Source organism: Pomacea canaliculata, linkage group LG9 (genome assembly GCF_003073045.1).
Source record: "Pomacea canaliculata isolate SZHN2017 linkage group LG9, ASM307304v1, whole genome shotgun sequence".
Lineage (NCBI taxonomy): Eukaryota > Metazoa > Mollusca > Gastropoda > Architaenioglossa > Ampullariidae > Pomacea > Pomacea canaliculata.
This window is the reverse complement of record NC_037598.1, coordinates 8448168-8694448: the sequence shown is the minus strand read 5'-3', so window position 1 is coordinate 8694448 and position 246281 is coordinate 8448168. Positions and strand designations below refer to the sequence as shown.

At 43.5% G+C, this 246281-nt stretch overlaps 3 protein-coding genes and 2 long non-coding RNA genes across 9 annotated transcripts in view; 3 read left to right on the top strand and 2 right to left on the bottom strand.

The window, feature by feature from the left end:
* The first annotated feature begins 14225 nt into the window (after window positions 1–14225).
* On the top strand, window positions 14226–16676 carry LOC112572008. Its single transcript, XR_003100931.1, has 3 exons — window positions 14226–14314; window positions 14670–15091; window positions 15827–16676. It is a non-coding gene; the product is annotated as an uncharacterized LOC112572008 (long non-coding RNA).
* A 31961-nt stretch (window positions 16677–48637) lies between these two features.
* LOC112572007 (F-box/LRR-repeat protein 14-like) lies at window positions 48638–54848 on the bottom strand. Its single transcript, XM_025251486.1, has 2 exons — window positions 53638–54848; window positions 48638–53400 (listed from the first exon to the last, which is right to left on the bottom strand). Exons 1-2 carry the CDS (start codon window positions 54834–54836, stop codon window positions 53358–53360), a joined length of 1242 nt encoding a protein of 413 aa, XP_025107271.1. The 5' UTR covers window positions 54837–54848; the 3' UTR covers window positions 48638–53357.
* Window positions 54849–54916: 68 nt separating this feature from the next.
* Window positions 54917–73394, top strand: LOC112572799. 3 transcript variants are annotated; one of them, XR_003101073.1, is made up of 7 exons: window positions 55089–55249; window positions 55844–55920; window positions 57400–57465; window positions 66700–66853; window positions 67427–67703; window positions 71354–71655; window positions 73060–73394. It is a non-coding gene; the product is annotated as an uncharacterized LOC112572799 (long non-coding RNA). The 3 variants fall into 3 exon arrangements; XR_003101074.1 differs by lacking the exons at window positions 55089–55249; window positions 73060–73394 and adding an exon at window positions 54917–54954 and having other exon boundaries at window positions 71354–71776; XR_003101072.1 differs by lacking the exons at window positions 57400–57465; window positions 73060–73394 and having other exon boundaries at window positions 71354–71771.
* A 1481-nt stretch (window positions 73395–74875) lies between these two features.
* On the top strand, window positions 74876–179363 carry LOC112571725 (protein Wnt-5a-like). 2 transcript variants are annotated; one of them, XM_025250963.1, is made up of 5 exons: window positions 74876–75505; window positions 113149–113284; window positions 128977–129233; window positions 144978–145270; window positions 172103–179363. In XM_025250963.1, the coding sequence occupies exons 2-5, from the start codon at window positions 113187–113189 to the stop codon at window positions 172562–172564; spliced, it is 1110 nt and encodes a 369-aa protein (XP_025106748.1). In that variant the 5' UTR covers window positions 74876–75505; window positions 113149–113186; the 3' UTR covers window positions 172565–179363. The 2 variants fall into 2 exon arrangements, with proteins under 2 accessions (XP_025106748.1, XP_025106747.1); XM_025250962.1 differs by lacking the exon at window positions 74876–75505 and adding an exon at window positions 104718–110064 and having other exon boundaries at window positions 172103–172564.
* Window positions 179364–203240: 23877 nt separating this feature from the next.
* The window catches only part of LOC112571885 (protein Wnt-7b-like), an 84529-nt gene continuing 41488 nt past the window's right edge, over window positions 203241–246281 (bottom strand). For both annotated transcript variants that reach the window (XM_025251235.1, XM_025251236.1), the window contains exons 2-4: window positions 239250–239479; window positions 228161–228432; window positions 203241–209855 (exon numbers count right to left, since the gene is read on the bottom strand). In XM_025251235.1, coding sequence (XP_025107020.1) covers window positions 209373–209855; window positions 228161–228432; window positions 239250–239479 — 985 coding nt within the window. In that variant the 3' untranslated portion in view covers window positions 203241–209372. The remainder of the gene's footprint in view (window positions 209856–228160; window positions 228433–239249; window positions 239480–246281) is intronic.

Here is a 246281-nt window from a genome sequence, read left to right as displayed (position 1 = left end):
TTATGATGCTTAAGTGAAGACTTCATTAATAACTGGACTCTCTTTATTGTATCTTTAGTCTTGTGGTAAAGGAAGTTCTAGCTGAATCAACGACTGATTTTAATTTATCTTTCACTTTCTTTCTCTCATCTAGGTGTTTACTTGGCTTCACCTCTGTGTGCAGATGAGACAAAAGAAAAAAAAATATTTGAGCTTTTGTTTTATATTTTTCGGTGGTGGGGAGAACGGAGGGAGACAGAACATGCACATCAATAACTGTCACACATTCTACAAGGATGCTGGATAGGAAGGGTGGCATGGTGGGGTGGAGGTAGTCGCTGGAGCCCAGCATGCCAGCAGGAAGTGATGCCTAAGCATCTTCATTAACAAAAGGGTAGCAACATATTTAGGCGGGAGCCCAGGCAGTGCGCACTTCGGAGATAGAGAACTTCAAAGCTCATTTTCCCCTCCACGTAACAACATGCTGGGACTTCTAATGCATGCTTTCTGCGGTTTTATCGGTAATTCTACTGGAAATGCCCTGCTCAATTTTTTATTTGTTAGGGGTTTTTTTTTTCATTTTTTAATGTTTTATTTTCGACAGACAGACAGACACACGCATATGCACAGCTCCTCGTGCAGTTTGTCGGGTACCCATACTCCGTAGTTCTGGGTCAGCAGACTGCACCGCCTGGCCCAGGCTCACTTTAATGAAGTCTGCCGACGCCTGGGTGCTGGAGGCCACGATCTGCTGGCTTCGCACCCCAAGCGCCTTCTCCGTCACGTGACCAGTAATGAAGCGTTACCGCAGCGCGGAGCGATCGCACCGTGTGCAGCGTGACAAGCCGTCCTGCGGTCGGATCCACGCGCTGGTCTACCGCCTCTCCGCTGTCAGACTCGCCCACCCCTTTCACTTTTGGGTATTGTTCTGCGACCGGCGATAAAAGTGGGGCCGGTGGCACTACATCGACCTAAGACCGGCGCAAGATCTGTCTTAGTTACCCCCAGAACTTTTGTCAGACGAGTCAAAACCTGTCTGCAATCACAGATGCTGCTGGTCTGGTCCTAAATTTCACATATTCCTTGTTCTCAGTCTTCACACTCCGGAATTTGGCAGCTCCCTTCCTCCTCGCATGAACCCCTGGTCCCAGTTCTTCATCACATCAGACCCGTCAACACAGAGGCTGTTGGGGTTGGCACCGTGACATCATCATCAAGCGTTATCAGGCACTGATGACACGTGATCTTTGCACGCAAAGCGGATGCCAATGACTGTGAAGAGGTGAGAAGAAGTCTGATTAAAAGGCAGATAACGGAATGCTGAGGGCTCCAGCCCGAGGTTCTTTACTTAACCGGATGTGAGGTGTTTCGAAAAATGTTCTCATGCCCCTAAAGGTTATGCAGTTCTTGGCCACAAAAGCTTCCTGCGTGTGTGTGTGTGTTTCGCCCGGAATATTGTTCTAGATCTTGTCTCCTGAAGAAAGTTTATTATTTCTTTGCTGGGTAGGGGGTTGACTGGTTGCACGTGAAAATTCTTTTCCTTCTTTAATAGACAGAAAAATCTTGGTACTATAGTTGTCTGTTATACAAATGAATTGAAATGATCCCGTTATTACAGTCACGTGTTAGTGTGATGTCCATCCAGTTGACGAAGTGTCGACTCTTTACTTATTTCTTGTAACAAGGGACGCAACTCTCAATGTCTAATTCACTTCCTGTTCTGTCACATGACTACGCCTTCCACTAATCGGAGAAAACCTTGTGACAGATTTTCTGCTCTCTTTTCATCCATTCACACCACCGGCATTCATATTCCTTGGGATCCATTCATCTGCGGCATCCAGTCTCCTTACGATCCTTTGACCTGCGGCATCAGCTCATCAGTTGAGATGAACTCACCTGCAGCTTCCAGTCGTCCCTGAGAGACATCTTGTCACGCGTAAGATCCGTTCACCTGTGCCACTGGATCGAAGATGCAGCAAGAAGTCTGCGGATCTTGTCCGCAGACTTCTTGCTGTATCTTCGATCCAATGGCGCAGGTCCCGATTCCCTTTCCAGGCAGCTCAAGATGACTGTGCCCCATGCCCCTTGCCCCGTGCCCCTTTAAAAGCAGCTGCATGGATTACAGCTGTTGCTTGCATCTTGCTAATATTGCAGTTTCACTTCAATAAATGAGATGAAAGGATGCGCTCACACACACACACAGTCTGAAGCTCGCACCTTTTCTTGCCCAGCAGCTGCGGCGCAGCGATAAGACAACCGTGCAGCATTGCTGCAGCCATTCACAGCCCATGCTCCCCAATAAGCTAGATCATGGTAAAAGCAGTGGTTTTCAGGGGTTGACCCCATCCATTCTCAAACACATAGTTTGTCAAATGTATGTTTTATTTGTCAAGAAATGTAAGAGGAAGGAATCACTAGCGAACGTGAAGCTAACGATAAACAATCTTTTGATTAAAGACAACCCGCCCTACCTGTGAACCTCCTCCCCTGTCCTGATTCTCAACAGAAACAAATCAGGTGCAAAGACGGAGGCAGGAGAAAGAATGTTGACTGAAGGCGTTAAAAATAAATGCACTATTAATACATGTTCGACTTGCACAATGCATCTGCTCTGTTCCCGTTGTTTTCCTTGAGAAAAAATTGTTTTAAATTGAAAATTATAGGGCGAAGAAAGAAGGAAATCGTGTAGGCGTGAGGTAAATCCATCGGAGAATGGGAGACTGGGACCACACGCACGCATGGAGAACTAAACAAATATCAAAAGATTCTTATTTCTGACTTAATATCTTGGTCTCTGGAAATACAAAATATCCTAACCATGAACTTGGTGTATCACCCTTTGTCCTTTCAACTGTATTACATTCTGTAAATTTCCTACTCAGCCCTCCTCTTATGTTTGCATGCGATAATTTTTTTATACTAGACAAGTCCATAGTTATTTTACTTTTGTCACGAAATCATCTACAAAATCAAGAAACAAAATATAGTGTAAATTCTTCCCCAAAAAAAAGTCACATAACCGAGCGGTTTAAATACCCGAAATAACAAAGCCGTCGAGCGTCGAAATGTGTTTGAAGTTAATGTAGAGAGCTTGTTACGAGCTTTGGATACTTCCGGCCACTTAACGGCCAATTTCCACCGACGCTGAGTTGCTTCGCTCCGTTGCCAGACAAGACCGTAATTAAGTTACCCGGGGAATAAAATAACAGAGGTTTCTACCTGTCTAGAAGAGGCGTTTCTAAAATCGACAGTTACACCCGCCTAATTTCCCACTAATCCTCCAAGAACTAAAGCCATACCGTCTGTTACAGCCAAGCTTCTTTCCTTTTTCCATCGTTAGGCTTCTCTCCATCCATCCATCTCTCTCTTACTCTCCCAACCCCCTACCCAAATGTTTGGGAGATTTCTGTTAAGCTTACGTAATCTACCCGTAATGCTCATTACTCGGGGTAGGGAGGAGGTGCTGGTAGTGAGGAGATTTTTTATTTATTTAATTTTTGTTTTTTTATCACTCGGTTTGCTTTCCTGAGTCCAAGCAGACCGTTAGATAGAAGCAGAGTTTAGTTTAATAGTGTGCTCCCGTTTCCCCGGGTACGAAAGGTGTTTCTCGGTGCGTTGTGTCGCGGCGGAAAGATAAGCAGTGCAGGCACGGTATCCATTGTGCATGCTTATTTAACATTTCCACGGGGGTTAGCTTACTGCATGCTACCAACGGAGCGACGTTTAAAGCGAGTATAATGACACTGGAATCGGTGAATACGAGGCGCCCTGGGAGGTGGGCAGATGTGTCTCACCTTGGAGTGCCATCTGTGGGGTCTGTAGTGCTCGGCAGTTACAGGGTAGCCCTGTATGGGGTGGGGGAGTGTCTCACTGCACATCTACCTGCCACTGTCGAATTTCTCTCCCAGTGCATTCCTGCTGTCCATGCCAATGACAAAGATGAAGTTCCTTCGTAAGGAAGGGTGAGGTAGGGGAGTTCGGGTGGGTAGTTGGGTGAGGGAGTGTACGCTCGGTGATGAAAAGGGGGAAATGCATTTGCGACATGGAGGTAGAGTGAGTGAGGGCTGTTCAGTGTCGTGTCTTTCTACGAGACTTGCTGAGCAGGGTTATGAATGAGCGTGTAGAATGCAGGTAGCTAAGCAAGGTGGGTATCACGAACGCAACAAACGTTCGGCATTCCTCGGATCTGCTGTATGTACCACGTGACTTTCTCTTGGCTAATCTCCAGCGCATGCCTCCAGCTGGAGGTAGTAGATGTGAGTGGTGAAACCGCTGCATGGCAAAACACGCACCTCTCTTCCCAACCCCAACCTACAATCTACTATTTCAAATGAAATCGAGAAAAGCTGGATGAAAGCCTGGAAGGGTGGGGTAGGGGGGTGACAAATTCCTCGCATCGTTGCCTCTGTGCCAGACAGCAACATCAAACCGTCCGACGACAACAACCCCATGAAGGGTGCATCTGATCGACTGTCTTCCTCCGCTGCATTAAAAATAATTCCGTAAGCCTGAGTTATTACCCGGCGAAGACTAAGCTGTTGCCTGTGGTGCGGGTGCCACGTCGAGGAGTAGCGGGTGGCTCTAATCTTAGCAACCGGATACGGTGCCGTGCGCGCGAGCGGCCACGCAGGGGACCTCAAAGGTTCAAGTCTCTGGCATTAAATCGTACAAAATTGTTACTTGTAAATTGTTGCTCTTAAATCTGAGGATACGTCATTCCAGATGGAGATTCTTAAACAGACATAATCCATGGAGTGATGGACGGCGGAAGTTTACGAGTTGCTGTTAACGACTACAAAGTCGGAAAGTGTCGTGGCAGTGATGATCAAATGTCCCGTTTAGTTGAATTTATTAAGCAATTCAGACCGCGTGTTTCAGTTTGCACTCAAGAAATAGAGAGAAAAAATGCAGGGGGGAAAGGGAGTGCTAGATATTGTTTCCCTACCCTACTCGCAGACTCGTACACACTCGTACCCTACATGAGAGCATATTTAAATTTCCCTAACCTTTTGGTGACTGAAGCACTTTTCTCGTGGCTATTTTCTGTGATGACAATCCCCGTGTTCTCTCTTATTTATCTCATATATCTTTTCTGTCTTTCCCTCCACATCCCTCTACAGGGTCACGTATCCTTTACAGCTGGTTTTCGAGGGATAGTACTCGTGCGAGATACGGGTATCGAACCGGCTAGTTGACAAGCCTGTGATCTTGGAAGCTGTGCGCTGTCCACCTAGCTGACCTCTTCTGATTTCCGAAAGCGTGAAACTTTCCCAGTGTGTTCAGTTCTCGGAAGAAACGAAAAGCCGATTCAACAACATTGTACAGTCTGTCCATTCATCGTAAGTTTAAGAAAAAAACAACCACAAAGTTGTTTTTGTTTGCTTGTTTGCTTTTCTTTCGGCACCTTTGATGACACTGTCTTATTGTCACCAGTTTGAAAAGAGATTAAGCTGTAAAATGTAAGCTATAATGGCGGCTCAGTCCCCTGGCACTGACCACGCCCACCTAGCGTGGCGTTGGGCTGACGAGGGAAGATGATAAGAATGCCTTCTATGTGGAGGCGGAGGGGGAACAAGAGAGGGAAAGCACTTCACTCTGTCTGCCCTCTCCTCTTTTATCGCCGTTCTCGCCACGGCTGGGTCTGTCATCAACATTTGATCACGCCTAGTGTCATGGCCTGATAGCAGTTTGGGTGCTGATGGCCTCTCCGCGTTTCGCTTGCATGCCGCTTTACCGAACGGCGGGAAAAAGGAGAAAAAAAAAAACTGCACAGTTGGGGCTTCTGGTATCACACACTACTTCTGGTGTCCCATCTTCTCTATTTCCATTCACTCCTGCCTCCCAGCTCTCCCCACTCCCCCACCATACACATCCGCTACCCCTCCGCCAACCTCTTGCCTGCTAAACGATAACGAAGCCGTTACAGTGAACAGTACTCCCACTTCACCATCTAGTAGTGGGACGGCATTTTTTTTTTTAACATGAAGCCCAAAATTATTTCATTGGCATCTCGCACATCAACACCATGTCGCCCCTGCTAGGCAAATATTTCTATCATCATTTCGGCTTCTCGGCCCACATCCTCGGAGCTCTATGAAAGAAAAGCGTGTTTAATGGAGTTCTGGCCTTCTTCATGGGGAAGCCAAGATGAACGTGTTTAGATTTTAATGTCGTAAGCAGAAATCTGGGCTTCGTTCAGAAGAGAGGCCTTCTCTACTTGCCAGACATATTATGTCGAGCAACATACGGTCTGCAAGTATTTTGCAGCATCCCAGCCTGTCAAGACACTGTTGTCATTCTTGTTTTCCAGAGTTATTTACATGATGAATGACCGGTGCATGTATTTATTCGTTCGTATTCACACGAATGGTGGATTCATGAACTCATTCACAAACTGAATGGTTGCTTTCCAGACTTGTTCGCAGAAGGAATGTTTTGTTCTGAAATTTATTCCCACGACTACCGAAGTCGGACTGGAGAACCAAGTGATCATCTTCTGTTGTCCGAGAGTACTTCGAGGATTTCAGTAAACAATGGGTGTCTACACCTTTACTACTGGGGCTGTCCTATGGTGACAACCTTCTGAGTGAAAAGACTTTCAACAGTGCCACGGAAAAAGAAAGTTTTATATGAAGCAGACAAACAGACACTGTAGTCCACACTGTAATATCTGAGGACATCTGTAATCTGTCTTTTGCCATATTGTGTTTCACTAGCGCCGCAAATAAATTATCATCATCATCTTTAAGTTTGACTGAGTTATTTAACATCCTTTTCACTATAAGGCCTCAAAGAATGAGGATGCGTCCACTTGTTCAAAACCAAGTTTTACACCTTGACAAATGAGTCAGTTTTTGATTGTGTATTTCCAACTCTTTCATCTTTTAGTTGTTCTGACACATTCAGGGAGGGGTAGTAATTTCCTGAGAGTTTAATAAAGCATTGTTAAATGTTTTATTTGTTGTTGTTTTTTCTTTTTACAAATCACTCGTCGATGATGAGTGTCTATCAGCCATCAGCGACTGGGTAGCATCACATATCTACAAACCGTTGTTGGGGTCAGAAAGTTAAGGGTAGTGAGGGGAATATTTAACCCTGGATCCTTTTTCTTTCTTTCTTTATGTCTTTTTTCTTTCGTTTCATTTATTCGTTCACTGGCTCAAAATTATGATGTTCCCACATTATATTGAGTGGCTATTAAAGGACATTACTTCATCCCAAGTATATTTTTTTCAGGTTTTCTTCCTTCTTTACATCATTTGCGCTTCTCTTCACACTCCTACTGAACGGTTTATGCCATTCTGCCCCATATGCTGACACTCTGAACGCAGCTCCGGATCCTGCTCCTCCACGCCCTCCACTTCAGTTTTTAAGGAAGCACATGCACGTGACTTGCATCTGCAGACAGGCAGTCTGTGCGCGAGGTGCATGTTCGCACTGAACTCGTCTCCTGTGAAGCATTGCAGATGCAGATGGTCAAATAATTAGGGGGTCATATTTCATCCCCCCTTCTCCTGGTCACACCAATTTTTTGCACAGACGTCTTCATTCGAGCGAAAATTATGTCTGGTTCTGATTTTAATTTTCTTTCCTGACCAAAATTAATGACGCATATTGCCCGCCTTGTGAAACTATTAGAAAGGACTCGATGAACTTAACATTTCAGTGCTTCTCTCTTTCGTTCCCTCTCTCATTCTCTCTCTCTCCTTCACACACATCTCTTCTCATACTTTCCACCCCTCCACTCTTTATCGCTCTTCCTCTCTATATAATGTTTCTTTCGCTTTTTCGTTCCTCTCACGGTGAGGTAACTGCCGTGAGCTTGTCCTAAGTGGCTTTCGGGTGGGTAATCAGAGTTTTAAAAAGTAATAGCACGCCAGCGCGGTAGCGGTTGCCGCGCTTCAGAATTCCTGAGTATCTTCTTTCCCAGAAGCCTATAATAAATTTGGAGCAAGCCGGGCATCAGACAGTTGGGGGGAAATATTTAGACATGGGTTGTTGCAGACGCTCTTCGAATTTGTGTTATGTTTCGTCCTTGCATTCTGTCTGACAGTTTGTGTGTCTGTATGTCTCTGCCTTTATTGTTCACTCTTTCTGTTTTAATGTTATTTATTCGTTCTTTCGCTCGTTTGTTCAAGTTACTTTTGAGATTCTATGAAACAACTTCGAGAAGACATGATCAGTGAAGTAGTTCAAGGCCTTGAAAATTAAACAGTGAAATGTATACGTATGATATAATGCTAAGAATATTCCACACTTCGTTTGTCTTTGACGACAGTTTTGTCAGTTAATCCTCACAATCAACTGCGTGCACCGAGAACATGCTCTGTCCATTCAGGTAAACACGCCGATGTTTAAAGAGAGGGGTGAACAATACAGGAATGCTAGCCACATACCTTAGCAAGAAAGCTTAGTCTGTATTTTAAAAAAACTTCACACGCTATTGAGAGCATGTATCAAGGACCCACTGACCGAATGGCTTGTACTGTGAGATGACGACTATTCATCCATCTCTCCGAATTATAGTTTTCTACTTTATTTATTTTCCCTACTTATATTTTTTTTTACTGTAGTGTGGCTTGAAATAATTCGTTAAACTTTTTTTTTTTCTTTAGGATAGCAAAAGCGTCTTCCTACGCTTGAAGTCTGCGTGGTTTGTGTTTCTACAAAAGTAAAACAAACGATCTGGACATTCACTGAATCTTAATCACTCAAATCTTCGTACTAATGTTTAAAGAAAACAAATGGTCTGATGGTCTGTATGACATCACGAGTAGCAAGGTGGTCTTTCCTTCATTAGGAAGGTCATGTCCAGAGATCGATGTTTGCGAAACCAATGGACATTGTCCAAACGCTTGCCTCTCCAAACACATTTGTTCTTTCACCTTTAAACTATAATTATTAAATTGAGGGTTGAACTCTATGACTCCTCTACCACCAACTTCAACACAAGCACCTTTGAGTCTTTGTCTATTTTTTAGAGGGGAAGGGGATCGTTTTCTGTAAACTAATCAGACGCCGACACGATGTCTTGTCCACGTGGTTTTTGAATGTGCAAGCCTCCAGATCCATCGTTTGCCATTGGGGTGGTGGGAAGCTGAAAGAATTATGAGACTGAGTAACACGTATGTGGCATCATCATAGTATTGTGACATGCTACAAATGTGTGTCACGAAGCAAAAGCAGAAAAATTTTGTCAATGAAAAAGTTAGAAAAAGAATTAAAAAACAACAAGAACCTTAAAGAGACTTGTTTAGATGTTTTACAGAAGCTGTGTGTTTGGAGTGTCACAGGACACGACGTTGATGCAAGAGCAATGGAACGCAGAAGATGAGGTGTGGGGTCAGATACTGTTACAGACAGTGACTGATATTCAGCCTCAAACTTAGGGCTGCATCACCTCTGGGGTTATAACCTCTAGAAACTCTCTCATTGCTAAGACAATGTGCCAGAGGCGTCAAAACCAGTCACATATAACACTGGAAGAAAATGTTTTACTGTCATGTGGAATGTGACAGCAAGCACTTATAAGTTCCTCCCCCACTCGCCATTACATTAAAGGCTTGCAAGAGTCGAATACTTTTTAAGCTCTTTTGTGTTGTTAGTTGTAAAGGACTGATTCCCCAAATTGGAGTGAGTAATTTTGTTATGAACATCCGAGCTTGACAGCATTGTAATTTTTTTTAACCTGTTTGTTTTTTGTTTTTGTTTGTTTGTTTTGTTGTTGTTGGTTTTTTTTTTTGTTTCGTTGTTTTTTGTTGTTGTTGTTGTTGTTTGGTTGGTTATTTTTATTTATTTATGTATATTTTTTTTGAAGAGAGGTAAAATCATATCAATTACCGCGATGTTCAGTATGGTGGCGAATGGCGAGAGCTCATTAGCATGTTCTAGAAGTTCTCGCCTTGGCTAGGGTTTCCGGTGACCTTAAGAGTACAAATTTAGGTCAATCCCTGCATTCTTTTGCTCCAAAGAAATTAATGTGAAAAGTAGTTTGTGTGACGCCTCATAAGAACACAATATTCTGTTGACCCCCTCATCAACAAATCTGCCTTCATTAATGTTTTAGGGAACATATGAATAAGTTTAGTTCTCAGAAGATCCTCTACACAGACTTGATACTGAAGGCATCAGGTTCACGATCCTTCTACCTAAACAAACAGCGAAACATCGGTGGCCTGTTCTGCCTCCATCATCATTGCAAGTGGCAGTTAGGAGTCCTGACGCAGGCAAGAACTGGCCTTGACCTGTCCAGTGAACCCTGTCATCCTGTTTCCTCACAGCCCCGAAGTCAGCAGTTCACCCCCTTAACATTGACTGTCCCCCGTTTTCTTCTCCCCTACTCCATACCAACAACATCAACCTCAAGGTACTGACTGCTCGGTGGCTTTCTGTTCAGGTGACTGCTGGCGGGAGGGGGAAAGCGGGTGGGAAGGGGAGGAGGGATGGGATAGAGGACGAAAGGTGTGCTTGAGAGTGGTGTCAGGGTGAATTCCAATCTAAACACCGCTGAAAGCCGCTGCCTGTGCCACGCACTGCGCTAATTTGTGGCCGACCTTTATTCCACTTACGGCCCGCACTTGCTTCGTCAACATTGCGGTGTACCGTTACTCTTTTCGCGGGAGAAAGAAAAAGGAAGGGAGGTGACCGCCTCTTCTTTTGTGCTCCTCAATGACGTGATCTCGAGCCGTTCATGACTTAGTCCCTAACTGTCTCCGCCCCCCATACCAACCTGCTCCCTCCCCCTCGTCATCCTACCCCTATCCCTACCTTTTTTGTTCTCTCCCTCCATTATTCCCCTGCTTCTCTGTCTCTCACAATCAATGTCGCCTCTAGAGAAAGTGTGTGATTTTTCTCTTTTTATCGTTCTCACTCTTTCTCTCAGCTGAGTCGTTGCCATACTCATTGCTTCCGTCAAAGGAGAGCTTCAATCCAAAGCTGGTGAGAGCAAGGTCTTCAAACTGACTTCAAGAGTACTTGACCGGGTCGAGCTAACTAGCTGCTTAGCGGCAAGCACTTGGCTAAAGTGCTACTATTCTTTGAGTAGTTTAGCTGACGACTGACTGGCAGGCGTTAGCATTCAGCTAGTTAGCTATTCATCTGGCCACAGATGTTGTCTACAAGTCTTCTTCAGTCAAATCCTTCAAAAATCCTCGACACGTGCCGAAGACAAAGATTAGAAGGCTCAATAAAATATTTTTAAATCAAATTAATGGTTTAATCAGTTCAATCAGAAACCGAAACAAATCGATCATTATCACTAAAGCAATTTCATGTCTCTACCATCATGTCCACAGCAATGTCACGTCCTTACCATTGTCCATAGGAACGTCACGTGATGAACCTAATGTCACGAAGAACGGTTTTTATTTTCGTTTTATGTAATTGCAGGCGCGCTGTTTCCCTTTCAGATACGAACAAAGAGGTGGTGCAGACAACAGAGACGAAGAAAGAAACATTCCTTGACATGCAGTTGCAAAGGAAAAACAAAGAAGCTCGGATGTCACAGGAAACCAATGCCAGACAATTGTCAGCGGGTCTTCAATTGTCCGCGGGTCTTCAATAGTCCTACCTGCGTTTATGTTCTCTTTCTCGTGAACGGAAACACCTGTATCCAGTGACGTCACAGCAGCTCGAGACGCTTGGGCGGCCAGGTGTGTTTCAAGGTGTGTCCTGGTGACAGAGTGCACGACGGCTTCCGGAGCACAGGGGGCAACGGTTTCCGATATCGAAGTACTTACGCATTCTTCAGGATGAGTAGCAAGTCAAGCTTGAGCAGACTCGGAGGGAGGAATACAATACAAACAAGGAGGAGTTGGTCTTCAGGTTATCGGCGACATTATCATGGTACACCGGGAAAGTGTTTCGCACATTAAGTGCAGGGACACTAATCAGCAAGGAGTGCTTATTGCAACAACAAAGATGCTTGTGCTTTCTGCAAAGAGCTGGTGTCATGATAATAGCGCCAGGCACTCGCTTTATTTTATTTTTTTGTTTACATTCCTGCTAGGTGGGGAGTATTTCCACGGTGATGCAGGCAACTCGGTTGCTGCTGCCGCCCTTGTCATCTCAAAGCGACTTACAATAATACTCTCAAGTATGGTGTGAAAGGTCAACATTTAACGGGCTTACTCCACCGCTTCCTATGAACATTCGCCTATCCACAGTGAACAGAATGTCTACCTTGAAAAAAAAAATCATTTGTGTCTATAAAAAACATTGTGAAAAATGCAAGTGCTGGCGAACAGTGACAGAATATTCTTGACATCACTTTATCGGTTGTCAGGCAAAACTTGTGTATGAATGTAAGAAAAACTCTCATATGTAGGAAATTAAACAGCAACTGTTCTACGAAAATAAGAAAAATAATAAAGACAGGAAAAAGCCCTCAGAGCTAGACCTTTTTTTAAGGGTGAAAAGGTGTTGCTCTGCAGGTTAGAAAAACTCCAGAACAAATAAAAAGTTGGGTGGTCTGAAGCTCTCGAGAGTGATGTCTGATGTGTTTATTAAGAGACAGCGTTGTTTGTTCATCTCGTTGTTGAGGCAGGGGGCCGAGGTTGGGGCGTGCACAGAGATGTCGAAACACAAGGTTTTGAAAACAGTTTCTGGCGAGTTATCGAACTTATGCATCTTCTTATTAATAGCAAGGGGAGTTAATCTGAACCGGAGATATATATATATATGTGAGTGATAGAAAGATGGACAAGAACGCAGATGGCTGGACAAACGAGAGGGCGGGAAAAAAAGATAACAGCTAAAAGACACATCAACAAAGAGAAGGACGAATACAAATAAAGGGTAAAAAGACAATGAACAGAGAAAAGGGAGAACAAACTAAAATGAAGATTTAAAGATGCAGAAGTGGAGGACAGAAAGGAGAAACAGGTCTGCTAATTATCTTTCCCAAATACACAAATTTGCTGTCCAGAAACATGATACGAGGATCTGAATTAGTCGGAAAGGTGTGTTGCAAGTCATTTCTTTACTGACTAACCTGTTAGAAACTGTGTGGCCTACACACGGTCAAGGTTTTGATGAAATGCCTCCACCACGAACTTCGCCCGCCGTGTAACGACAACTGCAGCCATGTAACTACAAGTCTCTCCTCCTTGCCGCCAACTCCTCGTCTCCCTGTGGGCAAAGATTTGGTAACTGGAGACTGACGGTTTGAGAAAATTAGTTTAATTTCTCCTCCAAACCAACCTTGTTGGTGTAAGCCTGTGTTCATTTTTTTTAATGAAGGCTAGTCGAAGCTTGGCGCAATTATTTGCAGCTGGTATATCGAGGTTGTCCCTCTTTGATTTTCTCCCTAGGTGGCGCCTCTGGGGCTTGAACGAAATGGCCGGCAAGAAGAGAGAGGGGCAGAGGGAGGTAGGAGGGAGAAAAGCAGAGGTATAGAACTGTCTGCAAATTCTGCAATGGGGGGCGGGGTAGTACGCAGTATGCTCCAATAAAAAAAAAAAAGAAAGAAAACCATCATCACTGCTAGCTATCTGAGACTCACGAAGAAAACAATTTTAATTTTGGGGGTGGATTGAGGGAAGGACTTCAGTGGTCATAGACATGAACGCAGACCTAACGGCTACGTCAACAGCTCTGCATTTAGGTCGCGATTTACAGATTCGTATACTTGAAAACGAGGGTTAGTGCCCAGGGGTATGAGTGTGAAAGTTGTTGAATGTAAGTGAATGATACTCACCAACGTGAGGCCTTAAGCAACTGAACAGCAAGAAAAAATTGGGATCATCGAATTTGATGGTTAGGTTGCTGTTTTTTTTTAAGTCAATGATAGGGAGACTGAATGAAAAACTTGATTTCGTGAAGATATCGAATTTTTTAAATATCTGTGTGTGTGTGTTTTTTGCATGATCAAGAGGAAGGGTGAAAACAATTTAGCAGAAGAACACAAAATTAGTTTTGCTGACTGTAATTTAAAACAATTACTTCTAGTAATAAACTAACTTTTTGTAATGCGTTTCACACAGGATGTAGCTGCCCTGCCTTACGGTTGTTTGCAAAGACATCTTCATGCCAATGCACCAACAAAATTCTCGCGCGACCTACTCTAGGGCTTCAAATCCAACATACCACGTGATGCACAGCGACATAATTTTTATAACACGCTCGCTGATTGGGCCATACCTGTGTCTCACCGTCCACATCGATTTTACAGTCAAACATTACACGTCAACTCAGATGGGGTGACGTCACCAGGCTTGCGTCATTAAAAAATGACGTATGGTGGACTTCCGGTGTGGAAGGTACTGGAATCTTTGAGTGTTTGTTGGTGTAGCGAACGTAGAGAGTGCTGTGTAGGGGTCAAGTATCCACGCAGGTATTGTGTGCCTAGACACTAATAGAACATTTACAAACCACGGAAGTGTTTTTTCCGTGACGACTGCACTTAATGGCGACGGAAATAGGACTGGCAATGGGGTGGCTGACTTTTAGAGGATGTAGACACGATGTCGACTGAAGCCTCCCTTACTTTATTGGCTAGTATCTATGACAACTGTTGTTAAGTTTTAACATGAAGAAAACTAGACTGGGAACGACCTAGAAAAAAATTTACTTGTTCTCACGTGTTCATGCCTTCTTCCTCTCTCTCTTTATTTGTCCTTTGCGATGAAGTGGTGAGTGCACCTGAACTTTTGCCTCGCTGGGCCCTCCCCCTTTTTTTCTACTTCCAGGGTGGCCTCCCTTCATCGGGATGTGGCGAGAGTTTAGCGAGATGTCAAAAACTCCTGCCCAAACAAACATGAGAATGGATACGTTCTTCCGCCGCCCATGTGCATACCCGTCGCGAAGGAAACTCGTCACAGCTTTCACAGCTGTCACAGCTGTCTGTATTGTGATTGTAACAAGGACTCTCTCTCTCTCGCTCGCTCGCAACATCCCACCTTTCGTCTGAGTTTGCTTCTGTATACGTGAGGGCGCTGATATTTTCATATTGCAAGTACAGCACGACTTGAATGCACTAATGATGTGTGTGTTTACAAACCGCCGCCCTAAACAAAGCTGTTTGTGTTCAGTGGACGATCTTAAATATATACAGAAGCTGTGTGGATGTTCTCAGATCAAATACTTTGTTTCGCAGCTGAATGACATTAAGGTAATGTATTTTTCTAAAGAACAGGATACGTAAAGATTTTCATTAGAAAACTAAGTTGCTACATGTAGAAAAAGAACAGTGTACCCTAGACAAGATCGGAACGCTGTACACCAACCCCTGACTGTCTTGGTTACAAACATTGAGCCAACAGATGGCATTCACTTGTGGGGAATCGTCCTTTTAAAAATAGCTAAATAAGTTTTTAAAGTCAAAGCAAACTTTCAGTTCTTTTGCTCAATAAAAATAAAAACGATTCATTTCACACTTTCTGACCAAATATCGCTGATGACCTGATCTCACCATCAATGGTTGCATTGGAATCCATAACATCAGGACATAATATAAGCTGTGGTGCCCGGTAGAGTGGTGATTAAAATACTTGTCTCCACTGAGGTGACAGGACCAGGGCTATGATTTCGTCTCCTAACGAGCTCTGGGTGTGACACCTGTTCACAGGGCTGTTTGGAGTACCCCGGGTACTGTTTTCTCCCCCTTCCTCTTCACTCAGTGCGAAATTACCCCCTAGGTTCAAGCACATTCCCGCCAAATCAACCAACTAGATACAATTTCTGTACTATTGCGATGAATTCTTTATGAATAAACAATCTACCGCAAAATTCTGCGATACAGAATGAGATGAATTTTAAAAAATAGATACAGTGAAGCTGCAATAAGTGAAACGTGATATAGTGAGAGATGACCGTATTTACTAGAAATATATGTCCTCTGTTCTAGATGATTCGAAACAAGAGTGAACAGACATGTGTCCCCTCGCATACCCATGTGGTGGTAACCAAGCTGCAGGATTCGAAAACTTTATCTTCAAATGTGTCTGCGAAAGCACAGACTCTTCGTCCGATCACAGATGTACGTCTTCCTGCCATCGGGGGAGCGAGGAAACTATAATTAATTTTCCACTTAGAGCAAACACCCTTCGGCGGCTATTAGCCATCTCATTTCAGCTGTCCCTGGAGGACAAATTATGTCTGCTTACGAAAGGGCGCTTGGTTTGCGGGCTGTGATGCTCAATGTTGAAATGTTTTCTGTTGGTTAAGGCCAAAGCTGGAAAAGATATTCCTTTCCAGTCGAACTCTGGATTACTTCATGTCAACTCTATCGAAAACAAAAAAAAATATGTTTAGCTATCAAAAACATATGACATGGATAAGTAAGCAAATGATTGTGAGTGTGTAAGTGAGTGCGGACGGAGTTTGTCAGTTAAGATTAGTAAGTGTTTCTGGAATCGTCTGCAAAGTTTTTTGCTTGTTATTAATTTTATCGAAATGATAGTCCTTGAATTTAACTTTATTTTAGTTTTTTTACCCTGCTACACGTTGGCCCATAAGAATAAAAGTCAACTTAAGAAAAAATGTTTTCTGTAACAAAACGGGTAGCAGGTTATCAGAAGCACATTTTTGCGTTGACATCTCGCCATGTGCTGTGCTGCAGGCCTCGGCACTAGACGCAATGGCGTTCTTTCCTTGACTCCGCCTTGTTTCTCAGTCTCGCCCAAACACGCGCCACCCCGTTTGCCATTGTTTTCAATTTTGACTTCCCCAACTTTTAAAAAAATGTTTCTGCTTGCTGCCACTGCCTCTTGTACACGTGCCCTCGCCTTGCACTCGCGAGCTGGAGATTAAGGGCCTTGTTTTTGGTGACTCGAGCATCTCTCTCTTCAGACTACTCGGGGGCCCCTATATCGGTTGCTTCCCTTGAATGTGACGACTAAGGTGTTTGGTCCTGCTGGGAATAATCACAGACAGGAAAACAGAAAATTGGAAGGGAGAGGGGTGAGAGAAAAAAGAGAGACAGGAAGAAAGATAAAAAGACAGATGCAGCTAGTAGTGAGAGAGAAGGAGTGTAGTGAATTCTAGACTGCCCTATGTGAGTGTGTGTGTTCAGCGGGGAGGGAAAACAAAAAGGGATTCTGTCACCTTACTAATTCCCTGTTGTGAGCAACTGTCATGTCATGCACTACAATTTTCCAACAAAATACTTGAAAGCCCCTCAAAAACATTAAAACACAGCTGCGGTCATTAAAGCAATTTTGCTAGAATGTTCACGATTCAGATTTTAATGTCCTCACAAAAGGGAGATCAACAGGTTCTATATTTTTTTCAGTCGCCCATAATTGCGTGAACGAACGTGACTGAAGAAGTGAAAGGGGCGGCAGCCTTGTGTCACGAAGCAGCCATCGACTGTCCTGCGGTTACAGCGGCTCCTCGTGTCATCTCCAGATGACAGAAAATGGCTGCCGGACGTCACGCAGCCAGCCATAGCAGACACGCACCGTGAACAGCAGTTAGCCATGATGTTGTCGGCATCTGTGTGTGTGTGTGCTCATTTGTCTTGGCATGAGTATGTGTGTATGTTGGTGGGTAAATGTGTGGTTGTAAAGTTTCTGAAGTTTATAAATAGAAAAAAATGAAAAGTCGAGTAGCAAACAAAAAGATTATCAGTAGTGTTGTAGCTATTAGCTAAACTGATTAATTTGTCTGTAAATTGCGCTTCTTGGTACCCGAGGTACACAGCAGGACTGGCGTTCTCGTATTGCAATATATCAAATTATTTTTAAACATTCCATGTTCAGAAAGCAAACATTCTGTCAAAAGTATCAACCTTTCGTTTCCTGCTAGCTGTTTGGGATTCGGCCTGACGACAGGTTCGTCTGACAAACTGTCACTTGGAGGAGCGGCAGTTTGTTGACACTACAGTTGCTTTTGCTGTTTTTCTCGCCCTGTCAGACTTATCTCCATCATACACTTCATGATATGAAGGAGAAAGACAACTAAAGGGGCCAGATTCTCGGGTGATCATTTAACCAGCAAGGGTGAAGACAGGGAAGTTAATACTTTAAGGAATCCAGGAAGAAAAAAAAGGGAGCTGTGTACCAAACAAATTAATACAGAAAGGAGCAAGGGAAAAAAATTTAAAAGCCCTAAGGGTATGCAAATAGCCTCCAAGATGCTATGTAAGATAGCCTCACCTTTTCTGATTGTCCTGTATACCTTACAAAGCCAAAATATAGATACATAAGCAAGAAAACTTTCAAGTCTCGAAAGTCACAACGTGTCAATGCTTGGACATACCGAGTGTCCCAGGTAACATTTACCTGCCAATGCCTCCATCACCCTCCATACCTTCTGCTCTACTTGCCCTTTGCCTCTGCACCGTCAGAGGGTAGATGTCACGCTTACCTGGAAAATGATTTCCGGGGGCGAAAGCGAATTCCGCAAAGGGCAGCAGGTTTATTCTCTGGGAACAGTTCTTCCTTGCTGTATAAAGCAAGAGCAGGTAAGCCTCTCGGACACACAGGCCCCGCAAGAGTTATCCTCTACCTTACAACTAGTCGAGTTCAATCGTCGCCTAGACACTTGTCAAACATAAATAAAAAAAATTAAGAGTCCAAATTACAGTGATACCTCGGTTCTCGAACGCCTTGACTTTCGACCAAATCGGTATTCGACCAGGAAATTCGAGAAAATTTTGTCTTGGAATCCGAACAAATATTTGGAACTCGAACATCCGAACGTCCGAGATGAGCCGAGTTGAGCCGAATGGCGTTCATTCGGCCAGCGCGCCTTGCTTGCGTCATCAGTGTGAGTGCAGAGGAGAAAAAAACAGCAAACAATTGACAAATTCTTCCGTAAAGAAATCAGACAAGCAACTGCAGAGCAAGATTCTGATTCTCCTCAGCAAAAGATACAGAGAACAGAAACACCCGAAGAGCAGTTACCCTCTGTTTTTATTGAAGAGGACTCCCCTTCAAAACAATAACCATCCCCCTTCCCTCCTCCCTCCACATTCATTCCCTCCTGCCATAAAGTTTGGTACAAGTACAGTAAATGAAACACAATTTACTGTACTGTACAGTTCATTTGTTTTTGTTTTTTGCTTTAATAAATACACTTTTATTTCTTATTTCTTGCTGAGACTCATGTTTTTCTACATATTATATACAAATTAGGCCAGTAAATAGGCATTTTCTGGGGCTTGGAACGAATTAATCCAGTTTCCATTATTTCCTATGTGTTTCATTGCTTCGGTTCTCGAACAATTTGGTTCTCGACCGTCCTCCCGGAACGAATTATGTTCGAGAACCGAGGTATCACTGTAATTTCACGACTTGGCCTTAACTGCTTGTCGTATAAACGAAGATTTATAAAAGTTTAATTCATCAGGAAAACTCGTTGTTTTGTCAGTCTGTCTGTCTTTCTGTCTGTCTGTCTGTCTGGTGGTTGTTTTACCAGTGTAGGTATCACCGTTTGGTGGCGAAATATTTACAGGCGGTACATGCATTAAATATAAATATTCCAGGAAAAATAATCACTCGTCATTGTTGATTTCAAGAGACCTTTTGATGCATCATCACCATCTTCTTCTTCATCATCATCGTCGTCATCGAAATCATCATCATCACTCTCATATATGAGTCTTTTTTTTTTAACAGCCGTCAAAATATAAGACTTCTGAAGCCATTGGTATATTACCAGGCATCCGATTCTTCACCAAGCGTCTGACAGGTCCATCACCAACCGTCTCACTTTTCCTAACCCTGTCTAATCTTGAGAGAGACGAGCAGACAGGAAAGCTTTCGTAAAATTTAAAGAAAAATCCTTGACTCGGGGAACTGCAGGAAAATTGCGCCTGACTCCACTTCTCCAGCCCGTCTCTCATATTTCTGATTGGCAGTAACAGCGAAAATTATACCTTCACTCTTTCCTTGACCTCTCTCTCTATCTCTCTAATGATTCGATGCAACAGTAGGACGTGGATTACAAGAAACCCACATGGTGATGAGCTGCTCCATAGAGAATGGAAGGTGAGATGAAGAGGTTTATCACGGAGCCCCAAGAGCCACCTATTTGTTTGCAAGACGGCTTTGTCTGTCGCATGTGCCTGAGGGGATGAGCACAGGAAACAAGATATTACAGGTAAGTAGTATGGACAACAAATGGAGACACGTAAACAGTGGAGTGATGACACAAGATGACGGGTAGGGGACAGGAAATGGTGTTTTAAACCGAGCCAGTAACTAAGGCTAAAAAGATGCCATATGCAGAAAAAGAACAGCGTACCGAGACAAGAGCTGAACCCAGGACAGTTATCCTTCATAACCTTCACTGTATTGGTGGCAGGCGCTAACCGTTGCGGCAAGAACCGCCAAATAAGGTTTTCAAAAACATGTGAGAGGAGTAGGTACAAATACTACGAAGAGCAAGGCGAGGTAAAGAAAATATTTTTTTTTAAAGTATGCTGACTTTGTAAGACATAAAAGAACATGGGAACTGTCGCTGACATCGATTATAGGCTCCCGATAGTGTAGTGGTTAAATGAGAACTGAAAGGTTGTGGGTTCAGATCTCATCGCGGGACACAGAAAGTGTGACACCTGTTCTAAAGGCTGGTAGTTGGGGATTTTGTCTTAATAATAATAATAATAATAATTCCAATGCCTTCTCACATAAACAGTCAGTCAACAATATACATAGAGATAAGTAGATTCAAAAGCATAATTTCACCATAGGTAAGTTCAATATATTCGACAGAAACTAAACAAGTAAAACACACGGCGTTAAGGTTAAGCAAACTATCGTGAGAAACTATGGACAAATGCTGTCCTACGGAAATCTAGCTTTGTCGCGATCTGATGGCAGTGGCGTAGGAAGATGTGAAGATGTTCACTCACTCACTCACTCACTCACTCACTCACTCACTCACTCACTCACTCCACTCCACTCCACTCCATCACTCCACTTCCCACTCCCACCTCCACTCACTCACTTCACTCACTTCCACTCCCACTTCCACTCACTCACTACTGCACTCCACGTTCACTCCACTCCACTTCCACTCCACTACCACTCACTCACTGGGACAACTCACTCACTCATCTCACCTCCAACTTCCATCTCCATTCCACTCAACTCACCCCACTCGCACCTCCACATCAACTCCCTCAACTCACTCAGCTCATCTCACGCACTCCACTCCACTCCACTCAAACTCCACTCACTCACTCCACTCCACGTCCACTCACTCACCCACTCAATCGTCAACTCCACTCACCCACTCACTTCACTCACTGCCACTCACTCACTCACTCCACCAAACGTCCCACTCACTCCCACCCACTCACCTCCACTCAACTCAATCAACTTCACTCACGTCCACTCACTCGACTCACCCACTCACCCACTCCACTCCACCACACCTCACTTCACTCACCCACTCACCCACTTTCCACTCCACTCAGCTCACCACATCTCACTCAACTCATATCACTCACTCACTCAACTACTCATAGCTCACGTCACTCACTCACCATCACTCACTCACCCACTCGCACTTCCACTCACTCGACTCACTCACTCACTCACCCACCATCTCATCCCACTCACTCCACCACCTCACTCAACCTCACTCACCACTTCACTGCCACTCACTCCAACCTTTCACCACTCAACACTCACGTCACTCACTTCACTCACATCACTACTCCGACTGCCACTCCACTCACTCATCCAACAGCTCACTTCACCACCACTCCCACTCCTCACCTGCAATCCCTCAACTCACTCCACCTTCGACTCCACTCACCCACTCACCCATCCATCACCTCACTACTGCACTCATTCACTATCACTCCATCACTCCACTCCCAAACTTCAACTCACTTTCCACTCCACTCATCAACTACTCAACTCCACTCACTCACTCACTGCACTCACACTCACTCACTCAATCAGCTCAGCTCCACTCACGCCACTCCACTCACTCCACTCATCCACTCCTCACTCACTCAACTCACTCAACTCACTCACCCACTCCACTCACTCACTCACCACTCACTCACTCATCATCAACCCACTCACCCACATCCACCTCCACCACTCAACTCACTCAGCTACCACTCATCACTCACCTCATTCATTCTCACTCCTCACCAACTCACTCCACTCACTCACCACTCACTCACTCACTCACTCACCAGCTCCCTTCCACTCAGCTCGCACTCAGCGCCTCACTCACCACCACTCACTACGTCAGCGCACTCACTTCATCAGTCATCACTCCACTTCCACTCACCTCACTCCACGTCCAACTATCATCACACACTCACTCATCCACATCACCACTTTCCACTCACTCCACTCACTCACTCACTCCACTCAGACTCACTCATCACTCACTCACTGCACTCACTCCACTTCCACTCACTCCACTCCACCTTCAGTCATTCCATCCACTCACCACTCACTCACTCACTTCACTGCACTCACTCAGCTCACTGCACTCACTCCACTCCACTCACTGAGGTCCTCACTACCACTCACTCACCCACTCACCCACTCCACTCACTCACTCGACTCACTCACTTCTCATCACTCACACTTCCACTCCACTCCACTACCACTCACTCACTCCCGTCACTCACTTCCACCACTGCCACCTACCACTTCACTACACTGCACTCACTCACTCACCATCACTCTCAGCTCACGTCAACTCACTCGCCTCCACTCCACTCCACTCGACTTCCACCATCAGCCACTCCACGTCCACTCCACTCCACTCACGTCAGCTCACTCACGTCACTCACTCACTCACTCACCCCTCACGCCATACCACTCCATAGACTACCACTCACTCAGACTGCACTCAGCACTCTCTCACGCACTCACTCACGTCCTCACGACTCAGCCGTCACCACTCACCTCACCACTCACTCATTCATACTCACTCACCTTACTCCACTGGCATTCACTCACTCACTCCACACTCCACTCACGTCCACTCACTCCACTCAGTCACTCAACCCACTCAGTCCCTCTTACTCACTGCACTCACGTCACCACTTCACACTCCACAGTCCACTACAATCAACTGCACTCACTCCAACTCCCTCCTCCTCACATTCACTTCCACTCCACTCATCCACCTGTCACTGCCACTCCACTCCACATACTTACCCAGCGCTCCACTCCAGCTCACTAACATCGCTCGACTCACCGTCAGCTCACCTTTCACGTCCACTCCACACTTCCACATCAGACCTCACTCCAACCGCCACTGCTACTCCACTCACTCGCACTCACTCACTCACTCGCCACAGACTCCAACGTCCAGCTACATGCAACCTCACTCACTCACCTCACTCACTCACTCACTCACGTCACTCACTCGCACTGCACTCCACCTCCACTTACTCAGTCCGTCACCATCTACTCAACGTCACTCACTAATGCACTCCAACTCCACCTCACTCCACTTAACCTCATCACTATCACTCATCGCTGCAACATGCCACTCACTACACTTCAACATCAATCACTCGCACTCCACTCCACTCAGTCACTCACTCACGTCACTCACTTCACGTTCAACCACTCACATCCACATCCACTCCACTTACACGTCCTCACTCACTTAAACCACTCACTCGAACGTCACTCACGTCCACTCCACATCACATCGATCACCCAAAAACCACGTCACCAGCTTAAACCACTCACACTGATCCACTCCTCATCAACTTACTTACTCGACTCACCACTTCTCACACTCCACTCAACAGCTCACTCCCCACTTCAGTCACTCACGTCACTGCACGTGCACCTCCACTATCGTCAGCTCCACACTTTCACTCACTACTATCGACTCGCAGCTCACTCATCACTCACTCACCACTGACTCACTCAACTCACTCACTCACTTACTCACGACTCAACTCAACTCAACTCAACTCACGTCCACTCAGCTCAACTCATCACTTCACCTCACTCACTCACTCACTCACTCACATCACTCACTCCTCACTCACTCCACTCACTCCAACTCACTCACTCACTCACTCACTCACTCACCCACTCACTCCACTCACTCACCACTCATCACTCCACTCACTCACCATCACTCACTCGACACTCACTCACTCACTCACTCACTCACGCACTCACTCACTCACTCACGTCACTCGCTCACTCACTCGACTCACTCCACTCACTCACACTCACTCACTCCACTCACCACTCACTCACCTGCACTCACTCACTCACTCACTCACTCACTCACTCACTCACTCACTCACATCCACTCACTCACTCACTCACTCACTCACTCACCACTCACTCACTCACCACTCACTCACTCACTCACCTCCACTCCACCACTGCACCTCACTCACTCACTCAGCTCACTCACTCACTCACTCACTCCACTCCATCACTCAGCTCACTCACTCACTCACTCACTCACTCACTCACTCACTCACTGTCACTCACTCCCACTCACTCCTCACTCCACTCACTCACTCACTCACTCACTCACTCACTACACCCTCACTCACTCACTCCACTCACTCACTCACTCACTCTCACTCACTCCACTCACTCACTCACCACTCACTCTCAACTCACTCACCACTCCACTCACTCACTCATCACTCACTCACTCACTCACTCACTCCACTCACTCACTCACTCACCTCACTCACTCACTCACTCACTCCACTCACTCACTCCACTCACTCACTCACTCACTGCACTCACCACTCACTCACTCCACTCACTCCACTCCACTCAACACTCACTCACTCACTCACTCACGCCACTCACCACTCACTCACACTCACTCACTCACTCCACTTCACTCACACTCATCACTCACTCACTCGCACTCACTCACTCACTCACTCCCCTCACTCACTCCACTCACTCACACACCCTCACTCACTCACTCACTCACTCACTCACTCACTCACTCCACTCACTCACTCCACTGCACTCACCTACTCACTCACTCACTCACTCACTCCACTCACTCACTCACTCCACTCCACTCAGATCACTCACTCACTCACTCACTCACTCACTCACCACTCTCACTCACTCACCTCACTCCACTCACTCACTCACTCATCCACTCACTCACACTCACTCACTCACTACTCACTCACTCACTCCTCACTCGCTCACTCCACTCACTCACTCACTCACTCACTCACTCACTCCACTCACTCACTCACTTCACTCACTCACTCACTCCACTCACTCACTCACTCACTCACTCACTCACTCACTCACTCCACTCCACTCACTCACCACTCACTCACTCACTCACTCACTCACTCACTCACTCACTCACTCCACTCACATCACTCACTCCACTCCACTCACTCACTCACTCCACTCACTCACTCACTCACTCACTCACTCACTCACTCACTCACTACCACTCATCTCCTCACTCCACTCACTCACTCACTCCACTCACTCACTCACCGCACTCAGCTCACTCACTCACTCACTCACTCCACTCACTCACTCACCTCACTCACTCACTCACTCACTCACTCCACTCACTCCACTCCACCTCACTCACTCACTCCACTCACCACTCACTCCACTCACTCACTCACTCACTCACCTCCACTCACTCACTCACTCACTCACTCACTCACTCACTCACCTCACTCACTCACTCCACTCCTCACTCACTCACTCACTCACTCACTCACTCACTCATCACTCCACTCCACTCACTCACTCACTCAACCACTCATCACTCACTCACTCACTCACTCACTCACTCACTCACTCACTCACTCACTCACTCACTCACTCACTCACTCACTCCACCTCACTCACTCACTCACTCACTCACTCACTCACTCACTCACCCTCACTCACTCACTCCACTCACTCACTCACTCACTCACTCACTCACTCACTCACTCACTCACTCACTCACTCACTCACTCACTCACTCCACTCACTCACTCACTCACTCACACTCACTCACTCACTCACTCACTCACTCACTCACTACTCCACTCACTCACTCACTCACTCACTCACTCACTCACTCACTCCACTCACTCACGTTCACACTCACTCACTCCACTCACTCACTATCACTCACTCACTCACTCACTCACTCACTCACTCACTCACTCACTCACTCACTCACTTCACTCCACTCACTCACTCCTCACTCACTCACTCACTCACTCACTCACTCACTCACTCCACTCACTCCACTCACTCACTCACTCACTCACTCACTCACTCACTCACTCACTCCACTCACTCACTCACTCACTCACTCACTCACTCACTCACTCACTCCACTCCTCCACTCACTCACTCACCTCACTCAGCTCACTCACTCACTCCTCACTCACTCACTCACTCCACTCACTCACTCACTCACTCACTCACTCACGCTCACTCACTCCACTCCACACACTCACTCACTCACTCCACTCACTCACTCACTCACTCACTCACTCCACTCACTCACTCACTCACTCACATCACTCACTTCACTCACTCACTCACTCACTCACTCACTCACTCACTCACTCACTCACTCACTCACTCACTCACTCACTCACTCCACTCACTCACTCACTCACCACTCACTCACTCACTCACTCACTCACTCACTCACTCAGACTCACTCACTCACTCACTCACTCACTCACTCACTCACTCACTCACTCACTCCACACTCACACTCACTCACTCACTCACTCACTCACTCACTCACTCACTCACTCACTCACTCACTCACTCACTCACTCACTCACTCACTCACGTCACTCACTCACTCACTCACTCACTCACTCACTCACACTCACTCACTCACTCACTCACTCACTCACTCACTATCACTCACTCACTCACTCACTCACTATCACTCACTCACTCACTCACTCACTCACTCACTCACTCACTCACTCACTCACTCACTCATCACTCACTCACTCACTCACTCACTCACTCACTCACTCACACTCACTCACTCACTCACTCACTCACTCACTCACTCACTCACTCCACTCACTCACTCACTCACTCACTCACTCACTCACTCACATCACTCACTCACTCCTCACTCACTCACTCCTCACTCACTCACTCACTCACACTCACTCCACTCACTCACTCACTCACTCACTCACTCACTCACTCACTCACTCACTCCACTCACTCACTCACTCCACTCACTCACTCACTCACTCACTCACTCACTCACTCACTCACTCACTCACTCCACATCACTCACCTCACTCACTCACATCACTCACTCACTCACTCCTCACTCACTCACTCACTCACTCACTCACTCACTCACTCACTCACTCACTCACTCACTCACTCACTCACTCACTCACTCACTCACTCCACTCACTCACTCACTCACTCACTCACTCACACTCACTCACTCACTCTCGCACTCCACTCACTCACTCACTCACTCACTTTTTACACTCATCACTCACTCACTCACTCACTCACTCACTCACTCACTCACTCCACTCAAGCTCACTCACTCACTCCACTCACTCACTCACTCACTCACTCACTCACTCACTCCACTCACTCACTCACTCACTCACTCCACTCACTCCACTCACTCACTCAACTCATCCACTCACTCACTCACTCCACACTCTACTCACTCACTCACTCCACTCACTCACTCTCCACTCACTCACTCACTCACTCCACTCACTCACTTCACTCACTCACGATCACTCACTCACTCACTACACTCACTCACACTCACTCACTCATCACTCACTCCACTCCACTCACACCACTCACTCACTCACTCACTCACTCACTCACTCGCTCCACTCACTCACTCACTCACCACTCACTCACTCCACTCACTCACTCACTCACTCACTCACTCACTCCACTCACACTCATTTCACTCACTCACTCACTCACTCACTCACTCACCACTCACTCACTCACTCACTCACTCACTCACTCACTCACTCACTCACTCACTCACTCACTCACTCACTCCACTCACTCACTCACTCCACTCACTCACTCACTCCACTCACTCACTCACTCACTCACTTCACTCACTCACTCACTCACTCACTCACTCACTCACTCACTCACTCACTCACTCACTCACTCACTCACTCACTCACTCACTCACTCACTCCTCACTCACTCACTCACTCACTCACTCACTCACTCACTCACTCACTCACTCACTCACTCACTCACTCACTCCACTCACTCACTCACTCACTCCACTCACTCACTCACTCACTCACTCACTCACTCACTCACTCACTCACTCACTCACTCACTCACTCACTCACTCACTCACTCACTCACTCACTCACTCACTCACTCCCACTCACTCACTCACTCACTCACTCACTCACTCACTCACTCACTCACTCACTCACTCACTCACTCACTCACTCACTCACTCACTCACTCACTCCACTCACTCACTCACTCACTCACTCACTCACTCACTCACTCACTCACTCACTCACTCACTCACTCACTCACTCACTCACTCACTCACTCACTCACTCACTCACTCACTCACTCACTCACACTCACTCACTCACTCACTCACTCACTCACTCACTCACTCACTCACTCACTCACTCACTCACTCACTCACTCACTCACTCACTCACTCACTCACTCACTCACTCCTCACTCACTCACTCACTCACTCACTCACTCACCTCACTCACTCACTCACTCACTCCACTCACTCACTCACTCACTCACTCACTCACCACTCACACTCACTTCACTCACTCACCTCACTCACTCACTCACACTCACTCACTCACTCACTCACTCACTCACTCACTCCACTCACTCACTCACTCACTCACTCACTCACTCACTCACTCACATCACTCACTCACTCCACTCACTCACTCACTCACTCACTCACTCACTCACTCACTCACTCACTCACTCACTCACTCACTCACTCACTCACTCACTCACTCACTCACTCACTCACTCACTCACTCACTCACTCACTCACTCACTCACTCACTCACTCACTCACTCACTCACTCACTCCACTCACTCACTCACTCCTCCTCACTCATCTCACTCCTACCGACGCCCCAACTCACTCACTCACTCACTCACTCCACTCACTCACTCACTCCACCCCTCACTCACTCCACTCATCTCACATCCCTCACTCACTCACTCACTCACTCACTCACACTCACTCCTCACATCCACTCCACTCACTCACTCACGTCACTCACTCACTCACTCACTCCTCACTCACACTCACTCACTCACTCACTCACTCACTCACTCATCTCTCTACTCACTCACTCACTCACTCACTCACTCACTCACTCACTCACTCACTCACTCACTCACTCACACTCACTCACTCACTCACTCACTCACTCACTCACTATCACTCACTCACTCACACTCACTCACTCACTCACTCACTCACTCACACACTCACCACACTCACTCACTGACTCACTCCACTCACTCACTCACTCACTCACTCACTCACTCACTCCGCTCACTCACTCACTCACTCACCAATCACTTCATCTCACTCGGACTCACTCACTCACTCACTCACTCACTCACTCACTCACTCACTCATCACTCACTCACTCCACTCACTCACTCACTCACTCACTCACTCACTCACTCACTCACTCACTCACTCACTCACTCACTCACTCACTCCACTCACTCACTCACTCACTCACTCCACTCACTCACCACTCACTCACTCACTCACTCACTCACTCACTCACTCACTCACTCACTCACTCACTCACTCACTCCACTCTCACTCACTCACTCACTCACTCACTCACTCACTCACTCACTCACTCACTCACTCACTCACTCCACTCACTCACTCACTCACTCACTCACTCACTCACTCACTCACTCACTCACTCACTCACTCACTCACTCACTCACTCACTCACTCACTCACTCACTCACTCACTCACTCACTCACTCACTCACTCACTCACTCACTCACTCACTCACTCACTCACTCACTCACTCACTCACTCCTCACTCACTCACTCACTCACTCACTCACTCACTCACTCACTCACTCACTCACTCACTCACTCACTCACTCACTCACTCACTCCACTCACTCACTCACTCACTCACTCACTCACTCACTCACTCACTCACTCACTCACTCCTCACTCACTCCACTCCACTCACGCACTCACTCACTCACTCACTCACTCACTCACTCACTCACTCACTCACTCACTCACTCACTCACTCACTCACTCACTCACTCACTCACTCACTCACTCACTCACTCACTCACTCACTCACTCACTCACTCACTCACTCACTCACTCACTCACTCACTCCTCACTCACTCACTCACTCACTCACTCACTCACTCACTCCACTCACTCACTCACTCACTCACTCACTCACTCACTCACTCACACTCACTCACTCACTCACTCACTCACTCACTCACTCACTCACTCACTCACTCACTCACTCACTCACTCACTCACTCACTCACTCACTCACTCACTCACTCACTCACTCACTCACTCACTCACTCACTCACTCACTCACTCACTCACTCACACTCACTCACTCACTCACTCACTCACTCACTCACTCACTCACTCACTCACTCACTCACTCACTCACTCACTCACCACTCACTCACTCACTCACTCACTCACTCACTCACTCACTCACTCACTCACTCACTCACTCACTCACTCACTCACTCCTCACTCACTCACTCACTCACTCACTCACTCACTCACTCACTCACTCACTCCACTCACTCACTCACTCACTCACTCACTCACTCACTCACTCACTCACTCACTCACTCACTCACTCACTCACTCACTCACTCACTCACTCACTCACTCACTCACTCACTCACTCACTCACTCACTCACTCACTCACTCACTCACTCACTCACTCACTCACTCACTCACTCACTCACTCACTCACTCACTCACTCACTCACTCACTCACTCACTCACTCACTCACTCACTCACTCACTCACTCACTCACTCACTCACTCACTCACTCACTCACTCACTCACTCACTCACTCACTCACTCACTCACTCACTCACTCACTCACTCACTCACTCACTCACTCACTCACTCACTCACTCACTCACTCACTCACTCACTCACTCACTCACTCACTCACTCACTCACTCACTCACTCACTCACTCACTCACTCACTCACTCACTCACTCACTCACTCACTCACTCACTCCTCACTCATCACTCACTTCACTCACTCACTCACTCACTCACTCACTCACATCACTCACTCACTCACTCACTCACTCACTCACTCACTCACTCACTCACTCACTCACTCACTCACTCACTCCACACCTCACTCACTCACTCACTCACTCACTCACTCACTCACTCACTCACTCACTCACTCACTCACTCACTCACTCACTCACTCACTCACTCACTCACTCACTCACTCACTCACTCACTCACTCACTCACTCACTCACTCACTCACTCACTCACTCACTCACTCACTCACTCACTCACTCACTCACTCACTCACTCACTCACTCACTCACTCACTCACTCACTCACTCACTCACTCACTCACTCACTCACTCACTCACTCACTCACTCACTTCACTCACTCACTCACTCACTCACTCACTCACTCACTCACTCACTCACTCACTCACTCACTCTCACTCACTCCTCACTCACTCTCACTCACTCACTCACTCTCACTCACTCACTCACTCACTCACTCACTCACTCACTCACTCACTCACTCACTCACTCACTCACTCACTCACTCACTCACTCACTCACTCACTCACTCACTCACTCACTCACTCACTCACTCACTCACTCACTCACTCACTCACTCACTCACTCACTCACTCACTCACTCACTCACTCCTCACTCACTCACTCACTCACTCACTCACTCACTCACTCACTCACTCACTCACTCACTCACTCACTCACTCACTCACTCACTCACTCACTCACTCACTCACTCACTCACTCACTCACTCACTCACTCACTCACTCACTCACTCACTCACTCACTCACTCACTCACTCACTCACTCACTCACTCACTCACTCACTCACTCACTCACTCACCACTCACTCACTCACTCACTCACTCACTCACTCACTCACTCACTCACTCACTCACTCACTCACTCACTCACTCACTCACTCACTCACTCACTCACTCACTCACTCACTCACTCACTCACTCACTCACTCACTCCTCACTCACTCACTCACTCACTCACTCACTCACTCACTCACTCACTCACTCACTCACTCACTCACTCACTCACTCACTCACTCACTCACTCACTCACTCACTCACTCACTCACTCACTCACTCACTCACTCACTCACTCACTCACTCACTCACTCACTCACTCACTCACTCACTCACGCACTCACTCACTCACTCACTCACTCACTCACTCACTCACTCACTCACTCACTCACTCACTCACTCACTCACTCACTCACTCACTCACTCACTCACTCACTCACTCACTCACTCACTCACTCACTCACTCACTCACTCACTCACTCACTCACTCACTCACTCACTCACTCACTCACTCACTCACTCACTCACTCACTCACTCACTCACTCACTCACTCACTCACTCACTCACTCACTCACTCACTTCACTCACTCACTCACTCACTCACTCACTCACTCACTCACTCACTCACTCACTCACTCACTCACTCACTCACTCACTCACTCACTCACTCACTCACTCACTCACTCACTCACTCACTCACTCACTCACTCACTCACTCACTCACTCACTCACTCACTCACTCACTCACTCACTCACTCACTCACTCACTCACTCACTCACTCACTCACTCACTCACTCACTCACTCACTCACTCACTCACTCACTCACTCACTCACTCACTCACTCACTCACTCACTCACTCACTCACTCACTCACTCACTCACTCACTCACTCACTCACTCACTCACTCACTCACTCACTCACTCACTCACTCACTCACTCACTCACTCACTCACTCACTCACTCACTCACTCACTCACTCACTCACTCACTCACTCACTCACTCACTCACTCACTCACTCACTCACTCACTCACTCACTCACTCACTCACTCACTCACTCACTCACTCACTCACTCACTCACTCACTCACTCACTCACTCACTCACTCACTCACTCACTCACTCACTCACTCACTCACTCACTCACTCACTCACTCACTCACTCACTCACTCACTCACTCACTCACTCACTCACTCACTCACTCACTCACTCACTCACTCACTCACTCACTCACTCACTCACTCACTCACTCACTCACTCACTCACTCACTCACTCACTCACTCAACTCACTCACTCACTCACTCACTCACTCACTCACTCACTCACTCACTCACTCACTCACTCACTCACTCACTCACTCACTCACTCACTCACTCACTCACTCACTCACTCACTCACTCACTCACTCACTCACTCACTCACTCACTCACTCACTCACTCACTCACTCCTCACTCACTCACTCACTCACTCACTCACTCACTCACTCACTCACTCACTCACTCACTCACTCACTCACTCACTCACTCACTCACTCACTCACTCACTCACTCACTCACTCACTCACTCACTCACTCACTCACTCACTCACTCACTCACTCACTCACTCACTCACTCACTCACTCACTCACTCACTCACTCACTCACTCACTCACTCACTCACTCACTCACTCACTCACTCACTCACTCACATCACTCAACTCACTCACTCACTCACTCACTCACTCACTCACTCACTCACTCACTCACTCACTCACTCACTCACTCACTCACTCACTCACTCACTCACTCACTCACTCACTCACTCACGTCACTCACTCACTCACTCACTCACTCACTCACTCACTCACTCACTCACTCACTCACTCACTCACTCACTCACTCACTCACTCACTCACTCACTCACTCACTCACTCACTCACTCACTCACTCACTCACTCACTCACTCACTCACTCACTCACTCACTCACTCACTCACTCACTCACTCACTCACTCACTCACTCACTCACTCAACACTCACTCACCACTCACTTCACTCAGTCTTTCAGACCTTGTCGGTAGCCACCAGCTATACAGCCGTTACCACACAATGTGTCTAAACTTCGTGAAGAAGTCAAGTTCGCCGTTTACCACAATGAACATATCCGCTGAACCGAGACGCACACGCCCCAGAACCGGTGACGTCATCGACAACGAGGCTGCTGTTAACGAAGATGACTAGTGCACGACGGACCACGAACACTCTGCTACTGTCCCCCTAGGTCCCCAACTGCCAGGAACACACACGTCATACTCAATGGAGTGAACAAGATCGGAGTGACAGACGGCAACAAACCTACCCGATCCTCTCCCCTCCAGACATCATTGTACGCGTGGTCAGAGTTGCCTGCCCAGTCAATGGAGGACATCGAAAACGGACTACAGTACCTACAAAGAACACCAACAAGAATAAGTGACAAGATGCCCGGCCCTCCACAGTTCATGACAATTGCTATCCCATAATGTCGAGGACTTTGTGTGGACGGCAAGACACAAGCAAGACAAGGGAGAGAATAAGTTTCACTGACCCAGTGACTACGCGACACTAGGCCGCGACACGAGGTGTCCGTGCTAACGGTCACCAGGACACAGCACGGGACTCACCCGTGAAAATATTTCACATCTTCAACTGCGACATCGAAGGTTTGCTCGTGAAAACACGATCCTGGCTTTGTACAAAGCATTAACGTGTTTGTTATTGTGTCTTACAGACATTGCTTGACGTCAGCAGTACACTGAAATGTTTCTCTGACTTCCAACGATACTTCAGTCCTGCTTCGACACTTACATCGCAAGGAAGAGCTGCCGGCCGATATCCTTGTTTTAGTAAAAAAATGTATTAATAAGTTTTGCATAGACTGCAGTGTACGGTTGACAATTTGATTTTATTGCAATTTGACACCGAGTTTAACGAGACAAGTTCTGGACTTAAACCCACAGATGAAACGCAGGGTTCGGAGACAGACCAGGAGATCGATCCTCGGCCCAGAACCGGATCCGCTGGGGTGGTATGGTTGCGGCACTAGGAGGACAAAGAAGACTAAAAAGATAAATGGGTTTGTGTGTGTGTGTGTGTGTGCTGCTTCCACCATTTTGTAAGTCTATGATCATGTTGAAAGCACAGTTACATCTGGACTTACAGGCCTACCACAGAGACGTTAATATTCGAATACCACTTCTACCTACCGCAGCGTTCTCATGGCAACCTACTATTTCTACCTACGCATCTGGTTTTGTAACATCATTTCTCATCTCCATCTCTTCCCCAGAAGCACATTTTCCCGAGTTCCTCGACCATCTCACCGGAACATGGAGATGAAAGATGAGTTTGTAAGGTGGCCAGTGACAAATCACTGTCATGTGACCCCTAACTTTCATGCTCGTTGACCAACGGTGACCTCGCCACCAGTTCTGTCCATTTTTCACGGTTCCTCAAAGCCCCATGGGGAGTTAATCACACCAGCGCTGTCCACACTTTCCATGTATCCTCCTCCCTGTATCTTTCCTCTTCTTCTGTCTTCTCTTCTCCACTTTCCTTATTGTTTGGGTATCGTGGTGTTGATTCCCTCTCCGATTTAAAACAAATGATATCACAGATGGCTCGCCTCTTCGAAAGTGAGACGTTTGCGATTTGTTTGTGGCTGTCGAACCTTTGCAGTCAGATGTTCCGAAATGTTTGTAAAGGAGACATGCAGGACATATAAGTCACAGGGCAGAGACATTCATTTTTTCCTTTTCAGTTCGGAAAAGAATTACCTGCAGCTGATATAAATTACATCAAGCCTTATGAAACTGATATAAAGCCTTGTGGTTACTACTTCATAGCAGCTCTCAGTTCCACGTTCGCTTGGCCCAGTGACAAGAAAAAGCTCTTCTAGGAGCCTAGAGCCAGTAAACCACTCACAGTTAGCCCACTCAATGTATCATCATCGTTATTTCCTAAGATAGCAGTTTCATAATCCACTTACCGGAAATTGGCCGGCTGGTCATGAAGCCTTTGTTGAAGCGAGACATTCGATGAGATAAAATCTGAGAAGAAGGGGAACTGCCAGGGTCAAGACTGCAACTGTTTTCCCGTCAGACAATGTTTCAAAGTACAGCACCCTTTCCTTTCTTTAGCAACCAGTAGGTGAGACAAACACAAATGTTTAGCTTAGTCTCGGGATTTTTTCTAAACCGAGTATATTTGACGGCGCCATCGTTAGGACAACAAGGAAAGGACTTTCTTTGAAGTTATAAGTTGTCGGTAGCCGTGAGATCAGATCCCGTCCCCAACACACCTTTTTTTTTTTTTTTTATTACCTTCTTTTCCGTACTCCCACCCGGCTAGCCTCTTGGTGACAAATTATGGGTAATGATCAGTATGGTTCAGACATCCAGGCATCACACACACGAAGAGGACACCCACCCACGTCTACATGCCCACCTGCTGTCGGAAGTTCAGGTGTGACACAGCCTATGTCAAACCTCGCTCTCCGAGCGTAGCCCTGGCGGCTCCTGTGAATGTAAAGCCTGTTGTGCAGCGTGTGTGGTATAAGCTCCTGCAGGTGCGATTACAGAAGAAACGAGAGATGAACCGCAAGCATGAAAAATGACGCTTACCTAGAGGCTACGGCTCCCTCCATCTTTGTCTTCTGCTTGCTCCTCCTCCCTGGCCTCGGTCGTCGCGTTCGTCACACGGGAACCTGCAAAGGTCTTGTTCCGTAAATCAACACAAAAACATTCGTATCATTGTGTCTCCACTTCCTGCTCTCCTGGGGTAGCTTTTCTTGCGAGCAGGGGAGAGCACTCCCATGCCTGATTATCTATACAAAAGGTGACAGAGTAATGACACTAGTTTCAACCCTGATATTAAAATACTTTGTCACTTTCTCGTCTGTGTAATGTCATAATTAGTAAAGAGTTAAAAAAAATCCCCGCTGACGAGGGCGGTGTAGTCTCACAGTTAAACTGAAAAGAAAACCTAGAACATCTTCTTTAAAGCTAAACGGTTTCTTGCTTACTGTCGTCCCACAAAAGCCGCCGGGTGTTGGGCATGGGTACCCATGGTTATAATAGACTCTCAATGGACTGTTCATTGTTGGGCATTGGTACTCTTCGGTCTGTAGTCTCTCAATAGGCTGATGCCCGAAGCTTTACATTTGCACCTGTGTGGGTGAAACGACTTTTATGGGGTTTGGGTGAAGTTATTATCTCCCTTGCAAGAATAGGAAGACGTGTCAACAACTTCCGGGCCTACCGAACGTTTGTAAGAGTAAGTAAATGAGTGGAGAGGAACACGATATTTCTAAGAGGAAACTTGCCAGATTAATACTTGTTGATATCCATATTCTTTGAAATTTTGTGTGTGGCATCTTTGATTTGATAGCTACTACAAAACAGAGTGTGGAGTTGTGAATTTTTTTAATTTTTGATGACTGCAAAACGTGTAATCTTCAAAGCTTGCATTTGATCTTTTTATGTGTTTGCGTTCTAATGCTTAATAGATTATAGAAGGTGAAAAAAACGAGGATCTGTAAGTTTTTTGGTTTTTTAATCTTTTTGCTTTTTCAAGCAAAACTAAAAAGTAAACAAAATAAATCTAGCAAGCCTCGTCCCTATTTGCTGTTGTCAATAACTGTGTTTTGTGGATTTTCTGGTTTTACTTGTTGGGATTTGGGGTTTTATTTTAATTTTAATTTTTAAATTTATAGATTGTTCTATTGCTTTGTGTTGCTAGGTTATAAACCATATTACCCAATTGAATTGTCCAGTAGAGTTGTTATTTCACTGAACTGGATGGTGTTGCTCATCGCTTAACCCGTTCGCATCTCTCATTAATAATGTTGTTCCTCTCTCCTGGAGCGCGCAGCCATTGACCAAAACTCTTGTAAAACTACAGTAGCTCATGCAGACGGGTTATACCTACATTTGTTAACTTTTCAGCTCTGACATCATGAGATCAAACGCAAATCCTTGATCTTATTGTTGGAGAAAAAAAAAGAAAGACATGCAGGAAAATTTTCCAGCATCAAGCTGAGAGATCCCTAAGGGAAAAAGAATCATGGCTTTCCAAAGAAGTCACGTGTCATTTCGTAACCCCTTCCCTCTCCCAAAAAAAAAAAAAAAAAAATCTACCGCGGCTTCATGGAACCTGACAAGACACAATTCTGGAACCTTTGGCAGGAACCCCCAGAGAGAAGAGATATCAGAGCCAGTTTCTACTGCTACAGGTATGGAGACGCTAATAGAAGGATTGGCACTAGAAAGCGTTGGGTCTTCAAGCACAGCAGGACCGCCTGTTGGCAAACGTTCTCGAAGGTTGCCCCGCGTGCTGCGTTGAGCTTCACCTTTGCCTGTTGGAGGGTGGAGACATTTCTTTCACACAGGATAAGCCTGGTGAGCTGTGATGGTGTGTGACGTTTCCGTCGTTTTCACTCAATAACACACGCGGACACACACACACACACACATTCTTACAACCGCAAGCAGACAAACACACGAGCGAACGAGCACACACGTAACGTAAACACAATTTAGAATTAATGCCTTTGTCTAAGAAGACTTTCATTTTGAGATGGCTAAACACAAATATTAGTATAAAAAAGGATATTTATATAAGGGACTAGCCTCCCCTCCTCTTCTATGCCATGTTTATTAAGCAAAAAGTAGTTTTAACTACTCAACTGCAGCCTGTAGACGCTGGCGCTACAAGCTGTGGGTCTTGAGGCCCAGGGGTAGGACGTGGGTGTTGGTGAAGTGTACTAGAGATTGGTCATGCAGGAGTTTGCGCCGTATAAACGAGATGTCGCACAAGATGGATGGACTTCTTTGATCAGACATCACGTTGGAAAGTGACGTACGCGCGCCTACAGTTACACCATGTAGGAGGGGAGTGCTATCTGGCACTCGTGTTGATGGCTGGGAGTAGGGGTGGGGAAAATAGTTATGACCTATATCAAGCCCTCGCCGAGAGCAGCATGGGAGCCTCGGCTATTCATCTATAAGGTCAAATAGAAAGACAGTATAGAGAAAGAAGGTCTAGTTTGTGTGTGTGTGTGGTTGCAGCTCGAAGCTCAATCATTCTGTTATCCTCTGTCTTCTGTGCTTTTGTCCTTTCCCTTATTTTAAGGTTATTTTCATGCAATTAAATTCAGGTTGGGGTATTTAGGTTGGGCTGGCCTTTTTTTACTTCATTCCATTTAATTATGCTTTATGTTTTATTGTATTTTATTAGAAAATTTTGCTTTAGGGTAGGGTTTAGTGGGCATTAACGTAAATGTTAGCTGTACACATCAACCACTCGAAGAACTCATGTACATCATATCCAAAACGAGGCTCGATTTTTTACACAAGAAAAATACACAAACGGCGAACGCGGAATATGAATGAGAGAAGGTCTGGGAGGTACGATGGTAATGAGACTGTACAAGCGAGTGAACGAAGAAACTAGTTTGTGATTTTCTGTGAATTATCGTTGACTTAAACGAAGGATTCGCTGTTGATTGGATGCAGACCTTTTCTCTGACGTCTGCGTGATTACAATCTCATATGAGCTTTTAGAATCTTTCCTCCTCACCAATCCACACCAGTTTCGTGCCACTTTGTTCTCCCAGCACTAAAATTTACTCCTTGTTGCCATTTACCCTAACCTTTTTAGTCAATAAATGTCCCTCTGTAGGTCTCTTTTTAAAAGAATTTTAAAAACAGGAATGATGTCCTTAAACGCATAAACGGCAGCTGCAGTCGACCTCAGTCTACAAGCCGACGCCAAGCAAAAAATAAATAAAATGAAATAAATAAAAACAAAAAAAAAATACACGAACAGAACTTACATCAAGGATCAAGTTGAACTTTTTTTTAATGTGAACATTCTTGTCATTCCCTCTGCATTAACATGCTCTTTCTTGGCAATCACACGTGCTTTAGGTTCGCATGAGGCAGGAGAGGGTCAGCACGCGCTCTCTGCGGGGCTTACACCTTGCATCTAACGCGTTATCTGTCCGTCAGGCGTAGCAAGCTGTGGAGCGAGGCCCCGAGCTGATAACTGCATCAATGATAACCTGAAACCCACGCACACATGTGGCTGCACCTCTGTCCTCGCACAAAACAAAGCTCGCTCCGTTAACTGTCTTCGCAAAAGAAACAAAGAAGGGAAGAAAGAAAGAAAACATGTGTCGAGTCCTCCCTATACCAGACTCTTGGCTTGTGTCTGACAATTGCTCGTCCCAGGCATCCAGTGCCCCAAGCCTCGTGGAAGAGCGCGTGCATTGTGGTATGATGTACGAGGTGATAAATGACGATTAACTGGATGATTGTGACGCCTGCTGATAGCCACATTCCTCCGGGTCCTGTTCCTCGGCGACAAACGACAGGAGAAAAGGACGAGTGGTGGGTGGACAGAGGACAATGTTTTGCATCTGTTGAAAGCATTGAAAGGTTTGGCTGGTCTCGATGAAGTCAGGTTTTTTTCCTCTCACAGTAAATGCCATTGGCCAAACACTGACTATAAAACGAATAAAGAATTCCTTCCTGCACACACATACATAGATACACACGATCACACACATGTAGACTCAAAATACATCGGACACAAACACCAACACACATATATATATATAACATTACGGTGTACAGTAGGAGGAGAAATTAAAAGAGATGGAAATGTAACCAGGCCAACTGCTTCGTCTCAAAGTCTGAAGTGACGACGAGTGGGACGTACACTATCTTGTCTGAGAGATGCACTTCCAAGCTCTGTTTATTAACAGTTGTCATGCTGGTAACATGCCTCTTGAAGAACGATTTACAAACACGCATGGCTAGACCGCGCAGTCCGCGGCCTGAACTCAACATCAACATGGCAGTTAGTGGATCACAACGGCGACGACGGCCTTTAAATGACGTCATCATTGTCACAAAGTTTAGAGGTCACTGTGAACAAGCAAACATGTCAGAACTACTTGACATGACATCGGAGCTGCATGCCACACAATACCCTTCCCCCCCCCCCATGGCAATACTCTACCGTCACGTGATAATTGTGTGAGATTTAATTGTTGGAGTTCCTAATAAGCAACTTCTATTCATTTTAAGATGATCGATGGATAGATAGGGCGCGGGAGAGAAGAGAGAAAAGAAATAAAAGCTCTAACAACATAATTTTCGTGCGGTATTATCTTAACACATCGTCACCATGGCAACAAGACAAAATGGAAAAGAGCTGCCACTAATTTTTTTAAAGAAAGAACGGAATGGAAAAGCTGATAAAATCTCCACTGTTCTTCTGTTTTCGTCTTCTGCTCTCCGTTTCTGTTTGTATTTGACCGTTGATCTAGGTCAATTTTTGTGTCTAAAATTTATTTTTGTATCTGTGACACCGTTTCCTTCGTTCTCGGATTGCTGGTAAAAAAAAAAAAAGCTTACACAAAGATCAAGCACCAGATGTGCAACATCCACGCTTTCCACACCGTTCTGGCCTACAAGTAACATCGTGACACACATCATCAATCGTATCCTTATCCAGCACAATGCTATAAACAACTGACAGTGTGAGGGCACCGTTGATGTCAGTGCTCGAAACAGATAAAAACAAATTGAGGGTGAGAAACTATGAGGAGCTTCAACGGAAACACATGTAAGTAAGTAGAAAATATGAGAAAGAAATAAGTTTTTACATCGATAAATTTGTTTCAAATTTTTATTGTCATATTATTATATTTTTTAGTTCTTAAAAAGTCATTATTAGCAGTCAGTCGTAATAATAAAATAACATTTTAATGCTAAAAATTAACAATCTAATGAAAAATAATAATATACATGGGAAAATTAGCTCAAATGGACCCACTGAGTAACAGATAATCAATAATAATAATACAAGGTAGACTACAATGACCCTGATTGTCGCCCATTAAATTTTGATCTGGAGAAGATTAATTTTTACTTACCAGTCTGTTGGCTGAATTCGATTTGGAAATTATAATTTTTTTTAACTTCAGTCAAAGCTTCTAAATAAAGTTCAACCCTGTAGGGATGCATTCCAAAATCAGCCATTTCATTTTCTAGGAGAAACAAAATCGGTTTTTGAACACAACAGAGTGATGTCTTCATCTGACTTGAAACATGCAAAGATCAGCTGACTCCCAGTTACTATTTATAGGCAATGGAACTCTCCTGCGTAGGAGGTATTTCACTTCCGCTTTCCTGCTGGCAGGTGAGAATGCCGCTGTTTGAAGGTTTATCTCTTGAAAATAAAGTATAATTGTGTACTCCTACTTGGGGAATCATTATTTTAAATGAACTTAACCAGATCATTAAGAAAAATGTTGTACTCGTGTTGCCCTGATGTAACTTGTTTACAACAACAAGCATTCTGGTCTTACAGGCTTGAAGTTTTTGCGGCCCTATACTCTTCGAGAAGTAACAAGGACTAAACTAACTAACCTATAGCCTTTAATTTAGTATCTCAGAAAATGAATATTTTAAGCATCGTGTGCAACATATTAGGTAATAGCTAAATGCTGTTTCCATTGTGGAATCTAAGAAGGCCTGTAAGACTTCCAACGAAGGAGCAGGGAATGTTATATGCTAATGGGTTGTGGAATGTCTGCTGTCTCCAAAAGTGCGGAATCCACGTTGTCTGTGAAGTGCGGAATGTCAAATCTCTTTAAAGCACAGACTTCGCTTTTAAGGACTCAGCAGTGTATCGGGGCAAGAACTAATTAATTAGCCCCCTGCTGCCTGGGAGAGTGCATCTACAGCATGCCTGAGCCGTCTCGCGGAACTCATTAAATACGGAAAAAGATGACGAGACAGGTGATCTCAGCCTTCCACAGCAATCACGACTTGCACAAGCAAAATACCTGCACCAAGGCATGCCTTCCTCTCTTCCCATCTTTTTTTCTCCCTCATTCCTTCTCTTCAACTTTTCTTGCCTCCTTTATTCATTCGTGTCTTTTTGTCCTGTATTTCTAATTTCCTTTCTTCTTTTCTTCCTTCCTTTCATCCTTTTTCCTTCCCTTGTTCTTTCATCCTTTAATTATTTTTTTTTCTTCCTTATTGTTTCCTTTTACGCTTTATTTCTTGATTTCGTTCTTTCTTCCTTCTTCCTTATTCTTTTATTTTTTTAATCCTGTATTTCTTTCTTCCTTCCATTTCTCTTTCCTTTTATCCTTTAGATTGTCTTTCTTCTTTTGTTTATTCCTTCCTTTATTCTTTCCTTCCTTCTCTTATTCTTTTTATGTTCTTCCTTCCTTCCACTTGATCATAGTAGTCGTGACTTGTACAAGCAGGATAGCTGCACGTTAAGTATGCTAATTCTTCATCTATTCTTCTTGTCTTCTTTTTCCTTTGTTCTTATATTTTTTCTTCCCTTCCTTTGTCTTTGTTCCTTGTACGTTCATCCCTTTTCCCACTTCTGTTTCAGCTCTTTGCTTTGCCACATTACGTCAATGAAATTCTTGGGATTGTCATGCTGAAGGGGCACGAGTCTTTAGTTTCAGTGACAGGAGATGGGGTATAGGAGGGTTACCTCTGGTTTAAAGTTAGAGCCCCTGTGGAACTCTCTTGGACCGCTGATATGGATTGGGCCTAAAACGGAGAACTTCTGAATTTTCTGCCGACCTCGGAGGTTGTCTGCATGTCTGCTTTTACTGCCAGACCATATTATCAGCAGGGTAGTTGTGCCTCGCGGCTCTAGCCACAGCCCCCAGGAGACTGGGGAGAGAAGGGAGGTGTTTCAGGTCCTGGGTATGGTGGACTCAGACACCTTTCCATGCCAGTGGTGCAGAAAGTTATGATTTTGATAGCAGCCAATATTAGCACGGTAGGCCTGGCCAACTCATCAAAAACCGAAGCCTGCTGGGAAGGCATCGACAACAACGTCAGCGCGGATGTGGCAGAGACCGGCGGAAGCACTGAACGGCAACCGCTTTCAGGTCGTCACTGGCACCGAGAAGTTGTTGCTCACTTGATTGGTGGAGCTGGCAGCAGCAGCAGCAGCTCGTGGAGAGAGTGACTTCCCCTTCGTGAATCACCCAGGAAGAAGTGTGCCCGTGCAGTTGCCCGGTCCTCTCTCCGTTCGGTTTTCTGGCTTGCAAATCAACCCATCAACCCATGCGCTTATCTCTCTCTCTCACACACACACACGTGCAAGCGCACCAACATGTAAGCATGTCGTGTTCACAAGGCCATGTCATAGGGTGCTTGCTTTACCAGCACACCACCATCACCCTTAGTAACATGCAAAAAGTTCTTCCTTCATTTGTATTTTTCTTTTCATCCACTAGACCTTCTCTACGTCTTCATCATGCCAACAGAGTTCATCGTATTTGTGATAACCGACTCCTAAAATAGACACGGGGGCCCACATGTTTTACCTATGAAGCAGTGTCAAGTGCACGCGATGTCGCCTTTCTTTTGCTCGTCCTTATCAAAGCAAAAAGAAATACAAAGTTCTGCAGAAACCATGAACCGAATGGTTGCCTTCGGTGTAGACTGTAGAGAATGAAAGCAAAAGACATGGGGGATCTGAGAAAGGACGACTGACTTTGGGCAGAATGTTCTGCAGAACATTTGATAGTGGAGTACGAACATCACGCTCGCAAAATATAACTGTTCTAGAAACAAAGGAAAACCCTCAGTAATTGTTTTGAAATATTAGTAGTAGTAATTATTCTAACAAATGTGCTTTGTATTTTGTAACCACTACCAGCACTATATCAACGGGTCTCATATGCTGTTCACAGGGTACAGTGACCGCAAATACTGACATCTGCCATATCGTAAAATTTAGTATTAAATCGCAAAGGATATTGCCGCTGTTGCTGTTTCATACATGTTGCTACTGCATTAAAATCACACACTTTGTCATAACATCCGTGTAATAAGGAATTGCTATTGTCACTGTCTTTTTCTTTGTGTCGCCATGTGTTACGCCGTTTATATTTCTGGCGTGGTAATGACGACCGGGGCTAAGTCCCTTTCCCCCACTCCATCTCCTCAGAGACCGCGAGGCAGCGAAGGACATCCGTTATTGTCATCTACTATAGCATCAACAGACAGAAAACCCCGCCTACAGCCAGCTGCTTCGAGGCTTGCCTGTCACTAGGCTTCTGCAAAGCCGGCTCCGAGGTCCTCCGATACGCGCCTACTGCTGCAAGAACAGAACAATGAAGTACTTTCTTTTTTCTTTTCCTCTTTTTTTTTTTTTTAATTCAGAAAAAACGCATGCTGTGGGTCTCTGGAGTGAGAAACCGATAGCCTTTCTGCTCACAGTTCGTAATACCTTCGGCAGAAAGAATTAGGTCCTAATGTTGCGAGTCTTTGATGCACTGGAGTTATCTTGTTTCCAGACCGTGTTTACGCCGTGTTAGAAGATACGAGACACCCTTGATTTGCCGGCCTTTCAAATCGGGACAGTTCAAGGGAACTTGATTAGGAAGTGCCGGAAGCCTGCAGCGAAGGGGGACTGCGCATGCGGCGGGCAAATCAGACAAATGTTGAATGGTTTTCTTTCCCTGACACTGGCCATAGCGGTTTTCATATGACAGAGCACTGGAAACGGGAGTTGCCAGCCATTGATGCCTTCACGTAGGGGCACCGGTGCATCGATAAAGCAAAGATTTTGTGTGTGTGTGTGTGACATCGTCGAACGATAAGATGCCGTACGCACGAGATAAAACCCAAGGGGGCCTGTTTGAAAATTCTTGCATTTCAGCCATCATGAAAATGTCTGTGTATCATGCTCTTTGAAAATTCTAGCCGTCGTAATATATGTGCGCAAGAATTGTGACCTGAGATTGTGTCAACCAATGAGGGATGTGATCTAAGCAGTTTACAACAATAATTTAAGAGGCAACAATACAATAATATGCTCAACTATCTGCTCTGAGCACACTTTATTACAAGAAAACTTTAAAAGCGGTAAATAATAGTACTTACGTTCTCAGTAACACGATGAAACTAAGAATCTCTCTTCCTAACTTACACACACACACATATAAAAGTTAATAACTGATGACTCATGTAGATAGGCTTAAAACAATCAAATCAGACTATCCCTGTTACGTAACTTGACTTTTGCAATATTGTTTGTCACACGAACCATTAACTACTCCATGTCTACACTGTTTATACTACCTATATTCTTTCATGCTTTTATTCATTGCTTTACGTTCCACCCATGTATTTTATGCCTTATCTCACCGTCCACTGACTGTTACCTAATGTTCATTTATCATTACTGGTCAGCGCAGAGAATGTGACCCATCTCGTGCCATACAATCAAACATAAATTATTAAATGTATCTTGACAGGCCCGCACAGGTACAACTAATATTACTGTCGCAATCAGCACCGATTTTTATTACAGTGCTAACTTCTACTGAAGCGGACTGCAAGTGGAAAGAGGAAGGGAGGGTGGTCTTTCGATACATATCGAATACAAATTTCTCGTTTATCCGTGAAGTTCTTGTCACACCTGAACAACCAAGAAAATGGAAGCAAAGGGAAATAAGCGCCGCTATGAAAGAGCAGACAATGCATGAGTGACGGGAGAAGCGAAAGGCTGTGTGCGACTGTCACTGCCTGCGTCTTGAATGGACAGGCAGCGACACCCGAGACCTCACGTACTGTGTTTTGCACCCTTAGTATCACCTCGTGCAGCTGAGAGAGAAGTTATTTCGATTTTTTGCGGCAACCTGCACAGTAGCAAACTTCGTACCTTGCCTTCTGCACGCTCCCTGCCCGCCATTTGTCCCGACTGACTGGAGAGTAGTGGTTACGCATCACGCAAAGAACCGGAGAGAAAACAGATTTAAAAAGAGAGAGCTTATTATTACCTCTCGACAAGTGCTGTTGTAAATAAAAAATTACTTCGCAACTTGCCAGTGTCTGCTCAGCCCACATCGATTCCAGTATTTTTATATTTTTATGTCCCCACTGTTAGAGTGAGTTTTCTATAATGGTTCGTAGCGGTTTCGGTTGAGAGTTCTGTTTCATTTATTATCCATAAAGGCGGTCGTAGAGCTCCATTTATTAAAATTTATGCGCAGTTTATATGGAAAGGTGAACGATAAACGCTTCTACCACCGGTCGTGCGTGAATATTACGACATTATCTGCACATGAAACTAGATTCAGAAAGCACGCCTCTTTGGAATAAGATAAGACAGAATTTCGCATGCAACAAACTCCAATTTTCTTGAAACTTGCATCAAGTCGTCTGTATGGAGGCACACATTCATTCAGGATCAATAAAGATGATGTGGTCGAAATAAAGAAAAAAAAAAATATTTCTTTCGGTCTTGATGAAATCCGCGCCTTCGATCATTCGTATAGATCGTGTGACAGCTGCGTAAGCCGAGCTGGCACTTCTTATGCCTGTATAATCACTAAGAGACAGCACAAGTAGTATAACTATTGTTTTCTCTTAAAATAATAAACTTTTTCCTCCTTTCTGTGAGGTGCACATGTATTTTTTCTATCCGCTCACACACCTTTGTAATTATGCTTGTAGCAGGGTGGTGCATTAGAGTATGCATGGTGTCATATGTTTTCTTTTTGGGCTATAATAATACCAGTTGGTGCTTTGTGGAAGTTTAAATCACATTGTCATCAATTTAAAATATTGTATATTAACTTTAGGAAGCAAATAATCTTTACACAACCATATAAATCATTAAGAGCTCATTTTCTTTCAAGAAGTATGTTGTCCAAAGTTTTCACAAATTATTTGTGACCACCAGGTTAAGCCCATTTATGTCTGCTCTTGAGGTGACCTGGTGTGAATGACTTCTATTAGTTATTTGATTTTTAAGACAAAAATACAAAATGAAAATGATAATAAAAATCGTTACAAAAGCTTGTCACATGTAACATAAATTAGCATACACAAGGAGACCAGAGTGCACCGGTAATATTAGAAACCACAAGAGGAGGTATGCCTTTTTGTGTGTTATTACTAGTGATTTCCCTACTTTCTTAATTAAAAGTACACACAAAAGTCAAATCTGCTTTAAAGGTATGGAAAAAGGGATTTGGTAGTTGATAATTGCTATGTACTACATATCCCGATAATGTGTTATTAGAATAATAATACAAAAATTGCAACCATATCAGTCTGAAATCTGAAAAACTCGTACTAATTTTTCCATTATTTTTTGGGATCATAACAAGAAAGGAACAGCAGAATTTTTTATAATAATAATCCTGTCATATTTTAAATTTTAAAGTGTTCATTTCGTGGACAACATAAATGCTATCTTGTCAAATAATAAACAAAAAAATTCTGTTCAATACAAATCGCTGGTAAACAGAAAATTATTAGTGAAAATTTTTTTTAAATCAGCTATTAAAGGCTGAACTTCTTCAGTCTGTAGGAAGAGGGAGGTTTTGCCGGTGCAAGGGAAGTTAGGAATACACCCTGTGCTGACAACTAGCGATCAATCGTCTCCAATTACTACCCCATAGGTACTCCTACCTTCCCTTGCCCAGTGAAAGCATTTTAAAACTACCCACAAGAAGTTCCTCTTTAAATCACTCTCTCAAGTGCGAGCACACCCGCACACACAATCACCCTGACAGATCTACAAAGTTGAAAATTAATTTCATGATTTTAATAGCAACATTTGGAAATGAATGACTGAGTGATCAGTGGTTTGAAAATTAATAATTCTCTTTTCAAGTCCAAAAACTTAGCAAATCTGAGAGCAACAGAACAAGAATATCTTAAAGCGAAAAAAGATTCAGAACAGCAGCAAGGTAGTCAACAAGCTTTACAGACGTTAGAGTATGATGTGTTCTTATATTCAGCATTTCATCAGTACACTAAACTGATACCATTAACATTGTTATGCTTCAATATACTTCTGAAAATCAGGCATCAATCACAATAGCTACAAACAGTTCATACTAATGATACAAATAATAAAAGAAAAATAGAGTGTACTATTACCCACCAGAAGGCTACAAATCCTAAAACCATATAAATACAATTTTAATATGCATGTACCACTATCCAGTTTTGCTGTTATACAACTGTTTAGAAATAATGCATATTGACTGGCTCTGTAGCAATATGTAACTTTACAATCTAATTGTATGACCCACCAGACTACAAGTACAGTGAGCAGGTGTGCTGGGAGCAGTACTCACTTACAATGTCAGGATAGCCTTTTTATCATGCTCATTATCTTATGATTGTCTTGCTCAGTATCATCTGATTCAGTTTTACAAGAACAGAAATAAAAACCTTGTAACTTTCACTTAATAATTAAAATTTTTTTAATAGAAATCCTGTTTCTCTGTTATGTGACACTGTTTTCTATTTTGATTGGTTAACTTTCTTAATTCATTTACTGTTGGTGTAAAACTGTTTTACAATTTATTATTCATGCACTTCCTATGAATTCTTCTTTCTTGCATGGTGGAACGCTGGTTTCTTTCCCCCTTATCTCCTAATAAAAATCATAAGTTTTCAATTGATTTTCTATTTTGTCTACAATATTATTATTTCCATTAGGCAAACTTTTTTCAGATATTAAAAAAATTGAAGTCACACATTAAGTATGACTTATTTGCATAAGCTTGGTTTATCGTCACCTTTAAAATGAATAGTAGCTTGTTAACAGTATGACATGTAGTGAAAAAGGGTCCACTTGCTGTGTCACATTTCATTCATATACGTAAGTTCATTTCTTTACCGTGCAGATATTTTTAATTCCAAAATACAGCTATTCTCCTTGCATTCTGTGCACAGAGCAAACAAAGGCACTGTAGTTTAAAAAAGATCTCTTCCCAGCCCATCACCATTCCAATGAAAGATGTAGGCCTCAATCTCATGTATAAAAGATTCTTTTGAAAACCACTGAAAATCTTTGAGACAGGTTGTTGACCAAACTACAACTTTGGCAAAACTGTACATAATAAGATTTTTGTGAACTATTGAGCATTATAACAACATAATGGTTATCTTTGTGAGGCATTATCAAAGAGTTGTAGAGGCATTAAAAATCTTTAACTTCACTGTCTTAATAATCTATTTTATTTGGATATTAAGCCTGTACAAATTACAGTTCCTTGCTTGTTAAGATGTAATTAATTTCTCATTTTTTGTGATATTTTTGTCTTTCTGCCCTTCTACGAAATGACTGTTATACAGAACATTTAATGATATAAAGCAGCATTTAATGGTACATCAGATGGTCCACATAAGCAAATACTAACTAAAATTTTTTAAAGTCATCATTGTCTTAAGGAACTCACTTAAAAAAAAGACGGTTGCTCAAATGGCACATGTTTCCTAAGAGATAAGTATCAGTTATCAGCTTTCAAGTCAATGCTGTTTTCTACTTAATACAATAATTAACAAAAGCTGCTATCATATAATGCATTTCACAAAGTGCTGAAAGCTGTCTTGCCCCAAATTAATGTTAATCAGATTAAAGATACAAAATTTAGAAATAAAAGAGTAAAAGAGACATAAAGTGAGAAAATAGGGGAGAAAATTAAAAATCTATTCAAAATGTTGAAATGGAGGGTCAATTATTTTGTTCATTGCAAAAGCCCCTGACTCAACATAATTGGATACTAATGTCTAATAATGCAAGTAGCCAGTGTCTTGCTGTTTGAAAAAAAAAGTCTTTTGGATTTAGTCTTCTAAAATGGTGAGGGCAGTCTGGTGGAGCAATATTAAATGAGGTGCTCACCAAAACAGTGATATCAGGCATAATGATCTCACATCTCATCTTGGGAATGCTGTTTCTCTGTCTCTGAAGTATTTGTATGTGACAATGAAGGCTGTTTTGCCATAATATATCCTTAGCTGCTGGCACAGAGTAAAATACTGATTTAAAAACAAAATTCTTGTTTTACTTTTTGAGGGAGCCCGTGATATTAAAAGTTACATTAGACCATTGTTAAGACTTCATGTAAAATGCTATAAAACTAACTTTTCTTGAAAATAAGTTGTATGTATTCGTCCCTCCCCTCCCCACAGCCTTCATCTCACTCTATGGTAGGTTAAGAATTTAGAGACTTTCCCACATTTCACAAGTTTGAATGCTGTACAGCAGAAGGCCAACCCTTTAAGTTCAGCATCATGTAGTAAGTTAACAAAGAGAAAAAAAGGAAGACTTCTTTATGCAAAGTACTTTATGGTTGGAAATGCAACATAGAAGAAAATGTTGTCTTTCAATTTCCACTTCGGTAAAGTGTGTAAAATGGAATGAGGATGAAAACAAGCACAGCATAGTATGCAATAACAACACAAAAACATGTTACTTCCCTCCCAACTAAGTCATCATGCATAATCGTTGACTGCAACTTGTGGAAGCAGAGAGTGTACATGCATGTTCGTAAAACCAAGCTCTTAAACAATATAAAAATAAAGGGAACCAAATACTAATTAACAAACAATTTAAATGCTCTGTGTTTACTATGGTTGCCTTTTGTCATGGAATTGATGGTTCACTGTTCAATTTATTTAATGTTACTATCTTTTTTTTAAAAAAAGCTGCAATACAAATTACTAAAAAATACAATCCATTCAACAAACAGATCTGTTTCAAGCTTCCTTTAAAATTTCTTCCTAAATCTGACTGCCTTATTACATTCATCCATCAGTACCAAATCACTGTAAATATTTTCTTTCCCTTCTTCAACATGGGCACATTACATAAACACAAATCAAGACAGAAACTGATAGTGATACAGTCAGTAACTGAACCCTTTTGTGCATGAAGAACTTGCCATAAATAGTTAAACTTGTACACCTGGAAATACAACACATTCCACTCGGGTGCTATTTTTCAGTTAATTAACTTCAGTCCGATAAATCCACAAAAAAAGAGATAAGTGAAGACTGTCACTGACCTACTTTCATCTGATACAGGTGTGCTTGCATGCTTTCTTGGTGTTGACTGGCTGACCTGTTAAGCAGCTTTGAATTCCTAAACCTAGCTAACCCCTCTTGCAAATGTTCCCCCAAAAAACCCCTTCAGCATGAAAAACAAGGACATTAAATTACTATAATTCAGAGCAACACTTGAGGTGGGTGTCTGTGTGCGTGCATGTGCGTTTGCAGGTGTGTGCACATTAGCATAACTATACAAACTACATCTGACTTCTGTGTTAACAAGGGAGATTTACTAGAATTCCATGCATAATATTATTTCCTGAGTTCAAAAATAGGACACGAAGGGTGTTTTCAACACCTTTAGCCTAGCTATCTACTCTAGTAGACATTATTAATCTGACTAGCAGCTACAGCAATTCCTGTCTCTAATGAAGTTACCCAAGATGCAATGCCCACCCACCCACACCCTGCACACATACATGCCTAAATCTGTAGTGCTACACTTATAAGCACATTATCCTTTCTGCATCCCTTTTACAGGTAACATATCCTCCCCACATCCCTCCTTTATTAGTATTATGTCAAAGTGATAATGTAACTGCTAACATTTTTGAGTTTAACAAGAAATATAGTCAAGTGTACATAACATGATCGTGTGAGCCTAATGTTATCAAAAGATTTCTTTGTACTCACTGACATTTTCTTCAGGCTTTACTAAGGCACCTGTTTTCTTTATTTGCTTAATAATAAAAATAAAGTATAATATTAGAAAAGAACTGATATCCACAATCATAACCCTACAGAAGGTGTTTATGCATACAAATGCAGACAAACCCCTAAAATGTAAAGTTTCATCTGGTATGTCTCTTCCACAAAGATTGATTTGAAGAAAGGAAAATGTTAAAAGCTTTTTAAGTAATGAAAATGGGCCCTTTCATTGGCTAAACTTCCTTGACGAAACTATGAAACTATTTGCATTAAATGTGCAAAAAAAAATTATCGTACCTGACTAGACTCTGAACAGATACCACATAGCTGAAAATGGATAGTTCAGGGTTTATAATGACAGCACAACAAAGACATGCATACTTCTGATAATAAGGCAATCAAGATCAGATCGATGTGACCGTGCATGAAAATTACTCAAACATGATTTCTAATCTGTACAAGCACCATTTCGCTGCATGTAGCAAAGGTATAACTGAATATCATTATATTAATAACAAGAAAGTGGCAAGACTGACAGTGCAGATTAGATTAATCATGCACCATAAACTTCAACCCTCCATTGCACTCCTTTTTAGAAAGTGCTTCATTAACATCAGAACAGGTCCAAGAAGCAGAATAAGTCTTTCATTCTATATTTTAAATTAAAATATTAATGTATTGAGCATATAGTTATTTCACTTAAAGAAGGGAGAAACTGGAATGGATGGAGTTATAGGTGATCTGGAATAGATGTTCTTTCATTGGCAAATACAGAACAGCAGAGAGTGTAAAGGGCAACTCCTGTTAAAAAGAAAGATTTAAAAAGAATGTAGCAAGAATATAAATAGTAAATTTACAGACTTTTTAAGTGAACATTTGAATGCAGCAAACCAGCTGCACTACCCTTTACATTCATTAGATATTAATAGCAAAATATAATGTATTATGAACCATTCAAATCTGTCCAATCCTAATGCTAACAAATATGATCACCGATGCCTAATATGTTCACTGATCTGATGTGATATGAAAGGTCACCTTTTGTGCCAGAGACCAAGATTCAGCGTTGATAGGCTTGGTAGTTGCATAATTTTCTCTAGTCCAACTGTAGTGATCTGTGTGCATCCATAGAGGTCGATTGAAGTAAGGTGTCGAAGTCGGTCAGCAATAAGACCAAGTGACTTATCGGAAATACGTGAGCACTGGCCAATGTTCAATGTAGTAAGGTCATGAAGGGTATTTGCGAGTCGTTGAATTCCCTCATCACTAATGTTACAAGCATTCAGGCTTAGACTGCGAAGACTGAAAAGCCCTTGGGAAAGAAAAGCTAGTCCTTGGTCACCAACTTTGTCACAGAAACTCACATCAAGGGCTGTTAAACTTGTGCAACCTTCTGAAAGATAGCCAAGTCCAATGTCACTGATATTGTCACAACTGCGTAGATTCAGTTCCCGCAGACTGCCCATTTTTGACAGAAACTTTATCCCTGTGTCTGTTACACTAGCGCAAAAACTCAGATTCACTGTTTTCAATGCACAAAGGCCTACACTGACATGCTTAAGTGCTTGGTCTGTTAACTTCTGACAATCTTGCAGTCCTAAATGTTCTAGATCAGGATTCCCACATGTGGTCTGTGGATGCTGACCAGCTAAATAACCTATTCCTTGGTCTGAAACAAGTCTACAACTCCTCAGATTTAATCGTTTTAGTCTTCGTAGTCCAACTGCAATAAGAAGCACACCCGTGTTTGATATGTTTGAGCATCCGCCCAACTCGAGTATCTCTAAATTTTTAAGGTGCTGTGCAATGCGACCGAGACCTTCGTCTTTAACTTGCTTGCACAAACTGAGATCAAGAACAGTCAGAGCAGGAAGATACTGTGAAAAAGCTTGACTCAAACCTGCATCCGTTATATTAAAGCATCCACTCAGATTCAGACTCTCGACGTTAGGAATACCTATGATTACATCACGAAGACTTCGTCGCAAACTTAGAATCTGAATGCGGCGAATTCCCCGCTGGACGAGACTTGGAAACAAAGACGGGTTTGCACGCCGCAAATGTAGTTTTGCGTCCACATTACGCCAAACACTCCGGTTATAAGCAGCGTCACGCCACTTCACACATACCTGTGCCACTCTACCCTTGTCTCTAACATCAAGGTAACTAAATATAATCGTAAGAATTTCTGGAAACAAACACGAAATTTGAACTTCGAAGGCCTGCCTGGCCTCCATCTTTGCGGTGCGCTGTCACATGACACAAGCTGCGCAGTGTAACAAGGACGACAAATCTGTTGCTGTCTGTGTGTGTGTGTGCACGCGCGTGTGTGTTTTTCTTTATAAAATTGCAGAAGTAAGCAGTTTGTAATTAGAACATTTTTATTTCACACAGGCATGTATAATTTTGTGAGCAAAGTGTTCACTGTAATTAAGAATGTACATCGTTCGGTATGGAGTGAATGCAGACGACGTGCAAGCTACGGCCGGAAGTCTAAATATCAGACGACAAAGTCGAGAGCAGCATAAATTTTCTGAGCGAACTATTTATAAGACTACTAAATTTTTTAAGCAGCAGACATTTCAAATTTGTGAAGCTGTATATAAAGTTTTAAAGGAGCCAAAAATCTTTAAGAATTACAACATATGAGGTGCGCATGATAATTGTTTAATTGACAGTTTAATTAATCACCATAAACTCTAGTAAAATGGATACATTTTAACAGCTTTTTGATGACACTTAATGTCGCCTCACTGCTTAGTTTGCAACACAACGTTGACTGGGTAACATAAACACTTAAACCACTTAAAATTTCAGGCATTCATACATATAAATAATTTCAAATTACAAAGCATGACAGTTAGCACTTTACTGTTTGTCAGCTCTAAATTAAGTTGCATGAAGTACTCCAATATACTAGACCCATCTAAACAAAAGTGTCTTGACTTGATAAATAATCTTGGTCGATTTGTCTAATGTACCCTTGTTGTAAACTTAGCATTTAAAAACCTTATAACACACACACACACCTTCACCAATAGAAAAAAAAATCCTAAAACGAGGATTTGTTACAAGGCTAAGATTTTTCTTTACTAAAGAACTGTACAAATGGATGAAATCTTTAGGACACATAAACGCACACACACACACATAGATAACATGCTTCAGACTGTAAAGAAGTTATGCTTTAAAAGAGTCTCTGTAAAGTCTTGCACATTTTTTTTTTTACTTGATTGTGAAACAGAATGTCATCAGATATTTGCCTGCCCAATCAACAGCAGCTGTCCAGAAATATGTAATGGATTTATCAGGAGAAGGAAGGTTAGTGCTGGGTCCTGCATGCTTACCAGATACCATTACCTAGTTACAGTGAACCACTTGTATTCATCAAGTTCCAACAGCTATTAGGCTATGGGATACTTTGTTACCTTTCCAAAAAAACAGGGAAGGGCATAGCCTATTTCTTACTGGCATCTGAATTGCAAGCTGTGCACATTAGTCGGTGATGCAGCTGTGGAATACTCAATTGCCACTTCACTCTTTAGGGGGTTGATGAAGGTAAGTCAGTGAGTGTGATGGGTACAACCTAACAAAAAACTGACCCCAGGATAAGTGAGATCTTTACCTTCTCACTTCCCAGCAGCTGTAATGTATTGTCCTTTTATATTTCTCTAGAACAGCTACATAAAGACACACTGGTGACTAGTTTATATGGCAAATTTTATTAAATTTTTTTACTTATTAAAGTTGTAAGTAGAAAAACACTCTGCATGACCGTCAGGAACATCTGTATTTTTGTGAAATTGAAATGGAAGTTAAGTTTCATAAACTATTTTCTTGCATTAGGAGTAGACTCTATATTCAACAGGTTTCTAGCAGCCAAACTAAGCAATAAATTGAACTAAACAAAAAGCTGGGAGAAGTAGACTAAATCAGAATAAATCCCCTCTTAACCCTTTAAGACATCTTAATGGAAAGTTTATGTATTGCAAAAAATATCTCTCGTTCTAGCCCTAATTTGAGTCATAGAAAGCCTCATATTATCAGCACATGTAAATGTATATGGTTCACCATGTCTAAGGACAGTAGATAGAAGACAGAACAACCCTATAAACCTTAAACCTGAACATCATCAGAAAGAGAGAAAAGTAGTGCCTTTTCTGACATTTTTAATCCAGTCATTTAAAAAACACATTAAACCTGTTGACTGTTTACTTTTGGTAATTTCTTATAACATTGTGTCTTGAGAAGAGAACCCATCTTGCACTTGTAAAAATGTAATCACCTTCTTGTACTTGTCTATAGTCCTTTCATGCACTTGTTGAGTGTGTGCAAGCTAGAGGTTATCCGAGGAAGTCAGCTGCATCTGACAGAGGCGACTGTAGATCGTGGTGCGACCAACAAGAACCAATCAAATAGAGACATTCCGTCAATAAATAGCAAAATCTGCTCCATTGTTTTCTGTCAGAGTTGAGAGCGGCATTGTATTATAGTTCACCATGTTGTGGCCCTTACTGCTGACATGGCTTTTAAAACAACCGACCAATAAGTTAATTGCAGAATGGCTGATGTTCGAAACTGAACGTTGTCGTTGATAGCAGCTCAATCCCTGTCAGGGTAACACAATGGATTAAAATAAAGGTGCGAAATAAGCACAAGGTAGAACAACTTTTGTCCTAAATAGGTTAATAAAAAGAACTTACATACATAGAAATAGGAAACGTATTTGATTGTACGAACTTAAGTGCATTTATGTATACAATAATTTGTCAGTCTCTTTGACTTGTTTTGTTCTTAAAGGGAACTGAACAAGGTTCACCACAGTAACCTTTGCTAAATGGAGGCAAATGGATTCGGCAGAGTGAGGTCTGTTAACTTCTTTTTACATTCAACTAAGTTCTTTTTAAGCCTCCGTAAAAAGATTCTTTAAGGTTGAATTTTAAGTTATAATGGTGTCTCGTTCACATAACCAAACCAGGCAGTAGTGTTCTTTCATTACAATCGTCAGAAGATCTTAGGAACCTGTGGGACAGGCGACGATGTTACGCACAAAGTCATTAATAGTTTCATCGAATGCCTAGATTTATTTTTCTCTGTCGGCAAGAATTGACGAGTTACCACGCGAGTGTACTTTCTCTAGTTTTAATTTTGAAGAGATGCATGAGTTGCCCAGCTCTGTAGTGCCTTGCACCCGTAGACCGGAACTTGTACAGTCGCTGTACCTGGTAATACAGCTCATGATGTTGCGGCGGCAGATGATGTTCAGCCTGAACATTGCTGCTATCGCCTTAGTAATCATAATGCGGATATCTGCCATACAGCTGCCATCTTTAGACTGGGTAGCTTCCAGGTACTTGAAACTGTTGACCTTTTGGAGGTGCCGATGTAGATCTCTGCTTGGCTGTCAATGCTGGTGGTGTTCAGGTCGGTGCTCCGACCTACATGTTCCTGCTCTTTTTGTCAGTCTATTGGTGATGTACTGAAGTTCATTCTTGCTGCCTACCGCGAGATCAATGTCGTCTGCAAAGTGCATTGCATATGAGTCTACCACCAATGGAGAAGAAAGTGGTAGTTGTGGAAGGTTTCCTTGCATTTTATTGTTTAGGAATATGTTGAACAGTAATACGCACTCTTGACAACCCGTCTTCTTTCTCTCTCGGGTGGTCTGGTAGCGCAACCGTTAGCGCCTGTCACCAATAAAGTGAGGGCTGGCTGTCCTGGGTTCAGCTCTCGTCTCTAGCACGCTGCTCTTTCTCTGCATGTGTCATCTGTTTACAGGGCTGGCTGCCTTTCCGTGATATAAGCTTAGTTTCTCGCTCGGTGTACAACACCAAAACCCTTCCCCTTCTTTCTCTCTCTTGTTAAGCGTGCTGGGTGTCTGAAGTGTGTGCAGCTCTGTTCGGGTATGGATTTGGTTATGTCTGGGAAAATGAAGGTGTGAAAGATGTTGGCAAATTTCTCGATGTGTTTAAGCAGCATCTTGTTGACTGTCATAAGCAGGTCATGCTACACAGAGCCGTAGGTTTAATGTGTACACGAATTTTAAGTTGGAATGCCGGTGGAATTTTATTTATACTGTGTCTACAACGAGGCTTTAAGAGATGCTCTAATCAGATTTCGATTAGGAATCTCTGATATGAAAACACCCTAATACAAATAAACAACAATCCTGGTGCCAAATCTGGAATGCCTTCTTGGCCATGCCTCACAAGACGGTGAAATACACATACTTTTCGAAGGCATTCAGCTTAAGGATGTAGATTCCTACCTTTGAAATATTCAACTCGCCAATCTGTCTTTACTTTCTCAGGGTCGATCAATAACACACCATATATTACTTGTCTATCCCGATATCTTTACCACGGTCTAAAACGCAGCTGGCAGGAGTGGAACAAATAGTACACGTGTGTGTTCACGATTTCGCATGTTTGTTTACATGTGAAAGAGGTAAAGGAATTTTACAAACATTTGTATACTGAGGAACATGCACTTAATTGTTTTAATTGAGCAGTTGTCTTTTACAGTCAGAATATTCCGTCATCCTCCATGACGGTCGTGGTAGGGAATAGACTTACAGTGTTTCTACTAACACAGGTTTTTATTACTTAGCCACCACCGTACATCCCCAGCAACAACACAAGTTTAATGTTTAAAAGTATATTAGCAACCGTCGATAGCTTTCGATATTTACAACAAACCATGTACATAAAAGTTTAATGAAATGTGTCCGACTCATTGTCTACGGTATCCCTTTAACGCCCCTCCCACCACTAATTCAAATACCATGTAAGTCAAACAAGACATAATCTTTAACTAACAGGAGTAACAGCAAGCATTCATCGTCCATAGTAACCCACAGTCTCTTGCGGCGCGAAGGGGTCTCCTTCGATGCCTCATTGAGCTAGTCGTCCTTGCATGTAGACCCTTGGTCTTCATCGTCGCTTTTCAATGTCTTGTCAGGACAGAGGCACGTGTGCGGCTAGGACTGAGATGACTGTTCGCTCAAAAAGTTTCAGGCACCAGAACACAGATCACCATTTGGCCGGAACCCATTATTCAGAACTTAACAGCACCTAGAGTCGTGGACATCTCGCCATCAACTTTGAGTTCATTGTCCAGAACAAAACAACTGTTGATAAAGTGATGTTCCCCCAAAGCTCTTCTGTCAGAGCGGGTAGAATTCTGTCAAAGTAGTCACTTATATCCCTGCCGACTGATGGCGACCTTCCTTTCGCAGCAGAGACAAACTTTCCAAAAGCCTTCTAGACGATCTGTTGTCTCCAAAAGCCCATCTACAACGAGCAAGATAAATCCAAGGCTTGCAAAAGACTATATATATACATGTATAGCCAGCAGCATAGCTATGGCCAGGTGCACAGCACGTCGCCAGGGACTAGCTGCATAGCTATCGGCAAGCAGTAAATGTTTGATGGGCATTTTAATGACAGCTAACCATCCGACTAGCTCAACTCTGTATATGGCCCCAGGTCTGCATTTTAGCACAAGATGTATTTTAGGTCATCTTATTCAGATTGTGTTTTGAAAGAGTTGCTTCTGATAAACTCAGTTGAACTCTTTTTCGCGTAATGAATGGAACCGAGCACTGATAATTGCACCTAAGAAAGAAACCATTGTGTTAGGCAGAGAACATCACCAACCTACAAATTAACCGAAATAAAAGCTTACCGTGATTCTCCCACTTTCCTTATCTTAAAAGTAAAACAATAAAGCATGCACGAGGTTGGAAAACTAGTCTAATGGCCTCCTTTCAGGCTTGTCGTGCGTGTGACAGGATAGCGAAGAGGCACAGCTTTTAGTGGAAGCGCGCAGTAGCAGAATTGATGTCCCCATCTTCACAAGTAACTGCTGTTCCTTGACCACTCTATCTCTCCCTTCTCCTCCCTCTTGCTCTCTTTTCTCCAGTGATGCGGCACCGTTTCTTAGCCTCCCCTATCCCACCCCCAACGCACACGTGTTGTTTGCGCTGGACCGTGACACGTTTTCGCCCCGGATGATGGATTGTCACCATGCGTCACGGTCTTGGAGAGCCGCGAGTTTGTCGTTTGAACAGGCCCATCTATCTTCCGTTTGAAACATTTATTTTATTTTTTATATATTTTGTAGTCACATATTTTGCGACGAGCACCCCACTTCCCCCAACCGTACGCATGCACGCGCTCCGATCTGGGTCACGGCAGGAGCCGCCGGAGCTTCCGCCTACCAGAAATAGGACCTTCGTGAAGAAGCGGGCCTTAGGGTTGCACGAGTTTTTCGTATTTCCTATTTGCAGATAAAAAGCACGCGAAGAGTTTGTCTTTTGTTTTCTTAAATTTAATTGCTCGTAAGTTGGTGTGTGTGTAGGACTGGGGGGTTGGGCGCAAAACCTGGAGTAGTAATGTGGGATGTACTTTTTATTATCAACCCAAAGTAGAAAATGCATTCAGGATCCTAACTATTTAGACACTTTTGCGTTGATGCCTGAGAATGTTTTGAACGAAACAACAACTGGTCAAAACGAAGAGCATAAATAATGACAAATAGGAGAAACTATGAAAATCTTAACAAAGATAGTTCATGTAAATAACTGAAAGTGTCGGAAGGCTCTTGACATCATAGACAAAGGAAACAGCAACGGCTCATATGAGAAATATTCACTTCCCTTAACAAAGCAGATCATAAACAAAACAAACAAACTCCAGAAAGTGTTTAATAGTTTGTAGAAGCCAATATCAAGTGAATATTTACTTCAAGAATCGATCCCACACGAGAGGAGTAGGAGTTTCTGGGATTTTTCGATTGAACGAACTGTTAGCAACACACATGAAAGATTGATAGACTACACTTCAGCAATCAAAAAGAGTTGTTGTCCTCCTGCGAACAAAATGAACTTGATCAAGACCAACGCCTTCTGATTATTAGAAGAAAATAGAGACAGTTGTTATTGACAGTAATGTATTGTCTCTTTCCGGTGGGTAAAAGCTTTTGCGATATCGTGTCGTTATTCAAATACCCGATTGTCAAAAAAGAATACTGTTCCTGCTTTCGTCCCATTATGCATTTATTTATTTATTACATTGTTTCTTTGGCTGTAATGTATTACGCTCGTGGTTTCAAAATGTGTGCTATTGAGTAAACCGTTACCAGTTAATGTTAAATGTCTGGAAAAATGATAGCTCACTGAGATCAGGCAAGTGCATTTAAGTGCCTCACATGTTACCAAATCTTATAATTTTTTCCTGATATTTATCAATGCAACTATTTTTAGCAAGGCTAAACAAATAACATTTTAAAAACACTTTTTCAAAGAAAAAGCCCTAAATATTAAAGCGTTGCTGTGTAAATATGATTAATTTAATTCTTCTTTTGCATGTGAAATGTGTGCCTATGGTCATGCATGAACTGACAGCTGTGCCCCTGGAAATTTATTCATAACACAACTTCAAACCAGTTGTTTAAAACTAATATTTCTCTATCTCGCCTTGACTGCCAGATCTTGCTTCTATACTTCAATGCTAAAGTGTTGTTTCTTGGTATATTTGTTATTATTTGGTCTATGGGTGTTTATTTTGAGTAGTAATAAAAAATGGCTATTTATGCAATTTATAAAATTGTTTATTTTACGGATACTACAGTTTCTTCGCCAACACGTGGCCTACCAGACCGTGAACTATCATTGACAGAACCTGTTTCTTTAAACTTTTTCATCCACTTTGATATGGAATTCTTGTTTGGTGATTCTTTCTTGTACTTGGTTCTAAACCTTCTTTGGACTTCAGTGGTAGATTTTAGTTCAGCCAACCATAGAACACAATTTACTTTCTCTTCTAATGAACCTATGGGTCAACAGTGATGCTATAAAAAAATAAGTAATTTTAAGTTAATTTGTTTAAATCAAAACTTCTAAAGACAAAAAGCTATAAGAGAATTAAGCTTTCTAATTTTTTTACATATTCTTTCCATCACATATACTTACAAAGTCACAAAAGAGACAATATATGTACATAATCTGCTTCTGTAAAGCGCACTGAACTTATTTTAAAATGAGGAAATGGAGATATATATATACACACACAGCTATAAACAATACCATGTAAAGGAGAAAGCAAACAGAGCTAGTAAGCATGAAAGTCATTATATATATATACTTGTGTACAGACAGACAAACCGACAGACAGAAGCAACAAAGGAAATGAAATCTTCACACACAAAAAGAGTACCAGGAGAATTACGAATATGGTGGTATTTTCCAGGACCAATCGCTCAAAGCCCCATTGAGCGCTCAGACCGGCGCTACATGGTTCTAATCCCGAGCCCAAGGTGGTGAATAGAATTACTTCTGTCTGTAGTGAACTTGCACCTGAACTACAATTTCACCACTGGGTGCGGTGAATTAAAACGGAGTAATAGAACAAGACACCGCCAGTCTTCCATCTCGTCAGGTTAAAAGTATTTGAGCAGGCATTTAGCCTGAAACTTTTTCTTCATGATTAACGCAGCATGGCGTTTCCCATTTTGTGTTTCGTCTGACGAGGTAAACGGCACCTTTTTTGTTGTCCAGTTGAAAAGAAGGGTGCGATAATTCCCTATGTGCCTGCATAGAATGTCCTCATTTAGCGTGCAGCCTAGTGGAGCGCTGGCCATTCTCTCCCTTCGCTTCATTCGCCTGCAAAAGAAACTTTCTGTGCGCAATCGTTGCGACTACCGCAAGCCGACCAATGGTGCATCGCTTCCGGTTGATGTCTTTAGTGTGCGAGGAGAGAGAGAATGGCGGCATTTCCTGTGGCTGGTGTGTCGGGATAGTCACGGGGTGAGGAGCCAATCCACTGTTGGGTGTGGACTCTGTTCTCTTCGGTCCACGAGGCGGATGACGGCCGTCATCAGGTCATACTTGGGAGGCGGTACAAATAGTGCACTTGCGCACCCTTGTCTAAAGGTGTAAAGGTAACCTTTAAGAAAGGATGTAACTCATTACCACCCGCAACAGAAACGCAGATTCTTCATTTTATGTTTTTGAGGTGGGAGAGGGGGAAATCCACCTCATCGTCATCATTATCGTCATCGTCGTCGATTTCACTTGAGTAGAAGTAAAAGTAACATCACTATAATATATAATTGAAATGTGTATAATATAAAACTAAATCTTTAAGTGGCGGTTTACATATCTCTCCCCTACCCCACCACACACGCTCCCAGACCCCTCACTTCTACTCCTAACTACAACACAAAGAGAGAGACTATGACAGATATATTTTAGTAATTATTATATAATAATTAAATAAATATTAGTAGCTCTGTAGTTAATCTCTCTTCTACTAAGTAGCCCAGTTCCGGAATGAAAGATTGAGACAGAGATAAATAAGATTTTTAAAATATGAATGAACTAGCTTTCCGCTGGTTGTTAAAGAAGTACTTGGCAAGTGATAGGAAGACCATTGCACGACATCCACATAAATAAAGTATATATTCATCTTCATATTTCAGGGAAACTTATTCACTTTCTCCTAATGAACAAAAGAATTCTGACTTTTTATTTTTTTGAGAGGATGTTGAGGAAAAAAATTTTCTAAGGGATACCCCATGACAGATGACACTAAAAGGTTTTTGGTGTTCGGAAGGCAGCGACTTTTAAAGCCCTGGTGACTAGATGTTTTGTGTACTATATAAGAAAAAATGATGTGTTAAAAGCTCGTTGGTGCAAAAAGAAAGAAAATATGATGTCTTAGTGCTGCACTGTGAAAGCGCTAGTTCTGTAGGCGCATAAAAGTTAATAGCTATGAAAAATGAAAGATGTGGAGGGTATTTACAGATTGTTAATAATGCCTTCGCTTGTAAAGCTGGAACCTTCCTTTGAGCGACTCAAGCAGAAAGGTGTTTAACCGATTTTTTTATTTTATTTTACAGACAGCAGTTAACAAGGCTTAACGGTCGGTGAAGCAGAAGCAAATCTGAACTCACACACACAGCACCTTTGCACGCACACCCAACGAGAGAGAGAGAAAGATCGACAGAGAAAGGGAGAGAGAAAGAACAAAAGAAATGCATGCATGAATGCAGAGTGAGCTATATAACTGCTAGAGTTTTATGCATTGCAAATTCAAGATTCTGAGAAGGAAACTTGCGAAAAGATTTTATGTGCAAAGCTGCGTAAGCGTGGCAGGGTGAAGCTTGGAGTCTTATTCAAATGCTAAACAGGGATATCAACAGCCATGGTTCAGCCTGCTTGAGTACTGTGAAGGTTGAAGATGTGCGAACTAGGCATGCGCGTTAGTTTGCGACCGGAAATACGTAAAAGGTGTTAGGTCTCTGGACAAGGAATGTTGAAGGTTTGGCTGCGCGCATTTTTGTCAAATGAATGTTTTAGAAAAATGTTTGTTTTCGCAAACCTTAATGAATACCTTGCTTTGTCCCTTTTCGATCTACCATCCCACAAATACAAATCCACATCGAGAAGTTAGAAATGTCAACGAGTCCATGTAATGATCCCAGATCTCCCATTGGTTGAAATCTCTCAGAACATTCCAAACGCAAAAATTTCGTTTTCCTAAGATTAGGAAAGTTAAAAGATTATAAAAAGTATATAACAATGGTATGAGTGATGTGAAATCCGTGACAGAGACGGAATGTGTCATCGTTGAAAAGATGATTTTCCTCATGCTGTAAACAATGAAGTTTTGTTTCTTTAAATATATAAAGGACAACATGGACTTGCAAAAATAATATTGCAACTGTGAAGAGAATGGTGGCTCTTTTTTTTAGCTGAGAGTGAGAGAGTGAGAGTGAGAGAGAGAGAGATTTGGTTTAGGCCTTTAAGAGAATTCAAAAAGATTAACATACAACATATTAACGGAAAAACATACAATAGATGAAAAATATCTTTTGTGCAAAGTAGCATTTTTTTGTCGCTAAATAGGAAAACTTGGCAACGCTAGACAGTATTAGAGAGAGAGAAAGCTAAGCACGCAGATGAACTGTTCAGAGAATAAGAAAAAGAGGACAGGATAGTGCGATCTTTGCGCACATTGTTCTCTTCAGAATCAGCATTTTTTTTTTTTTTACAACTGTGACCTTTCATCATCAAAAGCTGCGAATTAATCCCAGAAAAAAGATATAAAATTGAATCAAACACCCACAACTCCTACTGTCAAAGAGACTTAAAGGTAGAAAAAGCAAATTATTCACGCGCCGTAAAAAACCTCGACACAAAAAGGCTTCATCACGATGACATAAAATAGACGAGTTCCTCTAACCCTTTTATACTGCAACGCCCAGAATCATCGTCTAAACACTCAACACAGCGGGTTGTGTTACATAAAATAAAAGAAAAAAGTCAAATTTTTCTGTTACCTACGCCGAATGTACTGCCTTCTAGGTCTTACCTGTGGATGGGCTACAGAAGACGGGCGTCAGGCCACTGAACATGAATGATGACTGACCCTTACTACAACCTCGTTTGGGGTATTTTTGCTTATTTGTTTTATACCCAGGGATGTTCTTTGTCGCTAGCTAATTATTAATTATTTTATGTGGACAGACGTGATATCACGACTTTGACACTCTTTCTGTATGTAGTTCTGGTCTTCAGCTCCCCAGACCTTTAATTGTTCTGATAGCATTCAGAGTCATCTATCTTGCCAGTTCAAGTCCAGTGGAATAGGAAGTGTTTTATATTTGCAATAAGGCTTCACAACAAATCACAGTATCCACGTTTATACATCTCTACATCCTCATAATTATATGAGATCACTTTTGATAGGCAGTTCTGTTGCCACAGTTGTTTGTTTGTTTGTTTGTTTGTTTGGTTGGTTTTTTTGTGTTTGTTTGTTTGTTTGGTTGTTTTTTTTTTTTTTTTTTGCCTTTTCACTTTAAGCTTCTTAATGGAAAAGGCCAGTGAACTAATAAGTTGGGTTAGACACGTAGAAACTGATTTTCTGAACACTTCCAGATAAAATTTTGGGCTTCAAAACTATCGACGTATGGTCGCCTCTAAAGTACAGCTCTGGGGCTTTAAAAAGAGGCCTCCATGTTCTGTTTTGTTTTGTTTTTTCTTATTAATTGACGACATCGACCTCAGTCTGAAGCCAGCGTTTACTTTCTCTTCAGTGCGGTCGTCGAACTGTTGGGGTCGTGGATCTAGGGTGTGTTCCAGATAATTATGAACCCTACTACAGCAAGGACGAGCTGAAAGAGGCAGAGAAGATCGACAGAGACTGCCTTCTCAACTGGGACGTCCTTCGTCATGAAGTTTGACTCGATGGTAAGTAAACGCATCGTTGCAAACCCGAAATTTTGAACGGCAATGATTCAGAACGTCAATGTCTATCATTTAAACCTAGTTTGTCAGTTCATTATTACTTCAAAAAATATGTTTGCCTTTTATCTTTCTTTCTTTATTTTTTTCTTTCTTTGTGTGTGTTTTTGCTTTTGTGTGTTTGTTTGTTTTTGTTTGTTTTTGGTTTTTTCTGGTTGTTTGTTTTTTGTTTTTTTTTTTGCTAGGGAGTGTTTTTTCAATCTGTTTGCCCTTTCCAGTCATACTCTTCTATATTTCTGAGTTGCCAAGATGACATCACTCGGAGAAGCCATTCAGTTGACGATGTATGTGTGTCACACTCGCCGCCGACACTAACATACATGTGCACTAAGACTCCACATCACTGGCCTTGTACGTCTAATGTCCGAGTCTTTGTCAAGTAACCTGCACGCGTAAATCATCGCCAGTACTTCTCGCACTTTCCTTTTTACTCATTCCCCTTCCCTTTCCAAACGTCTGCCCCTTCACATTTCTCTTGATCCGGGAGGACTATTGCTCTGGCCTGGTTACTTGTTGCAGGGCGATGGCGACACCCGTTTATCTCCCCGGATGGCGCTCTCCAAAGATGGCGGCAGGTTGTTGATGAAGGCGTCCGAGTAATCCCCGACGCTTCGTTTATCATCTTTATCGTTTGCATCAACTTGTGTCGTCTATCAGGCCGGTGAAGGCGCTGGTCGGAACGCCAGAGGGATGAGATGATGAGTGCGGGGAAGGGTCTCATCTGTGTCCTCCATCCTCTACACCCATTCCATGTCATGCGTATTCTTTATTAACCGCCGTCCCAGACCTCGAGATGGTGAGTTGTCTCCTCTTGTACCAAGTCAGCCGTATAATCCAATCTCGTGTATGGCCTTATAAGCTTGTAAACTGAATATGCTGTTGACTCTTGAGGTAAACCGCTAATTCAGCGTGTCACAAGCGAACGTGCATTGACCCCATGCCCCGCTATCTCAGGTACACTTCTTGAATTAAAAAATAACCTTACGAGAAGTAAAATTTTATCGTCAAGAGCGATAAAAATGTTTAATATCGCAGCGGAAGTGAGTCAAGCAGGATGCATTTACAAGTGGTGTCTGCAGTCAGCCACAGCATGTAAAGTCCATTAATGAGTAACAAGTGGAAAAGCTAAATCCATTTAGGTAAACGGCTTGGCTGACAATTATACAGTCGTAGAAAGAAGGAAAAGTTTTATTTCCTTGAAACACTTCTAGGCAATTGAAAATTATCTTTACACACAGTCTAAACCGGATAAGAAAAACTCGAAAAGGAATTTCTTTGTGTTCGGCCGTATTTAAACACAGACTGTAAGACATAAAGTTTATTTAATGCCTAAAAGCTTGTAGAAATATTCACATTGTCGTGCAATGCCCCCAGATTTACAGCAGGGAGGAAAAGGGGAGGTCGGAGGAGGAATCTAATGAAGTGACTGGAATGTCTCCGAGACAGGCAAACAAAATACGGGTAACATACTTCCCCAGCCAACGTCCACGTGCACTTCTACTGGTTCCATCCACACTTACGACCGTTGCTGGTATTGGCTGAGACACAGAACATGAGTGCATGAGTATCTGCATAAAATGGAGGTTTGCATGTCGCAGACCATCGCCTGATCTCTGTCAGTCTTATGGGCATGTCACGTGATGTCGCCTACTTTCCCGCCAACCAAATTCATGGCGTAGTTTTAAGTATCCTGTTTGATAGATCGCGAAACTGAGAAAATTCATGATGCATGAGTAAATAAACTAAATTTGGTTGGAAAAAGTCCAGTGATCACCTGATCTTTCGGCCGTTGGGGAGTGAGATATCAGAACCCTACTTGTTTCTCGAAGTCAGCTATTTCTGTGAAATCAGCGCCCATCAACATTTCCTTGATTTCCTTTCGCCATCCTAGGAACCGACTGAGCTGGGAGTGGGGGAAAAAATGACGATGCGCCATCCAGGCATCGAGCTTCTTGCTCTAACGATTTAGCTATCCACTTAGCCAGAATGGTATGAAATATGTTTCAGGACAAGAAAGAATACTGGACAAACTGAGTACACACGAATCTACGACAGAGTAGGAGCAGCAACAACAGGATGTGGTGTCGTCTGCTGCACCTGCACACGGGGCAGGGCAGTGATAAAAGTAATGTACATGTGTGACGTTATTTCCGAGCGCTTGCAGGCCTGCACTTCCGGTCGCGCTCTAAACGCCTTTCCCATATGCTGATGGAGATGCTGGGCGGAGCGAGGGAAGAGCAGGATACAGAAATGGCTTTGTGATATCTCCTCGGTCTTTCGCCGTCATGTTGGTGCTCGCGGGGGCAACATGTCTGGCATGTTTAGACTGAGACAATCAATGGGATCAGTGGACTTGACTGTCTCCAGGCAGACATGCTTAGCTGCAGGAAGTGTTGTCTGACGAAGTGTTTATCCTGTCATCAGTTGCCGACGGCTGATGAAAGACATGGCGGGGGCTCATTGAGGTCGATCTTAACACCTGTGAGTGAATGAATGAGAGGCTGAAGGAATGAAGGAGCGGACAAAATGTTAGGACTCTGGTCCTCAACACCCTTCATCATGTGTTTGCTCGTATATCTCTCAAATACAAGACTGCAGTTTCCACTGGACATATCCGCTGTCACAGAACAGACCACATTGTTCGAACGGGCGTAGACACCATGCTAGTGAAAAATTCCCCAAAAATTGAGAGAAAAACTGCTTTTGACTGACGCACCAAAGGATCGATCTTCGATATGTTCTTTTATTATGTTTCATAACCACATCACCACGCATCTCCGTCTTCTGCTCATACTCTTTTATCCTTCATCACCTACATGAGTTGTTAGACCTTTCTGAGAGAAGCCAGTCGTTTGCTACACAATGCATTAACCCCAGGCAGGTATTTAATGAGTTGAAGTCTTTCCAGGGAAATGTTGCAGACTGGCCTCGTTGTAATCATTAAAAAAAATTCACTTTACGTGGTGACTTATTCCCTGGAGCTAGCCGTCCCTAGTTTGATGGGCGCTCGCCAAACTGAGCCTGCAAGGCTAAATCTTCTATAATCCGAGCAACGTTCGCTATGGTTCACTGGAGGACCACAGTTTTTGCAATTTTCCCTCAGTGAACTTCGTTCTGAGGCCATGATGAAACCAAAGTTAGCTTAAATTTGAACAGGTTGAGGTTGGAATTGTCATAGCGAATAAATGAACCCTAAAAATAAAAATGCATTGAGAGAGAGAGAGAGGGAAAGAGAAAGAGGGGGAGAGAGAGAATGAATGTATGAGCTTATTATATCCATATACTGAAGAACACGGACATAATGTGCTGTGTGCGTTTGCATAATAGTGCACGCAATACTTCACAAAGAAATCGTTCTCACTACTGCCAACTACTTAAAACAGACTTAAGGGCGCGTGTGCCTGCATCCATGTCGCTTAAAATTTGAAACCAGTCTGGTCGTATCACCATGCTTCCTATTATTCGTGTTTCAGTTGCGTCTCAGCTGCTGAATTCTGGTAAATGCGTATTTGTATCTCGGCATTTTGATCACACTTTTGCGAACTGAAAGCTGATTTATAAAAGTTACCTGTTCTCCACACAAACTACAGTGTGAGGCTACAGTTTTCCGTAAAAGCGAAAATATGTGTGAATATCAGATCTCAAGCTGTCTTGGCACTCCGATGATTCTTCACATGTCCCCCTTCTGACTGTCCATTGTCACTTCCCCACCAGGTCTGCCAACCACGACAAAGAGCGACGACTGCTTTCCTGACGACACGAGACGCTGCTGCACTCCAGGGACGGCTAGTAGTTTCTTCAACTGATGCTTGTGCATTGTACTCTTCTAAACCAACAAATCGACACATTTCATTCTCCTGCATATATATATATTCATGTTCTTCTGGAATGTAATAGGGATACCCCATTAACGTCAACACCTCTAGGTTTACTGTTGCCATAAAATCATGCCTCAAAGCATCAGCGATCCAAGTATGTCTATAACACGCTAAAAATGTTTACGATAATAAGAACATATAAGCATGAGCACAAGCTCGCACAAATAAACAGACATATACACACACGCACACGCGAGGGACTATAACCACCGTCAGCGACAGAGCACAGGTTTCTCTCAAACCCTCCGACCCCAACCGGTGCACCATCCATCTTCGGCGCCCCCGCACGGTCAACGGCAATATATATTATGGGTAGCAAAACCTTCGCATTCATGGACAAGATTCTCGTTCATGGTAACGAGTGGACGCAGATGGATGACGGGTGGACACACCCAGAGCTTCGTAAGAGGCTAAGCCCAGGACTAGACGCAATTAAAATAGCCTTGACAGTTTGATTGCAAATCTCATCTGCCAGCTTCTTTTTTCTCTTTCTTCATCTTCCTTACTTCCTTTTTTTCTTTTTCTCATCCTGGTCCTTTTTTTTTATCTACTTTTTCCTTTGCTACAGGCGCAGCGCCCTCACCCTCACCTCCACCACCACCACCGCCACCAACCTCCCAACTTGCTGGTTATCTCAATCGCCCAGACGTCGTCGGCAAGTGCCGTCCCCATGTGACACCGTGACACCATGTGACACCCGTGACATCATTAAAATGCCGGGCTGCTGGCCAGGGAGGCTGCAGCTGCCAGTAGGTGTATGTGCAGTCAGGCCGCCCTGGCGCTGTATTTACACGCTGGCGTGCTGTCCAGGCCCACGTTTACAACCTTCACCGCTTGTTCTCGGATCGCGAGGGGTTGATGCTTAAAGAGGTGAACAGCATTTTGTCACGTTTGGAGGGTGTTTAACCCAGACACTGGGACGTCTGCGAAGAAGAAAGAGAAGTAGGACGGAAAAATACTAATAATAAAATCACAGCAAGCGAAAGAAAAGTAATAGTCAAATTAATTTGTAACAGATGGGTGGCGGGGGTATGTCTGTGTGGAGGGGGTGTACAACTGAAGTAAGTGAAAATATATATTAATGAATACATTCTTTCAGGAGGGTGCTTGCTGGGAGGGGAGTGGGAGTAGGGGGTCGAGGAGGAGAGGTCACGAAGTCGTAGGAATCAGCGTGGGGCGCCGGTGTCGAGTGTCGCAGCTGCAGCTGAAATGGAGCCGCGTGCTTTGCTTGGTTTGGACACCGAGAGGCCATTACTTAATTGAGAGCACGGGCTGCCATTGGACACACCTCACTTCAGATGTGTCGCGGCTCTAAGAGCCAGCCGCTCGCGCTGTTATAATCTGAAGAATTTTGTAAAGAATGCAAAGTAGACGGATGAATTGGAGGGGGCGGGGAGGGATGATGATGATGATGGTGATGATAATGATGATGATGGATGATTGATGATGGTGGTGGTGGTGGTGGTGCTGGTGGTGGTGACAAGTATTTAGGAAAACTAGAACTTCAAGTAATTATTAATTTTGGTGCAAATGGGTCACACTGATGGCACTGTCGACGCCATGTTAAGGTTCTTTAGTAAAGGTATCGGGTATGATGCTAAAGAACACATCGAGGGGATAGGAACTGAGCAAACTGAACAGAGTGTAGTTGTCTGCTGTTAATAAACTGCCTTAAATGAACCGGGAGTTAGAAATGTTTTAGATATTTTCGACTTTATTTTGTCATCGGTTGAAAATGGATTTATAAGGCTCATATATTTAATTCAACCCGAGGAACACATATGCTCCTTAATTTTATTCAAACAAGTCATACATGCATTAATTTTTATTGCAACCATTTACATATCCAATAATGTTACTTAGGGCATGACACTTTAAATTAAAAAATTAACTAAACATTCCTATGTAATTTATCAGAAAAAATTTTTTAAGAACATATTACCTTGTAATCAAAAACGCACGTGGTTCCTCTAAATACAGCAACTTTCAAGATGGCTGCCGGAAACAGGAAGTGGTAGAAAAATTCTCAAATGATACAATTTAAAACTTTCGAATCATTAGAAATTAAGTTCAGAATGACAAATTGTTGCTGATCGTAAATGTAATAATAGAAAATATATGTGTTCCCAGATGGGGCTGGAGATTAAGACTTGCTGTCTCCTTCAGAGTGAACTAACAACTTCATTATTTAGTCGACAATGTTTCACTAATGAGTTTGTAGATCCTGATACATGTGTCACTTGATTGCATGTTGTCTGCCCTGTGCATTCCTAGTGAAGGAACGGCAGCTTTCGTCGCCAAGTCATGTGGGGCCGAGGGCGGACTATGTGTTGACCATTTGATTCCTGAAGGTGTGGACAGCCACGTCACCCCTGAGGACCGCACAGGAAATGTTACTAAACTACAAGTGATGCGAGCGATAAGGGACAAAGGATTTCTGCTACAGTATCACCCACCCACACACACACACCCAGGCCTACGTACGAACTCTCCGACGCATCAATCACGAGTAGGAAGCAACACTGCTCTGTATGTATTATGTGTTTGTGTCTGAGAGTTTTAGAATACATCTAGTTTCTTGGTGTTATTAAAAAATGGACAGCTCACCTTTCAGGCATCAAAGCATGCCATTGTTGAGCGTGATTTAATGACCGTCCCTGATCCGCCTCACTACCAAACCGTGTGGTGTATCGGGTATTTTTGTTAGACAACCATTTTTAACTCGTGTTTCTCTTTTTTGTTTGTTTGCTTTGTTGTTTATTTTGTAAAATAACACACAAAATCGGTTCTGACTGGTCTTAGTCGCCTGTTTGACGACCTTGAAGGTCACTGAACCTACAGAACGTGGTCGACCTATAAAACCACCATCACAAGCCCGAATGTCTGCGGCCCTTCAGCGTTGACATCTCACTTTTGTGTCCTCCCCCACCTTTTTTTTTTTTTTTTTTTGCGACGAATGGTGGTGGGTGGAGGATCGGAGGTGAAATGCAGGGTAGTGGAGGAGGGGTGGAGTAGATCAGCGATGACCACGTTCACTCCACTACCCACCTCACCCTCCACCCTTCTACCTTTTCTGTGGCCGGCGTGTCTCCCCCGGTCCCTCCGCTAGTCGCTGGTGTCTCGAATGACGGGTGAAGGTCTCTATTGGCGCTGAAAGGTCGGTATGGATTTCACTTCATTGAATCCCCACAGACACCGCTAGCAACAGAGTTTAGTGGGGGCAGGGGTCCACACCACTGCTGTATGACGGAGGGTTCGGGGGAGGTGGGTAGGAGGGTGAGCATTGGCGAGGGGTGAGTTGGATCGGGTAGGGTTCGGGGGGTGGGGTGAACCTTCTCGAACAAACAGCTGAAACCCTGAGAAAGAACGTTTGTTTAAAAATGTTTACAAAATAACGAAACGGGAGAGGCACATGTGAACGAATCACGATGGCTAACGAGAGAAAAAGATGACAAATACGACGATGAAGAGTGCAGGGGGGAAGGGGAAGGGAAAAAATTGACGAAAACAAAATTATGTAGCGGTTTCTAAGCATCAGAAAGTCTAGCCAATGGGTGGCTGCGCGCTTCTGTCAATCACACACCCTTCTCTCGCGCTCCAACGCAAGTCGCCGCTGCGCCGCCGCAGCAGATCCCCCTTCCCCCGACCCCCCCCCTACAGTTCCTTCCTCCCCCTCCCTCAGCAGCAGTCAGCTGCGGCAGGCAAGCGACGGCCGGGGGTTTTAAAGGTACAAAGAGGAAAACAACTGGGAGAGAGCCGCGACGCCGCCAACGTCCTCCCCCCCCCTCACTGTACTCAATCCCCACCCCCTTACCTATCCACCCACCCACTACCTTAACTCGTACCCGACGTTTTACCTTGTACCTTCCTCGTAGTCGCGCTCTAACTCTAAAAATCCCTCCGTCTCAATCGGTGTCTCTTCACCTTCTTGCCATACCCCCTTATTACCCCATCCACCTACCCATCCCCCGCACGCACACACACACACTCCCTCAAGCCCCGCATCCTTCCGTGCCCTTCCTTCACCCCCACCCCCGCCTCCACTCCCCCACCACCCAACATTCCTCCCCACCCCCACGGTAGCGGCAGTGTCCCCGTCAGCGATCGGTTCGCACGCGGTTAAAATACTGCGCCCGGGTCTTTTCATTCAGCGCAAAGCGGAGAAGGCCTGTGTGTGAAACCGCTTGAAAAAGTCCGTTGGAGCTCTTGGGTGAGTGGCGGTTGTCAGCGGTGGTGGTGGTGGTGTCTGATACTCGCCAGTGCTGGAGGTTATTGTGCGGAGACAGACTTCATTTTTTCCGCTCTTGTTCTTTCTTTCTTTCATTCACTTTACCCTGACCGCAGGCTTTTCTTCCTTGATCCCTTCCACTTCTTCCCCTCCGTCGTCGTCTTCGTCGTCGTCGTCCTCGTCACTATTTGTGTGCCGGTGTGTGCGTTCCTGACTTGGGAAATACAAATACAGGCGCTGGTGGGGAAAAAGGGTTGTGACCGTTGTAGATGTTCTCGGAGTACTTGATGAAGCTGGTGTCATCGTTGTCGTCGTCGTCGTCCACCCAGCTGTGTCCACTGTGAAGCCATCGTACTTTCCATCGTCGAAGTGAGCGGCTCACCACTCCATCTCGTTGCTGAGTGGCTGGCTGCTGCCACGAGCAGAAGTTGTTTCAAGGACTTAAAAAGAGACTTAACCCCTCCTACGTCAGGAGCCAGAAACAATAAAGAGGTGAGTGATCGCATTTCTTGTATCCGTTACCTGGGTTTTTGTTGACACTCAGTGCAATCCCTGGTCTTATTATCAATTAGACGTCTTAGGTAGAGTTCGTTAGGAAACTCCCCTAAACCTTCTTGAAGCACTGCACCTTGATTAATTTTTTCACACCTTCACATTTTTATTCTCTTCCTCCACTCTGCCTTTTATTTTTCCTTGTCCGCTTGTCTGGCCTGTAGCAAAACCTTGTTGTGATGTTTCGTTTTCTTCCACCCCAAATCCCTCACCCCACACCTCCCAGCTTTGTCGCTATTTCACCACTCCACCCGTTTCCTCTTCCAGTTCATATCGTTAAGTATCATTCTCCTTTATCTGTCCTTCTCACCCACCGACCCACCCCACCCCGCTTACCCACCGTCTACCACCTGCTAACACTAACTTAATCCTGGGAGGGTGTCTCCTTCCTACCTCGACGAAGCTACCTGGTTTTTTTATATTTTCATTTTATTTTGCCATTGTGTCGCCCGCCGTCAGATTTGAAATGCCTTGCCAGTTCCAGTCGTTTACGATCACCTGAGCGTGTGCGTCTGTCGCGGCGTCAGATGTGCCTGCAGCAGCGCGCGATTTGGCGCGGCGTCAGACGCCTTGATTTCTGATGGCCTGGATGAAGGGACCTCGCCACCCGTATATCTTGTTATTCGAGTAAGCGAGGGTGGGAAGGGGGGTTAAGTCATATTTTACGACTTAAAACTAGGTGATAAAACCCGTGTTGTAAATGTATTTTCTTTTTTTTTAATGGCGACAGATCACGTCCTGTTATGGAAAGAAAGGGCAGAGCGAGTTGGGTGGGTGAGAGCCGGGGGACAGGCCTTGTACCATGTGGCTTTAGTGCGAGAGGGCAGGGAGGAACAGTTAAAGAAAACTTAACTTGAAAAAAAATGCCGATCACAAGATCCTTATGGTGATGGGTTGCATGCCGTTATCCCGTTACCGCTGTGTTGTCTGAATTTATCCCACTTTAACTTATTCTATCTCTCTCACACACCTTTTTTTTCTCTGTGTGTTTATATATATATAATATTTGATTCACAAAGAAGCGATGTTCACAAGGTTGCTAAGTTCTCATCTACTTTACCATTAGACGATTTAGTAAGAGGCGGCCAGCGAAATGCGTAGTTGCTAAACCTCTCCCCTCATCTCCATCCTCACCCCCGCCTGCATCCCAACGGCGGAATGATTTATAAGACCAGCAGCTACTGTTCCATTGACTGCATCTTTCGTGGTTTTAGGCTCAGTATCAAAGTAGTCCGCCAGCAACAACTTCACAATCGCGGATTGCTTGCTTTACCACATCGATCACGGCGTGAAACGTGATGTTAGACGATCGTAAAGAATTTATTGTCGGGAAAGGTAGGACAGGAGGAGGGAGGGGAAAATGCCCCCGTGTCACCTGCCCTTCTTTCTCCGTGGAAACTGCCAGTTCATGCTAGCGCACATCCTTCTGGTACTGAGAGATGCTGCTGGTGGACTCAAAGTCACCTGTGCCCTCGGTCAACGAACTTATCCCTTGCCTCGCTTCGTTGTGATAATGCCCTCAAACCACGGTGACAACCGCGCATGCCCTCAGACCACGGTGACAACTCAGGTACCAGCAGTGGACATCTTCGTTTCTCCTGTCACCAAGACCTTGCCAAAGATTCCATGAGGCGGGGGACACAACAGACCCTGTTGGAGGGAAGGTGAAGGAGGTGGTGGTCGTAGCGGTAGTGGTGGTGATGGTGAAGTACAAGGCTTACGTCAAAGCAGTTATGATCAGCTGACAGGTAGCCGGCCGGTATCTTTCTCCTTTTTGTCAACCCCCGCAAGGAAGGGGAGGGTTAAGGGATGGGGGAATCAGGGAAAGGGGGAGAGGATCGCAGTAGGTTATGTCCTCGTGACGTCTGTACCTGCAACCCCTGTTGCTCGCACTGTGTCTCCCACACCTCATATTCCCCGCCCCCGCACTCTCTCCACCCCTCCCCCATCACCATTAAAGTTCTCTCTTCACCCTGATGTATATGCGACCTGACACTTGCTCTAAAGGGTCCAAAGCCGGGGGCAGGAGGAGGGGTGGAGGAAGGGAGGGGCCGACCCGAACTGATTCTTTTCTGTATCGCTTTTGGTGAAGATTCAAACATTTCAAGAATTCACCTGCCACTGTTTTAACCAGCGCCGGAGGGCGGGTGATGCGGGTAGAGGCTGTCAACACCAGAAGCACACGACATGACCTCGTATAAACAGAAATACTGACAGTTACACAGATATTTTACATCATCCGCATTCAAGTCCTCATTCCGCTGTCAACGGCTGACCTTTTTTTTCTCTCCTTGTAAGATGTCGTTGAAGAAAATTCTTTTAGAGTCGATCGGAAGTTTTTACATCCTCCGTCTCATGTTTTCTTACTGTGTGCGTGTGTGGCTGACAGATTTCATATTATTATATCATTTATTTATTTTCCATAAAAAAGCAGTCACGGCCTATGACCATGAATACATGAATGATATCAGTAATACAAGCGTTGAGTACACGGCTGCCATCTTACCTGCCCAGCAGGACCAGTTCATCAAAGTGTTCTGTGTGGTCTACACAAAAGCTAACATTTCTGAATGAGTTCAACTTTCTGATTCACGTAATATTATACAACCGAGTTAGATAATTTTTAGTGATATTTCAGTAGGTATGTTGTTAATTTTAGATACAGATTTTACATGTGGAAGGTAAATAAATGTTATGTACTTGAAAAGAAAAATTATTGGCAGTTTTAAAAATCACAAACATTAATTAAACCTATACTGATTTGTAATAAAGTTCGTTGTTGACTTCTTTAATAAATGAGAATAATTTGAAACAAACAGTTATTAATTTGGGAACAGATCTTGTAAGTAAATATTGTGGCTTCTATCAAATTTATATTTCTTCCCTCTTTTTGTCACAGTTGTATGCTTTGTTATTTTTATTGTAATGTTTGTGATAGTGTGTGTAGGAGGTTATTTTCAAACCTGATGGCTGGTATTTAGGAGAATATTTTGTGTTTGTTTAAAGGTTCGTCTCTAAGTCAGTATTAATACCTGAATAAACTGCTCAGTAAGTGGAAAAGATACAGAAACCAGACCAAACCCTTTTGAGCTGAAGACTGTATCTACATACGATGGCGACCTTAGATCACATTTAGTCCTATTTACATATTTACATCTGCTATCAAGAGCTTATCAGCGCGGCGGAAGCGACGACTCGCCATATTTAATAATATTTATATTTTCGGGAGACCGACTCATACCAAGTCAGATTTCTTCCATAATGCTCTCTCTCCAACTCCAGTTTTCAAGAGTTTTTCTTTGCTCTCCAAGTATCTTTATTTTAGACCATCTTTCATTGCTCTTCAGCCCTCGTTTTTTACTCTTTATCCATCTTTACTCTTCAACCTCTTTATTTACTCTTCAGCCATCTTTGTTTACTCTTTAGCCATCTCCAGCAAGCAGTCGGACAGCGTGAGTCATTTTTTTAGTCGTAGTCATTGTTCGAGGGTTTTATTTTTACCTTTCCCCAGTGAACATAGAGCACACAACCTGCCGACATATATCGTACAAACCTCATCCTTCGAATATACGTGTGCATGTGTACCCGCAACAGACAAAGAGACAGGGAGAGACACCACCGCCCGTCTATATCTATATAAAGAGAACAACAAAAATCAAATGCAGCATGTATATATTTAAGGACATGAATTTTAATTGGAGAGATGCCTAAATATTTTACAGCACTCCTAATGCTGGCATTTTTTTAATTACAAACGAGGACTATCAAAGAAAATAATTTGTAAAACTAATACTTTTTTTTTTGAATGATATACCCAAATGTCATTTTTCATGATAATTTTCTTATACTCTTTATTGTAACAAATAGTTTAGAGTTTCTAACACCTTGATTCAGCAAAATATTGCCGGAAACCTTAATGATATAAATAATAACAGAGAAAAAGAAAGAAGAGAACAAAGGGGGCGTGTCGTGGCGATTTGATTGACAGTTCGCAAGGAAACCGGGTCGAGGGACTAATTAACTTGGGGCCGGCTCTGTGCCGGAGTTGCCGATACTCCAGGAAAAATGGTTAGTCGTGCTGCAAGGTACAAACGGAACAGATGTTCGGCGCCCGGTACCCTGCACGTTCACAGATGTGCGGGTGCAAGTGTGGGCCCCGGGTTCTAATACCCAGAGTGTGGCGTCCTCGCCAGTCTGCTCACCGCCCATTTGTCACACAGGGGCCTGGTCATTGTCCAGGCAGCGACGACCGACACTCGGGTGGAAGTCCACACCAAGGCTGACAGCAACGGTTCATTATCGATGAATCACACGCCGGGGACGTTTGACTGTTCCCTCTCTCTCCCTCTTCTCCACCCCATGGGTAATGTTGGTTCTACCAACTCATTACAAGAAAAGGATCATTTCAAATATTTTTAGCCGTAGTGAACATATTTTTTTTTATTTCTTTATTAAGAAAGAGAGTTTGGAAACAGGAAGAGTTATTCAAATACAGAACGCGTCAGATTGAAAATCAAAGATTCATTCCAAGAAATTATTTCAGTAGTTTGGTATCAGTGCATCTCTATGAAACCCACCGGGACGAAGTGCGAGGAGATCTGCTTTCAGTATCAGACAGCCAGCCGTGTTTAAATTCTCAGACCGCCCCAAATGGCTTCCCAGATTCCTTTTTTTTTTTTTTTTTTTTTTTTTTTTTTACACGAAATGGTTTTGTCTGCTTGACTATCTTGTGCGTCTGACTTGCTACCTGCCGGGACATTTTCCTACCCTACTGTCTTGCTGGCTGGTCCACCATCCAGTCCAGCTTTTTGTCTGTCACGTGGACTTTACTCCATCTCATCTGTGACGATGATGTGGAACAGAAGGTGAACTGTGTTCACAGCTTTGTCCTCGGACTGTTTGACCCTGAGAGTTTAACCCTACCCCTGATATTTACCGGGTGGATGCTGGTACTTGAGTGTACAGCAAGGCTTCACAACTGCAGGCTTGCTTCGTCTTCTCTCTAGAGATGATCATAAGGCCACAAGATAGCGACTTTCAGCGAAGCAGCATGTTGTGGGGTGTAAGTCTCTCACTCCGTGGCTGGGGGAGAGCGGTAAAACTGTCACTTAACTGCTGACTGCCCGCGGGGTTAGGGATCCTCAGTTCGCACGTGGAGGGAAAGTTTCAGCTTGTGATGGCGGTATGTCACTCGCTTTGATGTCGGTCGCAGGGAGTTTGATGGTTCAGGTGTTTAAAACATCAGGCACCCCCCTACCTCCACAGTTACCCAGGCACCCGCTGCTTCGCGCATCTACTACCTGCACGCGCGTGAACAGTGCTCTGGCCAACTCGCTTCCACGTGCAATCCGCATGCGAAAGCGCGCGCACACAGAGAGAGATGATACGAATTTGATAACAGTTTTATTTCATCATTACTTATAATTTAAGTATCAATGTATCACTATAAGTTATATGATAATTTCTTTTCGCCGTTGTTTACGTGTCCAAAAGTAATGTCATAATTTTAATTTAAAATCAAAATATTTCACAATCTGCACCGCCTGTTGACCCATGGACTGTACCTGTGGAACTGTCTGGGAGAGGAAATAATTTGCAAGCATGCATTTCATTCGTAGTTTTCATGAGAATTTTTATTTGTTTTGTTTACTTTTACATCTCGGATAATTGTAACTAACTTAGCGGCATTGCTGGCCTACCCATATCCAACCAAGTTACCAATTCCTGGTCTGCGAAAAGAATCCCAACTGCCTTGGAATTAAATCCTCCAAACATGTAGCCCATCATCACAGGGATGCGACGAATCCGCATCGTAAGGACGCCATGATGGGGAAAGGGACGTAGCGCCGAGCGCGAGAGTTATGCCCCCTTCTCCTCTGTTTTATGATTGCATGATGGTGGTTTTCCTCCGCCCAGTAATCTCGTATCGTGATTGAATCTCGACCTTGTGATGCTGACTATTCCTTGGGCAGTTTGCCTGCCCTCCGTGCCTGCGTGGCGACCTGTCTGAAGCAGTTCGCTGGCCTGGTCGTTGTCTGTCACGTGATCATTACGCACGCAGTATCGTGAACTGATTTGTCGATAAGGCTAAAAACTCAACCAAAGCATGCCTTTTGGTCTCTAACCTTTAACCTCTGTAAAAATGACTGTAATATTCCAAGTCATCCGGGTCAGCTTATTGCTCTTTTTCATAATTCCTCAATTATTTATTGTGCTGTTTATTAATATTTCTGACACCAGAGGGAGAGGATATGTGCACCGCCTCCACAAAAAGAAAGCTGGCCCCGAGCAAAGACGCTTAGAGGATGACATTATTATTAACATATTAGAGGAAGGATCAGTCAAGAACCGAGAAGAAAGCTCATTTTACAATTTTAATTGGTATTTATTCTTCCTTGCCTCCTTTCATTCAAGCAACCATTGAATTCATTCTCCATTCGTTTTCTTTCACTTAGTCTTCTGTCTTTCCTTCGTTTTGTGATCTCACCGGAAACTCCACCCGATGGAGGACTTTCCGGAGGATGAGGCATGGCAACATTGGGAGAGGACCAGAGTTATCAGCCGCAGCCGTGCTAGTCACACAGGTCGTCGCGCCCACGTGACCTGCGTATGTATTTACGTCACGCCGCTTTACGTTGCGCGCCGTACTGGCAGGCTGGCCGTCTGGCAGGATGGCCAAACACCCCCTTGTCCGCCATTCCCGGCTAATTACCCATGCTTCCGATCCGTGTGGCCGCGCCATCAAGACCTCCGACACACCTTCCTTTTACTCACCAGAGGGTAGATAGATGAATGGGATTGTCGGCCACACACCCACCCTCTCCTACCCGGGACAGGTCGAGATGACAAAACCAATAGGTGGTTTATTTATTTATTTTTTGTAAGTCTTACACTCCATTTCCCACTTCCTTACACACCCGTCTTCTGTCTCTTGTAAAAGACCCGAGGGTAGGGAGGGGTAAAATGCTGAAGCAGGCCGGGGATGGGTAAAGGAGGTGCGGGGGAGAGGAAGGGGCTGGTTGGTGTGGGTGGTCAGGTTGCGTCGGTTTGTTTTCCTTTAGTCCCTCGAGTGTTCTGGTTCGGTTTTGATACGCCTGTGTGATTTGTCAGCTAGATAGCAGTCCTCCATATCATCCCTTCTCCTAAAACTTTTGTTGGGGGGTGGGTGAGTGGTTTGCATCTGCGTCAAGGCATCCGAAGATAACCCAACACCTAACGCGGCAGGGATTGTTAGTGTGCAATATCCGCCATCCGGCTGGGCGAGTCCTGGTATTTTCCGCGCAAGGGTTAACTGGTACGACGACGATCGTTGTCTCGTCGTCTGACTGCACACTGGTGATGTCGATACAAATAGGGGGGGTGGCCGTGGTCGTTACAGGCACCAGGCACTTGTTATTTTAGCATAAGATGTTCTGAAAACGTTAGGTCGCGGAGTGGGCCTGGAGTCAACGAAGCGTGCGAAGAGGAAACGTAAGATTCGAACCCATGATGACATTGATCGATAACCGCTCACACCCCTTTCCTGCGATCGCCACGCAACGCATCTTCACCCCACACTTTGTAAACAAGAACGCAGTTGTAAATACTTAACAACCCATGTCTATCAAGACTTCCATGACAATTTCGGGGTTATGATAATGTGAGCTACTTCTCCGTTCTAATTCTTTTATCTTGCTTTTCTACTCTTCCACGTCCACCCCACCAATCCCCTCCTTATCCACTTCCTTCGTTTCCATAACCTTCCCCTCTCTCTGCATCACGCAAACAGAAGGTGCATTCCTCCTTCATCCCTTCCCATGCATTATCCTCTTTTGTCATTCTCCCTTCCAGCCTTTGCTAGTTGGTTTTGGCTTCTGAATATGGATGACAACATCGAGAGCGCAAAATCAAAGATGAATCACATGTGGAAGGTATATAGGCCTCGGGGCATCAGGCAATGGAAATTATTCAGGTTAAAGCCCTCGACGACGCCTCTCACAAATGCATGTTTTGCTCACTGCCACCTCGTGCTGTCTGCCAAGTGAAAGGGCAGAGGAATTTATTTTTTTATATTTGAAATGTAGTGTCTATGATGATTTTTGAGGTGATAGTGGTGGTGAAGGTCGACATATGATAATGATAGAGGTGACAGGCTTCGTCGCTGACACGATGTCGAACATCAATAACCAAGCAGCCAAAGTTGTTGATGGTAACGATGACGTCGACGATGATGGCAATGATATTTGCGAGAGGATGTGTCGTGGTTTAGGAGTTGGTGTAGGGGGTGAGGGTGGGAGGCTGGACAATAATAGGGGAGGGAAGTTGACCTCTTTATGTACTGTCTTCTTCATTTAGTCTGCGAAATGCAGGGTACCCGGAATTATCCGCCTACGTAAGACGTTTGTACCCTGAAACCCAATACACGCGATTCCAATCCCGCTTTTTCATTAATTTACACATAAAATTGTATAACTAAATATCTTTAATAAGATCTTTAATAACTAAGATAAACTCTGCATTTAATTATATCAGGGGAATGTTATTTGGAATGAGATGCTTTAATATTACCCTCATGGGAAACTTGCACTGAACACAGATAATCAATCTTCATGGCCGCCTGATCCGCCTTAGCTGACAGATACTGCCTTAAAAACAATAAGTACTATATTTACCTCTGGCTCCTAGAGGCATTTCCGTTACCACATACCTTACTTCCGTCCCCTCCCAAATATTCTCTGTAACTAGGATGAACCTAGATGTATGAAAAGATTTTTTAAAAGTCGCCTTGTTCATTTTTTTCAATAAGTATTTTTCCAGGAATCTCCTCCTAATCTAAAACCATGGTATATAGAAAGAAAGCATCTCTTGCTTGGTTTAGAGAAGCCTGCAGATCTTGAGTGGATGGACAAGTTCACTTTGTACCACTCATCCAATTAGCGGGATGGACTGTATTAAGGCCCAACGGTGACAGTGGAGGTAAGAGTTCAACAATGAACACAAAGGAGGAAATTTGATGTCGACCCCGGAAGGAACACCCTCCTCCTTCCTGGCACACCTCCCACGGGCAACGACATGATTGCTTTGAAGCTGCATGAGATTGTGATTTCCTGTAACCCACAGTGCAGTGCGCCGGCGCGGTGCAGGACTTGAGTACATCAGCAGCCGTCTGGAGCCTGTCGCCTCTCGGAACTTCTTGGCGTGCAAAGGGATTCTTTCTCGTACGCATGCGTGGGTTTTGCCGATCTACCTTGTAGGTATTCTGGGTGCAGAAATGTGTCGATTACTCAGCTGAAAACAGGAGACAAAAAATTCGTTTGTTAAGTTTTGAGAAATGGCCAACGTTTGGCTGAATGTTAATAAATATATTTCTTAAAAACCAAACCCCTTCGATGGCTGCCATCTACGATTTTATTGCCTGTTCACAAAGCCTGCTCATTGCTCATGCAGTTCTGTAATTGGTTCTACTTTCATTCTGCGTGGCACGTGACGAACGTGAGCGACACTATAAACAGTCAAAGTCCACAAAGATAAGGAAGGACAATACAAATTTCGTTGCTTTGTATGCTGATGTCCGTGGTATTAGCGTTGGAATTAGAATTTCTCAAATATGTTACAAAAAAGAAAAAAAAAGGCGAGATAAAAATTAATTCTATGAAGGATTTCATTTGCAGTCATTGCTTTTGCAGACATTATGATGATAGAGGAGCGAGCAGGGGAGACAAATAAGCAAGGGGCACACCACTCCTGTGGCAACCACTGCATGGATGTAATTCGGATGCAGGAAGCTTTCCAAAAGAAAAGAAAAAAAGAGACAGACAGTCATAAACCTCCAAGCTCTCCACCCCTCCCTAAACTGAAAAAAATGAAGAAAGTCAACCATTTTTGTTGGCTGACTGTCAAACCTGTCTATCTTCTTATCATCGTCACTCTACCCTCTGCAGTAACGGCCTCGTAGATCCATTTTCATTTCAAATATTTCCCCAATTATTTTTTGTGAGTCATTTGGGAATTTAAATCGGTGCCTGAAGCTTTTCTTTACCTTTGTTCATTTAATGCAGCCTTCGGAGGGGATTTTTTTTCTCGTCTCTTGTCAGAAGTGTCAGGAAAAACAAACAAACAATTATTCAAATTATGGACGGTTACTCCCACTGCACAAGTTCACGAGAGTGGTAACCTCCGAGACCATAGCGATGATGATAGCATAAAAAAGAAAGTTGAGAAACGGTTAATGAATGAGCATGGTGTATTAACAACAACATGAACAACAGAGCGATGCTTTCCGTCCTCTCCACAAAAGTGAGAGAAGGGGGGTAAGGGGAGTTAAGAACTAAGTGGATGGAGGGAGTGGGGGGAGCCTGCCGCGTCATCAGTGGCATTGTTCTGTGTACAGCGGCGGCGACGGGTCGTACGAGGCTTTGTCTTTCACACCTGTCAGGCCCTACACCTGTTAATAGATCAGACAATTTGTCGCCTGTCGCACGCAAGGCGCGGGGCGCTCGCCCAACTCCTTACCTTCTCACACTCCTGCCCGCCACGTAAAGAGGCTTACGGTCAGCCGCTAAACCCCTGACGACAGGGTTGCAGAGTCCGTTCTCCCTCCCTCCACTCAATCTATCCCCCCTGACCTACTCACCACCACAACTCACCAACCCCTGCATCCCACCTCCAGTGGTGGTGGAACTCTCTGTGTGTGTGAGTGAGAGAGATCACGTGCATATGAGTACGTGCGCGTGTTTGTGTTTTTGTTCCCACGCGCACGCGTATAGGTCTTCCTGGGTTTGATTTGTATACTTGTTTCTTGGACCCTCCCTATCCCCAGCGCACATGCAATCACATTCCATGATTACTTGCAAGCACACGCAGTATAAAATCTTACCCAGATACCGCAGATACCCGCACACGTATCTCGTGTTCATATATGTTGCGGTCACTTCGGTCACTCCACAATAATCAGAGACCTCCTGAAAAAAACCTGTCATCGCGTCCTTCCGTTTCCACAAAACGGTTTTGTAATTGTCGCCAAAGTCGCCGGCGAGGGCCATCTGTCAAGGTGTGTTTCAGGCTCTGACAGCATCCGCGGCGCCACCGTCGTTAGAAGCGCATCCCGTGACACCTGACAGACCATTGTTTCATCACAAGAGTCCTGCGTGAAACTCACACCATGACCGCCCCGACCCTCTCTCGGTGCCACGAGGTGGACCGCATGACCCAGTGGTAAAGGTGAGGCATCGCTACAAAGGTGTGTTCTTGCCCTGCCTCTCTCCTGCTGCTGTCAACTACAGGTGGGCTTACCTTGCGCTCACTCCGCGTGACGTTCGGCGTCTCACCTGCGAGTCTCCCTTTCCCACCCATTCTGGCGACTCCCCGGTAACTTACCAATTATAGAGTTTAGCTGTTGTTAAATGTAATTCAGTTTTGATGGCTACATGTAAAGACGGGAATGTAGAGTGGTTCACTGGAGACAGTGTGTGGTCAGTTTGAAGACAGACGTCGGTCTTGAAGCAGAAGGAGGCAGGACACGACCTGATGGATGCTTTGTGTGCGGAAAGTGTCGAAAGTCGTTCAGAAAAGTCTCTTTTATCCTGCAGCTGCCGGTCTTGAGCAGGTTGATGGACTTGTAACGTACACATGTAGGTTGAAGCTGAGCTTGTTGTCTACATATCATTCCAAGTACTAATGCGCCAAGCAAAACCTGAGAGAGAGGGAAAAAAATATCAAAGAAATCGCTGCTATAAAAAAAGAAAGAAATCCTTTTCCACCTTTCTGCTTTGATGTGTACTTACGAAATGTATATAAACAATGTCCGCAATATTGCAGAGCCTTTTCAAAGCTGTCTTCATTTTTTTTTTTTTTTTTTTTTTTTTTTGAGAGACGATTCGTTTCAGTCCTCGCTTCTAGGACCTCGAGAAGTTAAAGATAAATATTTGACAAAGATGTCTTTTGCAGACAGATATTGAAGATAGGTGTGTTAGGATACGAGTGCGTACATAACATCGTTAACGAAGTACTGAATTATTACAACTATATTTTGTGCTTTAATACTGAAGTTAGTGTGTGGTTATATAAAAGTTCATCTAAAAGATACAAAGTTTTTTGGAGTAAAAATATGAAAAGGAATAAAAACAGAAGACGAACTTTTAAATGGTGACACTTGCATCCTCCTTCCCCACAAAATAATCATAGAAGAAAGTATTACAGGATATCAGCTATGTGTAATTAAATAACTGTTGTAGATAACAGCATTTCTGTACATTAAACAACAAACATACATCTTAATAACAGTTTGATACCGAACTGCATATTTACTGTATGGAGAGACCGTCGAGAGCAGTTCTCGCTTTTTAATTATTTATTGTTTGAAGTTTATCCACACAGCTCCTTTCTTTAAAAGTTTATTTAAAGTTTCATTTCTGCTTTCTGCTCTGTTCGTTTTCCTTTGTTCTCACTCAGATATTACCAAGATTGTCATTCGGCGTGAATGCACTTCGACTAAATTTTCGTCTTAATTGTTAATCCTTCCATCTCTCCCTTCTTAACAGCTGTCTCCTTCGTTCTTTATTATTGCTTGTTTGTTTAAACGAAGCGCGTTTCTAGCATTCTTCCATACATCTGTCTTGCATGGTGCACCGAGTGCTCTCCCATGGCCTCCCCCCAAGCGCCTGGCGCTGCTCTGACTAATCGGCTTGAGTCGATTCCCTCCCTTGCTCCGCTGTCACGCTGGCCAAATATCTGTGCAGGAAAAACTGTTTTGCCAGTTTCTGAATTTTCAGCTCGTTTGTGTGTGTGTGTGGTGCTCAATACACCTCTTGATCTCTTCTTTGTATCTGAATTTCCGCAAGGCACGCTTCAGTAGTAACTGCCGTGTCCCCACCCCGCAGTCTGTCGCCGGGTACAGATCAGGGTGCAACAAGGTGTGCAGGCCGACAGTCGCAAGGAATGGCAGTTGAGCTTTGAAAATTTATTTCCAGTCCTTACCTTCATTATCGATTCTTTGAGGTGAAGGTCGAGGAGATGGCGGTGTTTGCCAAGCTTTCCGAATGACACATTTCTCCTCTATAAGCCGCCCCTGTCTTGCTTTATGACCCGATATCAGAGCTTCACGTTTGTTCCCTTTTTGGAATTTTTCCTCCCCTCCCCTGAGTCACAAGAGGCGAAGACGACAGTCAGCATTATAAGGGTGAGCACCGAGCTGATCTTTGCTCCGAGCCCTGGCCTCACCTGCTGGAAGAGTGGAGAGAGGTCTTTGTTGACTCCAATGAGGGATCACATACAAATAAACAAACATTTGACAGTGCCCAGTGTTTAGACGCTGTTTCACATAATGTGATAATGTATTATTATTAGTTATTCTGGAATATTATTGTTATTTAGAACCCAAAAACATTCTTGAGAACAGGTATACTGTGGTCGTGAGGAAGGGATGATGGTGGTAGGGACTGAAACCTCTGTAGGTGGCTGTAAATTTTTGGAGACGCTGAAGTTGAGTCAACCTGGAGCAGTCAGCCAGGTGTTTCGCGGCCATCGTCGTAATGTGGTGCTTTTCTGTCTGCAGTCGTTGACATTATTTATTAGAGGCTGTTGCACTGTATATTAAAAGCGGTGGCTCGATTCATTTTCAGTCACCTGGATCTGAGGGTGATCCAGGACACACACATGAACACTGCTGTTTTAAAGATTGATGTGAGTTGTTGGTGCTATTGACAGCGAGTAATTGAAAATATTATGAATAAACTTTAGACATTATGACCTCCTGATAATTACCTATAAGTTCTCATCATCAGAAGCTGACCTTGTCCAAAGTCTTAGAGTACAGCAACCATCTCATGTCCTGTTAATCCAACAAAGGTAAATAGTTTAGTTGTATGGCATTCTCCGAATTCCTCTGAATCGATCAACTTCGTGAAAAAAAGAAACAAACCAGTTAGACCTAGAAGGAAAGAGAGAGAAAAAATGTAAGAAGTGAAAGAGAGAAGGCAAAAGAAGATAAGGCGTCGGACGGAAGAAAGGAATATATTGTAGAATATTGAAAGAAGGGATTTAATCTATTGATGTAGATGAGCATAAACTAAAACTGATATTCTACAATATCTACGATAGAGACCGGCCCGGTTCAGTGCGAATAATAGTGAAACAGTAGATACACGTCGCGTCGCGGACATAACTTACAGCGGGGGCTGATAAGAAGTCCCGGATGATAGGTGTGTGACGTGGAACCTTAGGGTCCTGCCGCGAGATCTGACGTCCCAGCGCGCAGACAGCCGAACAAGATACTGCGAGACTATTTGGGACAAACGAACGAGAAAACTCGAGATTCTTTCGTCGAAATAAACGAGTTTCTGCGAGATTTGTCCGTAAAGACAAAAGGGTGTCCTTACCTGTGAGGGCGCTTGCGATCCTCTGGTGCGAAATAAGCCACCAACTAACCATTGAAGCTCAACATTTTGTTCCGTTTCTCTTTCGAAAAAAATTAATCAGTCAATAAATTAATAACCGGAAGTTGGGAAAATAACCAGAAGTTATTCGCGAGTAGACCCATGCATTTAATTTCAGTGAGTAATGTTTGCTCTGGCACTGCCTTATCAAGCAGGTTCTTAAGGTTCATCCACACAAATTGTTTAATAGACTTTGGAAATTTGACAGCTACTAGTATGAATGACACCACTGTTTGGTAAATATTTGGGAAAATGGTTGGTTTGGCGGGAACGTGCTTCCACCTAGATGTGATTTCGCACTATAGGGGAGGGAAGAGGGAGGAAACCGGAGTACCGGTAGAAAACCCCGACGGCCGGCTCTGCGAAAAGTTGCCACTTGCATAGTGTTCAGAAGAGATCTGAACCCATAACCTTTCACTGCAATGGCGACAAGCCAGTGTATTAACCACTGCACTACCGCGAGTCCCATGTGGACGTGTTGACCATTTCAGTTTGCAGCCTCTGTCTCTCACTTTCTTTCCGTTTTTTCTTCTCATCGTATCCATCTGTCTTGGGGAAGAGGAAGTGAGCCCCACACCTTCAAAGAAAAAAAAAGATTATCCCCCGCCCCCTCTCCAAAAAAAGCATGGCCACCTTACTCCCCAAACGACCTAAAAACAGTTAGAGGACGACCTTTACCTTTATCTGACCTGTCTGTCTGCGCGTTTAGCGTCTGCACTGAAGCATAATGCCAGGACCATTTGATAGTGTTTTGTGCCTCCAACAGGCTTAGGTGGACAAAGGGGTGGAGGAGACGGCAACTTTCAGGAGCAGACAAGTCAGCGTTATTTAGGCGGATACCCGAGGTCGCTCCGATATCCCTCATCAAACAAGAGGAACTGCACCCACTGCCAGCGCCTGCTGCTACTCAATGGCGCACACCCGTGTACGTGTTGTCCGAGCGGTAGTCTACAGGTGTTACCCGCTCTTTCTTCGCTCTCTACTCTTCTCCCACGCATGTACAGGTCACCGACCCCCTCCCTCCCCAATCTACCCACAACATCCCACCCCGGGTACGCATATCTGCGAGCAGCGATAGGGCATGGCAGTTGAAACAGGCTTGCGACACAAGTCCCCTTAACCCTCCCACAGACATCAGCCCACCCCGGTTAACATCCAGTGTCCGTGTTCTTGTGTATGTTCAGCTTTCCTTTTTGGTTCATAAATGTGTGGGGTGGCTCTCTTAATTAGGATATTGGTCGAAATTAGAACGGGTAGTGGTGTGGTGAAATGAAGAAACTGTGGAAGTTAATATGTAGCAAAAGATATTTTTAAAAGTTTTTAATACAGGTAGGTAAAACATTTCGGCCTTAATTTTCTCACGGTATGTATGTGTGTGAGAGAGAAAGGTTGAGAGAGAAAGAGAGAGAGATGTAAGAAGGAGAGGGGCAGGTGTGACTGGGTTTACCGTGGATAAATGTTTGTGTAGCGATATATTTTGTCTGTGCGTAGCTGCGATACTAAGTATGCGGCTTTCTGTGCTTGAGAAGCAGATGGCAAATATTTGCCGAGAAGTCCAGGCAGTAAATGACCATAGACTACACAGCTACTCTTTCTGTCGCGACCCACGACCCTTGGGGTCCATGCCATCAGCTCCAGCTCCTCCTTCCCTTCCTCTCCCACCACTACAACCACCACAACCGCCGTCGTAAGCCTACAAGTTCCAAACCCACCAGCGTTAGTCCAACAAGTCTTCTCTACCTACAAAATCGTGTTCATAATCACTACTACTCAGTCTCAGCATCCTGTTGTGTCCAGTTTAAAGTCACTTACTTCTGTGTGGGCAGCTGATGGCGGCTGTCACGTGGTCGTGGTGGTCTGTAGACGGGTTTGATTGTCGTCGTAATATCCGTCAAACTGAACCCACTTGTGCAGTCTTGTTGTTTAGCAGGGGACAGGATGGTTGCAAGATATATTTCGAGTGGTGAGTTTTTTCCTCTCATAAATCAGAACATACAATGGAAGATGATTTACAACGCATGCTTTCAATTTTTCCTTCTGTTCTTTCTGCTTATCAAATTCATTCATGTAGAGGTCATGATGAAGTATCTTAGGTAGTGAACAGGTGGAAGTGTTTGTTTTGAAAAACAGCAAACACTCAAAGTGCTGTTTTGTACTTAGTGTAAGTGTATTATACTTTGATTTATTCAGAAGACTATGTCGCAAACTGTTTCTTCTTTTGTCAGTAAAAAGTACGAAAACTGAATTCACAAACAATGAAACGAGCAATCATGATGGGATGCATGAATATGAAAGCGCTCTGCTATCTATGTTCACATTCATACAGAAGCATGGGATTATTATTATAAGTTGACAGTATATCGTCCCTTCACTGATTCAAATTACACATCTCACAGATTCTCTTCAGGATTAACTGCAACTTCCAGCTTTTATCCAAAGTTTAAACTTTTTCTTCGCAGCCTGTGTTCGATGAGGCCCCCTTATGCTCCTCCACTAAGTGAGTAGCAGAATCGCACAGTTCTCCAGTTTTCTAGACGATCGTTCTTCTTTGTCATAGTTTTGTTGACTGCTGTCCCATCTTCACACTCAGGTTAATCTCTGTGAAATTGTTTTGGTAGTCAATGGAAACAAACACAAAAGAGTGGCGCGCTTACGAAGAAAACGATTGTTGATTGGCTGTTTGTCTCGAAACAACCAATGGCCAAAGGGAATCGTCCGAAAAAAGACAAAAGGTCACCGCATTGACCCATTTGTTAAGTAAGTAAGCAGTTAAGTGCTCTCATGCACACCGACATTCTCGCCAAGCTTGGGGTTAAGTTTGAGAAAGAAGTTTAAGTTCGATAATGAACACCAGCCCTTCATGTGCTTTTCGTAGACTTCCTCAGACCAACAGAGGTCCTCTCTAGATGCCGTTGATTATGCGAGGATTTACTTCTTAGTTGTGTTGCTGATGTTTCCTCCATCTGCTGGGATATCTTTTGTAAGCTCATTAGTTTGCCTGCAGGAAGTCGCCTACATTGGTATCTAGTCCTTCCACCTTAGATGTTGCGACACCCCAGCAACGTCAGAAGTACGAATATGTCAATTCACGAGTGCTTTTCCTCTAAAATAATATAAATTTTTTTACAAATTTATAATGGCTTTGTGGTTTGTTAACTTGCGAGTATAACTCATGTTTGATTCAGGTTAGGATTCATGAAAACAAAGTTGCACCCATAGCGAGAAAGAGAGACTCCAGAGATTGTTTACTGTCAGCTAGAGCAACAGACAAACATTATTTTGTTTTCGTAAACAGAAGAGGGAACTCTTTCCTACTTCCTTTCACCTCGTCCCGTTTATATCCCATAATGATTAATGACATGCCCTTATTTGATATGCCGTGGTTGACTGTAGCATTCTGTGTCCGATGTGGGAAGTCGGCAGTCCTTTGTGTACTGGAAGTCACTGTCACCCTGTGGCCTGTGTAAACAAAGTTCCACCCCGCATGCAGGCGCGAGGCCCACCCGCACGAGGCGTCACGCGGAACGGAAACAAAACCCAGGAGGTCAGCGCGCGCCATTCTGACCACTTCAAAGTTTGTAGGACACAGGTGCTTCGTAATCCTTTCCACGTTCCTGAAACCACCCTCCCACCTGACCGTGAGACTTGGTGCTGGCTTGACATTCCAGAAAGGGTTCATGAAAAAAAAGGAGTAGATAAGTCAGGATTACCCTTTTCCTGCGGTCCCTTGAGTCATTTTCCCACCTTTACCTGAATATATTTACCCAGCTTTTACATTGTGTGGCATCATTTTTAAAAATAAAAATAAATATACCTTTGGTAGGTATGGTGTTACAAGGTGTCTGGCCATGTAAATGCAAGGGAGAGAATACTAGAAGACCTCATGTACTAAGTGACAACTCGCTTTGACTGTAGTGAACAGGCTGTGAGAGACAACTACTACGACCTGGAAAACCAGCAGCAATAATCATGGACGAAAGACTGAAAGAAAAAAGGGAAGAAAGAACACGAAACAAGAGAAGACAACTGCTAATGATGTCAGACGTCTCCCTTGGTCCACCCTGGATCTCAGGAACATGGAGACAGGTTTCTGTTTTACGCTTATCCTTCCTCAAGTAACTCGAAACGAGCGAACTGCAGAGTAATCCTCCCCTGCCAAGGTAGACTCCAAGAAGTTTGTGAAGAGATCGAAGACTGAAAGCTGCTTTCCCCGGACTTGGCCTTCCACAATGGTCGTGATGTCAAATAATAAGTTATGCGAGTAATTGTACTCCGCCCTAAGACTGTGGTGGTGAACAATGGGAGAGTCCATGGTCTGGTAATTTCAGTTCACGATTTCTACTTTGAACCTTTGTACAACAAGCGCTGACATCACACATCATTCTCGGAATATAATCCTCCGCCTTCCACAACATCTGGAGTTGACTTACTTACGCCGGAAGTGGGGAAGGTATCCCTCCACACCACTCCCTACCCGTTACTAGGTTGTATTTTAAAAGAAAATCAGGTTTTTCTTTAAAGGGAAGCAAGTCGTGACGTTGTTATGAAGTCGATGGCAAAGTTATTGCTCTTCGTGGTTTCTGAGACGAAACTGTCTTGTGGAGATATTGCACCAAAGTATCGGGAGAAGAATGCGCGATCTCTTGAGACGCAGACGAGTGCCTTATACTAAACTGTGACAGTTTAGTAACAGAACAAAAGCTTTGAGGAATCTAACGCGGGACTTGAGGTCAGGATGCCTTGGAAATAGACAAGGACAAGAAACAGTTTGAGCGGATACCTCGGAGGCCAGCCATCAAGTTTCATGTCTGTGGACCGAAGATGGAGACTTCTGGGAGGTAGAGAAATTGTAGCATTTAGCTGTTATTTCAAAAGGGAAGTTCCTTACTGCGTACTTCTGGAGACTGCGGTGACACAATGACGAATGTCATCAGAACAATTATGGTTCGGTATTCGCGCTGGATGAAAGTTTTGTTTTAATTTTTCCTGTTTTACATACGTATTTTTCGTCCTTTGCACGTGACTGATATATATTTTTGGTATTTGCGCAGATAAATATCTGTTTTCATGTAAAGGAAAGATTGTTGGAGTAGACGAAGTTGTCAATCCAAGTCTTAAACATAAAAATTTCAGAAAACATGCACGGAATGTCCTCCCAAAAGAAGATGGCTTTGGAATCTGGCATCTAGAGAAAGTATCGGGTTGATAGTAGCAGTGACCTGGCTGTCACCCTTTGCTACATGACAGTCGCTACCTGAATGAGTGCTCAGCTCACTCAGGCATAAACTTGATTTCCCCCCAACCGTCCCCTCTTTATAGCTTACGGTTAATAACTACCTCCCATTATCCTCGCACCACTCCGGTCATCCCGGCGGATTACCGTTGGTAGGTGAATAGCGGCAGCGGGTTACTCTATGGTCAAGGTCTGCAGATCCCTGTTTATGGCGGATGAATAACAAATGTTTTCAATGGAGAAAGAGTTCACGGGCAGGTTTTTAAAACCGCTGAGTTAGCAAGGTAAAGGCGGTAACATCAACGACGATGATGACGAAGAGGACAAGGACAATGAACCATTAAGTAAGCCACCTTCACACCTACACACACATTAACCAGGACAACAAGAATCGATTTATCACGTGATTACCAAAAATCTGGTGGATGGTGGGGCTGCATGCATCAGCTCTCTGGATCCCGGCGTTGACCGAGTGACCTGATGCTGTATCAACCCTCTGTGGTCTCGTTCTGAAAGCTGTAATAGAACAAGACCAGAGCAATCATTTTACGATGCTGTGTGATGAGAATACATGTCAGGTAAAATCTTTGTGATGTACCTTGGCTGTCCCAGCGCCCCCTACCTCTCCCCAGCTCCCGGGCTTGACGAAAAACCGCGGTGTCGCCTTTAACGACCCCTCTACCTGACAAAGGTCAGGTAACAGGAAGAGGAGATGCTGATGTATCCTTCCACCACGGAGAAAGAAAATAAGGATGACAAAAATAAGACCATCATCAACGAGTGCAGATGTACTAAAAGTATCAACTGCAAGTATCCGACAATTTTTCATATTATTTAAAATTTATTTAGTTATTTTATTTTATAGTTTTCTAAGACACCAATGAGAAGATTGATAATATATATATCTAAAAGAATTCCGTTAAAACCAAGAAAATATCTCAGAGATCTCAAAACAAATGTCACCTATGGAAACGGGTAGGAAAGTCAACGAACCCACAACTTACTTGCCTTAGACCACATCCTGGCCTTTCCTTTTGTTCAAACTGCTGCCAGAGAAATAAACAAAACTCAAAAGACATTTATTTTAATCATCTTCACATCTTTAAGATGCGACTTTTTAAGTGGTCAATAACTTTAAATGTCTATATATATATATGCACTTTAACCGTCCTTCTAAATACAGTTTGTAAAGCGTAGATCTTAGTGCAGTACAATGAAAGATATGATTCAAAATAATATAAAAGAAATGATGAAATAAAATAATTAATTAAAAAAATACACACAATATTTTCTTTTAAGATAAATTAATAATTAAATACCTTCAAAGATGGTATGTAATAAGAGGCAAGAATAAAAATTTATGAACATGGGGAAAAAATTACTCGTATGACAGAGACCAGGGAGGGAAGTACGTGGGGGAGGACCGTTGGGAGGAAGTGGTTCATCGTGACTAGTAGGATGTCGACCGTTCATTTACGAATCGTGGAGCGAATGAGCCACAGAGACAACAACAGCAGCAGTGCAGCCAGGAGGAAGAGCAGCGGGCCCAGCCTCCCTGCTGCAGCTGAAAGGATGAGGCTAGCATGAGATGATTGTGAGTTGAGCCTGAGGCTGGTCTGCATTCTTTGTGAGCACCGACTGGCCAGGCGTAGCGCCTCAGTGCTTGATACAATCTACTGTAAGTGACAGATCAGTCCCTGCTGGCAGCTTGGCTTATACAAAACTGTCGACCATTTCTTTTCTTTGTCACAGCCCCGTGGGGGGATGTGGAGGCTGGAGGAGGAATAAATGTTGCTATAAATAGATTCCATGATGGACGTAAGGATGTATTCTTGTCTCTCCTCCTCTATTAATTTTTTTTTAATTGACGGTGACTAGGCGTCATTTTAAAATAAAACTTTTTTTCAAAACAAAAAATTCAGTTTACCTTGAGGTAAAGAGTTTGTCTGGATGAATTAAACAAGAACCGAAGATGAAAGAGGCCGAACCTTGGCGGAAACATTTTGTGACGTGGGAACAAGCTCACAGACTGCTCTCGCTAACTGGGGGAGACACGCGGAGGTAAAAAGGTTGTTAACGGTGGATCGGGTAAGGGCAGACACCCAAATTACCTGTAAGTTGAAAAGGTGTTTATTGGAAGGGAAGGGGTTAACAAAGGAGCAAACGAGGAGAGGGGTTGAAAGGGGGCTTTAGAGGGTTTAGAGCTTCAGAACCTGTACTGCCATTCACAATGAACCAGCATATCTGAAATTCAGTCTTTCACTTTTTTTTCTGTTACCCTGGCCTATACCTACCCCATCCATCGACAGCCCCTGCCATCTACCAACCTTCAGAAAGCCTTCACATGCCCTTTCGAATAATAACCAGAAATCCGGGAGATAGGAATCCAGAGACAAGACAGCATGATGACGCAGATAATACTGCACCCTAAAGGTTATCATCTCATATCTTTCATATTTCTACCATCTCCGTTATAGCGCCTTTCATCTTCTCAGCTATTTCCCTCCCACTCGTCCTCACTTCCCTCCATCCAACTCCTTCGCTGTTCTGCTCTACCTATGACCTTTCGCCTTTTCTCTGTCATTTTTTTTTTTTTTTAAGCTTCATGCAGAAAATACCTGCATTGTTGTTGGACTTCATCTGACTTCATTATAAATGCACTTTATTCGTTGTTTTTTTTTTTCTTTTTTCTTCTTTGCCTTCCTTTCATTCACACAACGCCCATATTTTTCTTCTTGCCATTCATCTCGCTGTCGTCAATTTTTATTGTCATTTATTCGTCGATACGACCAGACTCTGGAAAGCTTTTGTGCAGTGGCGGAAACACACAGACATAATTGTTAAAAAAAAAAAAGAGCTTCCATACGAAATCTGTCGTAAGAAATGTTCACAGCTAGGTGGTTAATGGGTCCGTCGAGGGTTGAAGGCTTGACTGGACCTCCTGTGATCGCTCACCCGCTTCTCCCATTCTCCAACCGGATGGGAATACCTAGCTATCTGAAACGAAAACAACAGTATAAGGAGATGACTAGGCTCTCCACCTTTGACATACCGAGCCTAGACACGTCAGACCACTCACATGTCACTGCACAGTCACAGTCATAGCTAGGTAACCCTCTGTATTTTGTAATTTTTTAAACCACAACCCCAGGGTAGGGTAGGGCGATAAATCAAGACCCTGAGCTCAGGAAGCATCTGAATATCAAAATATTCACTCGTCTAGCGACTAGAATCAGGTACTTTCGGGTACGAGGCGTTGAGAGAACCGTGTCCACCCTAGACATTGTTCTGAAGATCATTGCCACTCGGATGTTGTTCTTGTTCTGTCTCTAATCCTTTACAGTCATTAGGGACTCTCGTCGCTGGAGAGATGACAATGATAACATTTTATTCTCGTGTTCTCTTTCCCCTCAGGCTCTTGATGGCTGATGGATTTCTCTCCCTTAGCTTGCAAGCATCTCCCTTTGCTTCCCTCCTCCCTTGGCTCACCTGCTGGTCCCCCTTCCCCGCTGGATGGCTGGACTATGTGTGGGCCCGCACACCCAGGTTTGTGCCGGGGTACATAGCCCTCCACCAAGCTCAGTGAATAGGTTTTTGATGGCCCATCACAGAGCTAGATAACAGATGACTATCAAGTCGACCGCTGAGTTATGTGGCGTGTCATAATGAGTGTCAACAGAGCTACATGCATACATGGCAGAGCTCTCCATCCTCAGGCGTTGTTCCCAACAGTTGTAGGTGGCGCAGCCTGACGCACCATCCGGATTTCATCGCAAAACCCAGTTTATATCAGCCCAGTAATGTGAAAAATATTTGCAAGAATAAATTTTGCTTTTATATAATAAAAATGGATTTAATTTAAAGAATTATTTTTATTTATTTTTTTACAAATAAATAACATGGTGTTTTAAATGGTTTAATGTGTTTGATAATGTTTCATGTAGTGTTTTCAATACTTGCTGGCAGATGTTTGTTATAACCTGTGTCGTTTTTGCAAACTTGAAGCTGAAGGACGGAGATAGAGTTACTTTTGTTAAAAGCATGTCTACAAGTGCATATCTATAATGTACTGGTGTGTGTGTGGTTGCACATACGAGGGTGTCAATTTTTTCCACTTATTTTCATTCCACCTTGTCTGTTTGTTCTTATCTTCTCCCTGCCCTGGTTCCTCTGTGATACTGATTCATGCTGACATCCGCATAAAATCTCGGAGGGAGGGGAGTAGGAGGAGAAATTTTTTTAAGACGTAGTAGCATCCATCACACAGAAAAAAAAGTAAAAAATAAATGCACGTACACATTTTCTCTTAAAAATCATTCCTCGCTTTGAAGTCTACAAAAATTGAAGACATTATTGTAAACATTTGTCAACAAGTATTGAAAACACTACTTGAAACATTATAATGGAAACACATTCTTCGAGTACTTTTCGTACAAAGCTCGCGCGCGCACACACACATGGGATTACAAAAGCCGCCTGCGAGCTCCCACCCGGTCATCACACCACCCGGCTTCACCAGAAAATGTGGGAGACATACTTTCTGATCTCATAGGTTTCAATAAAAAAGAATTGTAAGCGTTTGGGGCAAGTCAGCAAAGCCTGAGTGATGTTCACAGACAGAAGTGTGTTTACGTGGTTGCGGTCCGTCCCGCGGTGGGCCCTTTGCGCCGCTGGCAGACTGGGAACCGCAACGGACAGCGCCACTCAAGGGAGAGCACTCTTCGTGTGCGAGCCGCCATACTTCTGTAGCGCACGTGCTGGATGGAGGAGGGAGAGTGCAGGAACCTGAGATGCCCGGCGTGTAAACTTGAGGAACACAAGGCAGAGATTACGGATGTGTCTTGACATGACGGAGGTTGGGTTGGGGTGGGGTGGGGTGGGGTTTACACAGAGAGTTGTCTTTTCTTTGACGCTTCCCCTTCCACCCGTTCCCTACATCACTTCTGTCCCCTTTTCCCTCGTTTTCCGTTTCTTTCGGAATACTGGATGTACTTATGCAGCTGAGTGCACCAGTCATTGTGAGTGAAAATGAACGACAATCCGTTTTGACAGAAAGTTTACTTGTATTCTTAGGAAAACTGTCATTCTCTTTGTCTTCATAACACTTAGTGTTTCCTCCCTTTTATAACACTCTTCTCCTCCTATGTACATAGAACCATCTCACCTTTTTCCTACCCCTCTCCCCCTGCTAACCGTTACGGTTAAAAGGTGTGAAAAATTCTAACCTCTCGTGCACCCGACACCACGCACGGTGCTCACCCTCTCACCCGATGAAAGGCGGAGCGCGCGTGTCGGGTGCTGACGACGGACAATGACTGTGTGTATCTTGACGTTTGCCTGTGAGCTCGTGAGTAGGACCTCGATAGACAGCCCAGGGTTCAGTTTAGGTCGGTGCATGCTTGATTCTGAGAAGTCAGTGATTTCTCGATGTATAGGATCGTTTAGGAAAAGAAAACCCAAAACAAAACCCTGAAGCGCGCTCTTCAGCTTTTGAAAGTGTGTTCTGGATCGTTTACACTAGTAAAACAGGTTTCATAGGAAACACTTGAACTAATTTCCTGTTAAATACACTCATCGTGAATAGTTGATTTTTATTTACATGTTTAAAACATACAGTATACGTTATTAATCTGTCGCCAAAAAGTTTTATTGGTTAAGATAATCATCAGATTCATCTATCCAAGCTCGAATGTTTTCTCTCAATAGTGAGAACTTGATTGTATCAGATCAATGAAGAGGATGAGTTTCATTTTAACAGTATGTTGTCCCTGTCTGATAAATCTACGAAAATGTTTCATTACAAAAAAATTTTTTTTAATTCTAATAACTTTAAACTATTGATGCAACAACAACAACAACAACAACAACAAATAATACTGTGTAACCTTGCTTTTCATATCTACTGATAAAGAAGAGAAATGCTGCTCTTCCTCTATCGTGTATTACATATTTTCCCTGTAATATGTTGTATGCTGATTTTTGTGGATGACCTCAGAGGCCTAACAAAATAAACTCTCTGTATTCAATCGCCTGATTGTAGCGCCCTCTAGGATCGTTGCTGATCATACATCATCGCCATCCCGGACACAAGGGCTGTAAAGGGATGAAGTCCAGCTGGGATGACAATGTGTGCATATGCCTTTTCCCTTGCTGTCCAAAATGGCTTACGGTTATGGCCCGCTTCCTGTAATAAAAGGGAGCGTGAAGCTGCTCCAACACCACGAACATGAATCCAATAAAAACGAAAGATAACTCTTTCTAGAGTGCTCCCCTTGTATCCCTCCCTTCTCAAGTCCAAACCGTGTCAGAGCTTCTAGCGAGGAGCGAATTCAGCAACAAATGGCGGGAGAAAAGAAGAAAAAGAAAAAAAGGAGAAATGCAGTCTATGTTTTTTTTTAAAGTTATGCTAGTTTTCTTGTGGGTCGTTGGAGGGTAGTTGGGGAAAGTGTTAGAGACTGAACTTTTTCTCCAGTCCAGCTTTTTTTTTTTTTTTGTGTGTAGGCGGTTCCAATCTCCTTTATCTGCCTTACCTTCTAAGAGGTTCAAGTACCAAATTTCAGAGCTTGGCCGACAGGAAAAAGTACTCTGTGCCACACGGGTATCGGTCACGGACGCCTCAGGTTCTAAAACTCTACTCGTCTAATTGCTTACCCTTAAAAAAAGTCAGAAGACAGTTACTAAGTCAAAACGCTAGCGGGTGCACACAAGTTTATCAACACAGGTAGATGGATTGTAATGTGGCTGGAGCACTGTCCAACACCTGGCTGGCCGGCAGGATGGATGGTCGGGTGAAGAGTGAAACACCGAAGCGCTACATGGGTCAAAGTTTTTATTATTCATGTTTTTTACCCATGCGAAAAATAGCTAGCACGTGCAGCCCGATTTCCCTCTAATCTTCTTAATTTTTTTTTTTTCGTAGATATTATTATTATTGTTTCCAAACCACGAGAAAGAGTTTGCTAAAATTCTGAAATAGAATCATTTGGTTTTCATGTTTAACCTACAAAAGTCGTTGAGGTGCGCTCAATGCAAATTGGAATGTATTTAAAACACCTAGCATGCCCTCATTTAGCATCATTTATTATTCATACCTCACATTTTAGCCTAGCTTGACGTAATCGTGCTTAAAACATTTGTATTAGTTTACACTTGGATAAAATCATCTACTAAAAAGCTTATTTCGTGACAAACGACAAAAAAAAAAACAAAAACCAGGATTTCTCTCTCTCTCTCTCACACACACACACACATATATATAACGCAAGAAATGTCACTGTACACAGTACAACAGTGTGAATCACACAAAATCTGCTATCTTTTGTATCTCTCTATAGTGGTATTAACGACGCATGTGACGATTGTTAGCGAGGGTTACCACAGAGATGCGTTGCACTACTTTCAGTTATGAACCTCGAATTTTGTAATTAGTGGCATCGAGGCTCGTTATCCTGCGAGAAGAACTTCCACAGACTGTTTCATCTCGGAGTCGCAGGAGATCAAAGAAGAGAGAAAGTGCGGAGGATCCGACAGAAGAAAGCCCTCGGCGGACATTTGTGTCAGACGTGGTCGACCATCGCGTAAATGGAGTTTGAAAAGAAAACAGATGGCAGACTTGTTTGAGGAACTAAAGGCGAATGGCGAGTCGGGATGACTTTAGTTGAGCTCGGATGTCAGGTGTCTTGAGGACGTAAGTCGAGAACGCAGGTGATAAGGCATGTCGGGAGCGCCCAATGGCATGTCGGGAAAATCTTTGAGAGAGGATGCAACACTAGAGTACTGTATGCAATGGACTTTTAAAAAAAAACAATTTTTTTCACAAATTGTAAATTTTTTTATCTTGGTGTTTTCCTGGCAGGAATGTTGGAACTTTCAATAGCATGAAATAAAATTATTATTATTATTGACAGATAGACGCACACACACACATATACACCGATGCGCATCCCCACGTGCACACGAGCCCCGTGAAGTCTCGTCTCGGGAAAGTGGTTTTCGCGAGAGCCGGCAATGACTCTTCCAGAGAGAACGAAGCCAGCCTGACTAGCGAAAAAGTCGAATGGTTGCAGCGCGGACATTTATGTTGGGAGGGTGGGTTAAAGGTGTTACAAAGGAGACACAACTCCCTCGTTTTATCCTCACTTTATTCTCGCCGAGCTCGCCCCCTCTTCCTCGGCCGTAAAATTGCGCAGGGGCATGTCGCTAGGGAAAGACATTTGAGACCAGCTTGCGTGCCTTGCGGAGGAGGTACTCCTCTGGCATCCTTGTTTGCACGTGCGTGCAGGAGCAGCTTGTGGTTCTCAAACTTTAGATGCGGGTGGCAAGGAAGGAGAAGTGTTGTGTGTGGGTTGTTTTATTCTTCGCGTTGAAAAGTGTTATTGTTCAGCTAGCTCCGAAGAAGAAGAAAGTTTTTTTTTTTTACTTTTCTGGAATATGATGTGGAGATCCAGGAACACAAACTTCATCTCAACATTACTTGTAGTCAGTGTTGTTTGTGGCTAACATTGGGTCGAGTCTTTCCGGTGTAAAGGAGACAGAACCAACCAACAACGGAATTCAGTCAACGAGAGAGAAGAAAGACTACAGACTGACAAACAAGTGGGTCAGTCAGTATGAATGAGTGTACAAACAAATGTTGGAACCGATCGGTGAAGTCAAGCCATAGCAACCCACCCAAGTTCCATTCCTCCTGAGAATCCACCCCAGTCCTTCTCACAGATCGCTGAGAGATTCGGCTTTGGCAATAGAGTCTGCGTTCTGTTAGAATCGTAGCAACGGTCGCTATCTCATCATGTGTATGTCAGTGTCAGGGTATACACTGTCAGGCTGCAAGCTTCAGACAGCGAAAACAGAGAAAGAATCAATCCAAGACAATAATATTCTCTTTTATTTGGCATGTTTGCTGAAAATGAAGGAAGACAATTGACTGGTTTTCTCCCCTACATTCCCTCCACCTATCCAGCTCTCCATCTTAACTTTGGGAGTGTCAACAGGTCAGGATTTAATGCCCGAGATACATCTGCGGGCGGGGGTGAGTAGAAGTCATTGCCAGTCCCTGGCTCGTGCGGTCACTAGTGACATGAAGGACAGCGGTTAGTGCGGCGGCAAACCGCGGTTAGACGACCGCCAGCGATAAACCAACTTCATCAGCCGCGCATCTCCGCTGAAGCCAATGGGGTTTCGAGATGGCACGCGCTGATGGCACACGCATGCGCAGGCAAGGTGTTCTGGGAGCGAGGAAAGCAAACGCCGATGACGGCTGACGTGGCGCGAGGCTGTTTCTCCATCGACTGATTGACACCCGAACTTGCCGTGCCACACATTCTACCCGTGGCCCTGCCTCGAGCTGCGCATGCGTCCACCGTCTTTCTACCCTGGTCTCGACGGTTCAGGGTGTCGACTTTCCAGCCCATCCATCCAGTCACAAGCACAGCTTCCTAAGTCTTTATCTATGATGTGTAATATATGATATATGATATACATTTATTGACACTCATTACCTGAACTTTATGATGGTTAGAAGTTGCACAGATATTAATTGTAGTCATGTCCTGTATAAGTCATGGTCAAAATCTTATTTGTCGTCATCGCTGTTGTCATAATCATCGCCGTTATTACCAACGTCGTCGCCGTGAATATTTTATTGTATTTGACTGTCATTGGCTCCTTAGCTCTCCTCAACAAAAAAACAACAACAAACAAACAAACAAAAAACAGCTTCACGCTCCCTTTTATTACAGGAAGCGGGCCATAAACAAACAAACAAACAAACAAACAAACAAAAATAACCAAAGAAAAACTCAGGCTTTACAACAACACGAAACGCATGAATCATAGCACGCACCCATGCGCGGACATTCGCGTACTCACACTAACTCAACCACCTTGTGGAGAGAGAGAGAGCAATGTCTACATTTATTTATGTATTTAGAGAGAAGTATTTTCACATACTCGCCGTCAAGCGCGGTCAACCAGTGGTAAAGGCCAGACATTTAAATAGCGGATCAGGTAGAAGCAGTTAAATGCCAATATATCATCGTAACCCGCCTTTGCTGCGAGCATCGTGCAGATGTAGAGACGCCCGTGTTACTTGCTGCTCTAGAGAAGAAAAGAGACAACAGATGATAGATGAAAGCAGACGAGAAGAAGAGCGCCGGTAACAAGACACTAAAAACGGAGCAAGGGGACAAACTGGAGGAAGCGGGTAGATAAAATAGCGGGGAGACGACGAAAGACAAGGAGTGAATGACAGAGTGCGAGAGAGAGAGAGACAATGACGTCACTTCCGTATCGTCGATCTGCTGACTCTCCACCTAGGTTCATTCTCTTCCCCTCTCCCCTATCACCACCACACCCTCTACCTCTCTCCCTGGCCCCGGCATCATCTGTCGAACATGCCACGAGCATGCTTGGAGAGCAAACAGCCCGCATTGTCTGTGACAACCTTGTTGATCGCTGCCTCCTGTTGCTGGTCTTTCAACATGTTTTCTTTGGCAATTGCCTCTGATGAAAGCTTCTGATGCCACCAGTGTCCGCTGATGGTCCGCAATTGTCTTTCATTTGCAGCACCTCGCTGTCTGTGGGCTACCATGCCTCCTTGCACTGGAGATGTACTGTGTACAGACCTCAGCTTGAGATAGAAAGTGTGTGTGTGTTCTTCGCACTCGGACATTTTGCTGTAATCCAGTATTTTCACATCTGCACGGCTTGTACTCGTTTGGCGATTGGTGTGCACCGCATCTCCTTGGTAGCCCACTATGTGCCCTGTGTACAATACAGTCCCTATGTACCTGTTTGTGTACAATGTGTACATTAATTTGTACAGGATGTCCCTATTTGTGTATGTGCCGTGTTCTCTGTTATCTACATACAAATCGTCCATTATTTATGTACCAATCGTCCCTCTCTGTTCTTTGTCTCCTGTTATCTACGATGTATCCTATAAATATGTAAAGATGCCCTTCTACGTGTATGCATCGTCTCTCCTGTTTCTCCTCCTGTTTGTCTACAGTTTTATTTGTTGTTGTTTTATTATTAACATGTATACAAGCATCCGTCTTCATTCTTTTGTATAATTTAAATGTAGGTATTCAGCGACAAGTGATCTTTCACATATTAAAAGCATATATATACATACACTCTATAAAAGTGCGGTTTTCTTTTTCCTATTGTAGCAAACACTTATTTCAGCAGTGAGTCTATTTGTAACAAACAAGTATTTCAGCAGTGAATGAAGTCGGCGAAGGTTTAAGTGAAAGCCCATGTGTTGAAAGACTGAGACATGTTTGTGCCACGACGACTGCATTCGCATGTGAACAGTAGCACAGACCCACACAAGCCAGTTCTCCAGTCTAGGGGCAGGAAATAATGACCTCTGGGTTTGTGTCGAAGTTCCTCTTGTTTCATGCACGGTTTTGTTTTTATTCTCCCTCTCTGCCCATCCACTCATACACCCCTCTTTTCGTGTTTCTTTGTATCATTTTCCTGCTCTTTGATTTTTTTTCTCTTTCCATCTCCCTGCTTACTTTTTCTACTCGTTGTTTATCATTTATTCTTTCTTTTTTTCTGTCACTCGCTTGCTCTTTAAAAAAAGATTTTTCTGTTGTTGTTTTTTTTAAATCTATATGCGAAGTGTGTGTGTGTGAGAGAGAGATAGAGAGAGAGAAAGAAGAGGAAGAAGAAGAAAAGAGAACGGTAACAAAACACTAAAAACGGAGTAAGGAAACAAACTGGGGTTGTGGGTAGATAAAAGGCAAGCAGTGTGTGGCTTGTGTGTGTGCAAGCATTATCTTAAACACTTTGATACATTTTCCACAAAGGTATCCTAGTGAAACTTAAAAAAAAAAAAATTCTTAAAATCCCCGCTATTTTGTTTTTAAACAGATGTTTTCTAACGGAACACCAAAAGTGTAAGAGAATAAAATGTTGCAAATTAGAGATAAGACCTCAAAAGAAAAGGACTTTTATCGTAATATAAATAATAAAGGTAATGAGCGGGATAGTTATGTTAGTCCCGATACCTAGTTTCCCTTGTCTTTATCAGGAACCAGAACCGTGACATCAAGAGGTTCAAGTGCAAGTCTCTGCTGGCAAACAGGACTTAGAGAACTCTGCGCAAAACCTTCAACTGCTTATTTAAAAAAAAAAAAAAGAAAGAAAGAAAAGAAAAAAAGAAAAAAAAAAGAAATGAAAGCAACCCTTAAATAAAAAAAGAAACCGGAAGAAAACTAAAGATGTTTGCAGCAGAATTATGCCGCCCCACTCCCCCTGTCCTTGCTCGGAACCGTCTCTACACCGCTTTACAATCCGCGTTTATGAATAAATCTGACAATAGTCGCAAGGTGAACAGTCGCACAAGGTCTCGGCTACATTTATCTCCATTTCCGGTCACGTGACAAGGACACAGGCGGAAGCTACCTTCAGTGTGAAGTCGGGGAGACCCGCTGCCCCTCCTCTCCCTCTCCTCCTCCTCCAGTCTAACCTCCCGGCGGCAGCTTGCATGACGTGGGCCTGCAGTGGGTACATGTAGGGTTAAACACCGCGCCGTGGGGTTAAACCTCGTGCCATTCATTTTACCGCGCGGTCGCCTGATTTATGTCGCAGGCTCGGGCCGTTGCCGTAAAGGACTGTGGGTGAAATGACCTGTTATCTCTGATTAAGATCTTCAGTCACCACTTGAAGCAAACAAATGACGAAGAGAAGGACAATACTTTAGGTATGAAGACGGTAGAGTTAGTGGAGTATACTTTATTGTACATCTACAATTAATTGTTGGAGCAAGTGTGGGTGAGGTAGTGGCAGTGAGGAGAGGATCGGTAGGGTAGGAAGTCGTGTGTGTGTGTAAGAAAATAAACTGTATTTATCCTAGAAGACAATGGGAGCTTTACATGAAAGCACAACAACAATACAACCATCAGTCATACCCGCTTCACTAGTGTTTGTTTGTGTTTTGTTTGTGTGTGTTGTAGTCCTATCTATCGCTGGGAGTTTCCATCTCCAGCATTTCATGAAGAGTGCAGTCACATATCTCTGGAAGCATTAAAGGCTCGAGCATCCTTGAGTGCCGTGTGCAGCGTGTGACTGTTGGTGCAACATGAGACAGAGTGCATTTCCTCAACACCTGTTTAGCTGGCGACTGATGGCGAGAGGGAAAAATGTCTTCAGCTTCTTTTATTGCCAGCTACCCTGGTTGCTCTGCTCTCAAAAACAGATACAACTCTCATCCTCTTGCCAGCTTCTAGCCAGTCTTCATCCCGATCAAACATCCGACATTGTCTCGGATGGAATGTTACATACCAACATCCTCATGCACATAAAAGTATCCACGCAAACACTTTCAAACATGTGGAAGTACTAAGAACAAGCGTTGAGAACATTTTCTCCTTGATATAAACTAGTTTGTAAAGTTGTTTTCCTCTTGGCACCGTGGGTCACCGCACGATGTCGGTAGAGAGGTATAAACAAGCCGACACACGAAACAAAAGGTATTTGTGGGAGGAGAAGGTGTGGTGGTGTAGGAGTGATTGTCGTAAGTGAAAATACTTTCTCTGCTAATGAAGTGAGCATGTGAAAACAGCTGGAAGGAAAGACCGTGAACCTGTTCTACCCGACGGTGCAGGGGAATGCTAGCTGCCGGAAAACGAGCGAGAGAGTTGTGGAGAGAGAAAGAGAGAGTGAGAGACGGAGGAGAGAGAGAAGGGGGAAGCAGTCCCAGGCCAAAAGGCGGCTGCGCTGTTTTGAATGACACGCTGTATGGGCCGGCACTTTAAAACGGGATGCCGGGCCCCTGTTGGCGAAGGGGGAAAGCTTTTGAGGCTTAATGCCGCCTGCTCCGCGAAGCGTCTTGGTTCCACCTCCAGCCCACTTGCAGTTTGTTAGTCGGCACAAGCTCGAAGCGAACCCAGCGCCTTGGGGAATCTCAGTCCCGTCACTCTATTCACCCCCCACCACCACCACCACCACCCAACTTCCCACCCTACCTTACCCCACCCTCTCCACGTCAGTCTGTCCCCCTCTCTATCGCTCGCGCTCTCTTTCTCTTTCTTCCCCCGCTCTGTCCCTCTCTGTCTCTTTCTCTCTCTCAGCCAGGAGCTGAGCGCTCTGCCGCTTCTTCATCATCATCTGTGCAAAACGTAATGTCGTGACAAACAAGCCTTTCCCCCTCCGACTCTCGCCAACAGCAACTGCCGTTACGGCTGCGCACAGCTGCTCTGGCGGTGTGATGGTGGTAGTCGTGGTAGAGCCAAACCGTGGGATGCTGCTGCGTCAGTGTGGCCGTCCTCCTCTCCTCCGATGACAAAGGTGACGAGCCCTTCTTCGACTCCCAGGCCGGGTGCTGCTGTGGGCGCTGGCCCAGTAGTTTGCAGGAACGGACCGCGAGCGGAGGCTCTTCCCGATCTTTGTTTCCCCATCGGATGTACACCTGCTGCTGCTGCTGCTGCTGTTGCTCGAACGGGTACGCGGTCGGATGGATGGTCGATCTTGACACCCCGTTTCCGCACACTCCTGCCGCAGTGTTAGTTCCTGGACTAAACGCCGGGTATTTAGCCAGTCAGACGTCAGCTACCCAACCTTTCTCTCGGCTGGGTGTCAGGGAGCTCCGACAGTCAAGGGCGGGTACCTACGTACAAAGGTGTCGGGTCTGCTTTGCTTAGCATTTGTGTGGTCGCTGGGTGTTGGTGGTACAGCCGCCCTGCAATGGCGACCGTTCCGACGGTACCTCCAACCACGGCGGCAATGTGCTTCCTGTAAAGGTTGTCGTGGTGGTGGACTGTAGCCACGGAATCGCCAGTTCTAGCCTTATGTCTGCACCCAGTGCTGTTTGACCGCTTGGTGGGAGGACACAACATGGGGGCTAGGTAAGACGTCAGCTTTTCCTCCGCTGTTGTTGTTGTTGTTTTTCTTCTTGAAAAGTATATGCATTTTTATGAAGCCATGATAGTGTCTTTTTCGTGTCGGCCAACAAGAATCCCAAACGACCGATACTTTTCTGATTATATGTATGAGTGTGAATGACGTCATAAAAATTGTTAGTTTAAATAATGCACCGTTAAAAGTGCAGTGTGCAAAATATGATGGGCGGAGGAGAGAAATGGAGGGGTAAACTTGGTAAATTAAAACACGAACGTGTGTGTGAACCATACAACGAGCATGCAACTGTTGCTACTACTTGTGGTGGTGTAGTGGTGGTCATCGTCGTCGTCATCGTCGTCGTTATAGGAATGTTAATTTCTTAGATGCATTCATTCTTTTCGCAAACTTTTCTCAGCTCATCCACTTATCCGTCAACCTTTCTCCTGTTTGCCAGCTCTTATTTTTCGGAGGTGAACCTTTGAGTCGTTACAAAACGAAAGATAGACGTCAAACTGACAACGACTAGAAATATATTCTGTTATACTTGTTCATGTTACCTGCTTCCTCTTTGCCTTTTCTATATTTGGCTTCCATTTGTCGTCAGTACTGTTGTTTATTCTTCCGTCCCTCCAATGCTGTCCATGTCTCATTCTTAAGTGTTAAGAGCATGCTCCTTACAAATCTTTTATTTATTATTATTATGCTGGAACTAATCTGCCAGATTTATATAATATATATTATGACTGTATTGATAAATAATTTTGTTATTCAAGTGGCATGAAACCAGACTAAAGACTAAATATTCTCTCCGACTGTACATAAATGGTTTTATTAAACATGTCTCCTGGTATCAAGAAATTCTCCTGTATCCTGTTTACTGAAAAATAACGAAAAGGATTTATTATTACACTCTAGCTGTTGGTCATCGGCGGGAAGTTGTTAATGTTATCTACCTGTTTGTAATTGGTGAAAAGTTGTTGATAATAGCAGACTCCACCCGTCTTTTGGTTTGTTTTTCTGTCATGGTATCACTGAAGTTATTTCTTCATTTTAAACTTTTGCATACTAATGCTCTGTACCTTGAACATTTTCTGACTTGTCATTACTTTCATCAATCAGATTGAAATAATTATCACGAAACTTATCTCTTGGCGTCATGGAAACGACAACAAAAACAAAAATATTTCTTAAACACAACAATGTTCCTGCTGGTCAGTTCCACACCCTCGTGACAGGAAGGGGGGCGCTGAGGGTGGGTAGGAGGGGTAGATATGTAGGTCAAGCTCCAGGAGGATCTTCCATGGGGTACCCGATATTACTGATAAAGCCAGTGAATGGTTGTGTCGGGAGTAACTGCTCGATTGGTCGGGTATTTGCGTGTTTCTGATCAACTCTTTGTGACCGCGCCTGTTGGACTGACGGGCACTGTCTTCATTGACACTTCGGTTTTTATCTCCTTTTATTTTCCAGTTTTCATTTGCTTTGCTTGAAACACACACTCCGGGTATTCTCACTCTGTGTGTGTGAGAGAGAGAGGGAGAGAGAAAGTGATAGACTATTTATATATTATAGTCTTGTGTTTCTTGTATGGTTTTAATACTGGCTGTCCAGAGACGTAGTTTTAATTCGTGGTTCAGACCCCGGGTACATTTTTTTCTTGGATGCGACATCCATTCACAAACCTCACCCTTAAAGGTTTTTTCTCCAGGTCATTCCCATACCCTCCATTTTTACTGTCACTCTCTCACCACCAAACCAAACACACCACAGTGTCGAATCACCTCTAGATTTTTTTCTCAAATAAATAAACGAACCATATTTTTCGACTTTTCTTATCTCTGTGTCTCAACGATGTGTTACGTTAAATACTTATAAATCTGTTTCACCGGGACAGAGAGTGAGAGAGAGAGACATTGTTTAGTTCACATGCCCTCCTGTAATCTCTCTAACCAAGCACACTAGTACCATTCATAGATACATACATCACACATCTGTTGGGAGACATTGTATGATATGAGAGACATTTGTTGTGTGACTAAACTCAGCTAACCACTCTCGTTAATGTGGCCTCGTTCAGTGTTTACAAGCTCGGGTTAAAAGTCAAGCCGAAACATTCCAGCTTCATTAACTCAATCGTCGAGCCATCCTTCCATGACTATAACAACTTTGTGACCATCCCTATCTCACGGCCCGAATACACTAACAGATATTATCATTCATCAATGTAATCAAATATCGCAGCCTGTGAAGATAGATCAAAGAGAGAGTGGGTGAATAAAATGGGGTGGAGAACAGAATAAAATGAGATAGATATTTTGTGTGAATTTATTTTCGTACCTTTCATGGTTGATTCACAACTTAAAGATCCAATCTGTACATATTCACTTTCGTTTTAAAATTAATAAAAATATCTGTAGCTTTCTCTTGTTTCTGTTTCTCTGTCTCTCCACCCTGCCACTCTCTCACTCGTTTCTTTCTTTATATATAAATATATCTGTATGTCTGTCGTCATATTCAACACTTAGTGTTGTGAGGTAACGGCAGTGCAGACGACGAAGGTAGACCACGTATGTACATACAAAGCCCAGCAACATGTTCACACCGCCCGGGTGGCGAGAGTTCGTCTGTTGGCGGTAACCCGAGCTGGCCGGCCCTGCTCCTCCTTCACAACTTGTGTGGGAGCCGAGCGCGAGATGTCGTGAGTCCAAGTAATTGCCTTCACAATTGATGGCTTCAAGTATTTCAAATATGCAGCCGCGGATACCTTATCAACCCCGGGTACTTAATACTATGCATCTGCTGCAAGCATTTCTCTTCCAGTTACAGGCTGCTTCTGCCGCTTTGAAGGCGGTTAATGACTGCGACCTAACGACTGAGGTGTACTCACCTGCGAAGAACGAACAGAAGAAAAATTTAACTCTTAAAGACAACAGTTTTTTTTTTTAATTAACGTAGGTAAACGTCTAGTTTTTTTCCTCCGACTATGGAACTGTATATAAAATAAGGAAGAAGAAAGAGTGAAAGAAGGATGAGAATATCCCCTGTAAGTAGAAAGGAAGAATTAAGAAGGTGAAATGTTTTTCTTACAGGCGTGGTGAGGAGTGGGCGTTGACGGGATTATGACAAGATGGCGGGAGGGTCGAGGAGGTGGCGAGAGCTGTTGATGCGACTGTCCTTGCTATTCATCGCCCACGTCGTCCACGTAATCGCCTTGGATACCTGGTGGTGAGTGACAATCAGGCATCTCCCGGTGCCCTTCACCTGTCTGTCTCTAGCTTGTATTGCTTAAATGTTTCGTTTTCTTCTGGAATCAACTGTTCTTAGTGTTAGCTGTGTGGCTGTAGTTCGATCCTTAGATGATGATAATCTTTAGATGATGATAATCATTATTGCATACTTCTTATCTTCCTTAGTATCGTTCTCCTCCTCATCCTCTACACTCTTATCTTTCATATCCTCGTTCTTCTCATGCACCTCTTTATCCTCTTTATGCATCTCATCGTTATTGTTATCCATTATTATTTTCTTTCTCCTTACATTCCGTATTCTGCCCACACTCTTTATCCTCAAAGTATTTTCCTCTTTCGTCTCCTTATTCTCTTATACTCTTTACCCTTCATCATCATCATCATCATCATCATCATCATCATACTATTATTTTACTCCTTCTTAGCCTGTTTATCCTCTTTTTCATCCTCATCACCCTTATCCTCTTTCTCCTCCTTAACATTCTCATCCTCATCCTTCCCAGTTTTTTTTAAGTCATGGGTGCTCTTTGAGGTTCTGACCGCCAAGTCATTCAGTTACCTTTTGACAAATTTCGCTCATGTAGGGTTATGCACTTCATTTAATTGAGGTTTCCCGCGCTAGCTGATGCGCATGAATCCTTGCATCCCGCCAGACAGCGGCCGGGAAGGCATCAGTGGAGTTTGACATGATCTGGTTTATACCCAACCAGACGTGTCTTCCGGCCTGGGAGAGGTCTACGATAGTCTGAGCCGAGCAAAAGGAAGACCGAAACAGTCATAAACGACCGGCCCTCATAAGCCCACAAGTGTTTATTGTACCTTAATATATGCGTGACGTCACGCTAGACGAGGAGTGGGCTCGGAGGGCTCTTTGTTTCCGAGACGTGGAGCCGAGGGCCAGGAGACGCCAAAGAGTTGCCGATCTGTATCGGTCTCTTTAAAAGCTAACGAGCCCCTTTAACCAACCAAGCAAAGGGTTGTATGGGCTCGGAGAAGCGATGCATCCGAAGCATGGTCCTTCAGGGAAATGAAGCCTCATCTGTAAATGTCTTACGGTGTTAAAGACGAGGTCTCTCCGCTACTTGAAAACCGCTCCACTTTATTTATGTGCTAGTGTGTGTGTGATGGTGAGAGACAAAAAGGAGAGAAAGAGAGGTAGATTTGAATGCAAATGCAGTCAAGATTATTATCTCCTGATACTGCCTGAAACAGTACCCCGGAGGTTTCTCATTTGCTTAACCCTCTACAAAGCGGGTGGCAAACAACGATTATTGTCCGCCTGCGAATCCTTGATAGTAAAGATGAGGGTTGGATGACGGGGGCTCTGCTGGTCTCGCACGGTCGCCCCCTACTCTCGGGTTCCTCCAGTCAGAGCTACACTTGTTTCCCCCCGTCCTCGCCCAGCTAAAATAGGAATGGGAAGGGTTGGAAGGAAGGAGAGATTATGGAAAATGTCTTGTGGAATGCACGATGAACGGTAGTCATCGATATTCACGACAACGTGGAAGATGTCATTGGAGAAAGCCTACAGCCAGGGACCGAGCACGCACCCCAACTGTTCATATTTTAGATGTGTTACTGAGCCAGAGTGTTATGTAGCATCATCATCAACAACAACAACAACAAAGTAATAATAACAACAACAACAACAACTTGTATGACGCTCTAACCCAACGCTTGGGCACATTGTAAGCTAGACAAAATATAAAACAGTAGTCAAAGTGAAGTTTGCAGTCTAATAATTTAGATGTTTCTAGAACTAATGTGTTTCAGTGGTACGTTTGAATAACTGTCGTCTGCTGATGTCGCATCACGTGAGGGAGTGAGTTCGAACGTGGATGTTCAATAAGCAAACATGCGTTCTCCAAAGATTTTCCTCCCGATTCTGGGAACGGAAAGGAGGAAACTATCAGAAGAGATGCATGCTGGGAGTCTAGTGAGGGAAGAGATGAGAGAAGGAAGAAGTAAGAAATTGTCAAACACCTAAAGCAGAGTGCAGCAAGGTTATATTCTGTGAGTGGGTCTGGACAGGAAGCCAGTGGAGAGCACACATACACACAAGGATTTCTATTATCTCGTTTTAGTACTTGAAGTATGAGTCTTACTGCATAGTTTTGGAATTTCTGGAGTTGAGAAGATACAGATGACAGCCGGACAAGCGAGTATTAAAATAGACAAATTGTAATAAAACAGAGGAACCGACATGGAAGAGTGCAGAAGGATCGTGACGGATATCGCTGATGTCGCGAAGCAAAATATGGAGCTCCACAAGTCAGAAACAAACTTGTATGGAGACATATCAGACATCACATCTCAGACATCACATATCAGACATCACATCTCAGACATCACAGTAAACCCAGGGTTCGTGACTGAAGGCGACAATGTAACACTCGTCAAGCCTACTCTGATGGATCCAGTTAGCGTCTGTCTTGTCATCATTTTAGTTTGTGTACAACCATCAGATTAATGAATATAAATTCTGAAAAGCAGATCGCATTATCCGAAAGGCGAGACTCAAACAATGCTAGAACCTCAGAAATATCCCGGATGTGACATCGCACGCGTCACGTCTGTATCGCACTGTGACGTTCTCATGCGACGCACATTCAATACCACGTGTGTCTCGCATGTATCATCCTGCGTGTCTCCGTGTTTCTGTCACAGTGCGTGTGTGACCAGTCTGTCACCATATGAGTCACGTGTGCATCACCATGTCTGTCGCTTGTATATTGCCATGCGTGACAGATAGATCACGATAGCGTGACACTGAGGCTGCTGGGAATAGGGACGAGGTTTCCTCTCTTGTCTCCTCCGTAGTATAATAAGCGAATTGATTCCAATAGTAATCAAGCATTAATAGAATATAAAATTAGCTCCTAATAAATTAAATAAAAAGAAATATTTCTTGTGAATATCAGGTGAATGACCAATTGCAAGACATTTTTTCCTTTTTAAAATAAAATATACTGTTCAATTCCCTTTTCAACTGAGACAATATGGTTCGTATCGCTCTGTACACATTATTTACATTTTTGTATTATAATAGACAAAAATGTAAAAGAAGGAAACATTCAGAGAATTTTTAGCCTATACATACTGACCTATACAAAAGTCCCACAGTCTGCATAAAGATGTTTGTGATGATGATGATGATGATGATGATGATGAGAAAAACAAGTATTTAGTACTTGCGATCTACACTGTAGTCAGACTACAAAAGAAGCCGCAGCCCTCCTTGCTCCTCCCGCACCCTAAAGTAGTGCAGATGTGCACATGTGGTGTCAGGGCGGCCCGCGGTAGTCGGGAGTCCACTGGCAACAGTCATTGTATCTGTCTCCTTATCTACGCGATTACACATAACATCGGAGAGAGCGACAAACGCGGGGCCACGTAGTTATTTTGTGCCAAAGTATCGGGTTATCTCCCCGGCCGGAAAACACGAAACTTGCCATTAGGCCGATTAGGTTTTGAGAATGCACGAAAGCCTTGCGTGCCAAATTCCTTGCCATTCGAAACCTCGTCCTCTTCTCTTTTCTTTCTTCATCCTTCATTAATCCTTCTTACCTTTTTTGTCCACCTTTTTGCGCTCTTTCCCCTTTTTTTTCATTTTTTTAAAAAAAGTTTTCTACATATTTTTGAAATTTTGTCATCCTCTGCCCCCGACTCCTCCGCCTCCACACTACCTCTTCCAACCGGGTTTCGTATTCTGCTGTGTTAGAAATACTGTGTTTTGTTTTCTTTTTTAATGTCTCTGTTGACTCAACTTTTTTGAAACTGTCAAGCATTTCTTTAATGTGCCAACAAAGCTCAGCAAGTTTTGTTTCACTTCATTTCTTTGAAATCTTACTTTCTTTCACTATTTTATCTTTTCTCTCCGCTAGAAAAGTTTTCTCTTGACCACGCCACCTGTCAATCTCTTATAATTTTATATTAATAACAGATAGATATATGGAGTTCTTTTGTAATAAGGGTACCTGCACTCAATATTGCTTCTTCCTCTTTGTATTACGTCACTTCCGTCTAATGTAGGAAAATTATCGCTCATCTTACAATGGTCGAGATAAACAAACACTTGATGTAAGAATACATCTTATTATTAACTTCCATTGACAGACAATGGACTGTTTGTGTGAAAGTAAAGACTGGAAGACCCTGAATATGTCGACAGATTAGTAAAGGCAGACAAAAGATGGTAGACAAATTTGGAAACGACAGAAGGCTGCCTTGCGTGTCTGAATGAGATTAAAAAGCTTTTCTAGTTGTTTTGGTAATGATGGAGATTGGTGAGGCTTAGCGTGCGGTTAAAGAAAAGAAGAAAAGAAAGTGAGGAAAAGAAACTCGTTTATGAATGAAAAATGTCGCAGGAAAGTGTAAACATTGAGTCAAGCGACAACCGTATTTGTCTAAAACTTTCTTCCTCAGTGAAGGAAGAAAAAAAAAAAAAAGAGGTGAGGTGAAAGATCGGCATCGTGCATGAAGTGAAACAGAGTTCTCTGTCGCTCTTAATTAACCCCCCTGGGTTCCGGTATTCTTTTGCGGATGCTCAGACGTTTGGGCAAGCGCGAGTCAGCCGCAGAAGCGAAAGGGTTAAGACAGTGTTTTTGTTATTTTTCTTCTTTTTTTTTTTAACCCTCTACCTCTCTTTGCGCCTCTCCCCCGTCGACTTCGACGTTCAAATAAACACGAAGGCTATTCGCCACGATAAGTCTGCATTATCATCGCTCCTCCCGCGGACTGTTTGGTGAACTTGCAACTCGTGACGTGTACGCCGGCGCGTCCTCCCCATCCCCCCCATTCCCCATCCCCACTAAACGCTCCCGTCGCGTCACGACGCGAGCGCGCGCGAGAACTTCTCCCCCTCCCTCGTCTAGAGTTTCAGACCGCCTACAGTGTCCAGCCTCCAACCGTCTTGTGATGCCCATTACAGATAACTCACAAGACTCGGGCTCTTGTAGGCCCTAAATCGGGACCACAGTCAGATTCCGTCTGAAACAAAGACCTGAATGTGCTCTGGGGTGTGTTTGGGGGATGACGGAGGTTCTAGGACTGCTTGGACAGTTATTTTCGATTTATGATCTGTTGACCTTACTACTGGGTGACACTTATGAGGTTTATCCGTCTTTTTTTGATCGTTCCTTTTCATCAGTCGACCTTTGCTGTAAATTAAAGGTGTTTTGCTTGCAGAGCTCTGAGTACTGTTGAACTTTTGAGTTGTTTCACCTTCTAACCTTCCCTTACCCTCCGAGGGTAGTGGACAGGGGAAGTCACTTCCATTAAAGCACGAAGATGCGAAGAAGTAATTTTTTTCAGACCAGATTCTTTTACTTGTTCATTGTAAAAACCAAATTCTTTCTCTTCCCTTTCCCATCGTCTGGACGTTCAGCTGGCGTGAAGAGCTTTGCCAAGTGTACGAAACTAGGGCCTGTGGGGCTGCAGGCAAGGGGTGAGCTCCCCAGACTAAAGATGCTGATGGCAGCCAGTGTTGAATGACTTGACCTGCAGAAGAGTGATTTGCCCCTTCGCTCCCCCCTCCTCCTAATTAGTGAAACCCGCTGTCAGTCGCCGCCCTTGCGTGGTCTACCAGCTCCTGGCAGAAAGTACTGCATCAATCATTATGATCAAGGCGAGGGGAGGAGATACCAAAACGACGACGACGATGGAAAGGGGAGAGAATACGATGGACGTGTGTTTGTTTGTGAAGGTGGCTCTCCCACAAAAATGACAAAGATTTAGTGTCTTTCGGTTTAGAAAGAAGTCCTTGCCCAGCAACTCGCCAAGTAGTCGCCTTGTGTTTGGGTTAAGGAGTCAAATCTTGGGGGGAAAAACAGACTGCAGGACAGAAACAGCCAGAAACGTGAACAGACAATTGAAGAAACAAAAACAAGTAAACAACCCCTGAGGGGAAAAAAACTAAGGAAACGGCCCTGGAGGTAAACACGAGGAAACAGAATATACGAACAGGAAATTATCCACAGAAGAAATTTAAGAAAACAAAACCCAGGAACAAACAAAATCCAGAAAGCGAAGCTCAGGAAAGAAAACTCCGAAACATAAGCAAGGAATGCTAACCCACGATACAAACAAACTAAAACAAAAAAAGGTGCGAGACGGCGCAGCTCCAGACGAGGATTTCGCACCATGACCAAGAGCGTGATTAGCAAACAGCGGGAAAATGGTGACGTGCACCCGCCACGAACGATCCCGGGTGGCGGGTGGAATGCATTGCCAGCACGCCGAGAGCGGCAGGTGTAGTGGAGCTGGACCGACAGGCAGGGAGGGGCAAGCACTCGTTGGTCTCGGCGAGAGAGGAGTCGGATTCGCCCGGAGAATGTGGAATGGAGGGGCGCAGAGTGACAAGGGGTGGATTAGACACGACGAGCGCAAGCACGCGCATGTACACACACACGAACAGGTCTGCATGCAAAGATTGTTAGTGATGACGATGGTGTTGATGTTGGCGATGATGGTGAACGGAAGATGGGTGGATTTCGATGAAGGGTGTGGGATGTCTTCTTGACTGCATTCGGACATCAGACAGAGACTGAGTAAGGTCTCAATCTCCCTTACCTACCCACCTACCTGACATTTTAGGGGTGTCACGATACTTTCTTACCTGCAGCCACCCCCAACCCTTGTCTTTTCGATGTAATCCATCAGACATGTCCCCTCATTTACACCCTCAGCTTGACATCGGGTGCACAACAGCAGCAGCCAGGGTTTGCTGCTCGGATAGGAAGGGAGGACATGGGTATGGGTGGTTGTAAAGTAGTCGAGAATGACAATAATGCACTTTGAGGAGCTGGATAGAGAGGTTGTCTCTGAAGCATTTTGTGGTTATAGTGATGTAGTCCTAGATATTCTTCATCAGGTCTTCTAGTTTTTGTTGTAAATCGGAATCATACAGCTTGGCCTCAGTCTTCTACTTTCATTTTCTGGAGAGAAAGACCACATGACCAGCAAACATTTTTCTAAAATAAAAATTCTACCGAATACAAAAGACAGATAGTAATAAGTGGATGGTGGGGTAGGAAGAAAAGGATCTCATGCTCACAGAAAGTGAATAAAAGACAGAAAGGATTTACGAAATGCTCTATTTACCAAAGAAGTTGCCACAAGAGACATACTCCATGACTATAAAGTCATCCCCAATACTCGACTATTACCCGAAGTGTGGAGATGGAGCACGAAGCATACTTGCAGCACAGGTCGTGAACACAGCAACTGTACTTCACTGGGGGTCGAGGAATACTTGTGGAAGACTTGAACTAGAGGGCTTGGCTAGAAGAAGGTTTGAGGACAATAGGGCTGTATTTCATCTCGTACCAGCCCAGGGAAGGTGTGTCTGATGTAGACCAGACCTTCAGGAGTCAGCCTCACTGTTTGAAGAATTTTTGCCGATGGTTGCGAGGACTTCAGGAATGTGGGAAGATTAAGGCAAAATTAGTCATTTTAATAATAGAATAAAATCGGGTTGGACATACTCAGATATATATAATTAAATGATCAAAAGGTGTGAATATTATTACCTCGTGGAAAGAAAGAAATACCAGTTTCGATGGGTGGTCACGAACACATCAAATACGACAATGTGGAAGGTGATGTTGGTGGCCTCTCTTCATCTGACCATCGTCACTGTGCATACGTGCGGGTGTAAGTGTGAATAGCATATGTGTGTGTGTGTGTGTGTGTGTGGTGATGTGTGTGTGGCGGCCAACAACTTGCACCTTCCTGCACACACTTGGCTTTGCCAGGGCACACGTGTGAGATGGCCGCTGAGCCCGGGTATCGATGGTGAGCTGGAGAGAGAAAACCACGGAGTGTTATTGCCTCCAGATGAGATAAAGCATGGTCTTTGAAGAGGAAGAGGATCTCGCGATATCGCTGTTTTCTGGGCGAAATAAAGATGCTTTTAAGAGGCGGAGATTGGGCGTGGCTGCTGTGGGTAAACAGTCTTCGGTCTTAAATTTTTAAAGGAAAAAAATGCAGGGAGATAATTGCAGAATGGATCCAAATTTTTTTAACCTGTGGGAAGAGAGGAATTGTTACATTTCTTTGTGGAGGTTTCAAACGACAGAAGTACTTTGTTCCTCTATTTGTGGGTCTGCCTTGACTCTTCATGTTTGTCTGTCAGCCTTCATGTCTGTCTTTTATGTCTGTCCATGTACTAACAAATTAAAATAATTGCTCTGCATTATAGATAATTTAAAAATAACCATTATTTAAACATTAAATTTTTTTTAAAACCCCTTCATAATATTTCCAAGATATATTTTGGGCTTTAACACAGTACAATACAAAACAATCTTTATTAACTCATTTTTTTTAGGAAATATGTACGTCTGCCAAAAATAACATTAAAGCCTTACTTTTGGGCTATAAAATAATATGATATATGCTTTCTAGTTCAAGCTCTCCATGTCATTTACTCTGGCACAGGGATGGGGAACCTTTTTTCTTTCAAGAGTCATTTTGATATTTATAATGTCATTCGCGAGACATCCAGCATTGTCGACATTATCTAATCTTCTCATATTTGTAGGACAGGCTGCAGCTTCTCCACAATATGTTCACATTTTTGAAACATTGTATTCATTTTCAAGATTGGAGGTGAGCTTCTGGGGATGTGGGGAAAGGTGGGGATGGATGCGTGCATATTTGTGTGTGTGTGTAAGAGAGAGGGAGAGAGTTTCGTGTTCACAAACGTGAGGACGAATGCACCACAGCTGTTCTTCCTTCTCTGGTTCTCATAATGGAAATCATCCCGCTCAGGAAAAATATGACGAGTGTGGTAAAAGACACTCTTGCGGATATTCACGCCTCTCTGACATGGTGTGTTGAGGCGGAAGGCACCTCACGTGCTCAGTCCAAGAGTTTCCGGAAACTCAGAGAAGCAGAGGGTAGACGACGTTTATACCTTCACGACATCCTCCGAGAAAAAACCAACAACTCCAGGCGATGCATAAGGTTCAAGTCTCATTACATGTAGTCCTCCTCCCCTACCCAACCCTCAGAACAAATCTCACAGAAAGGATGTAACCACCCCACGTTTTCACGAACATTGCGGTACCTGGGGTAGACTGTAGGGGTGTGTGGAGGTTGTGGACTGACGGAGGCTGGTGTCGAGTCCTTTCTCCAGACGATTCCCAACGGTCGGAAGTGTTCTCTATTTTCGTCAACACCTCCGTCGAACCTTGCCTCTGCTCAAAAGGCTCGTGCATTCTTCTGTCGTAATTATAGACTTGTGGGTCTGGCGAGGGCGCCTCCGGAGACTGTGATTAACGCTGAAGTCGGCATGGCAGGCGGATGGTAGTCGGCGATTGCCGGTTCTTACGTCACTTCCTTTCATGTTGTAGCAGTGCAGCGATGTGTCTGGTTTACGATACGCGATGTCTTTCGGCTGAGGGAATTATGAGTCCGAAGTTTACAACATTTATTTATTTCACTGCCAAACATTTTGAGAAATGCTAAACGAAGAGTAAATAACTCTGTTTCAGTTTCTTTTGTAATTTTTTTTAGGTCAGTTCGTGTAAATCTAGAATTACAAAATAGCGAAATGCACTTGAGATATTCACAGCTTCCTTTTTGTCTCACTCTGTGAATAGTTCTTTTTTTAGGGGAAACATTTCTTTTAAGATAACATTGATTATGTTTGGAGGATGTGGTGGAAGAGGGGAATGGGAGAAGTTTTACGCCTAGCCAGGAACTGATGCTATATGACGGCAAAGCAGCCTGGCCTCTAAACAGATGTTATATGCAGAAAAAACATCATGCCTGAGACGAGATCTGAACCGGACAACCTATCCTCGGTGTAACAAACGCTAACTTACTGCCTTTAGTTGATGTCTACACACCGATCCTTCTGTATTTTCATGATGTCTGCCGACCAATTTCTTTGTCCTTTTTTTTTCAAACTTTGAGCCCTGAAGCTAGAAGGCAAAAAAAAACAGAAAGAAAGGAAGACAAGAAGATAAAAAAAGCAAAGCAAGAAAGTGTTAGTGCCATGGTCAGTGACAGTGACCTTACAGAAAAACACATCATGGGTCGTTTAGTCTCGTCGAAAACATTCAATGTAGAGTCCGCCACAGTTTTCACTATTTACTCCGAGCTTGTAAATGCTGTTCGTGATGTTATTGTTGTCGTAACTGCTGCTGTTGCTGCTGCTGCTGCTCGTGCACCTGTTACGGACGCTGCATACGTCAACGTCAGGCCTGTGCTGTCGGCAAGAGAAAGGCAGCACAAACCTTCTGGGATCATTTCCTCTTTCTCCCTCTCGCCGCCGAGCGCCTGTTTCGTCACGTGACCAACTGCCTCCTCCTTTCTTCAGTCATCCAGACGCTCACAGCAGCGCTGTGTTGTAGACTGCTGACCTTTCACCTCACGAGTCTACCAAAGCTGTCATTGTAGAAATCATCATGTTCGTTTCGAAAGTAGGAAGACCAATCCATAAACTAAAAGCTTTATTATTTTGTTTATATTGTTTTCCCCTGTGCACATTTCTTTGTCCTCTGTTTATTTATTATAATTATTATTAGTGTTATTGTTGTTGTTGTCGCTACAAAACACCCCATGTGTTATTAGTTTTAAGTTGTTTTTAATTTAAAATATTATTTCTTTATAACCACTGCTAACTCTTCTTTGCTCACGATCACACACACACACACATACATACGCACTCACAAAAGCACAGATTAACATACAACCACGCACGCACGCGCACAAACACACTTTCTGATGCCCGCATGGAGGAGATAGAGGGAGCAGAGAGAGTCCCGAGTCTGGCCGATACGAGTTTGAAAAAAAAGTAAGAGTAAACTGTTGGCTGTGTTAACAAAGTTCATCTTCTTAACATAATTCACAGATTACACTGCAGCGCGCGCCCTCTCCATCAAACCTCCGTGTTTATAAAATGGCGGGCGGAAGAGCCGGTCTGCGCTCCCTCTGCTTTGTTCCCGCGTGAAACGAGTAATCGGCCGGCAGTCAGAGCTAAATTATTCTTGTTGAGACCTCTTTCTTCGCTTCTTTTTCTTTCAGTCATTCCTTTCTTCCTTGTCTATTTATTTGTTTCATTCTTTGTTTTGTTTTTACGTTCTTTCTGTCTTTCGTTCATTCATTCTTTCATTTGAATTTTTTTCATTTGTTTTGTTCATTTGTTTTTGTTCATTTGTTTCTGTTCATTTGTTTTTTTTGTTTCTTTATTTATATATTTGTTGTAATGAATATTTTACTCCGTCTGTTTTCATATCTGTCTCACTGACCGCCAGTAGTTTATGTAAGTGTATGCAGGGATGTGAAAGTACAACTAGTTCCTTCTTTGTCAGTCTCTCTATCTTAAGGACTTGACTCCTGAATCTCAATTGACATGCGCTGCTTTTGTTTGTTTGTTGGTTGTTTTTACTTTTATCTTTCTGTCGTTCTTCCGTTCTTGAAAGGGGGGATGAATAGCTAGTTTGCAAGGGGCAGTAGTGGTCTGCTAAATATAAAGGTAAACAATAACAATAACTTGTTTCCACATCATTGAGCAAATTAACATGAAATCTGCAACTTAAAAAGGACAAGAAGAACAGCTATATAAAAACGTACGAGGAAAGGATGGATGAGAACGAGAGAGAGAGAGGATAATGGCCGTTGTGACGTAGTACGCATGCTCAATACTTACTACATTTAAATATACTAAAATTGACCGCAACTTGATAAGTGATGCGTTTTGTCATTTTTTATATAAATTAGAATGTACCTACAGTTCGCAGCTGAAGAAAAGAAAAAAACAGAAAGAAGGATGAGCAGGAAGAAGAAGACAAGAGGAAGAAGAAGAGTTACACGCCTCTGCACCGTATGTGGAAGGCGCGCGCCTGTAGCCAGAACAGCACGTGGTACTAACATAATTTCTGGCTTCTGGAAGAAGATTGGGAAAAGCAGCAGGAACCTTGGTTTGAATTACATGTCTGCAGGAGCAGGCATCTCACAAGCAAATGCTTTGGATGGGTGTGTGGGGTGGGGAGAGGGAGGAGGTAGGGCAAGATCGGCGTTTTAAAGACCCAGAGTGTTTTGAACTTCACAGACAGAGAGAGAGAAGAGAGAGTGCGGGTGGGTTTGCGGGTACGGGTACTGGAGTAGTGGTTCCTACCTACACGTGGCAGTCTGTGAATGGACAGGGAATGTCTCAAGTCATTAGAGCCGTGACTACTGCAGCTCTTTAGATAAGCTTCAGAAGTTCTGGTTGAAATGAGTTATTTAAGCTCTTGTAGCCCTTCAACCGCTGAAAGTGTTTACAAGGGGATTATCTTTCCTTGCCCTTGTCTTCGCGCTTCTATTAAAGGGTTTTGTACTTCCGGTCCGCTCTCCTTTCCTCCCTTGTTTGTTGGTCTGTTTGCATGATTCTACCCTAACGCCTCATCTGTGTCTGCTTCTTTCTTTGTTTTTTGCCTGTCTGCCTTCCTTTTTGAGAATGTTAACTGTCTTTTCATGATCATTTTTTCTCTCTCTGTGCTTAAGAGATTCAAAGAGATTCCTTTTACACTCCTGAGATCATTAGGTTTTAAAGAATGGAATACTCTGCGTGCCAAGCGCTGGTCTGCTTTGGTAGTCTGGAACGGAGCGAGATTGATGTCTTTTACATGGGTAGATGGGTTGGTAGGAGGAGGAGGAAGGAGCGGATAATGTAAAAATGGAATAAGTGACTGCGTTTATATACAGAATATCGAGAATTAAGGGTGTATGTGTGTGTGTAACGCAAGCTGCATTGTATGAGTTCGTGTGCGTCTGCAGCAGGGTCGGGTGCTCCAGCCCCTCCCATCAGACTTCTTGTTCACCTGCCTCACCCCCAGCTTTTAACACGCCGCCTCAGTGCAGCTCGGGTGTGGGTGGGTGTGGGTGGGATGGAGGATGTCGGTGCATGGGCCAACAGACAGCAGTGTTACAAACGGTCTTACAGCACTCCTGCCGTCCACACAACAAGTGACATGCACAGTCTTAACACCGGTAGCGGAACAGACAGCAAGATCTTTGTTGTCTTTTTTTTCTCTCTTCCTTTCTGCCATTGATTTCTTTTTTCTTTCATTCACCCTTTATCTTCCTATCTTCATTTTTGTTTTTGTTTAACTTGTTGCCTGTGTGGGTGTAATGTGTCTGTGTGTGTCTGACTGTCACTCCATCTGTCCATCAATCTGTCACGTTTTAGACAGAAATCTCACTTGGTATAGGAGGTCTTGTCATAAGTACCAGCTTGTCGGTACCTCCCAATAACTCCCGGGCCACAAGACTTGGGGTAGAGTCAGTGGAGGTAACTCTGTGTATGCAATGGTCGGAAAGCGCTGTAGACCAACGCCAGTCAGAAAAGCGAAGTGGTGGTTATGGGCCCTTGCCGCCCACAGTCAATCTGATAAAACAAACACCTAAGTACAAGTCGCTAAGAAAATCCATCTGGTGTGGAGTGAAGCATGTTGACCCCCTCGACAATGACATGGCGGAGGATTCAGGTTCCTCCTGCCATCTGCAGATTGGGATCAGGGGAGACAAACGACTACATGTCAAGAGTTTCCCCTGTAAGTTCCCACAATACCAACCTTGTTCTTGCTCACAGGTTTTGATTTACCTGTTAACCACCCCGCTTTCACTGCGGGTCGTGACTGACGACTGAAGTTTCCAACCTCCCCTCCCCACCTTCCACCCTAGCTAACCTCACTGGAACCGTCCTTTTGTCTGTTGGGCGGCTCTACTCACTCCCCGCTCTCATGAACGATTACCTATCCAAGTTTCATGTCTGTTGCGTACTTGCGAGAGCTGAATGTGCGAACGCTGTTAAAATTCTTGGTTACTGGTTCGTATTGTGCCTCCTCCCTTCCTCCTTCCTCCTTCCATTTCTCCCTTTCCCCCCTTTCTCTCTCTATTAAACTGCGAGAAATAGACCCGACCTCTTGTTCACAAGTAGACTTTGACACTCACTGCAGTTTGTTTTGACGTTGATTGCCAAACGTCATGCAATCCCCTTTATCTTATGATCGCAATGCAGATAATGGTCGCCGCTTGCCCCCAGAGAGACCTTTGACTGAAATCCACAGGTGTGTTGGCCTCCGATTTAGCCTACCTGCCAGTGCACGCTGGGAGTGCGCTTGCGGTGAAGTGTGGAAGTCAGCTGCACGGAAGCTGCTTCTCCCGCCACAGCCAAGTGAAACCTTCAGTCACATCCAGACTCAATCCCCCATCACAACCCGTCACAGGCAAATGAAGCGTCCAGTCACATCCAGACTTTATTCCCCACCACAACCCGTCACAGCCAAGTGAAACCTCCAGTCACATCCAGACAATCCCCAATCACAACCGAGTGCAACATCCCGTCACAGCCAATGAAAAGTTCACGTCACAACTAGGTGAAACCTCTCGTCACATCCAGGTGAAATCTACAGTCATAGCCAGGCAACATCTTATATCACAGCCATGTGAAATCACCTAAAATGCAGATGAAATATCCTAACAGCCATGCAATAATCCCTTCACAGCCAGGTGAGATCTTTTGTCACAGCCAAGTGAAATTCAACCTGTTACTCCAGCACAAACAAGATTGAAACTATCTTTTTATAGAATTCTTTTGTGAGCTTGTTAGTGATCTCTAAATTCTAAATATTAACGTATTCTAAAGACCACTTTTTTGGCAGCACTTTCTCACCACTTTTAACAGTTGCATTCCCAGACGTGAAGGGAATGGAGGCTCGTAAATGTATATACACTTGCGTCACCTCAAAGAGTTAAGCATATCAAAGTAATTGAATATCTGCCCCTCCTACAAGAAGAATCACGCTCTTTCAAGACTGACAGGTGCACTGGCTGACTACAGGTATAGTGGCCAAAGAATTTCTGTTTACAGGAATGAGCTGCCGTTCGCTGTAGACAAGACTGGAGTTTTTTTATTTTGTGTACTTCGGTAAGACGAAAATATGACGATTTTTATTTTGGTTAGTTCTCGCTCGTCTACATAAAGATACGCATGCATAAGTATTTCGATGGCAAGTCTCCAAGTATTAAATGGTCACAGTCCCGATATTCTTTGCGTCCCTTTTGTTCACTGAAACTAACAGCTTCAAGAAAAAAATAGAAAATTTTAATAACATGCTATAAAACGACTATAATAAAGCCGAGAGTGTACAGTACGGTAGATTTATTTACTAACACGTACATTTGGAAACTTGTGAACGCCCACACAAACGCATGAAAGTGTTTTTCTTAGTATTTCTCCTCTAACGGTTTCATCAGAGATAAATCGACATAAAGACGGGAAGACAGTCTAGAAGAAAGCCGAAAAACCAGCTGTGTCCTTCGGGAACGGTGTTAGTTCTCATCACTTTACCTGCATCCTCACTTTTCTAAACCACGTGCCAACTAAATGCAATGCCTTTAACGAGTGCTTATCAAGGGAAGAAAGATACTTTTGTTACTTGTGTCCTGCCAATTTCAGAAGGTGGTCGTGACCCAAGCGGTTTCCTTCCTGTGTGAACGCTCGGCGGCATGTCCATCAGACATATTTTTCTAACTCTTGTTACCTCCTTTCTTCCCCTTTCGCTTTTTATAGTCAAACCATGGCGCTCCGGCGCGTCCTGTCGCGCACTAATCGGATATTCCCATTGTTTATCGGATATTTCCAATTACTAATCGGGTTTTCCCGTTCATCCTCAGGCGTCTGGGAATGTACAGCTTGGACGCCTTCCGCAACCCGCAGCTCTACATCCTGGGCGCGGCCCCCATGTGCACGCAACTCAAGGGCCTGTCTGTGGGACAGGTGAAGTTCTGTCAGGTGTACCACGACCACATGCCAGCCATCAGCAGAGGCGCCCAAATGGGCATCGTGGAGTGTCAGTACCAATTTCGCTTTCGTCGGTGGAACTGTAGCACTGTAGACGATTCGTCGGTCTTTGGACCCGTGTTAAACATAGGTGAGTGTGCCAATGAACGTCGACTCTAGGTTCGTTTGTTTGTTCTTTTTTTCTTCCTTCATTTATTTGTTTTTTTTTCTCCTTTCAGTTGGTCTTTTATGATTCTTTATTCTGCTCTTTTTATTTCTTTCTATCCAACCTTCTTTTATGGGCTCTTTTTTTTTTATTAATTTTTCATTCACTTTTAGTGCATTGTTATTTCCTTCATTCTTTTCTCTTTTCAATTTTCCTTTTTACTTCTCTCCTTTTGAACTTTGTCTATTGGTAAAGTGAAAAGTTTAAAGTTTAAGTCACTAAACATGATGAATGTAATGGAAATTGTTGTTGTGTTTAGCGAGTAAACTTTTATGCCTTAAAGACCAGCCAGAGGGTTTGCAAATTTTTTTCAGATATCAGTAGATAACGGCGATATAAAACTAACTTGTATATTTTAGCCTCTAAACCCATCCGTTAATTAATTATCTGCTACGATTCACACCTGCGGTAAAACAGTTAATGGCCGTAACAGTGGACTACAGTGGACTTGGTACACCATTCACAACATTGTTTACAGCCAACATCACATAGTGTACTACATCACGTTGGTTCACCGTTCACAACATTTCCTGCAATCAACACCAATCAGAGAGAGAGAGAATGAGCGACTGTTTGAATTATTCGGACTCTGACAGTCTGCATTTCTCGTGCTTAAGTCCCAGTTTGTCAGAACCACGAGAAATGCAGACTGTCAGAGTCCGAATAACCCGAACTGTCGCTGTGATTGGTGTTGACGGCTGGTATGTTGTGAATGGTGCACCAACGTGACGTAGAACACTGTTAGCGGAGCTCGTTGATCGCAGGTACGAATCGTGCTCTTTGCTAGCGGATAATTAATTAACGGATGTGTTTTGAATAACACTTTTTTACTGTTATATTGCACCAAGTTTTTAATAGAACCCAGCACGTACGCACATATATATATATACGCTTACTCACATGCATGCAAGAGAGTCAACCTCTAGGTGGCCAAACAGCTAATCATATTAACTGGTGAAATAAATTTGCAAAATGACCGCTAGAAGCAACATTTGTTAATTGAGAGTAGAGTGGACACGGCCAAACTTATAAAGGATTTGAACGAACAACGATTGCTGGATAGAATTATTTTTATTCGAGTAAATTTGTGCCAGATCCCATGTTTTCATTGCAGCCTTGCTTTCGTTGATTTATCACACTAATCAGACTTGAAAGTATTCTCCCTTTGCATTCCCTGCTTGTTTGTTTGCTCGTGTGGTTGTTTGTTTATTTGTTTATTTTTCTGTAAAAAGGCAAATGGTATTTTCTTTTAACTGTTGTCTTATTTCACGTTTCTCTCACACAATACTCTTTCGCTAGAAATGTTCTACACTCGGCTGTATCGTGCTCATTCTCCTGACAAAGAACTATGTGATGGCTGTTATTTATTGGCTGTCCTTTGTGACGAATGTGCATTCTCCTCACCCTCCAAATATGACAAATTCTATCGCTGGGTGTTCCTGAAATGTATGAACCTCTTTGCACATTACTACAAACTTCTTGGTCTTCTACTCCACTTGATTAATGAGCTCTTTCTTCACACAAAATATGTCCGACTTATCATGTGGCTGTCCTTCTTGCCCTGCGGCCGTAGTCATGAAGCAAGTGGAAGTAAGGCGTTGTCTCTGAGAAATCAAGGGCAAGATTATTGTGTCTATACTTTAAGGTGGAGTCCATAAACCACGGGGGTTGTTTTACCCGAAGGACTGTAGTTTTAAAGCAGGGGCAAAGATTTCTTGGGGTAAAGTAACAAAACAATGTCTGGGGGGACAGTAAGCAGTCTGTTGTAACTAGAAAGTTTTTCCTTGAATTCATCATGTTACTCCATGGCAGTCTGGTCCTTTCTTCGTGAATACAGCTCGTGAAAAACAATCTCCTGACAAAAAAAAAAAGTAGGATAAATAATTTATCATGCCATTGAAAGTCTCTTTGCACGGTCGTACAAAGCTAGAGTTGTTATTTTTGTCCTTGATGATGCATTTGAAAGTACACCTATCAAACCGCGATAAGACTAGATGAAAATTCATTTCCAGCAATCTATTTCTCGAATAGAATGCACGGAAACATTCAGTATTTACGAGCGATAAACGTGCACATCCTGATAAAACTGAGTACATGTGATAAACTTGTGATAAACCTGCATCAACCTGTGTAAAGGGATACAAGTAAGTGCAGATGTGAAACGTGGAACACCTGATAAAACTATGTGCTCGCAAATTTTTTATTATTATATAAATATGTTTGTTTTCCGTGTCATTCTTTTATAGACGTTTACTGCAGCCGTTAGAGAAAATATGAAAAATCAGGGGCACTGAGTTCTCCACCCTGTCCTTCCCCTACCACCCACTCTTCTTCGCTCCTTTCTGCAAGCTCTTCTCTCTGTGTGTGTGTGTCCGCTGTTTTCTTTGTTTCCTCTTCAAGCGGCTTTTGTTTCTTATCTTTTGATGCTTGCAATAACGCCGGCGCTGAGATCTGCAACCAAGCTTTCATCGGCTTGAGACTCGACGCACGCCACTAGCAATGATACCCGCGGCCATGAGGCCACGTGACCCTACAGATGGCGCAACCAAACAGAAGTCTTCAAGTAATCTGCCGGAGTGCTTTCTGACAACACTCGCCTTCCCAGCCCTTCGTCTTCTTCTTTTCATTTACTTTCTGTCTGTCATTCATTCATCTATTCTTTTTTTCTGTTCCTCCTTCCATTATTCCTTTTTATCCAATTTTCTTATATTTCTTCCTTTTTTTAATTTACTTCTTCTTTTGGTTTTCTTCACTCGTCTTGTCCTGATTTTCAAGGAATGACTGTATCCTGGCAACGAATGATTCCTTCTAGCATTTGCATGAGAGCTATTAGTAATAATCAGCCTTGATGAAGCTAAGTGCTTACTTTCTGGCATCTCAGGTGAGAAGAGAAAGTGCAGAACGTGAAGTTTGCTCGCGGAAGTACTTGCTCGTGATTAATGACGAGCGTTCAACGGTTTGTGCCGATTTATGACGTCAGTTGACGTCACGCCATCAAACCGCTGCCAGTGGCTTCCGAAGTGTTCAGATCTGTTCATCGCACGAGAGGTTGCGGGCTGGTGCTTCACGCATGCGCGTGCGCGCGCTCACACAAACACACACACACACACCGTCAGACGGGTGGGGGAGGTACGGGGTGTCACTCTGGTTTGGTGCTGGAGTAACTCTGGAGCCTCTCGCTCATTAATCTTCTTCGTGTGCCTTCTTCCTTAAGACTTTACAGATGTAACTTTCGAGAGGAGGGGGATGCGGATTGGGGTGGGGATAGGGGTGGAGAGGCAGCTCGTCCGTTTCCTGGCCCGCTAGAGGGAGATAACTGAGGGAGCTAACTACGTTCTAACGCCATCTCAATCACAGCCGCCACCCATGCTTGTGCGCCCTCCCCACCATACCCTGAGCCAGCCACACAGACAAACGGCCAGAACTGGTCTGTCGCCAAAATTCTGGAAGGAATGATTACTCGAACATTCTGCAGGGCTAGAGGGTCACCTGCCTATGGCGCGCTTCTACTTCCGGTCTGCAAAGTGACCGAGAAAATTGCCTGACTTCATGATGGAGAGAATTAGCTACGATATCCAAAACCTATATATATATAAAATATGCATACATATAATGAATTTAATTCCTTATTCAGCGGAGTGTGGGTTTGTTTATTCCTCGAGGAGCATAGGGCCGCAAAAAGAAGGAGTGAGGAGGAAAGGAATAAACAGTATCACTATTGGCTCAAAGATGTAAATCCATTAGACTACCTGAAATAATTTTGTTTACAGTTTGGAATATAGGGAAACGGAAACGAACACACCAACGAAAAATCGCGAGTTTTCACAATTATTCGCCTGTTTCAATTCACTGCGTTTGGAAATTTCATCCACCTGATCCCGATAACCGAGTAACAGAAGACATTATCTGCATAGTTCTTTGTCTACAAGAAGTTGGAGTTAGTAGCACTGACAAAAATACCTACGCAGCCAAGGAAATAAATGCAGAAAAAAAATCCTGAGTAAAAAAAAAAAAAGAAGAAAAAAAAAAGGGGGAGAGAGTTGGTGTAGAGCTTGCCGCCGATTGAATGGCACCCGGAGAAGCGAACTCACTCACTTGATGATTGTGATGAATGCGCGGAGCCTGGTTCTGGCAAGCTCTCCTTCCAGACGCGTTATGGGGGACAGGGAAGAGACCACAGATGAACATTCCTGCTTTGTTTGTGTGCGAGTGCACGGGAATGTGTGTTTGTGCTAGCGGTTCCTGGCTCTTTCACTATTTGTTCTTTTTCTTTGCTCTCAGCGCATCCATTAACGCAAGTGAAACTGTAAATGAAATTGGCTTTTTCTGGCTAGCCAGGGCCTGCGAATATGACTTGTGGGTCTGTGAATTTTCTGGTCTTTTATGTTGGCTGGGGAAGACCTGTTCTGGAGTTTGCTACCTTCCCTTCTTCTGTAGCAGCACGAACACGAGCGAGGACGACAAAAAATATTTATGTTATTATAATAGTCGGAATTATCGGAATAAACAAACAAGGTGCCGGCGCATGAACACTTGAAAGACGAAAACAATCTGTACTAATATGTTTCCCTTAATGCCTTCCTGTCTGGTTGCCTCTTCACTGACTTTCTGTCTGTATGGCTGGCTTGAAAGGTAGTCTGGCCTTCTATTTTTGTACGACTATTTTTGTATACTTCCCTCTCTTCCTGCATGCATGCTTTTAATGACTAAGAAAGTTGTTAAGCAGTTACATCCATTAGTTATCCTTGAACTATCTAAACCATCTTGATACAGATCATATATAAATTTGGAATCTGAACAATATAGTGAAGAGACTTACCCCGCTCCTTTCCACTCCCACCTGTCATGTCTTTCTACCTGTATGCGTGAATCCTCATACAGCTGCTGGATGATGACAATGAGCTTTGGTGGAAATCCGTAGTGCTGCATCAGCTTCCAGATAGTTTTCTGGCTATAGAGTCAAAAGCCTTCTCAAAATCCATAAATGCCATGTAGAGTGGCGACTGCAGTTCGATGGACTGTACAATAATATTTCGTAACGATAAGTGTAGTGATATGGTCTGTGCATGATTAACCCATGCCCAGAGACTGTTTTAGTGTGGAAACATTGTGAGAGAAGTCATGTTTCTCAAAGCGGACTTAAAAAGAAGTAATCACATTGGAAAGATCCCACTCATCAACGCCTGCAAGTGCCATTGGTCGTTTAAAAGTGTTTTCCTTGCGATTGACAGAGGATATGTTCTTAATACCATGTCATAGTGTCCTGAGATCGCCACTACTGAACTGTAATTCAACTTTGTCCTTTATCTCTTCTTTGCCTTGATGGCATCCCGCACTCTTCGCTACTTTTTAGTCGCGTACATTTCCAGTATAAAATATTCCTTTTATTACTCAGTACGCCCATGTCAGCCGGCAGGTTGAGGTCAACCTTCACTTTGACATGTTATGTCTCTTGGTGAAGGTGTCCATTAGTTTGGTGAACTTTGAAAGTGCAGGTGGTGCCAAACATTTCCGACTGATGTTGTTGATAGTTATGGCACCACCACCTCCACCATTTTTTTCTCTTTCTCCAGATTTGTAGGCAGACCTTTATGGTGAAACATGTCTAGCATATATTTATGATGTCAGGCTTATGCAATTTTGGATGTATATTTTAAGTCAAAATAGAACAAGATTTTATCGTTAAATACCTGTTAACATTAATATTTTACTGTAAAAAGTTAACTGCATTGGCGTAGACAAAGTGGATCTATTTTCACTTTGCCATGGGCGAGAGCTGTCAGTGCCTTCTGAAACACTGTATCATCACTGTTAAATAAATTTTCGTGTTTGTTTAAATTTATTTTTCCCTCTCACTCTTTATGAGTGTGAGAGAGAAACTTGTTCCAAGGCAGTAGATATCTAAACTAAATAAAAGACACCCGTAAATATCATTCACCTACCAGATAAAAAATCTCATCGTCTTCCATTAAAGGCTTACTGGCTGTAAAAGTCATTCTGTTTCTGACCTTATTAAAGGACAGTTGTCAAACAACAGTTTTTGATAGTTGGGTAAAACTGTTTTCCAAAATATTTCACACAAGAGCATGAAACAGGAAAAAAAGAGAGAAAAACCTTTACTAGCTGCACGTTTCTAACATTTAAAATTTTTCTATAAAAGCAAATTTTGTAAAAATCTCTCCTAAACACTATAGAAGTTGTTTTAGTAGTAGTAGTAGTAGTAGTAGTAGTAGTAGTAGTAGTAGTAGTAGTAGCAGTAGTAGTAGTAGTAGTAGTAGTAGTAGTAGTAGTAGTAGTAGTAGTAGTAGTAGTTACAGCAATAACTATTTTATTTTCTGTTTCGTTGTTTACTACATGCACGTGCGGTTCGAACTATTTATTTGTTTTCGTGCTTTTCAAGTGCTACGTGCTAAACACAAATATTATGCTGAGTGTTCTCAACTGTAAATTGTCTTCAAAAGGAAGATTTTGATGTTTATGGTATGTGTTTGTTTTCCTTGTAAAGAAGTTAATTTTGTTAAGTCCACTAGTTAATTATTTCTCTGTTTTTATTTCTCTTATGGGTCAATTTATATGTATGTTTTAATATGTTTCTAAATGCTTGGTTGTTTGCTTGACCTTTCCATCTGTTTGTATGGTCATGGCTTTGAGTAATCTGTAGTCTGAAAACAAATGATAAAATACATATAAAACCTATATTCGTTGATTGCGGTTACGAACTTATTAATAAATAAATATGCAATTGCGGTTTTTGCTCATTGTGGAGAAAATTCGCTTTGATCATGTAATGTGCTCAGTTTTGTCACAAGATTAAAGTTCCTTTTTCTTTTTCTTTTTTCTTTTTCTCTTCCACCCCAACAATCTAGTTAGCCATCCATGTATTTTTACTGTGTGGTCGCAGTGTTTGCTGCTCACAAGGCTAAGATTGTTTGCTGGAGTCTGTAAAAAAGCTTACATATTTTTATATACCAATCTCAAAAGCAGCCCTGTGCTGATTAACTTATGTTTGTAGAGATTTTAAATAATTGAAATGGATTTACAAACTTTCATGCAACCCCACTCGAAGGCTCGAACCTTGCTAGTCAATACATAATGTCGATCGAAATGTGTGTGTGTGCGCGCGTGCGTCTATGCGTGTATATATAAGATGAAGGGTAGGGGATAGGTATTGCTGTCTTGTAAACATGAAATACTTTGGTATGAAGCAAAATAAAGTGTATATTTTAAAAGGATATAAGCTCCTGTAATAGCCCAATTTTTTATTTTTTTTTAATGAACATGAATGAACAGCTATAAAGGATCATAGTCAAAGTGTAGTCAACGCCCTTGTATGCAGTCACCTTTTCTTTCTTTCACTTTTCTACCGGTTGGCTTATTGTCTGGCTAGCGGGAAGTCGGCTTATAATGATCACCCGTCGGAGACCGGGAGAGGCGCCAGGGAGGCGGGGTGAGCGGCGAGTGACGAAACAGCTGCCGCGCTCCTGACTGCCGTTAGAATAATGTGCGTGCATCCACTTGCATTGTGCTCCTGCACTGTGGCAGCAACTCTACCCTGGCTGTTCCTTTGTCGGCCGGGACAGGGGGGAGACGTGTGTGTGTGCGTGAGTGGAAGTTGGGGGGGGCGGGAGCGATAACTGTTCCTACTATCCCATCAGGATGTACGACGAGAGAAGGAGCTGATGCACGTCGTGTGTGTGTCTGTTGGCAAGACTCAGTTCCTGCTGTCTACCAGCTTCCTAGTTCGGGACCTTACACAAGCTTCTTCTTCCTGACGCCCACATGTTCCTCGTTGATGCCAACAGAGTCCTTGTTCCTCGAGCCCCTATGGCCTGCCAGCTCGCGGTTCTGGACCCCAGCAAGCTCCTAGTCCCTGACTCCTACAAACCTCGACTTGGTGCTGCTTACAAACCCAGTTCTTGATAACCACAAAAACAGTTCTTATACCTTTAAGTCCGATTCCTGAGGCTTGAGTGCGGTCAGGTGGCGTAACGGTTAACCCTGTCATCAATACAGGGAAGGTTGGGTGTCCTGGGTTCAGCTCTCGACTCGGACACGGTGTTCTTTTTTTTCTGGCATCTGTTTACAGGGCTGGGTGTCTTGCCTTGGTTGCTGGCTCTGGGTTAAATCTCCATCCCCCTCCTGAGGCTTCAGTTCCTAAAGCATACAAACCTTTTTCCTACTGACTATAAGACCCTGTTCCTAATGCCAAAAAAAAACAGTTCCTGACGCCTACCAGTCCAGTTCCTGACCATTGCAAGACCATTTCCTACTGCTTGCAAGCGCGATTTTAACGGCTCAAGCCCGTTTCCTGACGCACACGAAGCCCAGGCTTGTGATGCTTGCTGCCTGTTCATCAGCAGGTCTCTGCGCGCACGTGTTCGCACGCACGGGTGCAGGCCTCACGGACGACCCTGCGTTTCGGCAAGGTGGGCACGTGCTGTGTGCAGAACACACATTTTGTGGTGATTAAAGACATTTGCTCTTTTTGAAGGCGCCTTACGAAAATAGAGGCCAGCGGAGGAGAGGTAGCTCCCGAACATTTGTTTGCGCATGCGTGAGCGTGCATGTGTCTGCGGTGCGCGCGTTTCTTCGTGCATGCAGGCAAAGGATGTCTGGATATCAGTACCTATGTCATACTCTGTGTGTGTGTGTGTGTGTTCATGCGGGTAGGTGTTGTGAGTCCAAGTGTATGCACAGGTTCCTACTGCTCATACGTGTACGTACACCTGCGCGTACGTCTGTCCTGTCCGTCGGTCTGTAAATATATTCATGCAAATGAGGTGAGGGGTGGAAGAGGGACGTGTGGGACACACCGCATGTTTCCGAACTTCCATCTTTCACCTCGGACCCGATGACAGCTCTTTTACCCAGGAACAGATGAACGATAGAGTCACCCAGTCCGTCAATTGCGACTGGAGGCGTCATTCAGTACTGGCCATTGACACTCCTCCTCCTCCGTCCACACCCTCCACTTTTCCTCCTCCCCCAACCTCCCATCCTGACCCTCAACCCACCCGGTACGCATGCGCTGAACCCAAAATTTTAGCTCGCTATCAAAAGCGCCCGGCACCCCGCCGACAAAGTCATTGACGGGAAGTAAATAAATAACACAAAAGGACCAATCGCGGTCCCCCCGAGGAGGCCCTTTCTAAGTGTAAAATGAAGATATTGCTTCTTTTATCGATTCTCTCGCGCCCCTCACGTCATTTTTGACATGCTCTTCGCTGAACCCTCGCAGATCAAAAAGACAGCTTTTGATAGGTGCAGGGGTGGGTAGCGGGGTGAGGGCCTGGAAATGGAGAACAGCGATACCGCGGCAAATGAAACGTGCTGCTCGTATAAATCTTTTCTGCCTGTCCACACAGACAAACTCCACCATCACCACCCCAATGCCCCTTCCTTAGGACATCATCTCCCCCACCACACACCCCGAAGCACACACACACAGACCATGCAACCCTCCCTTCCATGTGCTCCTTCAGCAAAGAGAGAGCATAACGAAGGGTTAGCAAATAAATACTTAGACCCGGCAATAAGCACGGAGGGGATGACTTATTGACCCTGTCGACGGCGCTGGAGGTAGGTGCAACGTTGGGCTGACTTGCTGATCAGTCCCTCGGCAGACAACATACCTACCACGAAAGTAAAGATTAAAAAATGTCAAACTTTATTGATAGAAACAAAAAACTGTTTTGGGAAAAAAATTGTTTTAAGACAATGTTTTCTCCATTAATAGGACGACCACGAAAAGTCACAACATCACCGTCATTGTCAAGTGTCAGATTACTTTAACTAGTACTCGTGATAAATTAACAGGTGTTGATTGTATCATTGATTTCATTATGCTTTTTCCTTTAGTACATCATATTACTATCGTGTTGTAGTAGAGAAAACCAAACCGTTACACCCAAGAATAAACTTTCACTAGAGTTTCTGCCAGGTATCCACATGCCTTCATTGGCAAACTGAGTGACTGACGTATTCAGTGCACACCACCTTGCGATGAACTGAGGGCATGTGACTGAATGTGACTGTCGTTTACACTATCCTCCTTTTCATCGATAGCTTGAAATCTTTCTCTCTTTTTTTTTTTTTTTTTTTTTTTTCTTTGTCTTAACGCGTTGGCAAACACTCACTACCAACGCGAAGAATGTAAAAGTCAGTCGCTCGATGAAGGAAGCGAACATCCACAATTCGGCTAGTCCTTCATCCTTCGCACGTGCAGATAGATTAACGCGTGCGTAACCTTTGACCCATTTCAAATGAAGATGAGGACATGCACCGTTGAGTGCAGTTAAAGTTCCACTGGCTTGTTTGGCTCGGCACAGGTTATGGTAGGCTGCGTTTTTGCGTGTGGAGACTTTATGGGCAGTTTAACAGCAACGGCTGAAGGCCTTGCTTCGTTCTCGTGGCCATAAAACGCAATGTACATTTATGTTTTCCTTTGGGGCATGCAGGTGTGTGAAAGACTCGCTGGCTGTAAAGCAGCGGCGCCCGCAGTGACGAGACATTTCACAAGCAGCGCCACGAGTGACGGAGTGCGCGCGCCACTGTAAAGTGGCGTTGATGACGAGTGTGGTGGAGTCCGCGTCATCAGGTGTGTCATAGATAGCGTCATCGGGGGGACCAACGGGATTAGAAGGGTCGGAGGTGACTGGTGGGTTAGAGTCGGTGTCACTTGGGTGTCAGAGTGGGTTGTGGTGTCGTCATCGGGTGACAAATTGTCTGCCAGTGACATAGAATGTCAAAAATTGCAAAATTTGTGTGACATGTATTAGTGAAATAGGAAAGCTACACGGAAGCACAGATTTTGATTAAAGTGTTTGCAACTTGAAGCCATGTGCACATCTGAGTCGATACGAGGACTAAACATGAAAAGTATGATAAGTAAGCTTAATAAGAAACTTGACGCACAAGACTAGACATGGCTTTTGGAAATAAACTAGCTGATTATAATCTAGCTCTCTAGCTAGAAAAGTATAAAGGTTAATTGGAAACCAACACAAGCAGCTAAATTAATTAAAACTTTAAATCCATGACATCCCCTGTTTCTCTCAATCCCTTCAAATGCGATCCCACACCGCCCAACTGCTTGTATCTGTCCACTCTGTCCATCTTTAAAGGAATATGATCTGGAAAATAAATTTTAAAAAAACACGGAAGTAAAGCAGAGAGAGAGAGAGAAGGATGAAACAAAGAAAGAAATGGGTGAAGATGAGTCCTAGTCAGATATGAATTGTGATGTCGCATGACAAACGCCAGTGCCGCGTTCTGCTTCATTACAACGCCCACGATGCTCTCTCTCCGCCTGGTACCACAGAACCCTTGCAGCCCCATAATGCACCTTGCTTTCAACCCCGTGATGCACCTTTTAGAATCGCTTCTGTGAGAGGTTACACGTCAGCAGATGACCCTATGCATCCGTTACATCGCGACCCCTGTGTCATGTCAGTGTGTGGGGTGTCGCACTGTTTGTCCTGAAACACGAGATAATGTCGTGTACAATGGACATCAACAGTTTTTCTCAGCCTGAGACTAGTCGTCGGGGGACATAATGACAAAAAAGGTGAAGGTGCATCGGTTGGTGAGGGGGAGCAGAGAGGTACTGTCGGATTGTCCACTCCTTCATATTTGTCAACCGCCATTTCTTCTTCTTCCCGTCGCCATCCTTGCCTCATTAAAATTCTAGCTAAATATTTTTGCTAGTTATTGAATATTGCTCAAGCCAGATTCCATGTCCCGAAATCTGGGCGAAGACTTCCATTCCCTTTTACTTCTCGAACTACACGCCTCATATACTACAGACGACACAGCCTTTGTCACGTGACACTACAAATTGTCTCATACAACACTATGACAGCTGTTTGCTGTCATCTTCCTCACTATGTCTTTAAATCATCCAAGAGGCCATTGTTCATCTCATATTTATTATCACACAGCTTCTATCTTTCATTTTTCTGTTAATTTACACTTTTCCTTCCAAAATGTAAAACATTGCTCGCTGGAGAGGTTAATTATTTCTTCGGGGTGGCCATGTTTCATAAACTTTTAGGGTATCCCTATTCGTAGCAATAAATAAAGTTCCTTTCTGACCAAAAAAAAAAAATATTGTCACAATTCTTCGCCATCTGTAAGAGCGGAAAGGAGATGATAATTATTGTCATTGCCCGCAGCTCCGTTTGTAAACCTCAGTTCTTCCCAAAGCTCCCTAAAAATAGTCCACGTCGTCTGCCAAAACTTTTTCAGGGAGCATTTATATCTCCATGCATAAGTAACTCCACAACTAGGGGGCATAGTTTAACAGCCAATTTTTTTAACTACATAGAAAGAGAACTGTTCAAAATAATGTTTGAATCTTTGTGTCGTCAAGAAAGCAGTACGAAAGTAAAAGTCGACTACCCGTCATGTTGATTACCTGCACCCTCTTCATTCCTCCGGGTATTGCCCACAGCCACGTGTATGTAGTGTAGGTTGTAGTTCTGTCTCCACACAGTGAGATGTTTTAAGGTTTTTGTTTTCATTTGTTTCAATACATACAAAGTCTTGCTTTGACGAGTATGATGTCCACATCCTTGTCTGTGCCTCCATGTGATTTCTTTCAAGAGTGTACTTTAAATAGGTTACGACAAAGAATAACATTTTTGTTGCTATGTTTTTTATAAGTAATATTTTAAACCAGTTTTCAAAGTTCAGAACGATAGAACAAAACCTACTTTGTAGAGAAACATGGTAATTTAGTTCTCAAGAAACAAGAGCCGCCGAGCGAGTCTGTTACAATGGCGACACTCGACAATCCCAGTAACAGCCTGTAATTATGGGACTAAGCTCTCGACAACCGCCTTTTCCAGACAGGGGTATAGTCAAGTGTATAGTACAGGGATTACTTTCTCAGCGTATGCAACCTCTTGTTGAGCCTTTCATTGCCCAAAAACACAGGTTCGCGCAGGGGAACCAACACGTGTAAACACATGCATGAATAAGGACGCTTCATCTGCGCAAGGCACTTGGTTTTTTTTTTAAACTCTGGGAAACAAAGGCTTGTACAACGACCTACCACAAATGTTTAAAAGCCTTCTGACGTGTGGAGCGACGCCCTGCCTGCTTGTGAAAGAACTTATCTCCCCTTGGCGGGGTACAAGGAGTCCACTGTTTGAGACTCTCTTGTCAGAGAATGGCTGGAGACATGAATGTCTCAACTTTGGATCAAACATTTCTCGTTGTCCTCAGTGGTCATTGAGGTTAGCAAAATAGTGCAAAAAAGTCATCGTTGACATTCCATGATGAGATTCGAACCCTATCCATGAACAATTACAATAGAGTTCTATACCACATTTGCCACCTTGAGTATCTCGGATGGGAGAGGAGGATCGCGACTGGCAAAGATGTTTTCATGAATCTCTGCAAAGAAACAGAGAGAGGGAGAGAAAAACAGAGGTCTTCATTTTAAAACATAAAAAGGAAGTATAAAACTGAAGGTAGGGCGATGTTGGGGTTGTACCTGCTGAGATTCGACCTTCCCCTGCCTTGCTGGCCTGGCCCCATGCAAGCCCAATCCGACCCTAATAATCGGACCGGCTGAAGATTCGCACAAGCACCACAAGCTCAGTTATCTGCCAAGGTCACATTTCACGCAACAGGGGGAGATAACCGGGGCTTTACTGCCTGACATCAACATCGCAAACGAAAAACCACTGACGGTGGCGAGGGGAGATGGTGGTGGTAGTGGCGGTGGTGGTGTAGTTGGTGGGTGAGGGCAAAACATTCTAACAAGCTTGGGATTTGACTGAAGGCTAAGAGGTGCAGATAGGAAACACGTGCAGTGTGTGGGAGGAGAACTGGGTTGCCGGGGAGGAGAGGACGAGGGGTCTTACGTGTGTTTTAGTACAGTTATGTTATCGGTTCTCACGTGCAAGCGCAGGGACAGATATGAGGTGCGATCGTTAAGGGAGGGAGCGAGCAGGCAACATGGCAGACTAGGGTGTGAGAACAAGAGACAGAGACTAATTAGGTCAACCGGTCTTAGGATGTGGTGGCAAGAGCGAGAAACAAAACACACTGTTTATTCCTTCAGCCACCTCTCGCAGGGTTGTCGAGAGTTTTATATCAGTTCGTACGTTATTTCCGGTTACCAGCATCAATGCAATGATACAATCCGTCATTTGCAAAATCGTATTTAAGAGCATAAAAGTTATCAGCATTAAGAGTTCAAGTATCTTCCATCATTTTACAGCGTGTTCAAAGGTACAAACAATGACACATCCTTTTACTTTCTTCTTCCCATAGCGTAAACAGTTTGTAAGTTGAAAATTTTTCGGCCTCGATGTTGTCATCACTGAAATCTTGACACCGAGGTTTTGTATCTTTTGGCAGGAATATGTGAGTAAATACTTTATATAAGTGTTCCAGAAAGAAAAAGATATTAAAACTATATCATTATTATTATTATTCCAGAGATCTTTCGTGCGATATGTGATTGTAAAAGAATGTTGTTACCTAGAGGGCGTCCTTCCCTGACCCTTGCACTAGGGGGAGGTTATCAGTACGAAACTTTTGCTTGAACAAAAATCATGAAAGAATGCTTCCTATCTCGGAAATCACATTAATAGTTCCCTCTGAGCTATAGTGGAACCTTATCTCTCGTAGACCAGTTTACTTTTTATCTCTTCCTGCCTTTATTCTTCCGATGCTCCTAACAGAGTATCTCGTCTTCTGTTTCTTTTAATTACTTTTTTTGCTCTCAAAAAGCTTTTGTTTGCTTTTTCTTTGTCCGAGATTTCAGCCATGGTTCAGATCTTACTGCTTAAGAGCAATAATGTCTTGGACGACAATATTACAACTGCAGGCTTTAATCCACGACGAATGGAAAGAATTCGTTTAAAGTTCAATTATAATTAATAAAAACCAACATAAAAACAATGCAAGCCTGTCTACATGTAATGAATAACATATTTTTCATTGACCTGTATAGTTTCTCTGGTGTCCAACGATCAAAGCTCAAGAGCTGCGGTTCAAAGGTTGGGAGCTGGCAGAAGGGTTTTGTTGGTGGGCAGGCTGGTGAACATCTTGCGTTAAACCCCCCTTCTTCTTTTTCTGCATCTTTGTGTGAGGAGAAGGGAGTGCGTGTATCCGTGGCTGCAAAAACACATTGCACATCTATACATCTTTCGCCATTATTCTCGAAGTAATTCCGCAAAAAGTGTGACGAACTCCAGTGGCTGAGTGGTCCGTGCAAGTAGAGCCATCCATTAACAACCTCAAGCGCATGATGGGAAAATAGTTGCCGAGGCTTCACTTGTGCAAAGCCATTGTTACCCATGTAAAGCTTTTACCTACACATTTGCCTCAATCTTCTCGTCGTTAGCTTTCGTGAAAAAAAATTTTCTTTCTCTGCCTTCGTGACCTCATCGCCTTTATTACCGGCGTAAACATTTTTTAACGCCCTTTGTGAACTGTCTGAACTTTTTGTCCTGTGGCGGAGGTGTACTGCCGGTGTCATCATGATCTGTCCAAACATGTTGTGTGAGCTTGCTATCATGATGATGACGATGACGGACGACGACGTGATGATTGATTGATGATGATGATGATGATGATGATGATGATGATGATGATGATGATGATGATGATGATGATGATGATGATGATGATGATGATGATCTCTGTCAACAGCCAGTCGGGAGGCGGCCTTCACGCACGCTGTCTCGGCTGCTGGAGTGGTGTACGCCATCAGTCGCTCCTGCCGCGAGGGGGAGCTGCAGAGCTGTGGCTGCAGCAGGGCGCGGCGACCCAAGGACCTCAACCGGGACTGGATCTGGGGAGGGTGTGGTGACAATATCGAGTACGGCTACCGCTTCGCCAAAGCTTTTGTGGATGTACGCGAGAAGGAAAAGAACCATCCGCGGCACTCCAGGTCCCTGGCCAGGATGCTGATGAACCTGCACAACAACGAAGCCGGGAGAATCGTGAGTTCTTGCTGTCCGTCGATCGGTTGGCTTGAGTGAATGGCTGGGTGATGATGTGCAAGCTGGTAGGATATCTGACCATTCGCTCCATTCTTTCGATACATTCTTGCATCGCTTTTTTTTTTTTTTTTTTTTTTTTTTTTGTCATAGCTTTAGTGCTTTAGTCCCATCAAAGTTTGATGCAGAGTGCGCGTGCGCGTGGCTGCTTCGCGGAGCATCAACTCCGGCGCGCGGCGATTGGCTGGCGGTGCAACTGATTGACGCTCATCGCGCGCGTTATTAACAAAGACTAATCAACCTCCCTGTGGGTCCATCGGCGAAGGTGAGACCACAATCCCAGGGTCTACCTGGGAGATCGAGTCTGCAGTCCTAGAGACAGGTGGCTGTGTTCGTCTGTCAGGTGTCTACAGCAGGCCGCCATCAGCAGCAGGCAGTTGTTTATCTTATTTACTTCCAGCCTTTTGGTCTGGGCTTCTCACCAAGGGACTTAACTATTTCATTTACAAACAGACTTTGGATTAAATGTTTACTCGCGTACAAAATAACTTCGGAATGAGTAGGTAAGATACTAATTCGGCGAAGAAAAAGAAAGGGGGACAAAAATTTGAGAAGAAAGTCTTTTCCGTTTGAGAGGAACCACAGTTTTCACCTGATTTGAAGGGGGATCACCAAGGTTTACTAACTTAGAAAATTTGTCGATTGAGCGAGTTGAGCCGAATGGCGTTCATTCTGCCAGCGCGCCTTGCTTGCGTCATCAGTGTGAGTGCAGAGAGAGAGAGAGTCACGTTTTTGTGGGCATGTCGCAAATTTTGTTGAACAACATCACCCTGATAAATTGGTAGCAAATATAGCAGTTAACATTTTAATGACAATGTTATGTTTTCCGCAAAATTTTGCAAAGGAGAAAAAAAAACAGCAAACAATTGACAAATTCTTCCGTAAAGAAATCAGACAAGCAACTGCAGAGCAAGATTCTGATTCTCCTCAGCAAAAGATACAGTTACCCTGTTTTTATTGAAGAGGACTGGTTGGTACAGGTACAGTACACAATTTACTGTACTGTACAAAACATTTTATTATTTTTTTTTTTTGTTTTAATAAATACAGTTGAGACTCATGTTTTTCCAGTAAATAGGCATTTTCTGGGGCTTGGAACGAATTAATCCAGTGGGTTTCATTGCTTCGGTTCTCGAACAATTTGGTTCTCGACCGTCCTCCCGGAACGAATTATGTTCGAGAACCGAGGTATCGCTGTAGAGGGTAAAGGACTCTCAGATTAGCTGTGGTGTTCAGTGAAATCAGTAGTTATAATGATGGATAGTCGTGTGTGTTATTTAAAAAAAATCACCATGAATTTCAATACTGAGCGCAATTCTTTGCTAACTTTCCACCAACATCAAGTGTTTCTGTCGTGTTTTGACTTTAGGGATTGCGGAGTGTTGTTTTCGGTTGCAAATTGGTAGCTTGCTGCGTTCCTCACTTAGTGGGAGGGGAGGCTGAAGAAAGAAACAGAGCAAAATCAAGAGAGATGTTTCAGCAGCAGAAGTGGCGGAGGAGATGGCTATACAGTCAGCTGACTCTTACAGCGATCGCAAAAGGTTAACAGACCTACAGAGAGGGTGCAGTAGGGGTGAGGGTGAGATGGGGGGAGAGAAAATGGTGTGCTAGCCGAGACTTTTGATTGGAGATGGTGCGTTGAGGAGGGGGGGGAGTAAATGACCTTTACTGCGGGATGCCAAACAGGAACGGTAACCCTCGCCCTGGCAACTGCGCGTGGCATGCCGGGATGGCACGGACCTTGCCATTTTCCTTTCATCGGCTCCTCCGTGCTGTCATCTTACACTGAGACCTCGCTGTTTAACCCCCCACCCCACACCTACACCACCTCCATATATATGTTTCTTAACCCTTGCCACTTTGTAATAGAACACCTCGCCCCCCACATGCACACACACAGACACACATAACCACCACCACCTGCTGTACCTTTCTCTGTGAATCCCGAGTCACAAGCATCACCGAGGGTGCGAAGGGGTTAACAATTGCAGCCATGATCGTTTGCTGACTTTTGCGCGGTTTTCTGCGTCTGACGAATGGCCTGAACCACTACGCCGCGTACATCACACTAAGGTCGACCTTTCCGCTCGTGTTTATTGTGCTTAATGTGGCTGCAGCTGCCGGAGTTCAAACGTATGTGCAAGCTTGCGTGAATGCGTGGGTGTGAGAGATGCACCCGTTGAAGGCAGCGCATGCGTGGAAAGGCTCAAGCAGAAATACCCGCGCACCCGTGTTTTAGTGGGTGGCGTTTAGAGCACGGTCCTAGCTTTGCCCCCGTGCCAAACCCCGCCCTCCTCTCGGTCGCCCGACCATGGTGGTGATGCTGCTGCTGCTGCTGCTGCTGCTGCTCCTCCATCTACCGCCAGCATCTCAACTCGGCCAGGTGAGGGCCGTCAGGTGCTGGAACCAGACGGGTACAGATAAACTACATGGCTGTCTTGCCTGTACCAACTGGGAGGCATTGACAGCCCCACGTGCTGACATCCTCAAGCAGACGGACGTCATCGAGTCTTGCATCGCTTCCTGTCAGGAGCTTGTAAGTCCAACATCCCGCACCCAGCCCTCGGCCAGTGACAGACCATGCTTCAACGCCAAGAATAAACTGCAGGAGAAAAACTTCATCCATGTCCGGCATGACCCAACCTTCAGACGGTCTCAATGCGATCTGCAGAGCAAAGTTGGGTTTCAAGATCGAAGTTTTTGAAACAGGCGACTAGTTGATGGGACTTGGGGAGGGTACCAGAAAATAATATATGCTCTCAAGGAATGACTTGGACCGACACTATCTCTCTTCCAAAGTGTCTTAACCGGCAACACACATCTTTACCACAAGTGAAAATGTTAATACTCCAGTCCAAATGAAGTCGTGTAAAACTTGCTAAAGTCACATGCAAGACAACAAGTGCACCGTTGGGGATGCCTGATAAGAAGTGTTAACTCTCATTGGTGGTCATAATTCTCATATTTACTGAATATTTACAGTGTGCATGCGCTCCATATTTGTCGTACCATACGCGCGAAACATTTTTTTTTTTTTTTTAACTGAGTGGGGTTCTGTGTACAGTATGTAAGCATGTGGAATCAAATTCCTTGTGTTTATATATATATATATAATTAACATTGATTATTATATAGAAATGACATCGAATGTTTCTGAGAACGGATAAATGATAATCTCAATATCCCTTCGCGGGATAAGAATAAAGAATGGAATAATGGAAGAATAAAGTATCCTGCATCTTGAAAATCATTTCCTGCTTTCTGATTTATAGCAGTTAATTATTATATATCATTGGTATTGAATGTTTGTAGAATAATGGATAAATCAAAATTTCACTCTCTTAAAGTGTTAAAAATAAAGAATTAATGTATCTGGTAACATTCCTTTAGACCTCTGTGAAATCGCAGACAGTAGTGCTGGACATCTGGGAAAGAAATCGCTCGAAAAGTAAAGATCACTGTAAGAGAAAGAAAAACATATTCGCTTAAAGTAAATCTAGGTATGAGGATAACTTCCAAGGGAACGCATGAATAATAAATTGAAAGGTAAATATTTTATCCAGAAAATAAGGAGATTTGTACTATGATTACCACAACAAGAGAAAGTCGCTTAGTGCTAAAGCGGAAGTGGCTTAGAGTGCTCAAAAACCAATGAGAAACGGGTAGAATGTACCTCACATTTATGTCAGATAGGTTAACAGCAAAGTATATTACTATCATTTTGCTGGCGGCCAGTTCTGACTTCAACAGAGCATCTTCTCCCTCCATCAACACAGAGGCAGCTGTTTAAAGCAAATACGGAATTTAGGTAGGGAGCCAAATGTAAGGAAGGGGGAGGAAATCCCCCACCCTGTTAATGATTCCGAAAATACTCGGTGTAAATGGACACTTCATCCTGAGGGTACAGGGAGAAAGTGATCAGGGTTTTTGCTGTTATAATACTGTCCAGGGGAACTCAGGTCTGCATCCCACTTGTCTTACATCCCAGCTCTCTCTTTCTCTCTTTCTCTCTTTCTCTCTCTCACACACTCTCGTACCCGCTTTACTTGCTTTCTTGCCGTGATGGCTTCACTCTCCTCGCATCCCCATTGGCTGCTGGTAGTGCCAGCCAGTTCTACAAATTTCCCTCGTGACTTGTTTTTTTACTTCTTGCGGTGGTGGAAGGTACACCAATTTCCAACTTTATCGCTCCGCGAAAATTTCTCTTCCATCTTGCGCGTGGCGCTTGCGAAGTCGTCTGCCATACTTTTCCCTGCACCGACATGCATTGGCCTGCACGTGCAGACCGCGGCCATCAAACGGGAGGAGCGTTGCGTCAAGGTGGAGTGAGCGATCCAGCAGCCCCCGCTTCGCCCGGAGGGGAAATTCGCCGCCTCTTTAATCTGCGGGTTGATTATTTTCCTGCTGAAACTCATGTAATGGAGTTTTTGCAGGCAAGTGATTTTGCAGATAGCTCAGGCATGCTTTTGCGTGTGTTATGAAGATGTGAGGCAAACACTGTGTGTAAGAGAAAGAGAAAGTGAGGCAAACACTGTGTGTGTGTGTGAGAGAGAGAGAGAAAGAGAGAAAGAAAGATAAATAACTGGACCAACAGAAAGACACTGACAAACTGACTGCGTATAGTAAGACTGATTTCTGACTTTGGAGAATTTGGGAGTCAAAGGTGTAAAGTTCTACCAATTTCTTTTATTGCATACCTTTTCATGAAATACACAGCATTATTATACTTTATACCCTCTTACAGAATACATTACAGATTTTATGTATACACCTTCATGCAGAGTACATAGCACTGGTTTTATTCTATAATCTCTTCAGGATAAAGTAATATTAATTTGATATTATTCTTTCATATGAGATACAGAACGCTGATTTTATTTTAAATTTCTTTAAAAATTAAATAAAATTAAGTTTCTGTCTTGGGTCTCCTCGACAGACAATAAAGTCTGATTTGATTTGATTTATTTTATACAACTTTATTATATACCCTCAAGAAGGATTTTATTTCATACCTTCTGACAGGATACAGTAACATTGACTTTATTATATACTTCATAAAGGAGAAAGAACTTTTGATTTTTATACCTTTTATATAATGCCGTAACACTGCTGGTATGTGTGTGTTGTTGGTCTGTGTGTTATGTATTGTCATGCACGCGCTCCGAGTAAAGGAATGGGTGAAGGACGGTGAGACCATTTCGCGACGCTTCAAGAGTATTTTTAGGTTCTTCTTCCATTCACAAGGTTGCCAGCAGTCAGCATCAAACAGACAGAGAGAGCGAATGAGAGACAATTCGGGTTATTTGGACGTTGAAAGTCTGCAGTTTTCGTGCTGAAGTTACAGTTTTTCAAAACCACGAGAAAAGCAGACTTTCAACATCCGAATAACCCGAACTGTCGCTCTTTCTCGTTCTGTCTCTCTCTCTGGTGTTGACTGCAGGCATTGTTGCGACCAATATGTAGTACCAACCAACCTGACGTAGTACACTGTTAGCGGCGCTCGTTGATTGCAGGTGTGAATCGTAGCGATAATTAATTAAAAGATGGGTTTAGGAGCTGAAATATCCAGGTTAGGATTATATCGCCTATATCTACTGATATCTGAAAAAAAAAAAAAAACGCAAACGTTTCAGGTTGATTTTTAACTATAGATTTATAAACATTTAAGTCTGTGAAATCTGCGACCATTCGCTGAACAATAATTCCGGTTTCTCTCTTTACAGAACAACCCACAAGACTAGTATTAAAAGTCATAATAACATGTTTATTTTTATAGCGTTTTTTTCCACCATTAAAGCTGAGCTCAAGGCGCTTTACTTAAAGGAAAATAGTGCCTCACTGTTGTGAAGTGTTGCTTGCTATTTAATATGCTTGTGAATGTGTCCGTGCAAAAAAAAAAAAAAAAAAAAGAGGAATGAGAGTTTTGTGTAAAAAAAAAGCATATCGCGCTGGAATAATGCACTCCACGTTATCTTTGTCTATTTTTGTGTCATGTGAAGTGCCTTTATCCATCTTTGATGTCCGGGTATGCGTTCTATGAATAACTGTTATTATTATTAAAGAAACAAGCGAAAGATAAACAAAAAGTCTAACTTGGGAACGTTTCCTGTGCGAGAACATGGAGTGGAGAGAGATGTTTGTGTACCTGGGTATTACACACGGAATGTTAGTGGGGTGTAGTGGGTGTTACAGGCGGGTGGGTCGTCCACAGACTGTGATGGCCGCCAGCTGCTGGCGAAAAAACACCCGCGATACTGAGTGACGTAAAAATACAATACACGACGACATGCGCTTAATGACATAAAAAATATAATGACAGCGATGTTTCAGATGACGTAAAAATACTGCACGTGGTGAGGGGAGGGAAGCAGTGACGCTACTCCACATTTCGCTTACCTCCCCAGAGATGAAACTTCCAGGGTAAGAGGGCCCGGTATCGGGTGGGTGGGTGAGTGGCTAGGTGGGTAGGTGGGTGGACTGCCAGCTGCAGCGCTCCATGCAAAGATCTTTTACAAGACTTGAAACGTTCGGAGCGAAACACGCGTATCTTTCAACTCCGAGACTTCAAAGGAAAGTCATTACGGCCCGATTCTCACATTTATTTTCAGCCCCACAGATTATGCGGCCATATTCAAATTCGCTTCCTCGCCACAAACCTAGTAAAGGAGATGTGTGTGCACCCAATCAACCCTAACGTAAAGGTGCAACTTTTGAAACAAAATGCAGTACCGGTGGTTGTATTTTTAAGTTGTTGTTTGATCGTCTCTATAAAGTGAGGATTTAATGTGCATGTTGTCCTGACAGAGGAGCAAAGAAGCTGAAAAGAAGTAACCCGTTGTTGAATACAAGTATTTATTACGAATTTCACATAATTACCAATATATATAATTCACAAGCCATACTTAAATTTGTTTAATATTATTCACAAGCTGTGTATAGTTGACGAGTTTACTTAATTCATAAGCTATCCACGAAGTACTAGCTGTTCATTATTCACAATCTCTATCCATGAAGCACAGGCTATCCGTAATAATATAAAACTCTTGTTATTCATTATTCACGAGCTGTTCTTGTTGGATGTTTTATCTTAGCTTGTCGACGTTCTACACAAACACAGTTCATTTACAACTGTCCTTAATAACTAACTCGTTTGCAGTCTTAATTCACGATTCCACATGCAGCGTCCTATACAGACGTCCGTCCATCTCACCAGGATGATCATTTCTTCATCCCACCTTCCTACATCGCTGTCTCGCAGTCTTAGTTGATCTGCCATCTTAATTAACGGCCTATCTCTTTCTGCCCTTTGGGGTCGATGTTACCCAGTTTGTGAAACTGCTGGGTAGCTGACGCCATCACTTACAAACGATCTGAGACGAACTGAACAGTTCGTGGGTATCCTCGATAACTGCCATCCTCCTCTGTAATCTGGAGCAAGTCTGGGTGGATTGTGGCTATCACAGCTTCATTTGTAATCAAATAAAATGAACTGCAACTACCTGGCGACTGTCTTTAGATAACAGACAGGTTGCAATCTTCTCGAAGCGAAGGTTCAAGTTTTGTTTAGCTTTCGGGTCGTTCTCCGGGTATCTAAAGAAAGCGTGGGACACGGTACTTCGCGGAGCGACACGCCTGGGAGAAAGCACGTGACAACGATACTAGTAATGCAACAATCGCTCCTCCTTCGTTAGAGAGATGCGCGCGGGCTATCGGATGCAGCTATTTGCGATTGCACCTTACCTCACCTGCGCGTGCGGCAGGTAGACAAAGGATGAGTATCTGCTCTTCCCTTGCGTCCCAGTCAGACAACTCCGCTCCTCGTCTGATGGTCGTCTTCTTGCTCTTCTTGTCACCATAACAACAACATATGGCCACAGGAGTTTTACTTATTGTAGGGTAAACAATGGAACTCTCTCCCTTTCCATATCCACCACCTATCCATTATTGAATCCTTTAAACATGCATTGAAAACGCACATCTTCCGTAAACATTACTTCTAACAACCTTTCCCATAATGCTAGTCCTTGTTCACACCCTTCCTTTTGCAATATCATGTTACTCTCTTGTTCTTGCTATTTGGTTCCTCTTTGTGTTTTCTGTATTTTATTTTATTCTTTGTATAGTACGGTTGTTTATTCTTTTATAGTTCATATGTTATTTGTTTGTTTTGCTATCCCTCGCATGTTGTCAATGTTTCGTTATTGTTCTCAAGCGTTAAGAGCATGCTCCTGCAAGATAAGCAGCCAGTGTAAGATATCCATAACCAGACAATGTAAGGTAATTTAATTTAATGATTTATTGTATTTTTTGTGGGCTTTTCCAAACATTTAAGATCAACTCGGCTGGTTGCTTTGCTTTTTTATATAATAATGTGAAACTCGTGAAAGGTGTTTGCACTAATAAAGAGGGAAGTGCGCTATATGTCAGGAAACCTGAGAACCTGGAGAAAATCACCCACCACCAGTCCTGTCGACAGGCAAAATGTGTTTTGTTTTTGTTTTTCCTTTGATTTTCTGAAGTTAACGCGTTTTATTGCGGGGGGTCTACAGTAAACAAACAGCTGTCTCAGACGTAAATTTTATTCTCTTTTCTATTTGAGTGTTGCAAGTGATACACTCCAGTAAAAGTTTGAGAAGAAAGTCTGCAGTACTCATTAAGAAGTTAGCAAGAAAAATAGTGATAACCTGCGAACAGCTGCGGGGAAGAAAACAAGCATCCAATAAAACTTGCACTAGCCAATGAAATGCTGGAAAGAAAAAATATCACCAACCAATGAATGAACAGCTTCGGGAAAGCTTTATCAGCCAATCAAACACAAGGGTAGTCGGTGCGCGCGCTTGTAGATAGTGTGACGATGCACGTAGACTAAAGCTGGCTGATAGTAATGATTTTTTTTTTAACTTAAACATGGTCGAATTTAGTCAATAAATAAATCTGAATAGTTTAACAAGGATTAAAGCTTTGTTTCGGAGTGAAGTCACGTAAAGAAAATTCATTATGAAAGAAGCTTTAACAAATAATGGGGATAGAAAAGAACACGTCAAATAGTCGAGGGTAAATATGCAATTGTCGGACTGTATAATCAGTAAAATGTAGATTGCCCAACCCCCTGCACTTCCGTCCCTCGGTTTGGCTTCTTTTCCGCTAGAGGGCGCCGTTATGCGCTTCTAACAGCCAATCAGGAGGTTCACAGTGCCACCTTGTCACTAATTGTTGTGCCAAGTCGCAGTCCCAGCTGCAGCCTCCACATCTTTGCCACAGCTAGTTAGGATGCTTGCCACAGCTAGTTAGGGTGCGTGTGTTGTACTTGTTGTGGGTGGGGTGGGGTGGGGATTGGGTGGCAAGCACTCGGATGGCAAAGTGAAGTTTTTGCCGGCAACGTCGACACCCTGAAGTGTGGGGCGAGTAGGCCGGGTAGGTGAGCGGTAAAAGGTGGTTAACATGAAACACCACCGTGAAAGGACGACAAGAATTTAATTGTATGTTTCATATTACTTTAGTCTGCCTGTTTAATATTTCACCCATATAAATGTCCATATTAAATCTTATACACTGCTCCATATTATCAACGTAATTATCTTAGATAAACCAGATTGTTTGAAATAACATTTTCAGAGATCAGTTTTTTCCCATGTCTGTTCATTAATCAGTTGTTGTAGGCTTGTTATCAAAACAAAATCCAGACTAAACATACCTTGACTTCCTCAAAAAGCGTTTTTAGTGCTGAACTGTTGAAGATGAACGTGAAATGTTTCTTCATTAGTTTCCAGGTTTTATGTGTTTCATGTCCATGTATTTAAAAAGTATTGAGCAGCTTCCCATCTGCAGATGATTGATGACGTGAGCATTGCGGTTTCCTCGTGCGAAGACATAATAAATAGCATGAATGATAGTTGTTGCAAGCGGTCAGCCATGCTGCTTCTGCCACTGGCGGAGGTCCGTGGCTTTTTTTTTTTTTTTTTTTTTGTTTTGTTGTTTTTGTAATTTTTTTTTTGGGTAGGTTGGAGGGAATGTGTTGATGTGCCCGGGCTGTCAAGTTGTGGCGGCCAGAAAAAGCAAGCGCTGAGACAGAAAGTCAAACAAACATAACGCATTAAATCATAACGTTCGCTAAGAAACGCAGGAGAAACCTAAAAACCTGTTTCTTGATTTTTATGCGCGCGCAAAAAACAGAGGGAAAGAGAGTTCACCCGCTTGTGGGTACCTAGGCGTCCTGAAGGCACGCACACACGTCATCAAAAGTGCACACACACGCACATGCATGCATGCTCACACACACACGCACGCTCACACACACACACACATATGCATGCTCATACACACACGCACACGTACGCACACGCATGCATGCTCATACACACACGCCGATGCATTCTCGAGACATGTAGAATCATTAAAGAACAAGCGTGTGTTGTGTGTCTATTTGAATAGTTAAGCGCGTGTTTACAAACATACTCACGTGTGCGCACATATATTTCCATCTAAACGAAGACAAATATCTATATCTCTAAAAAATATGATAGATATTACAAACCATTTCGTTGTAATAAATCTCTGTCTTTTTCGTATGTTTTTTTTTTTAAGCTGAGTTATGCCCTGGGATCTCCTCAATCTTTCTCTCTTATATTCTCTCCCTCCCTCTCTCTCACACACACACACACACCACACAAACACACACACAATAACACGTGGTTAAGCTGTTGTAGTGTGAAAACGGTCAGACCCGGGATTATGACTGTTACTAACAGATTATGCCTTTTCACGGGTCTCCGGTTTTGATGACAGGGTTTCTTAATCGTCAGGATTTTGTGGGATCAAGTGGGGTTTTTTTTATTTTTCTTCAAAGGGTTAGCCTTTTTGAGTGATTTTTTATTTGAGGATCGAGCTCAAATTTGATTTCCTACCAGCCCTTTGATCTCACTGAACCATCTGGATTCGTAAGGTGGAGAACATCTGGCTCTGATCGCCGCTTTTTTAATACTTGTTCTGAAAAATCCATCTGGGTAAGAGTTGAGGGAGGGGTGTCTAATCTCAGCTTTCGCGGGTGGGGAGGTAGTAAAGACGAACCTGTTAATCACAAGACCACAGCGCCATCTAGGATCAATGCCGTACTTTTGAAACATTGAGCCACTTCAAGCTCCCTGTCTTAAACCTCCGTCCGCTTACAGACCACAACACCCTCATATTTCACAAAATTACAGCTAGCAGTAACACTCAACCACACACAATACATTAAATATACACAATATACGGCACAAGGCATACCAGACCCAGCACTGCTATAAACAACAAAAGATTATCTTTTTCAATGAACAATATGTCAGTATTCGGACTCACCGACCCCGCAGTTGTCATCGACTTTAAATGCGATAAGATGTAGACGATATCTCGTTCACTCCTGTCACTTCGCTTCTTCCACAACTCATTTTGAAACATTTAATACTTTGGTATCTGAAGTTGACGTGTGTGAAGCCAGTGACACCGTGAGAATCGAACCCAGTCCTCAACTTACTCTTCTCTCCACACTTCTCCACTGAACATCGACAGATAAACAGACAAAGTGATGGACACGTAGGAAGAGAGATAATTTAAACCAACATGGAAGCAAATGAAGAGGAGAGACCGTTGAGAAGTGTTGCGGGAGTTATTGCCCCTGTCATCTGTGGTCTGTTCATGTTGTTTTCGTTTTCTTTCCCGAAATAGCACGAGATTTGTCGGGATGGCACGTGTTTTGGCTGCTTTTCGGGATAGCGTTTCCAGCGTAGGATAAGTTAACGGTCTTTTGATAGGCGGCAGGACGTTAACAGGAGGGGAGATAAGGTGTTGATTAAGCCCCCTTCTCCATTCACGTGAATAGAGCTGACGCCCGAAGCGAGTTTTGATTTAGGACGCATTTTCAAAGAGTTAAGGTTCCTGTAAGGCCACAACCTCGCGAGACTCGCAATGGCCCGCACGTCAGGACGGGAAGATATATATAGATTTAAACACGTGACTTCGCGTGGCTTCCGCTCTTGTGCGACTAAAAGGGAAGGAGATGAAGGGGGGAAAAAGAAAAAGGGGAAAAACCCGAAGAAAACGAGAGAATGAGTGAAGTTGTTTTTACTGATTTAGCGACTGTTAATAAGGCTAGCAAGTGACGGAAAGAAGGGGAGAGAATACAATAATAAAACGATGTACGAGTGGGAAACGTTAGAAAAGAAAGAATGAGGGAAGTATTTTTGCTCTGAAGAGAAATGTTTGTGTGTGTGTCAAAGCAAATGTTATTTTATCTCAGAAAATGAAGAAGTCAGACACACGGAGGAGAGAGGACCTGTCTGTTAGAAGACGAAGCCTAGACATTGAAATGTTTCGTAAAGATAAGAGTTTTGTAGAAATCTTTTTAATGGTTTTTAAGCGATAGAAATGTTTTGTGGGACTATTTTCGTTTATTAATTTGAACTGTAAGCTTATTCACCAGTCGATGCCACTAATAATCAAAATATTCAACTTTATAATGTTTATAACGAGAAAAATAAAACAGACTGTGTGAGAGAGAAAAATATCAGTGAATTTATCATGAATATTGCGGAAACTAAAAAAAAAAGTGGGAAAATGTATGTTAGGGAAGGTCAAAGGAGAAGAATCTAGTCGCCAGTGGTTGGACTTTATACTCACGAGTCTGTCATTTAATGACGGGGAGGAGAAATTTGTCTCTTCTCATTTAGTGTACTCGTTAGTTGATGGTGAATATAATAATCACAATACTAATTATATTATGATAATGTATGATTATGATAATGTATGATAATGTATTAAAGAGCATCCTACCCCTCTGATGGGCTCAGTGCGCTTACATACACGGTCGCTCAAGCACGCGCCATCATTATGTAGCATCAGATGATTCTTCATCTGACAGATTCCTTCCCCAACAGTTAAAATAGTAACTTCTCTCCCTCTCTCTCACACACACACAAATATGTGCGTGTTAAAAGGGTCCAGATGGAAAAAAAAGCAGTTTCCTTGATTTTCTAATTAAACAACCTGATATGCCCAGCCAAACAATTTCCAACATTCACAAAAATGCAGCCTGACTTCATCGGCGAAATTCCTTGCTGACTAGAGTTAGTGTGCCTGCCTGCGTGTGTGTGTGTCTTCGTGCACGTGCTTGCCTCAGTGGGACGACTTACGAGTTCAGATGACTGACTCAGTGTCTGCATCATCAAACGCACGTGGACGTCTGTCTAAGGTTTGTGTGACTAGACGTCGCCACCTGCTGACCACAATAACAACACATCTGTTGCGATTACATCATCTCAATGATGCTGCTCTCCCCCAGACAAGCGCGACAATCACTACCCACCCTACCACCCCAACCCCACTTCCTCCACCAAGCCTCCACCACACTCGCACGTGGAACAGAGCGCCATTGTGCGCCACCCGTCCACCTCCGGGCGCCATCTCTGACCGTCTGTTGTCGGGGTGGGCGAGAAGACTTGCAGCAGGCTGAAGAAGAACATGCAATTATTCTCCCAGACTTCTCGATAACGACAACAAAAATGTGGCGGTTACTGCCGGCTGCCGTGGGGGCTGCAGCGCGTGAGTCGGACAAGGTGCGGAGGTCTACAGGTGTAAGAAGAAAGTCGTGTTGACTGTTGATGCCGGCGATGATGAAGGAGAACGATGATGTCCATGACTATGCTGTTTGCATACGCTGACATGTGTGTGTTGTTTTTGTTGTTATTGTTGTTGTTTACCTTGGTAGTACCTGCTGTTACTCTTGAATATCTACGCATTTGTTTTCTTGTGAAATGTTTGGGAACGTCCACACACAAGAAACAAACAAAACCACACCCATACCTGTGTATCTCAAAAGGACAATAACAACACATTAATTGTGACCCAAAATAAACTAACGACAATAACAACACATTAATTGCGACTCAAAATAAACTAACAGGTGTAGAACTGACTACGACAGAGAGAAAGCGGGTAATTATTTCCTCATATACCATGTCACACAGTGGAGGAGGTTCCAGGGCATGGAGGAGAGTCGTGTTTCCTGTTTCCTGAAAGTTTGACAGGTATTACTTTTGATCTATGTTGACATCGGTCCCTTATTCGTCATCAAGCACACCTGCATACATCACCTGTCGTTCGCGTAAAAGTGTTATTTATGTCGGCGCTGGCGAGGGCCGTCACAGCGTGTCAGGGAGGAGAAAAAGCGTTTAATAAGAGGTAGGCAGTCGTTGGCGGGAGTTGAACCGTTAACCTGAGCTCAAACAAATGGGGTGACGGGGGGATGAAGGAGAGAGGAGTGAAGGTTGGAAGAGAGAGAAGCAGTGAGTCATCGAGTAATAGAAGGACGAAGGCAAAGACAGAGGTCTCTGTCTCACTCGTTTTTTCCCCTTTCTCCCTTTCTTGGCTTACTTCTGTTTTTCTGATGCTTGACAGGTAACACATTTTATCTTTTTTGATGTAATGATTTACTGTCAATTAGTTATGCAATTTTTCACATCGCTGTCGTCAAAGCCTTTTTTTTTAAATCCACGTGTGATGGAGTGATGGCCTAAACAGTAAAATTCAGTCCTCCCTCTCTTCCTCTCTCTCTTTCCCTCGTTTGCCTGCTTGCTCGCGCTCCTTTTTATCTAGACAATGACGGGCACATTTTTTTTTCAAATTCCACAGTTGCTTGTTGACATGCACCAAGAAGTCTACATCCTTTTCTTTTCGATTCTCACTTAAATCGACATTGCTTCTGTAACTGCGTAATCACAGATGAAGATGTTTTGCAATGTTACAAGTCGTTAAAATTATCAGAAGTTAACGGAACACCGAGTCAAAACCAAAAACAACAAAAAAACTCCTCGAGGAAATGACATAGATAGATGGCGGTGCGGTGTCATAGCTGACGAGAACAGATCAACATCCGTTGACCTTAAGCCAACCCTCGAGTATCTTTCGTTTTACCTCCCTTCGCGTTTTCCTTCACCTGGAGCTCGCGGCCTTTTGATGTGCGAGCACGTCTGTGCCTTCGGGTGGCCCTTCTTTTTTTTTTTTTTTGACGTCCCGTTCGTGAAGGTGTTGCTGGGTCCCGAGAACCAACACCGCGGCACGTGTTTCAGGGTGACCGGGGTGTAAAATCTACCCGAGGCGTGCGACTCTCCCTGCTGGTATGCCTTCGGGGTGCTTTGGCTTTCCCTGCTGCACACCCACTGGAGGTTTACAATGCTCCTCGACTGTTTGGACTTGCAAAAGCTAAACAACGATTTTTTTTCTGTCGTTTACAACCACTAGTCATCAGTCTGCCATTTACCTTCAACGTTTGGCCTCGGGGCCTGGAAACTTCGGCGCGAAGAAAGCTGCTGGTTTTTGATATTTAAAACAAACGCCTACCATCCCACCACCATCATCAGCAACACAACCACGCAGTCGCAAGTAGCAGATACCATCATCACCGACCGCGCAGCATCACCGAGATGCATTAAATGATAACTTGTTTACATCAGAGATAGATGTAGACCGACCGTCGTCATCATCAATCCTGTGCTCGGGGAACTGCAAATCATCATCATCATGTCTCAATCTTGTCTCCAACTCTTATTGTATTTTCATCTCACAGATTTTCTGTTTAATACGTCCTTTTTCTGCCCTTCCTCCCTCCCTACCTGACTGGATGACTAGAGCTCAGACTCTCGCTAATGGCCACCGGTTAGCATGTACCCGAAGTATCTTCAAGATATATCGGACCCAGACTGAAACTGCTAAAATGCTGATACATACACACACACCTTGACTGGTAACAAATGAGAAATTCTGATGGTCTGTTAATAATTATTAAAAAAAAAAAAACAGTTCATTCATACACATCCAATCCACCCCCAATCAAGCCACCAATACCCCGAATTCGAGGGTGGGAGACACTCTTCTTCTTCAACTTCAATGCTGGTGCCTGGGCAAGTCCTCTTTTGCAAATGCTGGATTTGAAACTCTTTGGATGGTGAAGGTTTGATTGTAGACCAAACGATTTGGAGAAGACCGAACTGCCGTCCTGGATTCCTTGAACAAACAAACAGCGTGCCCAAGACGAGACCTGAACCCAGGACAGCCAATCCTCACTTGCTGTCAGGCATTAATTAACCGTTGCACCACCAGACCGTCCTATCCAAGACTGGGCCATCCTGCTGGTCAATCATTGCATCTCAGAGAACGGAATAAAAACGGAAACGGAAAGAAAATTGCAAATCATTTAAACTTGGTATCTATTTTTATGTTCCTCCTTTTCCGATCCCTGACTTTCGATTCCTCTGCTCCAACAAAGAGTGAAAATGTAGAGGATCTCTAACTCTGAGCATATGAGGGCCTCGACTCGCAAGGCCTGCTGTGCGCATATTTATGTTCTCACTTGTGACAGACTCGTCTCCACTGTTCTGAACACTGGAGGGCCGCATGGGGGGCCACGCGCTGGTGTCTCAATAGGTAAGCCGCAGTGTGGGTCAAAGGTCGACAAACCGCAGAGGGCTTTACCCTGCAGCGTGAGCTGCCCTCACCCTATGTGCCAGCCCCACTCGCGCTGTGTGCAGTCAAGGATCAGTGAACCACAGAGAGCCAGACAATCTGTGGAGCGAGAGAAAAAGAAATACTGTAAAGCTAAGGGAAAAGGCAATGAATGAAGAGAGAAATGATACTGGGTAGAGAGAGCGAGCAGGCAAGCCTACAGACTGGCAGGTTGTAGACAGGTAGGCTTCGTCTTGTGGACAATAAAGTAGGATATATCTACCCCCACCTTATCCCGGGATGTATCTGTCGAGATAGTTTTTTTCACCCAAACGAAAGATGTCAAAAATCTCATTTTAAATTTCTGAGAGAATAACCAACTTTAGTTTTCAAGATGCAGGCCATCAAGCATCGACGATCACAGAAAGAAGTCCCGATGCGTGAAGCTTTTTTTTTTACGTTGCTAAGGTAACAGCAAAACAACTGTCTTAACATCACTTATCGGATTTGATCTTGACCTCCATACTGGCATGTGAGGACGGTGTCGGTGACTGGCAATGGGAACCCCAGTATCAAGATGGTCTATTTAGAAGGTAAAGGTCGTTGACTGACTTTTTTAATGCCGTTGAAGTGTTAGAGAATTCACTTTTCTCTCGGTTTACCCTCCTCGACCCTCTACTTAGCCAGATATCCATTGCTGTAACATTGGAGGAAGTTTGCTGCGCAACACGGGTATCGACCGCCCTGCCTTTCAGACGCCAGTGCTCTCTGGAGATGATCTAAGCCCAATCGTCTGCAGCAATGATAGGCATTTTTTTTAAACCTCAGTGTTTTTGCTTTTCTATGCTGGGTTCTAACCTCTCTGGTTCTAATCTTGGCTCTGTCTTCTGCCCCAAATAAAACTGTGCTCCCACTCCTCAAAGCCGAACATCTTCCTAGGCAGTGAGAACTTGTCCCTTGAGAAAGTTGATGGAAGCACAGCATATCTTTCAAGAAGTCATAAGCTGATAATGACGACGACAACAACGATGATACGCCATCAACAGTCTAAGGTGGACTAGCTCATTCTCGCGTTGTGCTTGTCCAACGGATTGCGCATGCGTAGACCACATTATCCGAATGTCTTGGAACAAAGTTAACACAGTGCAGTCGGCGGTTTAGCTTTGCTTACATTTCATTATATATATATTTTTTTTACTTTAATGCTTCGTCTAACAACATCTCCCTCTCTCTCTGTAATGAGTGCGTCTGCCTCTCCTCAGTTCGACTCTCCGCTCCATCAGCTCTCATCATCTAGAATATTAATAGCCGCGGTTAAAGCAACGTTTATCTTTAATGGTTTATTTTTTACTTTGTGAAATGTTTTTCCCTTGCCTTTATGCGAGTAACGAGAGACAAGCTTCCAGGGGCATTTCTTTAAAGCGAAAATCGTTAATAACTTTTTTCTCCCCCCCCCCCCAAAAAAAAAAAATTAATTGCAAGCCTCCTTGAGGGCGCAGACAAGACTAGAGACAGGAGTATGCAAGATATTATTTTCTAAAATCCAGGTGTGTAACCTTACCATTCATGCACCCCCCACCACCACCACCACACACACCCCCCTCTTTAACCTCCACCATTACCAAATTCTGATCTCGAGAGAATGTTGGGTTTGTGAGCAAAAGAAATAATTTCTGTCTTGTCCACGGACAGACAATAAAGTTTGATTTGACACGACAGGATATTGAATTACTTTTCAATATTTTTAGCTCCTCTTCAGAAAAATATTTTGGTTAAAAATTAATATCTTTTTATAAGTCGAATAATGAAGTGACTTAAGAATTCAATGAATTTAATTTTTAAAGTCAAATTGTCTGTATTTTTCTTTTTTTATTTATTTATTACTGTTCTTTTCGAATTATGACTAGGGGTAGGAATGCTGTGAGCGTACATCATTGTGCCCGAAGAAGGGTGGGGATTGTAGCTGATTACAATCGTGTAAGAAAGTATGTATCCCAGATGAACTCTGGCAAAACACGAACAGCCACTGTCCCACAGCAACCGATGCGTGACAGCCACCGTCTGAATACAGTTGATAATATTTCCTCGCCTCGCCAATGTACCCGCTTGGTGAACTGCCACGAGCTGGCGGGTACGTGTGACACCCGACAGGCGACAGAAATTAAACCCGCGAAGAACATCAGCCAGACCGACCATCTTCACTCTCGACCCGTCTGCCATCACCATGGGATGTCGCGAAAGACTCTTGGGAATAAAGACGCAGGGGAGGTATCGGGACTCGACCCGTCACCTTCTTTATTCATTTATTATTTATTTTTGCAGTCGTCGTTGGTTTTCTTCTTCCGTCCTCTTCCTCCATCTTCATCCACTCCTCCCTGCTTTCTCTTTTTTTTCTTACTCTTTACCTGAGGGTCTGTCCACTGCACAATCTGCTGGTTATTACTACACCTGGCGACAGTGGCGTCTCCTTTGCTTTATTTTTTCCCCCCAACCCTCCCGATCTTCTCGCGAACCTATTAAAGTTTTACGACTGTCGGAGCACAGTGGCCGCGTGCTAGTGACTATGGTAACTCCATATCAGATTACGGCGACTGGCGGTCGTCGTCGCTTGTGTGACGTGAGAATGAACCAACGTCGAGAGCTAACGAAGCGGAAGAGCTTTGCAGCGTCACAGCTGTTAAGAGCACGCGAAGTCTGCACTATGTCAAAGGTCATGAACTTTAGGTATTCACTGCTTTTGATTTCCTCTCTTTTTTTTCTCTCTATCTCTCCCTTGGAGACGTGGGGAGGGGCGCGTAGAAAGGAGCGGGACATGGTGTAGTGTGGGTCGCGAGGGTAGGGTGCGTGACTCGCGGGGTGATCAAAAAAGTTCTAAGACTTTTTACTATTGCGAATGTCACGTTGAAGACCATGACCGCAGCTGTACAAAAGAAAAACTATTTAATATCCTAGGCCCAAGCTGCCGTGTCCATGAACAAGGTTTCTTGGTCCTCGAAAAAATTGTAAAAAAAGAAACAGTAAAGAAAAGGTAACCTTTCGTCAGAATTTTTGCGACAAATGGGCGAGTTGTCGCATATTTTACTGTTTACTGTAAAAATATTATAAACTTTATAAATGTGTGCCATTTCGCTTAAAATAATAAATGTTGCTTGGCTAGTTTTGTTCTACAAACGGTGAACATGAATCACCAGAAGTCCAGGGACTGTAGCTGGGACTGAACATTTTGAACATTTGAACATTTTTTTTTTTTGAACATTTGAACATTTTGAACATTGGCAATAACGCCACACCTGTAGTCAGCCATACCTGTACCTGCAGTGGGCGGTTGTGAGTCAGTGCTGAGCTATGCGTTGTCTCCCCTTGATTACAATTGCACGATATTTACGACTGAGGTGCTCTAAACATGCCACTCTACTACCTTTTTATAAGAAAAAACTCTTCGTAGTCGGCTTAAACCGACTAACCCTCAGATCTTTGGTGACCTGCAACTGTGCCGCATTCACAAGAAGCCATATTTATTTCAGACAGTTGGCTCAGGGGACATAACTAAGGCTGAAGGAATCAGGATATTGGCGTTGCCGCTCTTGAAGCAGCTTTGATCTTGGCACAGTGCATTAGCTTTTCTAGTTTTATTTCTGACTGATGCTGGAGATTGTGGACAAAGGGATCACCTGCGAGACTTTTTTTACCTCCCAAAAAATGTTCACTAAGCTGCTACGCGGTTATCTGTCCATTATTCGCACGCGCTCGTGCATAGGACATCTGTCGACCTGTCGCTTGCAAACACAAACGTGCTCGCCCACACTGTTCACAATGTTCATCTGCATCAATCTGCTAGTGATCTTAATTATCTTACATACTTACTCTCATCTTGTCTCCTGTCGTTGACGAGTAAGTGAGGATAGGATGGAGAAATAAATGATGTCTCTAATGAGCGCCTCGCTGACCTCATGTTGGGGCAGAACAAATTTTCTCTAAAGTTACTATTTATGGATCATCTAAAATTCTAAAGGTACTGTTTATGGATCGGAGATAACTTGTTTCTTGTATTTGCTGCTGATTTTTATATATCACAAACGATTCATAATTTTCGATATACCTGTCTTACGATTTTTGTTAATTTTTTTTCGATTTTCTTTACCATCCTTTTAATTTCTTTTGATGTTCATCCTTCCGCTTTTCCTTCTGTCCTGATCTGTAAACCTCATCCAACCAAAACTTTTAATATCCTCCTGTTTTAATGTCTGCCTTCGTTTTTCATGTGCTCTTTGCTGTGTATCGCTCTGTACAAAAATGTTTAGAATCTTTCTTAGACACAAAGTGTTTAGAGGTGGTCCTTGTATCGCATGTCGCTTCTATTTTATTCGTGCGGTTTCAACCCAGGACATCTCACTTTACATTTACCCGAGTCACAGAGCCACTCCACCATCAACGGCAAAAAAATATCAAAAGAAGAGAACGGATAAAGAACCCTGTTTTTTTTTGTTTTTTTTAACCCGAAAGCATTTTGCAATTGTTAAGATTTTCTTAGCGTTAGGCTCAACCTAGGAAAATGGCGACACTAAACCTCCACAAAATGTCTGCCCAGCATTAACAGTCGCTGCGTGCTTGCACCGAGATCATTGGCGACCTTTATACATTCCTAATCGGAGACCCGAGTGCTTGATGTACAAACGGCATTGATAGGCCACGTGACCGGGAATGTGCTTGGTGGGCGGTGGTTGGTGGGGGGCATCGACTCTAAACGATCATTTCCTGACAGTTCCTCCCTCCACCCTCTCCCTTCCACCCTCCTTCTTGCAATTTCCGCTATATCAAAGAGAGTGTGTGTGTAAAAAGAAAGGTGTGGGGTCCGGTTCTGAACTGGTTACCTCTGGCGGGTGCCACAGTTCGAAGAACCGCACGGCCGGGTGCTGGGTGGCTTGGCGTGCCCGCGGTTCACCCGGTTCGTTTTCGCACAACGCTTCGAAAAGGGTTAGGAAAAAAAAATTCATGCATTTACCTTTCTCCCTTCATGAACGATTGGAAGTTCTTTTTTGGCCAGGACTGTTGGCTGTTGAAAGAGCACTTCTGCTCGACTTCATCGCGAGTTACCTTCCCCATTAAAAATACTCCAACGTGGCGTAAGCTGCAGTTGTCGTTGTTCAACTGCTGAAATGTATACTTCCTATTTGCAGTTTTGCACCTCTACCCCACCCCACACCCCTCTTCCTTCCTCCCTTCTACTCTACCCGCGCTGTTATTCAAGAAAATGGCGTGCCTTAAGGTTGGAGATACCGAGACAGCAGTAACCTGTTGTGAGGAATTAGAGACTGAGGTTAGTTTTATCGCTCCTCTTGTGTGCCCAGAGGAATTCTATTAACACTGCAACAGCATTATCATACATTTCGAAGTTGAGGCAGTAAAGGTGTCTGATACCTTTTTTTATTAATGTGAAAAGCAGGTGTTGGAGGCCCGGTCACAGAGCTTACCGGTGTAGCAAGGACTTGGGTGTTAGATGGATGGACTCATAGATGCAGGCATAAATTATGTGTAAATATTTAGGTGGGGTGTATTCTGGGTGTAGATGGTATGTGTGTGCATGTGTGATTGTCTGTCAGTGTGAGGATAATTTCTGTGACGGCTGAGTGCGGACGAACAAGAACCAAGAACACGGAACACAGGACGAGTCGCTTTTTTTTTTTTTTTTTTTTGTTTGGAACCGGGGTAAAAACAAAATAACTTACAAACTCGCAAGAACACGACTTATAGCCATGTTCTTACTTGACATCTTTCGGCTGACGACGTTCATTTAAAACCCATTAGACTAAGTTATGCTTGTGTAAAGCCCTCGACCCGGCCATATGCGGCAAGGCTTCTCCGCTTTTTACTTCATGAAAATTTGCTGCACAATTTGATTTATTAGGCAGATGGGAATCGGTTTTCTGCGTGAAAAGATTGACTACTTTAGATAAGGCATCTTTATGTTCCATTACATAATTAATAACAGAGGAGGCGGCGCTTGTGAAGGCAGCTGCTGCCATCCAGTGGGAATGCCTGACATCGGGGGCGCGATTTGCGAGAGGTCCGACGATGTTTACGACTGAGCACACCATCGCCTCGTCTTTTACGAGTTCCTTCTCGTTGCCGGGTTTGTGCAGGCAAGGGTAACTTCTCCGACAAAAGGTCTTACCCGACAGAACCTGCGAGTTGCTGCTGTTGTAATAGTTTCTGGGGGAAGCAGGGACTAGGGAGCTAGGTGAGCTAGGTGAGCTAGACATCAACTGGCGCCAAGGAAGAGTGTCGATGGCCATAATGTCAGAAACGATGGCGGGGCTGGTCTGGCATCGACACTGTACAGTGAAAATGGTTATGGACTGATACGTAAATCTGCTTGGAACAAGTATACAGCAAATTATAAATCGTGTGGAAATGAGAATCAGCAGCAGATGCAAGATACAAGGGTTTTGGTTGTCAGCAAGGAATGTCAGCCATGTAGGGTCTTCGAACTTCGTTTAGAGGTGGTTTTTTTCTGCTATCTTCTTTTATAACCGCTGTGGTGCTCAGTTTCCCATCACCACCACCACCATCATCATCGTCATCATCATCCTCATCCTCATCCTCATCATCATTGCAGCTTTTAGATGAGGTATCTTTTTACAAAAGTTCGATTAAATAAACTGTTTGCCTGTTGATGATATTGTCTGTCTCTCATAACCGTAAACTCGTTTATGCTTTTAAGGCTAGAATGACACAAGCACCATGTTATTAACTGTCAAACGCCTCAGTGACGTGAGAACGTCAAACGATCTTCATCATCTCCACAGAGTGTGGCAGGACCAATGACGTAGACAACGTGAAGGCCGGGGGTGACGTAGTTCAAATAGAGGGCAGAACGTGACAAAGGTCAAACGACGGGGAAGAAGGGTGGGGGGTGGGGTGGAGAAGGGTCGACGGAGGTCAAATGCGTTCCCGCAAGTGAAACATAGTTGGGCATTGTGTTACAGACGACTGAATCCCAGTGACGGCTAAAGAGGCATCGCGTGTCTTGAAGTAAAGAACGGTCTTAAGCCGGCCTCACACGGTGCGACTTTGGCCTAAAGCCGCCCTACCCTCCCCCAGCTCACCCCCTAGCCATGGCCCCGCGCTAAGTTACTTTGCAGAAGAAGTCTTCACGACAGGAACGCAGACGTTGTGGTGTGGAGGGCTATAAATACCCACAGGAGAATCTCCGGGTGCCATTCCGATAAGGATCGACGAGGCCTTCAAACCACGTGCAAACTCTAACACGAACCTTTCGAGAAGGAACTTTTTTTTTTTTGGTCACAAGAGAGTGACAGTCAATCGCTATCTGATCTGCTTTTGGCAAAACTTCCATCCATCAGAGGAGAAGGCTAGGACCATGCCTCATGATTCCAAAGTGTTCTCGATAGTTCTAGAACTAGTTGTCAGGTACCACGCGTCTTGTCTGCAGACCGTAAACTCTATTGTGCTTTTACCAGAAGTTCACAGGTGTAAAAAATAAATAATACATAAATAAAGTCGAGTGCTTCGAAATACACATCCGGGGAGTGGGAGAGGAAGGGAATTTTAATTTTAGTGAATTTGAGTCAAGAAAATATTTTGAAAAGAAAAATAAATAACGCTGCCAGTAATTTTGTTGCTTATGGTGGTGCATTTTCTTAATGGATTCGTAGTCGAGATGACACGTAGGGAGTTGGGGAAGAAGGAATGCATTCAAAGACTCACACACGTTGTGTATCCACGTACAGGTATCCACGAACATCCATCTACATCTATAAACGCGCACTTTCTCCACCATCCGGAAACACGTGCTCACATGCGCGTGCGAAGATTGAAATAAATTGCCAAGATGTCTTTCTAAGCCAGATATTATCATACTTCCCCGAGCAGCATTCTTGTGCACCGAAGTTTGAAAGTCAAGGAGAAGTATAGAGAAGAAATGGGCAAAGTTGGGGTTTAAAGGGGTAGGAGAGCCCTAGATTGCTGGTCCAAGTACCAGAGGTGAGGCAACAGAACCCATTGCAGCGCGTGAAACCACGGCACAATACCCTGACGCCTTAATAAAGTGTTTCAAAAACACGGTGTAGAAAAGCCTCGGCCGGCGGGCGCTTTCCATTGCTTCGTGTTTCCCATATCGCCCTTCAGTGGCCATCAATCGCTCGCACCCAACAGCTCCGAATCTTCTGGAAGAAGAGGTGGAAGGACGACTGAGGACCGGGCTTCCAGTCGCGTGTCGAGTGGTGTTCATGGCACGATGCTTTCCTATTGACATCCGTGCCGAAAATGAAAATGACAAAGAGGGTTGGGCAGATAAAAGGCACCTCGGGCGCGTCTGGGAGGGATTTAGAGGACTGGGAGGAGCATTAAGGAGGGGAGGGAGGAATGCGGTAGGGGGAAGTGAACGAGGATGTACGGTATGCGTGGCTAATGATAGTCAGGTCAGTTCCTTGTGAAAGCTCGTGCTGATCTTTCAGTCCAGTGACCCCATGAATTGGATTTTAATCGTTATTAATGGAGTTTTAATGGTGTCACTTTTGAGTCCGACACGTCGTGTGTTTTATTTGCTGTTGGTTTGTTTCATAATATACATTTTTATTTTAAATCGACTGCTTTTCTACACACTTATCCCAATGGGTTGACCAACAGATGGCGACAAGTGAGGTCAAAACCAGATCCTACAGTTCCTAGGATCCTTAATAAGATCCCGTTATTTACAAGAAAAAAATAATAATAGGAGTGTCTTATGACTGACATGGTATCGAAAGCAAGGCATCTGAAATGGTTTTATGCGAATGCTTATTCTTTTTCCGGATCAACAAAAGTTTTTTTTAAAGCTCCCAGCGCTTGGGCGGTGAAAGGTCAAAGGGTGTGTGAGAGAAGCTCGTGTTCATTCAGTAAGACGAACCCACTCTGCTTCTTTGATGCGCATGCACTTGATCAAAGAAGTCGGGCGGTGGAAGGCGGGTGGAAATGTGGAAGAAATAATCTTCAGACTTAGTTCTTTTGTGTGGACAGTCAAGGCGTCAAACTAAAGCTGTTGACTGTTTTGCCTCAAAACACGGCTCCTTAGGATCAAACTAGAGGGCTGATCCGAGTGGCCTGATTGTCACTCACCCACACCACCCGTGCGTGCTTGCATGCGTGCGAGTGTGTACGTACGTGTGTCTATCCCTTGTCCTTTCAAAACTTTTCTCCCTCACCCCATCCACCCACCCACCCGACTTTCTAAACCTTGCTCAATAGACACCGTCCTTTTGGCAGTCGCCATGTCTTTGTTCCTCACCTTCTGGTTACGGTACGCTTGAAAAGGGAAATGAAATTTTAACACACAAGGTTGTCGAGGTGCGTTCCTTTAGACCGGGGTAGCTCTCATAGAAAACCCTTGGCAAATAGCAGAAGTCTAGACACGCATTTCATGGCGCAGGGTGCTGAGCCTACCCTACCCACCCACCCACCCAGTCTCCTGGACTTAATGTACCTTCACGGCAGCATTTGAAAGTAACACCCTTTCCATCTAGATGCTTTTTCGTGTTTTAAATTTTTTTTTTTAATTTTATTTTAGTTTCTTCCCGTCAGCAGCAAGTTTTTTCGGTTATTACTAGCGAAAAAAAAAAAAAATCCCACAAGTTTATGTCTTCGCTAAACGCGCCGAGATACATAAGGACAAAGCATGTTTTCTTGTAGTCGGCAATAGAGCAGTTAGTCTTCGCGTGCTTTAAGTGATTTGTCCAGCACCCCTAGGGGTCATCTGCCAGTTGAACTATATTAACATGATAGTACAATAATGATGTTTAATTACATTCTAGATGAGGTGCGAACGGTTGACAGATACTTACTAAGCGACATTTAGGAAGTAAAAAAAAAAGTTTAGGGTCAGGCATTATTGTGTAACAGCATTTGTGATGTGTTGTGTGACATTTATGGTGTGTTGAGTGACAGTTATAATGTGTTGAGTGACATTTATTAGGTTTTAAGAAGTACTTTTAATGGGTTAAGACAACGCAGAACTTATACAAGAGGGAAAAACAGACAGATGTATGTGGTACCTCGTTTGGAGCTAGACGGGCATCGAGGCAGAAAGACAGACAGACAGACGCATCTGTGTCATTCCGTTCCTTTTAAGATTTCGCGAATGGTGTATTAAATCATGCATGGGAGAAACAAGGCGAAACAAAATTTAACCAACTAATGCAATGTGGCACTTGCTAAAAACAACTTTTTTTCTTGCACTTAAAGAACAAGGGTGGAGAGAGAGCTTGTATTCCTGCCAGAGCTGATGGTTATTGTTTGTGTTTGCAGGCCGTGTACAACTACGCCAAAGTTGCCTGCAAGTGCCACGGAGTGTCCGGGTCCTGCAGCCTGAAGACCTGCTGGCAGCAACTCCCAACCTTCCGGGAGGTCGGAGACCGCTTGAAGGACCGCTACGACGGCGCCACGGAGACCAAGTTCAACAACCGGGGCACCAAACTCAAGCGCAAGAACCGGCGCTTCAACAAGCCCAACAAGGAGGACCTCATCTACCTGGACGACTCTCCGGACTACTGCACCGCCAACCCAGAGACCGGCTCCCTAGGGACCGTGGGGCGAGAGTGCAACCGCAGCTCTCAAGGGATGGACGGGTGCACCCTGATGTGCTGTGGGCGGGGCTACAACACCTTCAAGCGGAAGCTGGTGGAGAGGTGTCACTGCAAGTTCTACTGGTGCTGCTATGTCCGTTGTAAGACGTGCGAACGTGTGTTGGACGTACAGACGTGCAAGTAAAGAAAAAAAAAATAAAGTGTGCCGAGGTGAGAACCGTCCTCGATCAACACGGACAAAGGTGGAACAACGAGTCAGTCAGAGGTCATTGCTGCCCGATTTAAAGGGTGGGTTAAACTGATGTGAGTCAGCAGGCGGAACTTTATTCGTGCGCATGCGCTTACTGGCTGTGCTCAACTTCCGGTCATGTAACTTGGGCACGAACGCGACCAAACTGAAAGGCTGAAATAACAACACTTGAAAGGAAAGAGAAAACGGGTTCTAAAACACACAAGTGGAATCATTCACCGCTTGAACAGATGATCGCCATTGGTCACTCCTGTGGAATGGCGGGTAAAATTTGCCGTTCAATTACCGCTTAAATCGGAAACTGAAAATGACCTTCCTTCGTCCAAGATGCCTGTTCTTCTGAGTCCTTCAGAAAGGGACGGCACTCTACTGTAAAAACGTGTGATTATGTCGTCGATGATGGATCAGCGTTGAGGACTTCCGTGCATTTAGATGAAAAGATGGCGACTTTTAGGAAGTTTCCTCTGCCTCATTCCCTCTTTCACAAACATGTCACCCACCCACAGGCGTACGTACACACACACAGACCAGCAGCGCCCACCCCTGAATCTCCCAAAACCTTTTTTTATAAATCATGCGCCATGGGAGGGGGAGGAAACCCACCCAGTCATGTGATTGTCTCGTGCCAAGACGTCCTGCTATTGGACGAAGCATTCTGACGTCTGCGTGTTCACTTCAGGAGGCTCATGTCGGTTACTAGGATGTGGACAAGATGCAGATGGCGCTTGCTGTTGTGCGATGCGCATGCGCACTCAAAAGGTGGATGGTGCTTTCAGCTGTACGCCCAACTTGGACTAGCCAGTAGTGTCCCTTTGAGATCACAAAATATTCTTGCGTCGGCAAGCACGAGATTATCTCCCTTTCTTCTCTCTCTCGTCCATAGCACATCACCGGACTTTTCTACTCGAAGTCACAATTATTTTTTTCTAGAAATAAACTGCTACAGATACAGTAAGGTGCTAGCCTTGTCGTGCATTTCCTCCCTGTGTTGAAAGTCATTATAGTTACACGAGAAAAAAAAGACAGTCGTAATCGTCAAAATTTGTACACGAATGACTGTCAAGAACATCTATGCGAAGAAATAACGGAAATTCTCTTTCCCAAATAATGGTTAAGCATTCTTTGGTGCAAACTATATAGAAAGAGTTAAAAACGCACAGTATTTTATTTCAGTACTTTTTCATCGATTTCATAGAGATGCTGACTTTGATTCTACCCCGAATGACAAACCTCCTCATGGGTTTTGGAAGCCTTTGCTTGGTTTGAACTAATTATGGCGGTAGCCTGATAGTAGTCTGGACAAGGGTTAGCAGCTGAAACATTCTGAATCATGTCCCCATGGCTCAGCCTGGACATTGATATTGAAAACAATCACACCATTTTCTTGAGGCTCACGAAATAGGAGTCAATGGAAACAAGAGTAGAGCTGGTGTTTCCCTTGTTCTGATTCCTTTTCCCTTTTCCAATTCATATTTTGGACGACACTATTAAAAACTAAAACAAGTTTTCTAACTGAAAATCTCACTGAAAATCTGGCAGTCAATGAACTGACTAAGTCAGGAAAAATAATGAAAGAAGAACTCTGTGGACAAGAAGCTTGAGGACCAAGACACCACACGACTGATGATTTCAACAGAATGAACTAACTTTTTATTTTCTCTTCACACTGAGAACCGTCGTTTGCTCTTGATTGTTTCCTCGCGCTATTTTTTTTTTTTTCAGATATGTGCTTTTTTGCAGAGGGCTCAAACATTGACCTGAACAAGAGTTCACCACTTATCTCGACCACAAACTGATCAACACTCTAATGGCGTCCTGCCTTGTTGTGAGACGCGCGAAGAGCATTGGAGTGGAGAGACTGAACTGGATAATTATCAAGGTGTTCAAATCATGTTACTGCAGAATGATTCACCTATCGTGTACATATTTTCACGTATATTTATGTATATTTACCTTATAGACCTTTTACTACTCCGTACAACCGGGTTTTTGCAGTCAGTTATGTTTGTTATTTTAACATGGCCCTTTACAAGTTTGTTGAGTTGGATACTCAGTAGATGTATTATTTATTGACCACTCGTTGTACGTTGCATCTAGTTATCAAGGTCGATGTGGATTAGCTGTGGATTCAACGTTTTACTCGACTGTTTTGCATTGCTAACAGCCCTCACGAGACATCGCATTATGACCTTTCTTGACCTGGTGGCGATGTATGCGTCCAAGGAGCTACTTACTGCTTTTGTTTTTTGTTCCTCACTGGCACCCTGGGTACATAATATACGTCACTGACGTGCTTGTAAATTTATCGATGGTGTCATTGTTGTGGTTCATGTGGTTGTGGTCATTGATGGTTGATGGTTTTTTTTAATTTTGTGCTTTTGATTGTCTTACTTGCTTCCGTGTAACTTTCGTCGAGACAGTTTTATTTGAAATTATTTCTCAGACTCTGAGCTTCATCTAGCATCTGTATTTCTCTTTTTTAAATTAATTTGGAACATATTTGAATTTGTTAACCGTTTATTATTTCATTGATTCTTTCATCCATTCATTAGTTGTTGAATTTAGTTTTATTAATGAAGAACATTTTCCAAATTTGACAACACAAAGTCCAGTTTTAGGATGAAAAGCTCCGAATGGGAGGTTAAATATTCGTTTTTTCAGGTAAAGAAAATTAATATCTCGCACTATGCTCTGTGTGAGTATTTCCCATACAAAGAAACGCTCAAGCAGCATAATGTTGGAGGAAAATACTGATGTACTCTGTAATACGGTCATCTTCTTACCTCGCCTTCATTCACTCTCCCCGTTAGCTCGTCAACCCCGCTTTTCGTCTGTCCATACCCTGACTTCTTCACTGTCTCTTGGTCAGTCACTCTTGCTGATGACTTTGACGATGAGTTTAACCAATCAACACGTGGAAAATGTTGCATTTCTTTTCTTTTCTCTGGCGTGCACACACACACACACCTAATGTTGTCGGACTACATTCAGAAAAGGCGGTAAAAGACATCTAATGAAGAGATCACTTATTAAGTCTTTCAAAGTGGATGGACAGCCTTTGTATAAAATACAATTCCACTATGGCCTGGGGATTCAGTTCCTGGAAAACTGTTGCCTAATCGGAATCGTGAGATAGAGAAGAGAGATTCACTTGCAAAGAAAAAAACCAGTAAATAATAATAATCCTCGCGAGTATTTAGAAGAGCACTTCTAGCTGCTGTTTCACATGTGATGTTTTTTTTATTATAAACCGAACTGGCATTTACGATTTTCGTCCTGGCACACTCCATACAGTCTAAATATTAACTGCAATGACTGCTGGTTCAGTGAGTCATCATATAGCTATTGCTAAAGAAGTTTTGAACTTTGAATAATGTATGCCACCCTTTATGTCACAAAGTTTCTCTCATCAAAGCTTTGCATATGCCTGTTAGTGACGAGAAAGACTTATGTGCAAATTCTGAGAACAAGCATTCAAAACACACACAAAGAAAGAAACCGATCTTTGGATTCCTAAAACGAACAAAAATCATAACTTATCAGATTGTGTGGAGCAGTGGGAGAATTTATGAAAACATGATTTGAAACAACAAAATACGACTAGTGACAAGCATAAGCGCCATCATGAAATATGTAACAGGCAAGTAGGATCGAAATGAAGGTGATAGGACTGTTTGTGGCAAACATGGATGAAGGGGTAAAGTACCCGTATATAGGAACAAAGTCAAACAGGAGGGGACTGGGGAAGAGAGACTGGGTGTGTACAGCTCAGGACAAGGACTCCAGATAGTCGATGTCGGGTAAAGATGAAGGAGGAGGATGTGTGTGTGTGTGCAGAAGGATGATCTGAATGATCTGTCGACCAGAAAATCGAACAACTGCTGACACGGTCAAAAACTGATTGTTACTTGAGAGAATAATCAACGTTTATTTACTATTAATAAGGTTTAAGAGTTAAGAAAGAAGGATAATGTATATACGTAGACAGATGATGGATATACTGGTAGACAATTGCAGAATCAGTTGCTTCGTTGGTTTTTATTATTATTATTATTATTATTATTATTATTATTATTATTATTATTATTATTATTGCTTTTCTTAATTTTCGTCGTTTTGGTGTAAAAGCCGATTTCGCTTTGATATTTATGCAAATGGAACAGACATTGCATTGTGTGTCTTATATTGACCTACGTGTGTGCGTACATGCGTTTGTGTGTGTGTGGATGTAGGTACGTGTGTGACGTTTTGTGACGTACAAGTCTCCCGAAGATTCGCTATGTATGCACAGGGATTATAGTGCGCGGCCATCGAACTTTTCACCAGGTTTCTGTGCCATGTATTTTTTTTTTCTCTTTCTTTAAAATAGTGGTTCTGTGACGTCAGCGAGTAACGCACAGCAACGGGAAGTGCTGTCATATGACGTGGTAGTGCTGTCCGCATCTGTCTCAGGAACTCGGGTGACCCGAGGAATCATCTAGAACACGTGTAAATCCGTGGCACAACAGCATATTACACGAAGAAAGCTGCATTTCTTTCCCCCCGGGTACATATAGATATGTCAAACTTTGCAGCAGAATTGTCACTGGTTCAAATTTTTTAATGATAATTGTTAATTAATTTATTGCCAGGAATAACTGATATGAATCAGAACACCTTCTCTCTCTCAAACACACACGCACGCACGCAGAGGTTTTCACACCACTAAAGAATGTCTTCCGAGCAAGGTAGACATGTTTAGACTTTGCACACCTCTTGTGTGTGCAACGACATTAGTGCACAAACTTTTTGAACAAAGTAAACGGTTCATCTGTGTAAAGATGTGTTGGTGAGTGTGTTGGTGAGCACCACTCACTGCTCACCACTCTCGTTAATGTAATGTAATTACAGTTACCTGACACATGTTTTTAATTTTTGACCTCGTTGATATTTTTTGTTACATGGTTATTGTCCATAGCTGTTGATCTTGACGATTTGTGTACAGTTACTTTACGTAAAATACTAGCCACAGTTCACCATCACCTGTAGCCACTACAGCAGCGTTGACAATGGTCAGTCATTCATTATTGCTTCGGTATTTTATGAAGGGAACACGTGTCTGGGTCAGGTGATGATTAGTCTGCCGTGGTCTTTCTGTATTTTTTCTGGCGTGCACTCTTGTTAGGTTGCATATATTTTATTATTTTTGCTTTTCTTCTATATCTCTATTTCAAGCTCATAGTCTTAATTAAGTTTCGTCGATAACAACTGTTTACGAAAATAAAACAGGAGAAAGCAGAAAACCTACTTTTGTACCCACCCACCCGTCCATGCACACACATCCCTATCATCAATTGTATGTTGAGTTTGAGTACAATCACTTTTTATCAGACAAGTGCAGTGGTGGGAACAGGAGTGACGATGTAAGGGAGGTAACTGCATTCGGATTTTTAACTCCCTTAGGTTATCGCTGTCTTCGGTGATTATAGTGAAAAGGGGAAACCTTTGTTAAGAAACTTTACGATGTTGTTTTTATTGCAGTTAATATTCAAAGTATTATTCAGGTAGAATTTAATTTATGTTACGAAATATTACGGTGTCAAAAACCTACCTTATTGTCAATGTAGAGAATTTTTTTCTTAAACAGAGATAATCGCTAAGCTATACCATAATCACCTTCAGTTAGATATGACTGTATATTAACTGAGACTTCACGTCTGCTAGTTAGGGGCGCCTGATATCGTAGTGGTTAAAACATTCGCTTGTCACCTTTGCAGTGAGCGGCTCAGGGTTCAGATCTCGTCTTGGGGCACTCTCTGTGACACCTGTTTGCAGGGATGGGCGTCGGGGGTTTCTCGAGGTACTCCGGTTTCCTCCTTCTACCCTCATAGTTCGAAATTGCCGAGGGTGGAAGCACTTTCCTACTAAATCAACCAACCAACCACTGCTAAGACATAAAACTTAAGTTGCGGTGTCTGTGGCGGTCACACGACAGCGAAATGGCACCGACTTTGCTCATTATCATAATAAACTGCATTTAAAGTTCCCTTAGTCTAGAAGTTTCCTTGTTACCTTCGCATTCTCCTTGCAGCGCTTCTGGACATATCGGCATTGCCATATGCTGTCGTCCAGTGGAAATGCTGTTTTCTGTTGATTCGACTTTGATTCACTTGACTTTTATGCAATTTTTCTTTTATCCCCCATTGTTGACCTGAAGTTAGGAATTACGCTAACCTCTTTACTTGCATTGACATCTAATTTGTTAGAGATTTTTTTTAAAATTATTTATAGCTTGCTTCTCACCTGTAACTAAAAAATTCGATGCATTATTCTAGTTTTAAAATTCTAGTTTGAAAAAAAGTTTCCTTCTGTAAAATTTCGGGAAAGAAAGAAAATTCAAAAACCCAAATTTCATTAGTTTGACTCGACTAAATCTGAGATTATAAAACCACTCAAAAATTGTTTTCTTATTTTTTGAAACAAAAGCCATAGAGATAGGTGTCCAAATGGCTGTTATAACTTGCAGTGGTTGGAGAATTTGTCTGAAGCATCCGCGGTCGGGGTGTCCCACGTGTCGAGAACGTGAGTGACGTCATACAAACGAATCCTTTTGTAAGGTGCTGACTTGCCCTTTGTGTACCAGTGTCGATATGCCTGTAATATGATGAGCAGCTTGTGGTCACTTGTGAAACAGGGTGATTCAGGGTACGAATACATTTGTACAGAAATAAAACAGAACATTAGATGCGGTCAACTTCGTTTTTTCTTGTTTTTTCAGCATTTTGAATGCATGAACGTGTCTGTTAGTTTCTACTGATTCTATCTTTCTGTTCTTTCTTCGTTGTACCTAATTTTCCTCTCTTATTTTAGATTTATTTCTCGAATTTTACATTCGACCTGTCCTTTATATTATGACATTGCCATCTTTGAAATGCGAAAGTGTGTGCGTGTGTGTGTGAAAAGAAGTAAAAAAAAAAAAACTTTTTTGATGATAAACGAAGGAGCAATAAATGCTTAGTGTTATTTCAAATAAAATTGAACGCCAGATAGGCACCGCGGTTTACCCAGTGTAAGGGAGATAACTAATAATATTTACATGTTACTTAGCTACGGTTATCTTTCTTGAGCAACAAAATATTTAAAAACAATAATAAATAAAAAACTGGACTGCACAATCTGTATATCGAATTGTGGTTCATCAAAATCGTAGTTTAAGAACAGGATATCATAAAAACAACCCTGGCATCAGATGAGCTTAATTATTTATTGTGTTCTTTTTGTAAAGCGCCATGAGCTTGCTCATAATGTATATAAATTAACTTTCTAGTTTCTTATTAGGTTTTCGTTACTTATCAGCTTGCATGGCGTCATTTGCTTGACCGTTTGGTTCGAGAGAGGTCTAAAGGCGAAAAATTAAGACTGTCTGCGCTTGGTTGACCTCTCTGGACTGGCTGGCTGTTGCGTGTGGAAAGGGAAGATAAGCTCTATTGCACATCCTTAAGACGTCTGACACAGTTATCATTCTTGAATGACACGATAAGCATGTCGGAAAGAATATCGTGGCTCACATAAATGAACACAAGCAGAATACGTATCTAAATAATTCTCATGAAAAAGAATATACCTTCCCTCACGATTAAACGAAATAAAAAGAAGGTATTAAATATGTTTATCTTTCTGGCAGGACATGTGTGGTGATGTATCAGCCGGTAACGCCACGACGATGTGTCTTCACCACGTGCTATTTTGATTTTTAAAAAATACACATACGTGCAAAAGCAAACGTCTGCATCGCAAAAACTGAAGTTATTATTGCTGTTATCACCGTGGTTGTTTCTCTTTATATGCAGATTTGTTTTCGTTAATTCTTTTTAATCCCGTGTAATGAAATAATTGAAGATACGTGGGCGAGATATAACCCTACACATACGAGGGCATGACAAAGAATAATAGAAAAAGCACAGTGCATTTCCGTGCCGGCAGCAAGCTCAAGGCGCTTTGACAGATACAACTGACAACGATATATCTCTCAACACACACACACACGCCCATACACACAGAACAGAAACGTGCTCACAGGATTGAAATGTATGAAAGCAGAGGAAAACGAGCCACCATCTACTAAGTGTTCCCTAGAAAGACATGTCTTTAGGCCAGACGAAAAAGTAATAGGTGGTTTGTGTGCCAAATAATGGTGGCAAAGCATTCCAGACACTGTGGCCAGAGAGCGGCGGTCAAACCTGCCTCGTCTGATACAGGTACACAGAAACAAGGATTGGTATGAAAGAGTGCACACAAATACTCAAATACACGAGGATGGAAATAGATGAGTGGCAAAAGCAGTGATGTTGGAACTGAAGCTCGCACACCAGTTGTTTTGATACCCGATGTGACGAGGCTCCTCCCCCTTGTCATGTGATAACTAGTGTAAGGCTATAGTGTTGGTGCCGCACTCACGAGTCAGGCTGATGCGCTGGTAAGCAGACTGTCAGAAGGTGAAATGGGTAACCGTGGGGATGAGTTAGCGCTGAGTTATGTCCAGCACACAGTAGTCGGCCTTTGGTGGCACTGGACCGTCGGTTGGACAAAAGGCCAGGAAGTCTCACCACCGTTTATCTCCCCTGGAGTCAGTAGGCCCGTGAACCGCGGACCGCTTACGTCACGACGGCAAGGCAGTCAGCCCAGTAAGCAGATGCCATATACAGAGCAAGAACAGCGTGCCCGTGACGAGAGCTGAACTCAGGACAACCAACCTTCATTATATTGGTGACAGGTAATAACTGTTCAGCCACCGGACCGCCCTTCGAGAGACACAGAGAAAAGTGGGCACCACTGGCTCTCGGGATAAGTAGGGTATCTCACACCACTGTCCCCAACAATAATACATAAAGGGGGCACATATAAAGGGGAGGGGTAATCACACGCATGCGCAGTTATTCGTATACACAAAGTGGACAGATCCATTTATTCTGTACATTTGGACAAATAAAATGGTTTTTAATTTTTCAGATTTCGCTGTCAATGTGTACTTTAAAACCGTTGCTTATAGCAATTTAAAATAAAGGTTTGCTTAAAAATTTCAGGCCTCTTCCGGCGTTTTTAATGATGAAGATATCCCTCCCCGCTTTTTTCTCCCCTCGCGCCTGCATGGGTAAAGGGAAGTAATTTAAGTGTCGTAAAGGACAAAAACACATACAGATTACCTCCCTTGCATTGCATTCAAGTGAGTGCAGATTTTCTTGCATTGTTATTATTGAATACCAAGAATTGCATTACTAACGCTTTCACATAATATACAATAACCGGTAACAGATTTACCCGTTCTTAATCGTAGCACATAGCATCAATGCTGAAAAAAAATGTGGATAAGTTGTAGAATGCCAACAGTAAACTTTTAAAAATGGCAAAGAAAAAAAGATTGTACCCTCAAGAAAACCATACTGCTACATAACCAAGATAGTTGTCATAGCCTTCTGTGCAAGGCGCAAGAACACACTTTTAAGCAATTATAAGGAAGCGACCATGCATAAACCTAATATATAAACAACGCATTTCTAGAATTATGCATGTTCATATGCACATCTCCAAACACACATACACTCTTATATGCTCTGGTCTCTCATGTGTGTACATTCTCACACATGTTCACTATCAGAGTAAAACAGAATGACTAGAAGTGAAATATACGTATATACCCAGTGAATATGTGTCATTTTGATGGTTTTTGCCACAGTGGTATCATTTAACACAGGTGCTGCAAAGTTATAAAGTTGCAAAGATTCAGAGAAAATTTATTCATGCTTCGATGGTTTGTGCTTGGACTGCTAGTCTGCCTATGGCAGCCACCATCTTCAGATTTACATCTGATAGCTGCACTTCAGTTCTCTTGCTTCCAAAAAGACACTCCATCACAGATTTTTATGTTTCTAAGACCAAACCCAGCCTGGAAAACTCGCCAAAAGTATATGTGGCACTGTTCAGGTCTGAAACTGCATGCAACTTTCATGCATTTTTAACAAAACCATCAATCCTATGAGCATATGATTGTGGATCTTGTCCAAGTTTCTCCACCCAGTCATCAAACACTGCTCTCAAGTCTTCTGTAAGACTTGTAACCTTTAGCTTCTTTTCAGCTTGCACTTTTGTACTGTCAACACTTCCAGTTAACACATACTCCATTTCCTGAGTTTCAGTGCTTGCCGTCTTGCTCAGATCATTGGACATTTTAAGATGCTTTGGAGACTCTTACTATTATTTATGATGTTAATGTTAAATAATGAACATATGTACAACTTTCAAAATATACACTTACACAAATAATAGCTTTTCCTTGCAATGTTCATGGTAAATATCTCATTGATAAATGCCAGCTGCAAGAGGTGTATGTGATAATTATAGAATACTTTCCAAACTGGTAACAGTTGTTTGTTAACAGGTACTGATATTCTCTGAAAGTTTTTGTTCTTTCATTCAGCCACTATTACCCTATGTACAGATAACCTAAAGCTGCATGATAAAAAATGTTAGTACTGTACTCAGTAGTGTCTGCATTAGATCTAGCCAAGCAGGTTAAAGAAAATACTTATAGTGTAAACGATATTATAGTACAACACATCAAGGCTATTAGTCCAAGAATCAATCCAGCTTCTACTATTACAACTAATACCAAAAAAGTATAAATTATCTCAGATAAATAACATATATTTATACTTCTGTGCATTAAGGCACCATGTTCTCATAGTCTTTTTTAAATAAAAACCAATCTTAACATGTGGAACCCCCACCTAATTAAGAAACTGGGTTGATGAGACATGCATTGCAAGTAATGTCTACAACTTTGACAAGAATGAGAAACATTTTAGAAAAGTCATGAAGTTTATCTTCCACTAAAGTATTGGGTGTAAAGTAAATAAATGTCAATAACAACTACACTAATTTTCATGAAGTTTATAACCTATGATCGATCGAGTCCTGCCTTTCTGTAAGGACTATACGCACGTATAGCAACTTCTAGAAATCTAGCTATTATCAGTTATCATGAGATTAATCACAATAATGCAGAAGCTGATGCTCTGATAAACAGGTCACTCGCGTCAGCGAGAGCGAGATTTTCTGTAACTATCTCTGATAATATTATAATTCTTTTGACAGTGTACTTTCACTTCTACACCAGTGTAGCTTAATTAATACTTCTCACTAGTGACACTGACAAGGCAGTTAATATTTACCTTTATTGCAAACACTACGATTTTTTCTATCTCCCTTGTGCCTTATATAACACAAGAGACTTCTCTTGTTTGCAACGAGTGACTGTCAAGATCACACACAGCAATTTTCTATTAATTACGATCGCCTGTTAGCGCGTTCAGCCGAAGCCAAATCCACTCATGCAGAAACAGACGTAGCGCGGAGTTTCGTATTTTTTACTTTTTAAAGTGTTAGTTAATCTTTATATTTTCCATTCGATCTGTGTTTCATATACGTTACTTACAAAATCTGTGCAAACATTCTATTCTTTAAGGTGTCATTGAAGGGTGGAGTAAGAAAGTGATCGCAACTCGAGGTCAAAACTTGACCTACGTCGGCTTCGGGTAGCAACGAGGTTGACGCCCTGCGCATGCGTCGTGGGAAAGCCCATGGGAGGACGCACACAGCGGCGGGTGAGGATTAAACAAAAGAGCGCAGGCAGTGCTTGTGATTAATTACAGTACTTCCAATAATGAAATAGGTTACAGAGAAATGAGTGAACACAATGAACAGCAAACGGTAGTCTCTGTCAAGAACGTAGAGCAACTATTATTTATATAATTTTCGTGTTGGGGTTTTTTCAGGGGTAAGGGGTTGTTTTGTTTTGACAGGGAGCATGAGAATTCTACGTGAGTGCATGCGTGAATTTGTACATATTGGTTTATTAAGTGCTAACAAAAAATTGTGGTAATATATATTATTTTATATACAACCATTTTGTTGCTGCAATTTCCAATATTATAGTCACACCTTTGCTATAGCCAAGTAACTATAGCAATAAAAAAGTCATTTCACTCTCTTTCCTCCTTCTCTCTCTCTAAACACGTACACACTCATGTACAGACACGCACGCACACACCCGTTGCAAAGATCGCTCCGTTTACGCCTGCCTGCATCCCGCAAACCGCAGCGACAAGCATCTCCCCCGCCCCTCCTTGCTGGCAACCAGCGGCTTGCGCAAAACGGATGACCTCGCATGACCTCACAACTAGGACCGAGCCGCTTCGGGAGTGGATCGCTGGGTGTTTCGACCTCAAGGGGCCAGGAATGTCCCTGGTGGGGAGTGCCCTCCCTTCCCTATTACCGGACTTCACAGGACAGCGGATCACGTGACCGTCCCAGCACGTCGCGCAGTCTGTAGCGGAAGTCGAGAGCCCTGCCCCACGGGTCGTGAACAGTTTCTCGATTTGTTTCTTTCAACTTTGTCCAATTAAGTTTTCCATGAATCACCTTTTTTTCTGAAGCCGAATAGCATAAAAGATTATATTTCTGCTCCCGAGAATTACGCACTTGGAGAGTGTGATGATCAACAAAAAAAAAAGGATGAATTGGGAGGTTGGGGGAGGGGAGAATAAGCACGTTGAATGAATTTGCCTCCTGTGGAACCAAACGAACAATGCCGCGGCAAGAAGACAAAAAAGACAATGATATGTGGACTATGACTACTGCAGCAGTCACCCGTGGCAGACAAGAAGAAAGAAAGAACACACAAAGCCGGTGCTTCACGTTTCCTCCTTTTAACGCCACTGAATCAGACCTTTATTAGAAAAGTGGGCCTTTAATAAAACTTCCGGTTTTATTTCTCTATGGAAACTCTCTCAACACAGAATGATGGTGGGGTTTTGTAGATTATTTATACTGCAATAAACTGCAATATTCTCTCTCTCTCTCTCACTCTCACGCAAGCGCACACACACATGCACACGCTCGTACACACATTCAAAAACACAGATACACCTACACATGCACAAAACAGAGAAAAGAGAGAGTAGGGAAGGACGGAGCGGGAGGGGAGGGAGCGGGGTGAGGAGAGCCATGAATCATAAATTGGACGCTTTACAGCCTTGTCGATCTCATTTAATTTGGCCGCTTTGATCTTCGCACGCGCGCCGCGGACTCGGAGCTTGGCTACGTCAATATTATGACATTAATCCGGCGTGTGAATACACTTTTATGAGCGGCTGTGTTTTCCCATCCAGGCCACTGGAAGAAGACACGCGAAAAACATTATCTAGGACTGCAGGGTTGGATAGAAAAAGAGAGAGAAAGAAAGAAAAAAGAGATGAGTTCCTCTTTAGCTGACAACAACGTTTTAACTCCTCAAATTCCTTTTTTAATGTTGACGGTGGCAAGGTTGGATGGCAGTGAAAAAGAAAGTCTTCTTTACCGACATAAAAACTCGCAAATTTTTTTTTTAATCGAAAGAGCACCATCATCATTGACTAAACAAAGTCCTGAACCTGGGTGAGGGAATGGTAAGGGATTTTGATGGCTGGTGAGGGCAGATGATACTGAGGCACGGCTACAACCCAAAATTAGACAGAAAATGTCTCCTTGGGACCACAGGATGGTCTATATGACTTCCTCTGATTCAAAACGATCCGTGGGTTTTTTGGTTTGTTTGTTTGTTTTTAACTGCAAAACTCTTCACTCCATTATATCTCTAATCGCACATTTACCTGCAGTGATGCAGACCTTCCCTCGATAACTGAAAACTTTCGTTCGATGACTGCAGACCTACTTTTATTTACACCATGCTTTACTTCGATGATTGCAAGTCATCCTATCAATGGCCGCCGATGATTCACAGTTGAGGACAGGACAGAAATGTTGAGACGCATTTGAAAGCGGCTCGGCGGGTGGGTTGAGCTGGTACTCGAACAAAGATTTAACCGGGAATGTGCAGACTGATCGAACGTTGTCGCTCCAAAAAGTGCTGCACACTCTGACCACACAAATTTCTCAGACAAGTGGTGTGGACTGCAGTGGTCCCCGCTGTTGGTTGACATTCTTTTTTCCAAAATGCTGGCAGTAAATGGTCTACGACGTCACAAACAGAAGGAAAGATACCATCTCGAACATTCTGTAAACAAAACTTAAACTGAATGACTAATTGCTGGCGGGGTTTCCTGTTGTTTGTTTGCTTGTCTGGCTGACTCACTCACTCTAACATCTTCCCGATGGAATTTATTTGCCTACCATGGCGGTTTTCTCCACTCCTTTTTCATTTTAGCAGTTATCCTTTTCTTCCCCTTGTTGTGGTTAGCGTGCATTCTTGTTGCAAGAAATCATGCATGTGTTCGCTCGTGTGGGGGACGTTGACTTCGTTGTCGTGGCGTTTTATTGCGCTGACTGTCTTTCTGGCGGTGGATTTGTTTGTCACAATCACCACGTCTGCACCTAGTTTTATGACATACCTGTTATCTACGGTCTGGATTGCTATTGTACACCAAAACTCCTCATCTTCAAGGATAAACCAAACAAGGGCAAGTCGGTCCCTGGGCTGCGATAACTTTGATCTTTAACTAAAGCCTCAATGGCAGTTATGGGCATGTCAGTTTTGAGCCGTGAACTGGCCAGTTTATTAGATGCATAAATTTTGGAAAGTGTATGAAACATCTGTTATCTGTACCTGTCTGTCATTCTGGTCTTACCAAAGATTTTACCAAAGTGCCACGTTTGGAGTCTGTTCTTTAATGTCTGCAGGACGACTGTCGAGCGTTACTAGAGGTGAATAAACAGTTCTGAGATTTGATACCTAGGATGGAACAATCAGTTTCGACGGATTTTTATTGTTCACAGTCGGAGAGTTGAAGGAAGTCAAATTGTTCATGAAGAAAGATTTGAAGGAAGTCTCGTTGTTCACAGTCCGAAAGTTAAAGGAAGCCTCATTGTTCATAGCCAGACACTTCAATGAAATCTCATTGTTCACAACTTGAATGTAGTTTGTTGTTCACAGCAAAAGAATTAAAAAAACCTCATTATTCATTACTTAAGCATTGGTTGATCATGATAATTAAGCAGAGCTTTCAACAACACCAGCTTTATTGTGCAAAGTTTTCTTTCTCTCCTTACATCAGACTTCAGAACTCTTCTCCACTTTTCAGAAGGGATTGTACATAATCTTTTATCGTTTAGACGTGTGTTAGTGTGTACACTATTTATACTCATTTTAGTTTTCGGATAACTTCAAACTTTAGTTAATTATTTTATGATTACTCCTGATAATGCTAGTTGCCTAAAATGACCTTATTTGGAGATTTTTAACATGGACATGACAGTGCGCTATGTCGCAAACCTGGGGCGAGGTCCGTAGATTTGGTAGGGGGTGCGATTTCTATTACCGGTTCAACACACCGTCGATACCCCCACCAAATCCCGTCGACACTTACCGCGTGCTACCACACTAAATTGCTTATTAATTATCAACTTTTAGTTAGCTCGAGCCCCCAAGCACGCATACCCCAATGAAAACACAAGGCAATTTAGGGTGTTAAAAGAACGTTAATTATTATTGCCAAACGACAAAGAAAGAATACACAAGAACAGGAGGGTTTAATTACTACGTTTTTCTTTATCCTAACTCGTTCTAAAGGTCGTCCCGGTATCTAAATGTTTCCCTTACTCCTGGTCCAGATAGCGAGTGAGCCAGATCTAACCTTAAAATTAATTATCACACACCTCTCTGCTCACACACTCTCCCCATACACTCCTTACGCATACGCCACTTAGCTGTGTCAAGCTTTGGTTGTGTATGGACTGTCTCGCAGGACACACACACACAACGGTCACTGGTATTGTCCACTGGCTAGCGTCGTATGGAGATTTCTCTCGCCGCGCCACAGAAGAAATATTGTTCCAGACTTCGGTCTTCTGTTGACTGGTGCGCGACGAGAGGAGTATGAAGAAGGTGCACCTCAAAAGGTCGCCAGTGGTCCTGACGACCTCCGCGTGGAACACCGCACCGATCCCGGTGGCCGGAGCAACTTGTTGAGTTGTTGTTAGGTCGAACAAAGTTGCTCTGGCGTACGTGCAGGTACGACGGTGAGGCTTAGCTCAGATCTAGGGAGATGTCCTTTTCTCCGTGGTTTGAAGCAGAAGCCCAGCTAGCCGTTACGACGAAGATCAGGCGAAGTTACTCTCCTGCACGCCAGGGACGACGGTGTGGCTTAATTTGCCTTCGAGGACGATGTCCTTTTTCGCTCAGAGGTTATTTCGTCTGAAGCTTGGTGGAAGGACAACTGCACACAAGACTTGAGACACGAAAGTCACGGAAGTCTTCCCCTCAGAGGTTTTCGCACAAAAGCACAGGTTGTCGTCTAGATCTTTCTTTTCTAGTCGAAACGCTCAGTTTGTAACTCTCGATCTTTCAGTCCAATAACCGTCTTGTTGCCCAGTCATACCACCTGACACACCACAACCAATCACGCCTCACAGCCACCACGAGCTTAAGCTCCCACCCGCATCCGCGTAAATGACGCAATTTCTCTCTATGACGTAATTTCTAGAGAGAGAAATTACGTCATATCTAGAATAAAATAGATGTACAAACCCACACTACAGCCCTATCCCACTCTTTCACGACACGCTAATATTGGAAGCCCAGGAAGACAAGGTGAGAAAAAAAGGAGATACGTGTATGTGGATAAATATACATATATATATTTATTGACCTGAGTTTGACTTACAGCACTATGGTTCTTGTCCTACTGACAACTAATAACTGACATACTTTCATAACACTGGCGGGTTGAGGTAACCATGGGCGACGCTGAAAACTACAGACAAAAGGAATCGGTGAGTGAAAACAAAAGTCAGACAAATCATCATCATGGATTGTGTATGGCAACAGTTATAATCTTCTCAGTTTTGAAAAGGCCAGGACAAGCACAGTCTGCCTAGCAGCTGGTCTGGTGCCGGACATACAATGGCACTATGGCCATTAAGACATCGGCATTGGCGCAAGTACAATATCTCACATGTGGAAATTTCTTCTCCAATATTTTAATGGCAGACAAAGCAAACAATTCTTAATCTCGATCCTGGACGTAACTTTGCAATAATATCCAAGGACTACAGCCGTCATGGTTTTAATATTTCCTTTTGACCGGTCACTTCGTAATTGGTGCTGGCTGAAGGCCGCAGATAAGGGTATGGAGAGAAAATAACAGGAATCAGCATGAGTCTTGTATTGAGAGTTGACTTCAACCTTGACAGCTGTGTACGGAAATTTTATATCTTCTTTCCTATTTTCTTTCTCTCTCTCTTCCCTTTTTTTAACGGAAGTTTTACCACGTTATCGTTAATGAATATAGACATCAAGATGTGTTCTGTTGCTCACCTACTGTGTCACTCACTCGACCACTTATGTACCAAAGTAAGCAGTTGAGGACACACCAAAAGAATTAATATGTTTGTATTAAATTCAGCCATAAATACTATATTAAAGAATTTGTCTTATCTTGATATAATTAAAGTGCACTAATGTCAGTAAGCTAGTCAGTGTCAGTCACAAAGTCAGCCATTGCCGTGTGTTCAGACCTCCATGGGCTGTAAATTGTTTCTGCTTTTTTCAGGACTGAGTTAGCTAGCATTTTTGCTGCCTTGGCGAAAAGATCGTCCTTGAATTCTTCATTAGGGAAAAACATCCAGATCCTCGAAGGAAACTGGAAAAATCGGGGACGGTCATCATGAGGACATATGCTTCAGTCATGTGACCATTTACGTCTTATCTACCATCAACTTGTTGCAGAGAACTCAGTTGATGAAAAACTAAAAGGTGGGCTCAACAACCAAAAATGCAGACGACAAAAAGTTGAAAGCCTGCATTGGAGGATGGAATTAAACGGGGGTTGTATATAATTCAAAGATGTGTCCAAATACTCAAAGGGTATAGTCGAGTCTCACTAACCAAATATACTTCAAACTGTGATAACAATATATGGTGGTGGTTGTTGTTGTTGTTGTTGTTGTTGTTGTTGCTGCTGCTGCTGCTGCTGCTGCTGCTGCTGCTGCTGCTGCTGCTGCTGTTGTTGTTTGGATAACGGGAAAATTTGCCCTTTTATAGCACTTACACTAACTTTAACACCTATAATCATGTCCAACAGTAGATTGAAAAAGCAATGAATAAAATAAAAGTTTAGCATGTCAAATGACTGTCTGCTTAAATTGCTGTTTGCTTTATTTCAAAAAGCAGTTTGATGCTAAGTGTACATAGCCATAATAAATTAAATGTGTTTGTATTCTACCATGTCCCTCTTCTAACATCTAACCCTGTAGCCCAAAAAAGTGAAAATAAACTTGTACTATTACTTGTTCACTACACTACCATTTCAAAGAGTTGTACAGCGTGTTTCCTTTACAGTAGCAAAGGCACTCGGGTGTTCACCCGGGGTAGGATGACACCAAAGAGTCCCCATACACCTGCTGCGAGCAAGTGTGTGAAAAACATACACAAGTACCTGGCTACCCGGCTAAAGTACCCGTCGCACGCGGGTCCGTGCCCGACAATGGGAGCGTATTTTACGGAGGGGAATTGACATTGGCATAACAGTTCTAGATTGCGGCTTTGGAATCCGGCGAGGATGGGACCCGGGGTCAGGGGAGGCGACTCTACGGCCCGGGCGGCTTCGTGCCATCTCGCCATTTGGAGCATTGCACGCGCGTGCCGCCGGCAGGGCCACACTGAGCGCAGTGTTGTCAGTAACCGTACCCCGGGTGTAAGCGCGTAAACGCCATCAACACACTCGGCAAATCCTGATCATATATGCACTAGTCCCTTCCTCTTCCCATCCCACCATCTTTCTTTCGTTCGTTCTCTCTCTCCCCACCCAGCCTCCCCAATTCCACACCTCTCCCCACCCACCTTCAAGTTCTTTGTCCACGGCCCTGCTGGAGACGAGACTGTTGAAGCTTTGGGGGGCCCCCAGAAGGAACTTGTTTTTCTTTAAGTAATTACCTCCCGTCTTCATTGTGGTCTGGGTTCGGAGGGTCGCAGTTGGTTTTTTGTGGCTTGACAAAGGTGTACGCTCTTACCCGGCATTCCACGCTGACGTACAGCCCCCGGGACAACAATGGCGATCGCTCTTGATTCTAAGGGAAAGGATGTAGGGTGGAGATGGAGGGTAAGGGGGGATAAATGTCTGGAGGATGCATGTCTTCCACGGCTGGAGGAAGTAGGTCATTACGCAAGCCAAAAAAGGAACACAAGGCTGCGATTGGCTAACTTGTTACGATTGATTCTCACGTGTGTGCGAGATTTGACGAGATCGTGCGATTTGTGGCGCCGCATAGTCCTGCGATTGTCTGCTGTTTGCCGAGGATCGCAGGCTAAAGCCCACGTGCTCTCTAAACCTCGCTGCCAGGAAGGTAAGCCCCATGATCGTACCTGCTTAGAATATGTCTGCCGACTTTCACAGTTCACATTCAAGCCCCTTCACACCCCATTAACAGCCAATAAACTAGCCAAACTAAATAATTTTCTGGAATCTTAATTTATGTTCAGGAGATTCCCTCCCACAATGCGTCATCTCACCAGAAACTTCAAACAGTTTGTAAAAGAAAACAATGATATATCGTCACTACAGTTAAATTCAGTTTATTTCAGATTTTCAATACTAAAGAGAAAGGTCTTCTGTGAAATTTAAAAAATGTTATCATCACAATAATGAAAAACTAAAACTTTGAAATCCAGAAAGAGGTTTGCATAAGTTCATCATGGTTGCGCTCCCCTACGAACTGTGTTCGACGCCAGCTTTAAGATGAACTGAACTAAAGCATACTTTATATGTATAATGTTTAGGAGGAGTAGTAATAGAAATAATAGAATTAATTGAGCACTTTTTCCCTGAGTGGAGGTGAGCTCAGTGCACTGTGCGCGGAAGACTACAAACGAACAGTTAACTCTACGCTAAAGAAACAAATGTCGGCAACAGGATGACACCGTGCTAAAGTAAATGGACGAACATAAATTGAGGAATTAACAGAAGATTTCGAGGATAATGGACAATGTTTCTCATTGGGTTTTGAAGCCGGACTTGAAAATTTTGAACTCCAACAACGTTCGAAGAGAAAAGGACAAAGAATTGTAAACGGCAGGACGAGAGAAGAAGGAGCGATTGTCGAATTTTTCGTGCGAGCGCAGAGAGAAGGATAATACAAACAGGCAAACAATATATATACACACACATAAACGAATATCAATGTTCTATGCGGACGATATAAAAGAAAAAGACGAATATTTCTTATGTTTATAGAGAATTGTAAGTTCCTTTGGTGTCTGCATGGTAAATGGCATCGAGAGTCACCACGACGACCATTTTTTATAACATTGTGTATGTGTGTGTGTGTCCGGACTAAAATTCGATTTTATCCGACCAGCGGCCATGTCGCCTGCTATTGAACTGGTTTGTGCGCGGCGCCTGTCTTTGAAGATCAAGGGAGCGGACCTTCAGAGCAAGAGGAGTGGTTGCCCCTGTCCCGCCATTGTCGCCGCATGCAGGCTGCGAGGACGAAGCAAGACCGACCGTGCACGCCTTCCCTTGCTCACTTGTTTGCCCACCCGTACCCGAAGTTGGGGTTGTATTTGAAGTGAAAGCGTCGCTTTCATGCAGGGCACACTTCTGCTTTCTTTAGCAATGCGGGGCAGATAACTCTGTGGCTTCCGCCGGTGCCGCGAGTACGCGCGCGTATATGACTGGAGAATATGGCCGACATGAACCAACACTCTCGCCATTCACGGTGAAGGGCTTAGAGGTGCTAAGTTATCAATGCTCGCCCACACAAACACACCCCAAGAACAGGTCTAGCCCACTTAATCCGCTTCGTGGAAAAGCCACCCTAGCTACCCGCCGTCAGTCTTTTAAATCAACTGCCTCACTACAGACTTCGCCCGCGGTTGCCCAAAGGTAGTCGGGGACCTTACACGCTCTTCAACCCCATTCTTCTTCTGATGACAAGGCTGTTTCTTAAAGAACCAATATATTTTAACAGTAATTTTTTTGAAAAATGGAGTGAGATGAGAGCATTAAATGAAATGTTGCCGCCCCCTCCACCCATCTATCCTTGCTCCTCATGTCAATACTTTGGTCAATCGGCTGTGAGAGTAGTCTTCCCTTGGCATTTGTCCTCCTTGGCATTGCTAGAAAAAAGAAAACTCATGTAAACCTATAAAAAGATAGGTACAGAAGGCAAATTAAATGATAAATACTACATTTAAAAACAATAATTAACAAAATTGTTTCCACGACATCCTTGCGAACGAAAAGGGAGTTAACCACTAGTCTGATCGTCTGAACGACAACTGCCCCTGTGCCACCAAGTACAACATAAAAAAAAACAACAGAGGAGCACTGCTACAGCCAGCTTCAAAGGCAATGTGCTGGTTTGTAGTCTCGGAAATCTTACGTAAATGACAAACTTTGAAGTGGAGTCGTGATGACAGTCAGCGCCGTCTTGTGGGGCCGACCCTTCTTCGTACAGGCAGACGGACACGACAGTCAACAAACAACCACCCCTTCCCCCAAACACTACACACACCACCCTTACTGTGAACCCGACCTTTTACAATCCCTCCCATACTAACCTATTGAGAAAAAAGTCACGTTGATTATTTTAAGGAGAAAAAAAAAGCTTTTGGAGGTGAGGCGGTCTTCCTTGACAGGCACCCTCCTTTCGTCCGCAGCGCCACCTTACCCTCCTTCCTCTTTCTCTCTTTCTTGGCTGGGCGTCACGCTCGAAACTTCAAAGGTGACAGTCGTGTTTTAAAGGCAATCGCAGCAGGTTCGCTGCCCATCAGAAACGCGTGTCCGCGGCGACAGCGTTGACAGGCAATTAACTGAGGACACCATCTGATATGGCTTGGCAATAGGCTGTCCACAGGGCACCCTGTAACCCGACAGGGCGTCAAAAACATACAAACACGGCGCCGTAACGACGACTGTACACAAACACACAGCCACACACACACAGACACACAAACAAACACACAGCCACAAGCAGAGAGAGAGACACACACACACAGACACAGCAACACATAAATCCGCACGTATAACCCACGCACACATATTTTCACACCGAATACATATGTTTGCTTTGCTTTGTTCTACTTTGCTTTTTTACGGTGATGTCTATATTTATATTTTAGGTAAACACCTGGTTTATCTGCCATTTCTTTCCCATTTCTACCCAAACCCTGCATACGGCTAGTTCTCGTTGTCACAGACGCATCGAACGTGAGCTTGAAAACGCCTTTGTTTCGTTTTAGTGGCAAAGAGCAGATGATGACAAGGATTGCCTTTCAAGAAGTGGTCCACAGTGTGGGAACTTCATGAAATGGTTTTTCAGTGTGGTGGTCAGTCTCAGATGGAGCGCAAGTCGAGTGTGATCGTGACAGCAAAGTGCTTTAAACAGCTCTACCTTTAGCACGAGTGAAGTATCGCTGATAGATTTCCGTCCACTCTATCCCCAGTTCACTCAAGCTTGCTCGTTCCATCTTTTTTTCGGTTTCAACCAGGTAGCAGACACACCTGAATGAGCAGCAAAAAGCTTTCATCTTTTCAAGGGTAATGGTCACATTTCGTGCTTCGTATTCATGAAACACATTTGCCTGGCCTGTATGGCTACCATGCAGGTGGGGAAGAAAATCGCATTTAGACTTGCCGTTGGAAGACCTACTCAAGCAGTAGACGCCATTAAAGCAAACAAAACGAACTATTGCAGTCGACCTAGTGCTGTTATTTCCATTGGTCATTTGAATTGGAGGGAAAACAAATAAATATATGTGCGTTTTATGCTTGCTCAGAGCGACTACATTTGACTGTAGCAGCATCAGATGTGAGAAAAATATACTCTGGTCCTATTAAAAGCACAGCGAAACAACTATGGAGCATTAATAGGCCTGTACTGTACACAACATTGTCGACAATCATTAGTTTATTACAAGAGCAAACATCGAACCGGAAGTGATCCACCATCGGCTTGGGGTGAAGGTCACATGCATAAATAAGTCTCCAAAGTCGTCTTCATAGGCCTCGGACGTTCCCCATCAGTTTTCAATAAGTTTTCTTTCTCTTTCTCTCTCTCTCTCTGTGGGTGGGTGGATAGCTGTCCTCTCGGTGTGCGTGTGCATGTACGTGTGCGTGTGGTGAAGTAATTAGTAAAGGGACTTCTAGTGTAAAGACGACACGGGGAAGATTAACAAGTGCGCCTGGCTTGTACCCAGCACCCCAGCGTCTGCAAGACAGTTGATACGTGCCGAAACATCCGATCCACCCCGATTTCTTTTTGACACAGAAAGTGAGCATGGGACTCGTGTTGGTTGGTTGAAACGGAAATGTACACGATAATAAACCTGTAATCGGGGTTCATTTCCCACGAAAACGACCTTAGTACTTGCAGTTTTATTTTCTGACCATTTTTTTACTTTCCTTATTACTTTCTTTTCCATTTGATTTCCATCGGTCGTGGTTTTCACCTGATGTCCGGACGTCTGGGTGTTTGCCTGAAAACCTCACACAACTTCCTATGCATAAGAATAGTATTGAATTGTTTTCCCCAGGGAAGTATAGTTACTCCTGGGCTTAAAGGTCTGATTTTATTTTTGCTCAAATGCTGGGTCAGACGAAGATTGTTATCTCAGCGAAAAATCAAAAGAGCTAATGCACCTGCAAAACCTGTGACAGATTCAAGTTACGGAGTAAAAAAGGAGTAAAAGAAAGAGAATATGAAAGGTGAGAAGGACAAAAATAAGATTTTATTTAACCCAGTAACCACTCAGTTGTGTGGTCCAGCAGTCACTAAGCCACCTGTGTTCTTCTCAAGGGCTTCAGGTGCTGTCGGACTGATTACAAAGGGCGTGGAATGCTTGACTCCACACCAGGAATGCAGATGGGCATCTTGTTGACAACAACGGCCATTAACACGCGGCAGGCAATGGCCGCTAGCCTCGCTCTGACCCATGAAGAGGAAAGACGGAAAACGAACCCATGTCTTCGTGTATCTGCCGTGGGCTAGCCTGTCAGTGGCGGAGAACAATTTCTGAAAAGGTGAGTCCGGTCAAGAACCAGGGAGCAACAACCTTGCTATTCACATCTCAAGAACTACAGTGGCTTGACTTCTACTCAGTGCGCTGTCTTGAGCTATAAACAGATTCATAACAGTGCATTCAACGGAATTCACCCCTCACCCTCACTTCCACCCGTTTAATATTTGCTCTTCTTAATGCGAGTCTTCTGCGATCGGTTTTTACTTCTTCTTTGAACTCTTTGTCTTTTAATAAATGTGTCTCAGGCATTTTGAAAATGATTATCTAGATAGGTAAAGATAAGATAAAGAGGTTAAAAAGCAATACGGAACTTTTTTTTCTAAACCTGATACAGATCATATACATTATTTGTTACAGATGAGTATATAATAGGGCATATTGCGCTTTTCTTCTTCTGTGACATTTACTGCTTAATTGGCATTATTTATGATAAACTTTAGAACTGTTAAAAATTATTTATATGTAAATCTGTTGAATTGTATTATAGTATATGTTCTCCTTTTCAGTTCATCTGTTCCAGTTGTAATAACTGCTCCAAAACTGAACTTTATCAACAGAATTTATTTTGGTTTCGGGTTTGTTTGTTTTGTTTTGGTTTGTTTTCTTTGGTTTGGTTTGTTGTTGTTTTTTTTGGAGGGGGGGGGGTTGTGGTGTTATTTTTGTTTCTTTGTTTGTTTGTTGTTGTTTTGTTGGGTTTTTTAGTTTTGTTTTGTTTTTTGTTTTTTTGTTTGTTTGTTTGGGTTTTTTTTTTTTTTTTTTTTTGTCTATTCGTTGAGTTGTAACTTTAAATTTTTGTGTCTCTTTTGCGATAGATTTCTCTTTTCTCTTTCCCTTCACCTTCCCATCTGCTTTTCTAAGCAACAACTTAAAATAAGAAAGTTCTATCACTAAAAATATATATTGTTTGAGAGGTTCAAATCTGCTAGCATAGAAACAACACACTGACAAATATGACAACAGCTCTCTCTCTCTCCTTCGCTCTTCTGTGAAATAAAAATATGTAATTTATTTTTATTTTAACTCATTAATAAAATACTAAATTCTCGCAAACACCCCAGGTGACTCTCACTTTCTCCCTCACTCTTTTCTCTACCATGTGTTTCATTTTCTTATGCCCTGTTAAGTTCAGTTCATGATCCACCCTCCCGTCTTTACAAAGCGGCGAAAGTTCTTTTCATCCAGTGCACGGTCTTTGTTCCGCGTTTATAATTGTGCAAAATGGGAGCCCGTCGACATGCGACGGTTATTTGCCTGAACTGACGGCTAAGCCAAACAGCAAACAAATTTCTAATATCCTGTTTGTCCAGAGACTCCGGCCCCGCACCTGGATGTCTCAAAGACACAGCCAGGAGAAGCTGGCAGATTAAAGACTCGGGGGGCGCAACGGTTGGTACACAGTCTGCGAAGATTAAAGGCACCTTACAGGCTTCAAAAGACAGCGAGGGAGGAGAGTAATATGAAAGTGGCACAAGGCGTTCACTGGTCTCTCTCTCTCCCCCTCCTTCTCTCTCTCTAGCAGTCTATCAAGTGTTTGATGTCTAGAGAGCTGGAGAAAGGTTACGTGTTGTGTACCAGGTTCAAGAAGGCCTGTGAAACAAGAGGAGACTGAGCAGAAGGGATTGAGGTGGGAAGGAAACCGAGAAGACTTTGATAGCCTTCTGGCTGAGGTGCTTTTTTTGTGTGGTGGGGTGAGAGGATGGTAGGTGGTGGAGGGAGACCTGATAGGGGGAGAGGAGTGGAGTTAGAAGATTTTTCATTGACCGATGTCCAACGGACCTTTTGAAAGGTCAAGAACAGACAGATTGACCAACCAGCATTCGACGGTTATCACATCATCTTTTCATCTGTTTTTTCCCATTTTAATTTAATTTTTCTTTTCTCTGAATATCTGTTTTTCAAACCATCTATCCATAGACGTGTATAGGTGGATTGCTGTCTATCTGCCAAGACCAACGCTTAGCCTCTTGGGAAGTGATCCGCTGTTAGTCTCGGCGAACCTAAACAAAGAATCTGAGTAAACCGGAAGCTTCGTTGTCTAATGCCTCGTTTTAGCAGTTAACTGGAAAAAAATCGTCTGCCAGAATTCAGTAATACAAGTTTGTGATCTATCGATCATTGTTTTTAAAGAATCTATGACAGATGATAAGTGTTGATTTCTTTCAGTAACTAGAAAACATTTGTTATCCTCCAACAGTTTCTTTTTTTTCTGAGTGGTAAAGTTATACTCTTGTGTGTACATGCCTAGTTGCCTGCCTTTCATCCCCTCCGCTTGTCTGCCTTACCTGCACAGGTAGACAGAAGTAAAGGCTAGCGTGCCTTGACCTTTCTACAGCAGGTTGGCAGAAGGCACGAGAGATTTTCCCAAATCTTCTCGATCTTCACATGCCGAGAGAAAATGTTGGGGGCGGGAGAATGCGAGCACGTGCTTTCAAGACGTGAAATAGGAGACAAAAGAGAGTAATGCACGAACAAATGTCTTGCAGTTAGCTAAAGCTGAGCGATGTCCAAGAGCGCTATCTTCCGGTCATAAAACAGAATTGATTATATTTTTGGGGAGGTAAGCTAAAACAGGGTGAGCACAGTTTTCCTCCTGATAGCTTAAAAAGTAACAATTACTGGGGCTGGTTTCATGTGAGGTCTAAGTCGGACTTGACGTTAAGTTCAAGTTGTTCGGCTTAACCTTCAAAAATACCCGTTAGGTGGTGTGCACGTGAGGTCATGAAAATGAGCGTTAGGTTGCGGGTCAAGCAAGACCTGGATCCAAACCCGCTTTGTCAACTTGGCCAACGCTACGGTGGTTTCTGAGATTGAAAACTTGATTCAAGCGGAGTCCCATACTTTTCGAGAGACCATTTTTTTTCTGCCTTGCCAGTTAGAGGCGCCTGTCCTTCAGTCGCCATGTTGGTGCACGCCCTCCCTCATCACTGTCGAAACAGGTAGGCAGCGGCGGGTAGCGACAGTGACGTAGAGCAGAGCAGGTGAGATCAAAGGCACCGCCTAGACCTGTTTTCTCTGCACCAAGAGCTCACTGATGTTCTGCTGGTCAGAGCACAAACCTCGGTTACTTCCACGTAACCCTTCTGCTGCTTTCCTAGTGGGTGGGCATCCGAAGTTTTCAAATGCATTTTGGACTCTGGTATACTTTGTACCATCCATATAAACTCTGTTCATCTATGCAACATCTCTTGTACAGGGCAGAAGCAAATTTCGAAATTTTTGAATGGATTTTTCCTAGGTATGACCACATATTTTACCTTCATCCGTAGGAGAAAAACAACAGTCTCGATCAGGGGCTACAGCAAAAGCATGAATATCACCGACATTAGCTTCAAGAGCAAAATTTTTTCTAGTAATTGGTAAAAATAAAACATTATTTCTGTGTGAAATGAAATAGCTTAGCCTCAAAGCTACTGCAAACTGAGAGAACGAGTTTTCTCCCAGGAAGCAGAAGAAAGGGAGAAAATGCCTTGACTTGAGGATAAACAGAGATTTAAAAGCAGTGGGCTGACGACTAAACGGACAGATAAATAAAAAGATGAAAGGAGCAAGGAAGAGAAGATAGAGTCTCATGCACAATGTAGTGTTTTGGATTTCGTCATTTCCCACAATTGAATTCAAGCGTTCTCAGTTCTTTATTTCAGAGGAGGTAACTCTAGCGGTACAAAAAGACCGAGACGAGCTTCCGCTACGGAATAAAACGAAAAAAAAGTATAAGAATAAAAAAATGTGGGCAGCAACGAGGACGATAAACTTAGTTTAAAATTCTACCCTCTAGGCGTAGCAGTGTCGACTACTTTTGATGGCGAATCAAGTTGCTTATTCGAACCATCGGAATAGGCTCCAATATTTGGCTTCAAAAGCCGACATGTTAACAAGATCTTCGTCAAGTCCTCGAGAAGAGAAATATTATCACGAAGACCCTTCCTTACCGCGGACCCAGTTTTCTTTGATTCAGACACGACCATCTTGTCTTCTCGCGAATCAAGCGAATATTTTATGCAAAATATCGACTGAGACACAATGAACAGAGCTGACTAACGCGGGGGTAGACCACAAAACCCACTCTCTCGCATCTTTCTTTAGCTCCAGGGTCAACTGCGGTCATTTTCACAGAAAAAACAGTAGCTTCTCTGTCTAGATATTTAGTTTTGTTTGTTTTTTTTTTTTTTTTGCTTAATTTTTTGTTGTTGTTGTTGTTTTTGTTTGTTTGTTTGTTTTTGTTTGTTTTTGTTTTTTGTTTTTTTGTTTTGTTTTTTTGTTTTGTTTTGTCTTGGTTTTTTTTTTTTTTTTTTGGTTTGGTTGCTGTTTTGACCACATAGGACTCGGACCAGATACTTTTTAAGATCATTTACTTTGACTCAATGTTGTTATAGGTGAGCACATGCAAGGGAAACTTCGAACCTTCAAAGTGCATCAACGTCTCATTGTATTGGCAAACATGTTTACAAGTAGCTCAGAATGCCGACCAAAGCCCCAATGTCCCGACTTTGCCAAACTTGGTCAACTGCTTGACGACATTTGCCTGATTAAGAAGGGATTTTAATGTAACGATACGTTGGTAGTCGTTCTGGAAGAGATGACGAAGAGGAAAGAAAATATGAAAAAGACGTAAGTGCAATAAAGCATTTTTTTTCAATTTTTTGGGGGGAAAATTCTGTTAGAACTACCTACAGAGTATTCTTTACACGTCCTTTTCCCGGTGAGGATGCACCGTGGGTTGATTGCAAGAACTTGGACGTGGGACATGATAAAAGTGTCTAGACTACAAGGGGGTGCCACTAGCTTTCACGATTTTTTCGTCACAGTGTACACCAAACAAATGTTTTCTTTCTTCTCTTTCTACTAAAATCATAAGAAATAAGTATAGCAACTGCCACTTTGCAACAGTGAGGTAGGCCGGCATCAAGTGCCTGATGACATTAAGAGCTTTTATTCGTAATTGACCGCAGTTCCAGGCCGGAACATTCTCACCTGCAATCTCCGTCTTACCTGTCGGCGCACATTTCTTTGCAGAAGGAATCACGGCAACCTGGTTTGGTGAAGGATGCCAGGTCCCAGCGATTACCTTTGTTTATGTTGTCTTTGTTGCAACACGCACAACACGACTGCCAATCTCGCCTCCATTCGTCCAACACAAGTGGTGAGCAGGAGACAGGTGAAGGGAAGAGAAGGAAGGTGACATGGAGGATATGTGATCCATAACTAGGGGGAGAGGATAATAATTTGGGGAAATCCGTTCTGCCATAAGTGTGGCGAGAGGTGGGGCTGGCGGGATAACGGAATGCGACACAACGATTTGAAATTAATGATGTTTTCACTTCTTAGAAATCCTGTTAAATCTTTTTTCTCTCTCTCTTTCTCTCTCTCTGTTTTGTCGCATTTGAAATATGTTGTCTGCTATCTGCGCTCATAAAATGGCGGGCATATCTCATGCCGCTGACATAAAAGTTAAGCACTTTTTAATTTAAGACATGAGACTTCTTTTTTTTATCCTTTTTGTTCCCACTCCACCTTTTCAAAAGAAATAAATAAATTTGGAACTCAGAAAGAAATTAAACCTAAGCGCATACCCGCTTCCTCAACTGGAGTTTGTCATCGTAAACTGCGCCATTCACACCTCACCAAAATGTGATTGCACCATTGGAAGTGAAACAAAAAAGCTCAAACAGTTCTCTCTGTCGGTGTTCCATTATCACATCAGTGACAAGCAGATCTTGTTTTTTGGCCCACGAGAGCTCGACGCCGAGAGGGAGACAAAAGGAAAAAAGCTCGGCATCGGTAGCTATCTTCCCGTCTCACACGAAGGATGTGATATCTGTTGACCGCCACAGAGTGCATTGAAGGGTCACGTGACTTTTGAAAGTTAGATTATCTTTCTGCCGTTTAGTTTCACGCTTGCACGTTGTTGGCAGTGGGTAGTCTCAAATACTTTTATTTTGTTGATGAGAACATAGAGCGAATTAGTCGTCAGGTTCATGTTCAGGTGTGTTTAGCATCAGTTGTAGGTGTGTTTCCATCTATTGTAGGTGTGTTTAGCATCAGCTGTAAGCGATGCAAATGTGGGAGTAGGAGAAGTATTCACGTGCAGTAAGGATCGGGCATCTGCATTCACATCTCGTCTCAAACACACAGTTCTTTCTCCACACATTATTTTCTTCCTGCATGCTGCCTTCTTATTGAGGGTAAGTAATAACCGACTTTCTTCCCGCTCGGCTGATGTCATCTATTTTGGAGAAAACAAGCTATATCGTTCAGGAGGAGGTCGGGGCCACTAATCCCATTTGAGCCCCGTATTTCTTGCTTGTTATTTCTTTAAAGCGTAGCATGTCCTGGAAAGTTAATAGGTTTTCTTTCTGTCTTTCGTCAAGTTAGCTTTGCCTTGCGTTGATTGGAGTTCACTTTCTTGTGTTCAAGTCGAGTAGTGATATGCAAACATAAACACAAAACATAAACACAACAAACCACACTCTGCATGTATTCACATGAGTTCACTCACTCGCAGCAGCACTCCTACTCTCCTACAACCAATAAAATTTAAAAAAAAATACTCAGACGAGGTCATTTGGTACGTGGCGCATGTACTTCTTCACAAGAAAGTAGTTTACAATTTGTCAAACATTTCGACACTAGTTGAGGACCCAACACATTAATATTCTTCCTTCCCATGAGTTTATAAAACGTTGGCGAAACTGCCGCAGGACGAGTAAATGCAAGATCACGCCATCACAGAACCGAGGCTATGAAGGTCAAGGCTGCATACCTCTTCCCACAAGTCACGTGTCTAACCCCACAAGTCACGTGTCTCACCCCACAAGTCACGCGTCTAACCCCACAAGTCACGTGTCTCACCCCACAAGTCACGCGTCTAACCCCACAAGTCACGCGTCTAACCCCACAAGTCACGTGTCCAACCAACTTCCACCAGTCTCGTCAGAAGCAGTCAACAGCAATAAAACACAAAGACCTTCTGAATTTTTGTATGCTCGACAGTAGTTAAACAGCAATTACAACAGATAATGGTTTATATTGCAAATATATACAGAAAGTACATTCGCCCGGTGTGGTAACAAAAAACAAACAAACAAAAACAAAAGATGATTAGATCATTGTTGTAGGTGACCATGTTCTTTGACAACCCTGTCACCTTTAAACGCTTTAGGAAAACATTTCTTTTTTTTTCCCCAAACAAAAAAAAATTCATATAAACATCACTCAAAAGTTGAATGCGATGACATTGATCATTGTTGTGAACAATAAATTATTCCGAGATTTATCAAAATTTCATGATGGTTTGACCACGTTAAATACGAAAACTAAGAGATCAGTATATACGGACAGAGTTTATTATGTTTTAAACATATAAGCAAAATATAGGGTGTTTGGAAACGTTTACTTTTTTTAATTGTCTGAATCGGAAAGGTAGACATTATGTAATTCTACACCATCATACCGTAACATGTCCAAGTGCAAAATAGTACAACTTTCAACAAATGTACACCAAATTTCTTCATATTTAGTTAGTCTGCGTGAAGTACGACTCTTACAAATACCTTTTATACAATCTCACATAAATTAAAGTAATACATAGACTCGTTTACTGCGGTTTACTCGCTGTCTTCTCGCATTTTTCGCACACTCCATAAGCAATATTTTAGGACAAAGTATGTGGAGTTTTACTGAGAAGACAGATAGTCCAAAGTCAGACAGACATGAGTAAGCATTCTGCGAAAAATCCGAACTGTTGTGAAAACTAGCTTTACACAGTTAAGAAAAAAATCCTGAACATTTTATCAAAGAGAAAGGAAGGAGAAGAATGTAAAGAATGAGAAAAAAAATAAGTATAAAAAGAATTAATATTTCTATGGAAAACTAAATAAAACTGAATATAGAAAAGTAAAAAAATGTCGTTTTCTCTATAAGATAAAAAACAATAATTTTAATATCTCAGCTAAAATGTTATGGTTCTTGCATACCCTTTTAGCGCCGCAGATTAAATTGCATCTGTGCGGCTAGGTTGGCGGACGAAACGCATAATAAATACGGTTGTAAATGAAAATTCGGCATGTAAAACTGGAAAATGCACGGACATCATAAATTATTAAAAACCTAAGCCCTCACCTCTTTTGTCTCAAAAGAAAAAAAAAAACGAACCTTCGGTTGACTAGGGTACATTCACCCTCCCCTCCCCATTCCCCGAAATGTTCCCCCCTGGCTATCTTGCATCTTGCCGTCCTCGTCGCTGCTTCCATTCTCTTCTCTTCCATGTCCTTTCACTCAAGAGCCTCACCAATACTGGGAAGTTTAAAATAATAAAAACTTTCTGGATGGATTCACTATATCCATTTCAAGGAGGCTGAATTCATTCCGCTTTCTTTTAAATTAACCAAAAATTCATTTGCGATGATAAATTAAAAAGATACAATGTAACTTTCCTCTGAATTTACTGAAAGTGTCATGGTGTAGCATGGAAATCACATTTTCCTGCTGGTATTTTGAATTTTTCAGTCGAAATTTATGCTTCTTCAATGTTTTCTTTTTCTTTATACTTCTAAACCTTTTACTCTGTTTCTTTTGAGATCATTAACACCTTTCTTTCTCATGGATTTGAATTAGGGACCAAAGTAAGAATTTGTTTGGTGGGTATTGTCAAATAAAATGTTGAGAAAAACAAATATGTCAGTAAAAGGTAGGCTCTTTTTATATAACTGGAGGACACAAATTTTCAGTAACTGAAGTGATGAATGGCATGCAGGTTTTCGTTGTGGCTGACCGAATGTGGCTGCACCCGGGGTAGCCCAGATTGCAACTACTGTCCCCACCCTCAGGTGATGAAGGGGATAAAATTCTGTTTTAGGGACCTCACAAGCTTTTACCCAAGGCTTTTAAGAAAATGGAGGCCCAAGGGGAATGACTTTATGAGACAATTTTCCAAATACTAGCGTTTGATCAGGAGCTCGTTATAAATATAACTTAAAATTTTAATTTTATCTACAGCTTCGTCTCAAATAAATTCATAGAATAACAAGTACACGGTACACTAGGACAAGATGGCCTGGAAGTAAACTTGGTGCACTCCCTTTTAACCTTTTTTAATATTTAATTTAATCATAGTTTTCACACCTGTAAAGAATTCCACAATCTTCTAGGGCGTAAAAGCTTGTAGACCATTAGCAACAGTAACCAGGGGGTTCGTAGAAGGCTTGCGACCGGTTAGGTCCATTATTTCATTTTCTTCCCACTTTCGACTGCAGTCTGCAAGGAGGCGAAAGCTGCTTGAAGAAAAGGAGAAAACCCATCTAATTTCAGACAAGGAAACCGAAAGACATACGAAGTCTACTGAGACACGCGGAAAAACTTAGAACTACACGTTGCAATGATGGAATGATGATATACGCCATGGGAAGTGAGGAGGAGAGAAAGGGAGATAACACTCACAGGAAGTGGTGCGGCAGACGTCACTATTCTCATGGACAGGAAAAAAAGACGATTGAGGAGTTTGCTTTGGTAGGAGGGTGGGATTGGGGGACAAAATAAAATAAAACGCACGTGGATTTTCGTTCCAATCAGTCGCACACGAGCTTCAGCTGGTGTTAACCCTCCGAAGCCAGTCAACAAAGAATGTGGTTAACAAATCGTTGTGAGATGGATGAAGTTAAGAGCAAAGCGATGATCGCGCAGCGTAGAATCATAGAAAAGCGTGGGTTGTCAAAGTCGTGGTGGGTTGTCGCAGTTGCTTGGACCGCATCTAGGTTTGGGTCCGTTGTCCCATGTGAGAACGTCCACCCTATTTCTGAGTACATTTAACACTTTAAGGTGTAGACAAAAACGATGAGGACCACATACTGATGTGAACCTAATGGACAGGCCCTGCCTGCCTGTGCTTGAAGCCGTCAACTCGCCATAAAGGAGATGATGAAGCGGCAATGTCTCAATACTTCCAATGCACCGTTACTGCATTCTCCTATTTTTCATATAATGTCAATGTTTTTGTGGTTCTCGTAAACGACTTCGAAGGTGAGGAGGTATGTATCAATCTGTTCATGGTCCATGGTTTATGTGACATCACACATAGTAATGCCTGTTTGCTCTAAGTTCTATTTCAGCATGTACACGAGGTCTATTTAGTGATGCCCAATAGGTAGAGGGTCGGAGGATGAATTTGTCCGACTTGCATGATGACTTCAGATGAATGCGACACGTCGATATAGAGGGGAAGCTGACATCTTGACAGCTCATGGTTTAGTTACTCGTCATCATCTTTCACCTTCACTGTTGAGCAGTTGTCGAGTCCTCTGCTGGTGGTATCAGAGAATAGTAGTGTAGCTATATCAGTGGTAGTAGCAGTTGCAGGAACAGAAATCGTCTAAAGTGGAGGCTAGATTCAATGGAATCTACTTCCATTCGTCGGAATCTTGTTTAGTTAAGTACACAGTCGAATACGTTATTGCGCACTCTTTCTCCCTCCCTGTATAGAAAAGTATGCACACATACACACATACGCACATACACACCACTTTGCGTGCAAAGAGGTATTTCAACGTTAAGAATACACGCACACAGGAAGTGCAAAACATGCGCAAGGACACAGTATTGCAAGCGGGTATTCCACTGACAACAAGCGTACATCTATAGCGGATACAGCGAGCTGTTAAACATGTTATTCTTCCCCCACATAGGTGTACATGGGTAATGTGTACATTCCGATGTCAAATGTCAAAATTTCATGCTTTCAACCTCTGGACCATCGTGCTAATGGACGTAGGTGTAGTTCAATTCTTACATCACGAAATCGCTGTTGAAAGTTTCTTTCGTGTTTTGAACGGAAGTCGTACATCAGACCCTCATACTGCACTCTTCTTTTCTTTCTTTCTTTCTTTCTCTCACTCTCTTTCTCTCGATCTATCGATTGAATGCATTGTTTTTTCGCGTTCATACTTGCAGAGTACACATTGGACCATTCACGCACGTGCGCACGCCTTATGTACGCAGGATGCATCCAATGAACAACCACAACCAAGTCATGTGATGCCACAAGCCAATCTGACCTTGTCCGCCATAGCAGCCAAAGACACGTCATTCCAAGCGACAGGATGACGTCACCGATGACTTCATCACAACTCACAAATATTGACAACTTTTTTGACGTAATGCCAAGTTCGCAAGTTACTTCCCTTGACACCTTCTCTTGGTTATCGTCCTTCATGATCTTCGATGTCTCTTGACCAGCATGGTAGCTAGTGGAAACAGTTTTCGAATAGTGTCAACTAACTGAGTGGCAGTTTTCTGCACGATTGCTACCCGCTTCCGTTTGGTCCTCACCTCACCCCCAAACCACCCGCCAACCTGCAAACACACAATATTGTGACCTCAGTGCATAGCCCAGACACGCACGCTCACCCCTATCCCCATACCCCATACCCCACCCTTACACATACACATCATCGCCTTGGTAGTGTCACAACTACATCCTACTCATGTCTTCATCTCTCTGACACCAGTCCCCATCCCCAACATACCCAAAAATGTCGTCCTTGGGTTTTTTTTATGGGGTAGGGGAGTGTTCTGTTAATGCTCCAATAACACTTGTCTTGTCCTCATCTTGGCGACAAGCGTAGGTCACTAGTCATCGCCTTAGAGACGTCAAGTGTCGGAAGTGACCCTTGTCCCTCGAACCCGTTTGATCACGGCATATCACGAGTCTACCTGAAGTTGTGACAAGTGTCTGTCAGCTGTGGACAGGGAGATATGTCAACGCTAAAATAAAATCCGTGAATATTTCTGTAGCGTCAAGCGCCATGTCGTGCTGACGTCACTGATAGTGCTGGCCACCACGTGACTAAAGTCGACGCCGCCAATTATGGCCAGTTGGTGGTTACCTGTCTGTGCGCAGGCCGGAAGAAAGAGGATGATGGGACTGTTGTGTCGTTACCAGTGTCAGCAGCCATGTTCATCGTGTGTTTGTGCCTATATTGACAGTGCCACCCGTCTTGAACACGTGTGTAGACCCAATGCCAACAGATCGGTTGACATCGGGGTCCTGGACCATCTGTCATGTCAACAAAGACGTGTTGATGACGTGTTTACACGAGTTTACAGCAATGGGTTGTTGACAACGTTGCTGTGAGTCAGATATACGAAACACTGATGGGAGAGTAAACAAACAAACTGACTTTCTTGTTTCAACGAATTTTCCAGTCCATAATTATCCACCCTAATTTGCACATAAAGATGCGAGTCAGTTGCTTGTATATTGCTCGAAGCACGTGATAATAAAACGTTAGACTGCTTGCACTTCCATCCTCAAGCACGATTGCATTGTCTCACGTGCACAGACTCGCGGACACCCGTGACACCTCCCTCGGGTGCATAATCACGTGATTTAGTCAGCAGAAGACCTTCAGGCAGCTCCGTAGTCATGGTGATGCAAAGGCGGTGGCGAACTGCATCACTCCATCTCTCCCCCTTCCCCTTCACAGAACCGCCAACCTCATGCTCACCCCCGTCACGCGGCCTGTTCAGGTGGTCATGGCAACCGACGTTATCACGGCAGCACATAGTAATAACAATACAGCGCAGCAGTAACATTAGTACTACACACACGTGCGCGAGGGCAGAATCCGTGACGTCATGGCAATGGGCGCTGCGTGGCTTGCAGGTGTACTCCTCCGTCACTTGCAAGGGGCACTACTCTGGTCACTTACAGGTGTACTCCTCGGTGCGCTCGCTGCAACGCTGACAGTTGACGCGGCAGCACCAATGGAACTTGCAGTTGCACTGCCAGGTGCGGGTGTACTGGTGCGTGTTGTACCCGCGCCCGCAGCACATCAGGTCGCACCCGTCCGTGCCACCCGAGGTGCGGTTGCACTTGCGACCCACCGTCCCCAGCGAGCCCGTGCTGGGGTCGAAGTCGCAGTAGTTGGGCGAGCGCTCCAGGTGCACCAGGTGCTTGCGGCGCGGCTTCCGGTGCGGCCGCTTGGAGCGCTTGAGGACGAGGGAGATCGGGGTGCGGGCCCGCCGGCCCAGGTAGGCCTCCACCAGCTTGGACTTCTTGTATCGCTTCTTCAGGTCGTCGCCGATCTTTCGAAAGGGCGGCAGCGTGGCCCAGCAGGTCTTCATCGTGCACGACCCGGACACGCCGTGGCACTTGCAGTCGGTCCCCATGCTGTACTTCACCGCCTGAAACACATCAACAGGCAGTTTCAAGGACCAGGTTCCTCAACAAGCACCCGACACAACTCCTCTTAACAACCAGAACTTAACGGGTTGATGAGACAGAGGAAGGAGAGGGTGGATTTCACCATCAAGTCTACACATATCGTGAGCTAGATGAGAGGAAGGCGACATAAAGAGAGGCTAAGATCCATAACCGTGGATAATTTGGGATGAAAATCCATATTGCCTGTAACCAATTTTTACAAATCAAAATTAAAACTGTCTTCAGGACTCCAATAAGTAGTAAACAGTAATATGAAGCCGTGAAAGGAAAATTATGTAATATGTATGATATGTTGAGAAATGTTAGGTCACGACACGAGAGATGTGAGGTTAATGATGCCTGACACTTGACTAGTCCATAGTAATAGCAGAACTCGACCAATTTCTTTCTTCGGAATTGCAGGACTCCAAAACACAACAAAGCAAAAAAGAAACACAATCAATCAAGCAAAATCACAAACCCAACAATAAAACCACAAATATAAATAAGAAATGAGGAAAATAAAATGAAAAAGCGTGAAAACATTATTCTTTACGTGATGGAAACAAGAATAAACTCTCCTATACCAAGAAAATAAAAGCAATAAAAGACAGAGAAAACAAACGATATAAAAAATATCTTAACATCGGATGGAAGACAAACAGAACGCATAAAGAGAAAGAAAAAAAAAGGAGTGAGGCCACGCCTGGTCTATCTCGTGTTTTCGTCAGCAAGTCAAGTTACAGCTGCGTGACTCGAACCGCGCCCTTTGTGTCCCTGTGAAGGTGACCAGCTGCTTCTCCCCATGAACCTCAGCGGGCAGTCACACGTCAGCGCCCTTTCCCTCTCCTCCTCCTTCCCCCTTGAATCACTGCTCTCTTTTTATTGAGGCGAAAACCACAAAGACCGTTGCCTTGCTGTGACCCAGCGGGGGTCACTGGGTTTGGAATAATGCAATGCTCTTCCCATAAAGCCTTTCTCTGACGCCACAATGTGTTCCCTCCCTCGTCCTCCTCACTAAACTCCCCCACAAGACAAGAGTAGGGTGTTAACAAGAAGACCGCATGGACAAACAAAACTATCGTTCCTTGCAGGATGCCGTAACTTAATCCAGTCACGATAATCCACATTTGCATTCGCCATTCTCTGTGGTATTGTGATGTGTGGGAAGAGAATCTGATCTTTTCCCATTTTGCATGATTAGTTTCTGCGGAGGTAGAAGGCTTAGTGTGGTGTACATCAGTGCAAATATTTTCAAATCTTTCTTGACCGTTATCAGCTGGACGTGCGAAGAACTGAAGACAAACTAATGTTTTGGATAGTACTCACGGACCGGAAACAAACTTGTGCTGAGGTAAGGGAAATGTTGATGCTCTTTGCCATGATTAAGACACATTAAAGAACGACAATGATCATTGCAATTAAAAACGCAGGAGGATGAGAAAATTAATTATTTCTATACACTCCATTCATCCCTGTTTTAGTTATACAGAATAAACCTTGCTTTTTCTGTAACCCTTATCTCGGCCGTCATAAGAAAAAAAAAATCCCAAACAAACACGAGCACACACAAGCCCCAAAAGTAGCAAAAAATAACAAAACCTCAATACCCTGTAAAAAAACAGGGGCAGCGATTGATTTGGAGCTAAATTAGGATACAGCACATGATCTTCATATCCTCCTACCCCTCTTCAGCACCCACGCACTTGTCACGCGGCCTCAGCCCTCGGCACCGCCGTTAAATCAAAAACCTTGTCTCCAAGCGCCAGACGTGTGCAAACAGGTGTGTCTTAATCTGTCCCTGTAAATTTATACCGACAGATTAAATCAATATGCTTTAGTGTGTGTGAGGGCAGGGTCACACAGGTCACCACGCTCGGTGCTAAAGACTTCGGATCCCCCTCTCACACACTCACACACACCATCATACCCACACACACACCACACACACGCACGTACCCTATACCCCTACCCCTCCCTGAAATTTCTAACTCGTGTTGTTGTCTATGAACAATGGTGACGTCACGTTAGATCCGCCATTACTGGGTTGGGCGACCTGCGAAGAAGAAAAAAAAAGCTATCTGCGCCAGGGTTATAGGAAAAGGAAAAATCCATTGTAAAACATTATTTTGTTCGGCATAAATTTTGTTTTCTCCCCCATTTCACCCTCCCTCTCCTCATTTCCTCGTTGGGCAAACGTTCTCTTCGCGATGGCGCTGTGCACGCATGCCCAGACATTCAAATATCTCTCCGGGTTTAAAAGCAGGAAATACAGAGCAGAAAAGTTCAAGTAATAAAAATGGTGGTGGCTGTCTCGTGTATAATAATATTACAAGCTGGCAGAATAAGTTGCATAACAAAAGTCGGTAGGATGAATAGACTGAACGGATGAGTAGTAGGGATAGGAATAAGTGGATGAGTAAAGGTAAGAGGGGTAGAAGTAAAAGGATGAGAAGGAGTTCGAAAAGAGTAGGCGGTGAACGAGCAGAAGACAAAGACGATTTCTTTTAGATATGTAAAATACAGAAGTAATTCACTTCTTTAAAAAAAATACTCACATCAGCAAAGGTATTAATGGTACATCTACGTTGATGTCGGATCGTTTCCCACAAGACCAGGGTAAAGTAAAGGTTATGTGAGGCAGGTTTTTAGTGTTCAGATAACAGTAAAGAACAACAATTTTATGTGGTAACTACTTCATACAAAATACTCGTCACAGCCAGGTAATACAATTTTATCATTTAATGTAAAAATTTATATATTTTGACATGTGTTCAGCGGGGAGTTTTTTCAGACTGTTTCAAAAAATTCCAAAACCCTATCGCTTAACAATGGAAATAGCTTCTTTCTATTCCAGAAAGTACATTAAAATTACTTTCATAAGTTCCATTTGCATAAAGACTTCGTTCCTACTCTTCTGTGCACAATTCTACCCTGTAACCATTTTATTTTAATTTCATGGCGCGAGGATCCACGTACCAGTAAGAGCAATGGCACCAGAAAATTCTTGCAGGAAACGATTTTCAATACAAACAAAGCAGCCCTAAACGAAACAGTTGGAGCATTACTAAATAAAACAGTTGGGCTTGCCGTGGCCGTGCTCGGTCCTCCTCCACCCCGCATCCCAGAGATGTAAAACTCGCCCGGAAGCTGGCTGGGACGAGGGGAGAATCGACCACCATCCCCCCCAGACACGGCAGGTAATGACGGGCAGAACCACGCCACCCCACTCGCCCCCAGCCTCCCACCTTCCGTGTCTCGCCGGACGAAGGAATCCGTCTGAGAAACCAGGTAGAGGTCGCCTGTGTCGGCTTGGCTTCAAAGGGATCGAGTTTCAGCATCGCTGCAGCCAATGTACGACAACTCTGACATGGCAATTACCAAATGACAGTAAATTGGAATGTGTGTGCGTGTGTGCGTGTGTGGTTGAAAGGATGCATGTTTACCTTTCATCACGTGGTACTACCAGACATGACGAGCGCTACAGTTTACCTATCAGGTCCCCCTGCCACCCTTCATATCCTCATCCTGCTCTCAAACTTTCGTTGTCCTACTACCTTCTCTCTTTGTCCCTCTGTGTAGTGATGTTGGCTGGAGTAACGGAAAAGCGTTGGTCACTAAGACAGTCTAGGAGTTCGGGTCTCTCTAAACGTATTAGCTCGTCCTGAATCAGTTAATGATTCGGTATAAAACAATCAATGAACCAACCAACCAACCGTCTTCTCACGTTAGAAGACAAGAAGATCAAAGCTGGAGTCCAAGATTGTGTTTTGAAAATGCAGATGAATGAGACAAAAATAATTTTTATTATTTGTACCTTCTTCATCCACATCCTCGGCAGCTTGTTTCCTTGACGACACAGAGGCAAGGAAACGTCCTTTCCCAAGCGAGGATGTTATTAATGGCGACAGGTCACTGGTTCACCGGAAGTGCTGTTGCCCGCGAATTGGTCCAACGAGCTCTGAGTGCTGAGCTTGGCTCTTCTACTAACGAAGTTTTGACCTCAAACACGACTAAAGTTTTTTCCGGGGCTGCTTTCAGATGTTTACCCTGTGGTAGCAATAACTGAGATGGCGTTTGTCTGTACTTCCGGCGCAATTTTCAGGTTAAAAGCTTTTCTTAAGAGGACAACTAGGGACTAACCTTTGAAAGATTGGCAAAGTTTATGTCCTCATGTCAAACGTTTGTTTATATTTGTCCCATTAAGAACCTCTCTCTCTCTCTTTCTTTCTTATATCTATATATAAGCTTACATACACACACGCGCACGCATGCGCGAACGTACGTCGAGTCACGAGAGGAAAGAGAAGGGTGCGAGAGTGAGTGAGAGAGAAGTGGTTCGCGTGACAAGCAGGTGGTCTAGAGATCAAGGGATTAGCTGCTTTGTACTACACTTGTTGTCTCCAAGCTTGTTTTACTTCCTTTGCTTCATGTGTGAGTGTCGATTATCACCAGGAGCAAGGAGGCCACGAGTTTGGCGGGGGGCTACCCTGCACTCGATATAGCTCGCTAGAAATCGAAACGGGGAGGCTTAAAAACCGACAGAAAGACAGAATAGAAACTGAAGTCAGGAACAAAAGAGCCCTCAGGGATCACAAACGTAAAAGCAGTGGGTGTTTCACGTGAAGGGGCACTCGACTCCCACGTTCCCCTGAAACAGTTCCTGAGGTTTCACCCCACACACACCCATCTACCCACACACACAGATCTGCAGTTATCTCCCTTAGCTTAATACTCCGCTGCTCAGTCTTTGTCTTGTTTTTCTGAATGTCCATCGTCGACTGCGATTACAGGGATTTGTATAACTATGATAACTATTATAACTTCCAGTTAACAGCAGAAAGAGGCATTAGACGACCTAGCTTCCGGTTTATTCACATTCTTTGTTAAGGCTTGCCGAGACTAACCGCAGAGAACTTTGCAAGAGGCTAAGCGTTGGTCTTGGCAGACAGACAGCAGTCCACCTATACACATCCGTGGTCGGCCAAAAGTCCTATAAGTCTGACTGATTGGTCCAGCATCAAACAGCCAATTAAACCAACAACCCTCGTTGTCCTCCAAAGGGCGACAGCCTCAAAAGTTTCTGCGATTCATCAGACGCTTCTTTCATGAAGGAATAATAGCGGTGTATCCATGGTCGGCTATGGGAGATGTACCCTGCATTTCATGCTAACAAGACGGACGAGGTTTTCCTTCAAATAAAGATTCGCAGCAGAGATAACGAGAACCAAAAGGAAGTGATAACATGAAGAAAAAACCCAAACATTAACCGAAGGTGGTCAATGCGTTTTTACGACCATTCAAGATGAGCTTCTAGCCTTAGGGTTTGTTTATGAACCTGATAGGGGGGCCCGACAGAAACTACTGGTTGTTCACATTCACGTGTGAAAACACATCAAAACCACCAGAGGAGGACAGCCCATTTGAGAGCGCGTCCCATTTGGAGATGACAATGCCATGTGAGAAATAGCTGCAATCAGATGAGTCGAAAACACTTCGTCCATTATAGTTTTAGCCAAAGGACCATCATTTCGATCTCATAATTGAGAGATGGAATTTCCGTCGCAGTGCCGAACATCAAAACAACTGTTAATGGAAGTGTTTCATTGCGCACAGCGGCCCCTTTAAAAGGGGAAACGAAGGGCACTCATTTTTATGAATACTTCGTCTGCGGATGAATATCATTACGTCAACACGGACGCCGGACGTCCTTCCACAAAGCCTTGAAAGTCTCAGGGTCTTTCCGCGATGAAAAAAAAATCCGTGGTGATTCTGGGACTTCTAATTATTCAATTAATGGTTGTCTTTGATTGCCCCCGTCTGTCGCTAGAGGTAGAAAATATGAAGATCAGAAAATATATTTTGTTGCAGATGGACGTAAACACAACCGGCGCTGGAGTTTTCTTTTCTCTTCTTTTTTTTTTTAAGTAGTTGTGACAGCTGTGATGGGGGTAGCTGTGATGGATTCAAGCAATTCACACAATATAGCCTTTTTCTGTTTAACAGTATCAACTTCTAAAAATTATTGATGATGCGTTAGTTATTTAATGTTAATTATTATACTAGCCAATACTAAGTACTAAACGGGGTTGGGCTTTTTTTTCCATCAAACACGGCAATGAAGGGATCTGAATATATTTTCCGCTTAATAATAAGCAAACTTTTAAAATTGAATGCTTTCGCCTTGACGTTTTCAGCCAACGGTTGTCTTAGAGACAAACATTATGATGATTACTAGTTAAAACTATATATTTGAATGAAAAAATTGTTACTGTTATTTCTGCAATGTTTAAAAAACTCATTTTTACATCAACAAACAGTTTTTCGATGTAAAAATTTATTAATAAAGTATGATGATGCTGATAAGTATTATCATTCTGTAATTATTGCTATTTCAGTAGCATGTTTATCTGTGATTAGTGGTATTCCAGTTTAGCACAAACAGTAAATAAAAGATGCATCGATATCTTGACTTTTATTCAATGTCGAAATGTGTGTCTACTGAAGACTGTGCATACAAATCTGTCTGTCTCTCTCTCTCTGTCTGTCTCTCTCTCTCTCTCTTAGTCGTCAGGTGGACATCATGACATCAGCAAATCGGTTGTAGGCGCCAGTCTGGCCTACCCTGTGGCCCTTCCAGTGAGCAGGTCATCCAACTGGAGGCCTGTCCACTCCTTGATGTTACTCAGCCACCATTTTTACTGCCTGTCTCATCTACTCCTACTTCCACCCACCCCTGGAGGACTGCCGTGGGCAATGTATCCTGTCGAGGGACATTCCAGAACCATACTAGCTTCCGCTTCTCTGCTTCATTGAGAGGAACTTTGCTGTGAGACTTTGGGCGTGAAGGTGTCATCCAAGAACGGAGAACTTTTTGATATTATTCAAAGATGTTGAAAGTTAGAGTCATGCGAGAAGTGTGAACAAGGAGACAACCGAAAAACTCACGCATCTGGATTTAAAATATACAACGAAATGAGCGTGCACAGACAGAGGGACACGCAATGGGACTGAACGAGGTGTGAGTAGAGTTCATGGCGAATGATGGTGCAGATGAGCAGTGCTCGGGCGTTTCCGCCTGTCACGCTCAAAGCATCCAGAAACACCGAACCTTCCGTGTCAAGCTATCAGTGCTGGTGTCAAACAGTGAATGAATGTCACCCAGCCCCTGTGTCAAACCATGAGCGATCGCCGATGACTCCAGGCAGACCCGACCTTGATCTATGTCCCCTCTCCCCCTTATCCCCTCATACCCCCTTGTCAGACACATCCCCAAGTTTTCAGGTGTTGAGGAAGGGTTCTTTCCCCATCATCCATACCTGGAAACACTCTGTCACCAACTCGCCTCTTGCATCTTGTAGACTAGAATGTTAACTGTGAGGGTATGTCCTGCTTGATTTTGATATCCTCCATCACATCGCCTCATTCCCTACTCTGTCTGTAAAGCCCATCGGGCTCCTGTCCACGTGAGGAAATGCATTTTATTATTATTATACAGATAAGTGACAGCATTATTTTATGCAATTTTATTCAGACTACTTTTTTCTGTAGTGAAGCTCCAACACAACAAACTGTGGCAGCCATAAAAGCTTCAGGATGTCATGTTTCATCAACGAACTACGCCGATCAGTCAAGCGTGTGATTCCCCCTCCCCATACCCTCCCCCAGTGCTCTCCATGCTGTCGTCGCATTAAAATCTGTCACAGACGAGGGCGGTCATCATCATCAGCGCCGTTAGCGATGAGGGCGCTGATTAATGTTTGTGATAAGCGGCACACCAGCAGACTGATGAGGGTCACGGAGACTCGGAGGGAATGCCATTGGCCATAGTGGGGAGGGGGAGTTGAGGGAAGGAGGATACGTGTCTCCTGTGCAGGTACTCCGCGAGTCTTTATTCGTTCCTTTGTGAGAGTGGGTGAGTGTATTTGTTTGTAGTAATCAGACTAGACGTGAGTTTTCAAGAGAACAAGATGTCTACAAGAAAATGTCGATGTTTTGCGCAAGAAGTTCTACTGTCTGGTGTCTGCTACCTCCATCTGCGGACACCTGAAAAAGCCGAGGGGCGATCTCGTGCCGCCGCCACCCTTTGTGTCATCAAAGAAATGCAGGACAGCTTTGATTTGGCGCGGATTAGGCGCAGAGGAAGGCTGATTTACAAGTGTGTGTAGGACCTTGAGCCGACAACCAGCTCTCTAAAGCGCCGCCAATGGGAAAGTCAACATCTGTAACCACCTTGTCCGCCATCTTGCCTGCGATCCGAGCCGGAGTCGAGGAAGGAAGGTGGTGGTGGTGGTGGAGGAGAAAGGGGGAGCGCGAAAGGTCAAACGTCATTTTCACTGTCCAGTGGTGGCGATGAGCGGGTCGTGGGAGGGTAGAGAGGCCAGGGTGTCACGAACTGGTCCTCTAAGATTGATTTGAAACATGGCGGCAAGGGCGTGAGTTTGAGAGAGAGAGAGAAAGCGAGAGAGAAAATATGGAGAGGATACAGACAGAAGTGTATGAATGAATAAATGAAGCCAGAAAGGTGTAAATGAACGAGTGAAGTCAGAATGAACTTCTGAATTGCCGTTGTACAAATTAATTTAAGTGTAGTGCGATGAACAGAGGTCAGAAAGTGATCAAGCCACACTCTAGAAAAAAAACAACTTCAAACACTTGTTCAAAAATTGGTCTTGTTCATTGTTTCCTGTGTTTAAAAAAATCAAAATGATAAAGCTTCCGCATTAAACGCAGGTAACCAGTCGTAAACGATACCAGGATGCGCAGATCTGAGTGAAGTGAAAGGAGGCCATCTTGGAGGAGGAAAAGTAGTTTAACTGCAACGTGCGCGGCTTCGATACAGAGTTTCTATAGCAACGATTGACCTTAACTTCTCCTCGATGTTCAGAATAGATGTTTCTAACGCCTAGACACACGTGACAGCGACAACCGATCTAGATAACACACCAACAGTATGGTCCTGATAGAGAAAAATTGCTTTTATTGGGCATGTTCATCCTCTTGAAAAAAGAGAAATCAACAAAAGGCTGAACATCCTCAACAAATCTAATGACATTATTTTATAATATAATATATTACATCTTTAATATTTAATTTTGTATTTATGTCCTTCCAGAATAGCAGACCTTTGAGAAGATGGAAAACATCTTGAAAGAGGTGAGCGTGAAGGCGGTGAGAAGAGAGATGAGCAGCAATGTCGGGTATGGAGGTCGACAAAGGCGTTCTGTGGCGGAGGAGGTTGTGTTTGTGCTGCTTGAAACAAGACGAGAGGCCAAACTTCCCGTCCAGGTCAGAGATTTGCCCGCCGTTACTCCAAACAGGCCGACCGATGTCGTCCTCAACACAGCTTCCTATCTCGACCTACGCATGTTTTCTTTGATGTAGCAAACCCATCACCTTTCCCCCCTGAGTGCCCGGGGAAGGTGGGAAGCTCGCCTTGCCTGCAATTAATCTGACGCGAGGCCACTTCATTACTGATTAGCCCTCGCTAGTCACGATACCTGCACCCGGACAGCGGCACAGGCACCGAGCGGAAAGGGAAGAAGTGGTGAGTGTCTACACTACGTCACATCCTGTTTGGCAAAACTTGGTACTTTTACTCGCAGTTCAAACAAGAGAGAGGGAGGACTGAGTGGACAACTCTATGATAGGGGAAGAACGACAAATGTTGACAGTAAAACGTGTTAGCAACGACTTTAAGTGTTTAACGTTTCCTGAATGGTAAGGACGAAACTGTATTACTTAACATAACAGTAAAACATGCTTACTTGAATGTACTTTTAGAGATGGGCTTGTAGCGACAATGAAGTGGAGAAGGTGAAAGAAAGATGTGGAAAAGCTCAGAGAGAGAGAGGATAAAGGGAGAGCAATGAACACTGAGAGGACGTAAGATCAACAGTTATCTGAAAGCACATGTATTAATCAGAGGGTAATGGTTGAAAATCATTTTAAAGAAACCTATCCATGACCTTACACGTAACCCAGTAATAATAATTAGCATTATTATCTATAATCTTGTCAGTACCATTTTCCTGGCTTTTGATTGGTTCTTTCAACACTGAGGGTCTGTATGCCGAGGATTCCCCTCGTGACGTCTCAGATGAAGAAGAACTGAAAAGGCGATTAAATGAGACGAGTAAAGGGCTTCGGTATGCGGCTTGAGCCTGGCGAGAGAGAGAGAAAGGGACAAAGCGCCATCTGGAGAAAAGCTGCGGATGAGAAGACATGAGCCAAAGGGGAGGTGATCGTGCGGCAATACAATAGCCAGGCGACCCTAAGTCCCAGATAAACACCGGCCCAAACAGCAGCCGCAAACACAGACTTCGGCGTCTAGAGTTTCTTTGCTTTCAGCTCTGGGTGGATCAAGCTAATAAATACCTCGTTCCCGGCCACAGCTCACGTTTAGTGGACACTCTCCAATACATGCTATGCACCAGTGTTCTGAGTCACAGACTATATTAGGTATGACCCCCTCCATCTCTTCTCTCACTTCTCTGTCCCTCCCTCACCACCCCTTAAATCTACCCTCTTCTGACGAGAGTGGGGGGAAAGTGCGACTCGTCCACAATTAAGGGTGTCAGAGCCACCAACTCCTCTGTGGAGTAGCTCGCTTGTGTGTCCTAACGGGTAATGATGTACCACAACAAGTACGTCGGCGCCTACCCATCTGTGGCCATCCACCCGAGCTGACCCCACTCTCCCTTTTTTTTCTTTCTCTCTCCACCCGTCTTCTGTTAGAACTCGTCCATGCCACCCACGCTCTCGGCCGAGCCGGCAGTGGCCAACACAATAGTAAACGCTGTCAGTGGAAGAAGATTCGAGAACATTACAGCCTCGTTCCCGACACGAACAGAACGCATGAGCGATCTAAGATTATCTGTTTGTGAACTGGTACTGAAGCTAATTTTATCAATGAACAAACGGTCAGTTTGGGTGTTGTAAGGACTGATTTCAACAGAATGTGTGAATGCCCTGTGGAAGAAAGGATCCTCCAATGCCCAGGGTACATATGCAGGCACATTAAATGCCACAGATGCAGATGTTAGGCCTCCGCCGCAATGAAATGCACACCACCTGCATTCGGAATCGAAAAGGTGCTTCTTTGAACTTGAAACAGGACAATGGACATGAAACCGAGGGCACTAAGGGCACGAAGAGCAGGTACTTGCCATCAAACCAAGGGCACCAACGTATTTGCCCTAAACGCCATGGACCATCCAGCCAAGAACACTAATTATGTGTACTTGTCGAAATACCATAGTGGAAACCATTTTTTTAAACACTTAAAAACATTTCTTTGTTCTATCACATTTGCCTTTCTTGGAAGTCATTGGCAGAAAAAAATCCGTTCATTCAAAGACGAGACACACATCAGGTCATTTTTGCAGTGGACAGAAAATGGAAAAGTCAGACCTGTCGACCTCTTACACCTTCGAAAACATACCCTACGTGAAATGCTTAAGACAGGGGAAGTCACTCTAATGAACAATGTTTCTTTACACCTGCAAGTACAGTGAAGTCGAAGGGACCTGGACATACTCAACTCTCGCAGTCTGTACCTGGGCCAGATCAGACCATCGGGTCTCCTGCTCAGGCCAAACCCCCAACAGTTCGGCGGAATTAACTCCCCTGCCCCCATCCCTTAATTGTTAAAGGTGTGTGAAATGTTCCAAGCGTACCTCTAGGTACAAGCGATAAAACGACAAGCAGTAAGACTCAGAACCAGACGCACTCCGCGTCGCAATCGGGTGCAGTGGCGGCTCGAGTTTCTCGAACAGAGGAAAGAGACAAAACCCGCTAAAGGAATGCTCTACCCGAGTTACGTGCCACCATGTTGACTCCACACAGTTGCCGCAAGCTTGGCAGCGACCGGCAACGATCGAATGCCGTAGTAAAACTGTCAGCACGTGGATGTGACCAGGGCGTTTGTTGGGTGGCGACTACCTGCACGAGACGTTCCTTGCTCTCCCCAGCCCTCCACACCCGAGGCAAGAGATTCAGTTGGAAAGTGGATACCCCCATGTACCCCAGGGTGCACAGTTTTGCTTTCCTCCTGTCTGTCTGTCATTGTGTCTACCTCGGACCTCCTGTCTGTCTGTCATTGTGTCTTGCATCTGTGACTAGGCTGTTGTAGGATGGGATGTAGGGACGCAATAAAATTTAGTTAATTATACAAAATTCCGTTGGTCGTTTGGAAAATTAAACAGACGCAAAATTCCATGATGTTGCGTGCAAGGGATTTGTATTCTGCGCAAATATAACCGAAATAAATTGAACAGCTTGACGAGAGGACAAAGGTTTTCTTATGTCATTAACATTACTGTAGTAGCAGTAGTAGTAGTGGAACCAGTGATGTCCAGACAAATATAAATAGAATCTTTACAGATTACATATCCCGAGATGGAAATGACCAGTGGATAAACAAATTGATAAACACACATTATCAAAGAAACTACAAAAAATGAAGCTGGACAGAGAACTCTAATAACACAGTTTAGATACGGATGAAGGTTCACGTTCCAATCATTTCTCCTGTCCTGGATGTTGGGTGGGATGCTGCGGGAGGAGAGGCAGCCTCTTGGCATCCAGCTTCCAAAAACTGGCAGCCGATGCGCTATGCGATTCTTCAGATCTTATCAGCCCGATAACTTCACACGACAAAGCTAATCGCCGAGACTGCAACGAGATTTTTTCGGTAATCGCGCGAGATCGCATGTTGTTGAGAGGGAGAGACCTAGACGTTCGCACGTTTTCAGCCAAGACTCACACTCGGAGGAGGCAGAGCGGGGAGGAGGACCCCTCAGTGAACTCTCGCCGCCTGGTGCAAAACAGTGTATCATTCTGGCGATGACAACCTGTTCGTAATTTTCGCAGCATGACAGCGGGGGCCTTTTCCCATGAAGCTGTGTCGGAGCTGTCATCCAAAAAAGTGGAAGTGGAGGAGAGGCGGGTGGGAGAGAGGGAGGGACGGTTACACTTGCGACTTGCGCTAATCTCTCTTTTCTCTGTCCTCCTTCTCTCCATCTGTACGCTTGCATGACTACGGTTGTGTTCGCCGGACTGGTCGTGCGTTCGAGCGTGTGGAAACGAAATGACACGCATGGCTTGACGGGTAAAGATGACGGCTTCATTCTCCTTCTACACTTCCACGAACATTTCATTCCAGGACAAATTTTTTTTAGTCGTTGCAGCTTACAGAAGAACGCGAGTAAAATCCACGGTTGGTGGTAGGTTAGCAGAGACATTGGACTGGCATTGGTTTGCTAAACAAATGAGTTTAAATATGTAATTAATATTTTTATTACAATTTATAATAATATTTGTCAATAAACAGGGATTAGCCTAACGTTTATCTACCAAAACCGTTATTTAATCAGTGACCTAATCTTGTAAAGTTTGGAAGAATGTGGTCGTGACCCTGCAATGTTGAAACGTTGAACTCTCGCCTCAAAAAAAAAAAAAACAAAACAAACAAACAAACAAACAAACAAACAAAAACCAAAATAAAACAAAAAACAAAAAACAAAAAGTTTTTCTCTCACATATTAGGAGTTCGTAGCTTTCATTGCATCTACTCGTTTCAAAACAATTCTGCACTCCGGGTACCCTTTAAAGAGTCAGACCTTCTGCTGGGCTGGATGCAGTCTCGTGTTTTTATTATAACCAGACAGAGTCTCGAGAGCAGATCGTCAGAACTTTGTGAGTGCCCTCCGTCGCTGACCCTTCTGACCGACGCACACAACCGGAAACTCTTCTTTATCGCGAGATGATCCGCAGGCGTGTGCGAAGACGCTCGTGCCTTGTTAGTCTCCTCCGCAGACATCAAAGGGTGGCGGCTAGTTTCAACATCGCCTGGACAAGATTCGTACAAACACCAAGTGTGTTGTCCGACAGAGCCCACCGATCGGTAAAATGTAAACAGCTCCAACCCTGGCACGGCCTGTATTATCATACGTGTCATCTTGGGAGCTTGGGAGGCCGTTTTTTTTTTCTGAACCTAGGCCCGTGTCCAAGACATCATCATCCTCATCATCATCATCATCTTCTTCTTCTTCGGGGACGGCGGTGAGGTCGTCCTTTATTTTTTTATTTATTTTTTTTTTTTTGAAAAAAAAATTTCTTACTACAAATCAAAATTAACGTGTTTGTAAAAGGACGAGAAAAATAGAGCCGTCTGCTTTAAGCCCGTGTTAAATACTGTTATACCTTCCCTTAACATGCTTTGAAATATTGTAAAACTCTGGTTATTAGTGTTTCTTAATAGTGCTAGATCATAAGAAGATACAAATAAATTAAAACATTAAAACTCGTACGAACAATGTAACGAGTGGCTGTAAGGACTCTACCCTCACCCCTTCACGAAGGGACCTAACCCATGTTGTCCATACGCCGCCATTGCTAAAACGAGCTGACACTCTTTCTTAGCAATTATTTTGTCATTGGTTTACCTTGTGTGTGCATGATGCTGAGTAATGGACACTCTTTGACCTCCCACCCCTAATTTCATTACTACAAAGAAACGCAACCTCGCAATTACCGAGCGAATTCAAGGCAAACCTTTTGGAGACCAACGGCAAAGCAGCTGTAGCCACCGAGTAGATGAGGAGGACAGGGAAAGGTGGGGGTTGGGGGGACAGAGTGATACTGACAGCTGTCAGCCAACCGGAACGACACCAGCAGTGAAGGCCGTTAGATTGGATCCATCAATCAGGCATATGATTCATGGTGCGCGATTATCGTCCACAGTTCGCAGACGAATACGGAAGACGAAAGAGCAAGGGTTTGAGGGAAGGGGTGCTGGGGAAAAAAAACTAAGACCACCATCAGCAGGGTGGCCTGATGGTGTGACGGAGGGAAAGCTGTAGAGGAGGGGGAGGTCGAGGTTGAGAGTCGTAGCATCACTACCTGGGTATTCAGGGTGGCCGCAAGTGCATTCGTATGTGTTTCTGGAAGGGTCTCGGATCTGCTGTTGCCCATGTTGTCGACTTGCATCTCAAGAACAGAAAGGGGTTTATTCCCTCAGTTCTCAGAGCAATACCCTCCGCCCAATCATTTGAAGAAAAAAAAATGTGGCACTCCAGTAAGCCTTTAACACATATCTCTCTTGCACACTCCAAAACTATTTCCAGCACCCCAGGCATTCGTGTTTCTGCTTCTAAAGTACACCTGCTCGAGGGCAGGCATGTCAGGTCCTCGCCAACCAAATGAACTAGATGCATGACTTGATCATCAGGTCGGAAGGTCTTATATTTATGCTGTTGCCAATCGGAGAAAAATCGCAGGCTAAACATACACCTTAGAACTTAAGTTCCAGGTGCTCGATGAGCTGCTTATCGCCACGTAATACCACGTAAAGTACGTGGTCACATGCTCGCATACTTCTAGTCTTATTTTAAACATTCAACATCGGATATTGGCCTGCAGGTCACGACAGATAAAACTGATTTATTTTGTATTGCGAGCCGACATCACCGAAACTAAAAATAAACCTTTGAGCTTGAATGTCGTCGAGAAGTAAGCACCGAGCGATGAAACTCGAAATCTATCAACCGTTTGAAACTAAAATTTAATCGATTAAAGAGAAGAGAGAAAAAAGCTTCAGAGATGAGCTTCAGAGCCGGTCGTCAGTTTGAAGTTGAAACGTCACTTGTGTGTAAGAGATTTCATATCTCTTTCTCTCCATCTCCACTCCTACAGGATAGCGCGAGCACACTTTTCTCGAAAACATCTAACATCGACGATCGAAGAGGAGGAGAAGAACAAGGTCGGGTAGGGGGAAGAGGAAAGCAGAAGGTCGAGGAGCGATCATCAAGTGCATATTTTCATGCCCTCTTCAAGACCAAAGAAATAGCTTCTCGTCAGAGGTCGGAGGTCACAAGTGGCGCTTGATACAATGGCGCCGTCATCTAGCTTCCGTCAAAGGGCAGCAACTTCCTCCAGCAGGCTGGCACCGTTACTCGATCCTCCGACTGTGGGACCGGGCGATCTACACATCACAAAGCTGGGGAAGAAGTTGAACCTTTTGATGCCAGCGGTTCGACGACAACCTGCACGTGATGGGGAGGGGCGGGGAGGCAGATATAGGGAGGAGTGATCGACTGAGTTAGAGATCAGGGGATGAGAAAGAAAGAAAGGCGAAAGGAGGGCATGCACGTTCACACATCTCCCAATTGTCACATTATAAGTTTTAAACTTTCAATATAAAGTCCTTATAGTTTTATTTGAATTTAAACATTGTTTCCTTCCAAGAAATATGCATCCAAGTTGGAGGGAACCTCTAAAGAAAATAAACACCTTTCTACTTGTTGCTGAAAAGTCTGCACAATACAACCCACAGAACCTCAGGATGGACGCTGTGTTCAGAAGTATTCAAATAACTGTCAACGGTGAAGCACAATAACAACTTTTCCAATAAAACACGTAAATATTTTTATTGCCTCAGTAATTTAATCTACGCAAATGCTGAGAAACGCAGACAAGGGTTTCGAGTTCAAGGGATCGTCCTCTCCGTACAGATACAGAGCCCGACAGAGAAGAGCAGGGAGGCAGACAAACAAACAGGAAAAATATACGCAAAAAAAAAGAAAGAAAAAATACACATGACAAACCATGATGCGAAGCAGGGGGCGGGGGAAAGAGATGGAGGGGGAGGGAACATAAAAAACTACTTGTTTAATGGCAGTTGACAATAAATCTGCCAGAATTTCCAAACTGCTAAAAAAGAGTTAGAAATTCAAGCGTGACGGATTTCAATGCATATTTTGTACACTCGGCCGCCACGCTTGCTTTAACTGATGCGAACTTTAATTTGTTATTCATTTTTCAGGTTTATAGTTTATCTGACATCAGTTAACCGCCTCGGGCATCTTATTTCTTCCGTCTCTCATAGTCTACGTAAGAGGCTCAAATAAAATAATAATAAAATCAACGTCAGAAATTTTTTTCTGTATGGTAATATCAACCAATGCAATTCTCTCTCTCTCTCTCACACACACACACACACATACGAGCGCGAGCCTTTTTTTTACCGACGAAACGTTTCTCCCACGGTTTTCCAAAAGCTCAGTTGTCATTCGGAAAAACATCGAGTTATATCCTATTTTTCGCCACTCATGTATGTATCCTAGACCTAGAACTAGTGAATGTTCGGAAGACAAACAACCAGAATGTAGAAACTTCATTGTTGTGGGATCCGCTGATCAAACACACCCAAGGCTTTGAAAGACAGGGAGGGTGGTCTGAGGGACATTCGCGTGTTTTAGATAAATCAAGTAACAGAAAATATGATTGTCAATATTTTCAGAACTGCAGAGGGTGGTGGCGGGTTGAAAAATGTCTGACTGCTCTGTCCACGAGAATGGCTTTAAATGGAGCTGTGTGCGAAACGCCGACCGGTCTACGACAGTCCTTCCACGGGAATGAGGGTGTGAAGATGAGGTGAAGGAATGAAAGAAGGAGGGGACTGAGATGGGTAGGTTATCTCTGCAACACACTACAAGACATTGCACACCATCTCATCTCTCTATCTCTACTGCCACCACTCGTTGGGGGTTGAAACCACTGATTGCAGGTTGTCATGCAAACATCCGGGTGGCGCCGTTCGCCGGGTGGCTGTATGGTCGTGTAGTAATGTACCCGTTACCTCGAGACTTTGACCTCTTTCTCTCTCCCTCTCTCACACACAAGTGCATTACTTCTGCCCATGCTTCCTCACATTCGTGGGCTGTGCGTGTGAGTTTGCTGTCGTGTAAGTCAAATTAATTATTGATGTCTAAGTAAAGTTGTTTTTTTCTGAAGTCAGAGACACACAGGTTTGTGGTGATGGTGGGTAGCGGTGGAGGTAAGAGAAAAAGATATTGAGAATAAGGGATGCATCGTACTTAAAGACAAAATGTTTAGGGAGGGGAGATGGTTACAAACACACACACAGACACACACACAAAAACACACACAAACACAAACACACACATATACAAATACACACAAACACAAAAAACAAACCAACAAAAACACAAACCAACACAAACACAAACATTCACACACACAAACACACACAAACACAAAAAACAAACCAACAAAAACACAAACCAACACAAACACAAACATTCACACACACAAACACACACAAACACAAAAAACAAACCAACAAAAACACAAACCAACACAAACACAAACATTCACACAAACACACACACAAACACAAAAAACAAACCAACACAAACACAAACAAACACACACACACAAACACACACACAAACACACACACATACACACACACAGCCCTTACCTTGCGGCCGGCCCTGTTGTTGTGGAGGTTCATGAGGGAGCGGGCGGTCTCGGCGATCTCGCGGGCGTCCATGAACTTGCGGGCCAGCTTGAGGCCGAACTTGATGTCGGCGCTGCAGCCACCCCACTTCCAGCCCTCGGGTGCCAGACGCCCGTCACGCTTGTCGCGGTCACACCCGCACTGGGTCAGGTTGCCCCGGCTGCACGACTGCGTGATGGTGTACGTCACTCCCGCCGAACTCAGGGCGTAGATCAGCGCCGCCTCTTTGCTGGCTGCCCACATTACAGACACGTGTGTCACATTTAGTGCCCGGATGACCATCATGACAGACAGACAGGTGTCACGTGCAGTCATTAGTATCTACGTTACAGACACGTGTGTCACTTCGTGCCCGGATGATCCATCATTACAGACACGAAACTTTTACCACCCTGATGACTCGTCGTGACACACTCATCCGTCATTTAATGTCCAGACGACATGTGCCTTTTAGTGTCACGATCAGACATGCAGAGACAATGTCATTTGAAGACACCTACAGTTTAGCATCATTCACCTGATGTGTCAGACAGTCAGCTCCCTTTAACGATTTGCCTGGAAATATCTTCTAGGGATCAAAGAGAAGAACTGACGAAAAATAAGTAACTAGACGATGGATGCGATGGTAGTACAAATACTAATATTAATACTCGCAATACTAACAATATATCATATTTATTGGGATGCATTTTGTATGCATCAGTAGGCCCTCGGTAATAAAAAGTACAAAACAATGTGAAAGAACAGTACTCCGCATGATTTGTTATGACAGTATATACTTCTCTGTACACCACAAACTACAACTGCAAAACATCTTTAACGGTGGCCAGGTGTCGCCGTTTCTTGGAATCTGGAGGAGAGAGGTTGTGAAATTAAGGGTACGCTCACCCAAACATCGAAACTAGCTTGACATCTACCCATCCACCTCGAACTTCCACCCTGCCCCCTCCACATCCCACATCACCTTGCGGGAGGATCGCGCGTCCAGGCAACCAGCCAACTTCCAGCCTCAAGCGAGAGTGGGGCTGCATTTCACTTCCGTCGGAACGAAACGGCGGGTCTTGTAAGTCGACGTCTTGAACACGTTGGAGCCACGTAAAAAGCACATTAAGGCGACGTAAAGACACGCTACATGTGCTGCACTCACTCTTTCTCGGGCGGTTATAAACTGCTGAAGGTGTGAGTACGAAAACCAATTGCCTGGCAGCTGTTAGACCAAATCAGTGCGCACGTGCGAAATTTCCATCAAGGAGGAGATAACGTCGGGCAACGAAACGAGAAATACGCTGCTTTGTTCTTTCCTTCTGGTCGCCGCGCTCGCTGCGCCCTCTACTTACACGGACAGTGTGCAAAACATGCGTACACCGTAGGTATGGGTTGTGTTTAAAGACACAGTGGGGTGAACAGTTGTTTCTAATGACTGGATAAAGCTCAGCGCAAGATACTAGTTCCCCTTCCGTTCTAGAGAGCTACACCTGGAAATATCACCAACGACAGAAAGATGTCAAAGTAATGAGGTCATGCTCGTATACAGAACTAATTAGCATAAAGGTTCCAGCTCTTCCACGAGCTAAGACATTCACAGCAGAATTGTATCCATGTAAACTCCTGTCTTTGTTGACGGAAGCCAGAACTTACCATCCCAACCAGGTGTAGAGACCCCACGTCCGCATACCCACCCACCTACCACCACCATCACCCCAACACCACCACCAACACCAACACCAACACCAACAACAACAACAATGCACGTATAGTCCTTTCTTTTCATCACATTTTCATTCGTCTACATGCAGTCCCCTCCCACTATATATACTCAAGTTTAGTTTACTCGCTCACTAAAGTTTGACTGAGAAAGACAACAGAGCGACTGCGACTTGTAACAATGACTTTAATTATCTCTTTCCTCATCTTAGTCAAGCGAAAAACTGCTTCATTGACCTTTTACAGAGACCCCCAGGGGTAAAAGGTTAAATCTTTGTCCCTTACTCTCTCCATCCTTTTTCTATCATTTTATTTTCTAACCTTTACTCATTGAAATACTCAGTTTATCGTTCTTTCTTTTTATTTATTCAGTTATTCTTTTCTTTCTGCTTTGTTGTTGTTGTTGTTGTTGTTGTTGTTGTTGTTGTTGTTGGTTCGTTCGTTCGTTCGTTCGTTCGTTGATATTTTAATTCAAATAAAAACCACTACCCACACCTTTTTTTAAATTCGGGTTCTTTTATTCGTCCATTCAGTCGTTGGTTCAGACAGTCAGACCCTTCTCTCTCTCTGTGTGAAGTGACAGCCGTGGGCGCTGCCGTCTCCCCCTGTAGCCTCCCACTCAGCTCTCTACACTTGGCTGCAAGTTACTCGACTCTGTGACTAAGAGAGACGGTCGTTTGTAATTGGCTTCATGGACGAACCCAAACCTCCATTCTTGAACTACTCCACCCCCACCATCCACCCACACACCCACAAAAAATCTCACAGCTGACCTGAAGTAGTGATGTGGAGTGTGGAGGGGAAGGGGCTGGAGACCGGAGGAGGGGTAGCCGGGGGATGAAGCGTGTCGCTGAAGGTAGGGACGGGTGAGGTGCTTAAGGTCCTCATTACTTCCATGTAGCTTGGTCAGCCACTCAGGCGAACGGAATGGCAACTTTTCGCCGGATGACAGCACCTCAAGGAGGATACAGAGTGAGATTGGGGGAGACTAAAAGCAGGTGGGGGCGGGGGTGAAGGGAGGAGGATCAGAAAGGGATGGGGAGCATGAGAATAAAGAAACAGAGGTGATCACGGTTTTAGACAACTGTCATGTTGGTTTGTGCAGAAAGTTTTAGGAATTTCCCTCTTTCTTTCTCTCTCCCTCTCTCTCTCTCTCTCTCTCACACACATACAAGATCACAAATTTTAAGAAAGTATCTGCAAAGATCTGACAATATTTTAAAATATTTTTGCTGCCGATCCTTCTCACCCTGAAGCCAAAATTAGGATCGTCTTTAAAGTTCTAACTATCAAATTTTTATTTTCTTCCTATTTCATACATGTTATATTTGTATTATTGTAATATTCTATTGTTTAACAAAATTATTTCCCATCATTAGGATGAATAGGAGATGTAAAAAGCAAACTGATTATGATATTATCCGTGTTATTGTCACTGTTATTATCATAATATGTGTGTGTGTGTGTGTGCGCGCGCACGAGCGGGTGTATGCGTGTCAGTCTGTCTGTCTGTCTTTTGTCCATGCATGGTATCACTATAACAGGCAGTTTGAAAATGAATGTAATTCAATTCCTACATTCCAGAGCTTATCAGCTCCTTTCTTCAAAAAAAGAAAAGCAAGGAAACAATACAAACAAAAGAGACATACAAACACAGACAATAAAAAATAAAAACAACCGCAAAAAAGGAGCAGCGGCTGCCAAATACTTCCAACACTGGAAAGGTTAAAAACGCCCATAAATATGTGTTACGTATCCTGACATTTCTAGGGATCGCTTTAGGAAGATTTCGAGTGTTGTCAAGAAGGCACATGAGGCTTTACATTGCTGTAATTACAGGTGTGTGCAGGTAAGAGTGCTCAGGTGCTCCAGAACAAGGTGTCTGGCACGCCTCACTTGTCGCCAAAGTTTTCAAACCTAATCCCAACATATCTCCTCCTTTAGAGAGAACAAAAGGTGGGAGGACTGGAGCGAGTCTGACACATACTGTTCAATGTCTCGGGTTACACGAGATTTGACGGAGACATTTACCTGCAGTTCGCGCGAGGACGTAAGGAAGACGTATTTAGCTCAGGTGGGTTTTTTAAATAAAAGGACTGATGTCCCCTTTCAAGCCGTTTGCCTGTCACGGATTGTAGTCAGACATACCTGTACATATATCTGTGTAAACGAAAAGCACAGTCTGAACAATTTATCTCTACAAGCAGCTCACCACTTAGACAATCACGTGACCAGATGGTCTCTACTAAGTCAGCATCTAGTCAAGCAACAAAGAAAAAAGTCTTACAATCCACTAAGTTACGATGTACAAAAACATGAAATAGCAAGTAGTAGTAGTAGTAGAAGTGGTAGTGGTGGTGGTGGTGGTGGTGGTAATACTAGTAAATAAAAATGAATACAATATTTGACAAACAAACAAAGCTAGTAAGATGCAGAACAAACGAACGCCGCACAAAATAAATCCTAGCAGCAAGCAAAAACAATAAACCATCATCAGTGGATTTGAAATAAACAGTGAATAAAGCTTCGTTAAGAAAAGGAAAATTAAAGAAGCACAAACAAAGATGGATGACAAGTCCGTCATATTCTTTTATGGCTGACAATCATAATTTTTTTCCCGTAACTTTTTTTTCTATCAATAGCTCAGTAGGGAAACGAACACCTAATCCTTGAAATGATTCTCTAGATATCTGCCTACAAAAATTGATCCTCAACCTCATACACATCCCGCTACTCCAATCCACCAATCAGCGGGCGTTGACGATCACATGGTCACGCGAGACACGCCATGATGTTCCTACAGCACCGACAGCTTCCACCACCAGCTACAAAGCGGATCCTGCGAGCATCCTGGTGGAGGGAGGACTAGGAGTTGGGGTGGGTGGGTCAGCCCGGGTGGGTGGGTCAGCCCCAGAGTCCTGGGTGTTGCTACTACGGCTATGTCCTTTGACACAGAGCTAGACCAGTCACGGTGGCGCTCTCGGTACAGGTCGATCGTGAGGACACGTAGTCAGACATCGATCCTCAACTGACCTCGTTCCTAACCAACAAAAGAGTTGCACGAGAAGACCAGAACATTTGTTAGAAATGTCTTGCAGATGTTGCAAAAGTTGCTAACTATAATGTAGGTATGTGACAGCTCCATCGAGAAGATCATCAAGAACGAATCTTATGTCTTGTGGCTTTACTCACTCCCAGAATGTTCGAGATTTTTTCCTATAAAGAGTCCATGGAACAACAGGCTCCCAATAATGCACGAGATCTTCTCACACAAAGTTACCTGCTAACAACAGGGTTCCGGATATGTTCGAGATCTTGGTACATAAAGACTCCTATAAACATCAAGGGTTTCGAAAATGCGCGAGATTCGTTCCCATAAAGGGTCCCTTGGAACAACAGGGCGTGCAGATATGTTGAGGGCTCGCGGTAAGGGGAGGGAGGGATCGTGGGGTACCAGGGAAGAAAGCAGCGACACCTGCACAGACATTAAAAATACAGAAAGAGAATGAAACCAGGGGCTCTGGAGCGTGAGAAAGGGGCAGCAGGGTGGCTGAGGGAATTGGGGGAGGGAGGACAGGATTCAAATGAAGTGAGACAGCACGCAGGGAGCTTCAGACGGCCTGCGAACATCATTCCTCTCAAGTCAATGAAGCATGCAAGATCTCGCAAGCGCGCTGCGCACTGCCGCCATGTTGTCCGCGCGGCACGCAGCGCTTTTGGCGGGCTCATGGCCGACCTCCCTGTCCTCCCATCCACTCTGCCGTTTCGATCTTCTCTTTCTCATCCCCATTCTTGCACATGGAGAGGGTCTAAGGGCGATATATAATAACACACACACAGATACACACATACACAGACATACACACACATACACACAGACATAACATAGATATGGTGGCGATGGACATCTCTCAATGGAGTGATGACGTTTCGTGACATCCGTACGCAGTCACTGTTCTTGTATGTACTTCCTGTCTGAGAATCAATCTTCACAGGCATATATAGTATAGATGTTGCTATGGTAACATGTCGATTGGTAATTTAGCGACCTAAAAAATTCCATCTAGGATATTATTTGGTAAAGGCCACCTCCGTGGGTTTGTCATGCAGCGACGTCCAGACACCTATTCCGGATATTGCTGGGTAAAGGTCACGTTTGTATAATTGTCATGCAGCAAGGGTTGGAAGTCATGTGACTGATGCTGATGCACGGATGTCCACTGCTTGCAGCTGATTTCCGTTGCTGCTCGACTATTTACAACGACCGTAACGATGTGCAACGCCCACCGTTACAAAATCTCCTATCCAATGACGACTGTCTCACCCACACTCGTCCGAGTTGGTATCCCAGTTCGTACCACAGTTGCGGTCATCCGTCACCAGAGTCATCAACATCTACAGGATGCCCAAAGCTGCCATCGGAGACATTGACTACAACGACACACGTCATCAGCAAGTCATCCTCCCCCTGTGCGGAGACGATGATGACCGCTACAGAGAATATAATAGTCAAAATAGTGGAGCCTCAAGATGCGTGATTATTTGTATAAATTCCCGTCGAATGCTCTGGTATATCAGGATTTTTTGTGGGGGGTTTGTTTTGTTGTTGATTTTTTTATAGTTTCTTCTTTTTTGGGGAGGTGTTTTGATTTTTGTTTTTGTTTGTTTTGCTTGTGTGCTTTGTTTGTTTGTTTTGTTTGTTTTGTTTTGTTTGTCGAGATTTTCGTTCGATAAAGTGAAGTCAGTATCTGATTATTTTCACAATGTTTACAAACATAATTGTAGCTTTCTAGAGAATGTTGATAATGTCGGTTACTATAAAGCATTTTGACGACTGTACACAGATGTGAACTGCTGTTCAAGTGTGGATGTTACCTGTGTCATGATTATTCGAGAACTCACAATTCACAATGCATTTGAGAAACATAAGCTGATCTGGTTTGTTGTGCCATCAGTTTTCAACTTTTCTTACTCGCCACCAACTGTAACATCAACATGTTCCTCCCTAGCAACGAATCTGTGATTTCAGGGCAGAAGAGAGTCAGGCGTGTGTTGTGTACTTATATGACAGTGTTTGTTTATTATGTTTATTACTTAAATGTGTAAAGAAAAGCAAAAGTACAGTTCTGGCTACCAAGACTGTTCCAGTGTGTGCATTTGTTCCAGAGAAACATTAGCAACCAGACTTGCTTTGAAGTTCACTGAGACAAAACACCACGGATAGCTCACATATTGTTTCATTGATGCTCATTCTGGATAAACTATTGTTACAGGCTGTTTGTACTGATACAGCTTTCTTATAATATTAACATTTTAACTGTATACATATGTTGATATAATATTTAATATACCGATAAACGTATGGTAGTTATTTGTATCATACAAATAATGATAATAATTGTTGTTCCAACATTTATACAAAACTTCATTTATTTTCTTTATACACTTTTTTTCTAAACCCAGCTGTCTGTGTGATTTATTAAAATTCTTCTTATTATTTTCTTAACGTTTTTTTATTTGTTTATTTGTTTTAGGTATACACACAATCTGATGATCTACAATTGTTTCCTTTCCACCTCTTTCCCTTCCACCTCTCTCTCCCATTGTAATTACAAAATGAAGATAAATGAAGTCAACTTGAAATCAGATAAATTAACTTGTATAAGTATGGAGTAAACATCTTTAACTGTGCAATCAAAATTAGTGAACCAATTTACTGCAACCCAGGGATTGCATCATAATCCTATTTAAAGTTTCTTTCCACAGCAGTCAGGTTCTGAGCTTACACTCAAGTTGCCAATGATCCACTGGGTCTACTATGGTTATAAATAAATATTTAAAATTCAAAATAATTTTTAAAATCTCAGCGAATATTTTCCTACACCTACTAATGTTGTGAATCAACGCGTGCAATGCCTATTGCTGGAAAGAAATTTGTGAAAAAAGAATTAGCATCCACAGGAAACAATTCAAATATAATATCTACACAACGAATCATGTCAGTATGACAGTGCACCTATTATGACACTGCCATTTGTACATGTAGACATGTGGTTGTGTAATAATTATTCCCACTTAATGAAAGCGTTGTCTAGGAGACAGCGCGCCATGACACATCTTGTTAGCTCCACCCTCATTTCCACCCGTGATGAGTCAACCATCCATGGAGAGAAAGAACAGTGTACATCGATCTCTCAGTGCGCCAAGCTGAGTGTATCACAGTCTGGACTGGACTGGACTGGACTGGACTGGAGTGCAATGGACTGAACTGGACCACATCCACTTTCTCAATATCAGCGGAAAAGATTTGTCCTCCGTAAACATATTTTCATTCTCTCATTTATGAACTGGCATGAAAGGTACGTGGAGCAAGTTATTTATTCAACCTTCTTTCTTCACATTAGAGTTTATGCATTACTCGCTTTCTTTATATTACTCTTTAAATATTTTTTCCTCTCTTTTTCCAGAAGAGCTCAAGCTATCAACTGCAAAACGATAATTCTTGTAGAACATTCAGTTGTGAACCGAGATTAATTTCCAACACAAAGAATCAACGTTCATCCGCAAATCCTCTTCAACAAGAAGCAACGAGGGAGGAATCAGAAGTTCTGACAGATACCGAAAAGGGGAACAGTCGAAACTGTCAAAGGACGATCCACGAAAACCTTTCTTGAGCTCGATCAGATAAGAGTTGAACTATCTCTTGACAAAATGTCCTGGCCGACAGTCACACGGTGAGGTCCCCGGGTGGGATTTTTGTTTTAAGTTTGGTGGGGTTTTTTTTTATCTTTTAATTTTTTATTCCCTTTTTATCGACTGCTTGAGGGGTTTGAGGAGGTGGCTAATGTCTGGGCCAGGTGTTGTCCCAATGTTTTCACGCTCACAACGAGAAGCACGATCTCGTTCTCATGCAGGGCCGCTCGTGCTGATATGGAGTGCTGTCTCTGCTGGTGGCCAGGGTGACCAGAGGACAGGGCATCGGGAGTTAAGCTCATCAAAGTGTTCTTTTCGTCTGTCAATTGGGGGTCAAGCACACAAACCACGCCTTGACTTTGCCCCCGACCCCCCACAACTCCCTCCTCACCCACACCCACCCCAAAACTCCGAAAACTATTAACTTCCTTGTGATATTTGATACTTGGCCTCTTATCTGCCCAAGTTGTACTAGCCGCCATATTGGAACTCGTAAGCCAATGTTGTGGTAGTATCCGTGTTGTCTGCCATTCTATATTCGTGTCTTTCATCAACTATCAACGTTGCATTGAATCTTGAATTGTCGCATTTTAATTTTTATTTCAGGACTGTAGGTGCCCAAATGTTCTTGTTTCATGACATGGCTTTTCAAGATGGCTGCCAGGTGGCTTCAGCACAGGGTCTGTTAATCAGTTTTAGAGTTTGTGACTCCCATGATTCGATTGTGGTAGCAAGGACCGTGTTTGAACCCTAACTTTCCATCCAAGGTGGCGGTGACATGTTGGGAAGAGATTGTGAGTGCTGACCTCACCCACCGGAGCTGTCGGCTGTATTGTATCTCAATCCCGACAACTGTTCACTCTTTCTACATGGTCTTTGTTGTCGCTGACCTCCCTGCCTTTACATTATACCTTCGACGATTTATTGCTTGACATTTCCTGTTGACTTTTCACGATTTAAACTGATTATAACCCGAGATCCGATGCTGACAAACGATTTTATTTTTCAGTGATCGACAGTTAATCTCGTGGCTCCCTTTATAGGAAGTACTGGTCAGGTCTCATCTTCTAGATCACTACAGAGATATATAGTGCACTCTGACAATAATTATGTACTAATCAATAATAATAATAATAATAAAGACTGTGGCGAGGAGTGAAAGATGCTCATCTACGAAATTCCGATACCTTATCAAAACACCATTTCGCCTCTCCCCTCCAATCCCATCCCCCACCCCTCCCTTTCTCCCCCACCCAGCCCTCGCCCCCTGTGACCGTGTGTGACGTCACCGGGTGGATTACGCCGGTTGACGAGCCTCTTTCTGTGACTAAGCCGCGCGCGGAACCGCCAGCCGACTGAGGGCGAGCCGAGAGTTTGAAGAGGTGAACATCGAAACATCATCATAAAGAAGTGCAAAGGTCGCGCCAGACCCTCTTTTATTCGCAAATCTTGCGCACGCCCTTTAACATTAGAGCCGACTGTCGCGGCTGCTGCGCGTGGGGCAAAAGTCAAATGAGGGGAGGTAAGAGCGGGGTTACCGGGAGTTGTCTCCTCATGAAACGCACGATTATGTGCGCATCTTTTGGTCCGGGTACTTTCACAGGACGCCTTTGTCCATTCCTAACAGGACCAATGGGTGATCGAGTTTGGCAAAGCTGGAGATGAAGAAAACCAAAGTTAATGGATAATGGAATAATGGGATAATTGAACTTGGGTCAGCTTCCTAAGTAAGTCCGGTCTTTTCTGGCGATTCTCTGCCAATACATTTACCAAAACAAAGGGACTTAAAAGTATTTAGAGTTTTGGTGCTTCATGTTTGTTTTTTATGCTGTTAGTATTTATTTCTTAACTTTGTTTACTAGTAAGCATTTCTTACGACAGAAGCCTTAGGTTCACCATCATCAACGTGTTTCCCAACCAGCTTTTCATCACTTTTTCCTATCCCACTCCTCCGCCATACGGGTCCTTTGCAACCCTGGCACGAAAGCGTCCCCCCGATAGCGGAGGTCAGAGGTCAGGCGCTCAGAGGAAGATCTGAGGAGCAGACGAGAGATGGGCGTCGAGACTTAAAGGCCGGGCGACGGGAGCTGCTGTTCCTGCAACAAGTTTGCTACACCGGAGGTAGCTGGGCCGGCTTGCCACGGGCTTTGCCTTCAGCCTTTGATGCGATATCAAGAGTCAGGGCAACATGTTGTCCAAGAATACCTGATAACCTCTCGCACCACCACAGCCTTCCATCTCACTTGTCCTCACCGAATGTGAGCATCCAACCGTTGACGACGACAGCTACAAACACTTACTCAACAGTGAGTTACAACAATAAATATTATTAACGGGCCTAAAGTTTTTATGAAGGAGGATTCTCATCGTCTTGAGATCACTTTAACGGACATCCCTCGTCACACAAAAAACCGGAAATAAATATTCAATATCCTAAGTGCGATAAGAATAAACATTGGAGACTAACAAAACTTTCTTGTACTGATAAGTGCAATACAAATAAGTATATACAGACTGGACTAACACCAGTCCAGGACTAGCCAATACATCACAGTGCGTCCTGCAATGAAAAAACACGCGCACAAACAAACGAACACAGGAACAAAAGAATAGAAATGCAAAGAATAGAAAAATGGAAAGAAAGATCGCTTACCGGCCATTCGCTCGTAACCAAACATGGAGTGTTCCGGGTCTGGGTTGGAACAGTTCCACCTCATGTTCCGCACCTGGTACTGACACTCGGCGAGTCCCAGCCTCGCTCCCTCACCAATGGCGACGATGGCGTCCGGGCGGCTCCGGCAGATGGCGCGCTGGCGCGGGGCTAGACCCGGGATCTTGTTGCAGATGATGTTGGCGCCGAGAGCCACGACAGACGAGAGCGCCCTAGCGATAACAGAGATGACGATGACGATGATGGTCGATGGCTGATGTGTCAAGCAAAACAAGCGGCGACAGGGGTCAAGTTCATAGGTTAAACATAGGAAGACAGGAAGAGGGGTGCGAAAAGGACAAACACACTAATTTGAATGACAGGAGTCAAAGAACACTTATTGCTCATGATTATTATAAAAAAGGAGACAGGGATCAGGGGGGATTACATCACATGATTCTATGGTAACCTCGACACTAACATCGCAGGAAACGTCTTCACACTCGAGTTTTGCCCTCGGTGTTAGTCTCGACACAGAACACAAAGACGAGAGACAAGTATATGACAGCGACGACTGCCACTGTGTGTGGTGATGGTGGTGGTGGTGAGTCGTGGTGGTGGTGGTGGTAAGCAAATCGTCAGAGCGAGGAAGTGGGCGAAGTAATGGGCTTTTCATGGACTGCGATTGAAGCGTATTCGCCGTTGCTGTCTGCGGCCATCTTGGCGGTAAGATTGAAATCCCTTTTTACTGGGATGTCGGTCTCTGGCTCCTGACGTTAACAACGGCAGAGGTCCCTATACTAGCAATGAAAAACATCGCAGACAAAATGCTCTTGTGTTGGCAGGTGAAGTCCTGTGTGTGCGAGGTCACCAGCTGATGCCTGCACGCACTCACGCACCCACCCCAGCAAGCACGCGAGCACACATAGACACACGTGTATACAGTTCAAATGTACTCTTCTCTCTGTATTTCAATAAATATCAATTTCTGTCCATCTTTCTATTTATTTGTGTGTCTCACTCTCTTACTTTTATCCACATCCACAGTGTGTGTAGGGGGAAGGGGTGTGGGTATGTATTCTAAGCTTTGACAGTGTCTGCAAAGACCTCAAGATGTGTCGACAAGAAAGTTAAATTAAAAAAAAAAATTGAGGATAGCTCACATGAAATTACATCGTAACAACGAACAAATGAACCCAGAAACAGCCAACCAATAAACCTGGGACTAGATGTTAAAGGCAGTCTCGCAACAGAGTCACAGGTGTTTCAGGTGTTTCTCACGAACGAAATGTTTGATCCACGCCGTGCAGGCTATAAAGTGCAGGTGAGTCACTAATCAGTTTGATTCCAGCTCTTTGCAAGCCCACAACATAAAGAGCTGGGGCTGTAATTAAATCATTGACATTGTTTGCTATGTCGGAGGTACAGGGAGACGGGAGGGTCCCTCCCTGTGTGGAGGTGTTGCCGCTAAACGAGGGAAGTGGCTGTTGATTGTTTGGTGCACTGTCTTACCATCTTCATCTTCCCTAGGTGCAGCCTCGTCCAGGTTTTCGCATTTCCGGGTATATTTCTTTAGAAACTTTTATTCATTAGTCCTATTCCCAGCCTTTAGACATTTTTCTGTTTATCTCTTGGAAAAATAACATGATAAACGACCCCTCTAGACCTACCGATATACTTCAATACTGTCAAGATATTCAACTGTCCATCATCCTTCGTGTGTCGCAAATCCAAACAATTATACTGTATATATATATATCCTGTTAGTCTGTTGCTCTACAAATTGTAGAAACATTGCTATAATTAGAAAATGACATCACGGAAACATGTCTGCTGTCATGCAAGAACACCAAATTCAACTGATTGCAATATGAAAATGTCAGATGCAGAAATGTAACATCTTTTTCCTGACTCTCAGTTCTACAAAGACATTTTTCATTTGTGGTTAAAGTGGATCAGATAATACTTAGAACCTCAAGCTTTTGTTAACATATTTTTTCTGTAACCAAAGGACACGGGTGATGAACTTACTAACATTAATGAGCAGTGACTAATAAATAGTTACACGATTAGCATGCTAACACTAATTAGTTTTGAATTGTTCAAAAGGAGCTCGAAATTTTTAAAATGATTCCTCACTATTTCTTTCAGCAAGTGTAGGAAGTTTACATTATTACACTTTCTCCTAGTCTGGGTGCAAGACTAAGCCAGTAAAATAAACCCGATGGCGGGTCTGAACCAAGTGCCTCCAGTTACAGTGCGAGGGGTTAAATGGCGGGAGTATCGTCTTCCTCCAGAGTAACCTCAATGTTGTATTGTCACACTAGGCACACGTGCTTCAATATTGAGACAATCTTTGGATGTACTTACACTCATGTGTGAGAGAGAGAGAGAGAGAGACAGAGAGATTGAGTGAGAGAGAGAGTGTATGTGTGATAGAGAGATTGTGAGTGAATTAGTGTATGTGAAAGAGAGAGAAAGTGAATGAGAGTCAATAAGTGTGTGAGAGAATGAGAGAGAGAATGAGTGTGAGTGTGTGAGAGAATGAGAGAGAGTGTGTGTGTGTGAGAGTGTGTGAGATCATTAGTGTATGAGAGAGAGTGTGTGAATGAGTGAGAGAGTGAATAATTGTATGAGACAGTGTGTGTGTGTGTGTGAGAGAGAGAGGGTGTGTGTGAAATAGAGAATGAGTATGTGAAAGAGATAATGTGAGAGAGACAGTGTGTGTGTGTGTGTGAAATAGAGAATGAGTGTGAAATAGATAATATGTGTGTGAGAGAGAGAAAGTATGTGTGTGAAATAGATAATATGTGTGTGAGAGAGAGAGTGAGTGTGTGAGTGTGTGTGCCTCAATTTGCAGAAGATGAGAGGTGTATAGAAAGTTATCCAGGCGACACTCAGGTAAGCAAGCTGTCAAGTGGCTGAATGACTGAACGACAGCGAGATGAGAATGTATCCAGTCCCTGAACAACAGAAGGATACATAAACAAGCAAAGAGTCGAAATCCCGAGTGGGACAACCACAGCTACTACTACGGCGAAAAGGTTTAGTTGGAGGTGACACTGTTGTTGTGACATTTGGTCCTGTCATGTCATTCAGCTTTCTTCAAGTCTCTGGCAGTCAAACACAGAAGCACTGTAATAATGTTATGCTTCGTTGAAAATTAAGAAAGAAAGAAAACAAAGAATCCTCTCACCTCGCTATGTGTACACATGCGGTTGTTGATGTGAGTATGTTTACATTTTTTCTCGCGACTGAAAATGTGAGAATACCTACATCAAAGAAAATCATGTATAAAACATTCGCCCGTCAGTCAGAGAGGATGACTTTTGAAAGTATAGTTTTGAAAGTAAGGAGATTCGGAAAAACGAGTATTTGACAGTAAATGAACCACTACCTTGTCTCAATTTTAATCCGCACAATTGGCATCTCTCTGTGGGATTTATAATTAAAATGATATTTTATATATATACTTGCAGTAAGAGGAGAAGAAGTAGAAGATGAGGAGGAGGAGAAGGAGGAGGACGAGACGAGGACGAGGACGAGGACGAGGAACAATAGGTATAGTTTATACCCATAAACCTAGCAGCTTTATAGTAAAATACAATACATTACGATACAGCATCAAACTAGGTTCAAATACCACTAAATCAAAAGAAATTAAATAGAACTAAATAACGATTATACTAAGTTTGTAAACATGTTAGGGAATATCAGGATAATAGGTTTATATTTTGTCTGTTGTGTGGTTAACATGTGTTATCGCTAGATAACATAGTCCTGTTGTCATGTTTAAAAAACAAACTAGAAGGACACAAAAGCATCATTCAAATTCAAGTTGAGGCGTCTGTGAGTGTGTATGTGTGAGTGTTATGTATGTGTCATGTATGTGTGTTTTGTATTGAATATTACAGCGATTTAGTAAGTGATGTGTGCCTCAGCCTGACAACCTGTATCAACAGGGGAACACCAGTGACAACTGCATGGTTCATGCCTTTGATCCTGTAGCTCAAGCCGTGCGACAGGTGAGATAATATGACAAAATGTTGTCATGCGTGTGTCAGTGGATAAAAGTGACCGTTACATGTCATCACGTACAGGTCTACACAGCATTACACTTATGAATACAGAGAGACACGCACACGGACAAACAAACACACAGACGAAAGAAGAGACGGACAAATATACAGAGGACGTGCAAGAGTCAAAGAAACTATGTGTGAGAGAGAGAAAGAGAGACAGACAGACAGACAGACAGACAGACAGAAGGGAGAGACGCACGGGATGGTGGGAAGGAGCACGAACAAAATCATCACGTGTGCACAAGCAAGCACACACGCGCAGAAAAGGCACAAACAAACAAACAAACAAACAAAAAATGTTTCCTCGTACTCGCACCTGTATTGGATGGTAGCCAACCACAAAAGAAATCAGTACCATCCGTATTTTACCTGAATAGTACAAAGTTCAGTGTCTACACCGCGACCAGCTGGAATGACTGACAGAATGGAATCACGGAGGTGTCAAAGATGGAAATATCATGGGTGTGGTCAGTCAGCGGACAAACAGCCTTCTTTCTCCATGTCCCGTTATAAAAACCATCCCTCCTTCCTTTCCTTCACCCCTCCACCACATCAAAGCAAGAATTGCTATTAAATTTTTTTTTTTTTTTTTAAAAGAAAGAAATATGCAATTGTCGTTTGTAAAAGATTTTTCTTTATCTCAGCAAAGCAAGACACCGGCTGTGTGCCTGCCCAGTGTATATATATATATGTTTCTATGTATGTTTCTACCTATCTTTCTGTCTATTCAGTCCCAAATCGTTTTAAACACAAAAAATTTCCTTGAATTAAAAATTTTGAAAAATATGCTGAAAAAATAATTGTAATGAGAAACAAACCTCAAAAACAAAGATGCAGGGAGAGAAAAAGAGAAGCTTAAATAAAATGAAAAATACATTGTCGCGACTCTATAAACAGTTAATTATCCTCTTTGTACACCTGACTGAGAGGGAATGAGATTTTAAATAATGTTATGTTTATAAATCTCAATGGAAATATTTTAGTCTCCAGTATCAACATGTTTGAAACTGAGAGGAACTCACTGTTGTCCATCATTCACTACCTCAGACTGCGCTGCCATATTGACGGTCACATCAGCAAAAATAGTTCCCCAAAATAACAAAACTGCGAAATTAAATTGAGATAACAATAAGAATTCTAAAGTGACAAGAATTAACTGCTTGGGAGTTGACCGTAGATGATATTATAATTTTGAAATGAAAAGAATAATCGGCTACAAAATTGACCGTTGATGGCATACGGAATTAAAGAATGAGAAAAATGCAATGTAAAAATTTGGAACAGATGCTAAAAAAATATATATATATGAATGAGAGCAACGACTTACGACAGAACTAGTCACAAATTTCTTTTTTTTTTTTAATCTGTAAATGACAAAAAAGGGATAAATGAAGGGTACCAAAAAAAGGATGGCAAGGAAGAACAGATAAAACAAGAAAAACTTGCGGCTTGGTGTCATTTAAAATGTACAGATGGAGGAAGAACAATAAGGAAGCAGAAGAGAGCTTACATGAGGCAGAGCAGCCTTCAGAAGAAAACAAACCAAAGAAAGAAACTGCACAACAACAATAATATATATATATTCCAACCGCCAGCGCTCCGCCCCAGACACATGGAAGTCCCTGTATGTCGCCTCGCTATTTGACTACCCACATGGCGAAAGTTTATAGCCCATAGCCGAGTGAGATGTCTTATTTGATATGGTAATGACACTTGGACTCAAAACTCCCGCTCTGCTGCTTGCTGGCGGGACGGGAGGAGAAGACGAGCAACACAGCTGGCGATGGAGGGACCGACCCACAGACTGCTGGAGGCTTGAATGGATGGAGCGACACAGCTGTTGACGAGGGTAAAATGTCGCTTCCTTTGAAACAAGGCCTGCAGGCGACTGTGGGCTCTCTCACCGTGCACAAGTCGCGACAGCTTACCTGGACAATGCCACCTGTCATGTTGTGTTACGCCTCAGCATCCCGCGCCGTGTGGACCACTTGTCCGGGCCGAGTCAGCAAGGCGTTGAGAAACTGGAGGTGGGGCTCAGAGTCGGGTGTGTGAAAAGGGTACTTTAAACAAATCCGATACCCAGCCGTGAATAAGACCCGAGCATTCTGGAGCTGCTAAAGCAGCTCATGTTTGACAGACCATTTCAATGCTTTTTTTTTTGCTTTTTTTTTTTTGGACGGCGATGATGAGAACAAGTATTATCGTGATGACTTCAGACTGTAAGGTTGAGCTGAAAAAATAACCTCCGATAACACTCATCTTGCAACGAATTCAGACCCTCACTCTCACTCTCACTCTCGCTGCCTGATGAATTATTTTCAATGCCTTGGCTGCTAAAAGTTAAAGAATTTGTCACAAAAATACATGAAATCAAGCACCTACAGCAACGCCAGTGTGGACAGGACGTGGTTCAAGGAATGGAGGCTTCCTCCGCCTTTATTTCCTGTCAGATGAGCCGCAAACGTCCACAGCGGGGTCGTGGTAGTCAGAGCACACATCCTCCAAAGAGATTTCCCAGCGTTCACTGCGAGCCCTGTCGAGGGCGGAAGCCAGCTCCAGGTTGTCCCCAAGATGACGGCCGTGCTTGGGCTTTGAACACCAAATCGGGGAACGACTCCAAAAATGACTCCTCGGACACCGACGAATCCCACTTGGGGACCCTCCTTTCTGCGGATGTCTCCTCCTCGGCTCTGGAAAGTCGTCTGCGTCGTCTAGCGTGTCCAAGACCAACATCAAACATCATATCCAACGGAAAAGGACACAGTGAACAGATGAATGAACGACGAAACCACCACAACCGACACGCAGCACATCCAACAGACCAATGAACGGCACATCCAACAGACCCACCCACTGCAAGGCGATGACAACGTGTTTTTCCTTTTTTAAAAAAAGAAGGAATGATCCAGACTCTTCATGAGACGAACCCCGCACTGTTCTCACCCCTTTAATT

What these genes read in the sequence shown, in the direction of transcription:
- LOC112572007 (XM_025251486.1), bottom strand. Translation starts at nt 54,836, where the DNA reads ATGGAGGCCAGGCAGGCCTTCGAAGTTCAAATTTCGTGTTTGTTTCCA. An exon ending in CTTGGTCTCTGGCACAAAAG is followed by an intron (nt 53,401 to 53,637) that starts GTGACCTTTCAT and finishes TCTTTTTAACAG; the next exon opens with GAGTTGCCCTTTACACTCTC.
- LOC112571725 (XM_025250963.1), top strand. Translation starts at nt 113,187, where the DNA reads ATGGCGGGAGGGTCGAGGAGGTGGCGAGAGCTGTTGATGCGACTGTCC. An exon ending in ATCGCCTTGGATACCTGGTG is followed by an intron (nt 113,285 to 128,976) that starts GTGAGTGACAAT and finishes GTTCATCCTCAG; the next exon opens with GCGTCTGGGAATGTACAGCT. An exon ending in ACAACGAAGCCGGGAGAATC is followed by an intron (nt 145,271 to 172,102) that starts GTGAGTTCTTGC and finishes TTGTGTTTGCAG; the next exon opens with GCCGTGTACAACTACGCCAA.